Source organism: Lissotriton vulgaris, chromosome 1_1, assembly GCF_964263255.1.
Source record: "Lissotriton vulgaris chromosome 1_1, aLisVul1.2, whole genome shotgun sequence".
NCBI lineage: Eukaryota > Metazoa > Chordata > Amphibia > Caudata > Salamandridae > Lissotriton > Lissotriton vulgaris.
Window position 1 is genome coordinate 1,013,036,852 of NC_141685.1, and position 288,358 is coordinate 1,013,325,209.

At 47.2% G+C, this 288,358-nt stretch overlaps 1 protein-coding gene across 1 annotated transcript; it reads right to left on the minus strand.

The window, feature by feature from the left end:
- Positions 1-6,788: 6,788 nt before the first annotated feature.
- SLC27A1 (solute carrier family 27 member 1) lies at positions 6,789-243,198 on the minus strand. The gene is made up of 12 exons (XM_086961355.1): positions 241,999-243,198; positions 157,409-157,803; positions 151,973-152,131; positions 69,124-69,193; positions 68,925-69,016; positions 68,033-68,142; positions 67,104-67,313; positions 65,385-65,511; positions 64,266-64,403; positions 26,107-26,271; positions 23,888-24,034; positions 6,789-8,525 (listed from the first exon to the last, which is right to left on the minus strand). Exons 1-12 carry the CDS (start codon positions 242,163-242,165, stop codon positions 8,368-8,370), a joined length of 1,938 nt encoding a protein of 645 aa, XP_086817481.1. The 5' UTR covers positions 242,166-243,198; the 3' UTR covers positions 6,789-8,367.
- Between the last annotated feature and the right edge of the window lie 45,160 nt (positions 243,199-288,358).

Consider the following 288,358-nt stretch of genomic DNA (forward strand, 5'->3'; position numbering starts at 1 on the left):
AAAATGTCCTCAAGCCAAACTCTGGTAAAAAAAAAAAGGCGGTCTTAGTAATGGGCAGACTTCCTTCAATGTTGACCTCCGCTTGGTGGCTGGACAAGCTAGTTCCTTTGAACAGCCTCTCTCCCTCCAGTCAACACTGCTCGGAACCTTGGCCTTCTACTGAATTTGTTAGTCATTCAATCTGCTGATCAGTAAGGTGGCATCCACGTGCCTTCTGCTAATTCATACTTTGAAGAAAATACTTCTTTTTCTCCCCTTTGAAAGACGCTGACGTGTTATTGAGGCTGCTATCTCTTCTCAACATTTTGTCTTCTCAATCTGATTATGTCAATGCGCTGTACCTCGGTCTTCCTAGCTATCTTCTGGTGCACAATACAATGGGCCTATTTCTACCCGATTGCCTTCCTTTGTTTCCGGTGTCTAAAAGAATCTGCAATAAGACCAGTTGCATAATCCAGTTTCTTTTATGACTCAGGTCCTATTTATCATCGAAAGCATTTACACGCTGCTCTCTGTCACAAGCTCTCCGGTCGGATAATCTGAACCTCATATGTATTCTGAAGTACGAGACTTGGAGGCTGCTCCTTTTGGTTCTGTGCTGCCAAACTTTGCTACAAACTCCTCCTAAACTCAGTCTTATACCTAATCCTTTCTACACCCATAAGAGCTGTAATGTCCATCTTTTATCCCCTATAATTTCTGGTTCACTGGATCTTAGCAAGACTTTTCCGCTGAGACACCCTTGGGTAGTGCACTTAACAATGTAGTAATCAATCATTGCATCCTCTAACTTTATATAATATGTGAAAGTAAAAACAAGGGGTACGTTCCAAATTTACACTTTGTTATAAAGGAAGGTGGAAAGCTGTTCCTAGAAAGAGCTGAAGAACAAAGCTAAGGGTCGATGAAGCAGTGGATTATGGGTTGGGAACCGGAGGAAAAAAAAAGACAAATTATGGCTACTCTGAGGAATATCACCCAGCAGATGGTACATTACAATACTTGTCCTTCTGATAATATAGGAAACTCATTCTGGGGCCTTTCTGTAATCCAGAATGAAGCAGGTTTAGCTTTAAATTTGACTAAGTCCTTCTTACCTTGTTCTGTGGAAATGTATTCATATATATGCATGAGTACCATCGCCTTTTGTATCTATGGCCCTATTTATCAAGGGTTTGTGTCGCGTTTGCACCACGAAGTGTGGTGCATGCGCGACACAAATCCTAAAATGTGGTTTATCAAGCCATGCAGCGAGGCTTTGCGTGGCTTGATAAATCAGAAGTAGTGCAAATCGCTGTGTTGGAAAGGTGTTCTATGGGTATTGTGTGGATGTTCCCACATAACTCCTGTGAGTTTCAATGCATTCCCACATTTACCATTGCTGGTTGACCTAGGAATTCGCCAAAATAGTACGCCTTCCCACGTGAGGCACAACAAGGAAAAATATCTTCATTTCTTTGTTACTTCCTCTTTCCATCTGCGTTGCATTCTGCAGCACACATAGATAGAGGAATATGCCTCAGGGAATTATTTTTGCGCAGGAAGGTGTCCCTTCCTGCACAAAAACAATCTTGCATTCAATGCAGGCGCTCATTCATTATGGTGCAAGGGAGCCTTTGTTGGCACTAGGCAGCCCCATTATGCGTCAGTGCTTGGGAAAGGGCAGGAATGTGTTGCATTGTAAATAAAACAGCTCATTTCTGCCTTTTCCCTGTAAAACAGCCCAGTAAGGTGACTTGCTGTGCTGCCTTACTTTTACATAAACAGCTACCCTAGCCCTAGTCTCTAGCATGTTGGATAATCACTAGTAGAAAAGAATGCAAGTAAGCTCTCTATAACCGGCCTTTAAATCCATAAAATGGAGGCCTGTCATTGACCATTCTGGGTGAAAAACTCAAATTCTTTAACGCATTGCACAATAAATGAGAGGCACCAACGTAAACACAAAACAAAAACCTAAAATCTGGCTTCTATAGATCTCACCAACTGACATTAGCTGTCTGCTGTATAACATACTGAACAAAGTAAAAACAGAAAAGTGTGAAAAAAATTAGTTATTGGGACAGGAAGTCCAGGTGTTTAAAGAAGGCAGGTAGGGTGTTCTATAGCTAGAAAAAAGAGAAGGTTAAGTCTGCATTGCCTTCAACATAGATTAATTGAGAAAGGCTCAGCACCAGTGCAAAGATATGCACCAGCACATAACAATATGCATGTGTGATACATGGGAGTAAACCTTTGGCTTTTAACAGCTTTTGTAGCATTCCCTGTTGAATCACTCTGAAATGTATAGAAATAGGTTGCATTTCAAAGGTCATGGACTATATTTTGGTGGCATCATACCTTAGATCTCTGTATTCTCCTAGTCCACAAAGGGCCTGACTAGCAAATATTTTTTCTATAACTGACTTACTGCTGGGAATATAGAAGCAAGTTATGCCAAAGTGTGGAGTAAGAAAAATCAAATCAAAGAACAAAGTCAGCAATGATGGGAAAAAGACACAGTTTTGCAGATTTCCAAGAACCTGAGAGCATGTTTATGCCACTCAAGTTTGGTCAGTTTTATTGAGTTCACAATGGGTTAAAACATAATAATCTAAGTGGGTATTACTCCAAGGCCGTGATTATGAGAAATAGAATGTGCTGGAAAAGAAACCAGTTACTTATTTGTGATAAAGGATTTGAAGCATGGAGATCTCCCGAATTCACAGACTGTGTATAATTCTGCCATCTATTTGTTGGATCTGGAAGAGCTGAATTACAAAACGTTTTTTATACTATTGGAAGGATTCATCATAGGCAGAGCCTCAATATGATGATAAAAGTAAGCACACAAGACCCCCTAACATGACCTCCATCTTAGATTTTATTCTTGCCATCTCTTCCACTAGCATTCTTCACTGGTTGCACAAGAATCTAAAACACCATTACTACAGGTAAGTAACTTATTTATTTTTCAATGTGAAATCTCTTCTAGATTCCCATACTGTGCAAAGATTATCTAATGGTTTCGGTCCCCTGTGGAAGGGGTTTGTTGATGGGGTGGATGAGAACAAGTGTCTTAATATTGACTGTCCTACGGCCACTTCCTTGCATGATTCTATGTTTACACAATGGTGTCTTGAGGATGTCCTGTGGTGAGACATGGGCAAGGAATGCTAGTGCGGCACCTTTCTTCAAGGTGGAATGTGCCTCAGGCTTCACCTTTAGTGTTTTGTTTGTCATTTTATAATAGTACTCCATAGTCTGCACTATTCATCTTGCAATTTTATTGCTGGTCACTGCTGGGCCCAGTACCTGTGCCTAATGGCCTATGAAAAACTGTATTGTTCCTGATGTCCTGTGCTTCCTGTTTCCTGTATGTAGCACATTACATTTCTTCTTACACCTAGAGTAAACCATGGTTTCTCTGCTATATTACTCAGCTTTTGGAAGAAAGCCAGAGTGATATGGCTTAGTAGATATAGAACAGTGACACTACCTCAGACTTGAACCTTTGGTGTGTTCTCAGGGTAACTTTCAGCCTGATTCATCAGCATGTTTTGCGAGTCTGAAATAGCGATTCATAAGGAATCGCTATTCCAGACTCGCAAAACGGGATTCATGTAGGAATAGCAATTTTTTTTGCGATTCCTACAGATTCCTTATTTGGGATTAGCAAATTGCTAACAAGGAATAACTCCCCATTCATTCCGGAAAAGGTGAGCTTGAGCTTGCAATTGCTGAACACTTTTCAATGTATGGTACACCATTGCCTTCCCTATATCCAGATCTGCCTCACAACAATTGTTTATCATCCCTGAAACAGGGTGACATTTTTTCAAATCACTCTGAAACCATAGCACTGCAGGTTTACCATCTTCTGAAAGTTTCTTTGACATTGTTCGAATGAGTTTGTCTTTACCAGCCAGTTGTCCAAGTGTAGACAAACTAGTCTGACTCCTGAGATGGGCTGCTACCCCTGTGTTTTATTATTAGCTTGCCGTGGGGTGCCTACCACTGCTAATGTTTTATTAAACACCCTTGATGCAGATTTTATGCCATAAGGTAAAACCTTGAATTGATAATGTAACCCGGTCATCACACGCATGAGGTATTTCCTGTGCAATGGGTGTTTTGATATGTGGAAGTAGATGTCCTTTAAATCTATAGTCACCAGGTAATCCTCCTTCTCTAAAGGTACTACTCGCTGGAGGATTGCATTCCGGAACATTTGAATTTGAATGAATTTGTTCATAAACCTCAAGTCCAACCAAGACTAGCCACACAGAGCTTGTTTTGGTACCAGAAAGTAGACAAAAGAATGCCCTTGGGTAGCTCCCCTCTAGGGCCTAGATGTAGGTAATAGCAATTTACCGAATGGTAAATACCGAATTTTACAGATTCGGTATTCACTATTCGGTAATTGCTATGTAGGTAAAATAATCGGTAAAAATACCGAATCTGTATGATTCGGTAATTACCGATTCTGTAATTACAGAATCGGTATTTGCCATTGATTCCTATGGGCCTTGAAGCCCATAGGTATCAATGGCAAATACCGATTCTGTAATTACAGAATCGGTAAAATTACCGATTTTGCAAGGGTGACAGGGTGTCACTTTGACACCCTGCCCCTGTTTCTGGCTTGTGTGCCATTTGACACACAGACATGCCCTTAGGGCATGTCTGTGTGCCACATGGCACAGGTGTACATGCACAGATGTGCATGTACACTGGAATTCGTTATTTACCATGGAATAGTATTCCATGGTAAATAACGATTCGGTAAGGGCCTGTGGCACGGATTACAGTGCCACCTACATCTTGATTTACAGAATCGGTAAATTTACCAATTCGGTATTTTACCGATTCTGTATATTTACCGAATCGGTAAATATACCGATTCTGTAAATAAAATGCCCCCTACATCTCAAAAGCCAAATACCGGTCGGAAACGGCCGAAATCGGCCGTTTCCGACCGGTATTAAGGCTCCTACATCTGGCCCTTGGAGTACTATTTCAATGGCATGTGCTGGTTATAGTTCCTCGGCTTCTCTCTTGAAGTTTCTCTATCCGATCCTTTCTTTTCCTCTGCTGTTTTGGTGTTATTATTATTGTGTATTTTGAGGAATTCTAAACAATGCCAATGTTTACCAGGTTTAGCCCTCGCTTGTTTCTTATTATGGACTCCCAGGTGCTTTGGAAGTCCCATATTCTCCCCCCCCCCCCTACAAGTGTTGTGTGTGTTGGGGGGGACCAGCAATTTTTGACTGTGCAGGTATCCCCTAGGGGTGTTTACTTTTTACTTGCCCCTGCATAAAACAAGTGTATTTGACTGCTGTCATTGTCCAGCCTGGCTGAACTGGCCCGTTGCAGCTTGTCTCTGAATAAGAGGAGTGTAGCATGGCATCCTCTGCCCGCTTGTCACTGTGGCCACCCCAACTCAAAAGAGGACTTAGAATGATTGCAGATCTAAAACAAAACTTTTCTTGTTGACAAGGTGTTCGATTTTTGCAACTAGTACCCTTTTCTTTTGCTAAACGTTGAAGGTGTCAGAGGTGTTTTTGTCTCCATGTGACTTTTTCTTCAAGGCTGCCCGCCGTACCTTCCCCTACCAAGCTTGATCTCCCTCAGAAGACAAGCAGACAGTCTTGGGCACCTCCTTCCTTGTGACCTTGACTGTGTACCCAGTTGGGTGAAAAGTTTCTTGAGCTCTTTAGACGAAGATTTTTTCGGAATTGAGGGCTTGTGTTTATGTGGTTCTGCTTGTTTGTTCAAAGTTTTTGACTTCATCATTTTACTCGGTAGCTTGTATACCGTCCTTCTCAACAGCTCTGAAAACCTTTTACTTTAGGACGCTGTAGACTTAGGATCTCATTTATTGGGTTTTGGCATAGGGCTGCACAATAAGTCACCTTGCTGCGCTGCCCTACGTCAAAGTGAAAGGGCACAAATGCACAATATTTATCCAAAACAGTGAGTTCCTCTCCTTTCCCCCTGTGCTGGCTGTGTTTTTGCCGCCCATAGCCAATGCAGGCAACCTTGTACCATGGGGAAAGGATGTTAGTGTTGTAGGCAGGATTGTTTTTGTGCAGGACATTCTGCAGCACACAAAAAAAGGAAAAAACCTATGAAATATAAACATAATTCTCCTCGTTACACCTGCCCTGGGGAGGCGTAAGATTACAACGCAATCCCAGGTTCACAAGTCCTTGTAAATTTGGAAATGTGTCAAAACCCACAGGAGTTGCGTGGGAACACCTACCGCAATGCCCATGGAACACCTCCCTTGCAAAGAGTAAGGCGATGCAGTATTTGTGCTGCTTAGACTTACTCCAGATTTATTCAACACCACACAATGTGGCTTTGTAAATCGGACTCAGAGCCTTGTGTCATGCATGTACCACTTTGCGTGATGCAACCGTGATGCAAGGCTCTTATAAATATGCCCACCGGGTCTTGGCGCTTGGGCAGTTTCCTCATGGTCTCAGTCTGCCTTGTGTTTAACCTGAGCTTCTTTAGCCTTGCCATCATCCACCTCCGAGAAACCCATCTGGTCCATTGACGAAGCGTTTCTCTTCTGCAACTCCAGTTCGGAAGGTCCTGCAGTGTCTGCTGCTGCCAAATGGGTAAGTAATACCTTGTCATTATGAATGAAGGTTTCGTGTTGCAACAGTGAACATGTGTGGAAGTCTTTGGACTGACGTTTCTTTGGAAGGCAGAACATGCATAATGAATGATCGCCTTTGAAATGACCTTCTGATGACTACCTGGACAGAACTTAAAAATCGTGCTCATACTACATAATGATTGAAGAATCTCAGGGACTCCACCTTCAGAAAATTTAATTCTCGAACTACGTCAACAACCCCAGAGATTATCCATGAAAACCTCAGTGCTCTCTTGAGCTCTCTCTACTAGTTTTCAACAACTTTTTTCGTGATTTCTACAGTGCAACAACCATGAGAGAAAGGCATCTAGGAGTGCAGTCACGTTAGGGGGCATTGTGTAACTACGTAATGTTCAGGCTATACCTAGGTCAATGGCCACCAAGTGGCGGAATTATGCACACCATGTGAGTATAGTGGATGTTTCATGCTGCAGAATCTGACACGGCTAACAGGCACTGGCTCCAGGGCTGAGGCTGGTGCAGTAGGTTCAGGGTTTACAGTTGCTTGCACTGGGTGCGGATTCCGGGCACTTGTATTGGAGGGTGAGTATTGCCAGAAGGGAGTGGCAGGGCCTCTCTTAAGGGTGGGGAGGAGGTACAAATGCCAGCCAGTGGTGCACAGGAGCAAAGTGACAGGGGCTGGTGGAAAGGATGGGAGGGCCAAGTGCTGGTATGGAAAGGAGAGTTTGCCCGGACCCCACATAAGGGTCAGAGACCTAAAATGAACAAGTGGTGTCAGGTGGAGGGGATGAAGTTGTGTTGCGGACTGGTTCACGGGATGAAAATCCCAGTCTCGCAATCTACAATGGACAAGTCACTGATTCACTGCAATTGTGCATGACACCATGATTTCTCTAGAGCTACTGTTCCCTACAAATGCTTTCACAGAAAGAGAACAACCTCTTGGAGCAGCACCAGTAGCACCTACCTCCACCAAGAGTCCAGTCTAGCACCCACACTTACTAAAGACAGTAACAACTGATCGAATATGGCCCCAGCTCTTATTTCCAGCAAGTCCCGGTCCAGTTAGGGCAGCTTCTTCAAGTCTTCATTACTCATGATGGTAAGTCCAAAGAGCAGCAATAATTGCAGATTGCCTGAAGTTAGAGGACCCTCACATAATTGTAAATAACAGAAGAGTAGCCCATCGCGTTTGTCATTTCATCAAGGACAGGGCCTAATGAATTCAGGCCAAAGCATACACTAATGTGAACCATAACAGCCCACTTAAATAATGAATCAAGCCTTCGTCCCCATCTAAATCTGTTGCAGTCTAAGGATCTGTCCAATACCAAGTTGCCATATCCCATAGCACCATCCCCAGTTACCACATACGCGTCCAGCTTTAGCCCCTCACTGTTGTGAGGTGTGTCTGGCCTCTTCCCCGACAAGTACATCTACAGCCGTATGTAAGATTTCTTACCTCCATAAATGCACCCCTGGACCACAAGGTCCTGTTTCTAGCTGAGTATGTTCATACCTAAATATTGCTATATAAGTGTATTCCTTACACCATTAGGTGTCTACTTAAGGTGGCTGAGTGTTCCAAGAAAACTCTGACTACCCTCTGTCCGTGTCCATCCCTTTCACCCTTGTAACCTAGGTTCAGTCTATGCACCACACTGTCCGTTGTTGGTGCCTCATGACAGCAGCCAGCCCACACTCACACATAGGAAGATAAGGACACTGTCCTTGCCAAGATGTCCCAAGGCCGAAGTTCAAAGGGGGATCTTTCCAGTCTGAATGTTGCTGAATGTGCTTTCATCCAGTGGAACGTATTGTCCCAGCTTTGTGTTCAGAAAGAACAACCGGTCTGATGTCAGGAGTGGATTGAATCCTTCTCGTTGTAATCTCGTCTTCTGAATTTTAAAGGTGCCTTGAAAACAAAGGAACGGGGAAATGGGTCAAAAAGGCAAATGCATACCCCTTACTGCATGCTCACTCCCAAATCACCCACAGCAATGTGTCTCCCCAACCAAGCATTTACTCAACATGTAAACCTCCATGAAATAATAGATGAAAAATCAAGATGAGAGCGGATTTTGAGCAGCAGTCGCCCACCTCGAGGAATAAGGATAGTAACTTGTCAGGGTGAAGCCCAAAGTTACTTTTTTAACATGACCTCAACTCCCTGGAAACTATGACACTACACAGATAGGCTCAACTCAGGGCAATACGTAAAGTATTCATACAGTACCAACCCAGTAATAAAAGAAAACACCAAACAGTCAAAATCTCAAACCGATTTAGAAAAATAGAACATTATTTATTAAAGAAAATGACAACAAAATGAGAAAATCTAGTAAGGGGAACTGGAGAAATTAATTTTTAATGAAAAATTGCACCAAAAAGCAGTTAGCGCCAATTACGTTCTATGAAAGGATCAAGGCGTGGTTTTAGGCCGACCGTGATGGAGTGTCTGTTGGAATACACCAAGAGGCTCATCCCGTTCAAAGATTCTACATTCTGACTACTTTTTTTAATGTAACGCAAAATCCTCCATGGGAGGCAAGTTTGAAGCTATACCCAGAGGTCTTTGAAGTCCAAAACATATGTCACAACTTTTTTTTGAGGAGTAGGAAAGAGATTGCAGATGAACAATGCTAGTTTGTCTAGTAACCGCAGTACTTCATCTTAAGCACAGCTTCTGTCAAACTCCTTCACCTGTCATCCCATTTGCTCTTTGACAGTTTCTGTAATCCATTGCAAGCATCTCAAAGAGCTGGGGGAAGGAGTGAGGATATGTGAAATGTGTGTGGCCTATTTAGAGGCCTAGTCTAAGTACATGCAGTGCAAAGATTGGGGAGGTCATTTTTCATGCGATGGGAAAATTCCCAGGCAGGCGATGAGATTGTGAATACATCGTGGACTTACAAGTAAGCATTATAGTACATGAAGGCAGAGAGCAGTTATGTTTTGATGTAGAGATGCATCTGCTTTAGAGTTTCATTAGGGAAGGGGGTGATGCAAGCAGCAAATCCACCTTTTCTGCATGGTCACCTCCAATCTTTCACTTTTTTCTGGACCTAACTTTTGTAGTTTTTTAAAACTCTGCACTCTATCTTTGTTAAACAGCAGTAAAGTTAATTTTAGTTTTGTAAAGCATGTGGTTATCAGTGGTGTACTGACACTAAATTTAGAAACAGCAGGCATGCAGAGCAGAACTACGGTTGAAACAGATACGTTTTAACAGGGCCGGACTGGGAACAGAACCCAGCCCTGGCAAACTGCTCTGTTTACTTGGGCCGGTTTTGGTGATTTTGTTACCGGGGTCCTATATTGCTGCCCCCCCGGTAACAAAATGGGCCACACATGGGCCCAAAACTAGCCCCCACCCTGGCGGCCCACCGGGGAAATGCCCGGTGCCCTCTACGGCCAGTCCGGCCAAGCGTTTTAATTGCTTTGCCGAATCATGTACGGTTGGCCTACGCAGGAATAGCAAAAGGTATAATGTTCCAATGCTGAGTAGTGACAACTTCTCTCTTCCAGTATGCCTGCTGAGAAAACTTGGTTGTTTTACCAACAGAGTCTCTGAAGACCGCAGGTACCTGCTAGGACAATATTTGGTAAATAAACATGTTGCATAGTTGTGCGGACCAGACTATAAACATAGGTTATAGTCAGGTCCATATTTATTGGTTAGGTTCTCCCCCCTTAAGCATGGTTAAATTGGCTTATCAATGATTGCATTGGCCAACTTTCAGGCAAGTCCCTAGCATAAGGCATAGGAAATAGAGCCATGGCCTCAAGTTAATTGCCACTTGGGGACTGTAGAGCACATGGTTTCAGGCCTACCATGAAAACTTGCTGTCAAATCTGTCTAACTAACCTATTTTCAAAGCCGGCTTTTAAATATTAATAAGTCGCTCCTAGGTACATCGTGTTGCCCACAAGGTAAGGTGTTTGATATTTAAAAGTGGTTGTGCTGTGGGAGGGTGTGTTGTTTTCTTATTTCATTAGGGTTATTGCGCTGTGTAACATTACTGGGGGTGTTGTGGCACAGTTCGAGGATTCATTGGTTCATATGTAAGTTGGCCACTGTGGGAACGGAGCTGGACGGTTGTCTGCCGCTATTATTGCATCTTGATGTGTGCAAATAAAATTTCAATAAAATAATTTCTAACATTTATAAGCCAAACATGAGCAAAATTAAAATTGGCATGTTTTTGCAGTGCATAGATCCCTAAAACCTATTTTCATTGGCAGAGTTGTAGCTGGATCCAAAGTAAAGATTACAAAATGTAATCTGTAACTTTCAAAAGGAAAAGGCTAATTGTCATATTTATTAAGAGATCTATTATTGGTGGAGTCAGCTTTTTAATATTTATTTTGGAAAAATAACTTTTAGAAAGATACCATTTAGATTAGTTGCTTACCTGTAATCCTAGTTCTCTTCCAGGGGTATCCTCATCAAAGTCATAAGCACTAGAATATTCCCGCCCATTTGCAGGACCCCGGAAACACAATCATATATGTGCTCCACATATATGTATCTCCATATATATATACATTGAGCTACACAGCATGCTGGTAGCTGTAGTTCGTAAGGCGAGTGTAGTAGTGTGGGAGGGGCTCCACCTCGTCAGATGCTCAAGCCTCTGAAATCGGGGACTGGAGCGAGGAAACCCATTCCTTGCTCATTCAGCACAGCGCATCGATTCTAATGAACGTCAGCCTCACAACCCACCTCCGACCTTGGAAACAAAGGTTAATGAATCAAGATGACTTACGAAAACAATAATGCACAGCCTACTGAAGTAACACTACTACACTCGCCATACGAACTACAGCTACCAGCATGCTGTGTAGCTCAATGTGAAGAGCAACGCCCACTCAGGGCGGCCCGATTTAAATAAAATGCATTTAAATCATCATGGTGGGTGGAGTGTGCTTATTGCAGCAGTCCATGAGGAAGGGGCGTGTCTGCCCCGAAACGCGTCGGACTTCCTTGTTATCACTCTGGAGGGAAGCTGTGTAGCTGATGGGGCACAAGAAAGACTGGATGGTTGGATGCGCTGTGGGCAGCCCTCCTGAAGCGCTTGGCGCCTTGCTCGTTCAATTTTTCTCCGGTCTGCCATGACCGTGGGAGGGGCTCCACCTCGTCAGATGCTCAAGCCTCTGAAATCGGGGACTGGAGCGAGGAAACCCATTCCTTGCTCATTCAGCACAGCGCATCGATTCTAATGAACGTCAGCCTCACAACCCACCTCCGACCTTGGAAACAAAGGTTAATGAATCAAGATGACTTACGAAAACAATAATGCACAGCCTACTGAAGTAACACTACTACACTCGCCATACGAACTACAGCTACCAGCATGCTGTGTAGCTCAATGTGAAGAGCAACGCCCACTCAGGGCGGCCCGATTTAAATAAAATGCATTTAAATCATCATGGTGGGTGGAGTGTGCTTATTGCAGCAGTCCATGAGGAAGGGGCGTGTCTGCCCCGAAACGCGTCGGACTTCCTTGTTATCACTCTGGAGGGAAGCTGTGTAGCTGATGGGGCACAAGAAAGACTGGATGGTTGGATGCGCTGTGGGCAGCCCTCCTGAAGCGCTTGGCGCCTTGCTCGTTCAATTTTTCTCCGGTCTGCCATGACCGTGGGAGGGGCTCCACCTCGTCAGATGCTCAAGCCTCTGAAATCGGGGACTGGAGCGAGGAAACCCGTTCCTTGCTCATTCAGCACAGCGCATCGATTCTAATGAACGTCAGCCTCACAACCCACCTCCGACCTTGGAAACAAAGGTTAATAAATCAAGATGACTTACGAAAACAATAATGCACAGCCTACTGAAGGAACACTACTACACTCGCCATACGAACTACAGCTACCAGCATGCTGTGTAGCTCAATGTGAAGAGCAACGCCCACTCAGGGCGGCCCGATTTAAATAAAATGCATTTAAATCATCATGGTGGGTGGAGTGTGCTTATTGCAGCAGTCCATGAGGAAGGGGCGTGTCTGCCCCGAAACGCGTCGGACTTCCTTGTTATCACTCTGGAGGGAAGCTGTGTAGCTGATGGGGCACAAGAAAGACTGGATGGTTGGATGCGCTGTGGGCAGCCCTCCTGAAGCGCTTGGCGCCTTGCTCGTTCAATTTTTCTCCGGTCTGCCATGACCGTGGGAGGGGCTCCACCTCGTCAGATGCTCAAGCCTCTGAAATCGGGGACTGGAGCGAGGAAACCCGTTCCTTGCTCATTCAGCACAGCGCATCGATTCTAATGAACGTCAGCCTCACAACCCACCTCCGACCTTGGAAACAAAGGTTAATGAATCAAGATGACTCACGAAAACTATAATGCACAGCCTACTGAAGGAACACTACTACACTCGCCATACGAACTACAGCTACCAGCATGCTGTGTAGCTCAATGTGAAGAGCAACGCCCACTCAGGGCGGCCCGATTTAAATAAAATGCATTTAAATCATCATGGTGGGTGGAGTGTGCTTATTGCAGCAGTCCATGAGGAAGGGGCGTGTCTGCCCCGAAACGCGTGGGACTTCCTTGTTATCACTCTGGAGGGAAGCTGTGTAGCTGATGGGGCACAAGAAAGACTGGATGGTTGGATGCGCTGTGGGCAGCCCTCCTGAAGCGCTTGGCGCCTTGCTCGTTCAATTTTTCTCCAGTCTGCCATGACCGTGGGAGGGGCTCCACCTCGTCAGATGCTCAAGCCTCTGAAATCGGGGACTGGAGCGAGGAAACCCGTTCCTTGCTCATTCAGCACAGCGCATCGATTCTAATGAACGTCAGCCTCACAACCCACCTCCGACCTTGGAAACAAAGGTTAATGAATCAAGATGACTTACGAAAACAATAATGCACAGCCTACTGAAGGAACACTACTACACTCGCCATACGAACTACAGCTACCAGCATGCTGTGTAGCTCAATGTGAAGAGCAACGCCCACTCAGGGCGGCCCGATTTAAATAAAATGCATTTAAATCATCATGGTGGGTGGAGTGTGCTTATTGCAGCAGTCCAGGAGGAAGGGGCGTGTCTGCCCCGAAACGCGTCGGACTTCCTTGTTATCACTCTGGAGGGAAGCTTTGTAGCTGATGGGGCACAAGAAAGACTGGATGGTTGGATGCGCTGTGGGCAGCCCTCCTGAAGCGCTTGGCGCCTTGCTCGTTCAATTTTTCTCCGGTCTGCCATGACCGTGGGAGGGGCTCCACCTCGTCAGATGCTCAAGCCTCTGAAATCGGGGACTGGAGCGAGGAAACCCGTTCCTTGCTCATTCAGCACAGCGCATCGATTCTAATGAACGTCAGCCTCACAACCCACCTCCGACCTTGGAAACAAAGGTTAATGAATCAAGATGACTTACGAAAACAATAAGGCACAGCCTACTGAAGGAACACTACTACACTCGCCATACGAACTACAGCTACCAGCATGCTGTGTAGCTCAATGTGAAGAGCAACGCCCACTCAGGGCGGCCCGATTTAAATAAAATGCATTTAAATCATCATGGTGGGTGGAGTGTGCTTATTGCAGCAGTCCATGAGGAAGGGGCGTGTCTGCCCCGAAACGCGTCGGACTTCCTTGTTATCACTCTGGAGGGAAGCTGTGTAGCTGATGGGGCACAAGAAAGACTGGATGGTTGGATGCGCTGTGGGCAGCCCTCCTGAAGCGCTTGGCGCCTTGCTCGTTCAATTTTTCTCCGGTCTGCCATGACCGCGGGAGGGGCTCCACCTCGTCAGATGCTCAAGCCTCTGAAATCGGGGACTGGAGCGAGGAAACCCGTTCCTTGCTCATTCAGCACAGCGCATCGATTCTAATGAACGTCAGCCTCACAACCCACCTCCGACCTTGGAAACAAAGGTTAATGAATCAAGATGACTTACGAAAACAATAATGCACAGCCTACTGAAGGAACACTACTACACTCGCCATACGAACTACAGCTACCAGCATGCTGTGTAGCTCAATGTGAAGAGCAACGCCCACTCAGGGCGGCCCGATTTAAATAAAATGCATTTAAATCATCATGGTGGGTGGAGTGTGCTTATTGCAGCAGTCCATGAGGAAGGGGCGTGTCTGCCCCGAAACGCGTGGGACTTCCTTGTTATCACTCTGGAGGGAAGCTGTGTAGCTGATGGGGCACAAGAAAGACTGGATGGTTGGATGCGCTGTGGGCAGCCCTCCTGAAGCGCTTGGCGCCTTGCTCGTTCAATATATATATATATATATATATATATATATATATATATATATATATATATATATATATATATATATCTATATTAAAAAGCAAATGCAGCCTTACACACACCAGAGCTGAAAAATGTTGTAAGGACTCCCCATTATATCATAAAAGAATACATTAGAAACAGGGAAACAAAAACAGCAGAACATGTTTTAAAACTGCTTTAATGCTTAGCAGTCAGCACAAACTCTCACATAGGACTGACAACATATACAGCTCCCAGGCTGATTTGCAGAAACATAGCCTAAAAAGTCTGGAAAGCTAACTCATAGCAACACAGAGAAAAACTGGCATGTATGTAACTGTGAACACCGGTTAAAGTTAACTCAAGCCTCAGCTCCACAAAATGGATGCTGCCACCACAGACACGAGTCTGACCTCCTGCTGCTGGGAGTCCTTCCAGCGAGGAGAGCTTGGACAAAGGGTTTCCTGTCAGGGGCGGTGCTAGCACCATCCCAGACAGGGTTTTGTGTATCCTGGGTAGGCAGGGCTTTACAGGAAGGTGACTGCAAGTGGCACCCCGGTGCTCACTACGCATCTGCCGGCTAGAACCAGTTCCAGGGGCACACCAGCCCCTGGCCTGGGGAAAGTCCGGCATGGGAGAGGGGTGTAACCACCCCCCTTCCTGGTCCCACCCCTAGGGCAGGACCTAGTCGCGTACCCACCCCTTTCTTTAGGATAAAGGCAGGAGCGGGGACCCTTCCAAATTAGATCATCTTTGAATCAAGAAACTACTTTCTACGAAAGGAACTCTCGACTTCTTCTCAAGATTTCTACCTTGTGGCTAAGGAGTAGTCACCCTGCATCCGCAGGCACCATCTAAGAACTCTGCGGTTTGCTGCACGTCCTTCCTCAGGAATCCGACCGACCAGCACGACGAGACCCAGCTTCCCTGGCACCTCTGACCTCTACCTACCTCTACAGCTAAGCTGAGAACCGTAGGTGCGACGAGACCTCGAGGGACCGGCCATCATCAGAACTGCACGACTTCTATCCAGCACGACCGCCGAGGGATCCTCTGGTGAGTGCTTTGGGGTCCGAGAAGCCCCGACCCTGACCAGCTCCAGCACCGAAGTCCAGCCTCCCAGCATCTCCACGATCTGCGTGGGGCCCTTCTGTTTTTTGCTGCTCACCGCGTTGTTTGGCTACGAGCCCGCTGGCTTGTGGCCTTCTGAACGACGCCCGACGACATCACTGCTTCTGGTCTGGTTGCTCCAGACTGGCCCTTGCTCCCTTCCAAAAGAGGAGCACCCCGGACCCTCCTGGTCCACTCAAGACGCCATTTTAGGTCCACCGCGTGGGCTTGAATTTGCCAAGACTTGTTGCCCCAATCCTGGGTCCAGCAACCTCGACAGCATCATCCATCGTGGGACAGCTCGCACCTCCATCCTGGTCGCCGACAACGCCTCCTGGTCCATGAGACTGCAGAGCCCAGCGTCGCCCACTCACCTAGTCGAGGTGACTACCATCCGGTGCCCTCCTGGTGCCACCTGACTACTGGCTAGTAGTCACGAACTTGGTCCCCTCTGCTTTCAGGTGTCATCCATCTAGGATCCAGGCTTGGATCACTCGAACAGTCTTCACTGGTCGCCTGCCAGCAACTTCTTTTCTTCAGGCTCCTGGTTCGTCTACGAGGATTCCCGAAGTCTTTTGAGACCTACGCAGCTGCAGCCCCTGGGCTAGGTAACTTCGGCATTTCGGTGCCCCAGCATAGCCTCACTATCCAAGGGTCAGGATCCACTGTCGTTTTCGATCTACCTTATCGGGTTCGCCCGAGAACACTAACTTTGCCTTTACTAGCTCCCATAGACTTTGTCCCGCATCCCGCGTGAGAGTGCACACTCTGCACCCGAGTCCCCTAGGCCTCCTACTAGTAATCTGAAGGTTCAGTAACGTAGTCCTAGCGATTCCAAAGCCTATTAGTACAGTACTTACCTGCTAGTAATTTCGCATTCCACTTTTAGAGTATATGGTTTTTCGTGCCCCTCGGGCATCTGTGTAAATTGTGCAACTTGAAATATTTTCCTAAGAGTTTTGTTGTGTGCTTAGTACCCTGTCCTCATAAAGAGTACAGGGCTGTTGTGATCTAAATAAATACACTGTTTATTTTCATAACACTTGTGTGGTGTCCTTTCACTTGGTGTTCAAGGGGTATATGTGATGGTATAACAGCTGGCTTAACACGCCCTCTAGAGTTTAGCCCGAAGACTGCTCGTATCCACGCTACTAGGATAGCTTGTCTATAAGGTTGACTTACAACCAATCACCATAAGGGTTGTTTGGACTGATACAAAGTGCTCACTAGAATAGTGAACATTATATATCAGGCCAACTTCTCACAGCCAGTCTGGAGCTATCAGAATCATCTTCATGTTGGATCTGATGAGCTTGGACACCACCTTCGGGATTAGAGGCAGAGGAGGAAAGACGTATGCAAATGTATCTGACCAATCCATCAAAAGCGCATTCCCCCTTGTCCCTGGACGGTGGAATCTGGATGCGAAGGCGTGGCACTTTTTGTGTTTGTCGTCTGCAAACAAATCTATTGACGGACGACCCCACTGCTGGAAAATATCTGCCACCACCTCGTCGTGCAGCACCCAGTCTGCCTGATTTTCGAAGTGCCGACTGAGCGCGTCTGCTCTTATGTTCTGCTCTCCCGGAAGGTGCACCGCCACTACGGAGAGGTTCCGAGCCAGAAGCCAGTGCCAGATTGCTTGAGCCTTAAGGGAGAGAGGACGAGAGAGCCTACCACCCTGTTTGTTTAGATAATACTTGGTGGTCATGTTGTCTGTTTGGATCAGGATCGAGTTGGACGTGATCGACAGCCAAAAAGCTTTCAGAGCAAGATGGACTGCCCGTAACTCCAACATGTTTATGTGGTAGGACTGCTCTTTTGTGGACCACCGGCCCTGCATTTGGAGGCACCCCATGTGTGCCCCCCATCCTTGCAGAGATGCATCCGTTATCAACTATTGCACTGGAACTGGTTGATGGAAAGGGACTCCCACCAACAGGTTTTGCTGTGGAGTCCGCCACATGATGGATGATTGTGCTGCTTGGGAGAGAACAATCAAGTCCTCCCAGCGACCTGTTGCTTGGTCCCATTTGTTTTCCAGATCTTGCTGCAAAGGTCTCATTCTGAGCCTGGCGTTGGGAATGAGAAATATGCAGGAGGCCATTGACCCCAGCAGAGATGCCACCTGTCGGACTGCTGGGCGATCTGTCTGAAGCAGAGCTTTGCATTTCTGCTGCATTGCATGAAAGCCTCTCCGCCGAAGGAAACGCTCTTCCTATCTTTGAGTCCAGAGTCTCTCCCAAATAATGTATTGTCTGGGTAGGCTGTTGGACTGACTTCTCCATGTTCACATGAAGACGCAGTCTGTGGAGCAGATTTTGACAGACTTGGAAATCCTTCCTTACTTTTTGAGGCGATGGCCCTTTGAGGAGCCAAACGTCTAAGTAAGGGTAGACGAACAGACCTTTTCTGTGTAGGGCGGCCGCCACCATTGCCATGCACTTGGTAAAGACTCGTGGGGCAGATTTCAGTCCGAAGGGCAAGACCTTGTACGGATAGTGTTTGCTGCCGACCACAAATCGAAGGTATCTGCGATGACGTGGAATGATAGGTAAGTGGAAGCACACATCTTGGAGGTCCACCAAACACATCCAATCTCCTACTTGTAGATGTGAACATATTTGATGAAGGGCCAACATGCAAAACTTCTCCTTGACAATAACTTTGTTCAGCAAGCGAAGGTCCAGGATCGGTCTGAACTTGTGTTCCTGATCTTTTTTGGGCACAAGAAAGTACCTGGAGTAGACTCCCTTCCCTCGCTGCGCGGAAGGAACCTCTTCTATGGCCTTTTTTCGCAGAAGGGTTATCACTTCCTGCGGAAGCAACTATAACTGGTGAGGACGAGATCTTTTCGTAGGAATGTCCTTTGGAAGTACACGAAAACATAGTGCTTATCCATTGCGCAGTATACTTAGCACCCAACAATCTTTTGTGATGCTGCACCACTCTTCCAGATGATGTGAAGCACTTCCTCCCACTAGAGTGGGCAACAGCGCTAGAGGAAGCTCCTTATGATTGCTTCCCTGCCGATCTGGCCGTGTTAGAGGACTGCTGCTGGTGACCTCCTCTACCTCTGTTGGATTTACGGCCTTGATACTGCGACTTGCCTTGGCCTTTACCCTGGGCCCATTGAGGGGGTTGAACCCTCTGTTGGTAGCCCTTGCATTGGTTGGGTCTGTAGCGACGCATAAACTCCTTTTTTTCCAATCCAACGGCTTTGAGGGTATTAAGCTCTGCCTTCATCCTACCCATTTCCTCATCTGTATGTGTGCCAAACAGGGAGGAGCCGGAAAAAGGGAGATTCATGATTCTCTGTTGGGCATCTGGTTTGAGAGCTGTCAACCTCAACCAGGAGGATCTCCTAGCGCAAATCCCATGGGCATAAGAGTGTGCCGACAGTGTAGCACCATCCACTGCCGTGCTGATCATTTGGTTGGCAACAAGCAAACCTTCCGTGATGACCTCCTCAAAGTCTTTTTGATCCTCTTTTGGCAACTTCTCTTTGAAGCTGTCCAAGGAGTCCCACAAGGCCCTATCATAGCGACCTAATAAGGCTGCTGCACTGGAGACTTTCAGTGACGATGCTGCAGAACCGCACACTTTACGTCCCCAAGAGTCCTGGGACCTACTTTCTTTATCGGATGGGACCGATGAAGACGCAGCCACAGCATGAGTTTACCTCGCTGCCGCAAATATAACAGAATCCTCAGGCGGGTCTGTCTTCAAGAACACAGGGTCTGTGGAGGCAGATATGTACTTCTTCTGATTCCTAGCCAGAGCGGCTTTAATCGCAGCTGGAGTCAGGAAAATGTCCATTACGGGCTCCAGAAGTCCAGGAAACAGGGGAAGTAACGGACGAGAGGCTGCTCTCTGTTGCAGAGTCTCAAGGATAACCGTTGTTGCCACCTGAGGTGTTGATATCTCGATGGTTAGCTTCTGAGCCCCTCTCTGAAGCATATCATGGTAGGTGTTGATGTCATCTATCTTGAGACACTCTAGACAGAGAGCTGTCCGATAGGGTGGGAGAATAGTCCCTTTTCGAGGATCGAGTTGAAGAAGAAGACCACGTAGGTGACAGTCTTCTTTTGCGATGGGAACTATGTCTTTGCTCCCGTGATCTGCCCCTTCGCTCCTCACGCCTGGGCGAATGCGAATTGTCCACTTCCTGTACCAGTCTCTGTAGAGGTGACCTATGAAGAGGACTGGCGTACTCTTGCATCCGCTTGTTGCTCCTGTATCCTTACTCCAGTGATGCACGGGAAGGAGCCATTTTGGAGACAAGTGCACAGCAGGGGAAGCTTCCCTGTTATGTGAAGGAGACCTATGACTCAGTCTGCCTCTTTCTGGAGAGGCAGATCTTGTTGAAGGATGTCTAGATGAATGAGGGGAAGAATGGTGTGACGCTGATTTCGTTACCAGAACCACCGATCCTCCTCCAGACCTCACAGAAACGGGTCTTGACGTTGGGCGTGTGCCTCTCGACCCTGACCTGGACCTCCTTCTCGATGTAGATCTCCGGTCTGTTGTTGGACCCGGTCTCAATGCCGTTTCCCTGTTCCTCGACGTAGAGTCTTGCAGACGATGCCTGAACATTCCTTCGCCTCGACGTCAAACGTCGATGAGTCGACAACGGCTGAGGGGTTCTGCTCCTCAACGCCGAAGTGCAGATGAAGGGTCTCTGCTTCTCGACGTCGATCGTCGTCGAGACGACGGCGGAGGGCTGCGAATCCTGAACGCCGATCGTCGTCAAGATGACGGCGAATGGGTCCCGATCCTCGACGCCGATCGTCGCCGAGTTGATGATGGCGGAGGACTCCTGACCATCGACGTCGATGGACTGACGACGACGGATGGGTACCTTCCCTAGACGCTGAACGTCGAGCTGGGGACGGCAAGGGACTTCTACTCCTCTACGCCGATCGTCGGCCAGTTGACGACGGTGAAGGGCTGACACTCCTTGACTCCGATTGCCACTGAGTTGACAATAGCGGAGGGCTTTTGCTCCTCGACGCCGATCGTCGCCGGGTTGACGACAGCGGAGGATCACGATTTTTCAACGTCGACGACGTGCCTGAATGTTGTCTCGACAGCGAGCCCGCCGTCGATGGCCTTTTCTTGGATAAATGATACACCGGTGGTAGATTTTTCAGCGCCGAGCCCGACTCTGAAGTAGAAGGGCGAGGGACCTTGCTTCTGGATGTAGCTCTCGCCCACTTGGAGCCCTTCTTAGCCGGTGACCTGCCTCTGGAAGTCTTTTCTGCCAGCCCATAAAGACGAATCCTTTCTCTGTCCTTTAAAGTTCTTTTGGACAAGGCCTGGCAATGAGGACAAGTCTTAGGGTCATGCTCCTTAGGCAAACAAAGAATACAGACCTCATGAGAGTCTGACCTGGCCTTCTTTTTTCCACAAGAAGGGCAGGGATCAAAAAGAGAAGGCATTCTGAGAGGAAAAAATGCCCCAAAACTGTCCAAAAAGACAGAACCTTACTTCAAGAGATGAAAGACGTCGAAGTAAGTAATGAAATTCCAAAAAAGTGAAGATTATTTCTGACTAAAATCAGAAAAAAAGTGGAGCTGTGTAACCAGGATCCTTCCTGAAGGAGCTGGAAAGAACAACTGACCTAACTGTCACCCCTGAGGCATGATGGGAAGCTGGGGGTCATGACTGCCTTAAAGGCACGATGCCAGTTTATCTCTGTGTTGCTATGAGTTAGCTTTCAGCCTTTTTAGGCTATGTTTCTGCAATGCAGCCTGGGAGCTGTATATGTTTTCAGTCCTATGTGAGAGTTTGTGCTTACTGCTAAGCATTAAAACAGTTTTATAACATGTTCTGCTGTTGTTTCCCGGTTTCTAATGTATTCTTTTATGATATAATGGGGAGTCTTTACAGCATTATTAAGCTCTGGTGTGTGTAAAGCTGCACCACCCCCCTCCCTAGAAGATCGCTGTTGTACTAAAAACGTATGTGGTACTGGGAAGGTACTCCCTGGGACATGGAGGTAGTGGGTTGTCACAGTGACATTTTGTTGGATCATCTGGGATTGGGTGGGTAGAGTTGGTGCTCGGAGTTCCTCCCTGTAAATAAATCAGCCTTGGCGGAGTTCCGCTTTTGCGAAACTCTGCAAAGTGCAAAAAAACCTCTGCTGCTCTACGCGGAGCTCAGCAAGTGGCGGAGTGCATTAGAAAAATGCTGTTCACAGTAATTTTCAGCACCAGGTGTTTGTCCACACTGTGAAATTATCGCACCATGCACAGCACAAGTGGGTGCTGCTTCCTTTCTGCCGCTCGAGTAGATTTTCTACTTGAGCAGCAGCTTTCTCAATGGAAACGGACAGTTTCTCAACACGAGCGGTTGCAAGCATTCGCGGTCAATCGCATTGAGAAATCTGACCGCCTGCATTGAAAAATCTCGGTAGGAGGTTGATTACCCTCGCTTGTGCTCGCCAACTTGACTTTGACGAGCGCAAATTAGGAAAAATATCACCAGGAGGTGGATTTCCCTCGCTTGTGCTCACCAACTTGATGTTGACGAGCGAGAGCAAGGAAAAAAACTCTGCTCCGCTACGCGGAGCAGAGTTTTTCAGAACTCCGCGAGCTCCAAATAACGCGGAGTGCGGAAAATTCCGCAAGCGGAGTGGAGTTCACCATCCAGGGTTAGAAATAAGGTAAGGGTGGCATCTTTGGTTCACCTCCTGAAACTATACTGTAGTCCCCCAGGTTTGGAGTGAAGAGTGACAAGGCATCTGTCTTGTTTAATGGCTTATAGAGACTACTGCCAACAACTATGTGAAACAAATGATACCAGAGGTGACATTAGGAGGAAGAGGTCACCAGGAATGGGAGTCTATGAAAGCAAAAGCACATCCGAGGAGTCATTTATTTCACTCTATTTGCTACAAGTAGAACAAACAAAGCTGTGATAGGTGGACATTTCAGAAACATTGTGTTTAGCAGCTATAGTACCAGGACGCCCCCTTTTTTGGACAATCCCAAACTTTATACGTTTTTATTCAGATGGTCATGTAGGTTTTTGCCTGATATGGCTATGCCGCACCTTTACAGATATCAGACGAAGATGTTCTTTCTACCCCACTCTCTCACCAAGGGCTAAACAGCATTCTCTGAAAGTCAGAGTATTCTATAGGTGGGTTATTCAGTAGATACATTTTTTAAGACGTAGGAAACTCTTAATCCTCCACTTCTCAAGGGAAATATCGGACAGTGTCGTACTTTAATAAAATAAAAAGACAGATTTATGGTTAAAAGCAACTGTTTATAGCAAGAAACTGGCATCAAACTGAAGTTATTTTTTTAGAATTTTGTTGCCCTATTTATTATAATTGATTTGTTTTTTAAACCCTACGAATCATCCAACCTCTAACCGTGACTGCAAAACACAAGAAAATACTCCAAGCTGAAAAGGGTTACAGGGCTAGGGTGGGGAGTTTGGGGTAGAGTTCTTTAAGAACTTTCTCGCAAGTAAAGTCAACGTGTCAAGCTTTAGAATAATTAAGGACAGTGTTTGAAGGCTAAGCAAGGAAATATCTATCCTCTGCTGTTTATATTTGGATGCAAATTTGTAGATAGATAGTCTGAGACAACAAAAGAGGTTTGTTGTATACACACTGGAAGATTGACTTTGTGGAGCAAAGCAGTAAAGTGGCGTTTGATGCCCTGGTGGGTTGAACCCAATCCCAAGCATGCACAGAATGGAGGTCACAGAGTCTCTTAGCAACCACTTATTGAGCATCCAGGGGCAGCTGCTGAATGCTCACTAAAAACACCTGAGCTAACAAATTAAATGTCACCTCTGTTCATTCCACGCGCATTACTGACGCACGCCCCTTCTTACAGCACCAACTCCACAGCTGTCTGAGAAAAAAAATATACAGACACCCCCTCATGCGTCCAGAGGAATACACAGGATTTTAGACCCAAATTGTAAATACCTGTTTTGTCAACTTCGGGCAGAAGGCGCAAGAAAATGGGGCGAGCATAGGGAGGCAGCCCTTTCTGCAGTCGCTGGTACAGCGTGTCTGTGTTGAGCTTTGCTTCTGGATCTGCAATCGCTGCCATGCCGGCCTTCCCTTCCACCCCTAAAAGAAATACATTGACACAGGGATTAGGATTCAGACAGTGTTCCTCACTATGCACAAAGACCAGAAAATGGAGCGCAGAGAAAGAGAAGCTTGTCCTGGAATGCACAAACTCATGAAAAAGGTAGTGGACGAGGAAATGCAGGAGTGTAGGCTAAAAAGAGCATCCTGTGTCACACAACACACACTCTCGCCCCTTCTATCACGTACCAGGCTTAAAGGCAACCCTTGCTGTGAAGCTCCCACGCCGGTTTGTATTCTGGCAAGTGTTTGTTAAATATTTCTGTCTAAAAACCTGCCCGCTTCATTGGGTTATTTATTCTAGTACAGGCATTTGAAATGTGGGCACTCACACTACAAGCCCTTTCTGATTGGCTTCCCCTCACAGAAATCCATGCTCCAAAATGGCCGCCTACATGAACTAAAAGAAGAGTGGATGTTGTGGTGAATCCAGCGTGAGAAGCTCACCCCAACAGTGTCCTTGCTCGCAGACAACCAACGGATATGAGGGGTTCCATATCATCCCCATGCACTCTGGGCTTCTTCTCAGAAAGGATCTGAATGTCCCATTGCCCCCCCTTCATTCTCTGCACTGGTTAGTTTCCTGAGACAGCATCACCTGCTGCTTCCTTTTCATTTTCACTCAGTGTTTTAACACCGCTGTGCTAATCCAGTCTCAATTTCAAGGCTACAGTCTGGTGTCCTCCTCAGGTTCTCCTCTGGCTTTGACTGTGTGCCAAATGCATTTGCATAGACTCTGGAAGGGTAAGCGTAGGCAATTGTGGGCGATAATGCATGTATGTATAAAAGCACAGCTCAGGCTCTACAAACGGCGTGCCACAGGATTCTTCCTGCTCAGACCAGTTGATGGAACCATCTCCATGCTGTCCTTGGATAATCCTCGCTTTCTACGGTGGGACAGTCCCAATCTATGCAGCACAGCAGATTTTTCCTACTTGCTCTAAATCACTTCCAACTCTCCATGTATAATTACCTTCATCGATTCCACCAGATGAACATTATCTCTCTTTAGAGAGCGGAGTGGAAGTTATGTGTCTACCAAATGCGAAGGAAGGGTGAATACAGATTGTTGGATGTGGCTTCCTGCTCCCTCTTCAAGGATGCCGAAGAGAAAATTCGAAGGAGAGACGAATGTAAAAAACAAGGGGAGTACAAGACATGTTTGATTTTTAGAAGACAAAAGGACCTCCATGGTCTCAATGAAAACGAAACCATAACAAGCAAATCATATTAAACAGAGGCAGCCATTGCCACTTCGGTGGGGGGACCTTCGAAGCATTTATCACCAGAAAGTGGACGGAATAAAATCACAGGACTGGAACAGCAAATGGTAGACAGCCTGGAGAGGGCAGGGAAAGAGATCCAACAGTCTTCCACCATCTCACCATTACAAATGGTAAACTGGAAGGAGCTGTAAACAAAGGCTTATTTGAAAATCCTAGGACTGCCAGCTGTAGTGTAGGCGCTTTTGTCACTGATTTTATACAAACTTTCTTATAGAAAAATGCAAACCCTAAAAAAGTAGGGTCTCGTGCACTGAATAAGAAGGTGACGTGACTTCCTGGGAAAGCAATCAGTACAGGTTTAATGGGGACTAGGACTGTCTTGGTCACTATAAAGAAGCAGATGTAAAACATAGGTTTCTGTAAACAAAGTTCAACAGAAAAAATATGAAACCGTGTTTGGGGTGCACTCTTTCACCTAGTTCACATTCTTCCTCTTTCTGTGTCACAGATTTTTTTCTCCCTCTCTGGGGTTTCCTTGCTCACTCTCCTCAGAGATGTTCACTTTCCTCTTCAGATCTGAATTTGCAGATATTCCTAGTACCATACAGTGCTCCGCTGCTTTCTTTTTAGTAGAACATTTCCACGCATATATATATATATATATATATATATACAGAAAAAATCACTTTTCTTTTCATGGCAAGGAAGCAGTTACAGACCTCAAGACAGAACCAGAGATTTTGGTGAATTTTGCCCTTCTCTACTGTTCAGGGTCTTGACCAGGCACCCCCACAGAGTCCTCCCAGACAGTATGGCTATAGTTACCTGGCACCTCCACTCCATACACAGCAACATCTGTTTGGTTGAGAATATGGCTAAGTGTCCCCTCCACTTCCGTCGTGGACACGTTCTCGCCTCGCCACCGGAAGGTATCTCCGCTTCGATCCTTGAAGTACATGTAGCCGAGCTCGTCCATCACAAGCACGTCACCTGAGAGAGCAAGGAAGCGCACCACACACAACTGAATTGTGAGAATACACCACAAACATCTGAGTTGTAAGAGCATACTACACACTGTACAGGATATCTTTCTATGCTTCCTTGCTAACATATCTGTCCCTCCATATCTGCACTTATTTCTCTGCTTTCTCTCATTTGTCCTCCACCTCTCATTATCTTCTTTCCATTTCAGGTCTCTTGGACAAGATAATTCAGCTGCGTGAGAAAAACTCCTAAGTTTTTAACTTTGGATACAGGTAACCTGGGTTCTAACCTTGGCTCTCAGTCACACTTTGTAATGCTGGCAAAATGCTGCATTTACGTGTGCCTTTGTAACAAAGCTCCCAGTAACACACAGAATGCTAACATGAAATGTGACGTTTGGTACTGGATTCACAAGTTCTATTCTTGATTATTTGTGTTACGGATCCTGTCTTTTGCCTCTTCCTTCCTCACTTTCCACATTTTGTAGAACATCCTTCGATCAGCTCTCGTCATCATGTCTTTGCGTCGCTTCACTTTCTCATGCGCATTTCACCTCCTCATACATAATGCTTGCTTTTCCCTCTTTTTTAATGTTATCTCCTGTACCTCTCCATTTTTCTCCCCTAAAAACAACGCAGCTGGTTTTCTCATTCGTAGTATGAAGAGATATTACGTAACAATCAGGGGTTAATTTGTAAAAAGAATAAGTGCTGAGGCTCTCGTCAAGAGGCATCTTGCACCAGCACATTTCTCCAGAACCAACTAGTAACCATGAAAGTGGGGAAAAGATATTGTGTAATGGCCAGCACTGCCGACTTCGGAATTAAGGACCCAGGTTTGAGTCTGTCTGCTCAACATCTGTGATTCTGGGCAAATCACAATCTCCTGTAAATGAATGTGTCCTTAACTGGTGCTCATGATAAGCGCCGGTGTTGATGATTAAGTGCCGGTGATGAGCACAGGAAACCACCGGCTCAAATTAAGCACTGGTAACAGTGCTGGTCAACTGATAACATCACATTTCAGAGCAGGTCCTTGAAAGAGGTACAGTCCAAACATAGCATCAACAGCACACTTCAAGCTTAGCTCAAACAAATAACAAAACCAGCACTGGCTTATACCAAACTGCCTGGATTCTTCCGTCCATGCAGTGACTCATCCATCAGCCCATGCACTCAACTACCAGATCGCTTTTTAGGTCGAGCTTGAGCCAGGGCACATGCGCTGCAAGACTTGTGGTGAAATACGAATAGAAGCTCCACCCACTGTCCGCCCATACTTGCCATTGGCTTGTGTCATTGTCTGTCCAAAATGCTGACTTCTGATTCCTTAGTAGGTTTTTTAGTCCCTCCTTAGTACCCCCTTCTCTTCATTTGTCACCTCCCATGGCGACTGGCCCTTTTACTTCAGCTGTTACTCGATACGTGTTATTTAGACTATGAGCACTACTTTCGTTTCTCTTACTGCAGGCACGATGTGCTTTGGTGCCTTCTGTGTAGTGCAACCCGCTAGCATTGGTTGAGGACGACTCCTATCTTTGTGGTAAATTTAAATTACCTATACTTAATTTCTATGCGGTAAAGTTCAATAAGAATAACTCAATCCAAAATGAGAGGCAGAGTCCGTGGCATCTGAGTTTATAAGGGTTTTATTCCTTAAAAAGGAATTGGTTCGAACCAGGTATCATGTTCCATCACCACGAGGGTTCAGGAAGGGAATCACAATGCTTTATTAACAGTACATCATATATATAGTCAATGCATTACAGTGGTGATGGGTCCAGAAGGCGTAACAGCTAAAAGAAACGAGATAAGAACACACATGCGTAACAGAAGGTGTGCACAAGGGCGTACACGAAGGTGTGTTCTAGAAACGTCATAGAGAAGTGTCACAAGTGGGTGGATCCATAGAAGAATCCTGGAGAGTCAGCAGAAATATGTGGCAGAGATGCGCGCGCAGCAGCATGACGTGTGATTGACGTGTAACTGGAGGGTGAAAGGGGACTTGACATTTGTGCTATACAGGGAGACAGAAGTCTGGCGTGTCAGAACAACCTAATCCCAAATCATATCTGGTATCTTGTGTTTGAGGAACTGTATTATCTAGAAGGAAAGGTCTCTTGGGCAGAGGCTATTCTATACTGACTGCTAGTGCGTGCATATGTGTCTATGTGTAAAGCAAGGGGGCCATGGGCCTACCATGGTAACGGGAGCTATGAATTACTTGCACGGAGACAGAAAGGCCGGGCCCTTTGCTCTGCAGCTGGGAAGGATGTTTACCTAAACTACTAGACAGGAATGTATTTTCGAGGAGCGGAGCAGATAACTTGAAGGCTGAATACAGTCTTGGCAGGCAAGCAGGCCGAGCCAGGCACCGCTAGCCGCGCAGGGAGTAAGGTAAAGGTTATGGATACAGATGCAGGTCCAAGCTGCAGCTTCCAGAGGCAGAAAGCAGAAAAAGGCTTGAATGGCAGAAAACAGGGCCTAACTCGCCAGAGCCAGGAAAACGTGAAAAGTACACCATGTAAAGACGGTGGCAAGGCATACTTAGGAACTGAATATTCGACCCATTCATGGTGGATCTGAAAGAGGACATGTTAACGTTGGACGCAAATGTATTTGTGTCTTTATAGCTCAAAGTGGAGGGAACATACATGTACTTGAAGCACGTACATGGAGCCGTTGGGGTCTACGATAGGGGACACAATTGACCATAAAAATTCATATTACCTCATTCCCTCCTTGTCCCCTACGGACCCATCATGATATATCAATCCTCATTAATCTATCAATTTGTTCATGTAACATCATTTGCTCTTCTTTCTTCCGACGTGATTTTGAATGTGGACTTGAATGAGGAATACATGATGTGGCGCACAAGCCGCAAATCGCTGGCCCACATTGCAGACATAGACAACAACTGAATACTATGAGAAGGGCTATTCCTAGGAAGGATAGGACTTTCCATCCCCAGGCTGATAACACGCTCCAGAAGCAACCGGACCAAGTCCAGGTGCCTGGATTCTGGTGTATCTGACTTGCAATTTTGTGAAGACGGGTTATGGCTCTATATACTGATGGCGCGTTTTCTGGAATGAAAACACAGCAGCTCGATCCGATGACTCTACAAGCTCCGCCCCTATCGGCCAGGATGACGTCAAGGACAAGACGATTTTGAAGAACGACAAGTCTCATAGCAGACTGTTCCTCTGTTAGGTTGCCTAGGGCGGAAGTAGTTTCATTCACTACAGCTTCAAGGGTTCTGGTTAATTTACGTATCAGTTTACTATTAAAGACAGCACCTAAGTAGGGAAAGAAACCTTTATTGAAGTCTGTATACTGCTCCCATGCCGTTTCAGTGTAGTCGACAATCGGGAGATCTCTCTTGGGTCTAACGTGTACTAGATGGGAGTCCCTATGATAATCAGGAGGGGCTAGGAAAACAGGTGGCAGGAGGAATGCAATGTAACAAGTGCCATCCCAATCTAGAGGTAAGCGTATATAGGCGGTATGACCACAAATGAAATAGGAATGTCGAGAAGCTTTAAATGTAGACTTGCCCTTATCACTGAATTCGATCACAGTAGTACATTTACTATGACCCAGGTGTACGGAACCATTCTTTCTGACACATAATTCACCTTTGACTGGTAGTACTGACATAGCGGGCAAGACTGGTTCGGTTTCGGATTCAACATTCAGAATCATGAGGTTAAGTGTAAAGTTACCTAATCCATATACTTCATTTTCTAGATCAGTTCCTGTACTTTTGGGAAGACCCTCCTTGTCAGGGAAACATACTTTATGCAAAACAGTGTTCAGGTTTCCCCATACCCAGTTGCCCTGGTAAACTACAGAATCTGAATCTAAGGAATTAATCAAACTAAACCATGCACCACAGGAACCATTGTGTGTGAAAGGGTACGGAAAGAGGGGCAGAACTCCCTTGTATTTCTGATAGGGAGGGAGTCGGCCACATATCCAACAATTAGTAGCATTGCTGGTCTGATGGGAATGGTGTAACATACTAATGAATGTATTGTTGCGCAGCGCAAGTCGGTAAGACAACTCATGCGGGGGTAATTCACTAAAAGTGTGTTCGACAGTGTTATTTGCAGAAGAATGTGCATGTTTGAAAATGGGATAATATAAGTGTAACAGTATACTTACAGCAATAATCAAAAGACTCAGAAAAAACATAATCAGTAAAGTCACAATACAGTGACTACGAAGTGATTTACAATATTCACGTTTCTTGAGCTGTTTCTGTCTATCTCTCTCTCTATTGGGGTCTAGGGGATACATGTCAGAAACTTGTCTAACCGATTCACCTAGGGGAGGACTTAAACAATTAAACTGTCTGACTTGCTAGACCTCAATTTCAGTTTATACTCTTGAGAAGAAGTTTTCTCTACCAGGGGGAGTTTTGAGTCAGTCTGTGGAGGAGGGCCGGGCTGGGAGTCTAGATCTGGCGGCAGTCCATGGTATTTTTTGACATGACTCGAGTGAAGCCAGCCCTTGCGGCCCTCCACTTTGATTGCAGTCCTCGTCGTCAATAGTACTAGCTTCGGCGCCTGCCAACGGGGCTCCAGCGGACTTCTTCTGTCAAAGTTCCTCACGAATACAAGGTCCCCCGGAACGACCTCATGTGGCTTCACCTCGGTGTTGTCGGGAAAGGCTGCAGCGACCTGTGAACGACATGATTGTAGTGCAGACATCAAGGAGGCAAGGTAATCTGTCAGCATATTACAATCAACATCAGTAATTTTTCTCGGCAGAGGCGTCCCCCACATATTCGGTGGCCTACCAAAGACCACCTCGTACGGGGATAGCCCTGTTCTGGAGTGAGCTACCATTCTCATATAAAAGAGTGCAACTGGCAAAGCTACTATCCAGTCGACACCTTTCTCTCTACAGATCTTAGCAAGACGAATTTTCAGAGTCTGATTATGGCGTTCCACGAGACCTGCTGCCTCGGGATGTCGGACACAATGGAACTTCCATTGATAGCCTAGCAGGAGTGATACCTGCTTCATAAGCTCGGACGAGAATGGCTGACCGTTATCTGAGTATACGATACGGGGCAAACCATACCTGGGGAAGAATTCACGAACCAGCTGCTTGGCAGTGGTCGGAGCAGTGTAATCTGGGACTGGATATGCTTCTGTCCAACGGGAGAGTGCACATACAACTACGAGGACATATTTGAATCCTCGACAGCGTTCCATCTGGATATAATCCATCTGGAGGACTTCAAAAGGGTGATCGGGAGGATGAAATCCACCTTGCTCTACAGGAATGCTTTTACCTGGGTTGAACTGACAACAGATCATGCAAGTACGCACTTTCTGTTTGGCTGCTGCCCGTAAATGTTTATTGAACCAAAGATTTTGAATACTGTCTAACATGGCTCTTTCTCCTAAATGTGCTGGACTGTGTACTGTGGTAATGATAACTTGAACCATAGAGTCGGGGAGAAACCATGTAGATTTTCCCTTCGTCATCCATCCCTGTTCTGTCTGGATCCCTCCTAGTTCAGTCCATTTCTTGATTTCGTCTGGTGTAGCATGTGTCTGTATGTCAATTACATCTAAGGCGGGATCCTTAACTGCCATGCAATGTGTCGGTGTCGCGACTATTGTCTTTGTCAGGTCAGTTGTCTGAGTCTGATTCTGAGCTGTATGCTTGGCTGTTCGGTCTGCCAGGTCGTTACCCTGGGAAATAGTATCTGTGACTTTCGTATGTGCCTTGCACTTCATGATAGATATGGCTGTAGGCAAATGTATTGCTTCTAACAGAGCTTGAATGAGGGGTCCGTGTTGAATCTTGGCACCGTGAGAAGTCAAAAAACCTCTCTCTCGCCAGAGTACTCCGAAGTCGTGTACAACTCCGAAGGCATAACGGGAATCTGTGTATATGTTAACTCTCTTCTTATTGGCTTGAATATAGGCTTGTGTCAGAGCGATGAGCTCTGCTGCTTGAGCTGACAGGGGGTCAATACAATTCGTTTCTATGACTTCAGTTTCTGTCGTGACTGCATATGCGGCCACTAACTCTCCTGTACTTGTTCTCATGCATGAACCATCCACATAAAGTGTCAGGTCTGGATCTGGTAATGCGGTGTCTGTCAAGTCTTGTCTGGGTTTCGTCGTGATGGTAATGACTTCAATGCAATCATGTGCCAATGGGTCTGTCTCAATTAATGGCAAAAGTGTAGCAGGGTTCAATGTATTGCAACGTCTGATTTCTATGTGTGGCTGAAACAATGTCAATTCATAACCTGTCAGTCGTGCTATAGTCAAGTGTTGGGTCTGTGTTCGGTTTAAAAGAACTTCCACGGAGTGTGGAACTTGTACTGTCAATTGATGTCCTAACACTATGGAATCACTTTGTCTGATTGCTAGAGCTGTTGCTGCAACTGATTTCAAGCACGCAGGTAACGCCTGGGCTACTGGATCCAATGTACTAGAAAAGTAAGCACACGGTTTGTGTGAACCTGCTTGATTTTGAGTGAGTACTGACAATGGTCGCGTTCTGTGACAAAAAGCGTAAAAGGCTTGCTGTAACATGGTGTCGCTAAAACTGGTGCTTGACATAAGGCTTTCTTTAAGTCGTGAAAAGCTTGTGTATGTTCCTGAGTCCATGGGAGGGCGGTCGAAGACGCTGCCTCCTGTGTTGTCAACTGTATCAGTGGTTTGGCTAGAAATGCATACCGAGGGATCCATTGTCTACAGTAAAAAGTGAGGCCTATAAAAGCCCGTACCTCCTTTTGTGTCTTGGGTGGTGACATGTTTACAATTAACTGGATGCGGTCAGGTGTTAGCTGTCTCCCCCCTTTGGACAGCAAGTGCCCAAGGTAAACCACTTGCTGAACACAGAATTGCAGCTTCGAAGGGGACACCTTGTGCCCCTTGTCAGCCAGGAAATGCAAAACCGTCAGTGATGCTTGCTCACATTCAGGTTCGCTACGGGCGGTGATCAATAGATCATCGACATACTGAAGTAGGGCAGTGCTGTCAGGCATGTGTATACTGTCAAGTTGTCTTTTCAGTGCTTGGCTATAGATGCTGGGGCTTTCTGTGAATCCTTGAGGTGCGCGTGCAAATTTGAAGCTTCGGCCATTTAAACAGAATCCGAAGAGATATTGGCTTTCCGGATCAATGGGGACACTAAAGAAGGCGTTCTTGAGGTCAATTACAGTAAAGAACGCTGCCTCAGAATCAATAGCTGTCAATAGAGAGGAGATGTCTGGGACCACAGGGTACTGCGGTACAATGCATTTATTCAGTTCTCGCAAATCGATAACTAATCGATAAACTGGGGGTGCATTTGGATCAGTGCGTTTAAGAATTGGAATGATAGGGGAATTACATAAATTCGAGTCGGTTTCTACAACCACTCCTTGTGCAATGAGCTCGTCAATGATTTTCAGTAAAGCCACTACAGCATCTGGGGGTAACTTGTATTGTCGGATTCGTGGTAATACAACACCGGGCTTGAGTGTGACTCGATATGGTGTAATGTGCATACAACCTACATCAGTGGGGCCTTGTGCCCATAAATGTGCAGGTACATTCTGTAATCTGGGATCAATATCTCTCAACACATAGTGACCCTTAAAGTCACGTAAAAACAGTCTTACTCCTTCCGGGGAACAGCAAATAACAGCTCCTAGAGCTTTCAATGTCTTGATACCCAACAAGTTTTCTGGACATGATTTCGTTAATAACAAATCAGTAGTGCGAGACAATGGACCAACTAAAAGAGGTACTGGTTTCGATACTTCATTTACAATAGGCTTGCCTGAAAATCCAAGGGAAACATTCTGGGAGCCTGAGAGGGGTGCCCCTGGAACCTCGTCGTGACTTATCGTTGTTCTGCTTGCCCCTGTGTCAATCAAAAACTTTCTATCTTTACCTAATACTTGACTATGAACGTAAGGACCCTCTTGATCTACAGGAACCTCAATAAGAGGCAAGCCAACTTCCCTCTCTAGGCTGTTTCATGTGTATCGCTGATAATCGGGGTAATCAGTTTGGGCATATTGGTACATCTGCTGAGTTGCATGTTGTGTTGCGGCAATCGGTTGTGGCTGTGGTACCGCTACGGTCTGTACTGTCTGTTGTGAAACCTGCATAGGCTGTGCATTCTGAGGTACTTGTTGTTGGACCTGATCTGGTCTAGGTTGACACGGTCTCTCTTTAGTTTTACCTGTAGCTATATTGTGTTTCAAAACTGCGCAATCGTTTATATAGTGACCTGGCTGTTTACAATAGTTGCATGTCCCTTTAACAGGAGCTGCTGAATTATTAGACTGTGTCATGCCCTTTTTCTGACCGTCAGCTGGGACTGACTGAGCAACTAACATTTTCATTTTCGTGTCTTTCATACGTCTTTGTTCGTGATCATGTTCTTCTCTAATTCTGTTCTGGTGGTACTGTAACATTTGTAACATTTGGGAAGGTGTGTTTGCTTGCCAGGTGCTCTCGACTTTCAGAACACGATTCTTAACTTGGGACAGGGAATTCTCGACCAATTTGGATACAAAAAGGTGTGGATATGACTCGCTACTTGCTTTCAGGCCACTATTAATGATAAAACATTTCTCAAATCGGGAATAAAAATCACTAGTGTCTTCATCGGGTTTCTGTTTACAGGCTGAGATTGCATCCCAGTCCTCCTTTTTCGTTGCTAATAAACGTGGCAAAACTTGTACTAACAATCCTGGTAACGCTTTAGTTTTGTCCCCAAGCCCTAGGCCTGGGGTTCGAGTATTTTCTTCGTTCTCTAATGCAGCCCAATCAATCTTTTGCTCTCCCACCTCCCATTCCTTTTCTTTAAGTTTCTCGTAAATACCGGCAGGCAATAATACTTTCAATATTTTCATGATGTCGGGATAGGTATAATCACCCATGAGTAACATGTCTTTTATTTCACGGTGGAAACCTGCAGGGTCCTTATCGTGGCTAGGCACTAATTTCTTCATTTCTAATAATTCTATTTTAGTTATGGGCGTGTACACAAACACGCGTCTAAAGGTATTATCATCATTCCTGACTGGATGCACTTCTCGCAAGGGATTTTGTCTGTCTATGTAAAACATTTTTCTTTCTGGGGGTGGAGCTGAAACAAACTGTGGATTCAGGAAAGCACTATATCTGTGTCGATGTTCTAGAATTACTTTAATTAAGTCGGTACCCAGGCCCCTCCATCTATTCATGAGTAACTCTATTAATACATCAGGTAAGGGACCTGGATCAGAGTGTTGGCTTTTATACAATATAAGGAGGTGTTGTATCATATACATACTAGCTAGTCGTTGTTCATCTGGTGAAAGATTCAAAAAGGCCTGCGCTAATGCATCATCACTATATTTATCAGAATTGTCAGCCCATTGTACTGCTGACCTGGCTAATTCTTGTTCATCCATGGAATCGAGTACATGGTACCCCATTCGTTCTTGAAGTATTTTATCGGTAGCCTGAAATAGATGTTCAGGGGTCTTTGGATTTGACATAGCAGAGTGAAAAAGTCTCTTGCTTTCTGGACGTATCGGTTTATTAAAGGATCTACCCCTTCCCACATATGCTATCGTTCCTCTATCTTCTGTCTCTGTCTCTGGTTCATCCTCTGAGGATTTATTCTCGTCTGCTTTTGCTTCTCTTTCAGCTTTTTCTTTTGCATGGAATACTACTACTTCCTTACGAATTTTTCTGTACATACTCTCTATACAATTTTGTTTATCATGTTTTCCGTCTGAAATATTCTGACTCCATGCAGTTAATACCTTCATCTCTTCTTCATTTACACCAGGCCGGTCTCGTTCTCTTATGAAACAGTTTATGAGGAATCTCAATAGTAGGCTCTGAATGTCTACTTTCTGATGCGCCATGGCCTCGTGAACACATTCCGGACCCTCCCCCGTCTGAACAAAATGATATATCCTGTCTAGATTAGCTTTTATTCCTGGAAACAGGACTAGAAAGTCTGCAGCACGTCTTATACGTATTGAGGCTAATAACATGCAACCATCTTTGCCTGGTATGGGGTCATATCTACAGTATGTGATAAGTTCTTTCGCTTTTTCATTGGTAATCGGTTTGGGAGTACGTTGCATTGCTAGTTCTTTAGTATTTAATCGATGTACTGGTGGCGGGGTCTGGAAACCTCCTGATGCACCTCCTGAAGCGGAGGCTTGAACATGATCTGTCGGTAGGGCCGTATCAGGCCAAAAAGGGTTAAGCGGATTGATAGGGTTAATGGGGGGGTGCAGGAAGTGGTGGAGGAGTGGCCTGTCGTTGGGGAAGTATAGGTGCAGGTGGAACATTGGTGTATGCGGGTGCTACATCGTCTAAATAAGAAGAAAGGAAAATCTCTGCTGCGGTCCTGTGACGTAATTTAGTCGGAACCAATGGTGGGGGCTGATCTTTCGGTACTTCCGGGGTCGCCTTGGGCAGGCCCTCGGCCAGGACTGGATACAATCCTGTCATAAGTGCACTTCTTTGTCTGTCGTGTTGTTCCATTTTGACTCGTTCTCCTTCCTCTAGTAGTTCATTTTCTCTAGCTTTTTCGGAATCCTCTCTACTCTTCTCTGCTTTTCTGAGTGCTTTCTCTGTACGTCTGTGTGATTCTTTACGCCATAGTTCAATGGCATCTTTCTGCGACTGTCTGGCTTTCTTTTTCCATAACGCTTCTTCTACTCTCATGATGCACTCGGCATCCCATGTCCCTGTAACGGGCCATCTTTGATTCTCTGCTAAATCTTTGGTGTAGTCCACCCATAAGTCGAGATATAATACGGCATCCAAGCCATGCTTGTGGTACATAAAATACCCTGGAGTGTCCCTGGGTGGGATGGGAACAGCTTCCTCGAGTATCCCTTTCCTAGTTCCTATCTGTTTCAGTTTAGAAAACAGCGGCATTTTTCAGCCGTGTTACTTGGTACTTGATAATTACTCGTATTTGGACACCACTAATACAATAAACACAGTAATGAAAATCAGACAATCACTCATACCACGACATTAAAACACATTTAAACAATTTGAAAACGAACAACAATAACTAGAATAAAACTAGCTACCTGCATACTGGATATACTGCTAAAACAGTACAGATACACCGCCAAACAGTGCAGACCGGGTCTGTGTACCCAAACCCGTCTTGACCGGACACAAACTAATGCACCCGTCTAGATGCGTCCCCAGCAACGGTACTCACAGGGAAGCACGGAAACGGACGGCCTCAGAAACTCGACACTGGACTGGACCCTGGACTCGACTGAACTCGCGACGTAGGTACTTCGGAACTTCGGAACTGGTGGGCCTCTGAATACCTCGGACCTTGCTCTCTCGGCTGGGCTCTGGTCGGGATCCTCCGCACTCCTCACCGCCTCGTCTGGGTGTCGATCGCAGCCTCAGTCACCTCCGTTGGCCTGAGGGAGATACAGGAAATCCTGCGGGTACGCGTCGTTGTCCGTCACGGCTGTGGCAGGGGACTTGGCCTGCAACGCACCGCCGGCGCGTAAGGTGGGGGAGGGTCCCTGTTCGGGCGCCAATTATGTGGTAAATTTAAATTACCTATACTTAATTTCTATGCGGTAAAGTTCAATAAGAATAACTCAATCCAAAATGAGAGGCAGAGTCCGTGGCATCTGAGTTTATAAGGGTTTTATTCCTTAAAAAGGAATTGGTTCGAACCAGGTATCATGTTCCATCACCACGAGGGTTCAGGAAGGGAATCACAATGCTTTATTAACAGTACATCATATATATAGTCAATGCATTACAGTGGTGATGGGTCCAGAAGGCGTAACAGCTAAAAGAAACGAGATAAGAACACACATGCGTAACAGAAGGTGTGCACAAGGGCGTACACGAAGGTGTGTTCTAGAAACGTCATAGAGAAGTGTCACAAGTGGGTGGATCCATAGAAGAATCCTGCAGAGTCAGCAGAAATATGTGGCAGAGATGCGCGCGCAGCAGCATGACGTGTGATTGACGTGTAACTGGAGGGTGAAAGGGGACTTGACATTTGTGCTATACAGGGAGACAGAAGTCTGGCGTGTCAGAACAACCTAATCCCAAATCATATCTGGTATCTTGTGTTTGAGGAACTGTATTATCTAGAAGGAAAGGTCTCTTGGGCAGAGGCTATTCTATACTGACTGCTAGTGCGTGCATATGTGTCTACGTGTAAAGCAAGGGGGCCATGGGCCTACCATGGTAACGGGAGCTATGAATTACTTGCACGGAGACAGAAAGGCCGGGCCCTTTGCTCTGCAGCTGGGAAGGATGTTTACCTAAACTACTTTAGAGGCCCTGATGAAAGCCTAGGGTCATATTCCCGCTTAGGCAGAAACATGTCGGCCCCTATGCAGATATTTGTTAAACTGCAGTAGTATAGTTTTGCGCTGTTCTTAGTTTTTAATTAGGAAGAGGTCTTGGTAGAATAAAGTTGGAATGAGATTCTCTATCCTATTTTAACTTTTCACACACTTTTCTTTGTTGCACTGCACCTACCCGTCTGACCAGATCCTTATGATTGTTCCTTGTGTTGGCATGTGTAAACCATGTGTCCACAGACGGTACTACCTGGTCTCAATGATCTAGAGACACTGTACCCAGGACGGAGGACCACATGAGAATATTGGTCATACATGATATTGATGGGAATCCAACACGGGTGTTTATTTTGCTAACACAGGGGCAACCATCTTCTGGATGACGCCTTGAGCAGGTACTCTCATTAATTTGAGACCACAGCTCCTTTCCTGATACATGAATCAGAAGTCAGACCCATAGGTTTTTCAGGTTGAGCATATTCTGGTATACAGGGGATACAACCTATGCGTGGTCTTTAAATATCCCTTAGGCCCTCCCCAATGATGTGTTTATAGATACCTAAACTACTAGACAGGAATGTATTTTCGAGGAGCGGAGCAGATAACTTGAAGGCTGAATACAGTCTTGGCAGGCAAGCAGGCCGAGCCAGGCACCGCTAACCGCGCAGGGAGTAAGGTAAAGGTTATGGATACAGATGCAGGTCCAAGCTGCAGCTTCCAGAGGCAGAAAGCAGAAAAAGGCTTGAATGGCAGAAAACAGGGCCTAACTCGCCAGAGCCAGGAAAACGTGAAAAGTACACCATGTAAAGACGGTGGCAAGGCATACTTAGGAACTGAATATTCGACCCATTCATGGTGGATCTGAAAGAGGACATGTTAACGTTGGACGCAAATGTATTTGCGTCTTTATAGCTCAAAGTGGAGGGAACATACATGTACTTGAAGCACGTACATGGAGCCGTTGGGGTCTACGATAGGGGACACAATTGACCATAAAAATTCATATTACCTCATCTTAAATAATTTTAGATAATTCTAGTCCCACCTATTCCGAGATAATGTTCTACCGTTGGTTTGGCTGGCTTGAGAACCGGAAGATTTGAGTCTCACGCTAAGCCATGTGTTATAATATAAACTAAAACTGACAAGGCTTGATTTATGGGCGGCCCGGGTATAGTGCACCCAGATGATTATTTAGGCGTTTTACGTTTTTGTGACCTTACTCATTTGAAATATTACTGAGTTTGGGGGGTACTTCCCGGGCTCTCTTATATACCCCATCTCAAAATCTTTTTTGTTGAGATTGCACCAGTCCCAGGCTGGTAGCAAGAGCACTTTTTGGCAAAAGATTAAGGGCCAGATGTAGGTCGCCCAATACCGGTTGGTAACGGCAGAAATTACCGAATTTCGGCCGTTACCGACCGGTATTGGGCTTTCCAGATGTAGGTGGCATTTTTTGTAGGATTCAGTATTTTACCGAATCGGTAATTTGAGGATTCGGTAAAATATCGAATTCTTAACCCACCGATTCGGTAAATTACCGAATCCAGGATGTAGGAAGCACTTAAGTTAGTGCATTCCTCAGTTAAGGATTCGTTATTTACCACCAACTAGAAGTTGGTGCCAAATAATAAAAACCTTTGAAAAAGCATATTTTTTGCTTTTACAGGAGTGCCATGTTGAAGACATACATGCCCTTAGGACATGTATGTCTGCAACATGTGCAGCCATACCCAATTGAGGGGTGCAACAGGGTGTCAAAGTGACACCCTGCCACCCTTCAATGTTTCCCCTTTTACCGAATCGGTATTTACCGATTCGGTAATTGACATTCATTCCTATGGGCCTCCAGGCCCATAGGAATGAATGGTAAATACTGATTCTGTAATTATCGAAAGTTACCGATTCGGTAATTTTTACAGAAAAAATGACCTACATCCCATTTACCTGTTCTTAAATACCGAATCGGTATGATTCGGTATTTAAGAATCGGTAATCTGGGATTACCTACATCGGGCCCCAAGTATGGCAGGATGGTGTGGGCGGAGCCTCCGGTGTCTTTGTGAGCGGCCAGGCCGATTTGCTCAGGCTTGTTTGTATCTAGTGCAAACATAATACGTTTAATTGGAGAGTACCGGCACTTCTCAGAAACTTCTATTTTTTTCAATGCAAGCACTGGTAGTCTGTTTTGGTTAAGTGATGTGGTGAGATTCAACGTAGTCGCAAAATCATATATCTTTTATACGTAGGTTACACACATAAGTGAAACGCAACTGCAAGCTTGTTTTGATCCTGCTTGCCCTTACTTAGCCCTTTGTTATGAGCTATAGAGACTTGTGCGTTATACTACGGTGCCTTATAGTAGTCAAACGACGTAACGATCATGCTTTCCCCAAACCATCAAATTCTTTCCACGATCTCAACCTCCGAGTTAGGGATTGCAATTTACCATTATGACTTCGTGGACATCTGCGCATGGAGACACAAAGGTTGTTAGGGACTTAAGGGCAGAGTTGCTGTGTACATTTTTTGATTGAATTAATGGCATGACCACCTTCCCTAAATTAGGTAATCTTAGAATGTAACTAGAACAGATATTAAGCATATGGCTTATGAATATCACTGCAATATGAAATAAGCTTACGAAAGAAACGACCCGGTTAACCACTTGAAGTGAAATAGTCATCAACTCTGAAACACCAATGGTTAATTTCAGTGTTCACCATATACTGCTCTGTAACCACTTACTCCTACAGAAGACAAAGAAAAAGTCCACAACATTTACTCAGGACTTTTTTCTCAATATTTCAAAAAATTGGGGGAACTTAGAAACGTGCTCAATACAGAGTGATTGCAATAATCAAATATTGACTGGCCCTATAGTAAGGTGGGTACAAAAAAGAAATAGATGTGGTCCAGTGGGTGCGTTTTAACCACGGAAGTACAGCAATTGACATCTACTCTCAGTTTTACAACTGCACCTTCTATGCTGGAAATGAACACTTCTATAGCTAGGCAGCTCCAACAACACAGGGTTATTTCTCTTTTAACATTCAAGCCTACTCCCTTAAGCCTGCCATCAGGATCACTTCCACAACAGTTGTGATTTAGAGGGTTAGTTGGAAACTGTGTAACCAGGAGGAATACTATTTAATTCCAGCCTGTCCACTAGGAATCGTGTGCTCTTGAGCAATCCCTTTTGAATTTATGCCTGTGCTTCCTTTTTGTCATGATAGGGGTTATTTAGATAAGAATCGTTTAAAACTACTAGGAAACCTGTAGATAAAAACAACAAAAACTGGACTGGTTATTACTGCGAGGTGGACAGCGGTTCATTTACCAAAAGGAAATGTGGTGATACATATATATCACCATAATATATAACGTTTGCAGTAAGTAGTAGTGTGTTGCTGGCTGAGGTCTCCTAATGTAGCAAACTGTTCAAGCTTGGGAAAGACATTTATATCACTCTGCCTCTCTAACGGGCTTCAAGGACAAAATATATACCAAAGGCATAGTTCCTCTACATGGTTTACATTCACACATTCAAGGCTGTTTTACAGCAGCTGGTGGCATTCTCTATTTGCATTATTACAGTTGCACATTCTCCTGAAGAAACATAGTGCAGGATCCCGGAGATCAGATTCAAGTTCTAGAATCACCCCCTACAACTTGGCGTGACCACCAACCTGAAGCCACAACAATCCTCATATGCTGCGGGGTTTCCCTCTTGGCCCCTGATAAGCACCTGTTTTAAAGTTTATAAAGCAGCGGAAATGATGTGAGTTGGATAGTCTTGCAGACTATACAAGGTGCCCTGCCTGGAAGCTCCAATCCTTCCCCACGTGCTTTACCTGTGAGTGCCAAAATGTTGGGCAAATGGCATCCTGCAGCTGTTCATTGTGAGAAATGATGTAAATTCGCAAAAAGTGGACGGTTGACCACCCTACTTCTGAACTCGCAGCTGGGCACTGGGTAGTCCTTGTGTGCAATGCTGACTTCACCTACCCCGTCCAGCAACAACGCAGCAACGATGGGTGCACTAAAGATGAGCGCTACCTTCCTGTACCTCTCCATCCTTTTGCCTCTTGCTGCTCTTCTCCTCACTTTCCTTCCTAGTTCCTCACTCTACTCTTCGCCTCCTCACTCTCCTTCCTTCTGCTTCACGCTGCTCTTCTCCTCCCCACTTTCCTTCCTTGTGCATCACGCAGCTCTCCTCCTGCTCAGTCTACTTCCTTGTGCCTCACGCTGCTCTTCTCCTCACTCTCCTTCCTTGTGCCTCACACTGTTCTTGTCCTCACTCTCCTTCCTTGTGCCTCATGCTACTCTTCAATTCACTCTCCTTCCTTCTGCCTCTCACCACTCTTCTCCTCCCCACTTTCCTTCCTTGTGCATCACGCAGCTCTCCTCCTTCTCAGTCTACTTCCTTGTGCCTCACGCTGCTCTTCTCCTCACTCTCCTTCCTTGTGCCTCACGCTGTTCTTGTCCTCACTCTCCTTCCTTGTGCCTCATGCTACTCTTCAATTCACTCTCCTTCCTTCTGCCTCTCACCACTCTTCTCCTCCTCAGTCTCCTTCCTTGTGCCTCACGCTGCTCTTCTCCTCACTCTCCTTCCTTCTGCCTCTCACCACTCTTCTCCTCCTCAGTCTCCTTCCTTGTGCCTCACGATGCTCTTCTCCTCACTCTCCTTCCTTGTGCCTCACGCTGTTCTTGTCCTCACTCTCCTTCCTTGTGCCTCATGCTACTCTTCAATTCACTCTCCTTCCTTCTGCCTCTCACCACTCTTCTCCTCCTCAGTCTCTTTCCTTGTGCCTCTCGCTGCTTTTCTTTTCCTCACACTTCTTCTGCCTCAGGCTGCTCTTCTCTTCACTCTCCATCCTTGTGCCTCTTGCTGCTCTTCTCCTCACTTTCCTTCCTTCTGCCTATCGCCACTCTTCTCCTCCTCGGTCTCCTTCCTTGTGCCTCACGCTGCTCTTCTCCTCACTCTCCTTCCTTCTGCCTCTCGCCACTCTTCTCCTCCTCAGTCTCCTTCCTTGTGCCTCACGCTGCTCTTCTCCTCACTTTCCTTCCTTCTGCCTATCGCCACTCTTCTCCTCCTCAGTCTCTTTCCTTGTGCCTCTCGCTGCTTTTCTTTTCCTCACTCTTCTTCTGCCTCAGGCTGCTCTTCTCTTCACTCTCCATCCTTGTGCCTCTTGCTGCTCTTCTCCTCACTTTCCTTCCTTGTTCCTCACGCTACTCTTCGCCTCCTCACTCTCCTTTCTTCTGCTTCACGCTGCTCTTCTCCTCTTCACTTTCCTTCCTTGTCCTCACGCTGCTCTTCTCCTCCTCAGTCTACTTCCTTGTGCCTCGTGCTGCTCTTCTCTTCCTCACTCCCCTTCCTTGTGCCTCATGCTGCTCTTCTCACTCCCCTTCCTTGTGCCTCACGCTGCTATTGTCCTCACTCTCCATCCTTGTGCCTCTTGCTGCTCTTCTCCTCACTTTCCTTCCTTGTTCCTCACGCTACTCTTCGCCTCCTCACTCTCCTTTCTTCTGCTTCACGCTGCTCTTCTCCTCTTCACTTTCCTTCCTTGTCCTCACGCTGCTCTTCTCCTCCTCAGTCTACTTCCTTGTGCCTCGTGCTGCTCTTCTCCTCCTCGCTCTCCTTCCTTGTACCTCCTACTGCTCTTCTCCTCCTCACTCTCCTTCCTTGTGCCTCCTACTGCTCTTCTCCTCACTTTTCTTCCTTGTGCCTCAAGCTGCTCTTCTCATCACTCTCCTTCTTTGTGCCTCACGCTGCTCTTCTCCTCCTCACTCTCCTTCCTTGTACCTCCTACTGCTCTCCTCCTCACTCTCCTTCCTTGTACCTCCTACTGCTCTCCTCCTCACTCTCCTTCCTTGTACCTCCTACTGCTCTTCTCCTCCTCACTCTCCTTCCTTGTACCTCCTACTGCTCTCCTCCTCACTCTCTTTCCTTGTACCTCCTACTGCTCTTCTCCTCCTCACTCTCTTTCCTTGTACCTCCTACTGCTCTTCTCCTCCTCACTCTCCTTCCTTGTACCTCCTACTGCTCTTCTCCTCCTCACTCTCCTTCCTTGTACCTCCTACTGCTCTTCTCCTCCTCACTCTCCTTCCTTGTACCTCCTACTGCTCTTCTCCTCACTCTCCTTCCTTGTGCCTCATTCTGCTCTTCTCCTCCTCACTTTTCTTCCTTGTGCCTCAAGCCGTGCTTCATCTTCAAGTACTGCAGCCGTGCCTTTCTTTTGTTCAGTGCAGCACCACTTCAGTGCCAGTGCAGCACCATATCAGTACAGCACCACCTCCGCATTAGCGCACCACCACCAGCGCAGCACCACCTTTCCATCAGTGCAGCATCACCTCAGCACTACACCAACACAGGATCACCCAGCACCACCTAAGCACCAGTGCAGCACCACCACCTCAACATCACTCATCACTACCCGAGTATCATTCAGTATCCCCTAAGCATCATCTCTGCACCAGCACACCACCACCTCAGCATCAGCCAGCACCACCTCAGTCTGCCCTCGGAATCTGGCATCTGTCGATTCTCCTCCAGTGTCCGTCCCCTACTCATAATTCGGGTACAATTTTCCAATCGCCACTCTCCTGTTGTTTTCTTGGTTATATACAAGGTAATAAAAACACTTATAACACTTTTTTACTTTAATTTTTCAACCTGTGCACAGCAGCCACAATGCTCTACAACATAGCTCAAAATCATTGGCAAAGCCAATAGCTCAGTCTATGCACTTATGAGGTTCCAAACGGCGAGACCTATTGCCTATGCCAATGCTTGTTTTTGCAGCTAGTTTGTCAGGGGTGTGAAAAAGCTTCCAGCAGTAAGTGGCTGTTAGTCTGTGGGGGCTGTGAGCATGTGATTAGTGGTGTGAACTGCTAGTCTTAGATTTCAGGCAGTAAAGTCAGACTACTATGTGAGGAGTTGAAGAATGCTTCCGGTATTGTGTGCCTGGGACTGTGTTAGTGTTGTGAGAGTGCTTCTGGATCATGAGGCTGCTACTCTCGGGGGGTGGGGGGTGCTGTTGGTATTTAGGATGTTTTACTTTTCCACTACAAGTACTGTAACAGTACCCTCATGTTTTTGTAAAGGTCACAGCGGAAAGCACGCTGTGTACTTATTTTAACAATAGAATACAGCTTATTCCGTCAACAATGCTGGACAATCATTCTGAAGCGGAATCCTCCCCCTCCACTTGTGCGCCTTGACTGTTTGCGGTCTCTAATGAGGCTGTCCAAGGAATAGATGGGACACAGTCGACCTATGCTGTCCATTTAATCACTTTTGAGAACTCTTACCGAGTGACCGGTGGTCACCACCCTGTCCCACCAACGCCCCTGCACGGATGCCACCGTATAATGTGCAGAACAGGCTGTCTTTAGTGTTGCCTTCAAGCAACAGTTAGATCAACAGTCTCTGGCCCCTTCCATTAAACAAGTTAGTGTTGCAGACACTCACTCACTCACTCTCCGCGACACTGCTTCGACTTCACATGAACAGCTCTGTAGCATCTTCTCTTCTTGGTTGATGTTTGGCCCAGTGCACCAACTGCGAAGTCACTCCAGCTCATCTGCTTTGGTGCACACATGGTGCGTGCGTGCACAACAGACCCCCCAGGATATAGCGGCATGGATTAGCAAATTTAGCGGCACAAAAATGGAAATTTAGCGGCACAAATATGGAAATTTAGCGGCAATTTTGCGGCATTTTATGTGGCCATTTTTCCTACAACAAACACAGATATCTTAGTTTTTTTAGTTATTTAACAACATGAAGCTATGTATATTTGGTTTCTTTACAATGTAGACACTTTGGGGCAGATTTACAAGCCCCTTGCGCTGCTTTTACGCCGCTGTTGCGTCACTTTTGTGACGCAGCGGCGGCGCAAAAGATGCACCATGGTGCGGGGTATTTACTACGTGACGCATCTCCCAGATGCGTCACGTTGCAAAGCCCTGCTCCAAAAGAGGCGTACCATTGCAGGTCAGTTTGTGTCTTGCAATAGCCTTAGAGCTTGGTGCCACTGTACCTGCTGCACTAATGCTGGCTATACCTATCACCCCTTTTATTAGTAAGCACGTTAAATAGTACAGTGTATTTTGAACACGACCTGATATCCCACCGGATGCCCGTTCGACAGACCTAACCACTAGAGAAAGAGCAGTCAAAACCGGCAAGTGGTCACTTGTTAAACAGTAGCGAACTGCATGTTGGTACTTGTAGTTTCGTTGCAAAATGTCAGCCTGCAAATCGTCTCCGATTTAAAAGCGGGGACTGGTTGAAGTTGACACCCATGACATGGGGCCATTTGACGCCCGTGTTTAATTTCTCGCCTCTAGGATTTTTCCAATGGCTCACTCCCAGGGGGAAATGGTCTGCAATAGGTGAGCTCAACCCTCTGACTTCATCCCTTGTCCAGCGCGCCTCTGCAGATACCCCGTCCCGTGTGCGCCTCAGTTCTCTCGGCTGAGTGGTTCTGTCTGTTTATCTTGAGGGACAGACATCTCTGCACGGCGCTCCATCTCCAAGCCAGCGAATAGGGTGACCAACTGGCATTGGTGCAAATTCAGGACGGTGAGTGTAAAAATTCAGGACAAAGGGTCAAAATTCAGGACACAAATTCAGGACAGGAGCTCAAAATTCAGGACAAAACTTCAGGACAATAGGTACGTTTTACAGACACATCAGAGGTCGCGCAATAGTATATAAGTAAGCCCAGCCATTTCCAAACATATTCAACCGTTTGCAAACCTATCCATCATGTATCCTTCCATCTATCATTTCACTCATCCATCCCTTCATCCATTCCCTCATCCATCCTTTCACTCATCTCCATTATCCATCCACCCTTTCACCCTATCCATCTGTACACTTATCCATCCACTCTTCATCCCATCCATCCATTCACTCATCCATTCAGCCATTTACCCTTTCACCAATCCAGCCATCCTTTCACTTACTAATCCTTCCACCCATCCACTATTTTAGTCATCCATCCATCCTCCATTTCTCTCTCCATCGACCCTGTCACTTAGCCATCCTTCCTTCCATCCATCCTTTCACCCACCCATCATCCATCCATCCATCCATCTGTCCTTCCCCTCATCATCCATCCTTCCCCTCATCACCCATCCATCCTTTTCCCTCATCATCCATCCATCCATCCTTTTCCCTCATCATCCATCCATCCATCTACCCACCCACTCTTCATCCATCCATCCTTCCCCTCATCATCCATCCATCCTTCCCCTCATCATCCATCCATCCTTTCACCCGCCCCCTCATCATCCATCCATTCCCTCATCATCCATCCATCCACCCTTCCCCTCATCATCCATCCTTTCACCCACCCCCTCATCAACCATCCATCCATCCATCCCCTCATCATCCATCCATCCTTTCACCCACCCATCCATCCATCCTTCCCCTCATCATCCATCCATCCTTCCCCTCATCATCCATCCATCCTTTCACCCGCCCCCTCATCATCCATCCATTCCCTCATCATCCATCCATCCACCCTTCCCCTCATCATCCATCCTTTCACCCACCCCCTCATCAACCATCCATCCCCTCAACATCCATCCATCCATCCTTTCACCCACCCATCCATCCATCCATCCCCTCATCATCCATCCATCCTTTCACCCACCCATCCATCCATCCTTCCCCTCATCATCCATCCATCCTTCCCCTCATCATCCATCCATCCATCCTTTCACCCGCCCCCTCATCATCCATCCATCCCCTCATCATCCATCCATCCACCCTTCCCCTCATCATCCATCCTTTCACCCATCCTTTCACCCACCCCCTCATCAACCATCCATCCATCCATCCCCTCATCATCCATCCATCCTTTCACCCACCCATCCATCCATCCTTCCCCTCTATCCATCCCCTCATCCATCCATCCTTCCTCTCATCCATCCTTCCCCTCATCCATCCATCCATCCTTCCCCTCATCCATCCTTCCTTTCATCCATCATCCATCCTTCCCCTCATCCATCCATCCATCCATCCATCCATCCTTCTCCTCATCCATCCATCCTTCCCCTCCATCCATCCATCCTTCCCCTCATCCATTCATCCTTCCCCTCCATCCATCCATCCATCCCCTCATCCATCATCCTTCCCCTCATCCATCTTTCCCCTCATCCATCATCCAGCTACCCTTCCACTTATACATCCAGCTATTTACATTTTCTCTGCATCCTTCCCCTCTCATCAATCCATCCATCCTCTCTCATTATCCATTTATTCAATCTTTCATTCATCCATTCACCCTTTCACTAATTCATCCAGCCATTCACCCATCCCTTCACTTACTTACTTGCCGACCTTTCCATATTAATTTTGAGCTGAGCCCTTTTGAGAAGAGGCCCATCAAGAACTTCACCCTCGCTGCAGGGGCCGTTCCAGGACTGGGACAGAAGCCACCCAGGGCGGCGACAGGATCCACCACAGGGGGGGACAAGAGCCATCACAGGTGTAGGTGGACTGGAGCCACAACATGGGGGGACAGGAGCCATCACAGGCGGGGGGTGGACTGGAGCCACCACATGGGGGGACAGGAGCCATCACTGAGGGGAGGGCAGGAGCCATCACAGGAGAGGGAACAGGATCCACCAGGGTGGGCACAGGGGTGGGCATGCAGTATTCTAGTATCATCTTGGGCTCCTCGCCCCCTCCTGCACAAGACAACGAGAAGACAGGCTCTCTGTCCAAAATGCCATCCCCCACTGTGATGTACAGTACTTACAGGAGATACTCTAAGAGAACTGATTGAACTGATTGTCCTCCATACTCTGTTAATCAGTGTGGGTGCGATTGTGCCATTTTTGTATTTTCTTAAATTATAGACTGCATGTTTGAAGAACCGAGGTTTGCTTACAATTTAGTGACAGTAATTACGCTCTGTGAAGAGAACCACGTGCTGCCTCGGTGTAATCAGGGGTGTAATCTGGCCGAGTCTCGGATGTTTGGGGCCCTGGGTAGAAATGGAATGTGTGAGCCCCCCTCTAAATAGCAGAGACATGACACATTCAGGGCTGTTTGCATGTGAATAGATGTCGCAGCTCCTGAACCTGCAGCCCCTCCCTCTCAGTCACCTTCGAAGCACCTCTTAACAGGTCATCAAGGGCTGGAGGTGTGAGGTTTGCCATCCGCTGTGACGCTTCAATGCTGCCGAGTATCTGAGGAGCTTTGGTGCAGCATCGGAGACAGAGGCACCGGCGATAGCCACATAAAGCAGACCCCCCAGGATATAGCGAAAAATGCCGCGATTTCTACAAAAATGCCGATTTCGCGGGCATTTTTGTAAAAATCGCGGCATTTTTTAAAAAGTGCCGATTTCGCGGCAAATCGCGAAATCGCGAAATCGCGATATCCTGGAGGGTCTGACAAAGGGCCCTTGTGCTGCAGGGTGTATGTGTGGTACAGTAAAAGTCTGTGGGGAGCAGTGGGTTTGCAGCCAGGCACAGTTAATACTCTGCACACGTGCTGTAGAGCACACACTCATGCATGCATCGAAGACTACCATGCTCGCTCACTAGATAAACCAGATTGTCTTAGTGCAGACCCCGCTCACTCATGTCACCCCACACTGGGAAGAGAATGGCCATGGCTCGGAGGAGGAAGCACAGCATTCCTCAAAATATGATCACTGGGGCAGCTGGGGCAGCTGAGGCATCGAGCATACCACCGCCTCTCAAAGGTTTGACTGTTTACTGCAAAAAGCACCACCCACCAGACCACTCCATACTCAGATACGTCAGTATGTTCGGATGAGGAGGGTGGCGCGATGCCCTAGTGCAGCTTTTTCATTAGAGACCAGCACTGCAGGTGATCGAGCTTCTGGTACCACAGCACGAGAGCTCTCGGACAGATGGACAACAGCGGAGCTGGTTTCTTCTAGGACCGAGACATTAACAATGAACTGCCATTGCAGTTGTTGTGGGGATGTGGAAACTGGTTTGAAGGGTTTCCAAGGGCAATCAACAGTTACTGGGTTCCAAATGTGACTATTGGAGTGTTTTACCCCCTGGTATCTAGGGAAAACTTACTATTGAACCCAAACCAGGCATCCAGTGCAGAGCTTTAGCCCTTGACCACCACAGGGTAGCAAAGCACAGAAAGCCAAGCCTTACTCTGGGAGGTGGAGTACTCAGAACTCCACAAAGCATACTAGAACACTAAATAAAGCTATATCCAACTAGTACACATACTTTTAAGAAGTACTTTAATTCCTGCATAGCTACAACATAATCATAAAATTAGAAATAAAGTAGATGAAAGCCAGACCTCTCTAGCCACTCCTGAAGTAGAGACTGGGGTAAGGTCTCCCAGTGTTAATCAACGTTAAGTCCCTTCCTATGGGGCTTTGTCGCGGAGTGCTACAGAGTTCACTATGTAAAGCCCCTTCTCTCTGCGTTCACAATGTAAAGCCCCTTACTAACTGCTTTTGCCACACAGATGACACTGTAAAATCCGCTTACTTTATTTATTCGACAGTTACACTATGCAGAGCCCCCTCCTACTGTATCTGACATCCCGGACACGCATTCTGCGTGATTACACTTATGAGCAATGTACTATTTCATAAACAGGCTAAAACAACTGATGGCCAAATCATAGACCCAGAAAGAATATCACAAACTACGATAGAGAAAGCGCCTTTGTCTTTGGCAGACATCTAGAGGTATCTCAAACCTAAGGATGGGTGCCTTGCTCGGTCCAGCCCGACATGCGCACTTAAACCCTCGCTTAACAGAGCGCAGTGTAGGAGCGTGGGGATTGCTGGCACAGCCCCCAGGTCTTCTAAGGAGCGTTCACATCGCCTGACCCAGCCAATCATTGCATTATTTGCTCTGCAGCACCTTGATTGACTTGAGGCCAGGCATCGCGGGGAAGGGCCAGAAGGCTGAGCTGCCCTTGCATGCTTTCAAACAGGGTGTGATGACAACCCTTGGCGCTCTTGACTCTTAGCGCCTCAGAAGCTAAAGCGCAAGGTTTATGCTGCTTCCTGGCCCTTACTTTTCTGAGCTTGGGAATACACCACTGAGATATTTGCAGTTTTGTATTCGTTTTCCTCAGAACCTTACCCCGGCAGCGATTTGCCACCAAGTTAACGGCAATAGCAGAAAGAAATGATGTGACTCCCAAGGCAGCTCCATCTTGTACAGCCTCTGCCGGGCAGGGCCAGTAAGCCAATGTCTACCTCGTCCCTTGGTCGGGGTCCAGTAGTCAGTGAGTTGGCAGCCTCTGCAGCAAGAAACGAGTGCGGTGCCTGGGTAAGGCATTGATCTGCGTCCCCAGCCGTCTCTGCCCACAAGGGGACAATCTCTCCCCTGTACGTCTCCGCCATCAGTCAGGGCTCACAGGCATCTCTTTTGTTTCCCTTTCTTTGAATTAACGAGGCTCGAGTCCACTGGGGAGAGGTGTTCCTACTAGTCTTCTACAGGCTGGGCATTATGAGGTGAGTGAGTGGTCCTGTCTGGGAGGACCACGGGGGCATTATGGTGGGAGAAGAAATGCCTATTCGAAAGAGCCAAATCTGAAGCAAATTAAATCATTTATTTCTCAGTAGAATCGCTGCTATGTTGCGGCTAAAGGGAATGTGGAGGTGGAAAGGGGCCTTTTGGAATAACTGCAGGTACAGGTGGTGCTGCTACACTGTTGTTTAAGAACGGCGGGATGAATGGCTTAGTATAATGCAGTGTATGACAATGGGGAAATATGGTGTCTCAGTGAAACAATGAATGCTGCTATGGCTTAGACGGAATAAGAATGCATGAACAGAGAGAAAAGAAAGAATAGCATTTTTAGGTTTGGAGAGATTATCTTATTAATAGGAATGATGGGCATTTTGGGTCTGGAATGAATTACATTCTCCAGGGGAGTCGATAGCCTCAGAGACACTGTCTTCTTGTAGAAATAAATAAAGTTTGATGGATAATCTGCATGTGAGAGTGTGGAGACAATTTGGAGAGAATAATGTGTATTTTAAACAAGAAAACACGTGACAAACTGACATAAAATTAACTAGTGGTAGAAAATATTTTTTATTCAAACATCAATAAGGTGAAGTTTAAAGCAGGTGCGACACTGAGGGTAGTAATTAGCCCTTGAGTACATAGGTCATCATGTTTCAGCCAATACAAAATCCCCAGAAGGTGTGTCTGGCTTTCTTCAGGACCAGGTCCCTATAACAATAACTGCTGTCTTATCTGAATAGGTGTTCCTATGGTGCGGTGCATACACGATGCATAGGAATACTTTACGCCTCACCACTTTCAAATGTCACCAGCCGCCACTGCACCTTTGAACTAGGATCTCCAATGTTGTTCCATCTGGCCAATCCTTGTCAAATTTTCAGGACAACCATAAACTCTATACCTCATTTTGATTTAGATTCAGTGTACATACATTTGAGTGGATATCCTAAAAAAAATGGTTTAGGCAATCCCTCCTAGGCCTTGGTTGGGCACCCCATCCCTAGAGTACTTAAAATTCTTAGTACTAGTGGAGTAAGATTAGCACTTAGCAACTTCTACAGTCTCCCTGTATTATACAGAACTGTCTATATGAGGTGTCTAGCAGTACATGGTTCGTATGGATATTATTGAATTACAATTGAGTATTTATAAAGCTCATTGAGGGGCAAATGGTCTGTATCAACAGTGTATGACAATGGAATGCACATATAACTCTGCAATATACTGTCTAAATTTACAAAATGAAAGTAGTCTGGGCGGTAGCATATGTTTTAGACATGATCTGCATGGAACAATTTGCTCAACAGGTGCTAGAATGGTAAGATGAGATCCCTCAAAACAGGGATCAATGTGTGAAATAATAATGCAGGTGATCAACATGTATGTATAACAAGGATTTGCAACGCAATAGGTCTCGCATTTATGCGAGTTTGAGCTATTGACATTGCAAATAACAATGCCTCTTATTTTTGTTTTCGTTTTTAAAACATAAAAAGGCATTGTCATTTACAATGCCAATAGCTTAAACTCACGTAAATGCCAGACCTATTGCATTGCAAAAGTCCTCAAAGAGCAGTGAAAATGATGGCATTCCAAGGGGAAGGCAGTACCTTTAATTAGACAATCCAGCGTTCTCAGCACAGGCGCTATACTTTCATGGTCCTCTAGAGGGAGATAGTGATACTGTTGAAGTGCTGTCACTAGCACTTTTTTTTTAGCACGGTTGGTCTGCTTTAAGCAGGGCAGCACCAGCACTTCCAAAGCAATGCTGGAATAAATTACTTTTGAAATAATGGCATCTTAGTCCTCATACCTTAAAGAGCTGGAAAGAACAGGTAAGGGAGATTAAACCGGAACTACAGAGATCCACGTATGTAACCAAGAGGTCGAATTTAGGTTAGGTGTCAGTTAATCTCGTAAATGACCAAAAACAAGACGATGAGGGTCCAATATTGTGTACACTAGAAAGCTAACCGGCCCTATTCTATGATTTATTATATAAATTGAGGATACGCTCAACTTCCTAATGGTTCATCGTCACCAACCCCTCTATACCAAATATACAACAAATACAGAAGGAGCGTAATAGTATCTAGAACAGATTATTAATATGAAAATTTCAAATTTCTATGTTGATAATTAGTCCCAAAGAAAATCTTCCAGTCGAATACTTTGTATTTCGTTTTCTTTATTACGAATATTCATCAATGTCAGCCAACTTCTCACAATCAAATACAATCAACAGCCGACGCGTTTCGTCCCCATCTGGGACATCATCAGGGCTTCTGCCACATCCAATTAGAGCAACCGTGATTCAAAATTCTAATTTTAATCGTCATGAACAGTGGGTCCCCCGTGTTCAAAACTTCCTTAATGTATGATTGCTCTCAATTCAACCACAAGATTATCAATCCACTCCAAAAGATCAATCTCAATGCTACGAATTAGTTGACCAACTTCTATTGACTTAGTCATTAAAGTTGCATCAATACCGCCAGTGTCCTCTGCCTGGGTGAACAGGCGGGGCAAGGCAGGCACGGTTTGAAGCAATTTCCCTGAAACACAACCTGCTATTACAGCAATTTAAACATTTTAGAAAGGGGAGCCCATCGACAAATACAAATTATTTGCTTCTTCTCCACACAAAGCACTCTGCATAAGTTCTGTAGGTGCCATCCGCACGTACATTACAATGACATCAATCGTAACCCATGAGGCACAGGGTCAGACTGATTTGCATATGGCCATGTCTGAACTGGGGTGGCAGAGTGGGCTAAAGAACGGTGATGGATTAAACCCAGATCTGTTGACTAGGTGTGCGTGTTTGATTGGTTCAGATGCTCCGTCCATCACCACTCCCTTTTGTACATCAATAGTAACTGAGCACTACTAATCACAGGAGGTGATGGTGGCAGCAGCCAGGCTGACGGCAGACAGAGATTACCTCCCAGTAACAAGCATTTGCAATGCAATAGGTTGGATTGCATTGCAAATGCTTAAGTTTAAAACTGAGCACGGCGCTGCTTGAAGGACACTGCGCTCCTTATTGTTTTTTAACTTTACCACTGAGTGCGGTATCCTTGAAGCGGGCGCCGCGCTCAGTTTTAAAGTAAAAACAAAGCGGAAGAGACGCCGTGTGCGAGCACAAGAGATGCCGTGCCAGAGCTAAATATCCAGTTCTGCTGGGCGTGCCGGAAAGGAGATAGGGAGGGAACCAAAAAGCCTCACAGCAAATCAAATGCGAGTGTTTTACATAAAGTATGACGCGCGCCAATGAAGAGCAGAGGCAGAGCTTTCACCCCACTTCCGAAGGCAAGCCGATGACAGTAGAACTCTCAGAGCGAGCAACACATGCGCTGCGACGCTAGGCGAGACCTAAAAAACAAGTTCTGATTGCAAGACAGATACAGTAGTAAGGACGGTCAGAGAAGTCTGGTCTGGGCCTTAAATTGAATAATTTCCAGGCAAAAGCGCAGTCCAAAATGAAAGCAACTAACGTCAGCTCGCATGTGCGACAATTCCATGCGGCTCTGCTAGTAACTTCCGGAACGGACAAAATTGGTACGCGGCCCCAGGACGCCACATGCCAGTGTGCAGGAGTACTGCTTTTACGTTTCTGGGTCCAGGTTGACACCTGGCGGTTATTCACATGGTGAGGAATCTGCAGTTAGAAGTGTCCATCAGGATGAATGTCAACTGGCTTTTAGACTCAACATTGCTGTGAATATGCGGGTCTTCATCAGGACGGGGAGGCGGAGGTAAAATACATTTGGGGTAGTACCTACATAGGTAAGGGTCCAGAGTGACACTGAGTTGCACTGTGGTCAAGGATCAACTGAAAAAACAGCAAAGCTAAAGGTCTACAAGTTGAATTTAGTAAAACTACAGCATAAATGGGAGGTGTGTTCAGAGGGCACCTGTACCTCTCGATTTGAGCAACGCACGTAGTGGTACACAACGGCTACACTCTACAGAACTTTGAGCTCTTCCACTGGGACCTCCTTAGAAAAGCCCAGTGAATTCCGAATTCATCTTAACAGCCGTTGGTGTTTATGGAACGCTTTGATGGCAGGTACTCTAAACAATGACAAATGTTGTCTGTTTTGAAGGTAGGCTGCTACAGCAGCTAGATGTAACCTGATTGAGGAGTACAATAAATTACATCTTTGTAGATGGAGCAGGTAGCATATGATGTTTTGTATGGAAACATCTTAAGGGTTAATGTTCTTATTTGTGCAATACACAACAAATCTTTTCCACTTGGCTGCATAGCATGCTCTAGTGGTGGGGCATCCCGCCTGATTGCATGAATGTCATAAAAGAAGCGAAAGATTGAGGAATCGAAATTCTAAGATCTCAGGAGCCAAATCGCTAGATTGAGCTGCATTGGGTCTGGATGCATGATGTCTCCATGGTTCTGTGTCAGTAGATGTGGAGAGAGTTTGTATTTTTGATGTGGTACTACTGAAAGCTCTAGTAGTGAGGTGTACCACGGTTGTCTTGCCCACGTTGGTTCTATGAAAATCAATGTGAGGGAATTTTGCTGTAGCTTGTGTACCACTAACAGAATTAGTGGGAGAGGTGGAAAAGTGTACGCAAATTTGTTTGACCAACTCATCCAAACCGCATTGCTTTTGGAGAACGGGTGTGGGTATCTGGCAGCGAAGCTTGGGCATTTGGAGTTGCGGTGTGTAGCGAACAGATCTATCTCTGGTTGGCCCCACTTGTGAAAGAACGGTTGAAGAACTTGAGGATGAAGATCCCACTTGTGTATCTGTTGTAGTTGATGACTTAACAGATCTGCAACTTGATTGTGAACTCCTGGTAGATGTTCTGCTAACAGAAAGATTTTGTGAGGAATGGCCCAGCTCCATATGCTCTGTGCCAGCCGGGAGAGCTATAAGGAGTGTGTTCCTCCTTGTTTTTGGATGTAATACATGGCTGTCATATTGTCTGTATGGACTAGTACAGCCTTTGTTTGATAGGTAATGTTGAAACGATTTTAGAGCTAGAAAAATTGCGAACAACTCCAGATGATTTATGTGGAGTAACTTTTGTTGCGGTGTCCATGTACCCTGTACTGTGTGTTCTTCTAAATGCGCTTCCCATCCTGTGAGAGATGCGTCTGTGGTTAGCACCACTTGTGGAACAGGCTCTATGAACGTCCGGCCCTTGGAAAGGTTTTTGGTGTTCCACCACTGCAGAGAGCATTATGTACGGTCGTCTACCACCACCAGATCTGTTATTTGTTGCTGAGACGGATTCCACTGACTTGCTAAGCACTCTTGTATGGGGCGCATTTGTAGTCTTGCGTATGTTACTATGGAAATGCAAGATGCCATCATTCCGATTAATTGCATGAACACTCGAGGTGGTAGTGAGTGTCATGGCTGGAATTTTTGTATAAGAGCTTGCATACTTTGTATCCTTGTTGGATTGGGGCATGCAATTGCTTTGGAGGTTATCTATTGTGGCACCTAGATACTGTAGAGACAGGGATGGTTGGAGGTGTGACTTCTTTTGATTTACTGTGAATCCTAGCTTGTGCAACAGGCAGATGGTCTGATGCGTGTGCTGTACACATTGGTGGTACGACTTGGATTTTATTAACCAGACATATAGGTATGGGAAGACATGAATGTTGTCCCTTCTTAAGTGTGCCGCTACTACTGCTAGACACTTTGTGAACACTTGAGGTGCAGTAGTTACTCCAAAAGGGAGTACTTTGAAATGGTAATGTTGACCTTCTAGTACAAATCGTAGGTACTTTCTGTGAGATTGATGGATAGGAATGTGGAAGTAGGCATCCTTGAGATCTAATGTGGCAAGGAAGTCGCCTTGTTTTAACAGCGGCAGAACCTGTTGTGGTGTGACCATATGGAAATGGTCGGATTGTAATTACAGGTTTAGGGGCCTTAGATCTAGTATAGGTCTGAAGGACCTGTCCTTTTTGGATATGAGAAAGTATAGGGAGTAAACTCCTGTGTTTTGATGGTGTTTTGGGACTGGTTTTATTGCATTCTTTTGCAGTAGAGATGCAACCTCTTGTCTTAGGAGTGTGAGATGTTCCTGTGACATGGGACGTTGTCTGGGTGGTATTGTTGGAGGAGTGGAAGTGAGCTCCAGGCAAAAACCTGACTGAACTATTTGTCTTACCCACCTGTCTGTGGTGAAGGAGTTCCAGACAGGTAGGAACTGTTGTAATCTCCCCCCGACAGGAGTGGAATGGTCTGGGGGGATGGACGGGAAGTCACTGTTTGGGAGTAGAGGCATTGCGGTTGTTGTTGCCTCTGCCTCTCCCCTTATTGTTGTTACCTCTATATCCTCCTTTGTAATACCCTCTACTGGGCGAGGTTTGGGTGGGCGCTTTATAAGAAGAGGTGATGTCAGTTTGAAAACCCTTAAAGGCACCCCTATATGAGGAGCGACAAAAGGACAGTCTATGGGTCTGAGTTTGTAAGGCTCTCATGGATTTTGCCGTATCCGTATCTTTTTTCATTTTCTCTAGTGCATTATCAACTGTTAGACCAAAGAGATGTTGCTGGTCAAAGGGTTTATTTAAGATACTGGCCTGTACTTCTGGCTTGAACCCAGCGATGCGTAGCCATGCATGTCTACGCAACAGAACTCCCCTATTTATTGCTCTAGAGGCTGTGTCTGCAGTGTCTAATGCACAGCGGATTGAGGTATTTGTAATAACCTTGCCTTCTTGTATTCAGATAAAAGCCCTGGTCTTATATTGCTCTGGCATATGTTGCATGAGTAATTCTAACTCATCATAATGAGCTCGATCATATCTCGCTAACAAAGCTTGAGTGTAAGCAATTCTCCAGACATTAGCTGCTTGTGAGATGGTGCGTTTCCCTGAAGCATCTAAAAGCTTGGACTCTTTATCAGGAGTTGGAGCATCCCCTGTTGTCTGCGAGTTAGCTCTTTTCCTCGCATTTGATACCACTAATGAGTCCAATGGAACCGGACCTTTGATGTATGCTGGGTCAGTTGGAGCCGCATTATACTTTTTTCCAGTCTGGGGTTCATTACCCCGGCTCTGACAGGGTCTTTGAATACCTCTGGTGCATGTCTCACCACTCCACTAAGTATTGGTAATGTGGTCGTGGTTTTATGTGACAACAGTAGTGTATCCATAAGGAAGTCCTCTTCCACTGGATCTGTATGTAAGTCCACTCCATGAAAAGTGGCTGCTCTATGAATGAGCTGTGTAAACCCAATAGTGTCATCTGGGGGAGATGGTCTAGAAGGGTATGCATTATGTTGTGGCAGATCTGGTGCATCTGGCGCATTGTAATTCTCCCAGGGATCATCTGATGGCCCAGGAATATTGTCCGGGTCATCTGTGTCTTCTATATGATGCTCACTTTCTACCCCCGTGAATAATTGTCTTCATCATCATCATCATCATCATCCTGCAGTGTAGGGCTATGTGTGCTGGATGGTGATGTACAGGAGAAATATCTGTTGGTATCTCTATCAATGGTGAAGGAGTTCTTATGGGGGAAGTTTGAGCATGCTTTTTGAGAGGAACTGGAGGTGGTTTGGGAGAGTCCATTTTCCTCTTTTCAGGCACTGTCATGACATGTTCAGTCTTTGGATTAATACGAAGTCTTTTGCTGTGGGTCTGGCTGGAAAAGCTCTTCTGCTGAAAAATCTTTTTTCGGTGCCGATTTATCCTGTTTGGGACTGAAATGCTTAGGTTTTACAGTGTCTACTGTCTTTGGAGCGGATTTTGGCTTCGGTTCTGAATACTTGGTATCATGTTTTTTTCTCGGATCTGACCTTTTTGGACCTGGAATTGTAGTTCCCGAAGTGCATTTAGAAGATCGACTTTCGGAGCCGAAGTGCGTTTCGGTTCCGAAGCAGGCTTCGGGTTGGCTTTTTTTCAGAACCGGAGTTGTCTTCGTTTCGGTAGACTTGGGAACGTCTTTCGGTGCTGAGCTAGTTTTCGGCTCAACCGGTTTCGGTACCGATGGCTGCTTCGGTGCTGGGATTAATTTTGGTTTGAGCACCTTTTGTTTGTCGGGACCGACAGACTGACTCGAGTCCAAGTCGACTGGAGGCTTCTTTGGAATCTTCGTTGCCGAGCCAGAAGACGGGGCGTCGGAAGGTTTTGGTCGGTGTGCACCTGGACCCGAAGGTGGAGGTGGAACCGAAGCCTGTTCCGGTATGGGGGGTGAACAGGGTCGACGTTTGTACTCATGACCTGTTGACCAGCCCATAAGAAGATAGTCGTCTTCTGATTGATCCTCGGCTCCGGAAGCAGAATCCTCTGCTTCGGAAACAATGTCGTCCTGCTGTTGTTCTTCAGACTCTACCTCGATCGGAGCCTCGTCTATGATGAGGTCTGGTGTAGATGAAGATGACTGCGCCATGACTCTTCGAGCTCGACGGTCCCTGATGGTCTTCTTGGACCGGAACGAAGCGCAGGCTTCACAGTCTTGACTCTCGTGCTCTGGAGACAAGCACAGATTGCAAACCTCATGAAGATCAGGGTGAGGAAATTTGGGTCCCCACTAAGGGCACTTCTTGAAGGGTGCTCTTTCCATGAGCCAAAGGCCCAATGGCGCAGTTGGGCCCTGACGGCCCCGACGAATGCTGGAATCGAGAAGCGCAAGCCTTTCTTCGACACAGGTAACTAGAATTACTGTCAAAGAAGATACCGATGGTAAGATGTAGGACTGGAATTCGAAAAGAGATTGGTAATGGGACCGAATGATAAACACATCCGAGCCCGATGGCGGAAAAAAACAATCTGAAGATGGAGTCAATGCCCATGCGCACTACGATCTACAGGAGGAGTCATCCAACAGACAAAGACTCTTCCAAGACAACAACAAAGTGTAATCATCCGGGGCCACCACCAGAAGGTGATCCATGCAATAGTGTGTGGTCTGTAGCCCATATGCCTCGAACATGTCTTTACAGCTTTATTTACCATCCCCTGAGTTAATAAAGCTTTCTTTTTTGGGGGGGGGGATGCCTTTTCAGTACTTTCCCTTAGATTGTGGACTGGGCAGCCATCGGACCGAAAGGCCATCTCTTCGCACCTTCTCTTCAGGAAGAAACTCAAACTATATGTTTTCTTGTGTTTTTTTTCTTCTTTTTTCTATCAGTTCTGTGTTGGGCTTCACTGCTTTCAGCAGCACGAGGCCCACCGGATAAAAAGTGCTTAATACATTCAATACATGACATGGAGGCCACAGTAAAACAGTCTCTGAGACTTTGGAATAAGGCCACCTAGGACTATCAAGGTGAAATTATACCAAGACCATATGCAACTCACCCTGGGACATCTGATTAAAGAGAAGGCTATTTGCTATGATTATGAATGAGATCATTGAAAAAGAACCTCTTCACCATGATCGTCGAAGAGTTACATGGAGTAGACAACTTTCTTAAGGTTGTCTCTTGGACACATAATCACGATCAAAGCAGATGATAGCCCATAGGAACAATTAAAACAAGGCTAACAATAGTGTATGGTCCATGTGGCACACGCAACACAATCCCCCAGTAGACAAGGGTGTTCACTTGATTTTATTTTAAAAAAAATACAACAGCAAAAACCCATCCTCATGACAAAGGACACAGCCATGAAAGGTGTGATGAGACAACAGCACAAGAGGTCTGGATGACATGAAAATAGTTATGACATGCATGAGGATACAACACCAAAGGGAGTCCACATACCAGATGGCCCAATGGAGGGGTGAACATACACCACAAGTCTCTACACAACACAAGAGACAACAGCAGAAGACAGTCCACAAGACGCTTACTATGGAAGCGAGAAGAGACAACAGCAGGAGATGGTTCATAGAAAGAATAAGTATTTCATTAAGAGACTGTCTATGCATGGATAGGTTGCCAGTCACACCACCCTACTGGCATCCAAAGAACAGAAGACCATTCTAGAAGACCTCTTAATAAACACATGGATGGGGGAGGAGCTACGCTAGTGAACAAGATGGCTGCTTAGGCTCCCATCTCCGCCGACCTCATTCTCCTGCCAGATGATCCGGTCATTTATCCTGTCTTTACGCCCTGCCTCCGTGTGTATGAACCGGACTACAGCTCGATGGTGCGATCCCGAGATTTCTACCGGTTTGGTAGACAGAGTTATATCGTGTTAAAGTTTGTGGCCTAGCCCAGCTTGGAAGCCGGGGTCTCTAGTACTGGCCCAGCCGGGTTCCAGTTGAACAACATCAGCCGTAAGCGTGTGGCAGGGTCCGGTCTATTGCTGTGGAGGTTTTCTTGGCCAGATTTTGATGGCGGTCTCCTGAGTTGGTAAACATCGAAGGAGGGGTGACGATGCACGACTGAGGCTGTGGGCGGAGGTCCCTGACCCGGTGGCCCGGTTAGCCACCCGCCGGCGTTCGCTGGGTTGCGATATTCGCTTGCAGTGGCGAAGCGCAGATCGATGCCGCAGTTAACATTGAGTCCCCCTCTGCTGTTGTCCGTTCCACTTTTGACTGTTCCCCCGGGGAGACCGGGCTCTATGGGGGACGTGAAAATGGTTTATATCGAGCGAGGAGCAGTGGAGCGGACTGAGAATGAACCGTCGTTGCGAACTGTGCTGGCGGCCATTGGGGCTCTTCATACTAATGTGGAAGCCCTTATTCATAAAATGATAGCGCGTTCGTTTGAAATTGGGCGGATTGGCCCGGACCCTGCTCCACTACAAGGAATGAAGCAGCTAGAGATACCCACGATGGCCATTTTGATAGAGGAAGCGGGCCCCGTGCAACGAGAGGTGTCGGAGCCTCCGGACGGTGTGATGGCCGATAGGAGCGAGATCGGTGCTTTGAATGGATCGTCAAGCCTACTATCACCGCTGACTGTGGAAGGACTAATCGGTGCTCCCTTTCCGGAGACTTTTGATGAGAACTGTTTTGGGCTTGAAACCGCGTCTCTCCCCTATCCGCCAGTTCCAATACGATGGCGGAGGAAACAAAGTTGGGAGTTCATGACGGTGAGGAGAGTCTTTGGACCTGATGGAGTTTTCAGTGACTTAACATCTTTGCTTGATCTCAGTTTGAACTTTGCTGCACTTTTCTCGTATTTTGACTATCCTGTGGAGGCGGCAGTTCGTCCGGAAGGGGTTCGCGCATCCGATCGGATCGGAAGGGTCAAGGATGAGACTGATTGACTGGGTTTGACATCGTGGTCTTGATGGATGTGGGATTTGCTACCATGATGCTTGCGGGAGGTTGGGCGGTGTTTAGAGTTTCCCCTGTTGCGTACTGCATTAGCATCTTCATAGATTTGTGGATTTACTCTGGGGGATTCTTGGTTCTGGCGGGAGGGAGGGGGGACCGGGGGCACGTACGAAGGTGCCCTCCCCCATTTTCTATATTTAGCATTTAGTTAGATTGGGCGACAGGCACACTGCTAGTTGGGGTTCGGTGAAAGCCATATGCAGGGGTGCTGGGTGGGGGGAGGGGTGTTAGTGTAGTTAGTTTAGGCTGTGGCGTGAATATTTTTGTCATTTATCCTGATTTGGCTTTTTCGTATCTGGGGGCACTACGCCTTTCTTTATCCTGTTCTGTTGGGTGGCGGGGACTGAGTACCGTAGCGCATCAAATGTAGCTTAATTGTGTGCAGTCAACCATTATTGAACGATCTACGCGTCGATGTTTCAATGACCCCGCCCATTGTTTTTTACAGAAATCCTGATATCTGAAAATGTTTGCTTATTATTGTAACTGAATGTGATGTCCCTGATACGTCTTTGTTTTATTTTGTTTTATATTTGAAATAAAAAGAAATATAAAAAAAAAACAAAAAAAAAACACATGGATGCATAGATCACACACTTGAAACACACAATACAGGACGACACTGCAGAATACTGACCCTGTAGCACAATAGTGGACATCAGGGCCTAATTTTGTCCGGGGACACATTAATGAGGCAATCGAATAATAGGCTTGTCGGTGAAATCAAGAGAGTGAGACAATTAGCACCACATTGTCCATCAGATACATAGATATGAAAACATAAATTACAGTAAACAGAGTTTAGTCTTTAGCACACATCGACAAGGAGGCATAACAGTGACATCACACACGTAAAGTTGTTGGGGTGTGAAGACAAATGCCCTGTACTAGGCAAAACAATGAAAAGGTTACCTGATAAATAGGCACTGTCTCCTTTCTCAAAAACATTGAACGCTATCTTCTTGTTGGTGGCTGCCTTGTTCGTGTAGCCATCAAAACGCCGCAGCGGGTCCTGTTGATTGATTCGCCCCACCAGAAGGCCTGCCTCTCCTGGAGACAGTCAAGAGGCTGTGTCAGAGATTCTGGAGATTCAACGCAACTTTGCAACCCCAGCAATAAAGCACATCACATCTCCTGGCTTCAACCTTCTAATCATGCACTAAAGTAGACAATAACAACTCTTTAAATCAGCCATAGCCATTCTCAAAGCCGAGCGGCAGTTCACAAACCGCAACTGCTGTTACCCAAAAAGTATGTCCAACCCAGCTATTCTACTTACCACAGAATGCAAAACAAAGCTTTTATGAATCCAAATGGCTTCTTTAAAGATTTCCGAATGGCTGCCGATGCAAACCAGTCGTTAGAGCTACTGATGACTGATTTTTACACAGGAGCTACCTATGGCTGACAGTGGAAACCAGCCAATGCAGCAACAACAAACAAACCATTACTACTTTCAAAGCAGCTCACACTGCTTTCAACGTCTGTTCTCAAATCCACTAAATACAACCCCAAAAGGCTGCACCCTCAAGCAAGGCTTCTCTTTGGAACTGTTTTCAAAGCTTCACCCTCAAACAAGCATCACATTTCCCCCAAACTCCACCCCACAAATAAATTACCACAGTGCCTTGGAGCAGCCTTTGCAAATCAGTCAGACTTAAAGCATCACTGCACCCCAAAACAGGAGACAGAAGCCCCAAAAGATGTGCCTCCATGTGTGGTTTGAGAACCGTAGGCCTGCGCCCCAAACTTTTTTACGATGCCAACGAGGGCAGGTTTAAAGCTTGAGTTGTCAGAATCCCAAGTTCGCTGCCATAAATCTCAGGCAAGCGCTCGGGGCTAGCTTTTAGAATGACTCATGGACTGAATTGAGCACAGCCTGGACCAGTAGGACATCCCCAAAAGCCACAACACTTATTGGGTACAATATGTGGTCTGTGGGAGTTGATGAAGGCAGTCTCCCTTTGCCTGTGCTGCTAAAAAGACCACTGGGAGAACACACGTTTCAGTTGTGACTGTCTTAGAACTTACCTGGCTGGCAGGTAATACAGATCCCGTTGGAGTCCCGAATCAGCTCCATGGTGTCTTCATTCACCTTCACAAGGCGAATCGGATATACATTTGGCAAAATCCGACTATTGAACCCGCAGGCTCCCACCTGGAGGGACAGGGGTTTCAAGAGCAGTGAGCACACACATTAAATGCTGAGCACCACACAGTAGAACAGAGCTGCCAGGCAGAGTGAGCCAACTTCCTGCAGAAAGAACCCTAAAGTCCCATCCCTGCGCCCCGCCTCACAGAACAGCCCCATGTAGTAACCACACTCCAGTAGGCCTCAGTGGCAACAGAACACCTCAATCACTGTGATAGAGCATGATTGTGCTCTTACATTTGTATGGGTGCATTACAATCACGAGAGGTTGTGTTAACATCTGGGTTATTAGCTCGTGCAATGTAACAAATTATAAGTGACGTGACAGACATTTTGTCTAACGTGGCGAAATCAACATTGTAATCGTATGCTATTTTATGAAAAGTCTTAATGTGCTGAGTTTTACATGCGACTAACGAGAAATCATTTGTTTGCTCTGTAATGCACTGATTTAACTGTGTGCAGTAATAATGATCACATATATGTGCACTTAATATAATGTCATGTTGCTTCTTACGTTAGCCGAATTCTGTAGGCCTCATGTTTATTTTTTCCTGTTGCGCTCTCTGTTTATCCGCAAAATTCATGTGTATGCAGAATCTGTTCTTTATCATGTGTCTGTTGCAGGTGGAGAAACTCATCTTTGCTAGTTAGAATAACGCTTTTGTTTTAGGAGCTAGGCTTAGGGGGGGAGAAGATACATTTGAGCAAGCGATAGTGATAATGTGGGACGGTGTTCTTTCTCACTGGAGGAGGCCTGAGAATCAAGATAATCAAGCCAGAGGCTGGGAACATCGTTGCTGGATGGAAAGTTACTTATGAGGAGGTGTCCGGCTGGATGGGATGATCGCGGGATGGGATGATCACGTGATGAGAAGTTTTGGTTTGTCCTATGATTCTTGTGTTGGGGTTTAGGGACAGAGTCCGGGACATCGGCTGTACCTTGAGAGGAGTGAGCATCTTAGAACAAGCTCTGTAGCTATATGCTACTTGATTCATTCAACGTGAGTGTACTTCTTAGGAAGCCTTCATGTGCTGACCCCTTTTCTGAACTTGCATGGGGAATGCTAAGTAGGGATGTCACGATCGCGTTAGTGTAGGGACAGACTAATGCTTTTTACCTACGAACCTCCAATGTGGGTGCAGTTATATTCTGCGTCTTGATTCTGGAATTGTTTATTCTGTGTTTGTTAGAGCGTCTCAACTTTACCCATAGATTCTTCTTTGCATTAGTTACAATATATTTCTACACCCTCGTTTTGAGGTGTCTATATGTCCAACTGTTCTTGGCTTTGTAATTAACTAACATTTGAATCAGGAGTCTGATTCTTCGGAGTGATGGTTCATTGGAACTACAAAGTTAAACTGGTGAATGATTTTCTCTCCCCTCCACATTTTTAAACAGGTAATAAAGAGCCATCGACCAGAGGTTCCAGAGTAAGTCTAAAACGTGGAACCCGGCTCCTTCAATTGCTCACTTCTGAAACCGCCCATTTCCAACTCATAATGAGGTAGTCCTTCCCACCTCTAACCCCCCCCCCCCCCCTCCCTGTGGTCCACCAGCACACACTCTCCCCGCACAGACAGCTCTCTGGCACCTTTCCATCAAGGTTGGCGATGCTGCAGTTGCACTCTGTGGCTCCGTAGAACTCTCCGATCTGCTTCACCCGGAAGCGGTTGGTGAACTCTTCCCAGATCGAGGGTCTCAGCCCATTGCCAATTGCCAGGCGTACCCGATGCTTCGCCTCCGCCTCCCGCACAGGCTGGTTCAGCAGGTACCGACAGATTTCTCCGATGTACTGAATGACCTAGAGGAATCGGCAATGGCAAATCACAGTTAGGACAAACACCATGACATCAGCAAACAGCAATACAGCTGCAGACACCGGTCTCATGCAGTGGAGGCTGAATGCAAGCACGGTGTCTGAGTGTGGGGGCTGGGGCCGTCAAGCTGGCAGAAGATTCAGTCCTTGATCAATGATACAGGCAGGGCAGACACCTGTGGCACTGTGGGGGTTTGCGCAGTTGGCACTTCTGCTTCTGTGTGGGCGGAAGGACTCTATAGCTTGGAACGCCTGATTTCGATTTCCCTGCAGTTCTGGCTATGCTACACAAGCAGAGTTGACATTTGTAGTGGACTAATGTAGCAGCAGTAGGAGCATGGCGAGAGCAGAAGGGTCAAGACCTGGGCTCGGCCACAACTCAATGCCTCACTTAGGAGAATGCGCGTGCACACCGGGGTGCCCTGGCAAGAGCAAAGCAGGCATGTCTGATGACACAGCAGGGAGCGCTTTGTTGTGGTTGTGCACATGCAGAGCCATGTGACGTGTGCGTGCCGTGGCAGAAGCTTGATAGGCCCACCAATAAGTGAGGTGGGCCCCGCCTCCCCACCTTGTCATTGGTGGAGAAGGCATTTCTAGTCGGAGGGCCTGGGTCTGTGGAATGAGCATTTATGCAAATCTTAACACTTCTGATAAGGCAAAGTGAACATTTAATGCAACATGGTACTGAAAGCGTGGGTGCTTACCGTGCAGTTGTACTTCACACAATCGTCCCAAAATCGACTGGCAGAAAACTTTTTCCTGATGACCACGGTGATCCCATAGAGCAAGCACTGACCCACGCCCATGGTGTTACCTGGAGCGAGAATGAGGTGGAAACAGCAGAAAAGTAGGAGAAAATAAAATAACAGCAAAGGTAAATGAGATGTTTGAAGAACTGAGGTCGCCCCTACTGGGGCTATGTGCACCCATGCCCTTGATCTGGAAGCAGCCCTCAGCGCGGAAGAGGTCTAAGCCCCCGAATATTATCTGGCACAGTTTAAAAGTGGCCTTCGTCTCTTAATGTGTCACATGTAGTGTTTCTTCAATTGAAAGAATATTCTGCCCTCCCGATTACTTATGCATGAGAGGATTACGAGAAGGTGTCAGGGCTCATGGTCTGGGCACTGTTCCCTTAGGGTGACCAGAATTTTGAAGCCAAAAACAGGGACATTTCATAAAAATAGAAGGAGGACTGCAATTTTACTTCAAGCGATGAGAGCGCTCCTCAGCAGAGAATTACAGAACAGGCAGTAAGAACATACATAAAATGCAATTATTAATCCCAGTAGCTTGCCTGTTAATTAAATTGCTTTCTTGAAACAACTGCTAACTATCCCTGCTTTGTAAAACATAAAAAAACACCTCCCACCGTTTTCAGTCGACCCTCTCCAAAAATGGGGACATGAGCTAAATTTCTTGAAATGTGCTGGGACAGCTGGTTAAAAACAGGGACCGTCCTGGCAAAACGGGGACGCCTGGTCACCCTACTGTTCCCTTTTACTAAGAAAGTAACAACAACAAAGTTGCTGAATGCACTATGTGAGCACCTATTCCCTCCCAAGAGCAGAGGAGGACCTGAAACCCCTCAGAGCTCACCTGCGGTGTGGTAAAGAGGAAGACAGTTGTAGATGATGTCTGAAGATTGCAGGCTGTAACTGTAATAGCCAAAGGCAGCGATGCGGTAATACCTGTGACAGAGGAAACGGTGCAGAGATTAGTTGCAAAACATACCACCATGATGACCAGATCAAGAGAAAACAAACCCAGAGCCATGGACTGGCTACCGAGAACCCACCTGCTGTGGACTACGATAGCTGCCTTTGGCATCCCGGTGGTCCCAGATGTATAGATGAAGAACAGGCAATCTGAAAAAATACAGAGAAGCAGTGAAACTCCTGGCCTCATCCCATCCTTTCTAAAACCTGGAATATGAGATTTAGAAACTGACATAAACAGCAAAAGTTCAGGGCATCTAAAAAAAAGAGTATTATTACTTTAACACTTCAGCACCCTCACAAATACTGACCCCCAGGGGCGGACTGGCCGTAGAGGTCACCAGGTGTTTCCCCGGTATGCCGAAGAAGTGGGGCCCGGTTTTTTACCCATGGGGCCGGTTTTGTAGCAGTGCGGCAATATGAGTCCCCTGTAACAAAAGCGGGAATGGTGCTTCTCACTAGCACCCCCCTCGCGGGCCCAGTCGAGAAGCAATCTCTCAGGGCTTTTTGCTGTTCACAGTCCGGCTGTGCCCCTCCCATTCCTTGGTAGATTTGATGCTGGTTCAACCCACTGACATATAGGATCCACTACTGGCATATCCAGTTTCTTGCTAGATCCGATAATGGCACATCCCATTCAATGGAATACCAATTACCGGCACATGCCATTGATCTGACACAGGCGGATCCATTAACCTGACGCTTGTAATAATGATCACCCCCTTCCCTGGCATATCGAATACCGATCACCCCCTTCCCATGCATATCGAATACCGATCACCCCATTCCCTGGCATATCCAATGGTGCAGAGACAGACTATTAAGTACAAAATATCGAGTTGCACAAATATCGAGTTGCAAATATCGTGGGTCAGAAATATCGACAGCAAGTATATCGAGGTCAAGAATATCGAATTAAGGTAGGTAATATCTATTTTAAAAATATCGAAGTGTTTAATATAGTTTACAAAAACACAATTGTTAAAAATATTGTTACTGTTATGTATATTACTATATATTTTATATGTATGTGATGTATGTTTTTGTGTATAAGAATTGTTTGTATTTTTAATATAGATATTACATTTTTAGTATTTATTAAAAAAAACATTTTAATTTTGTGCTTTTAGTTCAGTAGCGGGTTGTGGGTTTATAGGGAAAAAGGGTGGGAAGTAATTTAATTATATTAAATTTATCTTAAAAAATGTATTTGAATTTTGCTCTTTTAGTTCTGTAGTGGGTTGTGGGTTTATTGGGTGGGATGTAATTTAATAATACATTTATTTAAAACAAATTATTTGAATTTTGCATTTTTAGTTCCGTTGTGGGTTTACAGGGTAATAGGGTGGGAAGTAATTTAATTATATTAAATGTATTGATTCATTTTTATTTATTAATATTTCTTTAATTGATATTTTATAGTGTTAAATGTGTAAAGTAATTTATCATTAATTATTGGTTTTTAATTCATTTTAATTGTTAATTATGGTAATTGTGTAATACATTTTAGGTGTGTGCAGGGGTGTTTATAGGTGTACATGGTGGGAAGTATTTTTAATTTATGAATTAATAATTGGTTAATTAATTTAAATTAATTTTAATGAAATAGTTTGTAATTAATTTTGGTAATTGTGTAATTAATTTTAGGTGTGTGTTGTGGTGGTTATATGTGTAAAGGGTGGGAAGTAATTTATTTTTAATTTATGAATTAATAATTGATAAATTAATTTTAATTAATTGGTAATTATGGTTATTGTGTCATTAATTTTAGGTGTGTGTTTTGGTGTCTATAAGTGTAAAGGGTGGGAAGTAATTTATTTGTAATTGATGCATTAGTAATTGGTTGTTAATTTTAATTAACTAATTGGTAATTATGGTAATTGTGGAATTCATTTTAGGTGTGTGTTGTGGTGTTTATAAGTGTAAAAGGTGGGAAGTAATTTGTGTTTAATTGATTAATAAATATTTAGTTGTTCATTAATGCTAATTTATAGATACATATTTTGGGTAATTTTTTTTAATTATATTTATTTTTAAAAGGGGCAAAGGGTAGGTATTAAATACATTTTAGTTATTTAATTATTAGTTGTTAATAATTGCTTTTAATTTTAAAATAAGTTTAAATTGTGTTTTATTATTTTATAGTTTAATTTAGGTTTGTGTTGTGGAAATTATAGTGTTAAAGTGTAGTAAATTAATGTTTATAGATTTTTTTTACTAAGATTTTTCTAATTGATTATTAATTATGGTAAATAAATATAATTAAAACATTTTAATTGTTTTGTTATTGGTGTGGTGTTCTAGGTTGAGAAATACAATTAATACATTTATTTTGTAATTAATTGTTTCGTTTGTAAATATTTTCTAGTTTAAAAGAAATATTTATTTGCAAATGTATTTATTACTGTATTATATATAGTATTTGTAAGTTTTTTTGTTATATGCAATTAATATAACATGTTCTTTTTATATGTTTAATACTTTTTATTTTTTTATATTGTTTATTAATTTTTATTATTGTTTTTATTTTTTTATATACATTTTTTTAGTGTTTGAGTGTGAATTGTAATTTTTATTCTATGGCATCCAACACTTTCCCTACTGTTGCATTCACTGGAGTGGGAACAGTTATTTATACCCCTCTGCTATCCAGCAGTTTCCCTACTGTTGCACTCACTGGAGTTGGAATAGTAATTTTTACCCCTCCACTATCTAGCACTTTCCCTACTGTTGCACTCATTGGAGTTGGAATAGTAATTTTTACATCTCCGCTATTCAACACTTTCCCTACTGTTGAAGTCTCTGGAGTAGGAATAGCAATTTTGCCTCTTTGCTATCCAACACTTATCCTACTGTTACACTCAGTGGAGTGGGAATAGTAATTTTTACCGCTCCATAATTCCAACACTTTCCCTACTATTGACCTTACTGGAGTGGGAAAAGTAAATGTTACCCATCCGCTATCCAACAATTTTCCTAATGTTGCACTCACTGGAGTGGGAATAGTCATTTTTCCCCACCACAGTCCAACACTTTCCCTACTGTTGAACTCACTGTAGTGGGAACAGTAATGTTTACCTCTCTGCTATTCAACACTTTCCCTACTGTTGAACTCACTGGAGTGGGAATAGTAATTTTTACCTCTCCGCTATCCAACACTTATCCTACTTTTGTGACTGGAGTGGGAATAGTAATTTTTACCCGTCCGCTATCCAACATTTTCCCTACTGTTGCACTCATTGGAGTGGGAATAGTAGTTTTTTTCCCCTCCACTATCCAACACATTCCCTACTGTTGCACTCACTGGAGTTAGATAGCTAAATAATTAAATTTACTATTCCAACACTTTTCCTACTGTTGCATTGATTGTATTGGGCAATTTACGTTTAAATATTTTTTCATAGTTTGTTTTAATTTATTGTACAATGTCTTTTTATATATATATATATATATATATATATATATATATATATATATATATATATATATATATATATATATATATATATGTTCACACCATCTTTCCTCATCGAAAGAAGCTGAGTCGCACACGTGACTTCATTATATAACCATTTTAATTAAAGAGGAACAGCATGATACGGGACTTTACTGACGCGTTTCGTTTCACCTGGAAACTTTTTCAAAGTGGTGTCCTGCACCTAAGAACCAGTCCGTGGGTTCCACAGTTCAATTGATGTTTTTGCTACATTTCCTTCGATGGACTTTCAATACGGAAAACATTCCCCTTTGATGTTGCATTATGGAGCCTGTGGTTCCGACGGCTGTTTAATGTTTTAAAACCCTCCAGTGGGCGGTGAATTGATCTTGCTGTCCAAATAAACAATTTTCGTGGCTTGAAGTTACCCCGTGTCAGCCCACTTTTCAAGCTGACTGGGGACCAATACCGAGGTCCAGTCCTCGGCGGCACCTCTCTCCCGGTCCGTTTTGTCGGTTCAACACTTTGGTTCCGTTTGGGAGAGCGTTGGCGCTCTTGTGGCGGTGCGTTTGCTCTTCGGCAGAACCAAGCCGATTTGAATGTTCACACCATCTTTCCTCATCGAAAGAAGCTGAGTCGCACACGTGACTTCATTATATAACCATTTTAATTAAAGAGGAACAGCATGATACGGGACTTTACTGACGCGTTTCGTTTCACCTGGAAACTTTTTCAAAGTGGTGTCCTGCACCTAAGAACCAGTCCGTGGGTTCCACAGTTCAATTGATGTTTTTGCTACATTTCCTTCGATGGACTTTCAATACGGAAAACATTCCCCTTTGATGTTGCATTATGGAGCCTGTGGTTCCGACGGCTGTTTAATGTTTTAAAACCCTCCAGTGGGCGGTGAATTGATCTTGCTGTCCAAATAAACAATTTTCGTGGCTTGAAGTTACCCCGTGTCAGCCCACTTTTCAAGCTGACTATACATATTTACACCTTATTCAATATGGTCATTTCATTATCATGGTACGCCATATATAAGGCTCATTTTATTGATTATTTTGTCCTTTATGGCAAACCATTCATAAATATCACTCGCCTCTTAAATTCTGCACCTTTAAGTGTGTAGATTTATTTTCGTGATAATTATACCTTCGGGTCACTCAACGAGCCCAAATTAAGGCCGTGTTTACAATTCATCCGTATGAGCTTAATCTCGCATGACCTCAGATTAATTCATTATTAAGCCATGGATCAGCCAATCTCACTGTGTTACTCTTGTCATTTTATATTTTTTATTTTACAACAGAAGTTTTAGGTTTCTGACTAAATATTTTATTTGCCCAGATGTACAGATAGCTACTCACTTCTATTAAGTCCTTTGGGGGCCTTGGTCTCAAGATCTATTATATATCAAGACTCTAGTCTCCGTAACTTTCGAGTCCTATATCCACCCCTAGGATCTCCCGGGACATGATCTATAGCAAAATACTGTAAAAGTTCCCTATTGCTGTTATGTTTGATTGCGAAGTGTTTTGCCACAGGGTAATTAAAATCTCTGTTTACTATTTAACGCTGGTGCTCTAGTATTCGCAGTTTGACATTGTTTACCGTACTGCCTATATATCTTAGTCCACATGGACATGTAAGACAGTATACGGCATAGGTTGTATGACATGTAAGGAATTTCCTGATTATTTTCTTCTCTTTCAGCCCTGGTATCATATAAGATGTTACCCTTTTACTTTTGATACATGTCTTGCATTTCCCGCAGGGATAAAAGCCAGGCATATCCTTGATCTTTGCAGTCTTCTCGGGGATATTTTGTAAATGACTATGTACAATTTTGTCACATATGGATCTTGCTTTTCTGAAGGTGATTAAGGGGGTTTTAGGGACATCCTTCCCAATGATGTTGTCTGTTTTTAGAATGTGCCAACTTTTTTTCATTATGTTTCTTAAATGGTTGTCATTATCCGAAAAGGTGGTAATTAACCTAAACTATCCTCCCCCCTGGTCTTCTATCTTCTCATTTCTCACGTTATCCATCAAAAGCTTTTCTATAAGAATTGTCTTTACCTTTGAGAGTAGTGTCTAATAACTCTGTTATACCCTCTTGCTGAGAATCTGTTGATACTGTCACTTGCCGCCTTTAAAAAATCAGTCCCTGGAACAGTTTCTTTTTATTCTCAACAATTCTCCATATGGTATACTTTTTACCAAATTGGGGGGATGATTACTGTCAGCATGTAGAACCGAATTGCCGGCTATACGTTTTCTGAACAATTCAGTTTCGATATTCCCATCATTCAAAAACACTTAGATCTAAATAATTTACTGTTTGTGGACTGATGTCTGCAGAATATCTCAGATTTACATTGTTTTGATTTAACTGTGCGACAAATTCTTTGGTAGAAGATGGCGACCCCCTCCAAACAAGGAAGAGGTTGTCAATATATCTATACCAGACTTTGATGTCAGTCCATTTGGAATACTCCAGGCTCTGGGATACCTGTTCCTCCCACCAGCCCACGAACAAGTTTGCTTAACTGGGGGCAAAGCAGGTACCCATCGCTGTCCCGGAGATTTGTCTGTACAGTTGCCCCTCAAATTAGAAGATATTGTTAAGTAGGCAATATTCAATGAATTCTAGTAGCATGTTACTGTGTTCTGTAAATTTCATCGGCCTTTTATCCAGGAAATGTTTAATGGCTCTCAGTCCCTGTTGGTAATTTATGCATGTATATAGAGTTGTGATGTCCATTGCTATTAGTAAGTAGGAAGATTCCCATGTGACACCTCTGATCTTGTTGACAAAGTCTTTTGTGTCCTTAATATAAGATTGTAGTTGTAACATAATCAGGAAGAGAAAATGGTCGATGTAAATAGAAAGATTTTCTGCCACACTCCCTATGGGGGAGATAATTGGTCTCCCCGGTGGGTTTTTGTTGTCCTTATGAATCTTCGGAAGTTGGTAGAATATTGGTATTGTCAGATTGTTGGTTTTTAAATAGTAATAGTAATTTTTACCCCTTTGCTATCCAGCCCTTTCCCTACTATTGCACTCACTGGAGTGGGAATAGCAATTTTCACCTCTCCGCTATCCAACACTTTCCCTACTGTTGCACTCACTGGAGTTGGAATAGTAAATTTAATTATTTAGCTATCCAACACTTTTCCTACTGTTGCATTGATTGTATTGGGCAATTTACGTTTAAATATTTTTTCATAGTTTGTTTTAATTTATTGTAGAATGTCTTTTTTTATATATATATATATATATATATATATATATATATATATATATATATATTTTCTTGGGAGCGTTTTTCCAACTCTTAAACATTTGCAAGGTCCCTGCTCTGCTGTCCCTCCTGAGGTTTGTTGAAGTAGTCTATGGTGAATGTGGTATGACTGTCTGGTAGGCCATAATGCAGGACATTATTGGTTACAAGCAGGGAGATCTCCCTGGCAGGGGATTCTCAGCTGCATCAAAGGGCAGGTGCTGGCTACCTTCACCAAAGCAAGTATTTTCTAATTTGGGAAGGCAAATAGCAGATGCATGTGCAGGGTCTGGCCATCAGGCCTGCATGTTAGAGGTCAATATTTTGAGCAGCACACATGGGTGGTGTACCATATGCTCCAGCATCCACTAGTCTCTTCAATCACATAATTCCACCCCCTCTCCTCAAACACACACATTCTCCACATTCACTGCATGCACCCTTCATACTTCAAAGAACCCATGTTATGGAGCCTGAATCGAACTTTACCTGGAGTAGTAGTAATCAACATTCTTCTGTGGCCTATAGGTGAGAAGACATACCCCTGACTATAATATTTGGTGACGTCGCTGTCAGTACTGCATAGCCTCTGCAGTAGATACCATCACAAAGGGGTCACTTTTGGGCCCCCTGCCATTGTAGCCCAGCTCTGCAGTACCATAGTCAAGTAAACAGGAGAACCATGAGTGGGCTCACATTATGGTCAGGCTCAATGGGGAAAAATGCCCAGGACTTTACAAACCTGTGCAGAAGACTTTTCTCTCGCCACAAAAGAAATAACATCTCTACAAGCAAGATCTGAAGCACACAGCACGGTAGGATAGAGAAAATAAAGAGGAAAGAACCTGTTAACTAGTGCCATGCGAGCTCTTGAATATTTGATCTACTAAAGATTGTCTACAGAACATTTGTCCTGTGTCGTAAGGTCCCTGGAGTAAATTATTGTTAACAAACTGAAGTGGGATAAGTAGGTGTTGGGCAGAAGCTACGCCTCCCTTCAGTGGGGTAACACAAAAAGATGCTCCCCCTGCAGAATATGATGGGGGGCCCCTTAGTCTGCCTTAGCTCACAGATATTCATTGGCCTTGAAGTGATTGGGAGCCCATTGAAGGGCTGGGAGCCCATGTAATGCAAGGGCTTGTACTACGCCTCTGCTTACCTATTGAGTAGGGCAGCACTCAGTAAGCAGGATCCAGGGTCTGACCAGCCATTATACTACTAGGGCACATACCTTCCCCAGTGGAATACCGGCTAGAGCGCTACCATGACCCAACCATGAGTACCCCATAGTCCCATTCAAACCCCAGCTACTGCATTTGGGGCGTGTTTGAACATTTCAGTCAGGGTCAAACACATCATTCAGGGAGTCTCTATAGTTGTGACATTTCTAAGGGTTATGTCATCCCAACTTAAGTCCTATACATACAGGCATGGAACTTTTGTAACTAAGTTTACAGATGGATGCAGCTTTTCAACAATTATTTGAAATTATTTGTGCATCCTTTGGATTTTGCACGGATGTGCCTGCACTGGACACTCCACATACTTTCAAGTCATTGGTATTCCTTAACTTATATTTGGATCTTACTAAGCCATATGGCCAGGCTACTTGGGTGTTCCTGTTTCTTACTGTCCTGAAAAGACCCCGTCATGATGGTCAGCTAGCACACCTTCCCCGTGGGTCGAAATGTTGACAAGTCCATACCTTTTGCTTGTATCTAAAACTAAATGGAAATGTCCCAACTATAGAGACTCCATGAAGTATGCGTTTGGACCAGGCTTACATATAGAATGAATAGGATTGTTGCTTTATGCTTTTTTGCTTATTCTTTTCTCACCACCTGTACGAGCATTTTCTGCATATATCATGGATCACTCCAGCAGAAACCAATGTATAATTGATTGGTGTAATGTTTTCATAAACTAATCAACAATATGGCACATCTAAATTCTGCATCTTTTTGTTGAAACTGGCAGCATGTGATACATAGTTCCAGGGGCCTTGTGCGTGTGAAGAAACATGACAGCCTGTGACACTGTGATTGTGAAGAGCTTCTCTGTATCTATGTGTAGAGCTATATAAATCAAGCTGAGAAAGGCCTTTCTACTTCCTAAAATGATATTTGGAAGGGTCAGTGGTGGCCGGCCGGGAACGGGGGTGGCGCAGACCAAGGGGCGTATGGAGGGGGTGGGTAAAAAAAAACATGTACCTTTCGCCTGCCACAGTTTCTCCTCCATCGCTCTCTTCCTGGTGAGCCCGGAAGGAGGAAGCACACAGACTCCCAGAGCCCCATAAACGAATCACATCGCAGCAATGCAACTTTGTGATTGGTCTGAGCGCTGCAAATTGGTGCTCGGCCAGGGACAGGGACAGCGACGGCTCGTGGAGGGAGTTACGGTGGGGCAGGAGGGTGGGGAGGGGGAGGGGCAGGGTGGAGGTTGCTAAAAACCGGCATATGGATAATTGCAGGTAAGTAAACAATTTAATTAATAAAACGAATTTCGTAGTGCGCCTTGCATCGCAAAATGCAATGCAGTGCGAGCTACGAAATTCGTTTTATTAATTAAATTGTTTACTTACCTGCAATTATCCATATGCCGGTTTTTAGCAACCTCCACCCTGCCCCTCCCCCTCCCCACCCTCCTGCCCCACCGTAACTCCCTCCACGAGCCGTCGCTGGACAGGGAGTATGTGCATGTTCCTCACCAGGCTGAGCATTACAGGCTGGTGGGGAACATTCAAAGTGACCATGACTGTTTGGCCAGCCCAAGACGGCAGGCCAAACAGTAATGCCCACTTGGAATGTGCAAACCACTCCTCCCCCTGTGCTACCTGCCCTGCCCAACCCTAGCCCAGCCCCAAAACTACAAAAACGAAAATGATAATAACAAAGTTATTATTATTTTTTCCCCCACTGTTCTGAGAGCAGTGGGGCAACGCTCCTCCGCCTTAGCGGAGGAGCAGCCCCTAGAAAGGCTACATGAAAGGATGGGTCCACTTAGTAATGTGCAGCTGCAGACCAGACAGCACTCGTAATGCAGCCAAAATACTGCTTCAAAAATCTTGGGGTGTTCTATGAAAAAACTCAGGAGGACTGAAAACTGAAGTTTATTAATGTGGTTCAAGCATATCTTCATGGTAAGTTCCAGATACCTAAGAAATTTGCAAGGAGAGAGGTTGGAGTACAGGGGATTGTCAGGCAGCATCTGCCGTCGGGATCCCAAAGGTAGCCACAAGGTGGCATTTAACAATGAAACTACTTCCTAGTAGGCCACAAGTTGTAGGTAAATAGCACCTATCCCTCAGTACGGTGGTTTTGTAGACACATAGCAGATGAACCACTAGCCCCTCCCTGACAAATTTATGTGTGATATTCAACATGAGCCCCCTAAAATGCCCACTCCTCGGCGAGCCATTACTCGTTCCCATTAAAAGCAACATGAAGAATGAAATTGCTATTTTTTGCTATAATTGGTTCCCACTCCGGACAACCGCTGTGAGTCACTGGCCTAGAGTGGTGGGCTCAAGATTCAAAACAAAGTGGAGAGACACAGAGTGGAAGAGCATAGAGTGGAGTTGAGGGGCATAGAGTGTCATGGCATAGAGTGGATTAGAGTGTCGTAGAGTGGAGTGTGGATGATTGGAGCGGTGTAGATCGGAGTCGAAGGTCACGTCAGAGTAGAGTAAATTGTTTATGTGATATGCATAATGTGAGCATGAGTAACAAAACACAATCATGCATGTTAATATATATCACGCAGCACCACCCCCAAATTGGTGTGCCAGCTGTCAGTAATAGTGCCAGTTGTAGAGTCCTGTTTGATTTGACCAATGAACTTGGATCCTGCCATTATCTATTTTCGAACCAGAAGACTAATGAATATTACGACACTAAAGGTATGTTAATTACAATCCATATAAGGGACAAGTAAATATAACTTAGGAATTAATAAACAATCATGAAGAATAAAAAGGTGTAACGTGTGAGAAATACAAAGATACTAAAGATATGTCTATCTTAATCTATATGTGGGGACAAATAAATGCAATGTAGGAATCACTAGGCTATTAAAAGGAATGAAAATGTTACAATATAAATCATGGAAATATTGAGGGAGTGGCAAAAACATGTTATGATGACAGTAATTATGGTACATACCAGCAAAGCCCTGTATAATTTGTATCTGTCCTGATTGGTCTATCCCTTTATTCTATGCCGATTGTTTTTTAAGGAATGTGGGAAGCAACCGTGCAGGTCCCCTTCTTTGGTAGGGATTCCTTGCACAAAAGCTCTTGCGTGGGTTTTATAATATTTTGTTTCTTGCTCATTGATTCAATGTATTCTGCCTATTAATTTGTTGTGTGTTATTGTATAAAATGGTTTATCATTGTGTAACTTGTTTGTTCTATCAGTGTTTTGTTGTCTTGTGCATGAATTATTGTTTACATAATTGTTTCTTATATATGTTTTTGTGCATTTATAGCCCTGATGAAGTTCAAATGTTTTTTTGAACATAACGCATTGGCTGGATGTTCATTTAATGGATTTTTTACACGTCATATGAAAATGAAACAAGCATTTGCAATGCAATAGGTCTCGCATTTACGCAAGTTTGAGCTATTGTCATTGCAATTGACAATACATTTTATTATTGTTTTTGTTTTTAAAACATAAATAAAAGACACTGTCATTTACAATGCCAATAGCTTAAACTCGCGTAAATGCGAGACCTAGTGCATTGCAAATGCTTGTTCTAATGGGCTGTGCGGGCCCTGTCATCGCGCGAAGTTCACTACCGAACTGAATCAAGTGACGCCCTATCAAGTGTAAAACAATAACACAGACACTAAAGTATGCCACAAGAGCTTCGCATACTACCTGCAAACCCATAACAAATGATGTTGGGATAGCAGCTGAGGCGTGTCCACACAATTCCTGGCCTCTTTGCAGGCACTGTCAGGTGCTTGGCTCATTCTCTGAAAAGTATGTGCAGGTTGATGGAAAAGGCAGAGAGAGCTGTAGGCAGAAGGAGGTGGCTGAGGAATATCCAAGTAGCAGAGTGAGATGGCTCAGTGTGATAGTAGCTACTAGCTGAAATGTGTTTAATGTGTAACTTAACATGTATTCAAGAACCGAAGATACCAGCAGAACTCGGGAGAGTGGACATGGCCCGAGAGACCCTGACCTGTCAAAACCCGATTACTCACATGCCTCAACTAACTACACGGAGAAGAGCGGCAAAGCAAATAAGTATCGCCTGTGTCTACGTATTTTTAACCATTTTGTACTGCAGTCCAACATGGCTGAAGAGTTTATACCCGAGCTGCAAATTAATTATATAAATAAACAAGCGTGACCCTAAAGTGAAAGCGGACTGCGCTACAAATAAAACGTGTGGCGTGCCTGGCTCTAGCCCCGCCTGTGCCCCTCAAGCAGAAGAAAACAGCAAATTAATTAAATAACCAAGCGAGGCCGCTAAAGTGAGCAGACCTTGCTGCAAATTAATTAAATAAACAAGCACGGCCGCAAAAGTGAAAGTTGCCCACGCTGCAAATAAAAAAAAAAAAATATAGTGCTCTTAGCCGTGATAACGCACACAAAAGGAGGTAGGTCCTGGTGGGGCTGAGGGAGGGCTGGACCGTTTATAAATCTAAGCACACAGATTGTATCGGGCTGCGACTCCTGTTTGGAGCCAATATCCAAATACATGGATTTTTTCTTAAAGCCCTTTCTGAAGGAGGTAAAATCGTATCTCAGAGATACTACAGATTTTTTATCAAAGGTGGAAGGAACGAGCTTCGATCCATCTAAACAAATAATGGCAACTATGGACGTTACATCCCTTTACACACAAATTCCTCAGAGGTAATTGAGTTGTATTTGGACAAAAGGGACAAGCCACACAGGGTGCCTACTTCATTCATCCTAAAACTTGCAGCGATAGCACAGCAAAAGAACTATTTCTTATTTAATGATCGGTTCTATATGCAAGTTAAGGGCACTGCCATGGGGTGTCCTTATGCCCCTCAGAAATGGCAGTGCTTTACATGGCACAGTATGAGACCATGTTTGTGGAGAACAATAACCCATACATTGGAAATATCATACAATGGTGGCGCTACATAGACGACGTCTGGCTCCTGTGGCAGGGGAGCCAGACTGAGCTTTTGGCGTTCCATGAATGGATCAACACTAGACATGGGGACATTAAATTCTCTATTGAGACAAGCACCGTGAGAATGACATTCTTGGATGTTGAGGTGACCTGTGAGGATGGGAGATTAAAAATATCCCTATATAAGAAACCAACGGACAAAAATACCATCCTACACCACAAAAGCTATCATCCCAGAAGTTTGAAGGCGAATTGCCGTATGGTCAAATGTTGCGCATTCGGAGAAATTGCTCGAAGTAGGGGATTAGGACTATCACGCCCAGGTATTCTGCAATGAGATGATCCATAGAGGGTACCCAAGGAAGCTTTTGAAGCATTCCTTTAAAAGAGCTCGGTTTACCCCTCAGGAAACTCTATTGCAAATCAAGGAAAAGAAGGAATTAGATCGAATGGTATGCGTCACCACCTTTGGGCCTGACACGCACAAGCTCAGACAAGCGGTGCTTAAAAATTGGCACCTTTTGGAGGACTTGGAATGTCCTTTTCCACGCCCAATTTTTGCATACAAAAAGAATCGGAGCTTGGGACAACAAATTGTGAGAGCTGATCTCCCTAAGCCCCAACCAAAACATGATCTTCTGGCCTTGTGGGACATAAAGCCAATAGAAGGGCACCACAAGTGTGGGAATTGTGTTTCATGTGGTAGTACCACTGAAGGAATTGAGTTTCAACATCAGGGAGTGAAGTGGAAACATCTGGGTTTCTCAAACTGTAAGACCAAAAACGTAATTTATGTGATTATTTGCCCTTGCCGGAGGATCTATATTGGCAAAAGAAACCAGCAGGTCAACCTTCGCATAGGTCAACACAGGTCCAGAATAAAGAAGAAAATACTCACTTCCCCCATGGTCGAACACTTTGTTGAAATGTCCCATAATGAGAATGACTTTAGATGGTCTGTACTTTGTACAATGAATAATGTACAGCGCCCTGCAGACATCGACAGGATGCTTCTTGAGAAAGAAGCATACCTAATTCTGAAATTTAACTGTGTAACGACTGGCTTAAACAACATGTCAGAACTGTCAAGAATCTGAGATTTGGGGTCATACTGCCCGATTGTAGATGTTGAGGCTTCAGGAACAGCCTGTAATAAGTAGAAAGTAACTATGTATTATCAACTCTCTGCTTTCAGAATAATGATTGTGCGATTCAATTTCTACTTTTATTTTTGTCATAAAGCGAGCTACGCTTGTAGTCATCTTTTTCAAATAATACTGCGATTATTTGAACAAGCTCGGGTTATTCACGGCGCTTCGAAACTTCAGCTCCCACAATGCACCTAATACAATAGTGGACTTTTTAAATATTTGAAAATGGCCGCCGGCTTCACAAACGATTAGCGAGTGATCGAGGAGCACCGGTATTGTGTAGTGGAGCAGACCGCACTTACAGGTATTGTGAACGTATGGGTCTAATTTGTTTTCGGTTTTTGGTTTAAGCTTCAAAAACCGCGACTGATACAAAATTACGCTTCCCTTCATAGAGAGCGACCGATTTTTTGTTAAATCGGAACTCGCAAGTAGAAACTAAGGCGAGCTTGAGACACGTTGAGCCCCGGACGGGGCCACGGACGGGGGCGAGAGACGTTACCTCATTCTATAACAAAACAGGTAGGGATTTCTTCGCGACCCGATAATAATGTTATACGAGTTGTTTTGCAAGAAATGTGCGCCCTGACGAGTGCATTGTCTAAATAGGTGAATGAGGCCTCCATTGATGAACAAATGACGCAGCTCAGCCGTATTATTACATTGGACTACAGGACAGGTATGACAGGCATATATTGTACAGAAAAATATCTAAAATTCTAACTGATATGTACAAGGCTGCTAAAAGCACGCTTTGTGTCCTTGTTTAAACAGGATTAAAGTAAAACAGACACAGAAATTCCTCCGCCCCCTTCTGCAGCGCCAGCCCGCGTAGACGGAGGTATGAATTCCTTAATTATTTTGATTAGTTTTTCCAGCGTTTTATGAGTATTTCCCACAAATACAGATTATATGTTGTTCATCTTTAGATTTATTTTTTTTAAAAAGAGGTGTACTGTGGAAAATTAGGAAAAGTGATGTACATAAGCAGCGTTCATTTGCCCTTTTTCCACACCCCCCCCGTAAGCACCATGACTATCGTGAAATATCGACCGCATCACTCCGCCAGTAAAAGCCCGTGCCCTTATGTACATGACAGCCATTTTTAGGCACCATGGCCTTTTGCCCGCTCATTGGAAACCCCGGCTTCCCTCCTGCGCGTATTTTAACCCCCTCTCACATACATAGACCATGAAACCCTCTCCCTCTGCGCGACCCTACTATGAAAGGCAACCCTCCTGCTTGACCCACGCAAAACCCCCTCCCCATTTCCTCTCGAAGAAGCACCCCTCGCCTCAGCTGACATAACCCCCCCAGCTGTATCTGACTGCCCCCGTCCTCTCATGTACGGGTCGTAAGACCTCTCTCTGTGCGGCTCTGTCCTTGTGCGCACCCTGGCTCCCCTCCCCTCCCTCACATGAATAAGTCATAAACCTCCTTCTTCTGCAAGACCTGGACCTTGGGAGTCACGGCCGCGCCTGACCAACACCTCCTTTCCTTTCATGAATAACCCCTCTGTTAGTAAACCCTCCCTCCGCGATGGACTGTCCACACATGTCCGAGGCCATCGCCTAAGCCGGAAGATACTGTTTATTGCCCCTTATTGTATGAAGTCACTCCTCTTCAAAGAACCCACTATTGATCCTGGCTTCCCCACCCCTTGGGATACGATCAGGCGCACACGTCCTAATAATCAGCGGAACACTCAGCTGCATGATTGCCCCTACTCTTATCGACAGTTCAAGGGTCTCTATTGTAAACGTATGTGGGGTAGGATTGACACGAGGATTATGGGGATGTCTTTTCCTTGTTTCACAATGTCGTGATTGTAATGCCAAGTGTTTTGTAAGGTATAAAAGACGATGTCTCAGCTCACTTGTTAGAGCACCTCCCGAAAGACACTGTGTTTCGTGTCCGAAATGACAGGCTCTCCTCATGAGTAATAAATCCTGTTCTTGTGATTCCTGCTTCCAGCGCCCGTCTCTTTATTTGGTAACTATTCAGAATGGGAACTAAGAGGCGTCTTGCGCCAGCAGCCCGGGCATCGATTGTAAAATTGGGCTCACTTTCAACAGTTCCACTTGAGACCTGAAGAAAGGAGTGCATCCATCAATAGAAGCTACCAGTGGTTACCCATATAGGAAGATACAGGTACATATATATCCTATCCAAACGGTTTGATTTAGAGAAGAGGTGAATAGGTTGTCATTAAAACTCAATGTTTTTTTGCAACCAAAACAGACGACTAACAGAGCCCTGATGATGGTTTGGGGATTCATGGCCCGAACTTGAAACGCGTCGGCAAATCCACCAAGAGCTAATTAATACATCTAGTGTCTTGATTAAGCGATACATGTTCTGTTGCTCTTGTTATGAATCAGTTTGTTTTTTAAAAAATATTTGTGACTATAGAAATGGTCTAGTGTACTGCAAAATTGATGAATTGTTATTTGCATTGTTTGTTGGATGTTTTGTTGATGTTATTTTCTTGGATATTTTTGTAACGTGTTATGTTAATTGTTGACTGAGTGAGACTGTAAGTAATCTTTTGTATTGTGTATTCTTTCTCTGTCACTAGAAACTTTTTTGTATGAAATTACATGACTAAGAGGTATAAATAAATATACCGGACCAGATTTAATGAAATTGTTTATTTGGCCCTAGTTGAAATTATATTGTAAGTAGTTTGAGAAGGGGGCACTTTTGTGTGTGCTTAGCCGTGATAAAGCAGACCGTGTAGCATGAGCAGTAAAAGGTCCAGTCCTTATGAGCGGTAAGAAATGGAGACAAGTACCAAGGAGGGACTAAAAGCCTATTTACCAATCAGAAGCCAGCATTTAGGAAGGACAATGACACAAAGCCAATGACAAATATGGGCGGAGAGTGGACGAGGCTTCCACAGCATACCCTACTACAGCATTCCTTGCAGAGCGAGCAGTGCACACGTACTGCCGCTAGGCTCGACCTAAAAATTGATTATGCAATTCTAAGTTTAGTGTGGACTGCGTTTGAGGTGTAGATCAGCAAACATTTAAAGCTGTAAAATAAAAAGTAGTCAAGCAATATCACCAATATTCATACGATTAACGGAAGTGACACTGACTCTGAAGGCATTACTGGAATAATCCTCTCTGAAATTATCCTCTCTGCTTAAAAAATAAGCTGCTAAATTTGTGTAACAATCCTTTTTAAAAAAAATGTATATGTCTGAAACATACAAATAAACAGGGACAGCTTCTAAAATTAGCAAAAGACAAATACTTTTTACTTGATACGAAAGGATCCATATTGGTAATTTGCGGATAATTTCCGCCAGCAGTCAGGTCCCCTTGTTACTGAACCAGATCTTGTCAGGTTTGACACGCTGTCATGTGAATGGCCTTATTATAAGCCTTCGCATTAGGCAAGGCTTCCCTGGGCCCCCGCGAAAGGTTAAATAATTCAGGTGTTCATTTTATCTCCAAGGCTGGACACTGTGAAAGCCACTGCGCACGAGGAGCGCGCCTTGGAGCGGACTAGCCACAGAGCTGTCACTTCCTGACATCTTGCTAACATATCCTGTCTGTGTCCGAGGGCGGGCCGTGGACTGCAGCGGCTTGCAGGAGTGTCTGCTTGTCAAACAAGGGGAGACAGGGCATACCGCATGGAGAGCCCTCTATGTGCCCCTCTCTACCAGCTGCAATGACTTCAAAGAGCCGAGGTGGGGGGGAAAGCGGGGGAGGGAAAGTGAATGCGGGCCGACAGGAGATGTGCTGTGGCTTTGGTGCGCGAAGGGAGACAGGAGGTGGCACGCGCGGACAGGAGATGTGCACTCCGTATGCGTGCCACCTCCTGTCTCCCTTCGCGCACCAAAGCAGCAGCAATAGAGCTCGCTAGCGAAACAGCTGCGCTGCATTCCCACGCGAGACCTAATAAAGGAAGACTACTTTTTAAATAAAACTGAATATTTGTGGACTGTTATATTTTTGGGTGCACCATAACACTTTTTTCTAAATTCGGTTCTGCTTGGCAGCAGTATCAAACATCGGCTGGACATTAAACAGACATTGCCGTACAGGGCCAAAGCCTGCCCTGATTCCGCATTGAGGGCAGGGTGCACTGCTTGTCCAGAATATTTTGAAACACCAAGAAAATGAATTTTTAAGCCGCTATTGCACATTATACTACCAAAATTAGCTTTTAAGGGGAATATATGCAGCCTGCACATTTTACAAGCAACAGCCTGCACATTTTACAAGCAACATCCTTCACAACATAAATGGTCCAAGGAACATGCCGCGCACGGCCTTCCTTGGTTCTTGACCATATGCCAATCCGTTATCCCCATTCAGATAAGAACACGTTAATCTTATCGATAACAACTTCTCGTTCCATCATTCCTTTCCATGTACAATTGTTGTGGTGAATTTACTATTGAAATAAGGCGCCAATTCTTCGGTTTCCCTAAAATAAATGTTAAGTACTGTCTGGAAAGATGTTTTCACGCAAAAATATCTACGCTAGGCAGGAATGCAGCTTGTTTAGATACTGAAGGACAGTTTGATATCTAAAGATTACAGTGTTTTTATTGGGAGTCTAGACTCAGCAGTTCAAGCCTTCCCGGTGACGACTCCTCTCTCTCTCTCTCCCCCTCAATTGGCATAACACAAAATGAAGCGGGCTCCCTGTCGAATGTGAAAAGGGAACTGGCTGCGTCATATCAATTTTTATTTTAAAAAAAATGTTTTTACTTTGTACCATGCTGCATAGCAGCCGTACTACTGCATTACATGGCCAAAAAAACAAGCATTTGCAATGCAATAGGTCGCGCAATGGGAAAGTTTGAGCTATTGGTATTGTAAATGACAAATGTTTTATTTATGTGTTGGTTTTGAAAATAGCGAAATTAATAGATTTGTCATTTACAATGCCAATAGTTTTAACTTTCACAAATGTGATACCTATCAAGTGTTGGACTACACAGCGCTTAAGCCCTGAACCAATCAAAAATCTTATGTACTCAAAAGGCCATACAGTCAAAACATCTCAGCCTTCCATTTTCCTGCAACCGTATTGCAGATATTATGCGTGGTACATCCCCCCTGGTCAGGGCACAAGCCCTAAAACAAGGTACATTTTCGTACATCACAAAGATTCTTCCACACAAAAAATACTTTTGATCCAACTGGGTCAGAAAAGAGTTTAGCAATGCCCATCGCTAGCGAGGGCTGCCGGCTGCGGTACAGGGTCTATGCGGCAACCGTACACATGGTGGCACCTGGGAAGGTGGCGTCTGGAAACAGCCCCGGCCTTTTAGACATCCTTCGCCCTTACTGGGGCCAGCTACGGCAGGGATCTCAGGTGTCCCTTCAGTACAATCTGGGTAGGGACCGTCCCGCCAGAGGGGGCCACCTCGGAACAACTATTATACCAATAGGACAATCCTATTAAACGTGGTGGGCAAGGGGAGTACTGGAGCAGCGCGTTCCCCACAGAGAGACAGACGCTGGGGCCTGTGAGTAAAGCCCCCAGCTCAACAAATGACAGCCGGGGTGAGGGTCTGTGGACAAAGACCCGCTCCCTAGAGGGCGGCCTGTGAGGGCCATCCCTGTAAAGTGACAGCTAGGGTGGGCAGCGGGGGCTCTGGCACGGCTCCGGCCGCTGTTCCTGGTGCGCCAGCAACTGTGACCAGGCTGTGGAAATAAATACACGTCTGCCTTATGCGCGGCTGGCATTCCTGGACGTGCACCACCTCTCAGCTCCCCACACTCAGTCAGTCAGGCACGCAAGAAAACCCAGCCCCGTGCACAACCTGATGCCCAACATCCAATAGAGCAAACAATATATTGAGCATTTTATAACAGCGCATGCAGTGCTGTGTTTAAATAGCCGGCATGACAGGCTGAGTCTTGCTTTCCGGGATTCGTGATGTGCTGATTACCCAGGCGTCTGCTGCACGCTCTTCAAAGCACATGGTTCGACGCGTGCACCCCAGACAAAACGAACAGATGACTTCCATGTCACAAACAGACTTCGCTACAGGGGCACTAACACCTCAAGCTATCACACCTCGCCTAGGAGCCGTGTCCTGAAGTTTACACTGTGATCTCAGGCGGAAGCGCTCAACCCAATGAGCTACCTTGACTGCTGTTAACATTGTTATATGATCGTAGTTGTTACATCAGATGGGCAGCGTGAGCGCTCAAATGCACCCGCTGACAGCCCTTAGTGTGTATGAGATGCCTCCGACCCCACCCCATCTGCATTCAAAAACCGACACCTCTGCAGTCCAGCAGCACCTCACCCGCGCCAGCTGTTCTGCAGAATGACAAAGAAATGAACTTCTTAGCGGTCAGTACAGCTTGGGAAAACTGAGCCCCAGTCTCTAGAACACCGAAACCTCTAAAATGCACCCCACGTCTCTGGATCAGGACAGTTTGAAAGAAAACTTCAAATACCAGGAAATGAAGCAAATTCCACCTTGTAACAATGCGCGGCTGGCATTCTTGGACGTGCACCGCCTCTCAGCTCCCCACACTCAGTCAGTCAGGCACGCAAGAAAACCCAGCCCCTTGCACAACCTGATGCCCAACATCCAATAGAGCAAACAATATATTGAGCATTTTATAACAGCGCATGCAGTGTTGTGTTTAAATAGCCGGCATGACAGGCTGAGTCTTGCTTTCCGGGATTCGTGATGTGCTGATTACCCAGGAGTCTGCTGCACGCTCTTCAAAGCACATGGTTCGACGCGTGCACCCCAGACAAAACGAATAGATGACTTCCATGTCACAAACAGACTTCGCTACAGGGGCACTAACACCTCAAGCTATCACACCTGGCCTGGGAGCCGTGTCCTGAAGTTTACACTGTGATCTCCGGCGGAAGCGCTCAACCCAATGAGCTACCTTGACTGCTGTTAACATTGTTATATGATCGTAGTTGTTACATCAGATGGGCAGCGTGAGCGCTCAAATACACCCGCTGACAGCCCTTAGTGTGTATGAGATGCCTCCGACCTCACCCCATCTGCATTCAAAAACCGACACCTCTGCAGTCCAGCAGCACCTCACCCGCGCCAGCTGTTCTGCAGAATGACGAAGAAATGAACTTCTTAGCGGTCAGTACAGCTTGGGAAAACTGAGCCCCAGTCTCTAGAACACCGAAACCTCTAAAATGCTCCCCACGTCTCTGGATCAGGACAGTTTGAAAGAAAACTTCAAATACCAGGAAATTAAGCAAATTCCACCTTGTAACGAGACGGAAATGCGGAGCAGTAGCCCTCTCCCGAAGGACGGTGACGGTTACCTTGCAGGGGTCTGGTCTCAGGCCGTAGCTCGGGAGCACGTCTGCCTCTGTCTCTCCCTCTGCACGCAGGTCTCGCCTCACACTCGGATCTCGCTTATTTACCGATCTCCCAAATATGTCAAAATGCTGCAAGAAAAAGCAGCACTGAAAGTGATCGCTTACGCGATATCTATTGTAATGAAGCTGAACAGGCAGGGACAAAAGCATAGTCATAAGAATCGATTTAAAAAATAAATAAAAAAAACACTCACTAAAGTCTATGCTTTTGATTCTGTGACTGTCCGCTAACCAAAAACAAGCTGCACCAGGCATAGAGAGCGAGTATGACGCCCTCCAGGTAAGAAACGAGAGTGCCGCCGCGACCCGGAAGCTCTTGGCCGGCCGGCCAATCCGCTCGCGGCCGACCGGAAGTCCCGCCTCCCGAGGTCCGCGAGCTGCCGGCGCATGGAGCGCCCTGCCGTCCGGTGTAGCCCGGGTCCCCAGGAGGGGGCCGGGGAGAAGGAGGAGTGTGGCGCCTGTTGCGGGGCTCCTCTGACCTGAGGGAGCCCCGATTTAGATGAGGAGACGCGCCGTGAGGAGCCCCGCCGGAAGAGCGCAGTTGGTGAGTGGGGCCCAGGGCTGATGTAAAGTGCGTGCGTGCCTGTGTGTATGCCTGAGGGGGGTGGGGTGTGGGGGGGGGGGAGTGTGTGCGCGCGTGTGTGCGCGAGGGAACGTGTGTGCGCGCATGCGTGACTGTGTGATTGAGAGAGAATGCGAGGTAGGGGATAGTGTGCCTGTATGTGTGCCTGTATGGGTGCCGTATGCCTGCGTGTGCATGCACGCGCCTGTGTGTGTGTGTGTGCGTGCGTGCATGCAGAGGGGTGGGGGCTGCCTGTGTCTGTGTGTGAGAAAGGGCTTTGCGCATGCGCAGCTACCAGACGCTCGCTCCCGAGGTGAAATCTGACCTCGTCAAAGCGCGCGTCTGGTAGCTGTCCACATTCCTAAATACGGGCCACAATAGGTCTGAAGCAGACACCTTCAATGCTCACGCATTGAGGGTAGGTCTGCTCGACCTAATAAATGACAAAGCAAAACAGCGCTACAATGTTTTTAGGTCGAGCAGACCTAACCCTCAATGCGTGAGCATTGAGGTGTCTGCTTCAGACCTATTGTGGCCCGTATTTAGGAATGTGGACAGCTACCAGACGCGCGCTTTGACGAGGTCAGATTTCACCTCGGGAGCGAGCGTCTGGTAGCTGCGCATGCGAGAAGCAAATCCCTTGCTCTCACACACACAGGCAGCCCCCACCCCTCTGCATGCACGCACACACACACACAGGCGCGCGCATGCACACGCAGGCATACCTCCCCCCCCCCCCCCCCCCCATACACACAGGCACGCACGCACTTCACATCAGCCCTGGGCCCCACTCACCGACTGCGCTCTTCCGGCGGGGCTCCTCACGGCGCGGCGCGTCTCCTCATCTGAATCGGGGCTCTCTCAGGTCAGAGAAGCCCCGCAACAGGCGCCACACTCCTTCTCCCTGGCCCCCTCCTGGGGACCCGGGCTACACCGGACGGCAGGGCGCTCCATGCGCCGGCAGCTCGCGGACCTCGGGAGGCGGGACTTCCGGTAGGCCGCGAGCGGATTGGCCGGCCGGGCAAGAGCTTCCGGGTCGCCGCGGGCAGCGCGGCGGCGCCCTTTAACATTTTTGTTTTGTTGCTTGCTTGTTATTTTATATGGCACGAATTCCCAAAGATTTAAATACGGCCGGCTTCGATATGCATGGTTTGGGGCTACGCCATTCAGTAATGGCGCAGCTCCCAGGGCTGCCGCCACGCTCCCACAGCGGTGTTAGTATTTGTATCCCTACCTAGTTTTGCTTAGCTGGGAGCCATGTTCTGAAGCAGCCTTTTACGGAATTAAAACGTGACACTCGACCCAGGCATGAAGGACTGACAACAAAGGAGAAATTAAGCCGAAAGTAAACAGTAAAGGAAGCGGCCGAGGCGGAGGGGAAGCATTCTGAAGGGGGGTCGCTGCGGTTTTGAAACCAAAATATCCTGGTGCAGCCGGGTCCGCATCCGGCCCACGGGGACGGGGACGCCCGAGCCGGAGCTCGTGGACTCTGAGAGGGAGAGGTAAGTTTGTTTTGGTTTTCCTCGAATATCTCTGGCAGTGCCCATTGCTCCGTGGCGGTGTCTCCCGTGTTGGGAAGCAGAATCCTTCGCCGTAGGAGGTGTGTGTGTGTGGGGGGAGGTGGGGGCTTTCCTATCTCTCCATCCCCGAAACTGCCCTCAGGAAACGCAGCGCTATGGAAAGAGATCTGCCTGGAATCCGGCTGCTGGCGTGTGCCAACCATCCTGAATACGTCTCTTTCACAGTGGCATGCCGCGCGTCTCTGACAGGCAGCTGCAGCCTTGTTGTTTTAGGGAAATGTGCTCCCCTTCCCTGCCGTTCAAAAATCCTTTAAAGCTTTTTTTTTAATGTCGTGAGTTTGTTTTATATTACTCGTCTAGCCTATGTTTCCTGACACAGAAACGTTTACCCGCTCAACACACATCACACTTAATGCTACAACATCCTGTGTGATTATGTCCACTCCATGCAAAACAAAAAAAACACCAAAATAATAAATAAACAATCATTATAAAATAGTCAGTGAGGCATGTTACATGTGCCTCGCACACCGCTCATTAAATGCAACGTGTACGATCAAGGCCGGGCGGCGCTGTGACCACTGCCCGGCATGAAGACTTCTCTTCCCCACCTCGTAGCCATCAGCCTGGGTTTAACTTAAAGCACAAATTAATTTAAAGCACAAATATCTTAAATCTAGTTTCTGCAGTCACATCGACCTCTGATCATTTGACAGAAGCCCGCTCGGACAGGGGATGTCGTTACCAAATGCTTGCCTTTGTAGTTTGCAAAAAAAAAAAGAAGCTTTCTTTATATGCGTTTTCCTATTTAAAAAATGTTTTTTTGGTTCAGCTTAATGTTGTATTCGGGTGGGACCGGGGAACTTGAGAGATTCCGTAGAAACATCTGACATGGGGTAAAGGAAGGGAGTGGGGTCGCCTGGCCAGGGACATGTTTGGCATATTGCAGTTAGGCCCAACCAGGTGTACAGACACAAAATAGAAAAAATAATAAAAAGCAACCATCGCAAAACACACAGAGCGTCATTTGTGAGTGGTTTCGTTGGCACAAAAATATTGTTATTGTATTTATATAGCGCCTACAACTCCTGACGAGGTGTTGAAGCGCTTTTCAACTAGTATCACGATTTTTTGTATTTATTATACGAAGAACAAAGCCAAAAGATTCCCTGATTAATCACTGTTTTCCCCAGCCGAACCTACACACCATTCACATGGGGGGAAAAACTGCGTGAAGGAGGGGGTATGAGGTAGGTATGGGGCTGTTTGAAAGCTGCCCTTCATATGACCCCTGCCTGCATGGCGCTGCAGCATGATGTTTCATTTTTATTTGCAGTAACAAGACATGTAAGATGATTGGCAATTGCATTGGGCATTGCTAGATTGGTTATCCTACGTCATTCAAGGACAAGTAGAAGCCTGACACTTTTATTTAAGTATTAATTAAAAAAATTAAAAGCCATTGTTATTTGTAATATCAATACATCGAAGTCACGTAAATACAACACATATTGCATTACAAATGCTATAGGTGTCACAATTGCAAAAGTTATAACTATTGGCATTGTAAATGACAAAGCTATTAATTTCGCTATTTTCAAAACCAACACAAATACAAAATGTGTCATTTGCAATACCAATAGCTCAAACTTCCCTAATGCGAGACCTATTGCATTGCAAATGCTTGTTTTAAGTGCTTTGACGCGGCAAGCGTGGACTGCGTTATAGCGTTTTGTTTTTTCCGTATCGCACAGATATTAATTAGCCTTTAGCAGCAGCTGAAAGGGTGCCCCCTGGCGTGCTCGGAGGCACCTGAAGGGCTGTCCCCTCTCACCCCACCACGCGCCCCAGGGGCTGGGGTTTGCGTTACACCTTGTACACGTTTATACTGCATTTGTTTTTTTTTCCCACGGCACCTTCCGCACACACTGTCATTTCCCTCGCCCCGTCTCTCTATAGCAGTTAATAGCCTGCCTATTTTTCACGGTCTGTCCCTTCATCCGTGCCCCCCACCCCTTCATGTCTTTCCCTGGGGCTCTCAGCAGTTCCTGGCCCTTCCGTTTTCCAACCTTTGTCTTTCTTTCCGCCCCCCCACCACCCCTACTCAGCAGTTCCCGCGCTGCAGGTGTCCCAGTAGGCCCCCCACCCTGTGTTCTTCCTGTGTATGTCGCTCTATCCAGTGTGCTTTCTTGTCTCTAATGCTTAAATTCCGCCTGTCCCTCCTTCTTTGCCTCATCACCCTCTCCCCACTTCCCTTAGCTCGCCCCTCTCGTTCTCAGCTCGCCCCTCTCTTCTGTCAGCGTTTACCGCTCCCCCAGCTTTTAGCTTTTCCTCTGCCATATCCTCCCTCATTGCAGGTTCTACCAGTGCTGACAATCGACTAACGGGATTACATATTTTTAAAACGGTGTCCCAGAGATATCGTCTACAAGGACAAACCTGACAGTACACCTTGGTGTGGTTTTATTATTTGGCCACTAAACAAACTGCATTTTAGTTTATTCTACGGGTTAAGGCACGTGGGACATAAAAGTAAGACAACTGTGGGGGTTAATGCATTTCCTGGAGAAATCTATATGCAGTCTAGTCACAGGTTTTATTCATCATAAAATAGGTCAGAGGGTTAATGTACATGCTGCAAAGTACACCAAAGTATAACGTGCATGTTACGATTTTGTGTTTTATGTATACAGCTCAGTGGGTTAGTGCTTTTGCTGCAGAGATCCTTGTGTTATCTGCGGTTTACAAGTTATAATCCTTGTACTAACAGATACATTATGAACTGGCATAAGAAGCAGACTACAAACTGGAAGGCATAAGTGTAGAACCTTCCTGTTTATTCTCAATCTTTTGTTAGTCGAATGTTGCTTAGAAGGGTTCCTTTATGTAGTAATCCAGATTTGTTTACATTATATAAATGGTTGCGAGTGTAATTACTCAGACAGCTATATCTGACTCTTTTTCAGGGCATACATATCTTATATACACAGAGCTAGAAAAACTCAAAAACCTCTCTCCAAATCATAGATTGTGTCACACACTGGTGAAGTGATAATCTAAATGTTTTTGTTTTCTTGATGGCATACCAATCATGTGTTTGGCTTTAGGGAGCACCCAGTCAGGACATGAGACAAGCAAAAGGAGTGTGTCTTTTGCTTTCTTGCCCTAATTCGCCAGGTATGCCCAGACGTGGGTCCTGGGCTCACTGTGCCACTGGACTCAAGCTAACCTGGCTGATGAGGGGTGAAACCCCGAAACCGGTCAAAGGATGCTTGTTTCCGGTCCAGGAAGGACCTGGCTTGGCAGTTCGGGCTGGACTGTTCCCATGAGGCACAGGTTCAAGACTGATTTGAATATGTCCAGAACTAAACTGGGGTGGCATGGTGAGCAAAAGAATGATGGATTTAACCTAGATCTCTTGACTTAGGGTGAATGTTTTGATTTGGTCTGCATTCCGTCCATTAATTGTGTGTTAGAGCTCCCTCACTTCCTGCAGGGTGCCACTCTGAAAGAAATGCAGACAAAGTCCTGGACCCACTGAGCATGTCCAGAGGTCGGCCAACTGTATTGGGATAAAGTGCACACATTTCACTGAGAACGGACAGGATCCAGCTAAACAGTAACTGCCAGATCTAGGATGCAGATGTATCTACCTAATTGCAGCACTAGGTACACCTCTTTTTCTCCTCTCTTCTTGGCAATTCAGGCTACCCTTGGGTTCCCTCTGCACACCTTCTCTTCCAGTTGAAGCTTTAATTCCCTAGCTGTATCCCTTCTTCTCTCAGCACTGTGTACATTTCCTGCCTACTCTTTGTACAGCCAACTGCTTCCTGCTGTGTCCATGCCAGTCCCTCCACAATGGTTCCTGCTCTTCTACTCTACCCACCTCAGTTCATGTTTTCCCACATCTTTCCCTCCGTCTAGTCTCCTCAGCCTTTATGGCAGAATCACAAAAATATGTGTCAGCAGGCTTTTTTAAAATTCTGTGGATAGATCTCTGTTGGAGGTACTTAAAACTTCAGCATTCAAATTTGCTGACGGTATTTGAATTCGTCATTCACCCACCCTTTTTATCATATACATGGCACCACTCGCCAACATCTGATCACAAGACATCACTGCCCTCTCCTACACTGATGACACCCAACTCATCCTCTCCCTGGCGGACAAAACAATCATCCCCAGAACCAGCTTCACCAACTGCATGATCATGGTAGCAGACTGCATGTGAACCAACCGCCTGCAGCTCAACTACGACACAACGGAAGTACTGGTCTACCAAGGGTTTCTTTTACAAGGGATTTATATGTGATCTAAAGGGGTGCCAATTGTGGAAACGAAAGGCCCAGTTTAGGAAAGGAGATCTGGTCTACCCATAGTCAGTGACATCATACCCCATCACGTTGAGGAAACAAGCACTGTAGGTCTCACCTATGCAAGATCATTCGGCTTTGTCAATGTTTTTTTAGCCATGTTGTACAGCAACATGGCTGCAAGTAAGAAATAAAGCGTTATGATGTGGTCAACACTGACTGAGTCATAGTGCTTTTACTTAACTTTGAACCATGAAGCATAGCAGCTGTATTACTGTATAGCACGGCAAAAAAAATCAATGACAAAGCCAAATAGGTCTAAAATGCCGCTTTATCAATGTTTTTTCAAGTGTAAAGGTACGGGCAGAGTTGACTGCATTATAGCGCTTTTTTTGCTATACAACATAAATAAAAACATTGAAAAGGATTAATTGGGTTTGCCATTGCTTGTTTAGAGAAGCAATCAGTACTGCAGGTTTAGGCTACAGAGCTGTGACTCCAATAGAACAGTATTTGTTGACTTGTGGAAAAATGTAAATAATGGACAATAAAAAAAAAACGGATAGGAACTATTAGGCTATCATCAAGGTGGAAAGTCGATAGACTTTTTTTGGGTTGTTGGCAATAAGAAAGACCCACCACTGGAATAATGTGATTCTGCAGCGATGGTGTTTTCTACTTAACTACAGATGATGGAGAGCCTGGAACAGCTGGCGTACACCGGACACACCACAGCCAAGTTACACTTGGTCCTTCCTTGTTGAGCGCTCACAGGTCTACTTTATCTCCTTGTCCTCTTTACCTCACGCTCTGCCCCTTTGCTTCATGAGGGTCAGATTTTGCTTTACTATTAAAATGCAGTTTTTGCCTATACTAGCATACTGTTTAGTTTGGATACATACAGTCGCCACTCTGTTCACCCTTGGTAGTGACACAAGCAGTATACTGCTGGGGCGGGAACTGGGGATTAATGAAATAGGCTCTCGAAAGAGATAGTTCTGATCACATCCTCTTTTTTTGCTCGCCACTTAAAGTAAATGTCCACTTGTGTGCCATTTGCCTTAACTGCAACGATTGAACTTATAATAAGCAGTTTGAATTCACCTGGTAGTGTCTGGGTTATTAGAAGTGGGGAATGTAATCAATAAAAATCAATTCAACTGCTGTCTTGCTGTAGTTTAATTTGAATCTCCAAGGGATATTTGGTGGAAAGCAGGAAGGGCCCTGACTACTCTCAACTCTAGATCTGCGCCAGACCGTACAAGTGTGTCAGATCTAAAAAGGTGAAGAACGGCTTAAACCAGGGGTTCGGGGGGAGGGGGCGTTGGGGCATGCGTGTATTTGTGTGGTTTTTTTTATCTAAAGAGGTGAAACCAAAATCCTCCCAAAGCTGCTTGGAGCGATCAATGAAACTAGCAGCTGCTGACGAATGAAAACAAAAGAAATGAGAGTGATGAGGAAGCCATCCAATGGTAAATAATGGGTGGATTCGAAGCCCTTTTTAGATTAAAAAAAAAGAGCAATCGACTCAAAAGCAACAGCGCATGCGCTGTCTCAGGCAAGACATAAACAAGCATTTGCAATGCAATAGGTCTTGCATTAGGGAAGTTTGAGCTATTGGTATTGTAAATGGCAAAGTTTTTATTTATGTTTCTTTTTTTTTAAATAGCTAAATTAATAGCTTCGTCATTTACAATGCCAATAGTTATAACTTTCGCAAATGTGATACCTATAGCATTTGTAATGCAATATGTTTTGTATTTACAAACGGCGAGAGGACAAAAAAAAACTCCGGACCACTGCCTCCTCCCAGGCCTTCAAAAGGGACCTCCAAGATAGTGCCTGCTACGGAACAATTCCCTAGTGCCGCAAAGTGGCTGTTTTAAGCTAAAAAGACAACCTCTGTATAAAACTCTATTGACGTTACCACAATCCCAGACCACTACCCTCGCGTTAGCTGCGTTTTATCAGGCAGTCCCACGTCACAGAGCGAGATTAGAAACAGGGCTCTCGACAAAAAGCTCGGTTGGTTACTATCACGATTACTCATATTCTTGCAAATTAGACAAGTTAACTTTGTATTTCTTAACTGCTATATTTGGAAAGCGCTCCAGTTGTTTCCCTGAACTGCAGTAGTTTACTTCCCACCAAACCACGGCGAACAATTTACATCAAGAGAAAAAAAAATACTGCGTGTAAACACTGTGCATGAAAAAAAAAAAACACGTTAGCGTGCGTGACCAGAGAGGAAGGGGCAGACGCCTAGCAGATTGCATAATCTTCCCAAATAACACGAAGATAATAGAATATAAAATGCATAAATACATAAATAAATAAATACCGCCTTCGGGTAAAGTCCGCGCTATATAAAAATGCATAAATAACTAAATAAATAAATACCGCAAATCACCGCCGTCACTCTGCCGGCCTGAGACCAGGAAGTCAGGCAGGCCGGCGCGACAACAGGAAACAGGAAGTAGGAGGGCGGGAGCCTACCCCGCCTCCCACGGAAGAGCCGCGATTGGACGGAGCCGTGTTTGGAGCACCGGAGCAGGCAGGAGCCTACCCTGCGCCCCGGTGCCGAAGGAGGGAAGAAGAGTCCTGCTGCCGGGCCCTGCAGCTGAGGAGAGCCGCCGCACGAAGGAAGCCGGTGAGTGGGTTGCTGAGCGGGGGGGGGGGGGGAAAGCATGTGCGCGCGAGTGCGGGGGGGGTGGGGGAAGCATGTGCGCGCGAGTGCGGGGGGGGAAGCATGTGCGCGCGAGTGCGGGGGGGGAGAGCATGTGCGCGCGAGTGCGGGGGGGGGGCGGGCTTTGTATGTGTGTGTGCGTGTGTGTGACTGTGGGGGAGGGGGGGTGTGTGAGCGAGTGTCTGTGTGCCTGTATGTGTGTACCTGCGTGTGCATGCGCTCGCCTGTGTGTGCGTGCGTGCATGCAGAGGGGTGGGGGCTGCCTGCCTGCGTCTGTGTGAGCAAGGGCTGTGAGTTACTCTGCGCATGCGCGGGTACTCTGCGCATGCGCGGCTCAGACGCGCGCTCCCGCGGTCAAAACTGAGACTGCAAAAGCGCGCGTCTGAGTCGTGTCCACTCTCCTGAATACGGGCGACATTAGGTCTGTAGCAGACACTCTCAATGCTCACGCATTGAGAGTACGTCTGCTCGACCTAAAAAGGGGTTCAAGTCATTCTCCTGGGGTAATAATCCCCTTGTGTGTAATCTAAAGGTGATCAAATGTGAGGTCATATCTACAACCTTATTTTCACAAAAATAACATAATTTATTTCAGAGATGGAGGGTACCAGCCCATTTCCCTACAACCCTATTTTAACCTAACCCTTACTTTTTCCTCCCTGATTACTCTTTACTTAATCCAAACATTTCCTTTACCGTAACTCCTACATTTTCTTTTGATATATTTTTTTTCTGAAAATAACATTATTACTAAACTTAACCCTCCACATGACCTTAACTCTGACACCCCCGGGCTAACCCTAAACTTGCATAGCTCTAATGTTCGCACGTTACCCTGAACCCTTCTTTCAAATATGTGCAAACACTTACGTTGACATTTCCCTTTACCTTGGCTTTACATGAGTTATTGCAATGTTACCAGAGTGAAGATTGTTTTCCTCCAATGATTTTGATCCTCAAGGTTTTCCTCTTCAACACTAGGACGCGTCACTGGCGCAGATCATAAAGAGCAATATGTTAATGACATAGCCTGAGTGTAATGTGGTAAATTTAGCCACACAGTTTAAATAAACAAGTATTGGCATAGCCAATAGGTCTCGCCTATGGGACCTTATAAGTGTTAAGCCACGCAACAGTTGATGCTGTTGCACCAAGGATATTGTGCGCTACATAACTAAATCCTTATAAGGTCCTAAAAGCGAGACCTAATGGCTATGCCAATGCTTGTTTTATTTGTTATCTCAGACCAGGACTGAAGCAGAAAGACAGTCAGGAAAGCTTGAGATGAGACAAAAATCTAAGGTGGAGGAAAGCAAAACTATGAGCGGGGCCACTAGAATTAAGTGACGATTAGGACCAAGTTATGTGGCAGGCTTGACTAAATTATGTGGCATGAAAAGGCGAAGTATGTGGCATAATTTGTGGCAGTATTACTTCATTATTTAGAAGTTTTTTGCAAGTTTCCACTATCTGGGAACGTTCGCTCCTCATTAGTATCGGCTTAACACCTTAATAGAGACCTCAGTAACCGAAAGTTAGCCAGGTAAGTTTTCGCATGCGCTGTAGCAGCAACAAAGGAGACAGCGCATAGTAATTTGCAATGTGTATGCGCTAGAAGCACTTTGTGTAATTTACCCTGCATATTATGGATTACTGGGAAAGTGAGAAAAATCACAATTATGCGGAAAACACCCTGGCAAAAAAATCGCCCAGACCATCTGGGTATAAGGTGTAATCATGTCTAGGCAGCGTTGATATTTGGAAATTCCGACATTCTGCAGCGCTTGCTACTGCCTCATGGGGAGAACGGGAGTGCCTTGCACTTTTTTTAACCAATTAAGCACTGACTAGAAGGTATGCAGTATTGCCCAAGGACCGAGTCTGGGGCACTGAAAGCAAACGCAGTGCCGGTCGGTGAAAACAGACTGCACTGCTGGCGCAGACAGACCTGGGCAGGCTAGACTGGGACCAGGCAGCCTGCATCTCATCTGCCACTGATGCGTCTGTGGAACTACATTAATGGCTCGGGGAAATGGGGTTGGGGAAGTCCGAGGTGGAATTGGTTAGATGAGATGCATCGCCAGAGACAAACAAAGGCCTGAAAATATTGGCGCTTTTACGCTAAACAAAAAATCCCCCACATGCTGCGAACACCACATGTGCAGGAGTCTAATACCGCCATAATTTTATTCCAATAAAAAATATGTGGTCTCTGCCCATTAATCCTAGCTGGGGGGAGGAGGGAGAGGAAAGGACGAGACAAAGGGCTGAGGTAACGTACGTACTCTGTTGATGCCTGGCTCGCTCCCTCGGCATCTAGCTCCTAGGCTGGCACCAAGGTGTGTGATGACAGCAACTGTTACCCATGCCAATGCAGGGCCGTTCTGGTGCAGCTAAATTTAGTTCAGCAGATGTAGTGGCACCAGGCGAAAGGGGTGGATGTGTGGGTGTGTGTGTGTGACAGATTGAGGTAAGAGTGACCACCAACTGCATCTCAATGATGGCTTTCTTTCTATACCTAAATAGATTGAAGTGGTATTTTCTTTACTCCATCGCTGCGGGGAAGTGCACAGGCTGTATCTCTGCACATTTAACCGAATCGTTTTTCCATGCAAAGTAATGCTTAAAAGATTAAATCTGTATAATGTTACAATTTCGATCTTAGTAAGCGAAATCAATTCTCGATGTACGGAATGTGCAAATAAATTATTCCCGGCTAAACTAACACTACTCTCTCGGAGATTTTTTCCCAAACCATTCGCCCTGACTCTGCGAGACCTAAAAATTGCCCTCACCTCCACCAATCGAAGCACAGGCACCAGGCCAAGCTGTGTCTGGAGCAGTAAGATTTGAGCAGCAGTGCTCTGGACCGCCACTGCAGGCGTGGACAGGGAAAGGGCCTACCTGGGCTTTAATAGTACAAAAACTTTTTTGGGTACTATCAATGTTAAAATAAAACCGTTGGGACCAATTGTGTTTGTACTTTTACATACCCAGGTCCTGGGTCCCCCCATTGTTTAGTAATGGTACCTGTGCTTCAAGGCCTGGAAGGGGCTCTGGTGTGTCCTGGTTACACCAGTATACTGTCAACATTTGGAATCAGGAAAGAGGACGGTTACAAAAAAAGTGTGAATTCACTTTTGCTACTGGCATGCATGCGTTGAACTGGGAGAGAAGACATGGATAAAACTTTGTTTTATCTTTAAAAGTTCGGAGTCTCGCGCCTGAATCGGGTGCATTGGTTGGCATGCATGTACGAAGGGCTCCAGCGCACCAGACAACACTCTTCAGTCAGCCAGAGATGGAAAACCCACCTCCCCACCAAAAATCTCACTGTTGCCGCTTAACAGTTCTTTCTTCCTCTGCCCGCATCATGTGTGATGGACTGTGATTAGTAATCAAGGCACCACAGAACTTGTCTGTAATTGATAAGACTGGTTTATTTATTTAGGTGTTCGGTAAACCGCTGCTTGCCATCTTTCATAGCGCTTTTAGACAGACACCAGCTGCAGCAATAACAGAAAGTGGGTCCCTGGGGTTCTGCAGAATGAGGTGAGGTCACCCTAGGGCAGATCCAAACCTTTTGTAAAACTCATCCTGGCGAAGAGCCTTGAGCCCAAGCTGCACAGCTGTGGAAGAGGCCCCATGTGGAGATCAGCTGCAAAGGAAATCTCCTTTTTAGGAAAAAACTACAAAACTGGCAGTTTTCTCACTAATGTCTACCGTCCACCAGTTGGCAGCTCTCATTTTTTAGGTCTCGTGGCGTTGAACCGCGCAAAGCGCGGTCTCGCCAGAGACCTATTGTTAGGGATTCTTCTTTCCAGGAGAGGGGACAGGAGCTGGCCGCGCGCTCTGAATTGAGCGGGCCACGAGCACGCGAACGCGCTCGCTGTGGCCAGCTCCTGTCTCCTCTCCTGGAAAGCTGTACCACACAGCCACACCTCCCCCTGCACGCATGCGCACAAACAGAGACACGAACGCACACACACATACGGAGACCCCCACCCACCCCCGCCGCACACACAGTGACACACACACGAGTGCACCTACACACACGCACACACACATACAGAGCCCCCCGCCGCACACACGAGCGCGTACACACACACACACACACACACAAGCACACCCGCCACCCCCCCCCCACAAGTAAGGCCCACTTACTGCCACCGCGGGGCTCTCCCTCGTGCACGGGAGCCCCGCGTCACCAGCACTACTTCTCTCCGTGGCACTCCGTGGGCGCGTGAGCGGGCTTCCGAAGACGGAAGTCCCGCCCCACAGAAAGTTTCGGTTTCGCTCACGGCTTGTAATCATATGCAGCTAACGAAAACAGATGTAATTAAAGACGAGAAATGCGTATACGCCAGTCACTTGTGTCAAAATATTATTAAACACCTGTTCAGGACCCACAGTTCAAGACTGTAAATCTGGAAGAAAATGCTCTCGACAATCTAGAAAGGATTTGATCACACAACAGAATGGGGTAAGAACGGATTGGAGATGCGGGCTGGTTCATAGACTCAAATTTGGATGGTACTACAATGTTTCGCCGCTAGTACTGGTGATTTAGAAGCGCTGCAGAGCATGAATCAAGGGCTTGCGGGATGGTTTCTCCTAGTACTGCCCGAGTGTAGAACTGACAGCTTTCAGGGGCTGCCCTGATCGCGCGTATAGCGCTTGTGCCATCGCCTTGCCGTTCTAAAGCGCTAACTAGACAGTGTAGTGTTGCTGCTGGTGGGTCAGCTGGAAGTCAGTATCGCTTTAGAAAGGAGCTAGCGGCTTCAGTACTGCTTTACTATTAGACACGGATCGCTTTTGCAATGCTCTAATATGGGTCGGCAATTTCATTTTTATGTCACTGCTTATAAAGTTTCAAAAGTACCATAGGCGTCTCGGTGATGAAAAACAATCCCAAAGATAAAAAATATACAGCCTAGAAGAAATAGAAGCAATTCAGGACCACGAGCAGTCTAATTATTAATCTCGCACCCTTAGGTTTGCACCTTGCCCTCAAAAGCAGGTCCAAGGGCTAGGGATGAGATGTAGGATTAGGAAAACATTTATTTTTATATATAGCGTAAACGTGAACCAAAGGGCATTAAAGAGCCTTACACGAGCACCATATTTATTACACACGGCCAGATTCGTTTTCTGTATACGTTTTTCAGGCACAGGGAGATTAAGGGATTTGCCCAGAATCACAGGATGCTCAGCCGACGCCGAGACTCCAACTCGGTCACCCAAAATCGTCAGCTGTTGCTGTGGCCCTTTCACCGCCAATGTTTCTTTACGGTTCTCAAGAGTGCTGTGCCACTACTCATTTAATAAGAATATGGTCTCGAGGTGTTTAGTGTTGCTTCTGTAAAAGACCCTATTTACTACTACCTTACTATTTGCAGTGAAACTAATAATATTAAAAAAAAAGCTTTATTCGGTATGCAATGCACGACCATATAAGCAATTACAAATAGACATTGAAACTAGTAGTGCCGAGTCCTTTCATCCTTTCAGTGTACTGTGTACAGGAGTACAGCTTCAGTGCTGTGGGTAACTTAGAGATGACATTTTATTTGTGTCCTCCGTTCGCTGTAGCGCCACAGGTAGCGATGCTCAGTACAGAATTTTCCGTACAGGTTAGCGGGCTCTGCTGCCGTGGAAGGGAGCTTTCATTCAACTTTACAGAGAGCTTAGATGCTTTATTGGCAATTTTTGTGGAATGCGGACATTAGATCAGCCAGTAATATTGCTGCTGATGACGTCATATGCTACTGCACCCCAAGTTCACAGAGTGAAGCAGGGAAACTGTGAAGTCTGCCTATCTTCAGGACAACTGTGAGAAAGATCAATGAGCGACTGGGTAAGAAAGTGAAGTACACCACACTTAACTGGAAGAAAGGGGCATACTTGCTCTTCTTAAACAATCTTTGCTCCTCATGTAACAAAGCCTAGAAGAAAGCTTCTGGGCACAGACAGATTTTAGAGCGCCGCTGATACGATACAAAAGATCAGCGCTGAGCCTCTTGCAGCAATAATCGAAGCTTTCAATAAGCATTGGCAACATTCCAGTAAGAGGTAAGGCACTACTCGATGGGAGGGATACACGTGCATGTATGATTCAATCTGTGGGGACTTCCTCTTCATAGAAACGTCACTGCAGCCTCTAACTGCCTATCAAAGCATCCACCAACCTCAAACTATCAGCATAAAGAATACACAGAAGAGAACTCGTACTTCAATCTTGCGGAGCACGATGCAGTGCCCTGCTCTTAGTGAAGAAGCCCAGGGTAGTCTCGAAGTGCAATGTGCCCTCTGCAGTGCCAGGAGATCTGTCTCCAGGATTCCCGGAGGAGGGGGGGGGGGGGGGGGGTGAGTCCTTTGTAATATGATGTACTATTAACTACACAGCCTCAGCCTCCCACATGCTGCAAGGAAAATAAGACGTACGTCTTTTATTCAGTACAAATACATCCAGAGACTGACAGAGAGAGAGCGCAAGAGAGAGTGCAGAGATGACTCGGAAGGCTTGTTTTCCTAATTTTAAATTAGGTGAGTGAACAATCTGGACCCTGCCTTTGTGACTGCTTAGGGAGCTGAAGTGATCCCGACGCCACCACCATGCACAAGATTTATTCAACTGACCCTGTACGAAGGCAATCCAAGACTCAACGCTGAGAAACAGACCACAAAGACACAGCTGTACTAAATTGAAGGATCCAGGACAGGAATGTGCTCACTGGAGACCTCGATATACTACATGTGCAAAACATAAACCTCATTCCTCCGAAAACGTAAGTGCCTGAGCAGCAGCCCCATTCCCTGATATCAGCTGCACCCTGGACTAGCTGCACAATAAAATCCAATAGACACTGCACATGTCGATCAAGTGCATACGGGGATCAGCTGCAGCCAAATATACAATGTACATTAGCGATCCACTGCAATCTTTACCATGTGATTAATGGACACCTGACACTACAATTCGAACACAACAGTGACTACACCCAAGGGGCCTACTCCACACGTCTTATCTACCCCTAACCCCACAGCGTTTGAGAAACACCCACCCTGCCCAAATTTACCATACTTCCCGTCCCAGGGAATCTACTACTTCCGCTTTTTATGACCCTCTGCGCAATTGGGATCAGCTCCCCCACACCTAATGGGGTCAATTTCCCAAAGAGGTCCAATCCAATGAATGATATCACAGTCCTACCCCAAAAGAGCCTCTTCACTCCCGCCTGAATGCAATATTTTTTCGCACTCAAGCCAGTAGGCCTCTCTCGCCACACATCCAAAGATACATTGCAGCCTTTTTAGGTCTCGCCCTGGCGAAACATTAAACTTTAACAAAACAAATATACAATCTTTACATATTTATTTACAAACAACAAAATAGCCACTTACAAATCATCTTCATGCGCCAATACAGAGTTTGCAAAGAAATTCATGCAACACATTGTCATATACAATGCCAATAACTCAAACTTTAATGCTGCGAGACCTATTGCATTGCAAATGCTTGTTTAAAAATCCTAGTGCCTTGAAGTCCTTGGGTAAACGTGTGTTTTAGAAATAATAAACATGTGTTAAGCGTCCTCGTCTTAAGTGTAACTTGTTCCTACATCCACTTTAAAAAAAAATAAACTGGCCCTGTGCCAGGTAGTGGAGCAGAGAGTACCAAGGCTCCGGGCATTTCTCCTGCGCTCTGCTGCTGCCTGGTAGCTGGCCCTGAGAATGAACTCTGACCCCGGATCTGACATCAAAGGACCTAGCAAGCTCACAGTCACGGTTGGCCCTTTGAGTGACAAAAAAACAACGAATGTATCATCCACGTATCCAAGGTTAACATAAGGTCATGGGATGAGCAATGCTGACAGCTTCCACGAGCAAGACTCATTAATAGTGTCCCATCTGACAAAAAGGTGTTTTCAAACATACCACCTGACCTGGGATCAGGAGCTGTCTTTGTGAAAAGTGTGTACTGAACGCGGAGGGGCCACCTGCACCGAGTGTAGACTACACACAACGTTTATGCTCCGTGTACGGTGAGGGTGTATGGCAAAGTACAGCTACAACAGCGTCTGCCCTCTAGACGGGTGACCTATTAAACCTGCTCAAACAGGCGATACAGTAAACTCATGGCAAAGAGATGCCCTTCAAATCCCCAACATCAGAACTAGTCTTCACTCCGCGCTCTCTTGGTTTCGAAGTAGAAACACAGAGACGGTTGGTTCTGTAAGCTATAGTCGAGACATTCAAGGTTTGAGGCATGCAAAATACTCTGAGCAAGTAGGAGCGAGCAGAAATACGTCTGCGGGAACCAAGTCACAAAACAGAATAAAATATGGACTCATTCAGGTGGAAATCTGGCACCACCTGTGTAAAGATGGCCGACCAAGCTAGTCTTTTGAACAGCAATGGCTTTATTCAAGACTAAATAAAGCTTTTCAACTGAAGACATTCCGGCTAAAGAAATAGTAAAGGAATAACACTGCTTCAAAAGGTAAGAAGCATTGGCAAAGCCAATTCGGAGGCCCTGACATGTTACATTTTCTTTGAAATCTTTTCCCATATGTAATAATCTATACTACTATTATAAAGAGAGAACACAAACCTTTTGGCAAGGTAAACTCGGGAACCACAGCGCCAATCCACACACCCAATACATTGTTGTAATCCTCAGGGTGTGCAGATGGACATAGGCTATAGAAAATTTAAAAAAAATGTAAATTTAAAAATATAACTTAAAAAAAAAGGTAGTGCCCTGAAAGTAGCGCCGGCCACGACGTACGTGATGACAAGGAGGAGCGGCGGTGAAGTGAGGAGCTCGTGGAGGAGCGGCGGCTCAGGTAAGGCTCTGGGACACGGGACCAGAGGGAGCCGGTGCGGGAGGTTGGCCCGGAACAACTGCGGTAAGGCTCAGGGTCTGGGGGCAGCATTTCAGGCTTGAGTGCACTCCCGCCCCGGCCCCCGCCCACCACGACATTGTCCGGGACACAGACAATGTCGTGGCGGGCGGGGGCCGGGGCGGGAGTGCACGCAAGTCTGAAATGCTGCCCCCAGCCCCCATCTGCCCCAGGCAACGCTGGGGCGAGCTGCTAGTATAAATAATAATTAAAAAGTAAATATGCTCCAGCTAAAAGTGACAGCCACATGCTTAAAATACGTCATAATAAAAAAAAAATTTAACCATAGCATATACTTTAAATAGGACAGTACGGAGGTCACCTACTACATAGGCGTACTTACAGCAGGTATGGAAACCCTGTTTAGTATAAATGCATATCACAGGAACATATTTTTCTTATTGGCTTTGGCTACTGTAACCTGATAATATTAACATGGAGGAATTACTTCAATAACAATAATAATAATAAAAGGATAAAAAATGGAAAGAAAAAAGCATTGGCAAAGTGAAATATTGGCCCATCAGCCCTGACACTGAAGGAATTAGCGACGGGACAGCTTTGCTGAGGTAGCTGTGCACTTTAGAAATCCTCATTCATTCATGTGCACAGGCAAAAGCCTACACCAGCAATGCATGAGAGCCAGTGGTTGAAGTGGGCAGACTCATTGCCCCGAGCTGCAAGCGGAGTTGAGCAGAAGCAGAGAGTGAATGGCAGCTGAACGGACCAATGGATGAAGAGGGCTGACTCAAAAGCGTTTTTAAATTTTTTTATTTAGGCTGGTCAGCTAAAGCTATGTCTAAACGAGACCTAAAAATGTGGAAATAATCAAAAAGGGACCGCGACTAACAAAGTGAAAATGCAATTACATTACCACTCACACACTTGAGCTTTTACTTACGATCTGTTCACAAGCCTTTGACTAAAGAACTACAAAGGGAGGCACGCACTCTGGCTGACTTTTTTCCAAGTCTTCCACCATTAGGAAGAGCAAATCTCTTAAGGATCCAGATTCAATGCCCCAGTAGCTCATCCGGTCAAAGATTTTTGTTTGCATTTTGGTACTTGTAGGCTTGATTGTGCCATAGCAAATTTGGGATGACAAGTACCACATTGCAATGAAAACATCTTTACTGGATAAGCCACTCCAATATGAAATTGAAAACCTGAAATCTCTTCAGCACCAGGAAAGAATATTACCTGCCAAATTTAGAAATCAAAAGGGCCTCTTCTCATAGGCCTCAGTTTTTGGGGTTGTAATACTGCATCCAGTATATACCGATACTGCCATGTGTGGTACTAACTCCTCTTTCAGAGTTCTGAGTCTCGGAATGTAAGATAACACGGTAATACCGCATGTGTCCATGTTTCACCACACACTGCAAGGGGGCAGGAAGAGGAGCGTGAAGAGCTGAGCGATATGAAACAGAGGCCCAAGGGCAGGGAGAATGGAATCAAGGGTGAAGGACTAAGGGAAGAAGGAAAACCTGAAGAGTGAAAAAGAGGTTAGCAGAGGGGGAAAAAAAAGAATTAGGCCAAAAGTATGAAAACGAGAAGAGCACAGGGGAGAAAATAGAGCAACAAGAGCCAGTTAAAGAAAACTCTAAAAAATGCTGCGAGAAGAAAAAAAAGGCGGGAGATGCACATTGGGGAGGAGAAGCATATTAAAAACAAGATAGACTTTCCATATGCTGTCAAAAAAGAAAGCAAATTGGAAACCATTCCAAATACAACTGTAGCCATATCAACACTCCCTATGCCTTCCTTTCTGCTTGGTCTATTTACCTTGGAACAAAGTATATGGAGACCATGGAGTTACTAACAGGTTTAAGCCAGACACATATTGATGCAAGAAAGATCAGATTCGGCTTAGCTCCTCACAGGGGTGGCACAGTCAGACGTGCAAGTATAATCCGTCGTACCAACATAAGCCTATGAGGCAGGGAAAGTGTTGTGGTTGTTCCTTGGCCCATGGCTCAAGTAGAACCTTGAGTGGTCATCAGGCGTGTCTCAAAATGTTGAGGATGTCACGCAGACTACACTCTTGAGAAGATTCCACTGGTAACAGTTAGATGGAGAAGCTGTGCTGTGTAGGTTGGTGGTTCTGAGCTGTATGCTCCGGACTGTATTAAAGCCTGCTAACATTTACCTGGACTCTGAGTCATCTTCCCAATGTAGGCTTAGTACTGCTTTGAGTTGTACTTGTTAGGGGACAACGTTGTCGTTGACCACCAACGTTTTGCTTTTGGTGCTCTACAAACCCATGTCAAAACAGGACAAACTACGGGGAACCAACATTTGGCGAGAAGGATTTTTCATCACGTCAGACCTTTGCCTAGGGAGGACGGGCTTGTGTCTGGACAATTTCTGGCCCAGTTTTCTGTCAGTAATCAGTAAGGTCTGTACTTGGCTTTGCACCCATAACAGAAGATGTATATGCGCTAATGGTAGGATCACCATGTGGCCCTGTACGCAGATGAGCGTGTGTGCAGCCTGTCCTTCCGTGCAGATCTCACTGCAAAGATCAAAATCCTGCATTGAGAACACACGTGGCATCACAAACAGACCGGTGCTACATGGCTGCCATCTTGCAGTGGGATAGAGCAACCAACTTTGCAGAGAGAGGTGCCACGTCAGGTGGTCTCAAACTATAGAACAGGACAGCTGAGATTATTTAAAGAACAGGAAAAGAACTTTCGCACCTAGAAGGTATAGTACTATTATTACTTGATACTTATTTTGTGAAGTGCCCCTATGGTAACTGTCATTTAAGCCTGGTCGTTTGTGGCACAAGTACTGAGCAGCATCATTATCAATTTAATTATAGGAGACCACTCAATCCCTACTTCCACACAGGTTCTTTATCCCAATAGGAGGAAATCTTGATCCAGTTGCGTTGTTTTACACCAACAAAGTGATTTCTGAGAGGAGTTGTACTACAAAGCTGAATAATAGCGGGAGCAAGTATGTCCCAACCCCCTGCTTTTCTTTGACTCCTAGTGTGGAAACAGTAGAAAAAACAATTTGACTCTTGCCCGGTTGAAGCTACGGCCCGGGGGATTCGAAAGATGACAACGAAGGAAATTGAAATAAATAATTGATTTTCCATCGTCGTCGTCTTTCAAAATCCCCCGACCCGGCCCCACCGCTCTTGCCTGCATGGGCCGCGGCTGCCCGGTTGCCGTCTAAGAGGAGAAATTCTCTCCAGTTTACAGCAAGGTGTTTTAATTCACAATTTGGTTGTCAAAGAAGGAACATCGATGAGAGTCTGGATGTACCAAGAAATGCCTTGGACATGTCAGTGTTGATGCTTGAGAAGCAAGCGCATCAATTTTGTTCTTATACGTCGCAAATTCCTTGCGAAGACGCAAAAAAATGGAGATTGTAGGGGAACATGTGGCCTTTCTAAGAATATTGGAAAACACATGTGACTTTGGGAACCTTGCTTATTCCTTGATAGGGATCAATTGGTGAGGTACACGGACAGCCAGAAGGTTCTGAAGAAATTGTTGGCAAAGAATCCTGATCTTAAGGAAGCAGAGAAAATTGTGGAAGGAATGGAGAGCACGACCGACTGCGTGCGAGAGATGCAGGAGAACCGTAATGACGATGTGAATGCTGTGTTGTAAGAATGAATGTGAAAACTACTGTGTCTGGAAAATTGGGATGGAGGGCTGGAATGTTGAATACAGCAAAGAGTACAAAGAACAGTGGGTGAAATGTTATAGATGTGGCAATTTTGAACAAATAGTCCAGTTTTTTTTGCCAGGAACTCCACATGCAGGAGATGTGGAAAGAAAGGCCATTACGCCAGAGTTTGAAAAGGTTCTAAGTATAAAGAATAGCATCAAAGAGGATGGCTGCGGACTAGTGGTTATGCCGGAGTGTGAGTCTGTCTTGGGTGGTAAGAAAGTGATGGCATTAGTGGATTCTGGCTCTACCTACACTATCATAGGAGTTTAGAACTGGGAAAAATATTTTGGAGACAAAAAGATTAAATTACTACCACCGGAAATCAGTCCTGTGAGCTATGGGCAAGCAAAAATAGATGTCCTGGGACATGCTGTAATGAGGATGCAATTTTTTGATTGATAAATGACAAGTTTATGTAGCTAGGCATGCAGAAAACTTATTTGGTTAGTACCAGCAGGGAGACATGGTTATCACCCTAACGATCCTAAACAAGTTATTTTCCTTGCAGATATAGGTGGCAATGTCAGCATTTGGGAGGAATTACTAGATGTGTTTGGGAGAGAAACATGGACCACATGTACAAAGCAATGGTTGTAATATTCTGGTTGTATTTGCAACCAGTATTTTTGCAACCAGTGTGATATTTTGCAAAGCAGCCTATGTACTAATAGGTCAATTTTCAAAAAAAGATATGTTGTGGGTTGCAAATTTCCCTTCCTCATGAGGTAGATTGCAAATTGCGACTCACTAGGATTCACAGCCATTACAGGGATAATAATCTGCTGGGGTCAACAGGCCTCCACATCTGGACTGCTTTTTAATACAGCAAACATTTTCTTTAAATCGGTCTGTTTTTACTTAAAGGAAACAGGACTGTGTTTACAAAAAATCAATTTCTTTGTTCTTTTTTGTTTGTTTAGGAGGAGACAGTGGTTACGTGGACACCTGAGGTCCTAGTTTTTTCCAGGATGCTATATTGGTTTTTGGAGAAAAATACAGGTAATGGCAACATTCAAGAGTTAGTTTTGAAGAAGTTAATGGATTCTGGAATCAAATTGAAAAAGGAAAAATGTAGGAACTGAGCGAATGCAGTGATATTTTTGGGTCATACCATTTTTGGAGAGGGCATTAGCTCCAAACTGGAGTCAGAGGAGAGCAATGTGAAGGCTCCCATTTCTTGCGACAAGGACCAGGTGATCTCATTGCTAGGTCTCTGAGTTTTACTCTGAGCTTACTGCCAATTTTGAAAGTGTTGCTCACTGCTCAAGGAAGGAATGACGTTTGTGTAGCCCAGCAATTGCAAAGTGGCTTTTAAGTTTGTCAAATCAGGGATTAGCAGCATGCCTACCCTGTCATTTTGAGGTTCACAAAAAAAAGTGTTGCTGACCGATGCCAGGTGTAAGTGGGTGCTGTCCATTCATAGTTTGTTGTTGTTGAAGAAAGTATTGTCCTTTGACTTGGGCTAGCTTAAGGAACATGATTTGGTCATTGAAAGGGAGAATCTGGCAAATCAACATTTTAAATAATTGTTGTGGGTGCCTACAATTTATTATTAGGACAGACCATCGACCTCTTGTTCAGATTTTCTTGTGGAAAAAAGGAGACATGTGACCCCGGATATAAAAAGCTGGATCGAAGGACCAAGTGAATTTCCCAGTTCAGTATCTTTTGGTTGTTAATAAAAAGGCATTGAACTGCTCGACATTGCTACCCATTCAGTGGGAGAGTAAAGTACAGGATCCATTTCCAGTGAATTAAGAGAGGATGCCATAGAAAGGGAATGGAAACAGGCTAGAGAAAACGAAGTGTGATTCTAGTCAGTCAAGGAATTTGAGGCTATGGGATTGCTAGACTACAAAGGACTCTCTGAGACGGTGACAGAATTTTTGAATATGCGTGAAGAGTTGAATTTGTCTAAGGGTGAACGTTTGAAGCAATTTATTCTTGCACTCCCAACAGACTTAAAAGAAGAAAGTGACCAAGCTGAACATGAGGGCCACCTAGGAAGGGACTCAGCCAAGGCTAAAATGAGAGTGCTTGTGGTCAGGGTTTGATTGTCAGGTCTGAGGAGTAGTGAAAGGCTGTATTCTTTGTGTAAAGAACAACAAGAGCCGTGTGATGCACACAGCTACACAATCTTTAATAGAAGTTCCCAGGGAACCATGGAAGAAGCTGGGCTTGACTTCATGGGCCCTTTCGAGTTATTGTATTCAGATGAATGGTATGTATTTATGTTGGTGGACTACACCTCGAAATGGGTAGTGTTCAAGTGTGTGAACCCAGTGAACACCGAAGCGATGAGAACGTTCCTAAACGGTGGGATGCTCATGAAGCTATTCCGAACTTCATAGTCATGTGTAGTGGTGTCCAATTTCTTTCCTGGCGATACAAGAATTTCTGAATGGCTTGTCAGCAATTCACCAGAAGAGATCGCTCTGTTCCCTCAGGCCAAGGGCTTAGCCAAACGTATGAACAGAGTTATCAAGGACGGTGTTCAAAGGGAGATTGATCCGAGAGTCTCCCTTAATAATGTATTGAATGAGGCTTGATGGGCACCGTACTACTCCCAACAGTGTGACTTTGCTATCTCCTTTCTTTCACCCTAGGGGTAGGACTGGCAACGCAAAGTTCAATCCAAACTGGCTGGATGGTGGTGAGCAAATGAGTAGAGGGGTGTGATGGGGAAGGATGATGTTTCTTTGAGAAGGCAAGGCTACCAAAGGAAATACAAAGATCAATGTGCTGCTACAAATTGTGTTAAGCATGTTGTGTGGAAGTTTGGTGATGCTCTCACAGTAAAGAAACCAGGTATGGGGGGGGGGGGGGGATAATCTCCTACCGGGAAATTTTGGGGAAAAAAGGGGCCAAATTATGCATTTTTAATCAGATTTGATAAAGCAAGAATGTTAATAAACCAATTGTGACATTTTAGTTATGAAATCAAAAAATGTTTTCATGTATAAAAAACCTAGGGCAATGGAAAAACAGAAACGCAATAAAAAGGGGTGGAGCTTTGTCCAAAGCATTGGCATAAAGTTGTAAGTCCCTTTGAATGGCACACTGATGACCCTAAGCGTTCACTGTGGTTTTCTCCACATTTGTACGTCAAATATCCTACCCTTGCAGCCCTACTTTTTGTGGTCCTGCACCATTTTTACAACATGTAGAAGTCATGTGGAGCTCAAAGCGCCATTCACGGGTGTCTCACACACAAGTGCTATTTTGCACAGAGACTCCAACAGAGGCAAAACGTAGGATAATTACCCAGACCACGGGCGTGGCTTTGCAGGGTAGTAAGACCCCCTCACCACTGTGTCCCACTCCCTGGGGAGTTCGAACGCAAAGCAGAAAAGGGAGTGCATGGCGCCTCGACTCTAGAGTATTATCCGTGACGAGTCGGACGACGTTTTGTAAATGTCTCTAAGTCCAAGTTAACTTGGTCAGGCCTTCTATAATGCCTGGAAAGCCATGTAATTGATTTTATACATATAACAGTCTTACATACATCACATGCATTTAAAGAATCTTTAAATGAGTCTCCTAAGCCAATGAAACCCAGCTGATTCTCTTCCCGCAGACTAACTCACAGCCGCCAAGAGTAACTTCCACAATGAGATGAAGGCAGTCACCATCTGGATGAAGGACAGCTGTTCAAGCTTAACTCAGATAAGACCAAAGTCCTCATGCTGGTCTCCACCCCCTCTGCCTGGGACAACTCCTGGTGACCCCCCCCCCCTCCCACAGACGAAATCTCTGCAACATCCTGAACTCCTCGCTCTCAATGAACCAACAAATCAACGCGGTTTCATCTTCCTGCTTCCACACGCTACGTCTGCTTCGTAAGATCTTCAAGGGGATCCCCAGGAGTCCAGGAAAATGGTCACCCATGCACTCGTCAGCAGCAGATTCGACTATGGCAGCACACTCTATGCCGGCACCACCCAGAAACGCCTAAAGAAACTGCAGAACATCTGACATGCCTTCGCCGGCATCCTCATCCTGAAGATCCCACGTCTCCGCCACATCACCGGCCACCTGAGAGACCTTCACCGGGTACCTGTCAACAAAAGAATTACTTTCAAGCTAATCACGCATGTCTACAAACACCGGACCTGCATACCTCAACCACCGCCTCTCCTTCTACACTTCCACCAGACCTCTTCCCTCCACCCACAGGGCCTGGCCACCATCCGACGGATCCACGAGTCTACGGCTGGAGGAAGATCTTTCTCTTACCTCACTGTATAGACCTGGAAGCCTCTGCACTTCAGGCAATCACCATTGCTGCCACAATTCAGGAAGGACCTCAAGACCAGGCTCTTTGACTGAACCGCAGATCCCCCCCACACCTCCCACTCAGCACCTTGAGACCATTACGGGTGAGTAGCCGTGGTTTAGAAGAAACCAAATTGATTAAAGATCATCTTCTGCGATGTGGCATATATGTTGCATAGGGTGCACAGGCTCCTGCACAGTGCCTTGTGTAAAAGAGGACTCCCATGAGTGCACTTTGCCAATGGCAAGGGCTAAACGAGGTTCAGGTCCACTTCGTATCTGTAGCGGGGCAGGCACATTAGCAAATCGGCCTCAATTGCACAATAAATGAAAACCATTGCAATCCTAACTAGAAAAGTAAAAAGAAACTGATATGAAATAAGCAAGTCTTCATTAACTTACAAGAATTAAAAGGAGAAAAGTAAAAATAAATGTCAATAAAAAATGTTCCCGATTGGAGCACTAAACAAATATTTGACGAGAGCAATTTCAAAGCTTTCTTAAGACTAAGTCTATACATTTTAAAATGCACCAAGATTTTTGTGGGCCAGTACCATCAAACAAGCTAGCTACCACGGCTCCTATGCATTTCCTAATTTCCAAACGTAAAAAAGACCATGTTAATTTCCTTGTTGGTCAGGCAAATTCTGACACAAATGCACACATTGTGAATCGTCACCAGAGAAGCAAATAGGACCTCATATGTTTTCCGTGTCTTGTATTCGGATATAGGAAAAGCTCAGTGTAGGGTATAAACCAACCAAATCCAATTCTCACTAGTCTGCGTTTCCGTTCAAAACACATGGGAAGGTCCAAATACTTCTGTTGCGCTTAAGAAGTATACACACTAAGATGACTCCTTGTTCCAGTTTAGTCCTAATCAAGCGCTTCAAAGCGCTGCAGGTCTCAAATCGACATCAAAGCAGGCAGCTTAAACTGTTGCCACTGCAATTACTATTTAAATGTGCATCCTAGTTAGGATGAGCAATAAGTCTCAAATGTGCAGGGTCTGCTGCAAAACCAGCAAATAGTTACTGAAGTTTATTTCCGGAGTCGCGGATCTATAGCAGAGTTAGTGACAGGATGGACTCTTGAGGAACCGCTTCTAGCAGGGATGGGATTGAGTCTCAGCGGTTGACATCTGGTCGATAAGAGACTGGTGGGCTGGATAATAGAGCCAAACAAGGTGAAGAGAAGGAACAATAGTTGGAGATATATAGTGACGGCTGGTGTTTGTAAGAGCGGTGGGTGGGGTAAGGGTGTGGAGTTGCCGAATTACAATGAGGGGAAAGAAAAAAATAAATAAAACCATTTACATTGCGCTCCGATGCAGTGAGCGCAAGGTAAGTGGTTTTCTTTTTTTCAATCAATCACTCAATCAATCAAATATTTGTAGGGCGCACTACTCACCCATGAGGGTCTCAAGGCACTGGTGTGGAGGGGGGGGGGACTGCTACTGCTCAAACAGCCAGGTCTTGGGAAGTCTCCTGAAGGTCAGTAGGTCCTGGGTCTGTCGCAGATGGATGAGGAGAGTGTTCCATATCGGCGAGGTGGTAGAAAGATCTGCCGCCGGTGGTAGTTCGTTGGATGCGTGGGAGAGGTCAGCGGATCGCAGCTAGCGGTTGGGAGTGTAGAAGGTAAGTCGTTTGTTGAGGAATGTTGGTCTGGCGTCGTGGAGTGCTTTGTGAGCATGGGTGAGGAGTTTGAAGGTGATCCTCTTTTTGATGGAGAGCCAGTGCAGGTCTCTCAGGTAGGCAGTGATGTGGCAGAGGTGGGGATGTCGAGGACGAGGTGTGCGGAGGCATTCTGGATGCGTTGAAGTCTTTTCTGGAGTTTGACTGTGATAGCCTGCTAGTGACGAGGGCCTGGGTGACCGTCCTTCTGGTTTCGGTGGGGATCCATCTGTAGATCTTGCGAAGCATGCGGAGGGTGTTGAAGGAGGAGGATACAACGTTGACTTGCTGGGTCATTAACAGCGATGAGTCCAGCATGACCCGCAGGATGCGTGCGTGGTTGGTGGGTGTCGGTGCAGCTCCTAGTGAGGCCGGCCACCAGGAGTCGCCCAAGGTGCAGGGGGTGGAGCCGAGGATGAGGAATGCCGTCTTGTCCGAGTTCAGCTTCAGGCGGCTGTTCTTCATCCATTTGGCGACGGCCTTCATTCCTTCGTGGAAGTTGGTCTTGGCAGTGGTGGGGTTCTTGGTGAGGGAGAGGATTAGCTGGGTGTCGTCGGCGTATGAGACGATGTTGAGGGCGTGTGATCGGATGATGTTGGCGAGCGGTGTCATGTAGACGTTGAAAAGAGTCGGGCTGAGGGATGATCCTTGGGGGAACGCCCCAGGTGATCTTGGTGGCTTCGGATCGGAATGGAGGGAGGTGGACTCTCTGGGTTCTGCCGGTGAGGAAGGAGGTGATCCAGTCCAAGGCTTTGTCGTGGATTCCTGCGCTGTGGAGGTGTTTGCGTAGGGTGTGGTGGCTGACGGTGTCAAAGGCGGCCGAGAGGTCTAAGAGGATGAGGGCCGCCGTTTCGCTGTTGTCCAGCCGGGTCCGGATGTCGTTGGTGGTATTTTCCCTTGTCTGTGACTCCCCAACGCCGCCCCACTGCTCTTACCTGCACCGGCCCTCACTGGAGATAAAATTGCAGTACCTGGGCTTTCTTAATGCAGGCTATTTGTTGTAATGACCGGCATAATCTGCATGCATGTTTGGCCACGGGCCGCTTCAACACACAGTGAGCCAATACACAATGCAAAGTGATAGAAGCTTGACAACATGGCAATCTGATATATAGCTTTCACACCGACGCACCAAGAAGGAAGAAGCTGCATGTCATTCAAATGACGTGCTGAGTTAATCTGTGGTCAATAGTAAAGCATCATGAAGGCATCCACTCTAAAGTCCGACTTTTCAAGTCAAAGACAAGGTACACAGTCAAAATATTGAATCTTTAATTTCGACTTACACTTATATCGAGTTGCTAATATCGAAGGGACAGAATATCGATGTCCAGAATATCGATGGCCAGAATATCGACCCTAAGGTAAGTAATATCGAAATTACTTATATCGATAGCATATATATCGATGTAAGTAATATCGACATTACTTATATCGATAGCATATATATCGATGTAAGTAATTTCGATTTACTAATATGTGTTAGAAATTTTAGTTAAGTATTTAAATTAATTGTTATAATATGTGTTTAATATGTTTTTATAAATAAAAAATATATAAAAGTAAATTATATGTTTTACTACCAGAGCGGGTTGTGGGTTTATAGGGGAATAGGGTGGGAAGTAATTTATTTGTAATTAAATAATTATTTTTTAATGATTAATTTATTTTGCAATTAAATATTAATTGGCAATGAATTATTTTAATTGATTAATTAATTGATAATTTATGTATATTTTTAAGTAAATTATATGTTTTACTACTGGAGCGGGTTGTGGGTTTATAGGGGAATAGGGTGGGAAGTAATTTATTTGTAATTAAATAATTATTTTTTAATGATTAATTTATTTTGTAATTAAATATTAATTGGCAATGAATTATTTTAATTGATTAATTGAATAATTAATTGATAATTTATGTATATTTTTAACTAAATTATATGTTTTACTACTGGAGCGGGTTGTGGGTTTATAGGAGAATAGGGTGGGAAGTAATTTAATTGTAATATTAATTAATTTTGGGTAAAGGAGTATTTTTAGGGTTCAGGGTCAGTTTTGGGTTTTTGGGTAAAGGGGTATTTTTAGGGTTCAGGGTCAGTTTTCAGTTTTTGGGTAAAGGGGTATTTTTAGGGTTCAGGGTCAGTTTTCAGTTTTTGGGTAAAGGGGTATTTTTAGGGTTCAGGATCAGTTTTCAGTTCTTGGGTAAAGGTGTTTTTTTGAGTTCAGGGTCAGTTTTCAGTTTTTGGGTAAAGGGGTATTTTTAGGGTTCAGGGTCAGTTTTGGGTTTTTGGGTAAAGGGGTATTTTTAGGGTTCAGGGTCAGTTTTCAGTTCTTGGGTAAAGGGATATTTTTTGGGTTCAGGGTCAGTTTTCCCTACTGTTGCACCCACTGGAGTGGGAATAGTTATTTTAACCCCTACGCTATCCAACACTTTCCCTACTGTTGCACCCTCTGGAGTGGGAATAGTAATTTTTACCCCTACGCTATCCAACACTTTCTCTACTGTTGCACCCTCTGGAGTGGGAATAGTAATTATTGTTAAGTAAGTATATATTATATATGATTTGTTAATATTATTATTTTTTTTAAATATGTATTATTTTTTTACCATTATTAAATATATTTAAATATGTTTAAGTAATTTATAAGTATTATTTACAGTATTTTTCATGTTATTTTAAACCAAAAAAAACCCGATATAATTGACAACGATATTTTTAACATCGATATTATTTTTTCGATATTTTGGTACTTACCATGTTGTACATAGGGCGTCGATATTCTTGCAATCGATATAATTACGTCGATATTTGTGTAGGTCGAAATTCTGTCTGTCGAAATTCTGTCATAGATCCCAAAGACAAACCTTAATCAATTGCTAGCGGATTGATATGACAGAGCATAACATGTCTGCGATTATTTACCTGCCTTAAAAACCTCCTCAAACTGAGACTTTAGGGTAGGAATATATCCTTGCAATCCTTGCTAGAAAGTGTGGGTGTGCCCATGAACCCTACCCGGTGACCTCTGTAACGACCCAAATTCTGCAGGTCGCAGTTGTACATCTGACCACACCATCGGCTTGCTGCCCACACTCAAACCACTGATTGCTCAAACACAAAAAAGTCCAGGCTCCAGCAATAAAAGAAAGATACAGAGCTGAAAGGGGGGAGAGAATAGCCACATACAACGGGTAGGGGAAAGAAAGGGGACAAGCAAGGAAGGAGGGACCCTGGACCTGCAGCTCGCAGACCTGGGACTACTCTGCCTGCAGCCGCCTCACTTCTCTGAGCTGACACAGCAGATCTCAAGGCAGCCCACCCCAAGCCTTGGGCTAATCATAGCACAGCCCTCCCTGTCTGTTTCTATATGTATCAATGTTAATACAAAACTGCAAATGGAACAACGTGAGCTACTGTTTTTATCCAGTGGCTTTCGGGAAGTTTTTTTCTAACCTCTCAGAAAAGAAACATTCACATGAAAAAAAATCCCGGGCCTTTTGGTGAGCGAGATGCCTGTCACACTCACCACAGCACACACTGAACTGTGCTAAGCGACTAACACGTAATAAGAATCAATACAATGATACCTCGAAAGGTGAACAGCTGAGTCATCACTGTAGTGTAGGGTATACCAAGATGTCAAAGAGACAGCAAAAATATGATGGCTGGAAAGGCCAGAAGCAATGATTTTTAGCTACTGGGAAATCCACTGGCAGCATTCCACTCCATCATTTTTAGTCCGTCCAAGCCATTACAGCAGGGGTCTAACCATATGCAAAATCCGTCTTGGCAGCAGAGAACTAATCGCATGCAAATCAGTCTTGGCATGAAACGTTTTGGTGTTGCCCTAGGTTGCTAGGAGCCATCCTCCGCGAAAAGAAAAAGGTTTTGGCTCATCATGGAAGCAGGTCACCTCCTCTTAAAAAATTGTCCTATCACTTCCCAACTTCTTGCCACATTGTTATCAATGCAAGCCACCAGAAATTAACTCTTCACTGCAGGTCACCTCCTGTTTCATTGGTTGCGGTATACTCACGCTTAAACTTAAACACACCAGAACGTGGCTCCTCCAGGTGCTTAAAATAAATGCACGGAGACTGCTAACTATGAGGCTGAAGCGCTCCCAAATCTAAGGAAATATGACCATGTACAATGACCGAGCGATGAAAACCTCGAAGTAATTTAGAGAGTTCCGGCCCCATTGGCAGATTCAAAACTGCAATCGTCCTTTAAATATTTCAAAATGTGGAGAAGTGTTGCTCAATGGTTAGAGCGGCAGACCCTGATGCAGAGGTCTAGCCTGGGACCAGGGTTCAAGTGAGACCCTTGCGGGTGAATAGTGCGCTTTACAAGTATCAATTTACAATTTACAAAATCAGTTTCAGATCCTAATGTGATTCCCACATTAACCTCCCAGCCACCATTGAGTGCCATCACGAGTTGATTGATACCCGAGAATTACTGGGAATTCTTTGAGAAAAGTAGATCCTTAGTGGCTCTCTGGCACACTTTTGAGACAACGCTTTGAAACCACATGTTCGATGGATTAATTCCACAATAAGTCGGCTGTCCTACCTGTTGCTATCTTATCCTGAAGAAGACCCGCCATGACGCTCTTTTAAATCACGCACACGTCAGGGTTGAAATGTCGACGTTCCGTATCGGTCCAGTCCTATCAGGTCTTCGGGGTTCAAACTGCCAAGCAATTACGCAATCTGCTAGACACAATTCAATTATCTCCATACCCGCCGCACCAACAATTCCTGTATATCTTGTATAGAGTATATATCCTTGTCTCACCAATGTATAAATTACACTTATTCACCCATGTCACCTGAGTATTTTTTCACTTTATTTATTGTCACTTCATTCTTACTGAAATGCTGCCAGCCGCATGAAAGGATATTTTGACTCATAGAAAAAGTAAACACTTACTACTCTGCATAAATTGTTGGTCTCATGTGTTCTAGCTCACTTTAAGTAATGTTGTTACTTTCCTAAAACTATGGTTTATGATTAATCCTTGATCGCACAAGCAATTGTTCTTACCCGACGGAACAAATTGTAGCTTTTTTGTATAGACACCCAGGTTCTGAGGGACACAGGGTTACCCCATTGGCATTACACATAAATACAGATTACATCACGCAACTCAATGGTTCCTTTTAAGCTCGGACTCGGACGGGTGAAAGGCCTAGTCAGCCCTGCATGACCTGAAAGTCACACAAACCTATCTGCAGCCGGCGAGCTCCTGTTTGTATTGTCTTGAGTGTGGTAGTTGGACACTGGTGGTGTCCCACTTGAATACTCACTTCAATTACTGTGATATTTTTGGTATGTTATATTAAATACTGTCCGGCTGGACAAAGAATATAGTAACTATTCAGTCAATATTTATTATTTGAAAATATCAGGAACTGTCTAGGGACCACTGTCTTTAGAAAATACATAATTACCCAAGGTCCCTGACCTATTGCTTCTTTGGGTTCCCTTGGTCTTTTGAAATGGACTGAATTATGGCATGACCCCCACTAAATGCGGTAAAAAGGAAATGTACATTGGCTGGCGGTAGAAGGGGGTTTATAAGATACCCTCCTCTCCCAGTGCCCCTTTACACGTTTAAGCCCCTTCACTGTGGCTCTCTCCTATTCACACAATATATACCTGACAAAGCAGTCCATGGGAAGAAGCACATGCAAGCTGTCAGTTATGGGGTTGCGGGGAATGGTGACGTCAGACGGGCCCTTCCATTGGAAATGACAGTGCAGAGGGACGCAGCTTGTTTGCTGCAAGAGTATGGAAGGGCCTCGTTTAATAGCATCAGGGGGTACAAAGCGAGAGGAAGGTGGGGGTAACTTGTTTAATGGCAACCTTGTTTAACTGCATCAGAGGAGACCCTGGTTGAAAGTTAGGGGAGCACCCTTTTACTTGTACCAGAGTGGGTGCACGTTGATTCTATCATGGCCAACGGGCAATGTTAGAGGTAAGGGGTGCCACGTGTTAAATGTGTGGCACTATCCAATAGGTAATAGCAGAGATTGTTCCCTGGCATAAGGGCGGCAGTGTGCAACTGTGCTCAACATCGTCATAATCTGAAAACCCCAACTTCAGTAACTGTCCAGATCCCGTGGTCTGCGTGTATTTCAATGTATCATTTCCACGGTAGTTAGAATGTACGATTTTCTTCGACGCTCTACGATCGGGTGTGTGATACTTACAGTCCAGACCAGGGTGGTGTTTTTAAATTCGAGACAAGCACGTGCTTCATGGTGGTGTTGCCCTGGCCCCCCGCTTCCCCATTCTGACTCCCTGACTGACAGTGTACTCAAGTATGGGCTACATACATCTTCGCTGAGACCTGCAACGTGCAGAAAAGGAATCCTTCAGGACCGCTTGACTGGCAGCTTCCCATCTATGGGGCCAATTACGATGTCGGTCAGAAAGGCTCCTTAAGGAATTCGGTGAGTCAGAATACGATTTGGAAGCCTTGTTTCAGACCAACTCGGAAACATTTCCGACCGACAGATTATAATGGTTGGAAACTGTTCGGACTGTCTAACTCAGTTCTGACTCGTGTCCAAACAGCATTCAGAGACACCGAGTCGGTCGAAGCAGACTCATACGTCTCTACGGGCCACGTTTCCGACCGAGCGATTACGATGTCAGATTCGGACAGCCTTTCAGATTCGGTCTGTCCGACAGATTCCGACCGGCTGTCTGAATCTGACTTTGAGGGCCCATAGCAGGCCCCCTACACCCAGAGGTCTCTGTATGGGCCCCGTGGGGGTACCCCTGGGACCCCTCTTTCCAACCATGCACAGTGTGGTAGGCACCATGGGGTGCCCGCCACAGGGTGCAAGGTTTTCCGGGACAACCCCTTTTTTAGGTCGAGCAGACCTACCCTCAATGCGTGAGCATTGACGGTGTCTGCTTCAGACCTATTGTGGCCCGTTAGTGAGAATGCTGGGGAATGAGGACACCAATCTGTTACGAGCTCGCAGTTTTCCCCGCGGGAGCGCGCGTCTGACCCGCGCTTGCGCAGATCAACTCACAGCCCCTGCTCGCACACAGCCAGCCCCCACCCCTCTGCATGCACGCATACACAGGCGCGCGTGCGCACACACACACACACACAGACACACAGGCGCGCGCATGCACACGCAGGCATACGACACACATACAGGCTCAATCACACACAGTCACGCACGCGCGCACACACACACTCCCCCCCCCTCCCCTCCCAGGCATACACACAGGCACGCACGCACTTCACTTCAGCCCTGGGCCCCACTCACCGACTGCGCTCTTCCGGCGGGCTCCTCACGGCGCGGCGCGGCTCGTCTCCTCTTCTCAATCGGGCTCGCGGACCTCGGGAGGCGGGACTTCCGGTCGGCCGCGACCTGATTCGCCGGCCGGCCAAGAGCTTCCGGGTCGCCGCGGGCAGCGCGGCGGCACTCCGATGCGCAGTCCCTTTTCTTCAGATGCAGGGGTGTCCGTGCTTACAGAAGTTGATCAGTTGCCTTACTCTACTACATGTTGTGCTCATTGGGAAAACATGTTAACACCTCGGCGTCGGCTCAGCATCCTGTAACTGGCCAAATCATTCATCTTTATTGGTAGGCACGGCCCCGGGGAAAATGAATGTGTCCGTGTGCGTGTACTGTAACTGGTGCTTGTGTAAAGCGCTTCAATACCTTCGGTCCGATTTCGCGCTATATAAATCTGCAACAACAAAAAAAAGTCGCCTCTCTCTTGTTTTTTGTTTTGTTGCTGGCTTGTCTAAACATGATTCTCGGTTACATCCATTGGCTAGAACTTTGAAAACAGACCCGGTATTAGCAAATGTGAGAGCTTCATCAGGGACTCGCACACACGGGACTGGGGCGCACCTGCCGGGGAGGAGATGTTTGTTGTCGATTTGCTGTTACAATTTTTTCATCATCTGTCCTTCACAAGAGAGTCCTCCTCGTTTTTACTGAAGTGTTTATGAAGATGCACTGCACATTAATTTTCTCTTTAGTTAATGTAAGTGAAAACCTGCAATTGATGTGGTCATAGAGAATAAAGATAAGAATAGTAATGTTTTAATTTTTAATTGTGTTATTTTTGCTCAGTGCTTTGCCTACATTGGGACAGCGATCTCTTTTTCATGTCTTTTTAAATGTGTGTGTCTTTGAGAAATGCAGTGTATTTTGTGTGCTTGGCAAACGTATGTCACCATTTGGGCCTTATGTACCGCAATTCACTTTCCCAGTTGCATGTTCCCTTGAAGCCATTGGAAGGAAACTCGGAAGTTGTGTGATGGTCGCATACGATTGCGATAAATCTGTTTTGAGTTATACCATCTGACCTGCATCTCCCCGAGAACCTCTTCTCATAACAAACCCCCTTATCGTGTACAAAATTACGATCCGGGTGCTTTTTAATTTGACTGATGTCTTATTAATGTAGAAATACATTCGTACTCTTTCTTGAAGCTCCCAAAGGGTAAATATTTTTCCTCTCGAATTTCGTAGTGAGTTTGTAGTAAAGGTTCACATCTTAAGTCCAAGCAAGATATCAGTCATCTTAATGGTCTTGAGGCTCGGTGAATTAGTCAGTACTGTGGCTACTGATACTGAAGTCTGTATTGGGGGCCATGCTAGTATTTATATGCTATCCATCATTCAAGCTCATTGTGTATATTTATAGTACAGTTATAAACATCCTTGGCATAATGACGAAAATACTTGGTATATGACGGGCATGTATACAATGTGATCTAAAAAGCATGGGGATTTTAATCACATTCTACCTATTGTGGGATTGTTGCATGTGAGAACTTAATAAAACGTGCATGCTTGAGGAACAAATGTGTATTTACTAAAAATAAATAGCTGGTGATTTATAATGAAATTATATATCTTTGCTATAAAAAAAGCTTTTGTTTATGGGCCTATAATCTGCTGCTCATATGCAGCCATATGCATCCATCCAATGCCCTCTTTACCAGCTCCTTATACCACAGTGCTCTTTCCTTTGCAGCCCTTCTTCCTTTACCTCGGGCTGGTCGAGTAAGGTCCTATCGTCCAACTCAACGCAGTTTATCACTCATGGACCTGGGAAACTTGGCAGCTATGGGGAGAAAGGGTGTTTTTGAAAAACAATATTGTTCCCATTGATTAATATCGACGCAAAGGCAAATTTAAGGGGGCAGCTAATATAAGGCACTTTCTGGCCCCAAAATAGCGAGTCTCGCCAGAATAGTGTCTTTTGGCATGTGTGCATGGTCTAGCCCTGCGACCACTAAGATAGGAAGGGATTTAACATTATGAATTCTCTGAGAGATTCTTACAGTTTTACATTGTGAACTCTGGCAAATGCAATAGTAAGGGGTTTTACAATTTGAACTTTAAATTGCGCACTGACTGGCATCAAAACATCTAAGTCACGTAAATACAAAACATGTTGCAATACAAATGCTATAGGTGTCACATTTGCGAAAGTTATAACTATTGGCATTGTAAATGACAAAGCTATTAATTTAGCTATTTTCAAAAACAAAACATAAATAAAAAAATTGTCATTTACAAGACCAATAGCTCAAACTTTCCTAATGCGAGACCTATTGCATTGCAAATGCTTGTTTAATGGGAGCCTGTGTCGTCAGTCAGAACACAGGCTCCCATTGGAGTCAATGTGAGTCAGACCAAGCGGAGTTCGGACACATCAGAATCGGCCGGTTGGACTCCTCGAACTACAGTCGGTCGAAAAGCGTTCCCGAAACTGATTAGTTCAGAATGCTTTAAGATCGACATCGTAATCGGCCCCTATGTGCAAATGTTATTTAATAGTGAGGTACACCTTGCACGACAAACACAAGTGATTCACCATCAGCGGTGGCTCCTCCGCTATGGTGGAGGAACATTGCTTCCCCACCAGTACTTTCAAAATTTTGAAAAGTTAAACGATAATAAAATGGGTTCTAAACCCATTTAATGTAGTTTTATTTTTCCTGTGCTGAGTCTTGGGGGTTGGGCCAGGGTGGTGGCAGGCTGGACGGGGAGTGGTCGGCCCTTCCTTCTCTGTGCATGAGGGTTCAAACCCACATGTGCAGGGAAGCTCTCTTCAACCCCAGCTGGGAGACCAGGTACAGGCTCCCAGTCTGTCCTGGAGCGCAAATCATCAGTGCTCAGGCCACAGGGCAGGTTGGGAGCATTTCCACGCCTGCAAAGGAGAGGAGAGGAGCCGAAGAGCACCACGAAACGCTGGAGAGCGGCAAGTAAGTTCTAAAAAAAAAAAATTCTACTTGTCTCAGTCATCCCCCATTCTTCCACTTCCCCAACCCTCTTCCCCGCCCTGCCTCTTTTCTCCAACACGAGCCGCTCCTGCTCACCATCCGGTCTAGGTCCTCAGAAAAAAGCTCGTCGGACTTGTGACTTTGCCCCAGGTGTGCATGAAACTTGTGACCACTTGCTCCAAGCTCAGTCCAACCAGCAACTCCGGAGCGAATGTAGTAGCTGCCCCCTTACTGTTTATGTTACGTAATAGCATAAAAGCAGAGCTAGGATTGGATCGGTCAGGCACTGCCACCGCTCCTTAGGAGACTTGGTGGCTGTGGCAGCAATCGCTTGGGCTCCTACTTGTGCAGGTAGGCGAGGGTTCTAGTACGCATGTCAGGCTGGACAGAGCAAGGCACCCGTCCAACACGACATGCGCACTTCACCCTAAGGAGACCGGTAGCTAACCTGTCAATCATCCAGGCCCCTCACATCCACCCCACCCACAATAAGACATGACTTCTCCTGTAATGAAAGGCAAACTTTGCTAAAAAAAGTTTTTTTCTCAGTGTAGGCTTAACAGAAGAGGTACGAGCCACCTGCAGTGAAATAATCACTCTATCAATTAACAGCACTAAGGAACACACATGATTAGAAGCCAGAAGGCTTCTGACCAATACCTGCATGTCCCTCTTTTGTGCTTTCCTTAGGTTTCCCTTACATCTTAGCAAGAAGTTTTTTTTTTTGCACAAGTGCAAATATCCATCACAATAGAATTTATGGCCAGATTTTTAGACAGCAACACAATATCTGCATTCCCAATGCATAAGTTAAAGGAGTTTGGCATCTAAATTAAAATAAATTCCAATCAAAGGTCGTAAACCTGCATATGCGTCAAGGGTGTCCATCCATTTGCTTCGCCCATATATATAAGCTGGGTTCGATGGCTTAAAGGATCAATTTGTCCACTATACGGGCCTGTGTTTGACCTCATGATCACAGGTTCAAAGCCTTTCATCCTTCTGAGGTCTATAAAATGGGTAGCATTGAGTTGGGTAACAATAAACATCTGCTAAGCAGCGCCAAGATGCCTACAAGTGAACGTGCGCCTTACAAATATACATGCTATGTTATAGATTAGTGCAATCTTGTGGACAAAGTCTGACTTGCGGACGCAAACACACTCCCCCACTGCATGGCACTTTTAGTGAGTCATGATGTCTGCTCTAACACAAGCTTTCTGGTCTAAACCGAAATCAATACAGGGCATCTTTCATTTTTATTACACTAAATGGAGCTGTGTACTGACACTCTTTTTAGGTCTCGCCTGGCATGCGCTGCTCTCGCTATAATGAGTGCCTTTTGCAATTGATTCTCTCAAAGGCTTACATGCATGCGTACGGATGGACAAAGATGGCTGCTCTCGCCATTTGTCCAAAGTTAACAGCATGCACGTGTACGTACGGACAGTCCGTCGCCATCTTGCGAAGCTTTCATTGTCATGGCAACGAAAATGCCACTCCGTGTATGCAGCTTGCAGCGTATGGGTTGACAAAATGTGCATGCGCGCATGGCGGCGTGCTTTCGATTTCTCTCCCTCCCCCCCTCCTTCCATTGTGTGCGTGCTTGCGCTTGGCGGCTTGCCGCGTATATGTGGACAAAACGTGCAAGCGCGCATGGCAGCGTGAAACTGAAGCGAAGCAAGGCGGTCTGTGGAGCCGGGGTTCGTGCTGGAGCGTGGTGGGGTTTAGAGGTCTTGTGGGGCGGTGGGGTGTGATTCTCTGCAGAGTCCCCGAGGGCTGCCAGGGAGTGCTGCGGGGAGGGTCTCTGGAGAGGCAGCGCTTGGAGGGAGAGCCGAGGACAGAATGCTGCATGGAGGCTGAGAGCTTGGGGCATGCAGGGAAGCCCGCTGGGTGCTAGGTGAGTCTCCGGTACATTTTCTTTCCATCTTTCTTTTTTTGATGCTCCGAACTTTCCCTGTTAGTAGCTGGGCTCGTAAGAATTTGCTTCTCTGCTTCCAGCCCCGGTGTGTACGGAGTGAGGCTCCGGCTGCTCAAAGTTCTGCAGCACTTCAGCGACTGCTCTTGAAAAGCTGCATTTCATCTTTTGGTTAAACACTTGCTTAGGTGAAGGTTTACTTGTAAGTGTCCCTTGTACGCTTCTAGTCTGCTTTCTAAGCGCTGCCAAATTATTTAGGGGGCGTGGCTACAAGATTATGGCTTGCAGTCACTGACTAGGCTACGGGATGATTTGCCCAGGATCACACTGTGTAGTTAAATTGGGAAGCGGACGACTATAATCCCACATGTTACTGTTATTGTTTTGGTTGTTATTGTTCTTTTAATATCTGCTGGTGCTCCGTGTAAAAATATATGCCAGTGTTGCATTCCTTTTTTTATGACTCCCTGTTGTGGAACATACTACTAACCAATAACATTTTTTTTTTTTTTTAAGAAGGGGAGCGGGAGCATGGTGCTTCAAGTAACGACACCAGTGCTGCGTGTTCTGTTGCGAGCTATAGCATTTTTTTTTCAGAATAAACATTTAAACTTTCAAAGCTCTGTGTCCTGCCGCCAGATGTGTGCAGCAGGAAAACCTCTGTAAAGTGGAAGCAGGCAGGCCTGACAAAGTCCCTGCTTGCAAATATCAGAAGTGCTTTGATTTCGGTCTTTAACTCTGAGGGTTGAGCACATCGGTCTTACCAAGGCGTGCTCAAGGCAGGAGGCAAGTTATATGGCAGCCTCTGTCCCTGGACATCAGGGGGCGCTGTGGTGTCCGAGTTTATAGGAAATGTATAGTTTCTTCAGAACTTTCCTGTGTGAGCTCACCTCGTCACTCTAGTTCAGTTTTTTTAACTTGAAACATTAATTTCCAAACTCAGCTTTGACTGGATCAACATTGTGTGATCTTCGACAAAACTGTTTCCTACCCGGAAGCGACTTGGAATAGACAGACCAGTATATGCTATAATGCATCTTGGCTATTTAGTTTGTTAGACACCAGGACCTCCTCTTCATTCAAGCTGCAGAGTGGCTTTTCGACTAGCTCTACTAGGCTTGCCCTATGCTAGGCCATGTTTGCTCCTGCTCTAGGGCCTGGATACCCTCCCAGGTGATAGAGCGCTTTAGCACTGCGTACATTGTCTTAAGTCACCGGTGCACTCGAATACACAACTAATGTTTAGAATGTGTACACAGCATTAGTTGCATATACATTAAGGATATGTATGATCGCAAACAGGAATTCGGCACGTTTGAGACTGCAAATTGGTCTTCCCCATGCGCAAACCATATTTTGCAAGTCACTAACCTATTAGTGACTCGCAAAATATGGTTTGCGACTCGGTATTAGGAAGGGGCGTGCCAAGGACTTCCCTTCCTAGTAGCGAGTCGAACACCAATGTATGATTGTTTTGCGACCATATTTGCAGTCGTAAAACAATTGCAGTTTACCACCTACCTCAAGTAGGTGGTAAACCACTCACAAATAAGAAGGGGTCCCTTTTGTGAATGGGTGCGAAAATATTTTTTAAAAGTAGGCAGTGGCCCTAGGGACCACTGCCTGCCCTTAAAAAACGGAAACTTTTAATTTTGCTTTTTTAAATGCATCCAGTTTTCCTTGGGGGAAAATGGGCTGCATTAAAAACAAGCATTAGGTCTCACCTTTCATTAAGTTAAAGCTATTTGCTTTGCTATACAATACCATTAGCAAAGCAAATAGCTTTAAAATAATCAAAGGCGAGACCTATTGCATTTTCAATGCTTGTTTCTACTTCTAAGCGCAACTGTGGAAATAGGAGAAGGAAGGTCCCTGCTCCATCGGATTCTCTGAATAGGACGTAAGGGCACATCCAGTCTTCCGGTCTCTGGTTGTCACACAGAGAATTCAATGATGAAATTGGTATCCAAGGCGCCTTCTTTGAGTCTGGGACACAGTCTTAATCCTCCTCCGATGCCATGGAAATGAAGCTGCTATTCAACTCCTGGAAGGAAGGAAGAGTGGGTGCTCCCAAATGTAGTCCTGGGACTAAGTACCAAGGCAGTCTGTCACAAATTCAGCCCTACCAGCCAGCTGAGCTGCCGTGTGGGGGGTGGCAGTAACACTGGGGCTGAGTAGACCACAGGCAAACATCGAAAGTTGCCTGCCAAACCAAGCTGCCTAATCAACCAATGGAAGATGGGTGTGGGCAGGCTATTGCTGTGAAGCTGGTCATCGCTCTACCTTCTGGGCATGAGGGTGAGTCATGTGACAGCACTAAGAACATGGCCTGTTGTGCAGCAGGTAAAGCCTCGTATGTGTTGACATTTTTAGGTTGTCTCAGACAGCGCATGTGCTGTCACTTGCGAGATCATTTGCTTCTTAAGGAATAAAGAGGGCCTAGAGCCAGCCCATTAGTCTGCAGTGCGAGTTTGCCTTCCAGTTTCTTTTAAGGCTGCCTCACTTCAGAGACCGTGTGTCAGCTGGATCACCATCAAAGTGAGTGCGAGTCTGAGACCGGGGAGGAAACGGTATCTTCTGATGATGGCCGGGGCAGGGTGGTACCCTTGTAGCAAGAAGACAATCTGCTCTGGCTCACATTGCACAAGCGAGCAGGCGCGGTGCGTCCATTGGGGCGTAGGGGCGTAGCCCCACTAAGCCCCATGGACCCACCGCATCGCCGTCGTCACTAAAAACCAAATACAGACACATTTTAAAAAATCGCGCTACCTGCCGCCTGGGAATCGGGGAAACACCCGACTTTCCCGGCGTGCGCGCGGGGGGGGAGGAGGATGGGCCTGCTGCAGCTGCGCAAGTGTATTTATGGGCACAAACATGCCCGCGCATGCGCAGATTGTTTTCCTGTAAATTCCCCCTTAGAGAGAGGAACAGGGGGCGGGCCGCAGCCTCCGGGGTTGCACAGGGAGACTGGGCGAGCAGTCATGGTGCCCCCCAGCCAATCCTGGCGCTGCATACAGCGCCAGGATTGGCTGGTCAATACATAGCCCTGGTACATAACCCCCTGTCTGGGGGGGCAGAGCTCTCTCCCTCCCTCGTACTGCGGCCTCTGTTAGTTTATGTAAGTTCTGTACTCCATTATGACTCAGTGGCTCATTACAAACGTCAACAAATGTCCACTCTGTTGCTCATTATAAATACAGTGGCTTTGTATCACACTGGGAAGTCTCTGCCTCATTAGAAATATCACTGCTCTATGCATTATAAAAACATTAAAGCACTGCGTAATATTACAAATATCATCTAGCCAGTTATCTTTAATTTAGTTTACTTGTGTTGTAATTGAGGTTGGTATAAAGTATCCGCACAGCACTTTGAAACGGACATATGAAGACACCATTTTGTGCTTTTAAACATACTACTACTCGCTGCGGTGCAATATGCAAATTAGCTTACGCCCCACCACTGTCAAATGTCACCAGCCGCCCCTGCAAGCGAGTGGCTCATAATCCTTCCAAAAGGGGCATCTTCTGTGCAGGAGAGCTTTATCACAGTCTGCTCCCTGATCACATAACTTCCCGCTCTCTCATTTCCCCCTTCACTGCTTCTGCACACTCTCTTCGCCATCACTGCAGAAGTAAACCACAACAAATTTGCTTTGTTACTTCCATCATCTCCCCCTCAACCAAACACCCTTCCTCCCGTGTTTGACTTTGTTTCTAAATGCAGGTTCTTCCCAGTTGATCTTGGTGCAGTCTGTTCTCTGATTCTTGTTTGCCTCTTTTTGCAACATTATTATGCTTCATGCAAGTACCTCTGAGAGCAGTAGATGCCAGCTCAGTACAATGAGCTTCTTCCGGAGCGCTGAACGTCCCGGTTCCGCTCGTGATTCTCTCATAGGTTGCAGAGCGCCTCAGCTCTCGTGACACCCTCCGAGAACACACTGTTGCGATGTGTATCTGACAGGTCACAGACAGGGCCGGTCCTAGGATATGTGGGGCTCCGGTCAGAATAGGAACATGTGAGACGCCTAAGCAGCGACAACGTGGAATAGGATCTGCCGGCTACTGATTTTTTTTTTATATAATTAAAATTAAACCGACCCCCACGCCAGTGACTCATGCCGGCCTCGACTGGGTTTTGTCAATGGTTGTTAGTTGTTTAAGCTAAATGAGTAACAACAATAAATTAATTTCCTTTCCCCTTGTTGTTTTGACCAATAAGTAGCTCCTACACACATTTGCATAGAATCACAACTGGAATGCAGGACCATTGCTCTTTGTGTTCTGCAGAGAGGCCATATTTTGAATGATCATGTAATCTGAACACCTTTTTGACCCACAGACAGGCACAGTGTGAAAGTTGTACTGTCTGCAGCCTCAACTCCAAAGTGCTCAACTGTAGCCTGTTATAAACACCTGGAGGCACCTCGGTACAAAGGTTATAACATCCAAGACAATATGCTGTGAGATGAAATACAGAAACACACCTGCTGGTAATAACTACCGTCTAGGGAAATGCAAAAATGAGTAAAGCATGTGAAATATAAACAGGAACAAAATCACTGCCATTGATTACCCTAACATCAGGACCACTGCAATTATGAGGCAGGAGAGGGCTAAATTATGTGGAAGGGTGAGTAAATTATGTGGCAAGAAAAGGAAAATTATGCAGCATAATCTGGCACATTTTGAAATGGTATTACTTAATTTTTTTGCCATTTTTAAACTTGGTAACACTGTCTGGGCACTGGTTGCACCCCATTAGTACCAATTTAACACCCAAATTTAGCAGTGGGAAACAGAAAGTTGACTTTTTCAGCTTTTCAAAGGGCCTTCCCACATGCAAGACGTGTCGCTGCATTTTTAGTTACTTTTGAACCGTTCGAGATAGAAAACAATTTTTTTGTTAAAATCTGTAGATTATGCAGCAGATGATCGATTATGTGGAAAATGCGTTAAATGCATAATTCTGCAGAAATCGCCGCTGCTGCACAATCGCATGATGCCAGTGGCCCTGCCTAACATACAGCATCAGACTGGGACAGAAAATAGGTCCCAGTACCAAAATTAAAGGGGCCCCCCATTAGTGAAAAAAGTGTCCCATGTTTGCAAACAGTTTTTAATTTGTAAAGACATGCTGTATAAGTTTTTTGTAAGGTATGGAAGACTGAATTGATATGAATTTGCTACACGCAGTTTTTGCTTTAATATCATAAAAATCAACAGTAAAAGATGGCTCACCTGACCATTAAGCAGATCAACAATTAGCCCAAAAAAATGGCCAACATACTGACCTGACTGCAGGGCTTTAAGTGGGATGAAAAAACTGGGGGGTCTTTCAAAGGGCCGTGGCTGGTGTATTTAAGGGCGTGGCTTAAAAACATGTAAGCTAACCTGGGGGAAGGAGAGAGATGGTAGAGTGTATGAATGAGGCGACAAAGCAGGCAAACTAATCGCCTGGTTGGACAAGAAGGAAAGGGTCAATTGACTGGTGCCCGAATTGAAGGCTGACTTGGGTGCAAGGGTAACAGATCTCGTCCACATTGCTGAGGAGTTCGCTACACACTATAGAACCGGTATCTGGCGCAGTCCTCCCTCCTGGAAACTGACTCTGATGACCTCCTCCGAGACATGCAGCTCCCAATACTCTCTGAGGAAGACCGGAGTTTTGTAGATAGCCACATTACGAACAATGAGATTGCGCAAGCAATCAGGCAGCTCCGACCGGGAAAGGCGATGGGCCCCAATGGGTTACCATTTGAGCTCTATAAACTGCGTCCTGACAAGCTTGCCCTGCATCTGAGGGCTATGTATGAGAGTAGGAGAGAGATAGAGTTACCACCTGACCAACGACTATCGTCTGTAGTGGTCATCCCTAAGGAGGGAAAGCCTAGAGATAAATGTGCTTCTTATCGGCCCTTCTCCCTGCTAAATGCAAAACCGAAAATCCTCGCCAAGCTCTTGGCCACCCGCCGATCGCGTGTGATTAGTGCCTTGGTACACCCGGACCAGTCAGGCTTTATGCCCCAACGTAATACTGCCCTGAATCTGCGGCGAGTGCATTGAGTGATAGGACGGGCTTATACTGTCAGAGAGGACGCAGTGATCTTATCCTTAGATGCCTCCATGGCGTTTGATACTATTGAGTGGCCCCATCTCTTTGCCGTCCTTCTCAAGTTGGGGTTTGGGCTGCAATTTATATCTTGGGTCAGACTCTTCTATTCCGCTCCTCTGGCGCAGGTGATAGTTAATAAACGGTACGCCTCCTTTATTCTTGGTCGAGGTACAAGGCAGGGGTGCCCGCTGTCACCCCTGCTCTTTGCCTTATCTTTGGAACCCCTGGACGCCTGGATCTGGCATGACTCGGTCATACGAGGAATGTGGTGGTCGGCGATATGGGAGGATCGCATCTCGCTTTATGCGGATGACATTCTTCTGTACCTGACCTCCCCCAAGAAAATCACTCATCTGTGTCTTAAGAAATCTTCACATCCTTCGGTATGTTTTCAGGCTATTCCATCAACTGTAATAAATCCCTGCTTTACACACTGAGTGGCGGAGCTCCGGCTCTCCCCCGCGGTTGTCCAATACAGGTGGTAAAAGATGGGTTTCTTTACTTGGGGATCTTTGTTACCACAGATCCCAAGCTCCTTTACGAAAAAAATCTGCTTCCGCCCCTACAGCGCCTGCGTCGAAATGTAGCCAACTGGGAAGCGTTCCCTCTCTCACTGCTGGGCCAAGCTGCTCTTTTCAAAATGATGTCCCTACCCAACTTCCTATATGCCCTACAAAACTATCCTTTCCCTGTTCCAGCGAGATACTTCAAAGACATTGAAGAGTTACAGAGGTAGTTGTTATGGGATGAGAGACCGAGAATAGCGCTTCATAAACTAGTCCTTAACTGGTACGACGGTGGTATTAGCCTCCCAGATATTAAAAAATACTATTGGCCAGCCCGCCTTGCTGCCATCAACCAGGGTACATACCTTGCTCCGGGAGATCCGGCCCATGCCATGGATAGGTGGCTGCTACCGGGCGGAACATACAACAGAGCCCTCTATGCGCATCCCAAGAAGCTCCCCTTAACCGGCCCCACCATGCACTCGGTCCAGGTCTGGCATTCCTTAAATAAAAGTTTGGGTTGGGACCATAAACTGACGCTAGCTAACCCACTATGGGACTCAGAACAACTTGGTCACCTATATTCCTCCAAGGGTTTTGATAAATGGGACCTTATTGGTATCGCTTGGATCGGTGATCTCTGGGTAAAGGGTGGTGTGCTTAGCTTTGACCAGTTTCAACAACAGTATGAGCTCGCGGGTACTGAATACTTCCTCTATCTGCAGGTCTGACATGCCCTAACCACAACCTTAGAGAGAGGCTCCTCCCTCCCCGAATTATCCTCACTAGAGGACAGATTAATGGATTGGCTGCTCCCATGGAGAGCCATCTTGCTGATCTACAAAAACTAGTCAATAACACACCTGACCCCCTGGTTGCATTGCATGAGTCTTGGGAGAGGGGCGGCTTCCTGCTTGACGATGAAGAGTTGAGAGAGGCAGTGGCCTCCCCTCGAGAGGTGGCAATTTCTGCTCATCTTCGCCTGGTGCAATTGAAAATTCTCCATAGGACCTACATCACAGGGCCTCAGCTGGTCTGTTTGGGACGGGGAGAGGGTGCAGAGTGCAGACGGCAATGTGGGCGGGTTGCCACCCTCATGCATATTCTCTGGGAGTGTGAGCAAATACAAAGATATTGGAGGGGGATACACTTAGTCATGAGGGACGTCCTTCACAAAGATATCCACCCAGAAGTAAAAAGATGTTTGCTAAACGTGTCGGAACCCACTGACTTGACGGGGGCGGAGAAATTGTGGGTCACTCTGGGAGCCGCTGTCGCCAAGAGAGACATTGCCCAGCTGTGGAAAGGGACCTCACCCCTTACTCTTGCCATGTGGAAGGCAAATCTTGATTGGTGCATGTTTAGGGAAAAAACTGTTTACGTAGCAAGAGGCTGCCCCCAAAAGTGATCCTGTGTGTGGACCAAATGGAACACATACAGGGGAGATATAGGTGACCAACGACTACCATCGAGAATGAGCCTATATCACCTTAATGATCTTCCACACCCAAGTGCTGTATTACTGTAATTGATTAATACTCCCAATAACTATGCCATATTAATTGATTTCTTATGTATTTTTCATGTGAACTGCCGATTGGTTTGTTTCTGTTAAAATAATCAATAAAAAGATATATAAAAATAAAAAAACATGTAAGCTATATAAATCTGTTCCCCAGTAGTTTCTTAGTAGACAGATCTAGGCGCAAGGTCACATCTCCAATCTACTGACTGTGGTGACAGACATGATCAAATTTAAAAAAAAAAGCAAAATAAAAGCACTCTGTAGTCCGTCTTGTGATGTGACCGCTGAGCAGGCAACGGTCCCCTGAATCGAGCCAGTGCAGCACAATATATTCTTGTAGAGGAGCAGAAACGCTTCTGTTATGCGATTACCCTACTAGTGAGTCACGGAACCTTTGCAATGGAATGAGCTCGTGGCAGGGGGTTAAACAGGAGCAGGGGTCATAGATCCACCTCCCACAAAAGGGGAACTAGTGTGTGTTCGCTGTGGATGCGGCCTCTACAAAATACACTCAGCTGAGCGGTGTGGACTGCTCGTCCGTTTAGGCACTCAGCCCTCTCTGCTAAATGGGAAGCTTAGGTGCTTAATGTGTGCCGGTGTTTGCAGCGGGTGGGCGCCGGCGCTCATGTTGGCGACACGGACTTGCCTTACAGCAAGAGAGAGAAAGGCAGAATGGGGAATATGAATCGGAGGAATAGAAAGCTGGAAAAATGACAAAGGAAAGCTAGGACAGATAATAACGCGCGAGAGTGAGGTCCGGGTCGAGAGACATGAAGTGTGGGCGGTGAGAGCAAAATGCACGAGCCAGAATCACAAAAATATGCAAGTTCGCTATTCGGAAACCCTGGCTCTCGGCAGTACTCCTAAGAAAAATGTCCAACCTTTGCATTTTTTTTAAACTAACAAATTGAGCATTAGAAGTTAAAACTACTGCAGGTGTCACACAAAACTAACACAGGCTTAGCCATCAGTAGGCCGGGATGTGCAGGGACACTTGCTCCGACCAAATGATTGATGAACTTGCTGTACCCACAAAATGTTTATTATTACCCCCATAGAGGGCTGTGAGCATTTTCTTGCTTGTACTGGGGCCGGTAGACCCCCACCACCCCACCCCCTTGTCGCCGGGTGTTTCCAGCCATACTTTGACTTCGATGTAGACGTTACCACGTGCGCGTCTAGGAGGTCAAAGGCTAGACGTCCTCGCGTCCTGGTAGCACAGCCTTTAACCACTCCACTTCCCCCTTCACTAAGCCGACAGAACTAGGGTAAAGGTTACTGGCAGCTGCCAGCCGGGACGCCGCGCCAAGCGTCACGTGGAGGGTGCAGCATGCGCGAGCGCAGCGTGTTCAAACGTCAACAGGGTGAAGAGCTCTGTCAACAAAAGTGATGAGAGCCCGGTAGAGTTAGTTACAAACAGCAAGCATACCCTTCACCTCATTTGGAGGGTGCCACCCTACTTGGACTACTCTATCCCTGAACACAGGCGAACTGCCTTTCATATACTTCAATAGAATCGCCCCGCCTCTCCCTTTTGAAAACAAGTCGCACCTCCCAAAAAAAATTATCTTCATGTTTTTATACACAGAACTTACAGCGAACTTGGTCCAAGGGCATTTGAGCGCTTTACATGAGAACCAGATGTTATACACTTTTTTTTAATATGCACATAACTGATTTTTCCCAGAACCACAGGATGCTAAGCTAAGGCAAGAACTCGCACACGCTTCTCCAGTTCTGCAGTTTTAGCCGCTAAGCCACATCTCTATTAATTTCAATGGTTATCACCCTCCAAAATATCTGAATCTCGCCCTCGTTCTAATTTTGCTGGGAATATCTGTTTTATGGAATCTAAAGAATAAAGATTGAAGAAAAAAAAATAAGTGGACTATATCTTGAAACTTTGTGCTTGGACAATTTCCATTTGAATGCTACCTTGTCATGTGTTTTCTTTGTTTACTCTATAACTAATAGAGTCTGATTCATTCAGGGCCTATAACTTATGCCCCAATTGTTATAATTACTAGCCCACAGGAGTGCTGTCTAAGGTTTCTCAACTTTGTTTGAATTTATGTGACACACTTTTAGTGTGTACCAACGGTACCTTTAGGTGGTAGGTGCCCTGAGTTTCTATAGCACCCTATTCATTACTATTTTTCTTACAAGTAATAAGACTATTTTGATGTGTACTTAATTTAGAAATAATAAGTGTGTTTTGTAAAGTGTGTGCGGACGTTTCCCTTTGGGAACACTACCACCCTTCTCTTGTGAACAGTGAGAGGTATGCTTAAATAGCTAGAGATATCTAGGGGAAAAATCCAAACACTTGCACATGTTACTTTAAAAACACACAAAATAAATGTACTCAGCTCCTCTGCCCCCAGAGGCACACCGTTGAAAGAATTCTATGTCAGGACAGGAGGCTCTGATTATGCTTTCTCATTTCATTATTATAGAAATGCTCAGCAGCCAATAAAACAATGAAAAACTACAGTACCCATGAACACCAGGGTAACAACCATAGAGACTACATTATAAAAGGCCATATAGACAGTCTCTCTTCCTCTTTCTTTGCTGCTCCGCAGCCAGTTAAGTGCTTTTGTTTTTTTCTCTGATGTACAACTTGCCTTGATATGTTTATGTACTGCTTATTTATTGCCTTGTATTGAGCGCTTTCACGCGCGCTGCATATTCGCGTCCACCCGCGCTTTGTTTTCCTTTCCGCCTTGCTCCGTTGTTGAGTGTCCTTCTGACTCCGCTTTGAGCGCGCTGAGACGGGAGCGTGAGCTCACCTCCCTTTTAAACCGGGCGCTTGTTGCCCGCGTTTATTTCTGCATTGTGGAGCGGGAGACCGGGGTTTGGAAGGCTCGCGCGTTGGGTGCGCGAGCTCTTCCATGTATTCCTTGAGGCGGCCGTTACCGCGCATGCGCGGCGGCCATTTCCCAGCATAGCAACATTGTTTCCACAGCGCTGGGAAGTCTGAAGGTCGTATTTCTACGGCGGTTCCCACAGCTTCAGGAATTAACCCCTTCTACGCCCATTGCTCGCAGAATTGCTTTGGGCTGCATAATTATCATAGGCTTTGCCTAGAGTGCATTGTTTCTGTGACAGCAAGCCCTCCCTCCACTTTTAATTACTTCTTGTGTGCAGTTTTTCCTGCATTGTTGGCTTGCTGTGGGGTTTTTGTCACTCCCCCTGCATTGTGCCTTTGGCCAAATTCATTTTAGTCATCTCGTGGGCATTACTTTAAACACAGTGTAACATGGAAGATTATTATTATGAAGAAGAGGACTATAGCTATGAGGAGGATGCCTCTGGCTCTTTGGAGCATGATTTGCTGGAGGCTTTAGACCAGGGTGTGCAGCACTCCATGAATAAGGCGCTTGTGCGGGCCATTAACCCTTTGAAGCGTCATTTGCATCAGTATGCTCTGCAACAGGGTTGGGTGCCTGCTGTCGTAAGTCCTCTATGTCTCCTGTCAATCCTCACAGGTCTGATTTTCAGAAGTTGGCCAGGAGTTTGGCGTCTGATAAGTCTAAGATCGCCTCTGTTCCCCCTTCTACTGATCCAGATGACACGCATTCTTCTACGTCTTCCGACCATGATAACCCTCCCCCTAGGAAGAAGGTCTGTAAGGTACATTTTGTGGATGCGCCCATGCATCCTCCTGTGCTGACTTTTGATCCTTCTGATATTGTCCACCATCACTCCACCTCTTGGCTTCCCTCTCCTGCTGTGGCTGAGTATGTTCAGGCGTACATACGCCAACCTTTTGAGAAGGACGTCAGGGCTCGACTCCGGTCTGAATGCCCTCGCCCGGATATCGCTGACCACCTGGCTGAGACTCCTGAGGTTGACCCCACAATGGTCACCTATCTGAGGAAATGCGCGAAGGATCCTAAAAAGGGTCTTGACAGGTCTTGGCGCTCCTGTCAAGACAAACTTCTTGACTTATTGGGTCCTCTCACCAAAATTCTGGATCTTGGTTTTCTGGCCAAGGAATCGGAGGCCCTTGTAGACCCGGATGAACTTATTGAGTGGGCACAAAGGGCTATCTGCCAGTTGGGTAATGCCAACTGTGCGATTTCGTGTGAGAGGCGCCATTCTATTCTTCTAAAGTCAGACCCCAAGTTGGCTGAACTCTCCTCCTCTGAATCTGGTCCTGAGGCTCAAGGTCTTTTTGGTCAGCCCTTTTTGAAAGAACTTCCAAAGTTTGTGGCCACGTTCAGTGGTTTGGATAAAGCGCAGGCTTCCTTGAGGCGCGCGTTTCGTCGGTTTTTTTCCAAGGCCGGACGACACAGGGTACGCTCATTCGGCCGTGGCTCTCAACACCTTCCCAGAAAGGGTACCAGTCCCAACGAGGCAGTGGACAAGATACCGGCTACAACTTTGCTCCAATTTCTATCCCTCTCGCAAGGGGAGGGGACAATATGGAAAAGGACGTTCCGGTGGAAACCGAGGTGGCTACCAGGATTCCAATACTTCAGGTGAGCCTGATTCCTGCATGCAGTGTGGTTCTGGGGGGCAGGATACAGTTTTTTCTAGACAATTGGCGTCTGATCTCCAACAATGCTTGGGTGCTGGAAACTGTTCAAGGGTTCAAGATAGAGTTTTACCAGCCCCAGCATCAGGCCCACCCTCCCACTCCTCTTTCTTTTTCCCTACAAGATCAAAACTTCATTTCAGCCGAAATAGATTCCCTCCTCCTGAAGGGGGCGATAGTTCAAACAGTTTGACATCCCCATGGGTTCGTCAGCATGGTGTTTCTGGTCGAGAAGAAAGGGGGCGGGTCCCGCCTAGTTCTCAATCTGAGAGAGTTCAACGGAGGGGTAGTTTACAGACATTTCAAGATGGAAGGGATCCATCTGTTGCGAGATCTTCTACAGGAGGGGGATTAGATGGTTTGTCTAGATCTCAAAGACGTGTATTTGTCGATTCCCGTCTTCGGTCCTCATCGCCGGTTCCTTCAGTTCCAATGGAAGAGGACGTGGTTCGAGTATCAGGTTCTCCCGTTCGGCCTCTTGTCGGCACCTTGGTGCTTCACGAAACTTCTGAGGCCTGTCGTGGAATACCTACGCGCTCAGGGTGTTCGCCTGATTATTTACTTGGACGACATTCTGATTATGGAGGATTGTCCGCTCAAACTCGTATCTCATCTGGAGTGGTCCATCGACCTCTTACAATCTCTGGGTTTTCTGGTGAACGTTCAGAAATCAGTCTTGGCTCCATCTCAGGTGATAGACTTTCTGGGCTTCAAGGTTAATTCACTTGTGTCAACTTCTTTTACCTAATCAAAAGATTCAGTATATCAAGAGGGAACTGACTTCGGTTATTTCTAAACAGACTGTGTCATTGAGTTCGTTAGCACGAGTTGTGGGTCTCTTGGCGTCCTCCATTCAGGCGATCATCCCAGGTCCCCTACATTACAGAGCGCTTCAGAGATTGAAGATTCGTCATCTCCAAAAAGGCCTTCGCTACTCAGATCAGATTCCTCTTTCGGAGGAAGCGAGGTGGGAGATGCAGTGGTGGTTGGACCACATGGATGCCTGGAATGGACGAGCCCTATTCGGTGCGTCGCCGGAAATAGTGATAGAGTCCGATGCCAGTCAGTGGGGCTGGGGAGTCCGGTGCGGTCCGGTCTCGACGGGGGGGGGGTCGGTGGTCTCCCCAGGAGTTGTCGCTCCACATCAATTGCCTTGAACTCCTGGCAGGGTCGTTTGCGATCAGTTGTTTCTCTCCTCTTCAGTCCGATTGCTGCATTCTTCTCCGCATGGACAACATCTCGGTGGTCCGTTATGTCAACAAGTTGGGCGGCATGAGGTCCAAGATATTGGCGGAAATAGCCAAAGATTTTTGGCATTTTTGTCTGCAACACAAGATCACGGTTATTGCAGAGTATCTTCCCGGCCGCAACAATCAGATTGCGGATTGGATTTCGCGACATCTTCGGGACTTCAGCAATTGGAGGCTTCATCCTCGTGTGTTCCGCTCTCTCCTCCGGATCTGGGGCCAGTGTCAGATCGACCTGTTTGCCTCTCGCCTGAAAACTCAGCTCCCGCTGTTTTTCAGTTGGAGGCCGGATCCAAAAGCCCTGGCCACGGATGCCTTTCTGCAGACCTGGCCGTCGAGCCTGTGCTATGCCTTTGCCCCGTTCATGATTCCCAGAGTCTTGGCATACACGAAACGTTATCGCTCCGAATTGATTCTGATTGCTCCTCGGTGGAGGGCGCAAGCGTGGTTCCCGGTTCTCCTGGAAATGTGTTGGGCAGTGCCGCTCCTTCTTCCCCAGAAGTGGGATCTCTTGCTGGATCCTCTTGACACTCCGCATCCCCTGATTCTATCCGACAATCTTCATCTGTTGGCATGGCGGATTTCGGGGACCGCTGGACGGTCCCAGGCCTTTCTCGAGACGCATCCAAGTTCATTAGTGAAGCCTGGCCACCCAATACTCACAAACGATACAAGGGGTCTTGGAAGCGATGGTGTGACAATCTTCATCTGTTGGCATGGCGGATTTCGGGGACCGCTGGACGGTCCCAGGCCTTTCTCGAGACGCTTCCAAGTTCATTAGTGAAGCCTGGTCACCCAATACTCACAAACGATACAAGGGGTCTTGAAAGCGATGGTGTGACTGGTGTGCTCAACGGGAGGTTGATCCCACTTCAGCAGATGTCTCCATGATCATGAATTTTTTGGCCTCTCTTGCTTCTTCCGGTTTCGCTTATCGGACTGTCAACAATTTCCGTTCCGCTATTTCAGCGGGCCATGTCCATATTGATGGTATGCCTGCAGGTGAGCATCCTCTGATTGCTAAATTGCTTAAGGGTATCCGTCTGGCGAAACCCCCTTGTCCTAAGTACGTCTCTTTATGGGATGTTTCCATTCTTTTGCGTTTTCTTGAGGCCTGGCCTTCCAATTCTTTATTGTCCCGTAAACAACTGTCAGCCAAACTGACTATGTTGTTATGCCTGGTTTCCTGCAAACAGGTGTCTGATGTTCGGGCTTTGGATTTGGCAGGTCGCAGCTTTACACCTGAGGGTGTTACGTTTTTACTTTCCAGACGTACAAAGACTAATACTACTTCGATTACCTATCCTTCTTTTCCCACTCATCCCAACCTTTGTGTTGTTCAATATGTCAAAGATTATGAAGTAAGTACTGCTCCTTTACGTTCAGATATGCAAGGTCAACTGTTGATTGCTTTGCAGAAACCTTTTCGCCCCGTTACCCCAGCTACTTTAGCTTGCTGGGTTAGATGGCTCATGTCAGAAGCTGGCATTGATGTTTCCATTTTCGGTGCCCATTCGGCACATGGGGTGATGGCTTCTAAAGCATTCTTCATGGGTGTCACTCTTTTTGACATTATGAAGGCAGTAGATTGGTCTTCTGACTCTGTGTTCAAAACCTTTTATTATAAACCGTTTGATCATATTGCTTCTGTAGTGGTGGATCAGCTTTAAACAAGCATAATCCGAGCCTCCTGTCCTGACATAGAATTCAAAATTTGCGAACATTCGTGACAAGAATTTTCAATTCTATTAGGGACAAGGAGGCGAGGATTATCCCACCCATTGTTGTTCTTGTTCTGCATATATTGCCATTATGAACATATTTGATATTTGTATATGGATTTCTTCAATTGCCTTGTTTTTTCAGTTGCTGGTGAAATCTAAGGACTAAAGAGGTGACTCTGATGTGCAGGGAAAGGTCTTTCCAGGCCTTGGGCTTGAGGTACAAGAAGGCGCAAAAACCAGCACTGCTGATGTGAAGGACGCGAGCGAGCAGGAGATTGGCCCGTCGTAGGCAGAGATGGTCTTTACTCGGATAGGGCCTTGGGAGGAAACACACTGGTGCCCAGGCTGCGGCTGCTAGTCACTAAAGCAAGAAACAGCAGGGGGTCTAGTTTCTATTCACAGGCCCGTTGCTACTTTCCGCAGTGACTTCCTCTGAACACAAACATTTCTTAATTACCCACATCTTACCTCCTTCACACCAGTGACGTGGTGGTGGTGCGGTAATGGGGTCTGAAAATGTAGGATAGCGGGGTGAGAGGGAGGTTTACAGGGGAATTGTGGGAGTTAATAGGCACTAAACATGGTGCTTGCAGCCTATTAAAAGAATAAAAATTAAAAGCAGTTTAGGAAGCCACTATAGCCCGGTCAGTTGGAGACTGCTGCATGTACAACCTTCGTGCATACAGGTCAGTAGGCCCCTCTAAAAGTTGGCACCCTGTGTCCCTTGGGCCCATTCCGCCCATGCCAAAAGCCAAAATTGATGGTAGGTTTCTGGTCGGGGTGTGGAAGTTGATTCAGCTGTTGAGAAAAGCGAGGCATACATTGTGCAAGTCTTTGTACATGTGGGAGAAGAGCTTAAAGAGCGCTCGTTTGTGTACAGGGAGCCAGTGAAGCTCTTTGAGGTGCGAGGTGGTGCATGTGCATTGGTGATCCGAGAGCGAGTCAGACCGTTGCATTCTGCATAACCCATATATCATGGGTACTCACAAATTTCCTCAGGGGCCATAACATTTTTGTCTGAGATGTGACTGAGAGCCGCATTGATGCCAGCAGGGTGGAGGTGGGTTCCAAGGGTATGGTGCCAGAAAGATGAGCGTAGGGGAAGCGAAGCATATACATCTAGTGACTGGATGGTGCAATCTGAAACCAGAAAACCTTTAATTAATCTATGCTTCCCCCACTTAACCCAAATGTGTGATCCTAGTCAATTGTTTTATTTCAGTTTCCCTTCTTTTTCTTTATTATCACACATACAAAGACGTTGAAATACATGACTTCAGGATGTGCATTGTAGAAAACGTTCTCCTGTATTTGATTTAACAAACTACAATGTTGTTCATGTGTAACAGGAACCCAGCCCAAAGAGTTAACCTGACAACTGACCTGCATCTTAGTTCACTATTGACATTTTTGTCAGGGTGTGGGGAAAAATGAATGTTTGTAAATTTATGTTTGAAAACTATGGCTTTAAAAAAATACTTCTTAATGCACTGATATAATGTCATGTACTAAGGTGAAACGGTTCTGCATGTTAATGAAATACACTTTTTAGGTCTCGCCTAGCGTTGCAGCGCGCATGCGTTGCACACGTAGCGAGATTTATTGGGGTAAAAGTATTTTGTGAAGAGGGACTTCTGTTACCGCCCATGCTTTCAATTGGGCAATGTTGATAATTATATTAAACTTTCTGTTATGATTGGAGTTCAGCTGGTTTTTGTTACTGCCCTATTTTTATTGACACGCCCTTGGGACAGCGAGTCTACGGTGTGTCTTGCTCACGCAGCCTACACGCGCCAGTCCGCTCTCTGATTAGTTGGCAACTAGTATTTAAGCACTGTGATTAATGGACCTTGTCAACCAATCAGAGAGCCTACAGGCGCGTGTAGGCAGCGTGAGCAAGACACGCTGTAGACTTGCTGTCCCAAGGGCGTGTCGAAAAAATAAAGCCATTACTGGAGAGGAGCAGTAGGTATATCTTGCAGCACTGGGCTGCAACGTCAGGAAGAAGGAAACCCCGGCGTAGGGGTCCCCCAGTGTTCAGCAAAGGAGCGGGTGCCCACCCCGCATTGGTGCGGTGTTCGGAGCGCAACTGGTGCTCTTTCAATCGGGAGCCCACCCCGCAGTTTCAAGACCGCCGAGAGACGATCCAGCGAAAAGACAAAGTCAGGCCAAGTTGCCTGCCTCGAGGCGGGGCCGTTGTAGGAGGCTAGCGAGGCCTCCAACCACAGCGCGGCCGGCCGGAAGTGCATGGGGTCCGGAGCGGGGTTTCCCGCGAGTTTGGGAGAGCCCCGCGGTGCTGATTGAGAGGAGGGTGCTCCCCGAAGTCTATCTAGTGCCAGAAGCGGCACGTGAAGTGCAGCGTGGGGAGCAGGGCTTCAGTGCGCGGAGAGAGCCCAGTGGTGACCTGAGAGGAGGAGGAGGCGGTGGCAACCCAACGTTGAGGGTAGCGAGTCTGGGGAGACAGCGGGGTTTCCATGTGCTGAGGAGAGCTCTGCGTGAAGCTGACGTGGTGTCTGCTGAGGAGGGGGCCTGAGGCACATTGTCGGTGCCTGCTCACGAAGAAGCAAAGCCAGGAGAGAGAGAGCCCTGTGAGTGGGGCTCAGTGGTGACTTGGTGGTTGGGTGGGTGCGTCAGGGCACGTTGTCGGTGCCCGCCCCCCGTAGTCACCCGGTGGGCACAGTGAGTGCCTTGCTGTTTTCCCTGCTGACCCGCGTGACAGTGGGCAGCTGCAACGTTTGGGCCAGAGCATCTTTTAGAAGTCCCGGAGTGGGACTTGGGGGCACTCCTTTGAGAGGCACAGTGGTGCTAGGCCCAATTTCAGCTGCACCGCGAGAGAGAGCGGACAGATGCATCAAGGGGGCATTTTCTTTTGATGATGGAGGGGTGAGAAGCACCCCACACCCCAGCGCAATTGCGCTCTTGCTTTTGCTGCATTGGCAGCCGGAGGGCTTCTTGAGAAGCCCTAGCCTAGCACCCTGAAATTTCTGGACAGAGCGCATTTGAGCCCCATGAGCAGGCCAGTTGGCCTGGGGTCTGGGTTGGTACGTGTGTCGTAAGCTGGACTGGTAACCTAGTCCTGTTAAAGTCTCATTATCTTGGGATGGTAGGGGTTTGCCTCCAGGTGTCTTAACAAATTCAGTGTGAGGGTGAGTATTCACCACTGGGCACAATTGAACTATCTGAAGCTGAGGCTCAAGGCACTGTGGTTTCTCACAGTGGGCCATAAGGTGTGAAGACTACATGCACATTCAATCCTCGGCCTCTCTGCAGAGCGATGCTTGTATATCTGCTTGTGTTAATTATGTAACAGAGGTACACAGCTGTCAAAATCTAAGAGCAGCATAGGAAACGACAATGCAGTGGGGGAGTTAGATACTTGGGGGCAGGGATTTAAGTGCGTTGGGTCTCACCGGTGCTGAGCACCACCAGTAACTTTATTCTATTAGCATTACAAATACATTACATTTATTTTGCTTAGCAAAACTCACATTAACACAAGCCATTAACATTTACAAAGCTAATAGCTGGCACTCATATAAATGCAATTAATAACTTTTCCATTTACAAAGTTTAACGCTATTTGCATTTTACATTACAATCATTTTAATAAATTTGAACAAAACAAACAATATAAAAAAATGTCCTTTACAAGGCCATTTACTCAAAACAATGTCACTGCGAGACCTATTGCACTGTAAGTACTTGTTTAATTTAGTAGAGACCTTATCTTTACATTTTTTTCTGCAAGATGTCTTTAAAATTAAAGGTGTTTCTAAAGTTAAGCGGTGCAGAATAACCTAGTTACTTCCTTTCTTTAACTTCAATTAACATTTAAATAAAGATTTGCCTGGTTATTTAACTTCTTTCTCAATGATAGTGCTGAGTTGGGAAACCAGGAGCACAGGGCTGCTATTGAGCAGGGGGCCACATGTAAAGGTCACGAGGGCTGCATGTGACTCCCGGGCAAAACTTGGAGTATCACTGCTGTATATGATGGTTGCATTTATATAGCCTTTAATACCTCTGAGAAGGCGCTGAAGTGCATTAATGGACAGGTATCATCCACACCATAGTTGATGGCTTGGTTGGAAGAGTGTAGAACTATCTTTCTATTTAGGAGGTATTTTTGAATCATATGTGAATGACCACATTGGTGCTCTTATAATCCGTTAGGCCCCTATCACTATGAGTATAGTAGTAGAAAGAGGAGTGAGAGATAGAGTATGCACTATATATTTATTTGCTACTGTCCACCCTTACTGTGGGTCTTTACTATAAAATCCACTCCTTAGGACCTGGGCAGTGTACAGTATCGGTGGCGTAGCAAAAGTGCCACAGGCCCTAATGCAAGAAAAGAAATTGGTCCCCCTGGCTGCGTTGAGCGGGCCTCTGAGGCATCTGGGCCCTGGTGCCACTGCATCTTCTGCACTGTGGATAGCTATATCCTTGCACAGCATGCACTGTATACAGGCAGTCATGATTGATGCTCTATGTAGTAACTCTTGAGTGAGAGGAGATCAACTTGCATGTGTGGACTGTATAGAGCCAGTGGTGGTAAATTATCTAAGCGTCCATCCAACACCAACAACGTGGAGAAGCGTGGCTCAATGGTTAGAGCGGCAGACCCTGATGCAGAGGTCTGGCCCGGGACCAGGGTTCAATTCCCGCCTCGGCGGCTCTTGGACTCAATTTCCCGGACCTGATAATTCTCGCCTCGGTGCCTAGTCTAATCATGGGTCCCACTCTGTGACTCTGGGCAATAGCTTGCTTAATCTCCACAACGGCCCCAGCAGCGCTGTGGATGCCTGGCTTCACCTTGGGGGTGCCCAGGAGTGGACGCCTCACAGGGAAAGCCAGGATGGGTTCCACAGCGGTATGAATACAGTGCTACGAGGCCTCCGAGTAGAAGTGCGCTATATAAATACTCTACATTTACAAGTTACCACCAAGCAGGCACAGCAGAAACGGAATGACTATAAGCATTCCTTAGGGTAAACTTAGGAGCGACAGAGGTACGACTCAGAGTTGTGCAATTGCTACAGACACTCAGGTCCTTCTCTCTAGGGTCTCCAGTGCCAAGAAAAGAGGGGCATATGTGACAGAGTCTGGCAGCGAGCATTCAGTAAAGATGCATTTTGTTTTTTCTTTTTGCCATCTGCTGCCACACCTCAAATCAGCTTTCTTTGGAATACTAGATTGTGGCACTTCATGGTCTTAGTTCATGTCTCTGTGATGGCAGAGCCTCTTCCTGGAAGGAGGAGATGTGGTTTAGTAGCTAATTTGTTGCCCTTGGCATCTGGGTTCTGTTTTTTAACCGCACCTTCTGGGTACATCACCAACTATTTGTGCCTGACCTTCTAAGTAAGTGTAGTATAAACAGGTTAAGAATAAAAACAAAAAATCAGGTTCCCATCATACCACTGTATCAATAAAATATCTCATCTTGCTTACACCCACACCCATAAACATAAACATAGAGACACACACAGTTCTGTGTCCAGCACTTCATGTTCAAAATGCTCTTGTTACACTGAAGATGTGCTCTACAAAGTGTTTTGCTGCTGCTTGAGCCAGGTGAAGCCTATCCCACCCTCACAAAGAATTTTACTACCATGAAGGTGGTTTATGCTGGTGCGTCCTTACTCAAGGGACGCATTCCATGGGAGTTGCAGTGGGTTTTTCCCACGCAATTCCCATGGGTTTTGACGCTGTCCCAGATTTAAAAAAACTTGTAAACCTGGGAATGCATCAAAATCTTACACCCCCCAGGGCAGGCGGAACGAGGAGAAATATCATTATTTCCCCAAGTTTTTTCCTCTTTCTATGTGTGCTCTATTATGCAGCAGACATAGGAGGAGAAAAATGCCTCTATGGGTTGTTTCCATGCAGGAAGGTGCCCCTTCCTGCACAAAAACAATCCTGCCTTCAACACAGACACATGAGGGGAAGGACAGTAATGCCCCAAACTGGATAAATACAGTGCATTCCTGCCCTTTCACTGTGGCACACATCAGCACAGAAAGGTTACTTGTTGCACTGCCCTGTGCCACCAATCCTATAAATGAGGCCCACAGTTTTTATCATATCAGTTAAAAGGCAAATTGTTCACCATTCATTCCAGTCGCTGGGCAGGGAACAGGAGTGTTGGCCGCTGGCGCCAGCAGAGGGTCCAAGTGCTTGGTGCCTTCCGGCACTGACTCTAGAGGAAATTCTCCACTGCAGAACCGGGACATGTTCTTCCCCAGCTGCTCGTTTACTTCGGAAATCGCTATTAGAACAAAAAAAGAGGGCATCGCTGTTAGAAGGAGCAGGGTCCGCTTTGGACAGTGGGTACAATCCTTTCTGATATGAGTAGCCGTGCACAAGTGGTACTATTGATACTGAACCCTGAACTTCAAACATTGGGAACCTTTACAATCAATCGCAAGACCAAGCCCCTTCGAAGACTGAAATCTCATAAACCAATCTCAGAAGAGAAGCCACCCTGTAATGAATGAATGTAGGGGCCCTGGGCCCTCATGGTAGGTGCAGCAAGGACGACACGAACACCATGATAGAGTGGTAGGAAAGGTCCCGAGCACGTGCGCTCAGCCTCTTTTATTGGCAGCGTCATGTGACCCCATGACGTCTGTGGTGGGTGGGTGTAGAGTGTGTTGCATTACATAGGAACACTAGAACGTGTCCACACCAAGACACTACATCACTCCCCTTTTTAATCAATGAAAAGACCAAACTTAATAATTCACATTTGGGAAATTAACTTATCTCAGGATGCAGTGAAGTGTTCAGTTCCACCTCTATTTTCTATCCGCCGCAGCTTGGGAATGGGCAGATGGAGTTCAGTTTGTTTAGGGGAACAACTGTCCGCTTAGGCCTGGTGGTGGTGCCGATGGAAACAGTCTGCAAGCCTTAGGAAACCCCGTTGTACTCACAGTCTTTCTGTTGCTGACCTCCTAGGTGTCGGGTGCGGTAGGAGTTCTTGTGGTTCGCCGTGGAATGATGGTTGGCCTTGGGCTCACGTGGGGACCCACAGTGCCTGACTTCTTCTTCACTCTCAACTGTAGTAACAGCCAAGTGGATTCATTCCTTCTTTACTTAACTGTGGCAACGGCCACGTGGATTACTACCTTCTATTGTTAACTGTGGCAACGGCCACTGGGATATACTTCTTTCTGCTGTTCTTAACTGTGGCAACGGCCACATGGATGTCCTTCCTTGCTTAACTGTGGCAACGGCCACGTGGATATCCTTCCTTGCTCTCAAGCCGTGGCAGGGTTGCCACCTGTCTTTCCTTTTCTTCTTTTCTGTTGATGGCGGCAGACGTGCCACTCAGCGGCAGACGTGCCACTCAGCTCTCTCCTCTTCTTCCTTTCTTTTCGCAGTGGCAGACGTGCCACACAGATCTCTCCTCTTCTTCCTTTCTTTTCGCAGTGGCAAACGTGCCACACCGATCTCTCCTCTTCTTCCTTTCTTTTCGCAGTGGCAGACGTGCCACGTCGATCTCTCCTCTTCTTCCTTTCTTTTCGCAGTGGCAGACGTGCCACGCCGATCTCTCCTCTTCTTCCTTTCTTTTCGCAGTGGCAGACGTGCCACGCTGATCTCTCCATTTCTCCCTTCTTGTTTCGCGACACCACTCGGTCCAATCTTGCATCTTCACTCCTGACCTGGCTCCTCCATGCAGGGCGCGCCCGCTGCATGTGTGATCCTGGTTTGTCCCCGACTGGAACCTTCCTCCTTCTTCCTCAGCTTCCTGAGTTGGCGTCGCGAACCCTCTTCACTGGATTCTTGTAGGTGACGTTCATGGGATGGTGTTTAGAGACCTTGACTAGGTCGAACGTCGTGGACCATTGGCGGTCCGCACCTGCTGATGTTTTGGCAGGTTTCTTCTGTCGTCCTGTCGGACTTTCTGATGTAGTTTAGAGTTCATACTTGGTACACGATCTTCCTGTGGATCGGTTTATGGGGGTGCCACGCTTAGTGGTCTTCTTCGGAAACTCTTCTGCACTGTGGCGTTACCTGTGGCCTTCTTCCATCTCGTGGGGGCTGCGCCTCGGACTCTTGTTGCGTGTCGTGAGTACTTGCAGCTTTGGCTGGCGTCGTTTTCTTGCTGCTTTGGCTGACGTCCAGTACTTGCTGCTTTGGACCGTCGGGTACTTGCTGCTTTGGATGGCGTCAGAAGTTTGCTGCTTCGGACCGTTGGCGGGCGTGGTTGGTGCTGCGGTGATCTCCTGTGGATCGCTAGAAGTCACTGCTTTCTCCGTCTTCTGATCTCGGCAGTCTTATTCCCTGATCCTACCTCCAGTGCTTGGCAGCTGTCTTCTCCAGACGTTTCGTCCTGCTGCTTTGGACCGTCGGGTACTTGCTGCTTTGGATGGCGTCAGAAGTTTGCTGCTTCGGACCGTTGGCGGGAGTGGTTGGTGCTGCGGTGATCTCCTGTGGATCGCTAGAAGTCACTGCTCTCTCCGTCTTCTGATCTCGGCAGTCTTATTCCCTGATCCTACCTCCAGTGCTTGGCAGCTGTCTTCTCCAGACGTTTCGTCCTGCTGCTTTGATGCTTGGTGAGGCGTTGGTGCCTCTTCCCACGTAACTCTGGAAGTGGCATCTGCCGACTCCTTGCTGGTGCGTGCTTGTTGTTTCCTCTTCCTGTCTTCTGCTTCTGAGTTGCGGCGTTGAGATGTTTTCCCTTGGGGCACTACTCAGCCAGTCGCCGTTGGATGGTGTTACTTCTTCTGCGTTGAGCAGTGCTTGTTTCTGTGTTGCTAGCTGTTGGTGCAATAATACTTTTGGCCACTGGGTGGCAGTGTTCTGGATCTTTCAAACAGCCTGGCTTGTCCTCCCCTGGTGTGCACTCTACTGCTTCTGTGCACAGGGGGGTTTGAGCTGCTGCTGGAAATGGGTGAGTGGTTTTCCCTTGCGTCAGGTGTTGCAGGGCTTGTACCTAATTTACGATGTGCTGACATCAGGCAGGGATATGTGAACGTACTGTTTATGTCCCTATTGTGCTGTGCAGGCTTATTTGGCTGTCTTTATGGGTACAGTGGTGTATTCTCTGTGCGGTCCCTTTTGTCTTTGTGCCCCGGTGGGGCTTATGTGATTCTGTCAACTTCGGCCGTTTTGCCGGCCTCTGCCCCACACGTAGCACCCGAGGAGGGGCTCTTCTCTGACGGCGGCGCTGGCCTCGTGCCGGCGCTTGATTGTCCCTTGCTCCCGTGCACTCCGCTCCTCCCACGGAGCACACAAGGAAAGGGGGGGGGGCCTCTTGCTCTTGTCGGCGCTGGCCGCTTACACACGCTGGCTTTCCTTTGCCTCCTCTCCCCGCCCGCAGCCGCCTCTTCAGTACTCACGCGGGCGGGGTGAAGGTGTTGTGCGCGTTGCTCCGTTCACTCCTCCTCGGCGGGGTGCGCTTGAGGCAGGCCGCGGTTGGGCTCCGCCGGCTCTGTCTATTGCCTGGGCTGTTCCGCTGGCCTCACTTTCGCCGGTCTCCCGCCGCTGCAGCTTCTACCGGCACACGCTGCACGGCGGAGACCAGTCTTGCTTCCCGCAGGTCACGGGTGGGCTCCGCTGGCACTGCCTTCACTGTCCCCCCTTGGGTGCTACCGGCGGGCCGCGGGTGGGCTCCGCTGGCGCTGCTTCTTCTCTTCTTCGCTGGGGGTGCCGCCTGCAGGTCGCGGGTGGGCTCCGCTGGCCTGGACCACGTCGCGAGGGGGGTCGGGAGGCGGTTAGCTACTCCGCTCCCACCCCCTCGTTGATTTAGTTGACTTTCGGGTCCGGCCGCCTCCCTTCGCGCCGTGGCTTACTCTGGGCCCCGCCGCTTCCTTTGCACACGCGGCGGGGGCAGGGGATGACTCGGGCAAGCCACGGGTAGGCTCCGCTGGCCCTGCTTATACATTGGCACAGTTACTGCTGGGCACTTCGCCCGCCAGGGGCTCACCTTCGGCCGGCAGGCCAGATGCTGCGTCGCGGTCGTGGCGGGTGGGCTCCGCCCGGCCCGTGCTCCACTCTGGTGAGGTTCTTGCTTTGCGGCCGTCTCAGGTGGGCTCTGGGCGGTCCGCTCATTCCTCGAGGCACATGTTGGTGGCGGCCGTCGCGGGTGGCTTCCGTCGGTAGCTGGTAGCCTCTTGGTGGCTGCTGGGCTCCGACGTGCCCCGGCTCCTCGGCTCGCTGTGCCTTGCTGCAGGGGGGTGCCCTTCAGGCAGGCACCACTCCCCCTTTTTCCTCAGTGATTGGTAGTGGCACGCGTGGGTTGCACTACCGACCTCGTCGCCATTGTAATGAATGAATGTAGGGGCCCTGGGCCCTCATGGTAGGTGCAGCAAGGACGACACGAACACCATGATAGAGTGGTAGGAAAGGTCCCGAGCACGTGCGCTCAGCCTCTTTTATTGGCAGCGTCATGTGACCCCATGACGTCTGTGGTGGGTGGGTGTAGAGTGTGTTGCATTACATAGGAACACTAGAACGTGTCCACACCAAGACACTACACACCCATACAATAAACCCCAAGCACGTTGTACAGGTTCCACTCTTATACCACGTCACAGGTGCCTTTTGGTGGGTTGGGGGTCACCCTTCAGGACAATGAGGGCTTTATGTTAATGGCTTGCCCACCTGCAACTACAGAAGAATCATTCAAGGATCAACTAGAACCTGACCACAGAGGCCTCCTTTTGGGGTATTCGATCTCTGATCACAAGACATTCCTTGGGGGACAAAGTGGGTGCATGCGTGATCGCCCAACCCCTGGTCCAAGGTGTTGCATAGAGGGAGACCTCATTCCAATATTCCCGAGTGTGGATTTCTTAGGTACGGTGTTAATTCCTGCACGTGGCACAGGCCCCTATTATCACAAGTGCCACAGACCGTGTTTATCCATTATGCAGCTAACATTTACAATCTAACCACCACCCATCGGAACACATTTGTTCTATGCCCAGTTCTGTGAGCCTTTGAGTGTCCACATGTATCCTACAGAGGTGGCGCAGTGACGAGCATCAACACTCTCTCCCCCTGGAGCACTAGTACCCACGACACAGGTTCCATCTCACAGTGCTTATCCTGCTCTTCGCTAGTGCTGTTGTGCATCACTCAAGTGTTCCCACAAGTTAACCCATGGCACAGCAACCACCACACTTCTGCTTATCCACGCCCTCGAATGCTATTAGACATGCCACATCTGCACACACCTGTACCTAGATCCGCCTTTCAGTATTGATACCAGTCATGCAGGTGCTCACACCAGTGCACGCCCCCACCCTTGAGTGCTGCTATACACCTTTGCCAAGCCCTAGCCCTGAACATTTATATAGGTCTCATAGAGTGCTCTTAGGCGACCACAGAATCCCATCCTCCAAGTACTTAAATATACCCGTAAGCCCCCACAGCTATTATTACAGTCCAGCTGGAGCACCTCGTCAGCCTCCTGTAGCCCAATCAGTGCAAACCGCTCACGCTGGCAGCTAAGATATTCCTACATTAGCCCATCACCCGCTCCCTCTACCCACAATCATTAGTGATCACTTCTCAGGATCCCACAGGCGTCCCTCACCTGCACTCAGCTCCCCTCCAAAAATCAAGGCCTTTGCTCCAGACGTGGTGATGCAGAACATAAGCGAGTCCAAGCGGAGGTTGAAGTTGATGAGTGCGGCATGCACGCCCATCTTGGCCATGCCAAGCCATAGGCCCACAAACTCAGGCCGGCTCTCCATGAAGATGGCCACCACATCCCCAGGTAGGTAGCCCTGCTGCAAGAGAAAGTTGGCCACACGGTTGGAGTACTCGTCCAGTTGGCGGAAGGTCCACTGCTCCCCTGTGGACTCGTAGATGAGGGCCACCTTGTTGGGGTGCCGGCGGACAGTGTTCTGGAAGATGCTGGGCACACTGCTCTTCGACCGCTGGAGCCGACTCAGTTCCCATTTGACACGGAGAAGCACCGACAGACCACTGCAATGAAAGTCAAAGAACAAATCATTTCTGACGTCAAAAAGCCTCTGACAAAGCAAGTAAATCAGGGGTGTCAAAAGTAGGTCTAGGGAACCAGATCCGTGCCAGACTTTTAGCACTAACACAAGTAAGTGCCAAACCTTGCCCGTCATGGAATGTGCATCATATTAGTTTGAGCTAACCAGATAGAATAGACTTATATTCCGTGATTATAAATGGAACTCAGTTCAATTCAATTCAGTCTTTATTTGGTTTAAAAAGGTAAATCAAATGAATAAAATGACATACAATTAACAAAATACACCAAAATAACTCACGGTTAAAAACTGCATGCTCACAGAAATTGTTCTGTTAAGATTTACTCCTTCTGAATTTAATAAACTTTTCCCAATCCTGATAGCCTGCTGTACAAAGCTAACCAAAGCTAGGCACATACAAACAACTGGCCCTTTTAGAGTTTGGCAGAGAGAGTACTCCATTGCAGTGGTTACTGTGTACCTTCTCCACCAAACTGTAGGTACTCTCGTCTCATTTAGAGTTGACCGGACCTTCATTATGTCGATGGTGGAGACTACTCCATGTCCACCACTGACCTAAACCTCCAATGGAGTAAGGGCTGTTGGAGATTTGCCCAAGTGTCCGCCCACCCGATTTAGAGGGGGCGATTAGAAGGCCAGTTTTCAATGCCCATCACAGTCAGGTAAAACCTGGCAGTGAAAAGCACTGAAAACTGAAAAAGGCCCCATTGCAAAATTTGGAAGGCGGAGACTACATCAAGGCAACAGAGTACCGTACTACGTCGCCCTGACGGAGTAAAACCCTGTCCGCCAAAGTCAAAATCAGGCAAAGAACACAACTTTGCAGGAACAAAAGTGCTGGTCTACATTTTGTAAAATAACATTTTTAAAGTAAGCATCTCAAAATACGTATCCTTGGATCTTTGCTTTACTTGGAAAATAGAAAAACCATTACAAGGACAATATGGACAATCCACTCACCATAGACCCATCTTCCTGGAAGGCCACCATAAAATGCACAATATTTAAATGAAAGTGAGCCAACACATATCTATGATGCCGATTTAGCACGATCACAAGATATGGTTGGATGCCCACACTAGATAGTAACAGACAGCGTGTTCTAACTGCAGGTTTTTCAATCTCTCTCTGTGCCCTCTCCTACTCCTTAATCTGATTAAATAGGAATTTCATTTTAGATTCTGAGTAAAAACTTAAAGATTCAAATTCTTCAAAAGTCATAAAATCATTAAAAATTCAGTTGTTTTAATATAGCCCAGCCAAGGAATATTAACGGCAGAATGAAGGGATAAACAATCCGCTACAAGTGCTCTATTAAACCTTGCTTCAGGTTGAATCCAAATTGAACAGCTCAAAAATGGCTGCAGTTTTATCATGTCCTCTGTATATACCAGCCCTAATTCTTTGTGGCAGATATGAGAGGAACAACTTAGGGGACAGCAAATAGTTTTCTTAGAAAGGAGTTCTCTGCCTTTTTAAGACGCCTCTATCTATGTAACCCCAAAGACCTGCCCCATAAATGTCAGCAGAGAGACACTTTTTTTGTAGATGGTACACATCTCCTTAAGAGGTTTGGAACCCAGCTTTGAAGCAAATCTGAAAACTGCCTCATTCGATTTGTAAAACTGTTGGTTCCTTATATTTCTTAAATGGGCCCTGTTCCCAGTGAATCCCCAGATACGTAAAAGTAAGCACTCTACTAACCAAGGACCATAAATAGTATGGGAGTGTGTCTTACATGCTCCATGTCCACACATTTACTGAAATGTTTTATAAGGTCTAATTGTTCCATGAAGGATGTAATAGAATCTAGAAGTTGTTTTTTATGGACACTTGCCATTCTTGCCATTAAAACTGCATCACCCGGATAAAAATAAGGAGGGAAACAGGCAGGGACTTACAAGAAAAAAATCATTGCATTTTGTAACTAAAAGCTTTTTTAGGCAATGAATATAGAGTGTGAATAAAAAGGGTGCAACCGCACACCCTTGGCTAACCCCCCCCCCCCTTACAAGCCTAAAAAGATTAGTGCAGTTGCCATTTGGGCCATAGGAAGCCTTGCATGTAGCGTTCTTGGAGCATTTGATTTATAAATGTAATTATCGATTCATATGTGCCTAATGATCTCATTATTTGCCATCATTTTGATAATTAACACACCGAAATACACTGCAAAGGTACAAAAGTCCTAAGTGCAAGAATCCCTTCTTGGCCTTATTATATTTACCAATTGATAGACTCCGGTGCCTAGTCCTTTCCTTAATCCAAATTGTCGGACAATATAGTTTTCCTCTGCCCATAATTCCAGCCTCTTTAATAATATTGTGCCATCCTATTTGCTCAGGAATATAAAAGGGGGCTGGTAGCATTTAGGTGCAGGTATAGTCCCCTTTTGTAAAAATTATAGACTGGGAACAGGTTGATGGGAATTCCCTTCCCCAACAGTCTGTAATACTTTAGTTATGATTGGTGCCCAGACACCAGCATTGATCTCACGAATGTCCAGTGGGAACCATCTGGCACCAGAGCTTTGCCAGAATACTTTTTGTTTATAGCAGAACAGATTTCAATCACCTTAAAAAGAATAGTACAGGCATTGGTATTTTGAACTAAATTCCTCTGTCATGTTACATTGCTTGCCTCTTTAGACAAATAATAAATATTGCTAAAATTGTTTACCCAAGCCAAGGAGGAAATTAAAAAAAACTTAACAGAACGTGCTGTCAATTCTATAAAAATAAAGGGAGAGTTAATGTTATTCCAAAATAAATTATATTCTTTAGTCATGCTAGCCCTTATTAGTTTCACCTAGGCTTAATTTCCGATTGTAGTTCTCTTACATTCCAGTGCCCGTTTATATCTTAATTTACAACCTAGTACCACTACTCTTTCTCTAGGAATTGAAGGAAACCATTCTTTCAGATGTTTATGCTCTTGTTTACAAGCCCGGTCAAACTCACCCCATTGTTTGCCCTTATTCACAATGTAGGTGCAAGACAACAGAGCCTTAATTGCACTACATATGACGTAAAAGGAGGCTCTAACCTCATTATGACTCACTTGATAGGAACAAGGAGGTGGTAATAATTTTCAACACCTACATACACCCGAAACGAAACAAACAAGAATCGGAACAGCTCGTGGACCAGCTCCTGGCACGCATAAGCAATCTGAATACTCCTAACCTCATCCTAACTGGGGATCTGGATCTACATCTTCTAGGCACCTTGGAGAAGGATGAAGTGAAGGGACAGTCCTCATACTGGAATATCCCAGAACAAAGCAGGAGCCCCAATGGCAGAACAAGCAAAACAGCCAGACACCTACTGGAAGATTTGGAGCACATCAACTTCAGGGTGCTCAATGGAAAATTCCCATAGGACTCCCCGCTGGAGGCTTCCTTATACTCTGCATCCAACTGCTCATCTTTAGACTATACGTTTGTCTTGCTTTCTTTGTTTCATCGAGTCTCTACATTCCATCTAGGGGACAAAAGGAATCGCGAACATCGGTCACGGAGGCACTCCTCCAAGCAGCAGCGCCTGCATTGGTATGTTCGTCCAAAGTTCCATACTTTAGCTATATGACCATTCTTAAGAAAATCAAAACTGCCCTGGAAATCACAGTTGGGGTGCTTCAATCAGCAAAGGATCTATTACAAGCACAAGAAACGCCTGCAGGCAGCCTCACTAACAGGTGGGACAGCTGCACTGCTAGCCTAGCTAATTCTTTCTCCACGACAGCCAAAGCAAGATTCAACTAAAAACTAAGCAAGTAGGTCGGATTTCCATCGCTCATCGCAAGCATCTGAAACAACTCAAAAGGGCCATAAACTGCATGCTGAGATCGCTGACATACAATTCTGGAGGCTCACAGTTTCAATCTCTAATCCACCAACAAAGAAGCTTGATAAAATAATTCAAATAGAATGCTAAAAGAACTCGAAAAGATGACTTCTGAGCTAAACTTGGGGTACGGTAAATAAAACAATGCATCCAGCCCAGGAAGGCGTGATATACCAAATCTCTGAAAAGATTTGAGTGGACTTACTAAGGGCTCACTTCAATTGTCAATCCAGAGCCACCCAGTGAGCATGGTGAGGAAAAATCATCCCCCAAACCCTGACCCACAACACAGCGGGTCCCTCTCTCTTATCAACCACTCAGATTGCAATCATCAAGCGCCAAATCACCAAAGGCAGGAGAGAAGGAAACTAGGAGCCCAATGGGATCCCGTCAGCCCTCTTCAGGCTGGGCGTTGAGTACTGGGCAAAGACCCTGGATCCTGTCTTCCAAGAAATCAGATTCCTGGGCAAACTCCCAGCCTCCTGGAAAGGCTCGGTCATTTCTCCAATACATAAAAGTGGAAACAAATCCACACCAAAAAACTACTGCCTGATCTCTCTGATCGACAATGAGGGAAAATACTTCGCAGGCACTATCTTAGAGGAAGTCCAAGCCTGGTCATCGGCAAACATCATCAAGATACCACTCAATCAAAATGGATTCTCCAAATCCACGGGCACAACTACCACATCCTGGAAATTCCCATAGACGTGGGAAGATGCTGTAAGCAGCATTTCCATCTTTGCTTCATAGATTTCAGAGCAGCATTCAAGTACATAGACCAGGCTAGGCTCTGGAGGAAATTCACTGCTGGACATGTTATTCTTACTTCACACAGACACCTGGGTGCAGGTGCAGCGGGGTGAGGGCACACACCTCTCAAGCCGAGTTCCAACTACCGAAAGGTTAAAACAGGCATGTGTGCTATTCAACCTACACATGGCAGATCTGACGCTGATACTCAACTCTGGCAACTTGCACGCCCCCAGGCTGGGGGACGCGGCGCTATCCAGTTGCCTGGTGAACCACACATAGGTGGGCATGCAACACCCCCTCAAACAAATGCAGGCATACACAGCAGAGAAATTCCTGGAAGTTAAAACTAAAACAATGACCTTCAACGACCGCAGGAAAAAAAACAACAACCTGGTATCTGGAGGCTACACTGATCTAAACTACAACAAACTAGAAGTACCCAGGCATAGTAATTGAAAAGGGGGGCATATTCGTCATGCAGGAGGATGCGTTAAAAAGGAACGTGACGGCACTGACACTAAGGAACCTCAAACTGAAGCTTAAAGGCCTGACGCTGTCACCTGTCCTCCAGGTAGCTTAATCAGAAATACTACCAGCAATCGCCTATGGAAGCGAAGCCCTGAGAGTTTGAGACTCTCAGACTCTGGGCAGTATACTAGTCAAGGCTTAGAGACTCATCTTTAACATCCCAAAACTATTTTTCTGCGGCACAGATCCAGTTGGAGTTTGGCTTAATAAAACAGTTGCTGGCAAGACATTCATTGTCAAGGAACGGCATTCATTGTCTGCTGGCATAAGATCAGGCACGCCGCTCCTAACACCTTGAATCACCTTCTATGGCAAGAGTTGCAGCACCAGAGCACATCGCCTGTGTGAAGTTTCCTCCAAACACCAAGCTATTCCAGGTCTGGGACATCCCAACCAGTCACGTAGCCTTCACAAAACTGGTTTGGAAATCAATTAAAAGCCTCTCACTGGTAGAAAATAAGGCTACATTCTCAGGCAGCATTCATGCCTAGATGACGATCAATGGCTACTCGCCCCTCAAAAATATCTCAGCCTAAGCTACTCAAGAAAAGTAAAAAAAAGTTAATAAAACTTTGTCTGTAGATTCTCCCTTCACCTACGCACCTTCCACCATTGTAGAGGGAAACATACTCAAACTGCTGTTGACTATGCAGGTTAGCCACTGAAAACCTACCATACCTGCTCTGCATCTGCAACAAACTGAAGGGAGAACGGATCAAACTGCTCAAAACTCAGTTCAACTTAAGAGGGATTCGCATCTGGAGACAGGCAGTGCTGGCCTGCCTCAACCCAGAGGATCCGCAGCTCAACTGCAGGCTGGTAAAGTTTCTTGCACTGGTAGAAAAGAAAATGCCAAGAGCCAACCAACACAATCCACCATCAGCGTTTTTAGCCACCACGGAAGCAAGCAGCCTTTAATCCACAATCTACAAACTGGGTCCATTACCACCGCACTTTATACCCCTTTCTCCGGTCCTTCAATTCAATTCAATTCAATTCAGTGATTTATATAGCGCGCTACATACCCAGAGGGTCTCAAGGCGCTTGGAGAAGGGTGGGGAGCTACTTGTCGAATATCCAGGTTTTTAGTTGCTTTCTGAATGCTAGGTGGTTCTGAGTGAGGCGAAGGTGAGTGGGGAGTGAGTTCCAGGTTTTAGCCGCCAGGTAGGAGAAGGATCTTCCTCCCATGGTGGTTTTGTTGATGCGAGGTACAGCAGCAAGGGCTTAGTAGGAGGAGCGTAGCTGGCGGGAGGGGGTGTAGAAGGAAAGTCGTGTGTTGAGGCATTCGGGTCCAAGTTCGTAAAGTGCTTTGTGTGCGTGGGTTAGAAGGCGGAATGTTATCCTCTTATTGATGGGGAGCCAGTGGAGGTTTTTCAGGTGACCAGAAATGTGATCTTTACGCGGAATGTCTAGAATGAGTCTGGCTGATGCGTTCTGGATGCGTTGGAGTTTTTTCCGAAGTTTTGCGGTGGTACCGGCGTATAGGGTGTTTCCATAGTCCAGGCGGCTTGTAACCAGTGCGTGGGTGACCGTTTTTCTAGTTTCAGTGGGGATCCAGCGAAATGTTTTTTTGAGCATGCGAAGAATGTTGAAGCAAGATGATGAAACTGCGTTGACTTGTCTGGTCATCGAGAGTGAGGAGTCCAGAATGATGCCCAGGTTTCGTGCGTGGTCTGTTGGGATGGGTGCTTTTCCAAGGGATTCTGGCCACCACGAGTCGTCCCAGGCGGAGGGGGAGGTACCTAAGATAAGGACTTCTGTTTTGTCGGAATTCAGTTTCAGAAGGCTGTGCTTCATCCATTCGGCTACTTCTCTCATTCCTTTATGTAGGTTGGTTTTGGCGGTGTTAGGGTCTTTGGTGAGAGAGAGGATCAGTTGAGTGTCATCAGCGTAGGAGATGATGTTGTGTTGACGTGCGATGGCCGCGAGGGGGCTCATGTATACGTTAAAGAGGGTGGGGCTAAGTGAAGATCCTTGTGGCACGCCGCAAATGACTTCAGTGGCTTCTGATATGAATGGTGGGAGGCGGACTCTCTGAGTTCTTCCGGCAAGGAACGAGGTGATCCACTCCAGTGCTTTTCCTTGAATTCCGATGTTACTGAGGCGTTGTAACAGGGTGCTATGACAGACTGTGTCGAAGGCTGCGGAGAGGTCGAGGAGGATGAGGGCGACGGTGTCACCATTGTCCAGTAGAGTTCGAATGTCGTCTGTTGCTGAGATGAGTGCAGTCTCAGTGCTGTGTTTGGCTCGGAAGCTGGACTGTGAGGAGTCGAGGGATTTGTTGGTTTCGAGGAAGGCGGCGAGCTGGTTGTTGACAGCTTTCTCGATGACTTTGGCCGGGAATGGAAGGAGTGATATGGGGCGGTAGTTTTTGAGTTCGGTGGGGTCAGCTGTGGATTTTTTCAGAAGGGCGCTGAGTTCAGCGTGTTTCCAGCTATCTGGGAAGGTGGCGGAGGTGAGGGAGCAGTTGATGACATCTCGGAGGTGGGGTGCGATGATGGAATCTGCTTTGTTGAAGATGTGGTGAGGGCATGGGTCAGAGGGGGATCCTGAGTGGATGGAGTTCATCAGGCGGATGGTATCATCCGTGGAGATTGGGTTCCAGTCATGAAGGATGTTCAAGGGGGGTGAAGGTGTGGCAGAAGGTTGGGTGGGTTGGTCTCCGGGTTGGTTGTCGAAGCTGTGAAACTATAATGTAACTGCTGCTAAATATGTATTCATTTTAAGTGTGGTTTCATGTATTAATTTTTACTTGGTTGTATTGCACAGGTTTTAATTAACTATATAAATAATACATGACTGTCTTATTGTCCTTGTTACTCTTGAGGGTTGTTAAAAACTGTGTAGGTTCAAACTGAGTCCATTTATTCCTACCACCATTATTTCTGACAGCCTCAATGCCACCAACTAAGTCAGATACTTAAAATAGAATTGGGCTTATAAGTATGCCCAACATAATTGGATTATGGTCACTCATACAGTTTGGAATAACACTATATTCACAGATGGCAGGGGATAGATTATCTAACCACAGTACAAAATCAATTATACTGATGGCCGCTCTACCTGTGAATTTAGGGTCGGGAACAAGCAATATACAAAATATGTCATTAGCAAATACAAGATCAGATTTGATAAGGAGGTTATTCAACGCTTCTCCAACCAGGTTAAGTACAAAATGTGAATGATCCTCCAGCCAGACTTGGACTATCCCACAAACCTCCATACATGGAAGCAAACATAAATGTACATTCAAATTCCACTCCCGGACAACATATATATCTTGGTGGTATTACTCTTTTTAGTCCTTCCATAAAGGCTTTAATCACTGTAAATAACCAAACTCTATGACTTCGGGAGCCAAATTGCTAGGTTGAGTTGCTTAGGATTTGGATGTCTGATTTTTCAATGGCTCTGAGTGAGGAGACTGGAGTTGAGATGCAGCTTTTGGTGTGGAATTACTGAGAGTTCTAATAGGGTGGTGAACCAAGGTTGACGTGCCCATGTGGGAGCTATGAGAACCACAGGGGTCAACTTTAAGCCCCACTCTATTTAACCTATATGTGGGACCACTGGTAGAGTGTGTAGAGAAACACGAAGTGTCAATAGTATCTTATGCTGACGACACACAGCTAATTGTAAAGCTATCTCAAAACAAAGACAACGCAGCAACTAGCTTTGCCAACTGTCTTAAAGAAGTGGCTGACTGGATGTCAAACCACTGCCTCTGGTTAAATGGCAACAAAACGGAGGTACTAGTGATAGGGAAGACACCCACCATCTGGTCATCTGCATGGTGGCCAGAAGAAGTGGGCCAAGCCCCCCTCCCCAAAGCTGAGGTGAAAAACCTGGGAATCTGGTTAGACCAGAGATTATCCTTCGACAATCAAATCCAGAAGGTAACCGGGAAATGCTATAGTGCCATGAAAACCCTCAGGAAAGTCATAGACCTACCTGCAGCCAAAACCAGAAAGACCATAGTCCACCCGGTTATCACCTCGCAACTGGACTATGGGAATGTACTGTACCTAGGAGCCTCGAAGAAAGGCCTAGCCAAAATACAACGGGTACAAAACGCTGCGGCATGCCTGGTTCTCAGTCTCCCAAGGAGAACAAACACTAGGAAAGCCCTTGACACTCTACACTGGCTGCCAGTGGAGAAAAGAGCCATGTTTAAGGCAATCCTCTCTCATAAGGGTCCCAGTTACCTGCAACCATTACTGACCAAATATATCCCTGGTCGTAACCTAAGGTCCACGGACTTAGCTTTGGTAAAAATTCCATGAATTTTCAAAGCCCGCACGGGAGCCCGTTCACTTAGGTACCTGGCGGCCAAAATCTGGAACACCCTGCCAATCTCGACAAAGTTGGAACCCAGCGAAAGAGTTTTCAGGAAACAGCTAATGACGTGGCTGTTCTCCAATACTTTTGAGGGGAAAGTGTAAGACCTTCTGGCAACAGCAGTATCTCATCTAATTGTGTCTTAGTGCGGGGAAACACCGTTGGTGTAACCAAGCGCTCTACAAATGAAATAAATAGATTGTCTGAGCTTCCGAACTACCAGCGGAATGAGTGGGAGAGGCGGAAAAGCGAAGGCAAACCTCCCTGACCAGTTCATCCATAAGGCATTGCCTTTGGAGAGCAGGTGTGGGAACCTGGAGGCGAAGCTTGGGCATTTTGTATTCTGAGCAGTGGTGAACAGGTCTATGTGAGGAAATCCCCATTCCTGACAGTAGGGAAGAAGAATCTGGGGATGAAGTTCCCACTCGGGGATTTGCGGTCTCTGTCTGCTGAGAAGGACTTCAATTTGACTGTTTACTCCTGGAAGATGTTCTGCTACGAGATACATTTTGTGATGTATGGCCCATTTCCAAATGGCTTGTGCAAGGCGTAACAGTTGGAGAGAGTGCCCCACCCCCCTTTCTTTGTATATAGTACATAGCTGTCATGTCGGCTGCGCGGACTAAGAGAGTTTAGCCTATTAGGTGAGTTTGAAAGGCTCTGAGCGCTAGAAACACTACTAGAAGCTCTAGGTGATATATATGGAGGTTCTTGTACTTTAGAGTACATAATCCTTGGATTGTGTGACTTTGTAGGTGAGCGTCCCAACCAGTGAACGATGAGTCGGCTGTTAGCACGGTCTGTGGAACTGGGCCAAGAAAAGGTCGTCCTTTGGATACATTTTGTGGGTTCCATCACTGCAGAGAGTGATTGGTGCAGCCATCTATCAACATTAGATCGGTCATCTGACCCTGCCACTGGTTCCACTGACTTGCTAAGCATTCTGGAAGGGGACGCATGTGAAGCCTTTTGTGGCGAACAATTAAAATGCAACACTTCATGATCCCTAGCAGTTGCATGAATACGTTTGCTGGTAATGATTGTTTGGGCTGAAATTGAGTGAGAAGGGACTGAATACTGTGAATGCTGGCCGTATTGGAAGAGGCTAGAGCTTTGAGCGTCTATTGTGGCTCCCAGATAAGTTGTGTGTTGGAAAGCTGTAGATGAGACTTCAACGCAATTACTGTAAACCCTAGTTGGTGAAGTAAGTGAATAGTGGTTTGAGTGTTTTGGAGACACATTTGTTGAGTGTTGGCTTTGATGAGCCAGTTGCCAGTTATGGGAAGACATGAATGTGTTGTCTTCTCAGATGTTCTGCGACTACTGCCAAATATTTGGTAAATACCCTGGGAGCAGTGGTGACTCCAAATGGTAGTACTTTGAATTGGTAATGATGACCTGCTATCATCAATCTGAGGTATTTGCGATGAGCAGGATGAATTGAAATGTGGAAATATGCGTCTTTTAAGTCTAAATTAGACATAAAATTGCCCTGCTGTAGAAGTGGGAGCACTTGTTGAAATGTCACCATGTGGAAATGCTCTGAAAGTATGTAAAGGTTTAGTTCTCTGAGGTCTAGAATAGGTCTCAAGGAGCCGTCCTTTTTGTGTATGAGAAAGTACAGGGAGTACACGCCTGTCCCTTGATGTTGTAACAGCACTGGTTCTATGGCTTCTTTGTACAGGAGTGACTGGACCTCATGCTGAAGTAGATGTAAATGTTCTGGTGACACTTTGTGAGAATGTGGTGGAATGTTTGGAGGATTAAGACCCTCATGGGTGAGTAGTGCGCTTTACAAATGTCCTGATTGATTGATGGGGTACAGTTACACAAGGAATCTCTAGAGGAAGATTTCCTATTTGGAACGCTCAGTGGCACACAAAGGGCTAGCCACACTCTACCTATGCTTAAAGGTATGATGAGACATGGCAATGAAATCTTTAAAGATCCAGTGCATGCTCGCATTCTCACCACCAGAATTGATAAAAAAATATAAGCCTGCTCCCTTAGATCCAGTCTTTATTAACTCCATGGCTGCTAAGGCAATTCCTCCCCTATGCTGACTTTTCATTTACTCCATTGTTTATGACGAGCTCAGCTCGTCATGAGTGTATGAGAGGTGTACTGCATGATGAGCTGAGCTCGTCATGAGCGTCGAAGGAGTTAAAGGACAGTTACCACTAGACTCCTTGGTTGTCTCTAATGCCCGTTGGGGATGCTCTCCCTCCAGACAAAGAGTCAATACTATTAGACACCTCCGGTAAACGAGTAGACGCCAAAGCAGCAAATCATTGGCGCATTGCCAACACCCAGGCCCTGCTAGCCAGATATAGTATGGTACATTGGGACAAAATGGAGCAGTTACTACAACAACTCCCAGATGAGCACAAAGCAAAAGCCCAGGAAGAGAAGTTCATATCCAGTTCCTCAATTAGATGCACTTTAGATGCTGCAGACACTGCAGCTAGAGAGATCAACACTAGTGTGTTATTAAGGAGACATGCCTGGTTGAGGATTTCTGGTTTCAAACCCAAAGTACAACATTCGATTTATATATGCACTAAAAATAAACTACAATAAAACAAAAATAATGGCAGTTAATTACCACAAGAAGAAACACCTTACTTGGTTTCTCGACGGTCACCGTTTGGAACAAGGAGTAAGTTACAAATACCTTGGGGTAATACTGGACCAAAATAACTCATTAAAACCGCAAATAGAATCCTTGCGGAGAAAGGGGGTAATGACCTACTTAGTCATAAAGCCCCTGAAGAAGCTCCTACCTGACTTTACGTTTGACCCTTTACTAAGGGTTTTGCAAGCAAAACTCCAGCCAACAATTACTTACGGGAGTGAAGCATTGAAGGGAAAAGATGCAACAACTCTTGACAATATAATATCCAACTCATACCGAGCAATCTTTCAACTCCCCAGAATGGTCTCCCCAGCCCAAATACGATTGGAATTTGAGCTACAAAAACACAGTCACTTGAACGCATGGTAGCATATTCAAAATGTTGGCATAAAATTAAAGGCGATGAAAAAGGAACCCTGAATGACCAACTCTGGGCAGAACTTTCCCACCCAGGAAGATCATCAGCAAGTCTTTATATCCAGGAATCTATTACACACCTAGGTTTAATAGAGCTGTGCGACGTCCCGGCAAACCATCTAACATTAAAAAAACAGTAACAAAGGTAACTCGTTTAATATCCGCAATAGAGGACAAAAAAACACTAGCCAAACGATCGCACGGCTGGATGGTCCTACATACATACAAAATGCTAAAACCCCAGCTCTACCTGAAGATGGGATTAAAAATTAATATCAAGGAAAAATTCCTAAGACTCCGACTGGGGGCTGGCCCCTTCAATCAATTTATGCCACCTTGGTGGTGAAAGGGAGGTGTCCAGCTCTGGCGTTTATGCGGCAGCAGCGTTGAGCAATTCACATCATATGCATCTGTAATATGTTAAAAGACATAAGGATCACTCTGCTAAAGCCAGCGTTTAAACAGTATGGAGCCAGATCATGCAGACAAGCAATAATGATGTGTTTTTTTAACCCTGAGCTAGTCCAGTTAAATTGCCGGCTAATTAAATTCCTCGGCATAACCGCAAAAAGAATGAAGCACCCGATCGAGCGGCCAAACGACTACTCATTACAAGAACCGATTTGAACTTTACAAGAAAAGCCACAGTTGAAATATCATTTACAGTCAACACGGCTAACGTGCAGAATCTTTTAATAATTTGGGCACTTTTTTAACGTGATGTAAAATCTTACAAGTCATTCTAATTATCGTTTCAGATAAAAAGTTGGGAATTTTTTTATAATGATTTTATTGAAAACTGTATGATATTTTACCCTTTTGTATGCAATGGTTTTAATTAATCAAGCAAAATAAATAAACTTCAAACTTCAAACGTCATAACTTGTTGGCAGAAAAAAACAATCTAACAATGTAGTCGATGCTCATGTGCACTGTCACAGAAAGGAGGAGTCACCTACCTTATGACTGGAAAGACTTCTTCGAAGAAAAACAACTTGCAAACATCCGGACTCAACACTAGATGGCAGGAGTATGCAAAGCATGTGATCTACAGCTCACATGCCTCGAATATATATATATATATATATATATATAGATATATATATCCCACTACGTCTTAGAGTCATGCAGCGAGACGTCGATGAGGACCAGGGAGACAAACTTTGTCTGCATAGACACTGGGATATTTAATAACTGCACCACACACGTTTGTTCACCGATCACCAGCACTCACCACGAGTTTTTACAAGGCAACAGAAACGTTTACCTGATGGCCGGGATGGTTCCTTCTGGGAGTTGTGGTCTGCCGATTTAGACTGCAAGATGGCGTTCTAACAACCAATCGCCTTTGCTGGGCTTCCACCAATGGAAGTGGAATGGATCATTTGAAAGGCGGCGGTGACAGTTTGTAGTATAAAGATTTGATAAAGACATTAAGTCGAAACGCGTCATGCCTCCTGTGCAGTAAATAAAGGTGTTCTTCCTGGTCCCCTGTTGCGTCCCTTTGGATTGGTGAGGAGCCTTTTCGTATAATAATATATATATATATATATATATATATTCACTGAAAAAACCATAGGTTATAGACCATATATAGTTAGGAATTCGCATTTACAAAACCTTGAAAATTCAATGAAAAAACCATAGGTTATAGACCATATATAGTTAGGAATTAGCATTTACAAAACCTTATTTTACTCGCACAAAACCATAGAAATTCGCATATATAGTTAGTTGCAATAACTATATATCGGGCACCCGCAATCCACTGCTGATGATGTCACATATTACATCATTCATGACATGGTCAGTGACATCACTGATGACATCACTGATGACATCTCAAATGACATCACTGATGACATCACTGATGACAACATCCAGTGACTGTATGTTTCTGTAAAATTAAAATATGTCTTACATATTGAAGAATGAGTGGATGTATAAGTGTCTGGATGAAGGATTTAGTAGGTGCGTGACTGACTGAGTGAGTGAATAAATGTGTCTTACTGAATGCATGGATTAGTGACTAAACTGTCTGAAAGTGTGCATCAATATGTCTGTTGTTGTGCAAACTGCTGCATGGTTTGATCAGTAGCTATATGAGTGGCTATATGGGTTATTGATTGGTTGCCCAAGTATTTGTATGGAAGACTGTGTGTGTGTGTGGCTGGCTGGGAGGTGTGTGACTCTGTGCACATCAATGCGTACTTGTATCAGTAATTGTATAAGAGAGTAAGTATGTGTTAGTATATGTTTGAATAAATAAGGTGTTCTGTGTTTAACTGTATAGATGAGGAAATCGAAGTGTGATTGATTATTTACAGGACTGACTAGGTGTGTGAGTAACTCTATGGATGAGTGGCAGTGTTTGAGTGTCTGCATAGGTGTATGAGTGCATATGATAGTGTTGTAATAATGAGTGACTGTATGTATGAGTGATTGTATGGGTGAATGAGTGAATGTGTGTGTAGACGTAGGAATCAGTGAGTGCGTATGTAGTAACTGGTATTGGTGTGTCAATGGTTCAAAAAATGAAACTCTGTATTTAACACTGGGTGTAACAGAGGTTATTTTAGAGTGTGAGGAGGTGCATTGTATTATCACATCAATTATATCATCAGTGACGTGATTATTGATGTCAAATGAGATGTCATCAGTGATGTGATCAGTGATGTCATCAGTGATGTCATCAGTAATGTCATTTGAGATATCATCAGTGATGTCATCAGTGATGTCATTTGAGATGTCATCAGTGATGTCATCAGTGATGTCATTTGAGATGTCATCAGTGATGTCACTGACCATGTCATGAATGATGTAATATGTGACATCATCAGCAGTGGATTGCGGCTGCGCGATATAGTTATTGCAACTAACTATATATGCGAATTTCTATGGTTTTGTGCGAGTAAAATAAGGTTTTGTAAATGCTAATTCCTAACTATATATGGTCTATAACCTATGGTTTTTTCATTGAATTTTCAAGGTTTTGTAAATGCTAATTCCTAACCATATATGGTCTATAACCTATGGTTTTTTCAGTGAATTTCAATGGTTTTTTAATAGCAAATATCAAAAGCTGTCAAATGTCAAGTACGTGATAGGTAAAAACATTTTCGTGTTTATGCACGCTGATGTGCTTTGAACGCTGCCCCCCCCCTCTTTTCTCTTAGTAGTACTCTCTCTTTGCAGATAGTGAAGGGTAGTTAACGCAGGCCTTTGCCCCCGTTGTAATCCGTCGTGCCTGCTTGTCTCTCCATTTGATTGATTGTTATCCAAGCATTTACTGTTTTAGAATTGATTCTCTTTGGTTCATTCTCTATTTACAAACAAGCACAGAGTCGCAATACTCTGTTTAGTCTTTGCAGATAGTGAAAAATCGTGTAAAAAAACAAAAGTAATCGAGCAAAATCAGTAGGCCACTAATGGGATCTCTTTTTGACCTCGCTAAAATAGAAACATTAGGAACAACCCTTCATGAGAAATACGAAACTAGTGAGATGAACTGAGCTCCACACCATGATGGCTGCAAGACAGCTCGGCTCCGCCACCCACCCCGCCCAAAATAACGATAAACTCTATGCAAATATTATAAATAGGGCTCCCGGTTTTATGGTATTAATTTTTTTGCCATTTCCGTCTGTATTTATCCATATTTATTTTTTGGGCATTTTTTCTGTATTTATCCACATTTATATTTGCCACAAGCAAAAGATGACGCCACAGCTAGTATTTTTCCACATTTTTTTAAATTGACAATGCACACATGCACTTGGTTGTTATTGGTCAACACTATACATTCATCTGAAAACTTTGCCATTTGCAGAATGTCCCAAATACGCTTAAAAGTGCTATCACAAGCCATTTCTCTCAGAGCCTTGCAGTTTCTGTCATTGGCAGAGTGCCACATCCTCTCCCTCACTGAACACTATACTGCCCCACTGATAGAAACTCACACTGCCTTCAGCTGCAACCCAATTGTGCCCCGCTTTAAACACCAGGAAGCAATCCAATTCAAATTATGCACTAGACTACAGTAATATGCTGCCTGAAAAAAAGTACCAAATACTGGAAAAAAGCAAACACTCATACGGAATACAGCTTAAAGCTTTAACCATCATCATTTTCAGAAATCAATGTTTTTGCTTGAAAAGCTAACAACATGAAGAAAAAAAAGTAGCGCTTCACTGGCAAAATCTGTAAGGTGGCGCTAATGTGTTTCAGCGTAAAGGAAACCAATCTGGCCTCTTTGCGACTACTCTGTCTTGCTTTATTTAGTTATGTATTTATTGTTTGTATATTAAAACCTTTTTTTCTCTCCTCCTGAGGCTGCATTTTGGAGTAGAAAAATGTCAGACAAAGACATTTGCAGCAAAATTGTTTCTTCTTTTTTTGGATCCATTTCATTGTGGTGTTTAAACCGACTTGCCTCTTGTCTCCTTTCTCAGCCTACGCACAATAAAGATCTTTGTTTGTTTCTCATTTTTAGGTTTCGCCTAGCGGAAGCTGCGCTCTGCGCAGCTTTTCCGCGCAGGCGAAATCCTGTTGAGAACCGTAGTGTGGCTTTTGTTCGGCCCTCGTCCTTGATTGGCTGGCTCCGTAAACGGAGCCTTGCCATTGGACGAGGGGCCTGTCCGTCAATGCCGGACCAGACACGGGGGCGTTCCCGACATTCTTTGGCTTTTGCCGACGTCACGCGACGCCGGGAACGCCCCCGTGTCTGGTCCGGCATTGCCGGCACTTCTACGTCTCTCCTGCCCCGTGTCGCATCTGTCCCCGGAGAAAAGCCGCCACCGAGACTATCATCGGGCTCGGGGCCCGCAACGTTTGTTTCCCCCCTTGGTTTTGGGGTTGCCAGCCTGCCTGCAAGTGCCAAGGTATTGTTGATATCCCCCGCGGTGCGAGCCGCCCCTTCCCGCTGACTCGCACCGCTCTGTGTCTCTCTGCCTGCCTGCAGCTCCGCGCTGCGAGAGCGCTCCAGCCCCTCCCGCTGGAATCCTTTAGCGGTCGGGTCCAGCAGGCTGCAAACGAAGCCCCCGCCCGCGTGACTGAGGCGGCGCTGGGTCCTTGGGCCTTCCCTCCCCCTGGATAGCCCTGAGGTCGGTGGTTCCCCCCCGAGTGGGTCCTGTAGACCAGGGGGGCCATCCGCTCTACAAGACCCGACCGGGCCGATCGCGTCTCACGCGGGAAGCGTGAGACTTGTTTTATGTCTGACGGGCTTGTTCACGATCGTCAAATACAAAATCTGCGTCTACAGGTTTATGCTCAGTTATTGAATGAACCCTCCCAGTTGACTCTATAATCTCAGTCTGGGTCATATTACCATTTAAAAATGGCGATAGTTTTTTTAGTTTACCATCCCATGTCAATGTGGCGTCTGCGCTCGTTTGTGGCCATGTTGAAACAGGGTTATTTTCGTTACTATTTAGGAGAAGAGAAAGATTGTGGAGAAAATCGGAAGCCGTTTTCAATGTCTACGTGGCGCATGCGCTCTCAAGAGACGTCGGAATGGGGAGGTTACAATTTTTATTTATGTGGGTCCCAAGATGGCGGCAGAGGCAATGCTGCGCCCTCGTCGGGACACGAGGTGGACGAAAGACGTCAGGGCCCGCTGCAGCAGCTCGAGGCACCCCAGCGCCAGGTCGACATAGGCTTGACAACACTATCAGCAAAGGAGGCACCGCAAGAGGCGTCGCAGCAGCAGCGTGGACTAGAAGCACGTCCATGCCAAGTGCAGCATACACGAGGTGGACGAAAGACGTCAGGGCCCGCTGCAGCAGCTCGAGGCACCCCAGCGCCAGGTCGACATAGGCTTGACAACACTATCAGCAAAGGAGGCACCGCAAGAGGCGTCGCAGCAGCAGCGTGGACTAGAAGCACGTCAATGCCAAGTGCAGCATGAGCCCTGTGTGACGTTAACCCCGCAGCGAGAGACAGAATCACGTCACAGCGAACAACCACGGCCTAACCTTGACTCCGAGACACGTCACAATGATCAACGACAGCCACAGCCCGAGTCTGACACACGTCACAGTGAACCTCAAAGGCTACCACAGCGCGAGTCAGAGACGCGTCACAATGAGCAGCACTTGACACAGGTACGCGAACAGGAGGTACGTCCATTGATACATCTGTCACTCTCTCCTCCCACCCAGCCATCCCTAGCTCCATCCACCCACTCATCTGTGTCTGTCCCTCTGTCCACCCTTCTCTCATCCACCCCTTCAATCTAAACTCTTTCCATTTGTCCCTTGTCCGTCGATCCATCCTTCTCTCCATCCACCTACCCCCCTCACCTCTTATCATCCTCTCCGTCCATGCTTCCCTCCATCCACCTACCCTTTTACCTCTTATCCTCCTCTACATCCATGCTTCCCTGCATCCACCTACCCCTCTACATCTCATCCTCCTCTCTGTTCATTCTGAGGTACTACTTATCTATGTTGGAATATAATGTGAATTACATGTGCCCCGTAGTGCTTTACAGGCCACTGCAGTGGGTTCTTGTGCTTCTAAGCGCCGAATTATAAGTGACCACAAGTGTGCCAGGCTGCTGTGCCGTGGAGCGCGCCTTTTAGTGTTTGAGCATGCGCAGCGGCAGGGTGTCTGCAGGTGCAGCGAAGGGCACCCGAAGCTATGTACGCGGCAGAGATTCACTGCACGACGTTAGGTAGAGAACGCACATTTGTGGCGTGTTTGTGTAACTGTGAGTGCTGGTGTGCACAGGGGTATTTGTGTCTTTGTGTGTTTGCCGGCGTGTATGTGCCTGAGTATTGGCTGTGTCCACATGTTGGTTTTTAGTGTGTGAGTTCGCGTGTTCTGGTCTCTGTGTGCCATGCCCCTGAGTTTACGTGTATTTTTAAGTCGGTGTATGCACCTGTTTGCGTGACTGTGTGCAGAGGGGTATCTGTATCAGTCGGAGAGTGTGTGACTCTGTATTCAACTGAGTGCGAGTGAGGGCTTTTTGTGTGTGGGATTGGGTATTGCGGTGTCTGTATGCCACTTACCTTATTTTCGGTGCATTTTATGTCGGTGTGTTTGTGTGTGACAGCGTGAGTCTGTGTATTCTTCGAGGGCGAGTCGGTGTGGTTCGTCCGGGTGTCCCGTGCGCGTGTATATGTTTGGGGCAGCGTCTGTTTGTGAGTGTGTCTGGATTGCTCTTTGTGTGCAGGTGTCGGTGCACCTGTCCTGTGTGCACTTCTGTCTGCATGCCTCTTTGTATATGTGGTGTATGTTTCGTTTCAAATGTGATGCCCTTGACCGTCCAACTAGCTACAGCAACAATGTGACGCCACAGTGTGACAGCTCCCTGCTTGTAGTGATGTTGTAGTACAATAACCCAGACACACGCCTTTAAACTGCAGCACAACCCTCTTTAATTACCATCTGCTCTAGCAATCTTTCCTTTTGCAACAGGAAGTACACAACTTAATGTAAGCCCGAAACTGCTGTCATTCTTTCCTAAATCTGCTGTAATTTTTTTTCTGAGTAACATGCAATGCTGCTTTCATGGAAGAAACGCTGTTCGCTTCGGAGCGAACAGATCTGGGTGCAGCGTTTGTTTAATATTACCCCAGTCACCCAGCCATGATAGTAAGGACTGCATATTCGTCCTAATTGTAGACTTTGTTGTGCCCATGGAAGGCATGCGTATTTATTCTGGGATTTAACATTGCATTGTAAAGTTTCTTATTTGATCAGTTCTGGTGTATATTCTGGGTTAAAACTTTGGCTGGGTCATTTTGGTGTGCTCAAAATTTGATTGCTTCCCAGGAGTGATTCTCGGATTTTAGATTTGGTGCGTGGATGCTTAGAGTGGGTAGAACAAGGTGTGTGGCTGGTCTCGGTGAGGGCTGCTACGCCTACGTCTTAGGTGTGGAGAGTTGGTGTGCGAATGCGCAGCGTGGAGGCCCACTCTGCAGGGGAGCTCAGGGTGACTGGTTTTACAGGGATGAACTGGGGCAGGGGTGAGACCCTCCAGGTCTTTGTTTGAGATGCTCATTCTATTTCTCTTTCATCCAGTCCAGTCTTGTTCTTTGCATTCTCGGGCTTATAATGAGAAAATCAGTTACAAGACCCAGAATACAAATAAAATAACTTAGTTAAAATGAACCACTTACACGAGGCAGAAGGGACCTTGAGCGATCTGGTTTTGCAGATTGCTGCTCTGTTTGGTGCAAGGTAGGTAAGGGGAGCAGAATCTTGGCAGTTCGACAGGAGTGTCAGGGAGGACACTGGAAGGAGGAAGGTCTTTGGATGACTCGGCAGAAAACTTTAGCATGACCATGTGAAACCATTCCATAGGAATGTCATTCATTTAATTGAGTTTTGTGCAAAGTGCACTTGTTACACAGTGCATCAGTGTATATCGAACCATCCTTTGTAATGGTTTCTACAAGGCATGACACGCTTGTTAATTCTGCTGTGGTCTCCTCTCAGGCTGCCTCTATCCTGTGCCCACCAGGGGCACTGGACTCGGGCTATGTTTTAAGACCAGGCTAATTTTTTATGTTTTAAGACAAGGTTAATATCCCCGCCATGGTCTTTTATTTACTCTGTTCCCCAAAGAAGACTCCTCCAAGGAAGACAGCCAAAAATTCTGCCTGTTGTTTGAGCCTTCCTGTGCACAGCTGTGCAAAGCATCTTTAGGAAAGAGGTGATCCGTGGTCCTGATGGGGCTCAATTTTTGAGGTTGACGGAAGGCACCTGGGGGCTGAGTAGGAGCCAGCATGAAATATTATTTACAGCGCTTAATGTTGCACTTTTTGCCACCAATAGGCGCTGTACATAACAGGTGTTACTATCACCCGTTTGCATGATGGTTGGGGTATCGACCTCGGAAGGATGAAACGGGGAGTTCGCCTTTCCTTGATTCTAACTGCTACAGGTTAATCAGAGAGCGAGTAAAGAGATCACATATTGTACACAAGATACACACCTGAAGTAAAGAGGTTTAACGCAGCCCGTTTGTAGTATGGGAAAATCAACTGGAAACCAAAGTAGAGAGATAAAACTTTGACGGGAGTTTTAGAAACACGTTTCTGAAGCAGACGGTTCTGTGTATGTATGCAGGAGAGAGATGCGTTAATGTAATTTAGCACATTGAACCCGCACAGACATTATGGTAATGCAGGTGTTTTTTGGCAGACATTGGTGTAGGGCCACGCTGTAACAAAGGCTGGGTGGAGGGTTCCAAATGCCAACCTTCCTTGGGGGGGATGTTTTGTGTGCCTTAGGTCACCCCTTGGTGATCCGGGTTCAGAGAGTGCGGCCTGGCTTTGTGCGTGCTGGCCGGGGTGTCGCGTAAATGGCGGCAGGTGCTGGTGGGCTGCCATGGTTGGCTGACCTCCTGAGTCACTGTCAGCCCATTGGCCACACGGAGAGCCATTTATTTCCTCACAAGTGACAGATGTGCTTGGTGCACGCCAGGCCTGCTAGTTGTGACACGCCCCCCGCAGGGGGCAGGGGGCATGGAGGGGCGAATGCCTCTCTTTGTTGAGGTCTTGAAACCGTCCCTCTGCGTGAAAGAGATCGCCACGCTGTGCCCCTGTGCCACCCTCCAAAGTAACCTGGATGGCATGTGCCATTTATGGAGCATGACAGGGGACCACCATGGCAAAAGACGCAGCTGCCATCAGCAAGTGGTCTTTAAAAACGCATTACATATTTTTTCTGGAATTTAATTAAATAGTGGCAGGATTAGCAAACTGTTTCGATGAGTGAGTCGTTAAAGCTTTGGCCCATATTTACTAAGGTACAAACAGGTCTCCTACATACAAGGTCCCTACAAAAATACAGTAAATGCTAAACCAGCTTCGGCTTAAGTGCACTTTGTAAAACGACTACTATACCCAAGCTCTGTCACACAGTGTGACCTTTAGCACACAACCTTCTTTTTGAACCCAAAGCTACTCTTTTTGTTTCTGAAGGAGGGATTTAATTAAGCTATTTGTATTCCAATAAAACACATTTTAATACATTTATAGTACAGATCCAGTAAAAAAAGGTAGCATTCTTCATATATTTGATTAGGCAGGAACACACCCAAAAAGTTCACACTAGTAGTTTAAACTCACTATTTCTAATCATGCATCTTTACTGCTGTTCATCTGTAAAGCTGTAATCATACATATTTTTTGTATTTTGCTGCTTTCACGCCGAGACTATATTATACATAGGGGCCCATACGTGCTCTTGAATATACATTGCGCCACCTGGCAGCTCTGCGACACGAGCTCAGAGGATACTGCCACTACAGTAGCTCGGAGTGTAGTCTGTAAACAGAAAGGTGGGAATAAAGCAAGTGTCAATTGCAGAATAATTGGTACCACTTGGTACCACTGCACCAGCCACACTACTTCCCTACTGACCGTTCTCCACTTCAGCCCCGTCTAAATTACAATTCCTGCTTGTGACCCTTTTGCCTGCTTGTGCTTGTTTTCCTGACCCTGTTGCCTGCTTGTGCCTCCGTGTGCCCCTGTTGCCTGCTTGTGCCTCCGTGTGCCCCTGTCGCCTGTTTGTGCCTCAGTTTTCGTGCCCCTGTTGCCTGCTTGTGCGCCCCTGTTGCCTGCTTGTGCCTCCGTGTGCCCCTGTTGCCTGCTTGTGCCTCCGTGTGCCCCTGTCGCCTGCTTGTGCCTCAGTTTTCGTGCCCCTGTTGCCTGCTTGTGCGCCCCTGTTGCCTGCTTGTGCCTCCGTGTGCCCCTGTTGCCTGCTTGTGCCTCCGTGTGCCCTTGTTGCCTGCTTGTGCCCCTGTTGCCTGCTTGTGCCCCTGTTGCCTGCTTGTGCCTCCGTGTGCCCCTGTTGCCTGCTTGTGCCTCAGTGTGCCCCTGTTGCCTGCTTGTGCGTCCGTGTGCCCCTGTTGCCTGCTTGTGCCTCAGTGTGCCCCTGTTGCCTGCTTGTGCCATGTGGGTGTGTGTGGAGGGCTCTGTGTGGCTGTGTGTGTGGGGAGGTTTGTGTGGCTGTGTGTGTGGGGAGCTTTGTGTGGCTGTGTGTGTGGGGAGCTTTGTGTGGCTGTGTGTGTGGGGAGCTTTGTGCGGCTGTGTGTGTGGGGAGCTTTGTGCGGCTGTGTGTGTGGGGAGCTTTGTGTGGCTGTGTGTGTGGGGGGGGCTCTGTGTGTCATTTGCGAGAGATAAAGCTAGTGGCATTGTAAATGACAATGCCATTTATTTATGTTAAAAAATACATAAATAAAAATAATGTCAAGAGCAATGCCAATAGCTCTAACTTTAACAAAGGCGAAACCATTGCATTGTAAATGCTTGTTTAGGTTTCGCTGGGGGGCGGAGCCGTTAGGCTCCTCCTCCAGAGAAATCTAATGAGTACAGTAAGGCACTATGGAACACGCCCCCCGTCCCATTGGCTAGCTCCATAAATGGAGCCTAGCCATTGGACGAGGGGCCTGTCCATCAATGCCGGACCAGACACGGGGGCGTTCCCGAGATTCTTTGGCTTTTGCCGACGTCACGCGACGCCGGGAACGCCCCCGTGTCTGGTCCGGCATTGCCGGCACCCGCCTTCCGTCGTCAGCGTCTCTCCTCCCCATTTCCCGCCCCCTCCCGCTTGTTATATTTTTATTTACGGGTGCCACCCCGTTTTTATTTAATTATTGGAGGCCGGTGCCCACCCGGCATTGCTCCGTGTTGATTTCACCGCCGCTGGCCCGGAGATCGAGCAAGAGGAGCTGCGCCCGCCTCCCTGCCAAGGGCCGCGCTGCCATTGGCGGCCCTCAGCGCAGGAAGCCGTCTCTCCTCCCCCTTTCCCGCCCCCTCCCGCTTGTTATATTTTTATTTACGGGTGCCACCCCGTTTTTATTTAATTATTGGAGGCCGGTGCCCACCCGGCATTGCTCCGTGTTGATTTCACCGCCGCTGGCCCGGAGATCGAGCAAGAGGAGCTGCGCCCGCCTCCCTGCCAAGGGCCGCGCTGCCATTGGCGGCCCTCAGCGCAGGAAGCCAGGCACGCAGTGGTGCGACGTGGGCGGGGCCTCGAGGCGGCCATTTCCGCTTCCCCCTGCCCGGGGGAAGCCTGCTGGTGGTTCGTTGCCGGTCTCCCGTGTGGAGAGGGAGACCGGAACTGCTGGGGAAGCCGCCGCGGATGCGAGAAGAAGGGTGGCCATTGTCCTGAGGGGCTCCCAGTGCGAGAAGGGGAGCCCCGCGCTGAGAGGAGAGCTGCCGGCTGCATTGTGGTGACCGGCGGACGCAGCACTGTTCCTGGCCTCTTCCGGGGCTCCCGTAGTGAAGAGAGGGCCCAGGGCTGCGAGGGGAGCAGAGATGACCAGAGAAGCCGAGCGGTAGAGTGCTGGAGTCCCCCGAGAGACGCCCGGTGAGTGATGGCTGGGCAGGGGGACATGGCTGCGTGGCGCTACCACTCCAATGTTGGGGGCACAGCGGCACAGTCCCGCCATAGTTGCCTCTTCGCAGGTCTCCAATACGAGCCTTCGGGGTCGGAATGCCGCCTGGTTCCTGCCGCAGCTTGCCTGCCGCGGGGCTCCATTCATTGGAGCTGATCCTAGATGTACTGCATCGGACTTGGCTAGGGGACAGATCACCTCTCTCCTACCTCTGTATCTGCATCCGGACTCTTCACTCCTCAGCTAGCGGCCACTGTTCTTGGCTACCATGAGACCGTCTCTTCATTTCCCTTGTGTGTAGAGCCCCCCTCTCACTTCATTGCTATTTCTCCTTCTTTCTTTTTCTTACTCTCTCTCCATCCCTTCCTCTCCCTCCCTAACTCTTTTCTTCCCTCCCTTCGTCTCCCCCTCTCTCTCCCTCCCTCCTTCCTCTCTCCCTCCCAGCCTCCCTCCCTGCCTCTCTTTGTCCCTCCTACTCATCATCCCTCCCTCCTTTCCTCTCTCGCTCCCTTTCTTCCTCCCTCCCTTTCTTCCTCCCTCCCCTCCCTCCCTCCTTTCCTCCCTCCGTCCCTCTTTTCTTCCATTCCTCTCTCCAGTCCCCCTCTCTCAACACCTCCCTCCCTCTCCACCTCCCACCCCACCCCCTCTCCCTCACTACCTCTCTCCATCCCTCCCTCTCTCCGTCCGTCCCTCTCTCTACCACCCTTCGTCTCTCTACCTTCCTCCGTCCATCCCTCTCTCCCTCCCTGCCTTCCTCTGTCCCGCCCCCTCCCTCTCTGTCCCTCCCTCTCCCTCGCTGCCTCCCTCTCCCCCCCTCGCTGCCTTCCTCTCTCCCCCGTCCCTCTCTCTCCCTCCCTCGTCTCTCTCTCCCTCTCTCCATCTCTCCCTCTACCTCCCCCCTTCCGTCCCTCTCTCCCTCCCTCTCTCCCTCCCTCTCTCCCTCCCTCTCTCCCTCCCTCTCTCCCTGCCTCTCTCCCCCCTGCCTCCCTTCCTCTCTTCCTCCCTCACACTCTCCGTACCCCCCTCTCTGTACTCCCTCTCGCTCTCCCTCTCTCCCTCCCTCTCTCCCCCTCTCCCCCTCTCCCCATCTCTCCCTCTCTCCCTCCGCCCCTCCCTCTCTCCCCTGCCCCCCTCCCTTCCTCTCTTCTTCCCTCACACTCTCCGTACCCCCTCTCTCCCTACCTCTCTTCCTCACTCTTTTGCTCTCATTCGCTTTCACCCTCTGTGTCTCGGAGACTCCCTCATGCTATCGGTCCATAAGCCTGAAGACTACTTAAGGAAGCCTGGGACCCACAATTCCCTGGAGCTCGTGGGGGATCAGTACCACTGAACCCCCTGAGATGTGAAACCGAACCCACTGCACCCTCTTATGTGTGAGCTGCTGCTTTGTTACGATATTCTAAATACACCTCACTGTCTCCGAATATTACATATAAACACACATTTTGAATTTGGACGAGTGCCCCTGTGCACTGTCAGTGATCTGGCCAAAGAGGGCACGAACTACCTGAAACTGGATCATAAATCCAAGATGTTCCAAACAGGGTCCCCAAAAATACGTTTGGCCCAGAGCCCCCAAAATCCTTAAAATGTCCCTGATGACAGCACTGTAGTGATGGACTTCCATTCCTGGAACGTGCCAAACCTGGACCATAGGGCATCCCGACTGACCATACATCCTCCTCCCGGTGACGGGATCAAGTTCCTTCATAGCTCATCCTGCAAAGTGGTTCACTTCAAGGCGTTCAGGTGCGTTCATTGTGTCTGGTGGTTTTGAAAAGCGCCAGATTAGGAATATTGGGGTTTTAAGCGTTGTACAATACAGCGCCCCTACACTCAAATCACACAAGGTCAGGTAGGTGAAAGGAGAGATGAGACTTCATGCCCATTCAATCCACAGGGTTTATTCTAATACTGGCAGCGGGAGGAGCTTGTGTACCAATTACATAGATGCCGCCAAAAGGGAACAAGCATTTACAATGCAATGGTCTCGGCATTCTTAAAGTTAGAGCTATTGGCATTGCTCATGACATTATTTTTATTTATGCTTTTGTTTTTAAAACATAAATAAATGGCATTGTCATTTACAATGCCTATAGCAGGTCATAAGCCTCCTTTTGTTGGAGTCTCCTGGCTGTCAGCAGTCAGGAGCCTCACACCTGATGCAAATGGAGCAGAGGGCTCTGTGCGTGTGTTTGGGGAGCTCTTTGCGTGTGTGTGGGGGGCTCTTGTGTGTGGGGGGCTCTTGTGTGTGGGGGGCTCTTGTGTGTGGGGGGCTCTTGTGTGTGGGGGGCTCTTGTGTGTGGGGGGCTCGTGTGTGTGGGGGGCTCTTGCGTGTGGGGGAATCTTGCGTGTGCGTGGGGGGCTCTTGTGTCTGTGGGGGGCTCTTGCGTGTGTGGGGGCTTTTGCGTGTGTGGGGGTCTATTGCATGTGTGGGGGGCTCTTGCATGTGTGTGGGGGGCTCTTGCGTGTGTGTGTGGGGGGGGGCTCTTGCGTGTGTGTGGGGGGGCTCTTGCGTGTGTGTGTGGGGGGGCTCTTGTGTGGTGTGTGGGGGGGCTCTTGTGTGGTGTGTGTGTGTGGGCCTCGTGTGTGTGTGGGGGGCTCTTGTGTGTGTGTGGGGCTCTTGTGTGGGTGTGTGTGTGTGCAAATGCAATACGTCTCGCATTTGCGACAGAGTAAGCTATTGGCATTGTAAATGACAATGCCATATATTTATCTGTTTTCAAAACCAACACATAAATAAAAAGTTTGTCATTTACAATGCCAATAGCTCTAACTTTTCCGAAGGCGAAACCGTTGCATTGTAAATGCTTGTTTTAAATCCTATCTCGAAAACTTCTCTTAATCCCCCTCATTCCTGGGGGGAGTCTGGTGAGGAAATATCTTGTGGCCTTCATGACCCTTCACCTGACCTGCCAATGACAGTCCACGTTGCAACCATAGCCACCCGCCCCCAAAACCGGAAGACTGGGACACCTAGCACCTTGTGGTAAATAAGAAGAAGAACGTTGCAAATAAGATGTTTCTATCACAAGAGCAGGAAATACAGAAGATGCCAAAGCTGCGACCACTGTAGGGACAACGGCAGTGACCAGAGGCGCAACAGCTGCCACACAGCAGCTGCTTTGGTTATCCATATCGGTTGGAGCAAGGACAAGAGATTTTGTCACAGCCATAGCTGTTACTGTTGTAAATATGAACCAACACCAGGGGCTGCGTTTGCGTGAAGGCAGCTCTGTGGAGCAATCGTGTACAAAATCTACGTTTTTGAATCTGCCTTACCAATTCAAAAACACAAAAGACGTTAACGGCTGAAGCAAACAGGAAGAGCCCCTCTGTGTATACTTCTTTGCCATCACAAGACATGGCTTACTGCTAATGCGATCTCTAGTCAGACCAAAAAACCTGGTATTCAGTGGTGGACATGCTAGTTTACAACATAAACCTGCTGGGGAGACACCCGCAGACCCTGAAATAATGCTGCCATTTTCCAGAGGGATCCAGTACAAAAATGTTGCTGGATTCACAAAGATGCCGGCGCTTCAAATGCTATCTTCAAGGCGCAGCACCCTCTGCTGACCTCTGGTGTGACCTGCAGGCCAGTGTGCCCCCCCCCACCCCCCCACCTCCTACAGACATGAAGTAAACCTACCTGGACTGAGTAAAAATACCCTATTATTTACAGTGCTTAGAAGAACACTGCTGTATTAAGCGCTATGCAAAGTGCAAACACGCACAATCCAAGTGACACACTCTACAAGAACAAACGAAGGTGCAGCCGAGAGAAACAATCCTTTTGTGTTCATGTCGAGGAGTAAATGCGGCCTCGAAGCAGGCCCAGCTGGGGCGCCCACAGATAGCCGAGCGGCCTTCAGTGCAATCAGCAGAGTGAAGAGGCAGGGGCTAAGGTGTGAAAGAACAACAAAGCCACTGTTGGACAGGCCACATGAAGGGCCACTCTCCCCCGGCCCGACCAGGCCCGAGCCCGGTCACGCAGGTACCACACACCACCATTACACGTCCTCCGTCCCCTCAGGGACCCCTACCCTCGAACATGTCGACCTCGTGGGCCTGATCCACTGCCGGCCTGCGCGCCCATCCTGGGCGCCATCTTGGACACTCCACCACGAGGCCGCCTGGCCCCCGATCGACCTCAACCCTGGGCCTGGCCAGGCCTCAGACATCCCGGCACCACCATCCACCCAGGAGGTGAGCGGGCTACTTGGCAAGTCAATGGGGGAAAGAGGTGTCGATGGCTCTCCCCCGCCAAGTGCCGCTCGCCCATCGCCTCCCCGGGCGCTGGCTCCACCCCCCTGCTGGGTGTCTGGACTCCCTCATCCCGGACCTCCCGACCTCCAAGTGCGAGGGTCCGGACATCAAAGAACACCAGCCCTATAACTGGGGCAGCTCCAGAGCAGGAAGGCAGTTGTATCTTGGAGTCGAGAGACGCAGAGAAGAACTCATTCTTGACGGACTACTGGCGCTGCCATAGCTCTGTCTCGTGCACCATCGTCTTGCCTGCTGGCGCTGCCGCAACCTTCGTAACCTTCATATCCTTCATCGTCGTCGGGACCTGCTGGCGTGGCCGCGGACCGTTTGTAACCATCATCTTCATCGGGACCTGCTGGCTCCGCCGCGGACCGTCGTTTCCTTCGTCCATCTCGGGACCTGCTGGCTCCGCCGCGGCCCGATCATCTAGAACGCCGAGCTCGAGGATTGAGCGCTATTTCCATCTTTTTGGTAACAAGACTGTCCCGCTACCCTTTTCCCAAACCAGAGACCAGAATCGAGGGGACCCCTGAGTCCAGACCTCCTTGTACCATTCCATCGTAAACTAAAGAATTGCCTATAAAGTCTCGTTGAACTTTAACCTTGTGTGGTGTCCGTCTGTGGGGGGGGAGTTACTTGTCTGTACGATCGCTGGAGACGGCTCTCCCCGGAGACCTCTCCCCGTATCCTCGGCCGACCCTCCCGGTCCGTCTAACATTGGTGGCAGCGGTGGGATACGAATCCCCGCATAACCGTACAGAGAGTAGCTCACCCCACGGCGAATCACGATGACAACTAAAGAAAGCGGATCAACCGAGAAATTCCAGATGGAGAAATTGGACGAGTACAACCATCGTGAACTAAAGCAGTTCTGCATCGAACTAGGTATCGCTACCACCGGACTAAGTACCAAAGACGATTTTAAGCATGCCCTAGAATCTTGGGCAGAAACGGGGGCTGCCGGAACCCCTGATCAAAGCATCGCAGCAAAAACCACCACGGCCCCGGAAGAGCGAAGAACGGGTCTCTCGCAAGACGAGATCCAGGAACGAGAAAAAACCCGACTACACGAGCTGGAAATGGCCCGGCTCAAAATGGACGTTGAACTTAAGTTGGCCGAACAAAAAATCAACCTAGAGCACCTGCGTCTCCGAGAAGAAAGAGAGGAGAAACAGAGACAAAGGGAGCTCGAGGAAAAGAAACTGGCATATGAACATGAACAGAAACTAGCTGAGATCGACCTACGCAAACAGAATAAAGAAGTAGGGGTGTCCGAGCAACCCCACACCCCAGGGGCAACAGAGAAAAAGGTACACATCCCCAAGGATGTCGTTCGAGAATACTTCCGAGAGGACGACATCCAGCAATGGTTTAAGGCCTATGAAATCGCTATGACTGCACACCGGATCGATAGAAGCGATTGGGGAGCCGGTCTATGGGGGAGATTCCTCAATGAGGGCCGCGACGCCCTGCTGCAACTCCCGGACCACCAGATGACCTCCTATGACCATATGAAAGCTGCACTCCTCACCCGCTATGGCCTCACACCCGAGATGTACCGTCAGAGGTTCCGAGACTGCACCCGCATCCCGGGTACAACTTGGGTGGACTATGTAAACTACTTCAGCCGAGCCTTCGAAGGCTGGATCAAAGGAAGCAAGGTCACAACCTACGAACAACTGTTCAATCTTATGGTATGGGAGCATCTGTCGAACAATTGCTTCATTGAACTCCGCCAGCACCTCCTCGACAGCAAGTTAACGGATCCCCGGCAGCTCGCAGCCGAGGCTGACCGGTGGGAAATCACCAGAGTGGGCCGGAATGGGTCCTACGAACAGAACCGGAACAACAATGGTCAGCACCGTCCCCGAGGAGGAGGAGGAGGCCAAGGACGCGGAAGAGACAACGCTCCGGTCGCCCCCGCTACCAGCACCACCCCCCCGGCCAACCGGGGCAGCACCCTGGCGCGACCGGGATACCGAGCCAATGTTACGTGCCATCGATGCCAACGAGTCGGCCACTATGCAAACGACCCAAGCTGCCCCCAGTACCAGAGCCCAAGACCCCGCCAAGTAGCCGCTGCTGCTCTGGGGGAAGAACAGATCTCAGAGGAACAAGAGGAATATGAACAGGAACACCAAGAATGGGAGCCAGCCGCCATGGCTCTAGCCTGCTTAGGGGGGAGAGACATGGTCCCGCGGGTCCCCCTACCCGCTAACACCCAGAAGTACAGCCAATGGGTGAGCATCAATGGACGCCGGGCCGAAGCCCTTCGTGACACCGGGGCCAGTGTAACAGCCGTCCGCTGTCACCTGGTGACCCCAGAACAATATCTACCAAACATTCTCTGCCCTGTACGTTCAGCCGATAACTCGGAAAGTCTGTGTCGGATGGCCTGCGTCCCCTTCGAATGGGGAGGGGTCTCCGGCATGTTGAAGGTAACGGTCCGAGACGATGCCCCCGTAGACTGCCTCCTGGGGAATGACCTTGAAAGCTCTCCGTGGGCAACCATAGAACGAAGAGAACACCTGGGGATGTTAGGCGTCCCGGACTGGGCGTGCGTCACCACCCGGTCCATGACCGCCCGTGCCAACCCCCGCCCAGAGGAACCCGAATGGCCGGCGCCACCGCCTCCGGTCGCCCCAGCCGAAACCACCGACCGTGACGTCCCCCCAGAACCAGCTCAACCTCCAGACCTCGCTAACCTCGACCAGTGGCCTCAAGAGGGGGGGCCCACGCAAGAACAATTTCGCCAAGAACAGAAGACCTGTCCCTCCCTCGAGGGACTCCGCCAGCAAGCGCTCGCCCAAAGCGCAGGGGATACCTCCGGAACTCACTGGGTCTACTGGGACAATGATCTGCTGTACAGTGAGCAAAGAATCGCGGAGCTGGGGGCCAGCCGAGTACTAGTGGTGCCCCTCCGTTTTAGAGACTTTCTGCTAAACCTGGCCCACGATGTCCCCCTGGCGGGACACCTGGGTCAAGATAAAACCTACAGTCGTCTGGTGACCCACTTCTTCTGGCCCAAAATGAGGAACGATGTACACCAGCATTGCCGATCTTGCCCCACGTGCCAAGCCAGTGGAAAGAGCGGCCGCAAACTAAAAGTCCCCCTGCAACCTTTTCCCGTGGTCACCACCCCGTTCGAGAGGGTCGGGATAGACATCGTGGGGCCCCTGGACCCGCGTACAAAACAAGGCCATCGATTCATCCTGGTGCTAGTGGACCACGCCACCCGCTACCCCGAGGCTGTTCCCCTGCGAACTGTGACAGCCCCGGTAGTCGGCCGGGCTCTAATGGGGATCTTCTCCCGTGTGGGCTTCCCCCGAGAAGTCGTCAGCGACAGAGGCACAAACTTTATTTCTAAATATATGAAGTCCCTCTGGCAACAGTGCGGGGTTACCTACCGATTCACGACCCCCTATCACCCTCAAGGAAACGGACTCGTTGAGCGGTTCAACCGCACGCTCAAAGGGATGATCGGGGGGTTGGAAGAGCCCCTCCGTCGCCAGTGGGACGTGCTGCTGCCGTGCCTCCTCTTCGCATACCGAGAGGTTCCCCAGAAATCCCTGGGCTTCAGCCCGTTTGAACTGCTATATGGACACCCAGTGCGGGGACCGCTCAGCCTAGTCAAGGAAGGCTGGGAGATGCCCCCTCTGAAGAACCCACCAGATGTCTTCCGGTACCTCCTAACCCTCCGCAACCAGACCCGGCGGTTCAGAGAGCTGGCAAAAGCCAACCTAGAAGCCAGTCAAGAGGACATGAAAAAGTGGTATGACCGGAATGCCTCCTCCATCGAATTTGAACCTGGGCAACAGGTATGGGTGATGTCCCCCACCGAACCCTGCGCCCTGCAAGACAAGTGGACAGGGCCCTTCAAAGTAGTCGAGCGCAAGGGTCCTGCCACCTATCTCATCGACATGGAATCTTCCCGGAACCCCCTCCAGGTCCTCCACGCTAACAGACTGAAACCCCACTTTGTGCGTTCAGAACTCAGCCTCCTGATGGCCACAGACAATGGGGCTGAAGAGGACTCCGAGCCCCTCCCTGACCTCCTACGGACTCAGGAGAAAGACGGCTCCGTGGATGGGGTCCGACTCTCGGAGGCCCTCACCCGAGAGCAACGCCAGGAGTGTCGAGTCCTCCTGTCACAGTTCGCCAGCCTGTTCTCCCTCGCCCCAGGTGTCACTTCCTGGTGTGTGCACGATGTGGACACGGGGGACAGCCCCCCTATCCGCCACCGGGCCTACCGCGTGCCAGATCGGGTACGGGCCTGCATCCAGGAAGAGGTAGCAAAAATGCTCACGCTCGGGGTCATCGAGCCCTCAGATAGCCCCTGGGCCAGTCCTGTAGTACTGGTCCCCAAAGCAGCCGCCCCTGGCACCACGCCGGAACTCCGGTTCTGCGTCGACTACCGGGGCTTAAATGCGGTCACCAGAACAGACGCACATCCCATCCCCCGGGCAGATGAACTAATCGACCGCATGGGAGCTGCCCGCTACCTCAGTATTTTCGACCTGACGGCGGGCTACTGGCAAATCGGCCTCACACCCCGGGCCCAAGAACGTTCTGCCTTTTCCACCCCCGATGGCCATTACCATTTCAAGGTCATGCCCTTTGGCATGAAGAATGCCCCAGCAACCTTTCAGCGGCTCGTCAATCAGGTCCTGGCGGGGCTCGAAGCGTTCAGCGCCGCCTACCTAGACGACATCGCTGTATACAGCCACCATTGGACCGAGCACCTCCACCACCTCCGAACAGTGCTACAAGCCCTTCAGCGAGCTGGCCTCACGATCAAGGCCAGCAAATGTCAAATTGGTCAAGGGTCTGTAACCTACCTCGGACACCAGGTGGGAAGCGGCCTGGTGGCCCCTCTGCAGCTCAAAATTGCCGCCATCCAGTCCTGGCAGCCCCCCATCACCCAGACCGAGGTACGAGCCTTCCTGGGCCTCACGGGCTATTACCGAAGGTTCGTGAAAGACTATGGTACTATAGTGGGTCCCCTCACAGAACTCACGTCAAAAAATCAACCCAAGAAGGTCAACTGGACCCCAGAGTGTCAAACAGCATTCGAACAATTGAAAGCCGCCATGTGTTCCGCCCCTGTGCTCCAGGCCCCCGACTACAGCCGGGAGTTCGTCGTCCAGACGGATGCCTCCGACCATGGCATTGGGGCAGTCCTGTCTCAAGTGAACACCGAAGGCCTTGATCAGCCAGTGGCCTTCATCAGCAGGCGACTCCTACCACGAGAACAACGCTGGAGCACCATTGAGAGGGAGGCCTTCGCCGTGGTATGGGCCCTCAAGAAACTCCGGCCCTACCTCTTTGGCACACACTTTCGGGTGCAGACCGACCACCGACCCCTGCAGTGGCTGATGCAGATGCGGGGAGAAAACCCGAAGTTACTACGTTGGTCCATCTCCCTCCAAGGGATGGATTTCACAGTTGAACACCGGCCTGGGCCAGATCACGCCAACGCGGATGGCCTGTCCCGGTTCTTCCGCCTCGACGAGGAGAGTCCCCAAGAGGATGGGTAACTCTCCCCGCCTTCAGCTGGGGGGGACGCATGTTGGACAGGCCACATGAAGGGCCACTCTCCCCCGGCCCGACCAGGCCCGAGCCCGGTCACGCAGGTACCACACACCACCATTACACGTCCTCCGTCCCCTCAGGGACCCCTACCCTCGAACATGTCGACCTCGTGGGCCTGATCCACTGCCGGCCTGCGCGCCCATCCTGGGCGCCATCTTGGACACTCCACCACGAGGCCGCCTGGCCCCCGATCGACCTCAACCCTGGGCCTGGCCAGGCCTCAGACATCCCGGCACCACCATCCACCCAGGAGGTGAGCGGGCTACTTGGCAAGTCAATGGGGGAAAGAGGTGTCGATGGCTCTCCCCCGCCAAGTGCCGCTCGCCCATCGCCTCCCCGGGCGCTGGCTCCACCCCCCTGCTGGGTGTCTGGACTCCCTCATCCCGGACCTCCCGACCTCCAAGTGCGAGGGTCCGGACATCAAAGAACACCAGCCCTATAACTGGGGCAGCTCCAGAGCAGGAAGGCAGTTGTATCTTGGAGTCGAGAGACGCAGAGAAGAACTCATTCTTGACGGACTACTGGCGCTGCCATAGCTCTGTCTCGTGCACCATCGTCTTGCCTGCTGGCGCTGCCGCAACCTTCGTAACCTTCATATCCTTCATCGTCGTCGGGACCTGCTGGCGTGGCCGCGGACCGTTTGTAACCATCATCTTCATCGGGACCTGCTGGCTCCGCCGCGGACCGTCGTTTCCTTCGTCCATCTCGGGACCTGCTGGCTCCGCCGCGGCCCGATCATCTAGAACGCCGAGCTCGAGGATTGAGAGCTATTTCCATCTTTTTGGTAACAAGACTGTCCCGCTACCCTTTTCCCAAACCAGAGACCAGAATCGAGGGGACCCCTGAGTCCAGACCTCCTTGTACCATTCCATCGTAAACTAAAGAATTGCCTATAAAGTCTCGTTGAACTTTAACCTTGTGTGGTGTCCGTCTGTGGGGGGGGAGTTACTTGTCTGTACGATCGCTGGAGACGGCTCTCCCCGGAGACCTCTCCCCGTATCCTCGGCCGACCCTCCCGGTCCGTCTAACAGCCACATTAACAACTAAACGGTCTTTCAAAGACCTGTGAAGTAGTCGGGTGTGGCTGTGTGTGTGCCCCGGAGCTGTGTCAGCCTGGGCTGTCACCTCGAAGGAGGGGGAGACAGCAGATGGCTAGGGGTGTGAATCCATTGAGGCCAATGACAAAATGTACTAGTATTTTCTCGTTTTTATATATAAGTACAGATAAAAGAAAACTTGTTTTCTGTCTGTATTTATATGTAAAAATCCGTTTAAACGGAAAACCGGGAGCCCTAATTATAAATATATACAACACACCAGCAAAGTAACAGGGTAAAACATTTTATTAAATAACTATTTACATAACTATTTTATACTTTTTGTTGCCTGATCCGGCTAGCTCAATCGATCGAGCATGAAACTCATGCACTCTGATAGCAAGCGTTGCTGCTGATGCTATGCAGACAAAAACTGGTTTTCAGTTTGTACATTCTTCAAGATTTTTCCATCCAAGGCTGGTTGAGAGTTTGTAGAACGATGGCTTCAGATTTTCAACATACGGTGTGGTGGCGCGGACTGGGAGGGGGCGCTTGGCTCTTGCCCCCTCCCCAAGTCGTGTTGCCCTGGTGTGGCCTAAGATCGCCCCCGACATAGGCGGCCGGCTCCCGGGGTCCGGCGGAACTTTTTGCCTTTTGATGACTCTTCCATTCTGGACCTTGTCCCACAATCCGTTTGACCTGAAGACACGCTGTAGTGGGGCGCCCCTTTACCGTTTCAGTTGCCATTCCGCCCGCTTTTGCTACACTGTGCCTCTTCCGCCATTCAGCTGTTTACCGCCCGCTCTTGAGACTACAGCGTCTCGCTCACCATGTAGTTGAGTTGCTCCCGCTCTTGCGATGCAGCGATAGGCTGCTGCCACAGGACTCTCAAAATGGCGGCCGGCTCTTCAGATTTGGGCGTGGTCCACTAAAATGGCCCTGGGACACCTTGGAACTCGGACGCTTGTCTGCTAGGGCTTGGGCCCCATTCTCGAAAGCGTCCCCTCAGCCTTGAAGATTCTACAAAAGTCTTGGGGGCCCCCGACTCCCGCAGGCTTCTGGTGGGGAGCGGCTGCCATGATTGCTCGTGGAATGGCCACGACTGAGCTACGAGATGGTGGTGCTCTCATGCTGACGCCAGCTTCAGTCTGAAACATCCAGAAACACTGTAGACTACCAATTCGATCAGTTCCGGTAGCGCCCCAACGTGACCCGGTAGAGAAGAACTTGCCCTCCCCTCTTTGACTGATGGTTCTTGTTGCCTGTCCCTTCTGTTGTCATTTAACAGAACTTTTTAGACTGCTGAAAGGGGTTGTGTTCCGACCGCTGGTTGGTGGAGACATTTTGACTATATTCTGGACCTACGTTGTCGCGTAATGCGTTATATGACACGCCGCGTTAGCGCACCCGGAAGTGCTCCGGTGCGCGAAGCGCAGCTTCCCGGAAGCGATCCGGGGCGCGGCGCGCAGCGCGCAACATAAGCATAACAGGTCATGTGACTTGTTATTAAAACTTTTCATTGGTTCATTTTACTTTTGTTATTCTAATGATGAAAGGCTTGGTCATATGACCTAAAAATTACGCTTTTTATTGCTTTCGAACATTATTTTTTCTTAAACATATATGTTATAATGTTCCAGGCTAATGTACTTGCTTGGAAAATTTAGAACTGTCCTGCAAGTAAAATATATTCCTTTTTCTAGAAAAAGGGCGTTTCTTCGTCCCATGACGGAGCCGTTGAGCAAAAGAGGCTCGGCCTGCTGTCTTAGTCGCCGATACGCCTGAATATCAGATTCTTATCGATCACTTTATGTTGCAGGAGTAGAAAACACAACAGCCCTTGACCATTTATCTTTACTGCGTTCCTGCGTATTATACCTTTTATCCGTCATGTAATTGGACTGCTTTATTTCACTTGCCTTTTACTGATTCGAAAACAGTGGCTATTATTCAAAACGTTTCCAATGTATGTACTACTACCATGTTTTGTTTTAAAAACCTTTATTGTGAAATTGTCAGTATACAAATACGGGCCTATAACCACGTGGGCCGGCCATGGAGCAAACTGGAATCGTATATGATGAGGAGACATTTACACTGTAGAAGAACGTAACGAGCGGGCCATTAGGTTGCAAGAACTAAGGTGTCTAACAGTTGCGGAATCGGTGGACGTACATTTTGTAATTAAAATACGACAGGGCCACTTACAATAAAATTATCTAGATATACATTTGCGGGCAAGTACCATGGGTGACGTTAATTCGAACTTTCAATAGTACAGTAATCAATAACACATCAGAACTTAATATCAATAGGGATGTCGAAATATTCAATCAATTCTCGTCCCCGCCCGCCATGTGCTTCAAAACTGCATACGTATCTCGTGATATCAAGGTTGTGCAACCAGTACACAACAAGGAGTTACGAGTCCCATTTATACCGGCGCCATTTTGGGCGAGGCCGGGCAGGTCCAGGATATAGTCAAAATGTCTCCACCAACCAGCGGTCGGACCAGAACCCCTTTCGGCAGTCAAAAAAGGTTCAGTTAAATGACAACAGAAGAGATAGGCAACAAGAACCATCAGTCAAAAGAGGGGAGGGCAAGATCTGAAGCCATTGTTCTACAAACTCTCAACCAGCCTTGGATGGAAAAATCCTGAAGAATGTACAAACTGAAAACCAGTTTTTGTCTGTATAGCATCAGCAGCAACGCTTGAGTCAGCTTTGTGTGAAGCCGCCATTTTGATTCAATCAATAGCGTCCCCCTGCACACATTCAGGGACCTGGTCGTGTCTTCAGGTCAAACGGATTGTGGGACAAGATGCAGAAAGGAAAAGGAAAAAAGTTCTGTCGGACCCCGGGAGCCGGCCGCCTATGTCATGGGCGATCTTTGGCCACACCAGGGCAATAGTGAAACTGCAGCAGGTGCAAATAAGCTTCAGACAGTGTTACAAGCGCTGCTCAGAACTCTCAACTATGACACCACCTCAGTGCCATCCAGATCTTGGCGCCTTGTGCTGGCTCCGGCCTATTCACACATCGGTCCGCTACTGACACCACCTCACAGGCCAACGGGGCACCCCACGCCGACTTTCGGCGCAGCATTGTAGGATGGCCACACCAGTGCGGCAACTTGCTGGACACCACCTCGGTGCCATCCAGATCTCGGCGCGTTGTGCTGCCTTCGGCCTACTGTAGCCGCAAGTGCGGACGCAACTCAGCTGGATAGCAAGTGAAACACCAAGTGGCGCCCCACTGCAGCCGAGGAGCCTCCATCTTGGGGGCGACGCACACCACCTCGGTGCCATCCAGATCTCGGCGCGTTGTGCTTCCTTCGGCCTACTGTAGCCGCATAGTGCGGACGCAACTCAGCTGGATAGCGAGTGAAACACCAAGGGGCGCCCCACTGCAGCCGAGGAGCCTCCATCTTGGGGGCGACGCACAGCATCACATTGCTTTCCAATGCAGTCAGATCCTCAAACAGCCCCCACTGACTGACGCAACCTCACAGGCCAACGGGGCGCCCCAGGCCGACTTTCGGCGCAGCATTGTAGGATGGCCACACCAGTGCGGCAACTTGCTGGACACCACTTCGGTGCCATCCAGATCTCGGCGCGTTGTGCTGCCTTCGGCCTACTGTAGCCGCAAGTGCGGACGCAACTCAGCTGGATAGCAAGTGAAACACCAAGTGGCGCCCCACTGCAGCCGAGGAGCCTCCATCTTGGGGTCACGCACACCACCTCGGTGCCATCCAGATCTCGGCGCGTTGTGCTTCCTTCGGCCTACTGTAGCCGCAAGTGCGGACGCAACTCAGCTGGATAGCGAGTGAAACACCAAGGGGCGCCCCACTGCAGCCGAGGAGCCTCCATCTTGGGGGCGACGCACAGCATCACATTGCTTTCCAATGCAGTCAGATCCTCAAACAGCCCCCACTGACTGACGCGACCTCACAGGCCAACGGGGCGCCCCACGCCGACTTTCGGCGCAGCATTGTAGGATGGCCACACCAGTGCGGCAACTTGCTGGACACCACCTCGGTGCCATCCGGATCTTGGCGCGTTGTGCTGCCTTCAGCCTATTCGCACATCGGTCCGCTACTGACGCCGCCTCACGTGCCAACGGATTTTCTACGCTTTTTATAGCCCTATGCCGCATAACAGGTCATGTGACTTGTTTATAAAACTTTTCACTGGTTCATTTTACTTTTGGTTTCCTAATGATGGAAGGCTTGATCATATGACCTAAAAATAACACTTTTCATTGGATTAAAACTTATTTTTTCCCAAACGATGAAAGCCCCACCTTGTTTCTGGATGTTTCAGACTGAAGCTGGCGTCAGCATGAGAGCACCACCATCTCGTGGCTCCGTCGTGGTCATTCCGCGAGCAATCATGGCAGCCGCTCCCCACCGGAAGCCTGCAGGAGTCGGGGGCCCCCAAGACTTTTGTAGAATCTTCAAGGCTCAGGGGACGCTTTCGAGAATGGGGTCCAAGACCTAGCAGACAAGCGTCCGAGTTCCAAGGTGTCCCAGGGCCATTTTAGTGGACCAAGCCCAAATCCGAAGAGCCGTCCGCCATTTTAAGAGTCCTGTGGCAGCCGCCTATCGCTGCACCGCAAGAGTGGGCGCAACTCAACTACATGGTGAGCGAGACGCTGTAGCCGCAAGAGCGGGCGATAAACAGCTGAATGGTGGATGAGGCACAGTGTAGCAAAAGCGGGCGGAATGGCAACTGAAACGGTAAAGGGGCGAAGGGGTGCCCCACTACAGCAGACGAGCCTCCACCTGGGGATGCCCGTTCACGCCGCCTCCACACCCCCCCCCCCCCCCCCCCCGGGGCGCCCCACGCCGTTTTTCGGAGCAGCATTGTAGGATACCAAAACCAGTGCGGCAACTTACTGGACATCACCTGGGTGCCATCCACATCTCAGTGCCTTCTGCTGCCTTGGGACTATTCGCACAACAGACCGCTACTGACGAGGCCTCCCCCCCGCACCCCCCGGGACGCCCCACGACGTTTTTCGGAGCTGCATTGTAGGATACCAAAAACCAGTGCGGCACCCAGGTAACATCACCTGGTTGCCGTCCAGAACTCAGCACGTTGTGCTGCCTTGGGACTATTCGCACAAAACACAGCTACTGACCATTGTTGCTTCTTTTTTCAAAAAAATGTTTAAATGTATTTACTGTTTTTGTTGCGTTTTATATATTTATAAGTTATTAAAGTGTTATAATCCTACTACTTTGTTGGAGTGCTATATATTTTTAATGTGACACATAATTGTAAAAACTTTGATGTACAAAGAGGCATCCCTGGAATCTTCCGCTTCAGGCTCGGACCCACACACCCTCACAGTGAGAATCCCCTCCCCAAGCACAATACAGGATGGTTATCAGATAGTAGGAACGCGTGTGGTGTGACGGATCTCATCGGGTGGGGGCCTTGATCTACTGTAACTCCTTTGAAGAGGGGTGATTCTCTACAGCTGGGGCCATAAACTACATCTGCAGGGCTAGGTGATAGCCTGGGACCGGCCTGGACAATCGGACACAGAGGAAGAGGAGTGTCAGAGGGTGCGGTAGTGAATAGGGTGAAAGGGAGGTGTCGGGCGGGCACAGGGTGTGATTCTCAGAGAAGAACAGCGCAGATGGGAGGAGGTATCTGGCCCATGCATGAGAGAGAGAGCGGGGTTGACCAGTGCGTGGGGGAGATGCTTGCGAGGGTGGGGAACCATGCTGAGGATCGGCGGCGTGAAGAGAGTGGGTCTGGTCAAGGCATCTAAAATGGCGGCCGTGCACGACAAAAGTGTGGCATTGGAAAAAAAGCAAGATGGCGCACACAATGTTTATCAATACGGATTAATTTATAACAATTATTTTTAACAATATATTTACTCGCAGTGTCAAAATGGCGATCAACACTTCCTAATTTCCTTCGAATCGAACGTTAACAGAAGTAAAGCGGCAAAAAAAAAAAAAAAAAACGCTCACGCGCAACCGCTGGAAGACAAGTATCAACATATATGAGCCTCCTCAACCACCCTCAGAAAACATAGGGGGTCAGGATACGTCTCCCATACCCCCTTATACCCAACACTCACATTGCTTTTCCTCCATCTAGTAATTTAATTAAATCGAAACACAAAATGGCGAATTCACGTTTCGCTACCAGTTTGCGACCCGGTTCGCGAACCGAGAAGCGCTTCTACCGCGAAAAATCAAATTTTTATTATTTGCCCCAGGGGACCCTTTAATAACCCCAACATCATTCCTAGGGGGTCAAGAGGGGTCTACCTTGCCCCCTTTCATTAAATTCCCCCTTCGTTTTTCTCCTCCTCGGGTCTCTCGATCCTACCGAGAGACAAGATGGCGGCCGCACCGGACTGTTTAGAATGTTGACAGACACCGGAGAGCCAATCAGCTTCGCTACGCAAAGCTCCGTTACGCGAAAAGTACGCGATCTGGAGCGCTATCTGGGACTCTGTCACAGATATATCTGTTTTTTTAAACGTTAATTTCTCAAAATCCACTGGAGCACATATATTGAGACCCAGCAAAGGCACATCGGGCTAACAGTCCCTATAATTTTGCCAAGTTTCGTGTAAATCCATTCAGCCGTTCGAGCTAAAAGTGAGGCCAAAGGCCCTACGGAAAAATGAATGGGAAAAACGCGTTTTGGGACCCCCCTTTTTTCTTGGCCCCCCCTTGACGGAACCCCCCCAAATTTTCAGGGGCTGCTCAGAAACAAAATGTGCCATTTTCCTGAAAATTTCAGCCGATTCCGTCCACAAACGCCAAAGTTATTAGACATAGAATTTTCAAAAGTTCCATAGAGAAAAAATCCTAACTATATATACCTACTGGCGACCGCCAGTAGGTAATTTTATATATATATATATATATATATATATATATATATATATATATATATATACACACACACACACATACACATATACACTCTAAAATATACCAAACAAACCATAGTAATTCAGGAGTTATAGTAATGATCATATAAGACATTAAAACTTGTGGTCTAAAGTTACTTAACTGCACAAGTTATATTTTCTTCAGATACGTATAACTATAAGTATAACTAGAACTGCTGAATTTCTACGGGTTTGTGTGGGTAAAACGTGAACCTAACTGTAACATCCCTGTAACCTTTACTTTTTTCAGTTAATTTGTATGGGAATTTTAACGTATATGCGGGTATCTGCGGATCCGCGTTCCTAAATATGCAAAGTTTTATTACTTTAATAAGTCCAAATGTACTGAACAGATTAACACCACATTACAAAAAGGGCTCTTTCTGGACCAAGAGCTAGCTTTCTGCTAAATTTAGTATAAATCTGTTCAGTGATTCACCCTGTAGCTGGTTCTAACAATGGCAAAATCCCCATAGACATTGCATGGGGGAAAATCGTTTTGGGACATCCCCTTTTTCTCAGCCCCACTTCACGAATCACCCCAAAACTTTCTATGCAGAACTAGGCAAAGTAGGCCACTGCTTTGAAAATTTGGTGACGATTTGTCAAACAGCGCCAAAATTAGCAAACGAAAACCCACCTTTGTCTATAGGAAAAGTTGGTCCCAACTATAACTACATGTGTATCTTTTCCCCAATCATTAGATATTGCTCTAAATCCTTTTCAAGAGCTGTAATCACATCAGTACATTGATTATCGAACTGGTTGTTATAATAGCTAACTATTTACAGTGCAATTCCCACCTCCACTCCCATAAATTGACAGTATGGTGAATCCATCTTAGTTCTCAGCATTTTCATCAGCAACAGTAATGAGACCAAGATTGCTCACCTGCCTTTCACCCTTCCTGTTCTGCAAGGGATGAGAGGAGACTGATAGGTTATGAAACCATCCACATAAAAATATGTACTGCCCATGTTTCTTGCAGGCAATTTACCCTAAATTCCGAAATTAAAGTTAACCAGTCATCATTGACAGGTGCACACAATCTCAGCTACATTTCAGGTTGCCAGCTGTACATTACTCTCTGCAAACCTCTCCTGTTAAGAGCTCTCATACTCACAGGGAGTTTTTACTGACAGTGAGATCACTAAGATGATTTAAACCTTCAAGATTTGTAGCTATCAGGGCGGGAGATGCCTCCGTTTTTCTGCCAACATCTAGTCTAACTCATCAACTAAGTCAAGAGGAGCAAATCTGTAACAAATCTCTACATTATATACTTGCTCCGTATCCTTAGAGCACCTTAAAGTGAGTTGAGCATGTACTGGCTTTCTATGATCCACAGGTCTATAAAAATACATCAATGGGACTGCTTCAATTCCTCTATTATGTGATGCAGAATAATTTAATCTGGTAATCATTTGATTCACAAGGACGGGATTCCGAAAGTTTACCACCACACCGTCACCACAATAAGAGTTCTGCCTCCTTCCTACTCAATGGTCCTGCCTCACCATAGGGATTTCATCAAAAATTTGCTGTGTTACGAACCGCCTTGGCTAACCAACCTACGGTCTTATTATTCAGATCATACCAGTTCTCACTTCGGTTAGAATTAAGAAGGGGGGACATCCTTCAGGATGATAACGTATGGTTTAGCCTCAGTGGGTACTTGCAAAGGTTCTCATGAAGGTACTGACTGGGCTGGTTCTATGGGTGGGTCCATGTATCCGCATCTGCAGCACAGATCTTATGCTCCAACAGGTTGTGCCCATCCAATTGGCCATTTGGTCGATAGTAGATACTAGCTGGATCCTTCAGAGCCGCCTTCTCCCTCTGTTGTCTTGTCATATGCGGTTTAAGAGAACTGACACAAATTAGGGCGAACATACATTATCCTAGTTGCGCATTCTGTTACATTACTTAAAATTGTCTCATGAGATTTCAATTTATTCGACAGAATATCCAGCATCTTTATGAACCACTCCTTTTCTGTCATACTAGAAGTCAGTAATCTAGCAATGTCATCATTCCATATGGAATCTGGTAAACCTCTACATTCAGACCCATCAAGAGAATTTATACTAGGTAATTGTGTCTTTTTTTGGTGCGCATCTCGTGCACTTTCTATTTCTTTTTTACTGGAGGGGAATGAAAAATAGTACAGGGCGATATGCCAATGTTGCATAATGAAGCAGTTGAAACGCAAGGGTTGTTCGGGGACACTCAAGGACAGCATTCTCTAGTTCCCGACATGGATCTACCACAGGCGTTTTTTTAATTAACGAAGAATGAAGAGTCCTATTCACAGTGCGTTGTGTAACTTCAAGCCTCTCTCCAACATTCTGAATTTCAATACGGATTATTCCCATTGCACAACTTCGGTAGTTAGTTATTGAGATAGTAACTGTTCGATACTTAGCAGTTAGGCCAGTGGTATATTACTCTTACACATTTTATATTTTATACAGCCTTAGTGGGCGTTTATCAAAAGAACTAAAATCTCAGAGTGGTGCTGCAGCCCAGAACTGGCCTTGTTCTGACGGGCTCAGGTGGGCCGCCTTGGCTGAGTCTTTGCCCAGGCGCGTTGTACTTTGAAGTACCTGGAGCCCCGTCTACTCGACTTCTCCAATGAGGAACCTGGACGCTGTAGTCCTCAGGCGCCAGGCTCCTGCAGAATCCAAGAGTCCCAGTCATGCAACTACTTTACATCGCCTGTGGTTATCTCTGTCATGACTCTGCCCCCCAGATATATGTTTGAACACAACTGAGGTTTAGAATAAAGGGCATGGGAAGTTACTATCTGAGGGTCTCAATGAAAAAAGTCATTTTGCCTACAAGTGGTGCTATGCAGACAATGTTGAGCTATGGTGCTAAGATTTTTGAAGCAAATTGCCATCTTTCCTCCCAAGCAAGTGATCCATTTTAAGGCTTTCAGCTTCATCCTCCAGCTCTTTGGTGGTCCTCTACAGCAGCTGCCTAGCACCACTTTAATAACGAACCAGTCTTGCTAAGATTTCACAGTGTTTATCACATTGATTATGCACTAAATAGGTCATGATACAGTTAAGCAGTAATTACGCGGTTGGATTAAGGATTAGCTGTATTACCTTTATTTGACCTTTTCTGTCCATGGATGCTGAATAACTTACTTGATTAGTTGCTAGATGGCACCATTTTGTCAATGTGGAAAGTGACCATTGGAAATCTGGAATCATAGTTCTACGGTCTGCATTTAAACTACAAGGCCAACACTCTCTATATCATGGGTGTCCAACGTAGGTGAAGGAGGGCAAGGTAAATGACACCTTTTCAGGATAACTAATGACTCTGTAAATGAGATCCACATGGATCCAGTGGGTGTTCATTTATTGTACGTAACTATCCTGAAAAACTGGCATAGATCCAGTCCATCTGGATCTAGAGCAGACAAGGCTGATCTACAAACTATATTCGTTGTGGCTGTTGAACAATAGAATGCTTGGTGGGAGGAAGAAAAATGTTGGTGTCAGCAGGTGGACTGAGGTTTTAGAGTCAGTGGTGGGATGTGTGTTTTGGTGTACAGGTTGTGATGTGCTATTAACCTTTAACAAATCCTGCTATTCCCCAGAGAAGTAGAGTATGGGGTAGGGTCTATCACCTTCTTGTAACACAACTACCTCTTTTTGACTTTAGGTAAAGTTCTTGCTCAAGAGTCAGAAGGCTGACAATGTGTTTCCAGGGTTTATCTGGATAAAATTTGAGATGAAAGCACTACGCTGTGCTACACACCTACTCATTTGGTGTCAGAAGTGGAATGCTTTACAAACGTCTGATAAAAGGAACTAGTCACATATGGCGACATAAGAGACACAGGGTCCAGCCACAGAGATCGGTGAGGGTAGGAAAGCAGAAACAGAACGGTTACTCTGTATGAAAATTAATGTTGACTGCACCTGACTGAAGTGTGTAGAAAAGTATACAAAAAATGTATGGCTTGGACATTCCAGCCTGAACTGCCAGGCCAGGCGCTCCATGAACCTACGGTGTAGTCAATGAATGTGGACAACACCTGTGCTTAACTTACCCTTGTACTTAAATCTGGTAGCGATTACTCAATGGGCTAAAAGTGCTCAAATCCGCAGGACTATGTGAGGATCTGTACCCTGTAGTGAAATGTTGGCTACAATCTGACTCCCTTCCTAGACCACGCAGTGTGATTCTGGGCAAATCACTTTATCTCTGAGCCCCAGTGTTCTGATCCAAGACAGTGGGGATGACGCACAGATGACTCCAGACATTAAACGTTATATACAAATCTCAATCTTTAAGTGGCATTCCCTTTCTGATGATCCCACTAAGAACTGTTGCTTTGCACACTTGCAATTAAGTTCCAGAAAAGCCTGGGGGGGGGGGGGGCGGGTCACTGCACTAATGCACTCACTGAAGGCATCTGTGTCCACCTGACTGGCCGGAGTGCAGGTTCGAATCACAGCTGGTCAATTTAGGGAGATAAACAAGTGGCAGGGAGTAAAGCACCACCCTAGAGAGGTAGAAACTGCCATGGAGATCAACGCACCCGATGAATGAAAATTGGCTTGGGTGATAGGCAATAAACGATCATAAAAGAACACTGCATGTGAACAATAATGCAATTGTTTATGTACTTTGTCATGAATGGAACCGCAATGTCGCCTTTGTAACCCTTGGGATCACTACCCGCCACCCTCCCACCCCATCTCCAGGTACCACATAGGAGGGGATTAGTCAGGCAGTGACATATTCTGCAACTGGTGGGGTATGGGCCCTCCACAAAAGGTGGTTTGGTTCTGCGGCTAAAAGACAAAGGTTAGTCCTAAAATCCTCATTTTGCACCGACTAGGAACACTTAGAAATGGGCTAAGCAAAAAATTGAAAAGTTATACAGAATCCGAGCCTTTCCAGAGGCAGGCAAGGTATCATGTTAGACCTCTCCTGTGCAAACACCGGGAAACCTCTTGATCCGACCTCTGCTGTCCAAGCAGCGTCAGACATTTGGTATCCAAGCAGCGTCAGACCTCCAGAATCCAAGCTGCAATGAGACCCTCCTTTTCAATGTCAGCACGGGCCAGACCCTCCTTTCTAGACGGGGTCAGATATCTCCTTTCCAACCAGTGGAAGATCATTGCATGCCAGACCTCACCTCTCTCGTACAGCGTGGACCGTCTACACGCACGCAGTTTTGCTTTTCGCATTACAAATCTAGAACGAAATGTCCTAAAATATTCAGTAAAAAGCATTGGCAGCGCAATAGGTTTCACATTTACGAGGTTTGAGCTATTTGCATTGTAGATGACAATAGCTCAAATTCTCGCAAATGCGAGACCTATTACCCTGCAAATATTTTGTTTTTCTTTACAAGCGCCCCATGCGGTGCTTTCAGGTTAATAGAGACTGAGCCCCCGTCTTTAGACGAGCCGCGTCTAATGAAAGGTCTGCGGTCGCTATTAAAGTGAAAGCACAGCAAGGGGCGCTTTTACAAAAAAAAAACATGTAATTAACAAATAAGGCCTGATCTGTACTGAACAAAGCAGAACTCAATTCTGAATAGGTGTCCAGGAGTAAAATGCGAAAACTACAAAAAACACTCAAAGCACACACGTAGGCGCACACACAGAACAAGTGAAACACAAGCAGCAGGTGTGCAAAGATTTCCTAAACAATACAGAACATGGAGAGAACAGGCAGCAAATATTCCTTCTCACACAGGGCTTTAAGTGGGCCGGGTCTCACCGGTGCTGAGCACTGAAGGACTGGGTTCTTTAAGACCCAGCGGTGCCAGGGCACAACACCTGAAACCTTCGTGGGTAACCTGCTCCGGCGTACGAATGACAGAGACACGGGACACTTCCTTCGGCGTCAAAGATTCAAGGTTTATTTACTGCAGGGAACACAGAAGTCACGACAAGTACAACACGTGCAACTTGGGGAGACTGCTTCAAATTGGTTCTGTGGGTCGCTCCTTTTATACAGATTTTACCCATAGGACAACATGATACACAAAGGTTTACAACCCGGTTCCCATAATTATCCCCCAGAGGGGTCGCTTTGGTCACTTTGATACACATAAGGTCCGGAACTTAAGTGCGGAAACATTTGGCGGTTCCCAACTGTAAAAACCCATCTTCCCAACATTAGTGCATTCCAATCGACAGTAAAATAGATCGAAATAGGAACAAAGACAGGTGCAGAGGAAGACGGAGACAGTGGGGAGATCGGAAAGGGTGTAAAAGGGGAGGTATCGGGAAACACGAGATACAGGCATCAAAGGGACGTGCCTAATGAGATGCACGGCTGAGACAATAAACCAACACGGCAAGATGAGCCTCGAGCGGGGCCATCTGCCTTACAGTATCATCCCCCTCGTCATAAAGACACTTACAAAGAACATGTGTCTTCCGCAAATATCTTGGGAGTCCCAGGGTCGCGAAGCGGACAACGTCCGTTCGCTGGCTACTTGAGGGCAAGAGACAAAATGGATGCCGTATCTAAGATGGAACCCGTGGGTACAGATGAAAAACCCACATAACAAACGAACGGTTTAAGTTAGCACAGCGAAACTGCGCACACTTACTAAACTCGTTATTTGCGGTTCATGGATACCAGACTCGACCATATTCGTGCGAGTCGAAAACACCACTTACAATTGTCACGGAACCTCAGACGCTCCTTTTGCCCTCATGTAGGCAAGCACTAGTCGGAATCGTATTCGATATTCATCAGACCATCGAGATGTTGCTGTAGCATAGCTCTGTCCAACAGAGTCCCCTTGGTAACAGGTGGCTGTCTCATACACGTTGTAGCACAGAGGCCACATAAGGCAGGACCGCACTGCACACAAAGGCAACACGTGAACAGGAACGCCACAACGACTCCGATGATCATCAGAATCTTCCAACCCCAAGTCGACATCAGGCCCCAAAACCACCCAAGTAGCGTCCAATCCCCTACATCCACGTGTATGGATTCGGAGATTTTATGCAACTTTGAGATGGCTTGATAGACAGTCGGAGCATTATCAGGATTGAAAATACAGCAGCTCGAATGGATCACCTTACATACCCCACCTCGATCTGCTAAGATCACGTCTAAAACCATACGGTTTTGTAACGTCATAAGTCTATCCGCCTGAAGTTCAGTGGTAATATTACCAAGGGCACTGGCAGTAATATTAGCTGTCGATTCTACCACTCGAGTCAACTGTCTCAGGTTCCTACTGTTAACCATAGGTCCCCAAAACGGGAGGAAACCCTTGAAAAAGTCTCCTGCCTCTTGACCGGCAGTATCCTCTTCGCTAATTACGCCTCTCACAACTCTAGTCTTGTGATAATCTGCATCTACAGTAAACGTCGGAGGCAACAAGTTTGCGATGAAACATGAGCCCATGAAGTCAGAGGGCAACCATGCATATGCACGATCATGACAGATAAAGTATGTACCCTTGGCGGCCAGGAACACAGGGGACGAGACCATCGGCAGAATGTAATTTTCAGTGCAAGCACTCTCTCCAAGTCGGGCTTTCGATCTTCGGCCGCGACCTATGAGACAAAAATTACCAATGTGGGGTACGACCCATATCGGGGGCGAGCTTTTAAGCTGCTTTTCACTGGTGAACACACTATATTCGCCTCTACTTAGGACCCTATAGGCTTGTACCTCTTCTTCAGGAATAAGCGAGGGATCATAGATATCGCTATCTAAATCCTCTATTGCTATATGTGAGAAGTTGGCCTGATATGTAGTGTTTCCAATTCTGGAACCACTGGGTATCAGTCCAAACAAACCCCAAAGATGTCTGGTTGTAAGTCAACCTTGTTAGACAAGCTATCCTAGTGGTAGCATGGACTAAGCAGCCTTAAAGGCTTAACTTAAGAGGTCGTGTTAAGCGAGCTGTTTTACCACATACAATCCTGTAATCAAATGAAAGGACACCACACAAGTATATATTATAAAAATATATGTATTTATTTCTAAATTACTCCCCAGTACTCTTTATGAGGAAAGGGGCACAAGCGTTAAATCAAAAGCACTGTTACACATATAAAGTTGCACAATTATGGATGAGGGCGGGTGGCCACTCAGACCATATACTAAAAAAGTGGTATAAGTAACACTTATCGAACAATGGTTAGGCCTAGGGCCTAGAGATTCGCTGGGAGCAGTCAGGACTAGCAATGATGAAGTCGGGAGTAGCCCACAGGAGACGGGTGCAGCACGGAAAGTGCGGCGCGCACCAATGCACTGTCAATGGTGCGTAAAAGTCAGTTAAAGTGAATTAAAAGATACTTCCGCTGAACCTAGGAACACAAAACTTTAGACACAGACCCTAGAGGTGTGTACCAATGTATAGACACCGGCGTTGCAATGTTACCTCACCCACAGGCCGTGGGAGCACAGGGTCGAAGTGGCGTCGAGTTTTGACACGCAGGCTCTTGGTGCTTGAAGCTGTTGCAGCTGCAGGCGAGGTGAAGCAGAAGTGTCCGGTGGATCCAAGGGTGGATCTGAAGTGGTGAAGACCTGAAAGCAGAGGGGACAATGTTCAAAGTCACTGACCAGTGACCACCGTGGAACCAGATTGGAACCAGGCAAAGTCGGGTGCAAACAGGTGATCAGGGGTTGCTTCTCTCTGCAGCCACGTGGACACGAAGAGGTCAAGGACGTCCAGGAGTCGATCACGAGCTGTCCCTCGAAGGCTCTAGCTGATGGCGGTGTCGGCAACTCGATTGAAGCAAACAAGCCTTGGCTAATGCAAGCCACGGGGAAAGTGAAAAAGGCTTATTACTCGGACCAGCAAGGTCAGAGCGGGTACTCCTTTCTACAGGAACGAGGGCAGGTCTGGAGCAACCAGACCCACAGTGTAAATCGTAGGTTTCGTCGCCAAGATGGCCGCTGACCACGTGACAAGCGGACGGGATGGCGAGTCGAGTGGCACAAAACAAAAGGGCCCCACGCAGATCGTGGAGATGCTGGAGGGCTGATCTTTGGTGGAAATGCTGCTCGGTTATGGGGCTTCTCAAACCCCAAAGCACAGAGTCGAGGGTGCCTCGGGTGCTGCGCAGTCAGCGTCTCGGGGGTCTTTCAAGATGGCCGCTCCCACGTCTCTCGGTGCCTCCACGGGTCCCTTCTTTGCAGGGACTGTGGATCGGGCTGGGAGAAGTCTGGGAAGCTGGGTCTTGTCAGGCTCTGCACTCGGACTCCGGCGGGAGGCGGCGGCAAAGCAGAAGTCGAGGTGCTGGGTGATGCCTGTGTTCACAGGGTGGCCCCTCCTAGGCCACAAGGGAGATGCTCTTCAGTCTTCTGTCATCAGAATGTCGAAGTCCAGTCGTCTTCTTAGTTTAAAGTTGATTTCAGGATGATCTGAGTTGCATTGGCACTGCTCCCCCTCTTATTCCAATCTGAGGGGTGGATCTCCTGCTAGGTCCCTCCCCTATGGGTGGGACCAGGAAGGGGGGTGGTTACACCCCCTTTCCTTTGTCCAGGTCTCACTGGAGCTGGGGCTGGGCTGCCCCAGAACCGGTTTGACCGGATTATGCAAGGGGAAGCCTTGTGCTCCCCAGGCACTGTCTGGTTTCATTCAAACCTCCCTGCTACAATCCACTATCTCCTGTCTGGGGTGGTGTCACACCTCCCTGTGACAGGAAATCCTTTGTCCAGGCCTCCTCTGCTGAGTTTCGGTCAGCAGCAGGAGGTCAGACATGTGTCTGTGGCAGAAGCATCCATTTTGTGGATCTGAGGCTCTTTTAAAAATAAACCGCATTTTAGCAAAAGTAACATGTCGTCCCCTCTAGAGGGGTGGAATGCTACCCCCGTCGCCAGGACTGGCGAGGGGGTAGTATTCCAATTCGTATGACACCTTACACGACATGTTTTGATAAAGCCAAACCAAAGTTAACATATAACCGCGAGGATTATAATGCACTTAATAGTATATGGTTTGGCATTATCCCGGAACAGCTAAGGGAATTGGTCCCGACCGCTGCAGACAGGCTCAGCTCATGCTAGAGCACCATCTCACATTAAACCACGCACTCTGCCTCCAGGATTGATGAGGCCTTCCATAGGAGTGGCTTACAGGCTATATATGTGTCCAGATATAGGTTTAGATATAGGTATACTATATCTAAGCAAGGGGTGATTACACCCACTTGCCCCAGCTGAGTGATCAGCCAGTTGTGTCAATTTAGATAGCCAGCCAGGGGTGGCAAAAGATATGCTGCAGCCCCTGGTAGGCCTTGGATGCACCTATGCCCTGGGCACCTATAGTGCTCTGTACAGGGGCTGATAAGGTGACCCAAGCCAATCTAGTTATGCACCTAGGGTACATGGAATCCATTTTACAGAGAGAGCAGATAGCCTGGGGCCCTGATTAGCAGGGAACCAGGCCAACTAAGTCGAAAACCAGCTAAACACAGGGCAAAAAATCTGGGGTAACCATAGTCAGGTAGCCACCTTCCTACACTATAGACAAAGGTTTTTGATACGAGGTAGGACCAGAGTAGGGGGAACGTGGTTCTCGAATGGGGTGGAAACCCAGTGCGCTTCGAAACATTGTCTGAAATGCTCGAGCAGACCCTTGGGAACTATACGGTAACACCAGATATGGAATTCCCTTATCCGTAGTATGTGGCATCAACCCACACACCCAACAATTAGTAGTGTTAACCACTAACTGATGCTGATGAAGGAGCTGAATAAAGGAATTGTTGCGGAATTCTGCACGTCTAGCCTGCTCGTGTTCAGGTAAGATATGGAAAGAATGAGAAGAAGCAGTGGAGGTAAGTTTAGGGTCAGGGGTAGGAGTAGGTGTAGCAGTAGGTAAGAAGTAAAACATCGTGTAATACACCCCACCCGCCAATAATGCAGAAACAGTCAAAAACAATACGAATATTTGGAATATAAAACATTTGGTACGACTGAGTTGCTGCAGCTTGAATCTATGAGCCTGAGCTCCTTCCAAATCCGTCAGCTTCGAAAATGCCATTCCCTATGACCGTCCGCAACGTTTCTTGACGCACTTCGTTCTGTGTAGCTATAGTCAATCCCTAGGAGTTCCCAGGAACCGACGGTCTTTAACCTAGCGTCAAGACCTACTAACCAGAAGGAAGTACGCGCACGGCCCTACGGCCTTTATTTCACAAGTGTATATGCAAAAACAATGTCTCTCAGCTGTGGAAGCAAAAAGTGTGAGGAACGAAGCTCAATGAATATGTACAAAATAATTGCAATGGTACGAATGTTCAAACTGATCGTGGAAACGTGGAAAACGCAATTGTCAAGGGACAGAACAGGATATTTTATTAGTCTTTAGTACTGGATCGCAAAAAGTATCGAGTTTTCCCAGGACGTGTCTGTTCGTCAAACAAAGGATCCGTTGAAGGGACAACGTCCTGTTGATCAGCTGAATGTTCTGGTCTTGAGTCTTTTGCTGACAAGTGTTCAACAGTGTCTCTCTGCTGCACTGAGGATTCTCCGACAGGTTGTGCGTCGCTGAAAGGTACAAACGCCGGCAATCCTTCGGTTTCAGTTGATGCAATGCCTTTCCTCACCCACGAGTCTGCTGGCAACGGGATAGGGACTTTCTTGGTATGGGTGGCATGCACCCAATTCTTCCGCCCCTCAAGACGAACTGCAGTTCTCGTGGCAAGGAGGACCTGGTAGGGTCCAGTAAACCTCGGGTCCAAGTTGGTCTTGCGCGAAAAGTTGCGCGTCACCACCCAATCTCCGGGCTGGAGCTGGTGGCCTGGACCCTCCGTCTGCGACGGCAATGCTTCGTGAACCTGTTGGTGAATTAACCTCAGTTTAGCAGTCAAGTCATGAAGATAATCGATCAACATTGGATACTCAAGATCACAGAAAATACCCGGCCTAGGAACCCCCCAAACATTCGCAGGACGACCGAACACTATTTCGTAGGGACTAAGCCCTACTCGGGAGTGTACAGTCGCCCTAGTTGACAGTAATGCTAAGGGTAAAGCGCCAGGCCACGAAAGACCAGTCGTAGCCTGAATCTTTGCTAGCTTTAGTTTAAGGGTGCCGTTATACCCTTCAACCAAACCAGCTGACTGGGGATGGTTGGCGCTATGGAATTTCTGATTAATTCCAAGGCCCTTGCATACACTCTTCATCACACTCCCCACAAACTCACTTCCGTTATCTGACCACACAATTCTAGGCATTCCGTACCGAGGAAAGTATTCCTTCAGTAGGATTTTCGCAGTAGACAAAGCAGTATTGTCTTTGAGAGGATAGGCCTCAATCCATCGGGAGAATGCGCAAACCACAACTAAAACGTATTTCAGGTTATTGCATCGCTCCATATGGATGAAGTCCAATTGAATCACCTCAAAGGGACATGAAGGGGGAGCAAAACTGCCAGGAGGAGTTGGGGTTCCCTTGCCAGGATTGTACATCATACACACCATACAGTTTTTAACCAAGTGTTCAGCACATTTCGTAATACCATCATTCTTCCACACAGGGGACAGCAATTTACAAATACCTTTCGTGCTAATATGTGCTAACCCATGCGCCATTGTCACAACGGCCAGCACATACGCATCTGGTAACATCCATCTTTTCTGATCCGACAAATCAATCCAACAACCATTCGCATCCAACTTTCCCGTGCTCTCTTTCCACTTCATCTTTTCAGTCTCGGTAGCCTCATTCTGAATTGCCTTTACACTCTCGATAGTGTCCTCACACATACTCGATTCTGTAGGCCACCTAACCGAACTCGTCACATACATTCGAGTGCTAAGGTTCCGGGCAGTCTCCTTAGCAGTCTCATCCGCAAACGCATTACCACGACCCACATCATCCGTCACCTTACGATGCGCACTACATTTAACAATCGCCACTTGCTTAGGCAACGTAAGTGCATCCAAAAGATCATTCACAAGCTGGCCATGCTGAATCTTCGTACCATGCGATGTTAGAAAACCTCTCTCTCTCCACAAACGTCCAAAACTATGTGCGACGCCAAATGCATATTGGCTGTCGGTAAACACATTCACACGTTTCCCTTTCGCTAACACACACGCTCTAGTAAGAGCGATCAGCTCTGCAGCTTGGGCAGAATTCTGATTTAATCTTGCAGTCTCAACAACAGTATTCAACGTTACAACAGCATAAGCAGTAGTCACATCACCATTCGGCAACTTGAAACATGAACCATCCACATACAGTGTACCATCTGGTTCTTCCAATGGGGTGTTTTTAAGGTCCACTCGACCTTTCGTTTCCTCCTCTGTCCTCAAATAACAATCATGTTCTGTTATTTCATCTGACTCTGAGCTAATTGGTAACAAAGTTGCCGGGTTCAGAACATTACAACGTTTTATTTGAATGTGGCTTGCCAACAGCGTCAACTCGTAACCAGACAACCTCGCACTCGTCAAGTGCTGAGTTTTCGTACGATTCAAAAGAGTATCGACTGCATGCGGAACCATCACCGTAAGCATATTATCCATGACCAATCCTGCTGATTGTCGGATGGAGACCGCGGCTGCCGCTGTTGCTCTCAAACAACTCGGCAATGCTCTAGCTACCGGGTCCAAGGTCGAGGAAAAATATGCACATGGACGTTGCTTACCACCAAAAGGTTGCGTTAGAACACTCAAAGCACAACCTTCCCTCTCGTGAACATATAATGTAAACGGCTTACTATAGTCAGGAGTACCTAACACAGGAGCCGAACACAATGAATCACGTAATTCAGAAAAACTTTTCTGACATTCTTCCGTCCATGGTAAAGGAGTCGAAACATCCTTGCACGTAAGAGCCACTAATGGTTTCGCTAGCAATGAAAAATTTGGAATCCATTGCCTACAGTACGACGTGATACCTAGAAAGGCACGCACATCTCTTTGGGTTTGTGGCACAGCCATTCGCGCAATTGCTGCAATTCTCTCTGGGGTCAACCGTCTTCCCTCCTTTGACAATAAGTGACCTAGATAGGTTACTTCTTGACAACAATATTGGAGTTTAGAAGGTGACACCTTGTGTTTCAACTCGCAGAGATGTTGCAGCAGCGACACCGTAGCAATTTTGCAAATGTCCTGAGTATCTGCAGCTACCAATAGGTCATCAACGTATTGGATTAAGGCCGCACCAGCCGGCAACCTAAACGCATCCAGTTGACCCTTCAAGGCTTGACTGTAAATCGATGGACTTTCACAGTAGCCCTGAGGAGCGCGTTTGAACCGGAAGCTGCGTCCACCAAGAGAGAAACCGAAAAGGTCTCTGCTCTCTTCTGCAATCGGGATGCTGAAGAACGCATTCTTCAAATCAATCACCGAAAACCACGATGCAGAAGCTGGAATCAGAGTCAGTAGCGCCGTGATGTCAGGCACAACGGGGAACTGAGGAAGCACAATTTTATTCACCTCCCGTAAATCGATAACAAAACGATAAACAGGTGGTTTCGAAGGATCGGTACGTTTTAGAATGGGCAGTACAGGGCTGTTGCACACGTTTCCCCGTGTTTCCTCAATAACGTCTTTCTCGATCAAATCATAGATGATCGCTAACAGTGCACGTTCACCATCAAGGGAGATACGATATTGGGGAATACGTGGCAATCGCACATTAGATTTCAACTGAACAACATAAGGTGAGATATCAAGTAGGCCCACATCATTGGGACCTGTTGCCCACAAAGACGCAGGAAGAGAACTCAATTCCGGTGGAAGCTTATCGAGAGACAAGTACATGGGAGAGACAACCCTCTCTCCCAACGTAAGCTTCACACCCGCAGGAGAACAATACAAAGTCGCATACAAACGTTTTAGCAAATCCAGGCCCAAAAGATTTTCACCACAGCCAGTAGTCAAAATCAACGGAGCTTCTAGCTCACGGGGCCCAATTTTGAGGGGCAAAGGGCGCGAAACTGGATTGCTAACGGGGGCGCCAGAGAATCCAACGGAAACATTTGTTAAGCCAGACAAAGGTGCGCCAGGGAGTGTCGAATGCTTAATGGAACTTTTCGCTGCACCAGTGTCCAACAGAAAAGGCTCAACGACGCCCGATGTAGCAACTGCGACATAAGGCCCTCTCTGATCAACCGGAACTGATACCACTCCCTCTCCTTGTCTATGGCTGTCCTAGTAATTACTGTCGTCAGTTCCCTGATCGACGTAATAATCGTCTACATTGTACTGCGCAGATCGTCCTTGCGACGATCCACGTTGATCAAAACAATTATCGGAGTTTGATGAATTATCTGAACGATCGTTCTGAGCTCCACGACCTCTACCGCGTGGTGCCTGCTGTGAACCACCACGACCTCCTCTAGATGAATTACCACTATTACGTTCGTTTAGAACAGGACAATTGAATTTAATGTGTCCCTCTTGTCTACAATAAGCACATTGATTGTACCCTAACGAGGATCTTTGGGAAGAGGAGTCATTACGAGATTGGGATCGGTTCGATTGCGGCTGTGATCTATTTTGTTGCGAATTATTCTGATTTGAACGCGGAGGATACGCTTGCTGAAGCAACACTTTAGTTTTAAGCTCTTTCGTCTTTTTATCAGCACGGTCGCTCTCCTCTTTCTCTCTATTCTCATAATATTGTGCCGTAGCCAATATCTGAGCTGAAGTAGAAACGGCCCATGCACTTTCTGAATTCTTTAGTTTATTGCTCAAATCGGGCAATAAGTTCGAAACAAATTTATCCACGAACAACCTTTGACCACCCTCAGTGCTCATATCCTGTCCACTATGGTCGATGAATGCTTCCTCGAACCTCGTAAAGAAGTCGGAGACACTCTCGTCCTTTTTCTGTTTGCAAGCTGACAATTTGTCCCAATTTACCCTCATAGCTGGCATAAGAGTTTTCATTAACATGATTATCCTTTGAGGGAGAGCAGTAATCAGTTGTTCAGGCTTAGCCCCACCAACTTGCAACCCATCCGCCGCTATAATGGCCGCCCAATCACCACCTAATTCGTTTGCGTGATTTTCCTGACGAATCTTAGCCCATACCGGTTGCGGTACAACATTGCCAAACAGCATGTCAATATCGGCAAGATTCATTACCGTAGCGTCTACGAGCTGCGATAATTCTTTATAATACCCTGCAGGATTTTTGCGGGGGTCAGGCAAAGATTGCTTCACCTGTAACACTTCTGATCTTTTCCATGGGAGGTGTATCCATACTCTCTGGAAGAACGGCGGGACCGGAGGGTTTGCCCCAGGATTACCTGGCATCCACACTGGTGGAACTTCTCGCATAGGAAACTGACCAGACTCATCTGGCTGTCTTTCGACATCCTCAACAAACAAGGCTTGGGGTATCGGAGCGGGACGGAGAGATAACAACCGTTCAACAGCACGTCGAACATTGGTATCCACTATCAGTCCAGTCGAGAACTGAAGCTGTAGATCGGACAAAGCGGTCAGCACCTCGTCAGGTGCGTCGGCCGATATCTGATCGCGAAGGACCTTACACATTTCTTCGAACACAAATCTCTGGGTTGGTATATTGAATTGACAAAACGTGTCGAGTACAACACGAGGTGGATTTCTAAGGGGGTGCATCATCCAACCCATCGCCATATTATATAGCGAAGCTCGTTCCCTATTACCAGGAAGCTGACTACGTCTCTGAGGACCATCGGAACCAGCGGACCCAAGAACAGGTCCGAGCGAATGAAAGAAACTAGCCGCAAGAGGAGAATTACGACTACGAGTAGAGGGAGAAGTATAGGACACAGGACTAACAAGTGAAGGGGTAGAGACAGAAACAACAGCAGGGGTTAACAAAGCAGGAGCAGTAGCGTGAGCAGGAGTATGTGGAAGCGGAGGAGCAGTAGGAATAGCAACAGACGAAGGAGCAGGAACAGTCGGAAGAACGGGTGCAGGTTGAGGAACAGGCAAAGGAAGAATAGGTGCAGGAACAGGTACAGGGGGAATCACAGGGGCTGTGGTACCCTGTACGTACGGAGGTGGCGATTTCATAAGATAGGACATTAAAGGATCCTCAACTGACTCATCCTTCTTTTCCGACTCCGTAGGCAAAGCAGGATAGCACTTATCTATAGTCATACGCTGTAATCTGTCAAACACTTCCTTTTCCTTAACCTCCTTATCATGCTGAAATTGCTCTGCTTTCTTTACAATGGTACCAGCACTATCTCTCTGATTTCGCTTAGTCTGTCTGATTTCTTTCTGTCGGGCTTCCTTACGCCACAACCGAAAGGCATCAAACATGGCCGGCCTTGACTTTTTCGCGAACAATTTAACCTCTAGATTATCTAAGATCGGGGCCTCGAAGCTACCATGTGGTGGCCAGCGAAGGTCACCATCCTTCTTCGTGTATTTGATCCAGTATTCATTAAAAGTAATCGGGCCTAGCCCATGTTTACTGTACAGTTCATAAGTCGGAGTTCCAACCGGAGGTATCGGACACGAGTCCTCCAGTCGGGAATCCACACCACAAGGTCTGAAACAACTGAACAAAGTACTACGACCAGGCATCTCGCACACTAGCCGAGTTTCACAAACTTCAAGGGTTACGGGATTTTACCAAGTCCCAGCAAAGAACAAAAACCCTCGGTTTTTGGCGGCTGCAGTCGTCAAATAACACAACAAAGTACGCTTAGCAAAGTGTCACCGACAAAAACACTCACACGGCGTCAACAACAAAAACACTCGCTAAAGTGTCAACAACCAAGAACTCTGGGAGCGACCCACAAATACTTAACTCAAAGATCGATGGCGTCTCCAGGAAGGCCCGTCAATCGTCTCGCTATACCAAGGTCTACGCCAGGCGCCAAAACAGGTCTACAGTCAGGGCAGCAGTCCGTCGCAGCCGTCAGGAGGCGGGAATCTTCGCGGGAAAAGTCTTCGGGCCACTTGTTTCGACAACAGGATCGATGAAGCGGAGTGCACCTTCCCTCGGAGATTTCACACGAAGTTCCTCACGATCGTCGGGCTTGGACCGGTACCACTGATGCAGCCCCACTGGGCGCCAACTGAAGGACTGGGTTCTTTAAGACCCAGCGGTGCCAGGGCACAACACCTGAAACCTTCGTGGGTAACCTGCTCCGGCGTACGAATGACAGAGACACGGGACACTTCCTTCGGCGTCAAAGATTCAAGGTTTATTTACTGCAGGGAACACAGAAGTCACGACAAGTACAACACGTGCAACTTGGGGAGACTGCTTCAAATTGGTTCTGTGGGTCGCTCCTTTTATACAGATTTTACCCATAGGACAACATGATACACAAAGGTTTACAACCCGGTTCCCATAATTATCCCCCAGAGGGGTCGCTTTGGTCACTTTGATACACATAAGGTCCGGAACATAAGTGCGGAAACATTTGGCGGTTCCCAACTGTAAAAACCCATCTTCCCAACATTAGTGCATTCCAATCGACAGTAAAACAGATCGAAATAGGAACAAAGACAGGTGCAGAGGAAGACGGAGACAGTGGGGAGATCGGAAAGGGTGTAAAAGGGGAGGTATCGGGAAACACGAGATACAGGCATCAAAGGGACGTGCCTAATGAGATGCACGGCTGAGACAATAAACCAACACGGCAAGATGAGCCTCGAGCGGGGCCATCTGCCTTACAGTATCATCCCCCTCGTCATAAAGACACTTACAAAGAACATGTGTCTTCCGCAAATATCTTGGGAGTCCCAGGGTCGCGAAGCGGACAACGTCCGTTCGCTGGCTACTTGAGGGCAAGAGACAAAATGGATGCCGTATCTAAGATGGAACCCGTGGGTACAGATGAAAAACCCACATAACAAACGAACGGTTTAAGTTAGCACAGCGAAACTGCGCACACTTACTAAACTCGTTATTTGCGGTTCATGGATACCAGACTCGACCATATTCGTGCGAGTCAAAAACACCACTTACAATTGTCACGGAACCTCAGCACCTGCAGTTTTTTAAAAGGGGCTTCGAAACGGGTCTCTATCGGGCTCTGCTTTGTGCCCTGGCACAGGCGGTCCGTTTTTTCCCGGACTGCAGTAACAGCAGGCCCATCGATGTGCGCTGCTCACACTGCTCACTTCTCAGTAGTGGGGAAGTTACGGCGTGACGTCATGCCAGGTGAGCGTTGTAGGGAAGGGAAATCCTTTCAAGAGTCATTTTCTCTCTGGATTTCCCTTCTCTTTTTGAAACTCAGGAGCAGCAACATTGTTGTGGTGTCACAAGGGCTTTTTCAATATTATATACAAGCCATAGTCGCTGCTTATTTGTCTTATGCAACTAACAACCATTGACAAAGCCAATAGTCCTGCCTTGTTGTAGGTATGATGTTACTTGTTGTATCATATATTTGGATCCAATGAAAGAAACAGCGAAATACACGTCGGGCGGCACACTATGCTAAGCACAGACTTTACCGGGTGTATTTTTTAAGCCGTGCCCCTTTGAGAGACCACCAGTTTTTACATCCCACTTCTAGCCCTACTCTCAGACAAAGACTAGGTGTAGATTAGGCAGCAAAGTGCAAGATCAAGATCCCATCACCACATACGCACAAAACAAGGGAAATATTCACAACTGCAACACTGCAAGCCTCCGTCCACCCCACACACAGACCACATAGAGCATGAGCAGCAGTAGCTCAACTAACACACACAGTACTGGACAGTATGTGTGCAGTGATTCATTCCCTCACACAAAGAAGTGAACAGCAGTGCAGGCTACCCTCACAAAGGATCAGGCAATGTGGGGGTTGAAGCAGTGCAAGGCCAACTAATAAACAAGGCACAGGTCTAGCATGGGAGGCAATGGTGTGAGATTCCCACACATACCGCAAGGGGACTGCATGGGAGCAGACAACACCTGCAGTGTGTACGGGGACACGGATCTTGATGGCACAGTGGTAAGGTGACCCTGCAATGCTCATGCTAACACCATTCCAGTCATAAACAAAGGAGTGTGAATGGTCGCTCTCTATACAAGGCAAACACACCCCAGTGGGAAATGATCTCCCTTCAAGCTCACATAGGTCAGAAAGGCACAGGAGGCCAGCGGGAGTTCCCAGCAGAAGACGGCAACACACGTTAACTCAGTTTTTCCCAGGTCTCAAACTTCCTTAGCAGATCCTACTACAGAAAGTTGGAGGACAAAGATTTCACCACCCCAGAAGCAGCATTCAACAGCATCACCTCTTCACAGGAACTCTGCTACAACTTATCAAACTTCTTCCACAGCAAAATAGTGAACATCTACACATTAACTTCAAAAAACAACCAGACCCCAGAGACCTCATCTCTGACCTGACCACCACAAACCAAGACTGACACTTGACCAAATGGAAAACACTTACCAGAAAAGACGCAGCAGCAATCATGCAGACGGTCCACTCAGGAGGTCCAACAGATCCTTGCCCCACCACATCTATACCATGAGGGGATCTCCAATCAGCAACACCCTCACCCACATCATCAACCCTGGCACTTACATTTGTTTTATTACAAATTAAACACTGGACACACTCAGACAGACCCGGTGTAGGTGGAGCTCACAGAAGAGTGCAGTAACACAGGTGCTGCAGGGAGAGTTCCCAGCTGAGCATACAGTAACACAAGCCACATAAACTGAAGAACGAGAGAGCTCACTGCGCTAAATTGTAACATTTCGAATAGCGGCGTGAGCACAGAGGCTCGCTTTTCAACAGCAATAGGCTGTATGCCTCTGGAATGGGGCAATTCCCAGACCCGGCTCCTTAGATAACAAGCTTTGAGTTTTGAAATCCTCCAGACTGTAAGGTGTCTGCTCCTCCCGGGCCAACATCCATCCATGAGCAAGACTCCCTCAATGGTAATGGGCCCAGTGCTGCCCAGTATCCCAGGTCCGTGCATGAATAGCTGCTCCAGTCCAGGTTTCTTTTTTTTCTAATTCTGGGACTTGTAGTTTTGTTTATTCCATTCTAAAATCAGGAATACGAGTCCCAGAATTCAAAGAGAAAATAACCTGGACTGTAGCGGGTCCTGTGAAACTTAGCAGATACGCAGACCCTGGCACGCGGGCATTCCGCTGACATGCATTTTAGGGCGGCTGGACTCCAGTGCGTGGCACATCAGAGGCCAAAGTGTCAGAAGCTTCAGGAGTGAGCAAGCAGAGTCTATGTAAGGTATGTTGGTTCTGCTCGTCATTCACGGGGTGGGTTTGGGACGCAGTTCCAGTCTGAGTGGAGGCGCATGCCTCAGACATGTCGCCTGAGAGCAGCGCCGCTCTGTATCCCCGCATAGCGCTTTGGCACAGACAGTGCAGACACTAGGCCCTTTGAGCGGGTCCTGCTCGCAGCTGAGTCTCAGAACACTTGGCGTCGGTTCACTGAGGCAAGAGCGCGCTGGGTGGGTCACGTGGTTTCACATGAATGCAGAAGACTATGGCTTGGGGTTGCAGGGAGGGGGGTCTGCGCACAACAAGCATAGAACTCACTAGTCAAGCCAGGGGTTCAGCTTTCTCGCTGATAGGGGCTAATCTGTGGAATTCCCTTCCGCCCTCAATCTCCACTCTGGATACTCACTCTTTATTTCGTAAGACCTTCATGACCTGGCTCTTCACCTGCCCGAACTTTTAAGCCCTCAAAATCTTAGACATATTTTACTCTGATCCCTTTCTGCAGCGCCTTGATGCCCCTGGGCTAAGTTCGAGCTCTACAAAATGTATATTCATTCATGCCTATGAGCTGTGCACTGCAGGGATTACGGGCTGAAGCACAAGTGTCTGGGAGTTCACTACGTGGTGTAAACATTTGAAGTTTGGGGGAAGAGTGAAGTAGCAGGGGGTGGTGGAAAAGAAGATGGCTTCTACAGGCTGCAAACATTTGGGACCAGTTAAGAGAAGAATTTAGAGAAACATGCGAGGGCAGTGTTTCCCAAACTTTTTGGAACCATGACCACATTTTTAGAAAGACAAACTTTCACAGCCCGCCTAGCTTTCATAGAAATGAGACGGGCAATTTTTAACGTAACTAAGGCATCATGTGGTAGCGCAGGTCGCTAATCTACTCTGCACCACTGCACTCTACACCACTATATTCTGCAACACTCTACGCCACTGCACTCTACACCATTATTCTCCACGTCACTGCACTCTACGCCACACAGTTCTACTCTGCACCACTGTACTCTACACCACTACTCTCTATTTGAATTTGAATTTAAAATTATTTATAAAGCGCACGTTCGCCAGCGGCTTCATGGCGCTACAACTTACAGAAAACAAGGTAGAGGGGCAAATGTAAAGTAAAGAAGTTCAAGCTACAGGAGGACAGTTAATTAAAGGCATTGGAAAACAAATAAGTCTTGAGTTGTTTTCTGAACTGGGGATAAAGAGTCGAGGCTCTGAGCTCAGGAGGCAGGGAATTCCAGAGGAGTGGAGCAAGGGTCGCAAATTTCGAGCCTCCCCATTTATTCCTCCGAAATCGCGGGACAGTGAGAAGGGCTTGGGTGGATGAACGGAGGTCTCTGGTGGGGACGTAGGGAGTGATCTCTGAAGAAATAAAAGCCGGTGCCGTGCCCAGTCTCGCTTGAAAGGTGATAGAGGCCAGCTTGAACTGGACACGTTCACGAACAGGGAGCCAATGTAAAGATTTAAGAAGGGGGGTGACATGGTGGGATTTTGGTAATTTGAACACCAGGCGCGCCGCCTGGTTCTGAATCTGTTGCAACCGCCTAAGGCTATATGCAGGTATACTAGCATATAGGGCGTTGCCGTAATCCAGGCGGGAGATGACCATCGCCAAGGTGATCAGTTTCAAAGCGTGAAAAGAAAAAAAGCGGGACACCTTGCGTATAGTACGCAGTGAGAGAAAGGAAGAGGACACCACAGAACTAACCTGGGAGTGAAGAGTGAGTTGGGAATTGAGCTTGATACCTAAAGTTTTGACTGAGGAAGAGGGGACAGGTGGGGAACCAAGGGAAGGGGGCCAGAACAGAGGAGACAAGGGGCTGGATGAACCACCCGTCAACACCAGCTCGGTCTTGTCAGGGTTGAGTTTTAAATGGTTGTGGTTCATCCAGTCTCGGATGTGGGTCATAGTGGATTGGAAATTAGAGATAGAAGACGGGAAAGAGGACAGGTTAAAAACAAGTTGGAGGTCGTCAGCATAGTTATATACTGCGACCTCCATCTGATGTAAAGAAAAAATGAGTGGGGCGATGTAAAGGTTGAACAGAAGGGGAGAAAGGGAAGAACCTTGGGGGACCCCGCACTGAACTTTCTGGAAATCCGCAGTAAAGTCACCCAGGCAAACTGCCTGGGTGTGGTCCCTCAGGAAGGAGGATAACCAAACCAATGTGGTACCTCCGATCCCCGCCGCCCTGACACGGGAGAGTAAGATGGTATGATCGACCGTGTCAAAGGCGGCTGAGAGATCAAGAAGGACCAGGGCCTGGGTCTTGTTGGTATCCATTCCCTCCCTGAGGTTATCAAGGACCGAGAGTACCACGGACTCCGTAGAGTGTGCGGGGCGGAAACCGGCCTGGCGGGGGGCTAAGACCCCATGCATCTCCACAAAAGTGCTCAAAGTGCGGGTGACGTGGCGCTCGAGCACCTTTGCTAAGAATGGCAAGAGGGAGATGGGACGGTAGTTGGCGGGGACCGAGGGGTCCGCGCCAGGTTTCTTGAGGATGGGGACGATAATTGCTGTTTTCAGTGGGGTGGGTACCACACCTTGAGAAAGTGAACTGTTAAGAAGGTGAAGAGGGGGATCGGAACAGGAAGAGAAAATGTGATGGAGAATGTGGGAGGGACAGGGGTCTAGAGGGGAACCAGATTTGACTAAGGGAATTATCGAGGTAAGGATTTCCTTAGTCAGGGGAGGGAGAACATCAAGTTGTCCCTTGGGGGGGGGGGGGACACTGAGGGTCCACAAACGTAGGAGAAGGGGGAGGGATATTAGCCTTGATGGTGGAAATTTTTTGGATAAAGAAATTGTTGAGGGAGTGACAGAGTTCTGGAGAGGGAGTGGGTTTCAATGTGGTTCTATCAGAGAGTGCCAGGTTGTGCACAATCGAAAAGATTTCCTTCGATTGGTTCTCTGCGGCGAGGATTTTGGAGGAGAAGTAGGCTGTTTTTGCTCCCAAGATAGCCTGCTTATACTGGGACAAGATGTTGATAAACTCCAGTCGTAATAGGGGGCAGTAATTTCTCCTCCAGGCACGCTCAGCTCTGCGTACCGCTAGTTTAGTAGTCTTAAGGTCCTCATTAAACCACAGATTGGCATCCTTCTCCCGCTTTGAAGTAACCCGCTTGAGTGGGGCAATGGAGTCGCAGCCAGAGGTAAGCCACTGGTTGATGGACGCGACTTGGGAGAGAGTAGATGAACCCTGTAATGAAGGGTAGGAGGCGGTGAGTAGATCAGAGAGATTGTCTGGGTCTACTCGTCCCCAGGCCCGGACCCAAACGTTTTTAGAAAGTGGGGGTTTGACCGGGGGGTAAATGGGGAGGGCAAAAGAGATCAGATGATGGTCCGACCAGGTGCAGGGTGAGATAGAGACAGATTTTACAGGGCAGTTCAGGGACCAAATCTGGTCTAGAACATGTCCTTTAGCGTGGGTAGGGGAGTGGATGTGGGGTATGAAATTAAGAGATCGGAGGGTTTCTGAAAATTCCTTAGAGGAAGAGCATTCTGCAGGGTCGGCCGGCCAAAAGTTGAAGTCACCCAAGAGCAGAATGGAAGTGTTGTTGACCGCAATCGTGGCTAATACTTCCAGAAAGGTAGGGAGAAACAATAAGGGCGATTGAGGAGGGCGGTAGATGAGTAAGCAGGTGAGGGGAGGGGAAATGGAAGTGGTACGAATGGCCAGGTACTCAGTCGTGGCAATATCGGGCAGAGAGAGAATTTGAAAAGGCAAGTCCGCTCGGGCAATGAGCGCTACACCTCCCCCGGCCCTGCCGTTAAGGCGATCTGAGCGTAAGGCGTTGTATGAAGCTGGTAGGGTAGCCAGAAGGGCGGGGAGGGAGTAATCGCGAAACCAAGTTTCTGTGAGAAACAGAATATCTGGGGCATGGAGATCCACTCCACTCTACGGTATAGCACAGCACTACCCCACTGCACTCTACACTGCTCTAGTTTCAGCCACTCCACTCTGCACTACTTCACTCTTCGCCACTGAACTCTATGCCACACTGTTCTACTCTGCACCACTGTCCTTTACACCACTGCTCTCTATGCCACTCCACACCACTCTACTCTGTACCACTAATTTACGCCACTCTACTATGCACCACTGCACTCTACACCTCTAGTCATGGCCACTCCACTCTACTCTACTCTGCACTACTTCACTCTCCCCAAGAGCACTCTATGTTACTGCCTTCTATCCTACACCAGGCCACTCTATCCCCTTCATTGTACTCTGAAACAATCTACTCTACGCCACTGCACGCAGCACCACTCAATCTGTGCCACTCTATGCCACTGCAGTCTACACTACATCAGTCTACTCTCCACCACTGCACTCTATGCCAAAACAATCTACACCACTTTACTCAAAATCAATGCACTCTACACCAATCTACTCTGCACCCTTTTATTCTACTCTGCAACATTCTACACAACTGCACTCTGCACCATTGTGCTCTAAATCACTGCACTCTATGCCACACTGTTCTACTCTGCACCACTGTACTCTACGCCACTGCTTTCAACACCACTCTACTCTGTGCCACTACTTTACGCCACTCTACTATCACCACTGCACTCTACAGCACTGTGGTCTTGGCCCCTCCACTCTACTCTACTCTGCACTATTTCACTCTACTCAAGTGCACTCTACGCCACTGCCTTCTACCCTACACCAGGCCACTCTATGCCCCTTCATTGTACTCTGAAACAATCTACTCTACGCCACTGCACGCAGCACCACTCACTCTGTACCACTCTATGCAACTGCAGTCAACACTACATCAGTCTTCTCTCCACCACTGCACTCTATGCCAAAACAATCTACACCACTTTACTCAAAAACAATGCCCTCTACACCAATCTACTCTGCACCCTTTTATTCTACTCTGCAACATTCTACACAACTGCACTCTGCACCATTAGGCTCTAAATCACTGCACTCTACGCCACACTGTTCTACTTTACACCACTGTACTCTACACCACTGCTTTCTACACCACTCTACTCTGCACCGCTGCACACTACCACAATGTACTCTACAACAGTCTACTCTCCAACACGGCCACTGAACTCTACACCACTGCACTCTACCCTGCACCACACCACATTACGCCACTTCACTCTATGCCACTCTGCTCAGCAACACACTACTCCACTCTATTTAACATCCTCTCCACCACTCCTCTCTGCTCTTCGCCACTCTATGCCACTCCACTGTACGACACTCTACTGCACTTAACTCTACGCCCTTCCACTCTTTGACACTCTATTCCCTCCATGCCACTCCACAACACTACACCACTCCATGACACTCCACTTCACTCCATGCTACTCACCTTCACGCCACTGAACACCACTCTACGACTATCCACACCACTCCACGACACTCTACTTAGTGACACTCTACTCCACTCCAAGCCACTCTCTTTTATGCCACAAATTTTTAGCCATGCTGAACAGCAGCCACGCTGGTGCCCAACATGGATAAAACATATTGGCAAAGCCAATAGTTCTGGCATAGGCGAGACCTATTGGCTTTGCCAATGCTTGTTGTGGCTGGTGGGGGCCACTAACACACATGTTTGGGGACTGGCAGATATTTGTCCTCATCCAAAATTTCCTGACATCAAGAGAGGGAAAACGCACAACGAAGGAAGATAAAGACGAAAAAAACATCACAAAGAGAGAAAGGAAGAACCTGCAGGAGTGAGATAAAGGGGCAGGGAGTGTCTGGGAGTCCATTATTGATGCCCGAGGTGGATTTCAGACGATGCATCCCTGGTATTTGGCACATGGGTGTCGTCTACGGGCTACTGATCAAAGCTTTGGGCACTGGCACTTGCTCTTTAACATATTAAGCACTGTCTCAGTTATTACTTTTGAGGTGAACTCACCCTAGGTAGAAGGAAACAGGAAGTGCAAGACATAATTTCGCCCACCCCTTGGGTGCTATTAGCACTGTCTTACCCAGAGAATGTATATTTTTTTCCCCTCCTGCCTTTGACCGGGATGGAATAGGAACATTGGATCTTTTCCTGGCTCTGGTGTACCTCGTCACACCTGGATTTCCTTTGAGCCAGGAACACGGTAAACAGGGGCTGCATAACTCCTTGAGGGAGGGAGGGGGGGGGGGTGGGCATGAAGTTCACTCTGTCTTACCTGGATGTCATCTTACCAAACTCAGATGTCGGTAAAGGTAACACAGGTGATGGGTAAGTTCTACATCGAACTCACAAGGGGTGCCGGAGAGGTTATCCGCTGACCAGAGGTCTGGTGCATTGGCGGGTGGGGGCAGAATTATGCTCTGCTCTGCTATATTTTCGACTCGCGCATGTGCAGTAGAATGTGTAACATGCATGCACAGTCAACTTTTCAATACGCATGTACGTCGCCTGAAGAACAAGAGCGCAGGTTTCTCTCTATTTAAACAGTTGGCCAATGGGACTCAATGTTGCGAGTCCCTGCCCTGGAGAGAGGTTGACTGCAATGCTGTGTGAGCAATTGGTGATGGGTAACACTTTAGGAAGAGAAGGATATCTGGCTCTTTCTCCTCCAGTCCTTCTCCCTCAAGATATCATAAGATGTGAGGAGCAGTCCCTGGAGGATAAGAAAAGGAAGATTGTGTTAGAGCCTGTTCTTGCCTTATAGTATCTTAAGTCTGAGTTGCACTTAATGTGACCAAGCTTGGGGGCAGAAGATGAAAGTATTGGGCTTGCTCATTCTGATCAGAGGAAACTATAGGTCCCCGGAAATCTTGTGCAGAGTAAGGCAAAATGTGGGTTTTCTAATGGAGAGGTTACCCATTACTTCTTCAGAATCAATACCGAGACAGTTTCAGCAACCATACTCCTTAGGACTTACCATTCACCAACATGTCTCTGATGTGGTGAAGAATAAATGGAGGAATCTTGACAAAACCAATTTTCCATGACGGATGTGTAGCCTATACCATTTGGAGGTCACAGAAAAAACTATGCCTAAATCTGTTACAATGGATTCAATTTGTGGCTACTCTGGTTGGTTGTACTTCCATGACATAGGAGAGTATCTTAAAAGTCCCAACTAAAAAAAATACATGTATACAGGACCTTATCTAGCCACGCGTGCTGGAATATATTGAGCCTACGTGACACAGTAGTTGATTATGGACATAAGAGGCTTTTTAGAGTGCTCTTTGCTCCTAGAAATGATGGAGAACCAAGTAGAGTTCTTATCAGCTATGTCTTTTGATATAGTAAGAGAATTACATTGGCGGAAGAAACAGTTTCCGCTAGATTAAATCTCTATCTGAAGGTGTGGCATACTGATGAAGCACACAAATCAATGGCCTTCCAAATGCTTTTTGAAGGAAACAGATAGTTTGGCCTAGAGCAGGAGTAATAGTCACATAGCATTATCAAAGAGAAGCAACACCCTTTTTGTTTTCACCACAACTCAGGTCCATCTGTTCAGGTTTTTGCTCCTCATCAAATTCCTATTTTTGCCAGCCTTCTAGAGTTCAGGCTGGCAAATGACTTGAAGAGGGATAAGCAAATCGATAAAAAGAATTCCATTCCAGATGGAAACAATACCGAAAATAATTCCTTTACTTCTAGACAATTTGTTCATGATCACAATAGACTTGAAGGACGCGTACTTCCATTCTCCTATCACAAAGGAACATCAGAATTGTCTGAGGTTTTTTGAGCTAAAGAAGTGCTATCAGTTCCAGGTATTGCCTTTTAGTTTTAAGTCTGTCCCAAGGCTATTCCCAAATATGGCTCCCTTGGTGGCACTGCTACATCTTCAGGGCTGTAATATGTTCCAATACCTGAATGATTGGCTCCTCCATTGCCGATCACAAGAGAGTTCGGGATGGTTGAATTATATTGAAGGAGTATCTACACAACATGGTCTAATGATCAATCTGGAGAAATGTAAACTGAATCCCTCTCAAGACAAAATGTTCATCAAAGAATATTTCAGGACAGAGATTAGTATGGTGTTTCCACAAAAACATAGATCAATAAGGTTAAGAACAACACTCATATCTCGCTTAGCTTAAGCTGAAGCACCAGCAAGACATTGGCCGAAGGTATAGCGACACATGGCATCTTGCGTGGTACCAATATCATTGGCAAGACTTCACATGAGAAAACCCTTGCTTTGCTTAGCAAAATATTGGAAAACTGATTCAATAGATTGGAAAAATGAGATTGCTCTATAGCAGATCTGATTGCGGGCAGCTACAATGGTGCTGAAAACTAGACTTCTCAAGCAAGCGTTTCCCTTTACATTACCCTCTGGAGATGGTAAGAGAGTCCCCTCCTGGAATGCAAGATCCAAAATATGAGAAACAATGATGTAAAACAGGATGACTCAAGGGAGATGGTCAACAAAGGACAGACTGAAATCATCAAATTGGACCGACTTATCAGCAATTCATCAGGCGCTGATAGAATTCTAGAAGAACATGGTGAAACATCATGTGGTTATTTGGACAGACAAACCAACAGACAGCACTACAGTGGTCACACATTAATCGACAGGGATGAAGAAAGTCCACCTCCGAATCTAGTAGCATTAATGGAAGATGGACAGAAAGCCATCTTCTTTCCTTAAAGGTGATTCACATCAGGGAAAACAGCAGACAAACTAAGTAGAGTCCTCATCTCATCTCAGAGTCTGTCCCTCATTCCCCAGGAGTTCCCTTTAATACGCAAATATTTTGAGGAACCCTTTTTAGAACTCTTAGACCCCCGAAAAGAGGAACAACTTCCAAGGTTCTTCTCTCACTATCACGGTCAGATGTCTTGGGTGTGGATGCTCTATCTTCACCTTGCCTTCTCATCTGCAATATGTCTAATCACTTCTTCTGCATATCCCTCGTCTACTCGTAACAATTCAGAGGGAATCGGCAGTGAGAGAAGTGGTTCCATTCTGACCTTGCCACTCTTGGTTACCTCTTCTGAAAGCTATGGCTCTCTTTCATCCTAGGAGAATTCCTCTGTCTCCCAATTCTCTCAGGTCACTAAGCTGTCTACCTCTTCAGAAACTAGCCCTGTAAGTGTTAAGATTGAGAGGGTCAGGCTTCAAAGAAGTGGGGTGCCAGAACATCTAGCAGAGGTCATTCTAGGTTCAAGACGCCCCTCTACTTTGGAATCCTACACTAAGCATTGGGCTCATTTTTTCAGAAATGGTGTTTCTCTACAACTCTTTCTCCGGTGAAATGCACAATCTTATTTGTCCTTCGGTTTTTACTAAAGTTCTGAAAGCAAAAAAGGTCCCTCTTGTCTTTAGGCGCCCGGCAGGCAGCCATCAGAGCTTTAGAGAACCTTGGTTTAACTCTAGCATGGATTATTATCTGGTGGTAAGGCTGCTGAAAGTTTTGCTATTTCTAGGCCTACCTCTCATAATACTGTTCCTCCATGAGATCGTCTGCTAGGTGGAAAGCATTTCGGAGAGTACAATTTGAACCTTTGATCTCAGTTGACATATAGAACCCATCTTTAAAGGTGCCATTTTTTAGCTGCGGTTACCTCAGCCAGAAGGATTGGAGAACTTGGAGCCTTATTATGCAAGCTTCTTTTTTAAAAACACTGCACGGCAGGGTCCTGTTCAAACATAGTGTGGTCTTTTCCCAAAGTTGGCTTCCAAGATGCATAGGGAGCAAGAAATGTTATTACCTGTGTTTCTTCCGCCTCCTTCCTCTAAGGAACAACTTTTCATTAATTAAATGTAAAATGAACGTTTCTGTATACCAACAGTGTCCCTATGTGTATAACAAACCTAAATATTTATTTTTGACATTAGGTTGTATTAACCATGGTCAAAAAGTATCCAATATTACTTTCAGTTGTAGGATCAGAAAAAAATATTGGTTAGGCGTATTCCTTGTGTAAAGCTCCTGTACGTGAAGGAATACAGGGCCACCGAGACATTGCCCTTGTTAGTGAATTTCATTATCTTTACTCCTGATTCTACTTGTTACAGTCATTAGGATGTAGCCATCCCTTATTTCCTTAAAACATATCGAGTCTCCTGTCGAAACTGTTGGGGGGTTAGGGAAGGGGGTGTTGGCCTACTCTTTTCTTGGCTGCGGGCTTACTAGGGCAGTTCGCGCTACTCTACACACGGTGCAGGTAATTTAATGACTTCCGTTGTAGCCACGTACGCACAGTATGGGTGGGCATTAATGTACATGGGCAAATGAGCGCAAGGGGTTTTTGGAACATGTACAGGTGGGGAGATCCAAGAAATTAAGAAAGTTGAGCTGCCCCCACCAAGGGTCTGGCTTGGCTCCAAAAGTCAGCACATGAACTGTGGCATGAAAATGTTTAGCATGTGAATTATGCAACAAACATCGTATAAAACTGTGTTCAATTCTTTGCAAAAATGTTTAAAACGTGAAATTCACCATAAGTATGTATATCACTGCATTCAGAGGCATTCATTAAAAGGGATACTTTTTGCATATGATTTTAGAAACATTCATGCCTCTCCCACGCCCTGACCAAACTTGCAAACTACGACGCAAGTCAGTTGGCATGTACACCCAACATATGCCCTAGATTCTTACAAATGGGGCAATACTGTGGTCTATTAATCAAATACAAGTATTTTTTTGGACAGCACACTCCCTGAACTCTTTTTTGAAGGGGCGGTCACATGGTGCAATGCAATATTTACCTAGCTTCACAAAGTTTGGGAAACTGGGCTTGATCCCAGGTTTTCTAGTTTCACATTGGTCAAATCCGCCAGAAAACGGGTACCTCTTTTTCTCTCCTTTTTTCGATCAAAGGTCACCGCTTTGACTTCAGTTCTTGGCGCATGAGGTTAGAGCATGAGTGGTGGGCAGAAGCCACTTGAAAGGTTGCCTTGTTTGAGGGTCACAGAGAGCCTTGAGTTGACTGAGCCTGAGCAGGGTCTCTAGCTCTTCTTGGCGCATGAGGTTAGAGCATGAGTGGTGGGCAGAAAGGTTGCCTTGTTTGAGGGTCACAGAGAACCTTGAGTTGACTGAGCCAGAGCAGGGTCTCTAGCTCTTCTTGGCGCATGAGGTTAGAGCATGAGTGGTGGGCAGAAGCCACTTGAAAGGTTGCCTTGTTTGAGGGTCACAGAGAACCTTGAGTTGACTGAGCCAGAGCAGGGTCTCTAGCTTGAGCGTTCAGAGCCTCCTCCACCTCTAGCAGCGTGGTCTGTGAACAGAGGTGGGGGCACATGGTGACTGACTGAGCAGCTTCGGTCACATGGACAGGGCGAGGAGATCCGGGTACATGGAGATCAGGAAGCGGGTACACGGAGATCAGGAAGCGGGTACATGGAGATCAGGAAGTGTTTGGGGTACATCATTAAAAACCACATGCGTGAAAAGCTTGGGGTAAATGGACAGTGCGGATGTGGTCCGCTCGAGGAACTTGGGGCACATGAAAGCATTGCTAGGAGTTGTAGAGGAAGACAAAGCATAAGAAAGAAATTCAAGAGGCAGAGAGTAAAGACAAAATAAATAAAATGTGTAAAGGGAGAAAAGGAAAGAAGGAACAAAAGGAAGCAAAAGAAATGAGAAAGGTGTGTGTTCTCCAACAAAGCCACAGACGTCTCCACATGCTCACTAATGAATCTGGTTTTGGCCTGTGAGTCATACACCTGCAGATGATATCTATGATTATTGGGGCATACAGTCCGCCCATATTCCGTCTCTTCTACCCTCGTACCTCCTACTTGGTCTCCAGCTTTTCCTGCGCCCTTCCTAGGCCCCCCCTTTTTTACAATCTTTTTATTTTAGGTCTCGCGCCTGCGATTGCAGGGCGAAGCCCTGCTGTCGCAAAGCGAGCCTATTGTGATTGTTTCTGCTTTCAAGGAGCCAAGGGAGACAGGAGACAGGAGACAAGTGATGTGCACGCGCGCGTAAACGGATCAGGTCGCGCGCACTTCCTGTCTCCCATAGCTCCTTGAAAGCAGACACACAATCACACACACACACACATACAGAACCCCCTCCCCACCCCCCACCGCCGCGCACACACATACAGAACCCCCCCACCCCTCCCGTGCATACACACACGCACACACACAGAGAACGCCCCCCGCCGAGCACACGCACACACACACATAGAAAGCACCCCCCCCACATCCGCCGCGCATACACACAAGCCGCACACATACACACATGAGCGCACCAAGACGCAACCCCTCCCCCCTGCAACTAAACCCCACTCACCGGCACTCCGGACTTCTGCAGCGTCCGCGGGGCTCTCCCTCAGGCATGGGAGCCCCGCGTCACCGCTGCTCCTCTGGCCGGGCACTCCGTGGGCGCGGGCTTCACAAGACGGAAGTCCCGGCCCACGATAGGTTTCGTTTTGGTCACTGCGCACGCACGTCTTGTTTTCAATTGCCACAGGGCTTCCTTTTAATGTTCTCCAGATATAGAGCGATTGCATTATCTTGTGTCATTTAATACGCACCCGGATTGTTTAAAAATTCGATTATAGAGAATTTAGAATTTGGATGCATCCTGTTTGGCATTTAAGTTTTTTCATAGAAGATGGTCTATAACCGCTGCATAGTTTGCTGCCGTCATGGGAAATGCTAAAAGTAAGTTTACAACTTAAATTGAATACAAGAAAAATCGTCCTTATTAATGTTTTATTTTTGAGGTAACTAATCTTCAATGTTTTGACTGCTTTTACTCCAACTCCTTTTAAGTAATTTTTACCTCCCGGTTAATTCTACGATCAAAGCGAGTCGTCGCTTGCAGTCACCACTTGTCCCACTTCCTTTTGCTGTGATCACAGACTAAATTATTATATTTTCACATTCCTCAGTTTCACAACTATGACGCAATGGTTTACATGGAAGGATGATGCGCAGGAAGTGCTGCAAAAATAATATTTACACGTTCAGAAAATGTGATTATCAGTGCCTCGAAGCTTGACTTCTTTTACTGAAAACAGTTCACTTCTTCCGCTGCTGCTGCCGTTATGCTTTGAAATGTAGGGAGGGACTGGGCCTTCTTTTCCTAGCTGTGTTCATGGGCAGCCTCACTAGTTCGAAACACAACCCCCCCCCCAACGGTGCCTACTGACCTCATAGCACCTCCCCTTTGAAACCTAACCTTTAAACTTGACCTTTCGCTGCTTCATTTTTTGTTTTCCGTTTGTAACCTTCTGTTAAACACTATTGTCAATAGTGTCTTTTTAGGGGTTTGAATTACTGTGCATTCTAAAACATATATATAATCTTTTAGTATGCACAGTAATTCAAACCCCTAAAAAGGAAAATCAAAGGCATAGTATTATATAATATATATAATACTATGCCTTTGATTTTCCTTTCCTTCTTGGTTGGCTCCAGCTGTTTACTAACGTATCCATGTTTCTGTTACATCTCCGGTCTATCTGTGCAACCCAAGGAGCTCCGTTATTCACAGGCAGGGCTTTAAGTGGGATGAAAACACTGGGGTGCCTCTACAAGGGGTATGGCCAAAACAGTTTTACTATAAATGCTTTTCAGGCGATGTGGCCTCTATATAATTACGGGTGTGGCTGCAATAAGGACGTGGCTAAAAAACTGCTCCCCTCCGCATATCACCCGACTAGTATTTCGGTGCCTCCCTGTGAGCTTTCTGTATTGGATCCAGACCTATTAAACAGCAACAGACATGCACCTAAAACAGGCTAAACAGTGGCGTAACGAACCTTGAGGGGGCCCCCCTGCAGGGTACGTGAAGGGGCCCCCTCCAGACTCAATCTAGAGCTCCCCAGCAGAAGTGCGTTGCTGATGGGGCCCCCAGGAGGGTGAGGGCCCCCCTGCACCGCGGGGGCTGCAGGGGCCTGTGTTACGCCCCTGAGGCTAAATGTATTAGCCTTGCAGGTGCTTGTTAACAGTATCAGATGAGTGCGTTACAATAATGTTTTTGTTGTAAGTAATTGGAGTTTAAATTGTTTCAGTTCTGAAGGTATGAGACTGGGAATAAAAAATGGTGTCTGTGTGAAGGGGAGCAGTGTTGGGAGTGTTTGACACTCATGTTTCTCCTTCCCCGCCACTTCCCTCTTTAGTCTCTCATATACACGTATGCCTAAATTCTCCCCACATATTTATGCAATCCTTCAGCTGCATCTCTTGCACCTCATCTTTCCTGTTCTGCACACTTTTTTCACTCCCCATCCCTTCCTACACACACGACGCACCGAATCAGCTGTACTCAGTGCATTTTATTTTGCTGTCACCCGACAATATTTCAACAGCTGTGTACCTCCTTCTCACACTTTCTCAATTACAATTAACACACATTACCATTTCTCTGTACAATCTGCAGAGAGGCCAAGGAATGTATGTGCATGTATTCTGAACACTTTTGGCCCTCTGACGGGCACTGTGATAAACGTACACTGTCTTCTGCCTCTGCTCCAGGGCTTTCATTTGTGCACTGTTATGAACAGCCTCCCAAAAAATGAACATACCCAGGAACCTCGATGCAACTCAAAGCTTCCATTCACCCACAGATGCCTAGTTTTTCGTTTCACTTCTCAGCTTTTGCCTAATTGTTCAGATTTCATTGGTTCAATACTGCACTGAGCCCTGGAGTCCCCCTCACATTTGCCCTCACCACAGATCTCAAATACTTGTGTAGGTCTCCCAATAGCACCTGCACCATTTCTCAATTTGAGAGTTTTGACACGTCTAACGTGGAAGGTGGTGTGGTCTAGTTATTTTTTTTTTGGCTCATCTTGCAGCATGTTTTCTAATCATGGTTTCGACTCTAATAAAATGGTGTGATTCTGGACAAATGACTACTATTCTCTACTTGGAAATGTAAAGATGTTTAATTCATGGTCAAAATGCTTGAGGACATGTACGTTTGGAAGTCCCTTAACAACCATAAGTTACTCTATTCAAATAGATTTCTTTCTGCTACCCTCTACCACCCAGCTGCCTCACCCCAAGCACACCCAAGCACAGCTCGGTTCCATTTCAGTGTTGAACTGTACCCCCTTAATCATGAAGTGTGCCACACCCCTGCATTTTTCTTGGCCAAAAACTTTGCCCTACAGGCAAACACCAGTGTAACCGCAAATGTGCTCTTAATTCCAAGGTAGACTCTCAAGGGAATCAAACCTTTATCCTGGAAACAAGATTTAGCCGAAATCTGCTTGCTTGTCCTGTCGAGACTAAAATAAGAAAACTCTCTACTCATAGTAATTTCCAAAGGACATCTAGTCCTCCCCAGAGCAGCTCCTTATGCAACTCTCAAGTTGGCCACAGATGCAAAAACGTTTTACCACTGGCACACACACCACCAGCTGTCAGTGCACGCTTCCACCATGCACACACACCACCAGCCTTCAGTGCACGCTTCCACGCAGACATACCCACCAGCCGTCAGTGCACGGTTACAGACACACACACCACCAGCTGTCAGTGCATGCTTTGCCACCAGACACAGACACCATCAGTCGTCAGTGCATGCTTTCACCAGGCACAAACACCACCAGCCGTCAGTGCACGCTTTCACCGGGCACAAACACCACCAGCCGTCAGTGCACGCTTTCACCGAGCACAAACACCACCAGCCATCAGTGCACACTTTCACCAGGCACACACACACCACCAGCCGTCAGAGCATGCTTTCACCAGGCACACACACACCACCAGCCGTCGGTGCCCGCTTTCACCAGGCACACACACACACCACCAACCGTCAGTGCACACTTTCACCAGGCACACACACACCACCAGCTGTCAGTGCACGCTTTCAACAGGCACACACCATCAGCCATCAGTGCACGCTTTCACCAGGCACATACAACACGAGCCATCAGTGCACGCTTCCACCAGGCACACACACACCACCAGCCATCAGTGCATGATTCCACCATGAACACACACCACCTGCCGTCTGTGCAGGTATCAGAGCGCTTTAAATCAGCATGCTTATAACAAGCAAGACTAGCACTCTATATTACTGCCAACTTTGCTTAGCATAAGCAACAGCTAACCATTCACAAACAATGTTTATATACCAATTGCAAATAAATAAAAAAATGTATGCAAAGCAGTCATTTACAATGCCAGTAACTCAAACTTTAATGCTGCGAGACCTATTGCATTGTAAATGCTTGTTACATATTACATTCATATACAACTAATGCATGACACATATTTGCCCTCAAGAGTGACAACCGGAGTTATCAGGGGGTTGAGCTGAAGATTCAATGAACAAATAATGAAAAACAAGAACTGACAAGTTATAGGAACTCAGCCAAACAATTCTCCCAACGCGCCCACTAGGATGAGGCTGTGCCCACCATCACCTTGTTGCTAAGAGCCTGTGTCTGTCACCCCGAAGTCTCCTTCTCTGTCTCTTCCGAGATTCCCTTCCTCTGGAAGAAAAAAAAAACATCTGGGCCCCTGGGGTGTCCATATGCTTCCACGCCCACCCCAACAAGGATACAAAGAGCCACGCCCCGCAAGGCTTCTATATATCCAGTTCCTTGACAGCTGTTGTCAACCTCGCATCTATCTTTATCCAGCTCTCAATGCAAGTCCCACCCCCCACCCACGGCCTCACTCACAGGTTCAGGCAAGCGACAAGTGTAAATGGGGCAAAATAGGGAAAACTGAAAAAACAGTTCCTGGTGAGGCTTTCTACAATACTCGGTGATCAGTTGCAGGGCCTGCTCTACTATAAGGCAACATGTATTTATTTATGCGTATATATAGAGTGCGTCCTTCACCCCGATAAACGAGCGCTTTACAGTAAATAATAATAAAATACCAGCATTTGTAAAGCGCACAGCTATCTCCGGAAAGGTGTCTCGGCGCCAGGGGCCTGCGGGAAGATTAAGCAAGCTATTGCCCAGAGTCATATGGTGCTCGGCTAACCTTCCGCCGGGGATCAAACCCTGTGGCCGGAGTCAGGCACCCTGGCCGCGGCACCACACCTCTTCCACAACATTCTCCAGTGGGCTGTTCCACATATACTGCTGTGGGAGATCTTTAGCACCCATTAGTACGCGGACATTAGTCTGTGTACCAATACTACGCAAGTGTTACAACGCATGCGATGTAACAACGCATAGCCTTCAGTACACAAGTTATTACATTGCATGCGTTGTTACAACGCATGCGTAGTCGGTGAGGGGGCGTCCACTTTCAGGAAGAGTGTCTGCTGCGTGCGCAAGTCGGTGAGGGGGCGTCCACTTTCAGGAAGAGGGTCTGCTGCTACTTTTCCGGCTGACTGTTGGTCAAGCCCATCTCTGCGCCTGCCCTCGGAACATTGGAGGTGAAGAGAGGAACCACGAGGAAAGAGAGGTAAGAGGGGCTGTGTAGGTTCGTGTAGGGGCTGTGTAGGGTCATGCAGGGTTGTGTACTTGTGTTGTGTAGTATAGAGTAGAGTCTGGGTCATGCAGGGTAGTGTACTTGTGTTTGTGTAGTGTAGGGTAATGTCGGGGTCGTGCAGGATAGGGTTTGGGAGTAGGGACAGGACTGAGGTAGGGGCAGGGTCGTGCTGTGGTGCTGTTTTAGGGTTTAGGGTAGTGTTAGGGTGTTGTGCAGGGTAGTGGTTGAGAGTAGGGACAGGACTGGGACTAGGGGCACTGTCGTGCTGGGGGTAGTGTTTTAGGGTTTAGGGTAGTGTTCTGGTGTTAGTGTAGTGTTTTAGGGTAGTTTCGGGGGTCGTGCAGGGTAGTGTTAGGGATTAGGGACAGGACTAGGGCTAGGGGCAGAGTTGTGCTGGGGGTAGTGTTTTAGGGTTGTGCTGAGGTGTTAGTGTAGTGTTGTAGGGTTTAGGGTAGTGTTGTGGGGTCATGCTGGGTAGTGTTTGGGAGTAGGGACAGGACGAGGGATGGGGCAGTGTCGTACAGGGGTAGTGATTTAGGGTAGTGTAATGGTGTTTTAGTAGTGTAGGGTAGTGTACTTTTTGAGGGTTTTGGTAGTGTTTTTAACTTTTGGATGTGTAGTGTAGTATACTAGGCAAGTTTTTAGTTCGCATACATTAACACTTTCAATGTAATGGTATGCGAACTAAAAACATGCGTTGTAACAGTTATTGCTAAGAAAAAACTGCTTAGTAATAGCATGCAAACTAATTGCATGCAGAATAACGAGTCATATTCGTGGGAGATTTTTACGAAACTAGAGCAGAAGGGGTTGGCGTAATGTGTGCAATAAAGTATGGTACAGTTATATTTTATTGCACACATTACTTTAACCTGTTCCAGCAGGTGCACAGCCTGGGAAAGGTGTAGTGAGTAAGTACAAAGTGTTAGCTTTTATCCTGGCTTCACCACTCACCCAACTAACTGTGTGAGTCACTGCAAATAAAGTTGGCCTTCAATCCCTTAAAATGAAAGAAAAAAAAAACAGCTTCAGTTACATATTTTCGCATGCGGGTCGAGGTTTCGCCTGCTGTTCTTTGTACAGCACCTTGGTTCGAGACAGCCTGTAACCAAAAAAAAAGAGAAATAAAAAAAAGACATCTCTGTAAAGTGTCCTGCTGCTTCTACGAAGCTCCTATTGGACACCAGGGTCGGACTGGCCTATAGGGCACCCTGGCAGTTCTCGATAGGCTGGACTCACAGGCCAGTGTGTGGGCCGGTGTTTTACCAGTTCTGGTCCTGATTTATGGCCGGGTGGAACTTTTTTTACTGTTGATTTCCCAGATATTACCATAAACATTGCCTGCAGCAAACTGTAAACACAAATAAATGCAGTCTCACAAGCCTTGCAAGACACAGCGTGACTTTATTATCTCAAAAATAGCTTGATTTACAAATGTCGGCCACTTTTTTCAGCTATCTGGTTCGCTAACTGTTGCCCGTGGCTGTTTTTTGTCCCTGTCTGGCCCTGCTGTACACCATTCCACATCTCAATGGTAGGTACTCATTTTTTTAACCTCAGATGGGTGAAGGGCAGAGTCCATTCCACTGAAACCGTAACCATTGACCAACAAGTTACAAGCAAAGTTTAGTAGCAGATGCATTAACCAGCAGAGCTGCCCTGTCACCCATAAAAGTGCGATGGAGCTTTTTTCTTGTACACGTTTTGTGTTCAGTAGGCCTGTTTTCAGAATATACCTGGCTTGCATTCCAAGTTGCGCTTGCTGCAAGGGTTGTATACGTTTGTAACACATTAGTATAAGTTTGTACCTCCATTCTACTGTGCTAATCGGCCTCGAAAGGATGAAGCCATGAGCCAGACCTGTGATGTGCAGATATATGAAGCGAACGCAAATGCACTGACCTACCCTACCCCAGCCCACTACTGGCAGCCCTGGCAGACAAGTCAGGCACAACTCGGAGCAGTGTTGCTAAGTGTCATAAATGCCGAGTTGACAATTAAGTGCGACTTGCTGAGCACCGGAAACCACCTGCTCAAATTAAGCACTGGATTGTTCTGACAGCCAAAGGAAGATCAGTAGGAAGTCCAACATTCAGTGAGAGGAGATGTAGTGGCACGTTCTGAGTGGTTGGACGTTCATCTGGGAGGGAGAGAGAGGTCAGTCAGCGCGTGGGTGCACCGCGAGCAATGAGTGGAGATTGTGCAGACAATCAGCAGGCAGGGAGTCGGGAGTGTGAGAACAGGGTGTAGTTAATGTATGTTGATCAAGCAGTTTGGTATGTTCCACAGTGAGCAGAGACCGTGAATTGGTGCCCATTGCCTTGTTAGATAACACTTGCCAGAAACTGTGTTAAGTAGTGGCTCATGAAGCAAGCAATTAAAAGCATTCAGTAGGGTTCTGAGTAAGATCTAAGTGCTAATAACGGGTCATCATAGCACTTCAAATTCAAGATTTATGCAGCACCATTCTACAGTTCAATTGTTTTGCTTTTCCATATTTCTACATCACATTTTCATGTAGCGGGGCCTTGCTGGCACGTGACTTAATTTCGCAATGCATAACATGGAAGATGGAGTGCCAAAAGTTTGTTTGTTTGAGGAGCTATATACTGCGAACGTGACCCATCCAGTTGTTCCTAGATAACTGCTTCGGCGCTGTGGAAGTGTACATGTAGACAGATGCCCCTTTACAGAATACATGCTTCAGACATATGTATTTATGTAGTACCTATGCGGAAGTGAGTTTGTTTTTAAAATAAGCAGTAACATCCCCAGCATTCACAATTTTCTGATGAGGGAAATAGAGCAGTGCAGATAAAGTGGTGAGCACGCGGAAGCTGGCATTACAGCTGCAGTCCAGTAATCCCACAGACATCCGTATAGCTAGCTACCAGCTCGCACCTCTGCACTAGATAACCCCCAAAGTAGTGAGGCACGTGCATTCATCTACGCTGCGCTGCTTATTACGCGCCGCGTCACACAAGGTCGCGTGCCGGGGTCACTCACAAGACGTCCCGCGCCGCCGTCTTGAAGACGATGCGCAGGAAGCGCCAGCCGCCGCTGCCGATGTAGACGCCCAGGGTGGCGGCGAGGCTCCAGGACCAGGGCAGCCCCACGAGCCGCATGAGGCCCAGGGAGCCGAGGAAGGCCGTGCTGGCGCCCATCGCCAGCATCCTGGAGCCGAAGGGAGAGGCGGCAAAGTTTAGTGCCAGGGTTCGTGGCGCCCTCGCAGCTCCCTGAGAGAGGGGCTGCCCACAGCCAAGCTCCGGAAGGAGGGGCGCTGCTGCTGCTGCCAAGGGAGACCGGCACGACCAGCCTGGAATGCGAGCCCCGGTGCCCCCTCTCAGAGCTCCAGTGTTCACCGCCTTCCCTGGTTAGGCAGGCACTCTGCAACTAATCACTCTCTCTGGGCTGTCTGAGGAGAACCGCTACCGGCTCCAACAAGAAGGCGGAGCTGCCCCCCACGGTGTGGCGTTGATCTGAAAACAAGTGAAAGAGAGCATGGGAGGGGCAAAGGGGGTAAGGAGGAGCTAGGGAGGAACAGCTGACAAAATATAATTGGGTGGGAGAAGTTCGGAGACGCGATAGGAGTGGATGCAAGGGTCTGTTGGCAAAGGAAGAAAGAGGTGACGGATAAAACGGATTTAGAAGAGAAGTGAAAAGGGAGAATACAAAAAAGAAGTAGGCGGGGGAATGTATGAGAAGATGCAAGAGGAGACAGAATGGAAAAGGAAGAAAATGTAGAGTAAAGGATGGAAAAGGAAGAAAATGTAGAGTAAAGGAAAGTAGGGTGGTGTAAAAACAGGTGAGGTCAGGATTTGGAGCGAGCAGCTGTAGACAGGAAAAGTGTATTAGACGTATAGATGAAAAGGAAGGTAAGACGGTAATCGAGGAATTGAGAGAAATCCTCCCAAACAATTTAATGTTGTATACTCAAGTTCTGCAGATTAGGATTGGAAATAGGCAGCGGGGAATAAGTGCTGTGGGAAGCAAAATTATAGACCTCGGAACAGGGAAAGGAAAGTCGAGTTGACAACAAGTGATGGGGGTCGAGAGGAGCAAAGGAAACAAATGATGCGGTTGAAGGAACAAAATGTAGAAGGGGAGAACAAAGTTGGGGATGGGGAGATAAAACAGGAGGGAGGTGCAAGTTCGGGGCGAGAGAGGTATGCAGGAAAAGGAGGAGCTACTGCGCCACCGTTGAAAAGAGGTAAGAGAAATGGGAAGAAAAAGAAGAGAGTGCTGGAGGTAGGACATTGAAAATGAGTTACGAGGAAATAAGGGGAAGACGAACGAGGGAGACGTGGAAGAGAAGCAGAAATGGAAAGCAAAATCAGAAGAAACACATTGTAGGATGAAGTAAATGGGAGGATGAGCAAAGTGACACAGGAAAAGTAAATGTGGCAAGGGATAGCAAAGAGGTAAGCAAAGAGCAAAGGAAGACGGGGAAAGGAGAATCTAATTGATGAAGTGATAGCAAAGGCAGCGGGAAAAGGAGGACAAGCTTTACAAACTACAATATGATGGTAAATGTATTGTGTTTGTAGGAACTAAGCAATATGCTACAGTCTCAGGTCTACTTCTTTAACAAGCTGTTTGATCCTTGGAAATTCATCACTTCCTGAATCTCTGTCCACTGATTTGAAAATTTGTCAGGCTTTTGAAACATGCGTAATGGAAGAAATGCAACCCAAAGGCATAATGGCAATACAGAACCTCCGATGTAGAATGTTAGATCTGGTATCCTTGGCATGGTTTCCCCCTACGTTTTTACTTTCAGACCTCCTGTTTTTGCTGACTTAGTTTTTTTCTGGCATTCTGTGCACTTTACCACTGCTAAACAGTGCTCAAGTGCAACAGCAGGAACAACTTCCTTCGATTTACTGTAGAAGCCAGTAGAACTGATATCTCTTTCCTGGACCTAAGGATTTTCTCCACCGCGGAAGGCCTACAATCCGAGCTCTACAAAAAACCAATGGCGAAAAACTCATTACTCTGCTTGGATAGCCACCATCCTAGATCTCTCAAAGAGAACTTGCCCTATGGACAATTTTTAAGAGTACAGAGAAACTGCTCAACCAAAGAAGGTTATACAACACACTCTAAAGCCTTACAACAACAGCTCGTGTGTAGGAAGTATCCACCCAAATGGGTACGTAAATCGATGAAGCGAGCCAAAAATAACAACAGACTGGCCCTTCTTGAACCCCCTGTGCCGAAAATAACATCCAACAGACTCACGTGTGTCACCACTTTTGGGACTTTATCTAATGATATTCAAAAAATAATAAGAAAACACTGGTCAATTCTCAATTCAGGGCGAGAATCCATAGAAACACCACTTTTCTCTTTCAAGAGGGGTCCCAATCTAAGAGACCGCATTGTACACACAAGACCACGTAACATCACACCAAGGGCTCTTGGTACTATTTGGAATCTTCCACCTGTAATAGGACATCATCCGTGCGGTTTATGCCAAGACTGCCCTCAAACTGCCAAATCGCTTGAAGTTGACATTGGCACAAACAGACTATGGAAGCAAGCAAAGTTTACCAACTGCAATAGCGATAAATTGATTTATCTCATAACTTGCCCCTGTGGTTTAAAGTATGTCGGTATGACTACTCGAAAGATAAAGATCCGCATCTCCGAGCACAAAAGCACGATTCGCCGTAAGAGACAGGCCACTAAACTTACAAATCATTTTCTAGAAAAACAACATGATCCCACTGCTTTTGTGTGGACTGTGCTCGAACAACCCTACATCCCCTCTCATGTTACAGATTGTACTAACTTTCTGATGCGCAAAGAACAGAAATGGGTTTTTAAGTTGGGCACCAACAGGGTCGGACTCAACGATGACATACCTTGGTCCGTGCTCTAATTATGCCATCTTCATCACTATCATGAGATGAAGGTAACAGTACTAGAGACTAATAGATGGCTAACACCACTTGAACGATCAAGATTACATCGGTGTCAACCATTATATATTATATATGTTGATTCTGATGAATAGCTTAAATCAATAATAGCCATTCTCATGAACATGTCATAACGATAAATGAATTTCAAGGTAAACATACTGTCTGTACCACACCTGCTAGTCAATTCTACAGGTGACTATAACTAATTGATATCTCCGCTTCCGATTTTAAGTCTAAATTGTAATTCTGAAGCGATTACTCAGCCTTTAGGTACATGACATTCACAAATTTCTTATTTACTTGCCAGACATAATAATGTTTTCACCTTAATAAATACTGTCTCCTGGCACCCACGAATCTACTTTGAAACAAGTTAATGACCAATAGGCATCGACGATACATCACAAGGTCCGCTCACATGACCATGTAGGACCAGTCACAGTCCGTTTTCGACTTCACCAAGAGCCTACCCGTAACAAGCTTACCGATTGGTCTACCCGATCACGTGACCGGGTGTGGGCCAATCGACAACGGGCTTTTAACCAAAGCCTCCACACTACTCCGGTACCTCCCCACCGGCTTGGAAGGTGGCAACGAAGTACAGACGGAGAGGTAGGAAGTACGAAAGGCTTGTTTACTTGTTTTGCGGTTTTCACTTAAATGTTTGACGAGTTCCTAACTCGTCACTGCGCCTGAGACACAATTGTCGGCAGTACGCGAGGGGACTGCTATCATTAAATGCTCCGCGCTTTCGACAGACGCCAGCAGTTTGCTCCTTCGCCTTAACTCTATGATTGTACAATAATAGATCTCGGCGCTTTGGCGAGAAAGACCTTTTGAACACCAATACCCTTACTTCATTTTGAATCACCCATGCATCGGTAAACTTACTCTTAGCAGCACGTGGCTAATGAGTCCACCTAACTTGCCGTTGTTGACCATCTCCATAGAACTTAAAAAGATTTGATTCTTAACAACAGGAAAGTATATATTCCCTCTACATTCTCAGGGTAGTATCAGTGTGCATTTGTTTTAACTGCTTAAGGAAGCGACGACATTTCCATGTTCTTTGCTTCCTTCCAATAGAGCGGTGCTTCCCTCGAGTCCTGAGCCGTTGCCAGGCGGGGTGGAGCCCTCTACTTCGACTATAATGGTAAGACGAAGTATATAATGTCCCATGCAAGCATTACATTTCAGTATCTTCATGTCGATAAACAAAAAGACCAATGTGTTTACTATAATAAGATATATTATAGTTAAATGTGGACCAAGCACACGTTAACTCTATCATAGCTAATGTGGTCATTTTACTGTTGTTTGTCTCTGTGTTTTTTCTCTACTAGTGACATACATCAACTGCGAACTAAAACGACACCTAGGGATCCAGGTGATCTTTTTTCATGTTGCAGATTGCTTTATATGTAGTCACACTTTTTCTAGAATACACTTCACACTTTATCTTTGCAGTAGCTGTATTATAATCTAGGTCCTGATGAATGCAATGGACTCTGTAGTCCTCAGATTTGCTGAAACATGTTGACCCCTATTACATGCTGGTAAATATTTGCTTAATTTACCATTGCTGCTTTTTAGGTTTTGACTGGCGATGCGCACGTAGTGCGCATGCGCCAAAAAACCTTATGATTTGTGTGTGTGGGTCGGGTATACGCCCCCTCCTCCCATTGGCTAGCTCCATAAATGGAGGCTAGCCATTGGGAGAGGGCTCTGTCCGTCAATCTCGGACCAGATTCGGGGGCGTTCCCGAGAATTTTTGGCTTTTGGCGACGTCATGCTACGTCAGCCGAAAGCCCGGAACGCCTCTGAATCTGGTCCGGCATTGCCGGCACCTGCCTTCCTGCTCGGGACGATTGTACAAAAGTTGCTCGATAGCCCCTCCCTCCCGCTCCGTGGCAGCCCGTCTCCCTCCCTCTCCTCAGGCCGGCCAGCCGAAGGAAGCAGCCGTCCGCCTCCAGCCAGGGCCGCGCTGGGATTGGCCCAGCCGGCCGAGCCTCCGCCGCTTCATCGGGAGGAGGAGTGGAGAGCAGGAAGCAAGAGATCTGCCGGAAGATGTCCAGTTGAGTGCTTTGTTTTTTTGTTTGTTGCTTTGTCCGTGTGTGTCTGTTCCTGCCCCCCCCCTCCCGCTGTCAGTGTGTGGCCGTTCCCGACCCCCCTCCCGCTCTCCGTGCCTTTCCTGGTATAACTTACACTTCCCACAAAGTAGGCACAAATACGTGGTGATGCCTTTAGTCGTGACATGTACCAACTACCAACCAGTCTGTGAGTGAGAAAACAAACCCTTGCGATCGGGAGCGGGGGCCAACAGGACCGGTGTGAGGGCCTCCAGGGGGGCAACCATGGCTGGCTGCGCGCTCACCCCCCAGGGACTCGCACAGCGCCTGGAACAGGACACCTCGCTTCTCAGCTCGGCGCGGAAACACAGCGTGGGATGGGACTTCCAGACAGACGCACAGACAGGAAACAACAGGCGCCCATCACCTCACACCGGCTCTGGAAATAGGTCACTGAGGGAGGGAGGGGGGCCGGGAGGGTGCGGGCCGGGGCTGCCAGGGAGGGAGGGGGGGGCAGGGAGGCGGCACGGGGCTGCCATGGAGGGAGGTGGGGCCGGCCGGTAGAGTGTGACCGGGGGGGCTCGGGACAGGCCCTCGGAGGGGGGCAGCGTTCAGTCTGCAGAGACAGGAAGGGAGGAGGAGAAACGCACTCACAGCTCTGTAACAAAGTCGCCGAACGTTTTTGTGCCATTCATGGGCCCTAAGGAGATGTTTGGGAAGAGCCCCTCCCCCCTCCTTCAGTGCACCCACTCTGAAGGATGAAGGCAAGAGACTGCGCCGCGCGCAGGATGGTACAGACACGGGGTGTCCGGATCAGGTGTTCCCAACATGGGGGGGTCTGCACCCCCTGGTTCCGAACATGGGGTGCCCGCACCCACAGGGGGTGTGAGATGGGATTTCAGGGGGTGCAACAAAGAGGGGAAGAAAGTATGTACAGCATGCATGATAGGAAGCAGGAAAGACTTCTGTAGAGGCGCGAACATTAATCATGCATTTCCAAGGGTGAAGGACATAGAAGAGGTTGGGACCCCCGGTCTAGGTTCTATCCAGGGTCTGAGTAGGGCCTTTCTCTGGGGCAACCACATTCCATCCCACCCACTGGGCCTTGCCAGGCTTAGAAAAGGCACTGGCCCCCTCTTTCTTCCACTCGCGGCCAATCTCCTGCTTTACCTGTGGAGCCCTTACCCCTTGTATCTAGTCATACCTTGACTTGTACATCAACCAGTGCGATTGATTTTTGTAATGACTTCTTCTCCATGCACCCGGTTCCATCCTCCAACCACGCCACAGACATCTTAACGTCAGCTTCCCTTCCCGAAAGGGGAACAGAGGGCAATATTCTGGTCCTACTGTTGGAGTAGTCTAAATCGATGTAAATTATTTCTTGCAACGCTCTCTCCACAGACCCACCAGCCACACACTGCTCTATACGCATACCTGACCCATGTGGGTCTCGCTCTAAAAGTCCGTTGGCTTTGCATCCAGTTGCCCATGGGGAAATCCTCACTGCAGAAGACCTCCCGCAGGATGTCAAGGGCAGTGCTTTAAATGGAAAAAAATAAGTACAGGTACTCAAATTGATTTAGAGGTGTGGCTAGTAGGCGGGGTTATGGGCGGGGCTAGAGGTGGGACATGATACAATGACACTACTACCATCTGTTGTATTATTGCTATGTTTGGGTGTTAAACTGAAATGTAACCTATGCCCTGACAGTATTAACAAGTATAAAATGGCAAAATAATTAATACAATCAGCAAATGTTCTGCATTACACTGCATACTTTGCCTCATGTTGCTGCATAATTTTATCAAACCTGCCGCATAATTATAGTGGCCCTGATTATGATCATTCATTTGCCTTGGGCTCGTCAATACTCATATTCTCATGTGCGCGCACACACACACAAGCCCGAGCATACATGCACATACAAAGCAGTCCGCACACTTTCTTTTAAAAAACTTCTGTGGATGCAACATTGGGTAGCTGCATCGGCCCTCGGATGTCCACGGGAGCCTCCTGCATTTCCGGTCTGACAGACTTGTGCCTCCGTGTGCCCCTGTTGCCTGCTTGTGCCTCCGTGTGCCCCTGTTGCCTGCTTGTGCCTCCGTGTGCCCCTGTTGCCTGCTTGTGCCTCCGTTTTCGTGCCCCTGTTGCCTGCTTGTGCTTCCGTGTGCCCCTGTTGCCTGCTTGTGCTTCCGTGTGCCCCTGTTGCCTGCTTGTGCCTCCGTGTGCCCCTGTTGCCTGCTTGTGCCTCCGTGTGCCCCTGTTGCCTGCTTGTGCCTCCGTGTGCCCCTGTTGCCTGCTTGTGCTGTGTGGGTGTTGGTGGAAGGCTCTGTGTGGGTGTGTGTGTGGAGAGCTTTGTGTGGCTGTGTGTGTGGGGGGCTCTGTGTGGCTGTGTGTGTGGGGGGCTGTGTGTGGGTGTGTGTGTGGGGGGGCTCTGTGTGTGTTTGTGTGTGTCATTTGCGAGAGATAAAGCTAGTGGCATTGTAATGCCATTTATTTATGTTAAAAAAAAACATAAATAAAAATAATGTCAAGAGCAATGCCAATAGCTCTAACTTTAACAAAGGCAAAACCATTGCATTGTAAATGCTTGTTTAACATTGGTGGAGCGAGCATATCCCAGAATAAAGACTTTTCCTGCTCCCTCACCCAATTTTATTTTCACTGAGCACTCTGTTTCACTTGCACTGCAAATCAGTCACTCTCATCTTTCCAGCCAATGAATGGCCTGTGACACTCTAACCATACTGGGCACCACTAGGTTTACAAGAGGTATTTACATCTTACCTTCCATCTGAAACCAGTGTTGTACCTCTTATATGGTTAACAGGAATCCCAAATGATGAAGGGCGGTTCCGAGTGGTGACTGATGGGTATCCTGTTAGGGATCACAAGGTACCTATCATTTGCTTTCTCTATCTTTATGTAGGGATTCCCACTAAACTTCTCTAGTTCAATGTTCCACATTTAGATTCTATGTCCAGACCCTCTGACACTTTTGTGTTCTACATATTATTTAGGGAATGTGTCTCTGTATGGTCTCTAAACTCCCGTAGGCCCCCCCCTAACCTTAGTTTTCTCTGACATTAGCTAATATTCAAATATCAAAAAGAGAGGGAGGACTAGAAAGCTAGTCCGTATCTCCAGGATTATTATATGTCATCAAAGAGGACAAATCTATTTTTGCGTGATACAACGTACAATGTGGCCTCCAATAAAGTTTCCAATATTATTCAAAAGCACTGGCGCATCATAAACTCTGGTACGAGACAATGGGAGGAACCTCTCTTCGCATACAAACGAGCAAGTAACCTAAAGGATCGACTAGTGTCTACACGACCTAGAGCACCCCAAAGACACACCACCAACACAATCCTGAATACATGGAATCTTCCCAAGGTAACCGAACACTACCCCTGTAATGATTGCAGCCTATGCCATTTGACACATCAATCAAAAACACTTGATCTGGAACCAGGCAAAACCTGTAAACAGCTACTACATACAAATTGTAATTCCGCCAATGTTGTTTACCTGATCATATGCCCATGCGGCCTCCGCTATGTGGGCATGACAACACAAAAGGTCAGGACCAGAATAGTCGAGCACCGCAGCACAATAACGTGCAAGAAAAACATCAGTCGCCTCACGGACCACTATCTGCAACTAGGACATACACCCAATGACATGTTGTGGACAGTGATTGAACAGTTTGAATACAATCACCAGAACAATGAAAAGATCCTACTCACCAAGGAACAACGATGGACCTACCGGCTATCAACCCAACCTAACACCACAGGTTAAATGATTCCTTCCCGTGGTACAGTCTGAAGGCCTGAATGCTTATGCACCCAGTCCACACACAACATTTTGTACCCTGGACTGTTCTCTAAATGGGTTCCCAGTGAATACCACGGTTCCCTCCCAAGCTAGCGACTCAGCGCTCTCACAGCTAGTCTTTACCCAAAAACTGATGACCGGTATACACTTGACCGTCACCGTTCATCACTTTGTCTACTTCTAGTATTTCTATATACATGCGCTCATCTGTCATGACAAATGTCCCCAACCAAACTGTTTGGAATCTTAGCTCATAAGCAATATGATGTTTTATTACAAACGAGTCAGCTTGAACTCACTAGCACTTCGGTATTAAATGCACACATAGTAACCATGACGACCGGCCTGCTGCGCCCTTACGTCACTACATGTGCTTCGCCCATAACGCTAGGTCCCTGGGGCGCTCAACTATTGGTTCCCATGACGACAGGCATAAACACGCCTCAACGTCACCGCACCCACTAGGTCTTTTTTCTATGTTATTTTTTTACAGACGCTAATCACAGCACCCAAGCCATTGGGAACACCTGAACGTCCAGCAATGGGTATTTAACCATCACACAAACCCAGGTCCATTACCAAGGGAGATCCGCTGCAGCACAACAGGTTTCACGAGGGTCCTGATCAACGAAGTAGTAAGTAGACCCAGAAGAACCACTGACCCACTAACCGGGTAAGACTTTCAGTTGCAACCTTCACAAAGGGCCCCCGTGCCACTGTTTCTTTCTCCACAGAATCAGAACCCCTGCTGGAATCTCATGGGGCATTTGCTGCAAATCGCTAGCTTGAGAATAATCCATAGTTTCTCTTTTTTCTTGTGTGTGATTTTCCGATATAGACTACCACATTCAGTAGCGCATATACCAGTAATCACCAAGACGTACCACTACCACGGTCCCACTTTTGCCGCATTTTCCTCCATCCGCACAAATCTAACTGTAAATATGTATTGACGTGTTAATGCTAAACCATGCTGAAACTCTTTACTGTATGTTTGTTTGTCTTGTATGTTCTGTGTACAGTAATGCTCGAAGAGGGAATCCCCCTCCCACACGTAGAGCACCTTAGCGCGTGCAACACATTTAAGGTCATACACTCACTTCTAGTGTAGATCTCACATTCACATAATTGAGGTCCTGAGAAAAGCCAGTTATTAATGAAAGGCCTGGCTGAAACATGTAGAATGCCCACAGGATGCAGGAGTTCTTAACTATCACTCCACCTACATTCACTGCCTTGTTTTTATCACTACCAGAGGCCAATATATTAAAGGTAAACCCTCTGGGTATTGGGACCACTGGATAGTTTTTAAATTTCAATCTAACTTCACTATCACTGCACACGCAGCAAAATACCTGCTCCGCTGTAATACAGGGCGTTGAAACGGCTGCCGATCAAGTACAACTACTCACTGCTGAAATTAAAACACTGAAAGCTGAAATTGCTGCAGACTCCAACTTTGCCAGCGCAAAGGACACACTAACAAATTTGGAAGCCACTCTGAAGGATTTCGACTTAACCACTCAAACACGGAAACTCGAAAAATTGGCACGTGATATTCGTCTTTATGATAAAAAAAAGACTTATCCATATTTACAAGACGACTACTACCGACAAGACACACAGGGTCGGTTTATGAACAGAGGCCGTGGAGGCTATCGAGGTAGACGCAACTTCCCTACTTTCTCGGATTCGTCCTACAGTTCCGAGGGGGAACAGGAAGCAGCAGGCCCAAGCTACCAATATCAATATCCCGATTACAACTATCCACCCCAACAATTCTCTCCTTTTTTAGGACCTGGCCGGGGATCTTGGCGACCCCCACGAGGACGAGGGAACTCATGGCCCCGAGGGCAAAACCAACGTGGTTCCCAGCAGAACCAAACCAACTGGGATTCAGGACGAGGCCAATCTTCCAAACAGGTCCGGTTCCAACCCGAACAGCACGGCGAGAGAGTAACTCGGAACAAGACCTACCGCTGGTAGAACCAGTTACAACCCAGAATCCTGTGGTGAATATCTCCAAGCAACCACTCAGTGATGAAGAACTGGCAGTGCTCAGTAAAGGACTATCTTACGTGCCTACGTATAATCCAGACAACTTCATCATTAGAAGCGAACTCTACAAATTTTTCCGAAAAATCAGACTCAAGTACTTTTTCCGCAATTCTGAAACACAACTCAAGTCATCTATTACGGGCCTACGACCACCCTCTACTTTTGTTCCATATGCCCATACCATGTCTAATCAAATTCTGGCATACGAATCTGTAGTGTGGCGAGATGTCCAACGCGCCCTTCTAGACAAAACTTTCGTCCGGTACAACACCAGTAAATCACAAAAGGCAGCCCTACAATCATTGGCCAATAATCATCAAGTCGTGATTAAACCTGCAGATAAGGGTGGTGCCATTGTTATACAGGATTTATGTGCCTACAAGTCAGAGATTCTTCGCCAGTTACAGGATGACACTTGTTACCAACTGTTGAGATCTGATCCAACCAGCTCAATTGCCATGGAGATCCTTGACATCACCCAGGAAGGGCTCAATTTAGGATTCCTGTCCGAAAACGAATTTCATTTTTTGAACAACAAACATCCTCGTCTTGCAACATTGTATACTTTGCCAAAGATACATAAGAACATGACCCAGCCTCCTGGCCGCCCAATAGTATCTGGCTGCGGCTCCATACTGGAACCATTGGGTAAATATATTGATTTTTTCATCAAACCACTTGCCGAATCTACCTTGTCCTACCTTCGAGACACAATGCACGCTATCAACATAGTTGAAAACATTCCATACGATCCGACTAAGCAAAGGTTGGTCACGTGTGATGTAGTTTCCCTCTATACGTGCATTCCTCAACAAGAGGCACTAACCGTGATAACCAGATGCCTTCAAAATCGCCCTGCACCAGTACAAGTCCCTTCGGAGTTTATTGCGGCTCTGCTCGAAATAGCCATGACTCGTAATTTCTTTCTGTTTGATAACAAGTTCTACCTGCAAACATCAGGTGTAGCCATGGGTGCTCCTTTTGCCCCAGACGTAGCTATACTGTATATGGCAGCGTTTGAAGAAGACAGTGTCCTGAACCAACTGAACCCATTCAGAGAGAACATCGACCTCTGGATGAGGTATATAGATGACATTTTAATGATCTGGAAGGGCACCCGTGACCAATTGGACGATTTCTTCACCTGGCTAAACCAACAATCCCAGCATGTCAAGTTTACGATTGAATCAGACAGTGTTACCATTGATTTCTTGGATGTAACTATTTACCATCACTCTGGAAGACTATGCACGAAACTATACCGCAAACCATCAGAGAGAAACTCCTTATTGGCCTACAATAGCCATCATCCTCGGGCTCTTCGGGACAATCTCCCCTTTGGGCAATTTTTGAGGATACGGAGAAATTGTTCAGACAAAGACGACTACTTCCTGGAATCTCAGGTTCTCTCCGATCGCTTGCTTGAACGAGGTTACCCAAGACGCTTGATCAAAAAGGCACGCAAACGCGCATGGTTCTATCCACGCGAGGAACTTCTCACTCCTAAAGACAGAACCAAGTGTGATGAGAGTCGTATTGTCTGTGTCACAACCTACAATACGAAAAGTAACAACATCAAAAGGATTATCAACAAACATTGGCATCTGGTATCGGATGAAATCCAACAATCTGAGACCCCTCTCCATGCTTTTAAGAAAGCTAAAAGTATCAAAGACCACGTCGTGTGCTCCTTCCTGTCGCCTGACAAAAAACCTACCATCAATACCCTGTGGAATCTTCCACCAGTCACCGGCCATTTCCGCTGTGGCAATTGCAAGGCTTGTGATATGACAATACAGACCAAAGAATTTGTACATCTTCACTTAACGGTCAGACTAAAATCCTTCAGTAATTGCAATTCCAACAACCTTATCTATGGCATCATATGCCCATGTCAAAAGATCTATATTGGACAGACCCAGCAAAAAATTAAAGTACGGATCCTACAGCATATGAGCCGCATTCGATGCGATGTTTCTGGCGCACCTCTTGTGGAACACTTTAAACTGCATGCCCACCCACCTGAAAGTCTACAATGGCTGGTAATTGAGAAAACCACTTTAGGACCACGAGGAGGTAACATTTCTGATATTCTGAACACTCGTGAACTGAAATGGATATACTTTTTCAACTCCATAGAAACAGGCCTTAATGAACAGGACAGTTCCTTTTCTCAACTGGCCACACTAACGTGATTGATTCCTCTTTAACATCTAAGTTTACTACTCTGATCAACCGATCGTCATGATATCCATTTGTCCATAGATTCTGAAAAATCACCAAGCCACTTTTGTTGACTGAATGCGATTTCACACATTTGGACCCAATCAATATAGGTACGCAATCACCTAGCTATCTATCTTTTTCCAATTGGAGGTGTACCAATGAATCAACTAGTAAAATCATGTATTGACCTTGGTTTTTTAAATACTGTTCATATACTGTTGCTTGACTTTATCAAGTTGGCCCTACCATCGTGTTTGATAGGTACGCCACTCTTTTTAATTTGCTTATCAGTCTTTTTTAATATTGATGCATACTAGATGGCCAACAATTGTAATGATTGCAATTTTTTTACGTATGGGCCTTACCCTCATGTTGACGTGGTACGTCCTGCAAGATCAACTTAATTGCTTTTATTTGCATTTCAATGTTTAACATGCCGCTGTGGATAGATTTTTACAATTATAATGATCAATTATTGCTTTAAGCCCATCACGCTGCAAATCAAAACTATTCCGACAACCTATAGTCTTTCCTTAGTCTCAATGACTCTGACGGTGACCATGTGACCTGTTTCCATGGTTATTTCCTTTAACCAGGAAATGCCGCGTTGATCGGCTGCCCGCGTACGGAGCTCCGTGAATCAACGAGAGCGAGTGAGTACAATCCCCCGCCCGCTCTGTCCTTGGCCTTGTAGAATCAGTTCAGCGAATGGATTACTTACGATCCTCATGCCTTGTTGTTTTTCAGCACGACAATGGATTAATTCCGCCACGCACATTGCTTTACTGAACACCAAGTACTGGCAGAACGCCGTGTTTCGGTAAGCTTCCCGCGTCACCGGCCCGCCCCCCCTTTTTACATGTATTGTATCTTGTTATTGCCACCCCAGCCCTTTTCTAATCAATACCTCTTAATTATTTTAGATGCTGACTCCGACCTACTTATGACTAAAACTCCGATATGACCACAGTGTAAACCACGGACCATGTGGTATGTCCGTTATTTATTTAATATTGTACTAGCCCTTTGATATAACTAATATTTGGGCTCTTAGTGACATTATGGCCGTCCATATGTCTCCCTAAGTTGGCACTCTAGTGCACCCCCATCAGGCGAGTGGTTGTCCGCACTGTATTCTGCTAGTTTCCTACGCAGGCACCCAGACTTTGGTAATAGTGTGTCAATTTAACTCTATGATAACCAATTCTATTGTTTAGATTTATATTCTCACCTAACAGTTTGCTAAACGTGGATTTATTTGCATGCAAGTTCCTTTGTAACAATATTGATTCTCTTGCACGCTCGCATTTACCTATGTGATAAATAGAGGTTGAAGCTACACCCCTCTAATCTAAGTTAATTACATCCCTTTACTAGGTCCCTTGCCCCTTCCTTGGTCCTGATGAAGACCCCGCAGCAAGGTTAAATCTTCCTGCGTTTTCAGAGGGTCGAAACGTCGACGGCTTTTCCTTTCACGGCAACCACACATGCGAAAAATTGCATTTATACTGTACTATGTGTCGTATGCCTTTTCTGAAATAATGTCGCCATAAGTTTGTGGTACTAACTGCTATGTGATTCATAGCGTGAAAAATACATTTTGAATTTGTGATTTTACTGTCACGTTATCCCATCACTCCCTTACCTCCTCACTATCACTTCCTTCTCCTTCCCGGGGCACTGTATGACCATGAATACAGTTGACTGCTTTGCTATGTGTATTAATTACACTTGATCCCTTATTGAATAATAAATTTGTGGATCAAAATAAGTGTTTCAGATCAATTCTTGTGAAATGTATTATATTTCTTCTACGTTTGCTGGGACCCCTTCCTCTTAACACCGCTGTAATACAGGCGTTGTAGCACACCCGGGACACATTCAGTGTCATTGGGTGAGCCCGAGGATGAAGCATGCCACCAACTAGGTTGGTGGGTGAGGGCTTTATGAAGAAATTAAAGTTTTTCTTACCGTCCCCTCCCAAACAGTCCTGAGTCCTGTATCACATAAAAATAGACTAGTCTTCTTTGAGGACATATGACATTAACTGATACCCCAATTGGAATATTTAATTGACTTATAAGTCCCTAGTAGAGTACACAAAATATGCTCAGGGCCTGTATATTAAATGCTACCAGTGGGCCTGCAGCACTGATTGTGTTACCCACTTAAGTAGTCCGTTAAACATGTCTCAGACCTACCACTGCAGAGCCTGTGTGTGTAGTTTAAACTGCCATTTAAACCTGGCAAAATAAACCTTCTGTCAGGCCCAATCCTTCCTTTCTAATACATATAAGTTATCCCTAAGGTAGGCCCTGGACAGTCTCAAGGGCAGGGTGCAGTGGATTTAAAAAGTTGGACATGCACTTTTAAGTTTTACATATCCTGGTAGGGAAAACCTCTTAAATTAGTTTTTCACTTCATGAGGGCTATCTCGTCCATGAAATAACATTGGAGTGCCCTTATTACATTTTAAAGGTGTAATTTCCAAATGGGAAGGGATAATTGATTCATGTTTGGTGTGTCTGGAAACGTAATTTAAAGTCTGAACTTATGGTGAAGTCAGAGTCTAAATTACAATAATTACAAATCTGAAAATGCCATATTTAGAAAGTTGTGTGCTACAGTAGCAAATGATGGACCAAATACTAAGTAAATCAAACAATCACCCCCGTAAAGAGATCTGGGTTAAATCCATCGTTCCTTTGCTCACTATGCTACCCCAGTTTGTACCCAGCCATATGCAAATCAGTGTTGACCCTGCTCCTCCTGGAACAGTGCAGCCTGAACTGCAAAGCCGGGGCCTCACAGGACCTGGAAACAAGCATCCTGCGACCGGTTTCGGGGTTTCACCCCTCATCAGCCAGGCTAGCTTGAATCCTATGACACAGGGAGCAAGGGACCCACATCCGGGCATATCCACCCCACTTAGGGCAAAAAGTGCTACAAGAACAAATTATGGATGTAATGCTAAGTAAATCCAACATTCACCCCCAGTCAAGAGATCTGGGTTAAATCCGTTGTTCTTTTGTTCACTACACCAACCCAGTTTGGACCCAGCTATATGTAAATCAGTCGTGACCCTGCTCTTCATGGGACTAGTCCAGCCCAAACTGCCAAGCCGGGGCCTCACTGGACCGGGAACAAGCATCCTGGGACCGGTTTCAGGGGTTCACCCATCATCAGCCAGGCTAGCTTGAAACAAGTGGCACAGTGAGCAAGGGACCACGTATGGGCATACCCATCCCACTTAGGGCAGTTTTTGTATTGTGCAACCACAGACACTTGTACATTCAGCACACACATTCAATCTGCATGCAATGTTCAGTACTGCAGCTTCTCTGTATTGCACCATGGTGTGCTATTTGCAAACACACACTACCAGCTCACACATTCACAATGGCAACAAGCAAATAGGATCTGGAGGAGAGGATGGTAAGTACAGAGTGAGTCATTCAAAATAACAGTGTTATAATGTTGAAACGACTCAAGCGCAGAGATACCCCTACGGGGGTCGAGTCTTGCGCTATATAAGCATATAAATAAATAAAGGTGGTGCTTGGAGACAAGTATCTGAAATGATACAATTAATAAGAAAGGAGGAACAAAAAGTAGACCCACAGGGAGGCCCAGGTGAGTAGGGCGTAGCTGTAGAACAGTGGCATGAGTGAGGAAAGCCACATTAATCTTCACTCCAAAGCCACAGCAGATGTCGGTGAAACTTCATGAGTCAGCCTATTGCTTATATCCAGGGCTGCTGGAATTATGTGATTGTGTGGCCTCAGCGATTTTCTCATTATTATAGGTTTGCCGCATTTGTCACATAATTCATCTTCTGTATAATCTGCAAAATGAAATAAAAATGTTTCTAGCTGAAACTGTTCAAAAGTTACTAAAAATGCATAGACGTGTTGCCCCGCAATGGAAGGCCTTTTGCACAGCTGGAGTGGTCACCTTTCTGTTGCTTATTGCTATATTTGAGTGTTAAACAGGTGTAACTTATGCCCAGACAGTGTTTCCAAGTTTAAAAATGACGAACTACTTTTACAAAATGTGCCACATTATGCAACATAAGTTGCCTTTTCTTGCTGCATAATTTACTCAACCCTGCCACATAATTTGGCCCTCTCCTGCCACATAATTCTAGTGACCCTGCTTATATCCAATTTTACTGTCCTGTTTATGAAAGACTTTGAATGTCGTCATATCTGTGATGCCACCACTAACCTTTTTCATGAACACGTCCGTCTGCGGAAACATTTAATTGGCTCTTTTTTAATGATTTGGTGAGTTGATGAAAACAGGCTGATATAATTGTTGACTTGGATCAATACCCTTTCTCCTAACCTATAGTTTATGTACAGTTATAGTAGGATTTCCATTGATTTCTTTAGATCCTTCTATATGTGTAGGGGACTGTTTGTTAGGCACCGAACTATTCCACAAACCCACAAAGTGGAACACCGTCCTCAACTATACAAATTGCTTGTATAGTGGAAGACGGTGTTCCACTTTGTGGCCTCAAGGCACTCAAATATGGCCTGCTACTTGGTCAGTTCTTGTGAATTCACTGACATTGTAAGTGGATAAATGATTACTTTAGGGAGGCTGAGACTCTTAGTGCAATGTTATTGGCTAGGGGATACTCGCACAAATTAGTGAAGAGACCCTTAAATAAGTAATTGTACTCACATAGGGATACCTCCCGACACCCAAAGATCAAGGAGAGACTCTCCAGCATTAACGAGCCATACCCATTAGTGAAGGGGCGACCTGGAGCCGCACAGTCCTTTGGCCCCGCACTTACCTGCTGCTCACAGGAGCTGGCCAGCACCTGGGGAGGAGGGGGGTGCTGGTAGAGGGGGGGTAGAGTGGGGGAGCAAGCCTGAAGCGAGGGTCACAGAGGCGAAGTCGAGAACAAGCTGAAGAGCACACAGTAAGGAGGCAACATGCGCTGAGTTCCATATGTGCAGGTCGCAGACCCTGCATACGTGTAACAGGAGGACCAGAGCCCCCTGCACACTAGCAACTTTCATTAACCGCGAACTGCCATCGGGGTTGCACTTATATTCCTCTGGCACCATCTAAAGTCCAATTAGTTGAAGTACAGTAAAATACGCGTTTTTTTTTGGTATGAGCAGAAAGTGGAGTTTTCTCAGTTGGAATTAGTTTAATCGAAAAACTATAATCTTGTACCTCACCAAAATACAAGCAGGCAGAAATAACAAAAACACAATATACTTTCAGCCCTGGATGATTGCATTTGCTGCTTTCCGCTTCCAACAACCCTCTCTCTTTACATAGTACTTTAATCATAGAAGAAAGATCCCAATTTTCTATACCACACCCTTCTTCTAGAGCCTTCCCCAGTCATTCTGGCTTTGTACTTCACTGTAAAATCTAGGCCTAATAGAATATCTCAGCAACTTGAGATTCTCACCCTTCAATGCAGTCAACCACTTGAGTGGTTTGTGATCTGTCTAGATGCGAATGGAAGGCCGGAATCCCCTCAAAGCCTACTCTATGGCAAAACATTTGTTTTCAATGGCTACACAGTTCAGTTACCTAGGAAGCATTCCGCAGCTGATGAAGGCAAGTGGATGCTGTAATCTCTTATCATCCAGTTGAGCCAATTTCTTTTTCAAAATTTCCTTGTATGAGTCGTCTGTTTCTACAATGAAGGGATGCAAATATTTAGGTGCTAACAACAAATGTGCATCACAGTGCTCTCAAGTCCTCAAACGTTGTCTGATATTCTGTAGTCCAAATCATCCTTTACACTGCTTCTTGGATGCTGGACCGTCAAGGGCACAACTATGGTCCCATAGTTTGGCACAAACTTCCTGTAATAGCAGGCAAGTCCTAGATAGGCCCTCATTTGTAGCTGGTGAGGCCTAAAAATACCCTCACCTATGTTTCGGTGCCAGAAACTGCTCATTCTAACACAGACAGGATCTTGTCATCGAAAAGGCGTATCTTCCTGTTGCCCACCTATGCCCAAAATAAACTACATAGGACTGCCCCGCTTTCACTTGGTTGCCCTGATGATCAGTTTTGCCCTCTGCTTCCTAAACAGCACCTACACCAGGAACCTCAGTTGGTCCTCCTATGAATTACTAAAGATGGCATAATGTTAGGCCACACCAAACGCTTCAAGCCCAGAGAGAACATGTTTCATCTTGAACTGAAAAAGTTGCATTAGCATTCCTTTGTCCAGTTTGCTCTATCCTCGGCAACTTTGTAGGCCAGATTTATCCAATTTTGTCCCCCCCCTCGTATTGTGTTATTTTAAATTTGTGTATATTGGTGATACTTTTCTGTATAAATTTAGTCTTAATTTCGTTTTTTAATAAAAAATGAGCATCACAGTGCTCTCAAGTCCTCAAACGTCGTCTGATATTCTGTAGTCCAAATCATCCTTTACACTGCTTCTTGGATGCTGGACTGTCAAGGGCACAACTATGGTCCCATAGTTTGGCACAAACTTCCTGTAATAGCAGGTAAGTCCTAGATAGGCCCTCATTTGTAGCTGGTGAGGCCTAAAAATACCCTCACCTATGTTTCGGTGCCAGAAACTGCTCATTCTAACACAGACAGGATCTTGTCATCGAAAAGGCGTATCTTCCTGTTGCCCACCTATGCCCAAAATAAACTACATAGGACTGTCCCGCTTTCACTTGGTTGCCCTGATGATCAGTTTTGCCCTCTGCTTCCTAAACAGCACCTACACCAGGAACCTCAGTTGGTCCTCCTATGAATTACTAAAGATGGCATAATGTTAGGCCACACCAAACGCTTCAAGCCCAGAGAGAACATGTTTCATCTTGAACTGAAAAAGTTGCATTAGCATTCCTTTGTCCAGTTTGCTCTATCCTCGGCAACTTTGTAGGCCAGATTTTTCCAATTTTGTCCCCCCCCCTCGTATTGTGTTATTTTAAATTTGTGTATATTGGTGATACTTTTCTGTATAAATTTAGTCTTAATTTCGTTTTTTAATAAACAAGTTTTAGACCAATTTCTGTGATCGTTGATAAATTTGATCGGAGTGCTGAGGAAAGTAATTCTTCTTGAGTGGTTATTTTTTAGATCAGTATGTCGTTGTTTTTTTTGTGTTCCGAGTTTTGTCTAATCACGTAAGCCTGAGTGAAACCCCTAATGCCTGCCTTGCCAATCCCATACCGTACAAAGTGAAGCTGAGTTTATGTTTATATCTATAAATTCAGTAAGATTTGATTTTAGCTGCGTCATATAAAGTGTATCTGAAACTAAGTGTCTGGGAAAGGAAAATGGTCTGGGAGAAGCCCTGGTATGTGCTGTTGTAAATATCAGCATTATTGCATTGTGATCAGAAGAGATTCGGGGGCATAGAACCATGGAACTAACTTTCAATAGATTATCACTTATTAATGCCATATCTAACCTTGAGCATAGTTTATGAGGCGCAGAATAGTAAGTATACCCCGGTATTTTTGGGTATAAATACCGCCAAGCATCTTTAATGTTATGGATACGGCATAGGTCAAGAGTGGACGACCTGGTTTTGTGCATCCTTTGATAGCTACCAGACCTGGTTATGTCTATTCTGTAGTCCATGACACAATTAAAATCCCCCATGATGATAAGTTCTCCCCCCAATCCAAGAGTTTAATGTTCAATTGGTCAAAAAGGATAGGCTCATCTATATTGGAGCCGTAAACCACGCATAGAACATATTTGTGATTCTCTGCGCTACTGCCCATCTACCACTCTTACCACAGGAGGTTTGTATTATTTCAGCCCTAAATCGTCTGTCCTTAAGGATAGCAACCCCTCTTGTGGAGTGCCCAAAGGTGGAGCAAACTACAATGTCATATCCCAGTTGATTGAGTAACTTTTTATCCTTCCCCACAATATGTGTTTCGGATAAGAGAGCAACGTGAGGGTTGTGCAGTTTTAATTCTTCTTTTATCAAACGCCTTTTATTTTTACTGTTTAGCCCCGCTACATTCCAGGCTAAGCATTTTATTTCATACATTTAAAAGTAAAAAAAAACCTTAGGCCTATCTCAGACTGTCCGAAATGTCCAAAAGTCCTCATACGTTTCCTAATTCTAATGCCATTAGTACACAAAGCAAAAAAATTAGAATGTCCTCACAACAATCTACCCCATCAGCCTGAAAGCAATTTTTTCTAATTCCCCCCCCCACCCCAACCCCCATTCTGCGGAGAAACATTCGGGGGGCTGGCAACAAGATCTATAATCAACCACAAGATATTTTAGAACAATTTGCTGATTTTTATAGAACCTTATATACTCCAGAACTGGAGCCTAATTTAGACGATATACAGAAATATGTCGAAGAGCATTCAATAAACACTCAGAATATCTTAGAGATAGACTCACTATCTGACGATATAACTATGGCAGAACTACACCAAGCCATAGCTCTATTACCTGTAGGAAAAGCGGCAGGGGAAGACACTATACCTCTAGAGAAATACAAATCATGCTCAGAGGAGTTAGAACATCTACTGCTGAAAGTTATTCAATCTATAGGTTCAAATGGAAAAGCTCCCAAATCCTGGAATAGGGCAAAAATAATATTCTTCCTGAAGAAAGACAAGCCGAAGGAAGAGAGAGGGTCATATCGCCCAATCTCTTTGATAAATACGGACGCAAAAATATTTGCAAAAATTTTAGCATTAAGATTAGCCCCTATCATGCCTCAAATTATTAATCCACAGCAACATGGGTTCATAACTGGGAGAGATACCACAACACACGTTAATATGGCCATTACAGCATTTGATGTAGCAGAGACTGAATCCACCCCACTCGGCATGATTCTATTAGATGCTGAGAAGGCTTTCGACCGAGTGGGGTGGGACTTTCTCTGGTGCGTACTGTCTAAAATGGGGTTCGGGGGACAATTTTTGCGGAGCATACAGGCATTGTATGATAATCCAACAGCCTGTACTAGCTATGGGGGGCTGATATCCTCAGACTTCTCAATCCAACGTGGAACTCGCCAGGGATGTCCCCTATCACCTCTTTTATTTGCCCTTTCATTGGAACCTTTTTTGTTTGCTCTTCAGTCCCAAATCCAGATTGTACCTTTTAGATCAGGCTCAAAGGAGCTAAAAATAACAGCATACGCCGATGACATTGCGGTCTATTCAGAAGATATCGTGGAGGCACTAAAGGGAATTGCCCTAGAGGCCGGAAAATTTGGGAAGGTGTCTGGTTATAAACTTAATCTACAAAAGACACAAGTTATAGCTAACTACACTCCAGCCGTGATAGTACCCGAGATCTGCAAAATCGCTACCTATTTAGGGGTTAAAATAACGGCTAAACTACAGGAAATTAACAATATAAACTATTATGAATTAACCAAATCCACTAGTCTATTATTAAAAAAATGGCACAGACTACATCTGAACCTAATCGGCAGAATAAATCTAATTAAGATGAAGGTATTGCCTAAATATGTGTATCTATTTCGATCCATTCCATTGGCGCTAAATAATCAATTCTTCAAGAAACTCGATGGAACATTCAGTAGCTTCATCTGGGGTTATAAAAAAGCGAGAAGGTCATTGAATCTTATGAAAAACAACACGAATGAGGGAGGGCTTAATTTTCCTGATTTCAAATTGTATTTTTGGTCTGCTTTTGTTATTCGCCTCCGTTCTCTTCTTAATGGAGGAAGGGCATTATTCTTCCATTCTTTCATGTTAAAATCTGATTCAAATATGTTTTTGTTTAGAGCCAACGACCCCAATTACTACAAAAGGGTTAGATTCAAGACCGCAAGGGACATAATAAAGATCTGGGGCAATATACTAACCTTTTGTAAAACTAGCTTTTTCCACTCAAAGCTACCGCTGTGGGGCAATCCAGGTCTTCCAAGTATCTTTAATGACAACATTGCACATGGCCGGCTTAGGTCAGGAATTACCGTTTTAGGGGACCTATATGGCACACAAGGATTCTTAGATTTTAACACTCTTAAATTGCTGTATGACCTACCTGAAAACATGAGGTACAAACACTTACAGCTACATGATTACTTGATTAACCAAAAACAAATTTCGGAGGTTTCTGAATGTGATATCTGGACCTGCTTATACTCCTTAAGAAATAAGTCAGTAATAAGTGAAACATATAGACTCCTAATCGATTTCAAACCAAACGATTGTATTAAATTGGCTGACAAATGGTGCAGAATGTTGGGCTCAAATATTACATCAAAACAGATAGAGTGCTCCTTGATAAATATCAATAAACGAGTACGATCATCTAGTCTAAGGCTCCAACAATTTAGAACAACTTGCATGTTATATTACACCCCTGAAAGAATTTCTAAATGGTCTCCTAATAATTCCTACAGCGATCGCACAAAATGCCCCAAATGCCTCGCCGACGCAGCCGATTTGGCACACATGTTGTTCTCCTGTCCTAATCTTAAGGTTTTTTGGTGCGACATTCAGAGGGTTTTGAAAATGAAGCAGGTTCAGTTGCCTACACTTACGGCTTCTTCTGTTTTGTTAGACACCTACCCAGTCTCTTTCCCACAAGCAGGCTTGGTTACAATACTTATGTCTTGTGCTAAGCTAACTTTGGCTAGAGCTTGGACCTGCCCAAAATCACCTACCGTCTGGGACTGGTGGGCACTTGTAACTGAGATTCACTCAATGGAACTAGCCTTAGCAAACATTAGGGGAACACGCACACTGAGTAAACATGAAAATAATTGGGGAACTTTTGTGGAACGATGATGCTATATTTTCTTTATTGGGTATAGGCAAATTTAATGCTCCAATGAATTGATATACAGTGTCTCTAGGACAACATACCTTGTACGATTATCGAAAGAAACTGTTATAATCCTTTTAAAACTTCCATTAATGAATTAATATTCTTTTCCTTTTTGTATCTTTGTTCCTTTTCATATCTCATGTCATATTTGCTTTACTATATTATATATTCATGTCCGCTAACATATGTATTAATGATTTAATGTATTTCTACCTTGTCAGCCTGTTAACAATAAAAAGATTTTTAAAAAAAGCATTCCTTTGTCCAAAAGGCATTACCTTGATATAATCCTGGCATAGAGAGCACAGTTTTCTCCTTGGCACTTGGTGCTCATGCCATGTGCCAGTATCCACTCCCCAGGTGGAAGAAACTCAAGTAACAAGCAACACCCAACTTGTCTACTAGCTAACAGTCCTGGAAATCAGATGTGAATCAATTCTTGGTCACCTCATTGAGGGCTGGTAGACCATATGAAAGAGCAAGTTGGTGGATCTTTGCTTGGGTTCCAATTCTGGACCTAACCAAGGACTACTGGAATACTCAATAACCACCCACGTCCAATATCTTGGCAACCATTGCCTTGAAGGCAGACACACATCCATGATCTCTTATTGTTTACTGGCAAGATGCTAAGCCTTGTAGCTAAGTCAAATACAGACAGGTGTCAATCCAGGGGTCATCAAAAAAATATAGGAAAATTGCCCTAGCACCTCTCTACACTATTCCTTCTGTTGAGGCAGTAGTTAATGGTTAAGTTGTACCCTATTTACAGAATCATCTTTCACATCACTATGTAGTAGGTCAGTGAAAAGCTCACTGTCTTCCTCAACCTCCTCTTTCATTATAATAATTTTCAAGGAGGTATGGCCAAGATGGCGGACAGATAGGACATGCTTCCCTATCCCTCCTTACAGAGATGTTTTAAGGCATGGGCAAAGTGGGCTCTGGCCCAGGGCTCCAGCCTTTTAGCCCCCGCCAGATAGAGCCAGCTCTGTTCTGCAGAGAGTCTTGCCCTGATGACTGTGAACAATTCTTAAACAGATTGTTGTGAATATGTTATCATTTAATTTTATTTTGTGGGTGACGTGTGAGAGTCTATTACAGACGTGTTGAAGAGAAATGTTGTGTTTATGTTACATATACCATCCATAAAAAAGTCTCTTTTAGATCAAAACAGGACCTCACATATGAGTAATGGGAGGGTGTAACAAAGATTGTTTACAGTAATATTAATGAGCTGCTGCTGTGAAACACAGGTCACTTTTAAAATTTGGACGAGTGTGCCTGTGCACTGTCAGTGACCCAGCCAAAGAGGGCACGAAAGAGAAAAAACTGGATCAGAAATTCAAATCTGTTCCAAACAGGAGCCCCTAAATACATTTGGCCCAGCACCCCCAAAATCCTTAAGATGTCCCTGCCTTTGTACCCACCGCCTGCTTTTCCCACATCACAGCTAATGGCCTAAGGTGCCCACTTCAGCCTAGGAAACCAGTCAGATGATACTGTCAGTCCTGGTGACCAGGCCCCACAAGGCAAGATCCAAGCCCATGTTAGTTGCAGTGAGAGGGGCCCAGATGATGGTGCTGCGGTTCTGCAAGTCTAAAGACTCAGCAAGGGGCAATGGGGGCTTGCGGTGGAATTAACTACCAAAACTCCCCGGGAGCTCCCAGGAATTTGAAATGGTCTACAGCACTGTACGCCTCGTGGACCCAGAGACTACAAGCGAGGGGATGCCACAAAAGGAATTGGCGGTGGCAGCGTTTCTACAAGACAGGCCAAACCTGCAGCTCCGGTAAGGGGACTGGCCCGGCGCTGCCTTCAAGGAGCTGAGTAAATGCCCAGCAGCCACAGGAGTAGCCCCCTGGACCTGACATTCACAAGTAAGAACCAGTCAGCGCCGAATTAACAGTGGCCAATTGCTTTCACCCCACGATTCTGACCCTGTGTTGCCACTGCGCTACACACACTCAGGGAGCTGCTGGAGCTCTGCGGGGGCAACGCAGGCACCGGAAATCCCTACTGCCTCCCTGACAGGGCCCGCGGGGACTCACGCATATGACCCAAGTCTAGGAGCCAACCCATGCCCTTGAAGTGGCCAGCGCTGGAGCTGTTTCAATCCCCTCGCTGCACTGGCAGTAACTTGGCCGGGCAGAGGACTCCTTGCCTGGGAGACTCGGTGGGCGGCAGAGACACCACTGGTGGAACTGCGAGCACCTGTGGGCACCGGGGAGTGAGGCCCTCCAGTGAAGAGTGCACATTGTGGATTCAGAGCTGAGAGTTGCATAGAGGGGGGACGCCATAGGGGCACAGCAAACTGAGAAGGACAGCTGGGCCAGGCAGACTACTACGGAGCAGGAGAGAATGAGAACGAAGAATCACTGAAAGGGAACCCTGCAAAGCCGCAAGTGTCCCTAGCAGGTCCATGACAAGGTTCTCCCCGAGGAAGCTGCAACCTGCGAATACTGGACCCCACATCCAAGGAACAGGATTGCAGCCCATCTCACCATGCCGGGAACTCCTGCATCTCACCTGTGATTATAAACCGATCCCACAATAAACTATCAAGGGGCTGCAGGTGACATGGCTGCAGCACAGGTGAAAAAGGAGCGCACCCTCAAAGAAATGTTGATCAAACCTGCTGGGACCCAACCAGAAGATCGACCACTAACTCCAGCCCGGAGCCACTACCAGACATGGAGAACGCCAGGGGCCCAGTAATGTGCTCCTTTCTAGAGACCCTGTTTGCTTCCCTCAGAGACAACCTCCAGACAGTCAAAAGGCGCAATCTCATGACCTGAAAGAGGTCCAGTGGGACCTAGTGGACGTAGGGGATAGGGCCTCAACCCTCGAAGACCATAAGTCCAGTTGTGATAAGGAAATAAAACAACTACAGTAAGAAGTCATCTGGCTTAGGGACTAGCACATTGACCTGCAAGCACACGCCGAGAACCTCAAAAACTGGTCAGGGAGTAGTAACATACGCATCGGAGGGGCCCCAACCAATGCAGAGAGCAAAGACGTAGGAGCATATGTTGAGGACCTTTTCCATCAAATCCTGCAAACAGATCCTAATGGAGGGATACAGTTCAACAGGGTGCAAAGTGGGCCTCCTGCGAGTGGAGAATGCACATCTATCCGACATTCTGGTATGCGTCCATGACTTGACTTCCAGCTTAAAGAAAGCATTCTTCGCAAGGCCAGGGAACAGCACCCCCTACAATTCAGTGGGCACATGCTGATGCTCTTCCAGGACTTGTCAGCATTTACACTAGAAAAGAGGCAACATTCCCGCCCAGTAACTGCCTATCCCAGAGACCAAAGCATTTCATGCCCAATCTTCAGATGGGGGGATAAACTTCACCAGCTCCAGTCCCTGATGAAGGCCTGCTCTGTGCTGGACATAGAGGAGTCCACAGAGGGATACCAGCAGACTAGCTCCCAAGGAAGGAAGGCTCGGAAATGCCTCAGAATGCCGGGGGGCAAAGGGCCATCTGATGGACTATGACCGGACCCAGAGACCATGGATATGGAATGGCGGGTGGTGCTCGAGACGTTGTCCGATGAAGCAGACCATCCAGGAACAACATGAACACCAAGAAAGCAGTCAGTGGTGTGGCTAGGGGGGCGGGGCAGGGAGAGATGCGGCAGCCCAGAGGGATACTTGAACCATCATACCCTTTAACCCAACTTCCCAGTGGGAATCCTCAGGTTTTGCAGAGACAATGTTTTGTTTTTGTTTATTGTTGTATGTAAGGGGGGGGAGGTTCTCACAACATGAGGATATGCACTACACTCTAGACTCCAGCACACTTCGCCATAGATGGCATAGGGTTTAGCAGAGAGGGGATGCCTTCTAATGGGGGGCTCTCATTGAGGGCTTCTATCTCTTACTACCTCCCATGATCGTTTAAAGGTTTTACCCTCAACGTGAAGGGGCTCTGTTAGACGGGACCTGGAGGGTCGGCCGAGGACAAGGGGAGAGGTCTCCGGGGAGAGCCATCTCCAGCGATCGCACAGAGCAGTAACTTCCCCCCCACAGATGGACACCACAAAAAGATAAAGTTTTAACGTTCTTTATAAGCAATCTTAAGGTACGGTAGAATGGTACAAGGAGGTCAGGACTCCGGGGTCCCCTCGATTCTAGTCTCTTAGATGGGAAAAGGGGTAGCGGGACAGTCTTGTTACCAATCTGGTAGTTACGATGAGATGGTGGGTAGCTCACAATCCTCGAGCTCGGTGTTCTAGGCGGACGGGCCGCGGCAGCGCCAGCAGGTCCCGGGAAGATCGTAGGTGGCAACGGTCCGCGGCAGCGCCAGCAGGTCCTGACGGAGATGGTAGTTACAACGGGCCGCGGCAGCGCCAGCAGGCCCCGACGAGGATGAAGGTTGCAGAGGGCCGCGGCAGCGCCAGCGGGCAGGACGACAATTCACAAGGCAGGACTGCGGCAGCGCCAGCAGTCCGTCAAGGATGAGTTCTTCACGGTGTCTCTCGACTCCAGGATACAACTGCCTTCCCGCTCTGGAGCTGCCCCAGTTATAGGGCTGGTGCCCTTTGATGTCCGGACCCTCGCACTTGGAGGTCGGGAGGTCCGGGATGAGGGAGTCCAGACACCCAGCAGGGGGGTGGAGCCAGCGCCCGGGGAGGCTGGGGGCGATAGGCACCTGGAGGGGGAGAGCCATCGAAACTCCTCTCTCCCATTGGCCTGCCAAGTGGTCCACTCACCTCCCGGGTGGATGGTGGTGCCGGGCTGTCGGGGGCCTGGCCAGGCCCTGGGTTAGGGTCGAGTTGAGGCCACGCGGCCTCGTGGCGCAGTGTCCAAGATGGCGGCTGGGCCCGGGCGATGGTGCCGGTGGAGACCCAGGCCGGTGTTACGGAGATGTTCGGGGGCAGGCGTTCCGTGAGGGACGGGTTACGGGTTACTTCTGGGGGTGGCTTCTGGAGAGTCGATGTCTTGGCTCTGTCATACGGGGAGGGAGCGAGCCCCCTTCTGGGGCCTGTCCAACATGCGTCCCCCCCAGCTGAAGGCGGGGAGAGTTACCCATCCTCTTGGGGACTCTCTCCGTCGAGGCGGAAAAAGCGGGACAGGCCATCTGCATTTGCGTGATCTTGACCAGGGCGATGCTCCACAGTGAAGTCCATCCCTTGCAGGGAGATGGACCATCGCAGCAGTTTGGGGTTCTCTCCCCGCATCTGCATTAACCATTGCAGGGGGCGGTGGTCTGTTTGTACCCGGAAGTGGGTACCGAAGAGGTAGGGCCGGAGTTTCTTGAGGGCCCACACCACTGCGAAGGCCTCCCGCTCGTTGGTACTCCAGCGTTGTTCTCGGGCCAGAAGGCGTCGGCTGATAAAGGCCACTGGCTGATCGACCCCCTCGGAGTTGAGTTGTGAGAGGATGGCCCCGATACCATGGTCCGAGGCATCGGTCTGGACTATGAACTCGCGGCTGTAGTCGGGGGCCTGTAGCACCGGGGCGGTGCACATGGCGGCCTTCAGTTTCTCGAAGGCCGCTTGACAGTCTGGAGTCCAGGTGACCGTTTTGGGGTGTTTTTTGGATGTGAGTTCCGTGAGGGGCCCCACAATGCTGCCATAGTCCTTCACGAACCTCCGATAGTATCCGGTGAGCCCCAGGAAGGCTCGTACCTCAGTTTGGGTGATGGGGGGCTGCCAGGACTGGATGGCAGCGATCTTGAGCTGGAGGGGTGCCACCAGACCGCTCCCCACTTGGTGACCCAGGTAGGTCACGGACCCTTGGCCGATTTGGCATTTGCTGGCCTTGATGGTGAGGCCAGCTCGCTGAAGGGCCTGCAGGACCTCTCGGAGGTGGTAGAGGTGGTCGGGCCAGTGGCGGCTGTATACTGCGATATCGTCCAGGTAGGCGGCGCTGAAGTCCTCGAGGCCCGCCAATACCTGGTTCACAAGTCTCTGAAAAGTGGCGGGAGCGTTTTTCATCCCGAAGGGCATCACGGTGAACTGGTAGTGCCCATCCGGGGTGGAGAAGGCGGATCGTTCTTGAGCTCTGGGGGTGAGGCCGATCTGCCAGTAGCCCGCTGTCAGGTCGAAGATGCTTAGGTAGCGGGCAGCCCCCATGCGGTCGACTAGTTCATCTGCTCGGGGGATAGGATGAGCGTCGGTTCTGGTGACCGCGTTCAGACCCCGATAGTCGACGCAGAACCGGAGCTCGGGGGTGGTGCCCGGGGCAGCCGCTTTGGGCACCAGTACGACTGGGCTGGCCCAGGGACTGTCTGAGGGCTCGATGACCCCGAGTGCGAAGCATCTTGGTGACCTCTTCTTGGATGCAGGCGCGCACCCGGTCCGGGACTCGGTAGGCTCGGTGTCGAACAGGGGGACTGTCCCCAGTATCCACGTCGTGAAGGCACCAGGGGGTGACCCCGGGGGTGAGGGAAAACAGGTCTGCAAATTGCAACAGGAGGGTCCGACAGTCTTGGCGCTGCTCCGGGGTCAGGGCATCAGAGAGGCGGACCCCATCCACGGAACCATCTCTCTCGCGGGTCCTCAGCAGGTCCGGGAGTGGCTCAGAGTCTTCTTCCGCCCCAGTGTCTGTAGCCATCAGGAGGCTGAGCTCTGAGCGCACAAAGTGTGGTTTGAGTCTGTTGGCGTGGAGGACCCGGAGGGGGTTTCGGGGGGTCTCCAGGTCGATGAGATAGGTGACAGGGCCCTTGCGTTTGACCACCTTGAAGGGTCCTGTCCATTTGTCTTGCAAGGCACAATGTTCGGTGGGGGACATCACCCACACCTGCTGACCAGGTTCAAACTCAATGGAGGAGGCATGTTGGTCGTACCATTTCTTCATATCCTCCTGACTGGCCTCAAGATTGGCTTTAGCGATCTCCCTGAATCGCCGGGTCTGGTTGCGGAGGGTCAGGCGGTACTTGTAGACATCCGGAGGGGTTTTCAGGGGTGCCATCTCCCATTCTTCCATCACTAGGCTGAGGGGCCCTCGGACAGGGTGCCCGTACAGGAGCTCGAAAGGGCTGAAACTGAGGGACTTCTGGGGGACTTCTCGGTAAGCAAAGAGGAGGCACGGTAGTAACACGTCCCACTGGCGGCGTAGGGGCTCCTCCAGCCCCATAATCATTCCCTTGAGGGTGCGGTTGAACCGCTCGACCAGTCCGTTTCCTTGCGGGTGATAGGGGGTCGTGAAACGGTAGGTGACCCCGCACTGCTGCCAGAGGGACTTCATATATTTCGAAATAAAGTTCGTACCCCGGTCACTGACGACCTCCCGGGGGAAGCCCACTCGCGAGAAGATCCCCATCAATGCTCGGCCTACCACGGGTGCTGTCACTGTTCGAAGTGGGATGGCCTCGGGATAACGGGTGGCGTGATCTACCAGGACCAGGATGAATCGGTGTCCTTGTGCTGTTCGGGGGTCCAGGGGCCCCACAATGTCTATGCCCACTCGTTCGAACGGGGTGGTGACAACAGGGAATGGTTGTAGGGGCGCCTTGAGTTTTCGGCTGCTCTTGCCGCTGGCTTGGCAGGTGGGGCAAGCCCGGCAGTGGTTGGAAACGTCATTTCGCATCTTGGGCCAGTAAAAGTGTGTCACCAGGCGGTGGTAGGTTTTATCTTGCCCCAAGTGCCCAGCCAGGGGGACATCGTGGGCCAAGTTTAAAAGGAAGTCTCTAAAACGGAGGGGTACCACCAGCACCCGACTGGCCCCCAATTCTGCAATTCTTTGCTCGCTGTACAGCAAGTCGTTGTCCCAGTAGATCCAGTGCGCCCCTGCGGGGTCTCCCGCGCTCTGGGCGAGGGCTTGCTGTCGGAGTCCCTCAAGGGAGGGACAGGTCTTTTGCTCCTGCCGAAATTGTTCTTGGGTGGGCCCCCCCTCTTGACGCCACTGAGCCAGGTCTGGAAGGTCCTGAGGCTGAGCGGGCTCTTCCGGGGCTTATTCTGGGGGGTCAGAGCAGCCGGCGTCTTCCTCTGGAGGGATCGGAGGAGGAGGTGCTGGCCATTCGGGCTCTTCGGGTCTGGGGACGGTACGGGCGGCCATGGACCGGGTTGTTACGCACGCCCAGTCTGGGATGCCCAGCATCCCCAGGTGTTCTCTTCTCTCAACGGCCGCCCACGGGGAACTCTCGAGATCGTTTCCCAGGAGGCAGTCCACGGGGGCATCATCGCGGACAGTCACCTTCAGCATGCCAGACACTCCTCCCCATTCAAAGGGGACACAGGCCATCCGACATAGGCTCTCCGAATTGTCAGCCGAACGGACAGGGCAAAGGACGTTTGGCAAGATTTGTTCCGGGGTCACCAGGTGACAGCGGACGGCCGTCACACTGGCTCCGGTGTCACGCAGGGCTTCGGCCTTGCGTCCGTTGATGTTCACCCACTGACTGTATTTCCAGGTGTTTGCGGGTAGGGGGACCCGCGGGACCATGTCTCTTCCCCCTAGGCAAGCCAGGACCATGGCGGCCGGTTCCCACTCGGGCTGTTCTTGTTCATATTCGTCATGTTCTTCGTACGTTTGTTCTTCTCCTAGGGCGGCGGCCGCGACCTGGCGGGGCCCGGGAGTCTGGTTCTTGGGGCAGTTCGGGTCGTTGGCATAGTGTCCGACCCGCTGGCACCGATGGCACGTGACATTGGCTCGGAACCCTGGGCGCATCGGAGGATTCCCCCGCCCAGCCGGGGGTGGGGTGTTGTTGGCGGGAGCTGCCGGGGCGGTATCTCTGCCCCGGCCCTGGCCTCCCCCTCCTCCTCGGGGACGGTGAGGGCCGTTGTTGTTTCTGTTCTGCTCGTTTGGCCCACTCCGGGCCACTCGGGTGCTCTCCCATCGGTCAGCCTCAGCGGCGAGCTGCAGAGGGTCAGTCAATTTGCTGTCGAGGAGGTGCTGCCTAAGCTCGACGAAGCAGTTGTTGGAGAGGTGCTCCCATACAATGAGATTGAAGAGTTGCTCGTAGGTGGTGACTCGGCTACCTTTGATCCACCCTTCGAAGGCCCGGCTGAAATAGTTCACATATTCCACCCAAGTTGTACCCGGGATCTGGGTGCAGTCGCGGAACCTCTGACGGTACATCTCGGGCGTGAGTCCATATCGAGTGAGGAGGGCGGCCTTCATGTGATCATAGGACGTCATCTGATGGTCCGGGAGCTGTAGCAGGGCATCGCGGCCTTCATTGACGAACCTACCCCATAGGCCGGCTCCCCAGTCACTTCGATCGATCCGGTGGGAGGTCATGGCGATCTCATAGGCCTTGAACCACTGTTGTATGTCGTCGTTCCGATAATACTCTCGGACGACATCTTTGGGGATGTGGACCTTTGGTTCTGTAGCTCCTGGGGTGCGTGGTTGCTCGGGCACCCCCAGGTCTTTGTTTTGCTTTCGTAGTTCTATCTCTGCGAGTTTGCGCTCATGTTCGTATGCTAGTTTTTTTTCTTCGAGTTCTCTTTGTCTTTGCTTTTCTTCCCGCTCTTCTCGGAGCCGTAGGTGCTCTGAGTTCAGTTTTTGTTCCGCTAGTTTTAGCTCGCCGTCCATCTTGAGCCGTGCCATCTCTAATTCGTGTAGTCTGTTTCTCTCTCTTTCTTGGATCCCTCCCTGCGAGAGACCCGTTCTCTGTTCTTCGGTAGAAGTGGTGTTGATCTCTGCTGCTGCGACGTTTTGGTCCGGGGGTCTGACGGCCCCGGTTTCCGCCCAAGACTCGATTGCGTGCTTGAAATCGTCTTTCGTGCTCAGACCGGTGGTAGCAATGCCTAGTTCGATGCAAAATTGTTTTGACTCACGATGGCTATACTCTTCCAATTTCTCCATCTGGAATTTTTCTGTGGCTCCGCTCTCTTTGGTTGTCATTGTGGTTTAGTCGTGGGGTGAGTTACTCTCTTGTACGTACGCGTTGATTCGGATCGCGCCGCTGGTCACCAATGTTAGACGGGACCTGGAGGGTCGGCCGAGGACAAGGGGAGAGGTCTCCGGGGAGAGCCGTCTCCAGCGATCGCACAGAGCAGTAACTTCCCCCCCACAGATGGACACCACACAAAGATAAAGTTTTAACGTTCTTTATAAGCAATCTTAAGGTACGGTAGAATGGTACAAGGAGGTCAGGACTCCGGGGTCCCCTCGATTCTAGTCTCTTAGATGGGAAAAGGGGTAGCGGGACAGTCTTGTTACCAATCTGGTAGTTATGATGAGATGGTGGGTAGCTCACAATCCTCGAGCTCGGTGTTCTAGGCGGACGGGCCGCGGCAGCGCCAGCAGGTCCCGGGAAGATCGTAGGTGGCAACGGTCCGCGGCAGCGTCAGCAGGTCCCGACGGAGATGGTAGTTACAACGGGCCGCGGCAGCGCCAGCAGGTCCCGACGAGGATGAAGGTTGCAGAGGGCCGCGGCAGCGCCAGCGGGCAGGACGACAATTCACAAGGCAGGACTGCGGCAGCGCCAGCAGTCCGTCAAGGATGAGTTCTTCACGGTGTCTCTCGACTCCAGGATACAACTGACTTCCCGCTCTGGAGCTGCCCCAGTTATAGGGCTGGTGCCCTTTGATGTCCGGACCCTCGCACTTGGAGGTCGGGAGGTCCGGGATGAGGGAGTCCAGACACCCAGCAGGGGGGTGGAGCCAGCGCCCGGGGAGGCTGGGGGCGATCGGCACCTGGAGGGGGAGAGCCATCGAAACTCCTCTCTCCCATTGACCTGCCAAGTGGTCCGCTCACCTCCCGGGTGGATGGTGGTGCCGGGCTGTCGGGGGCCTGGCCAGGCCAAGGGTTAGGGTCGAGTTGAGGCCACGCAGCCTCGTGGCGCAGTGTCCAAGATGGCGGCTGGGCCCGGGCGATGGTGCCGGTGGAGACCCAGGCCGGTGTTACGGAGATGTTCGGGGGCAGGCGTCCCGTGAGGGACGGGTTACGGGTTACTTCTGGGGGTGGCTTCTGGAGAGTCGATGTCTTGGCTCTGTCATACGGGGAGGGAGCGAGCCCCCTTCTGGGGCCTGTCCAACAGGCTCAACAACTGACCAAACTACAGGCCATTCTGTCATACTTAGAGGGGACAGTGGCAGACCTGTGTCTCCTATAGGAGACCCACTTCATCTCCGGTGATTGGAACAATATGCAGTCATACGCCTTCCCACCAAAGTTATTCTCTAAAAAAGCAGGAGTGCCCATATTGGTTGCCTGCTCGTTCCGAGGTAAGGTGGGCTCCAAGCTAGTAAAGATCAAGGGGCTGTGAGCGTGGGAGACTACACCTTTACAATTGGCTCCTTATACACTCCCAATGAGGGTCAATATCGCTTCTTGAGGCAAGCGGTGGCAAAGGTGATGTCCTCTCAGGATAGACTGTTGCTTCTGGGAGGAGACCTTAACTTGTTGTTCGACAACGATCTAGACCTCTCAGCATGCCTATTTGGTCACAGAGGGGCCATTCTGGGGAGGGAGCCAATGGCTACAGAAGATGGCTTTGAGAGATCTTTGGTGAGCACAGCACTCCCACACTCAGGATTATACATTTTACTCACACGTCCACAAAACATATGCACACCTGGATCACTTTTTGGGAACGAGGGAGCTCCAAATCTTGGTCTCAGCCATGTAGAATGAGCCACGATTGCTATCAGACCATGCAGCTGTATCCCTCACCCTAGCCCTAGCCCTTCCACACGTCACACTTCCCGGACATGGAGAATGTAGGCATTACTACATAGGCCAGAGGTGGTGAAGAAAATTACACAAGCAATATTAGATTACCTACCTATTAACGATACTGCTGGCACCTAGTAAACTTCCCTCTGGGAAGCTCTAAAGACAGTCATTCGAGTGGAGCTGATCGCCGTGTCAGCTATGGATGACATATTCAGATATGATAAAAGGAAGCACATCCACAAACAAGTGCAGGAACTAGAACACATACACAAGTGCACAGGAGCTCCAAGAGTTTGTCGGCAACTGGAGGCAGCACACTCAGAACTAGTGGGACCTGATATTGACACAGCTGAAGATGCACTGTTTTTGCTTTAACACTCTATGTGGGGGGAGACAGATGCGGGAGGGTGTTAGCCAACAGCGACAGGCAAGCGGGAGTGGACTCCCCAGTAACCAAAGACGGTAAAAATGTAATAGGGGTTGGCCCTATAGTATCTACCTTCCAGGACTTCTATGAGGAACTTTACTACAAGCAATACCAAGTACCGGAGAGGCTAGACCTATACCTCAAGGGGACATGCACACAGCGACTGACATCGAAGCAGGCCAACAGTCTTTACTGCCCGATTAGAAAAGAGGAGGTTATCTCCGCAATAGCCTACCAGAAACCCCTTAAGTAGCCAGGACCAGACGATTTCCTGACTCTCTCCAATATTGATCTAACTCTTTAACTCCATAATGGGATCAGGTACAGTACCATCCTCGATGCTGGATGCCCCCAATATGGTAATTCCTCAACCGGGAAAAGACAAAAAGCAGTGTGGCTCGTATTGCCCAATTTCTCTCCTCAAAGTGGACATTAAGTTATTCACTAACATTCTTTCAGCACGTTTAGGACCAGGTTCGATCGACCCGGATCAAGCGAGGTTTGTCCCACACACAATGCAGCGACAACACAAAATGTATCCACCACCTGATTGATAAGGCCAAACTATCCAGCAGGGAAATAGCATAGACATAGAGAAAGTGTTTGACTGAGTGCATTGGCCCTACCTGGAGGCAGCGCTAACTCACTTTGGCTTTGGCAAACGTTTCAGCACATGGGTCCCTAGCAACTATGGTCAACAAAGAGTGATGTTCTAGTGCCTGGGAAGACCTCGGCTCCCTTTCCTATATGCAGGTGTACACACCAGGGGTACCCACTCTTGCCCCTGTTATTCACTCTCTGCATGGAGCCATTCGCCCTGCGTATACAAGACAATCTAAACATCCGTTGCCCGGCAGCAACACACCGTCAGCCTCTACTTGGATGATGTGATTGTTACTTTGGATAATCCAGTCGCGTCCCTTCCAGTCTTTCTGGTCAAGATAGAGGGTTTTGCATGGCTGCGGGCTTCCACATTAATATCTAAAAGTCGCAAGCTCTCAACCGATCGGTCCCCCTAGCAACGGAGGAGCAGCTCGCTCGCCAATAACCAATTCAATGGGCAACCACGCCCACCCCCTACTTAGGAGTCCAAATAGCTCCCACCATAAAAGCAATTGTGACCAGTGCGTCTCCTCCCCTATGGCGCAGGAGTGTCGCCCCACTAGTGAAATGCAAGCGCAAAAAATAAAATGACAATAAAACTATTTTATTGTAATGATATTTTTCACTTCTAGTCCGCGACGCGAGTCTGGGGCAGGGCGGGGCCGTGTCTCCGCTTCAGATGTGGGGGGGGGGAGTAGTAGACACTGAAAGTGTGCATATAGGTTTAGCCGGTCGTTCACGACTGGCCAAACCTACATGGGCATTCTGATATCTCCAGGCTGTTCCTGGGAGGTATAATCAGTACTCGGGGCACATGCTCCCAGTCCCCACAGAGCATTAAACTGGCCCACGCTGCCCAATCCCAGCGCTTCTCTCATGCTGAGAGAAGTGCTGGGATTGGGTGGGGTATGGAAGCCTGTGCTCCTGGGGGTTGTAGTTCCAGGAGCAGCAAGGCACTGCACGACGTGAGGACGAGGGAGCAGAAAAGCACAGGCCGCGAGGGAGCAGCGAACGCGGGCTGGCAGCAAAAGGTAAGTGTTTAAACTTTATTTTTATTTCTTTCCCTGCGTTGCCCCGGCTGCCCCCCCATGTCGGATTGACAACAGCCACTGCTGACTGTGACCCTTAATTATCGAACCCTACTTTGGCAAATAAGGCAAGACATGGCCCAATGGAAGCATTACCGGCTGGCCTGGCTTGGCCGGGTTGCCGCCCCAAAGATGACTGTCCTCCCGAAGATATTGTTCATATTTCACACTCCAAAAGGTATGATTCAGACTTAACAAGGGTAGATAAGTTGCTTTGGGCGGATGGGAATCCCAGATTGCAGCATGACTAGGGCTACAGACCCCCAGGGGAGGGGGGCTTGGGTATCCCAAACCTCCTGCACTACTATCAGGCAGCCCAGCTCTGGTATGTGGTGGAGTGGAGCTCTTCAAAACAGGTACGGACTGCAAAATACTTCAGTGAAGTGTGCAGCGTTTTTTACCGTGCGCGCCTCATCTAACCTCAATATTTTACAGAACAGAGGACCCTAGTAATTAGAGATCAACTGAATGATAGACATATACTAAATAGTATATATGACTGCTGTCCAGCCGGACAGAGTTTTTTATTTTTCAATTTTTCAAATTAAGTGTGTAAGTATAACAGTTATACAAAAGTGGGCACAACCTGTGACCCACAAAGGACAAGACAAAACATATGACAGAACAATTATGTAAAAAGCGCACAAACGCGGTCTGTACTAGTAATCCATTTTACAGACAAGAATTAAATCATAGCAACCCATTGTTTAACACAATATGTGAATTGAAAAAAACATATGGTGCAATATGGTCGACGACGTTTCGATGCAATTTCTAAATGTATGCATCATCATCAGGACAAAAGCTGGTATGTCAGGTTTGTCTTGGAAGCTTAAAGCAATTTCATTAGCCCTATGGCACTTTACATAATATTAAATTAACATTTAGCCAGGACATGGAAGAAATGGAGAAAAAACATAAACAAAGAAATAATTTGAACATGACTAGGTATGAGTACATTTTACACGGTCTGCAAAGTGCACAGTGCTGTGGTGAAGTGGTAAACACTGTTTATAGTGACTACTTGGCACATGCTTGTGACCATTCAGGGATGAATTGGTGACAGGTTCCAGTTTCAAAGAGCGGACATTGTGGGGAGTATGTGGGTTTCGATAGATTATACTATAGCACATGCAAGGGAGAGATATGTAAATATCAGCGCAGTTTGGTATGGGCATGCTTGAGATCTGGCATATTAATCAATTAGCGATGAATTCATGGCAGCGTCGCAGTGAGAGAACTATTCAATCCAATGAGCTACAAACTATTAAAGCATGCAAAATGAAAACATGTGCTATTCGGCGCATTGACTTTGTAGATGCTTGGTGAACTGGCAAAGTGGACCAGCGGCGATTCGAAGTGTTTGCCCATATTTCAATTAGGAACGGCGCAGTGAAAGGGATTGTGACTGACCTAGAGCAAATTTATTTACAAGTTTTACCTTTACTGTGCATTATTGCATTCATGGGGGTACTCGGGCTTTCTGCCGTGGTAGTTTAGCTGTGAGAGCTAGAAGTTATCTACCGCAATGTCCCTGCGTGTGAGAACTTACTCACAGCGCCTTCGCCGGTGCAAACTAGGGGGAAAAAATAACTTTAATTAGCCGAGGGAGCGTGGACAAGGGCGGGAGCGCCGTGACCCATCGCTGCACTTACTTAGAATAATAAAGCAGTGCTCGTCTTTGCGGCGGATCCAGCATCCATGATAGGGTTTATCTGGGAAAGCAGACGTAAAGCAGCAATTAGGGAGGCAGACTTTCCTCGCTATGGGGTGTGGGGAGCGGGGGAGTTCGTGCATTACTTACATTTCAGGCATTGCTTGATAGCCGGTCAAGTGGGTTCTGGCGGGGATCGCTTCCTACCCGCTCGTGGAGCTTACTGGTAGTAATAAAGGACGGACTTGAAATGGTGGAAGGACTATAGCTAACGACCTACCAGTAAGCTCCACGAGCGGGTAGGAAGCGATCCCCACCAGAACCCACTTGACCGGCTATCAAGCAATGCCTGAAATGTAAGTAATGCACGAACTCCCCCGCTCCCCACACCCCATAGCGAGGAAGGTCTGCCTCCCTAATTGCTGCTTTACGTCTGCTTTCCCAGATAAACCCTATCATGGATGCTGGATCCGCCGCAAAGACGAGCACTTCTTTATTATTCTAAGTAAGTGCAGCGATGGCTCACGGCGCTCCCGCCCTTGTCCACGCTCCCTCGGCTAATTAAAGTTATTTTTTCCCCCTAGTTTGCACCGGCGAAGGCGCTGTGAGTAAGTTCTCACACGCAGGGACATTGCGGTAGATAACTTCTAGCTCTCACAGCTAAACTACCACGGCATAAAGCCCGAGTACCCCCATGAATGCAATAATGCACAGTAAAGGTAAAACTTGTAAATAAATTTTCTCTAGGTCAGTCACAATCCCTTTCACTGCGCCGTTCCTAATTGAAATATGGGCAAACACTTCGAATCGCCGCTGGTCCACTTTGCCAGTTCACCAAGCATCTACAAAGTCAATGCGCCGAATAGCACATGTTTTCATTTTGCATGCTTTAATAGTTTGTAGCTCATTGGATTGAATAGTTCTCTCACTGCGACGCTGCCATGAATTCATCGCTAATTGATTAATATGCCAGATCTCAAGCATGCCCATACCAAACTGCGCTGATATTTACATATCTCTCCCTTGCATGTGCTATAGTATAATCTATCGAAACCCACATACTCCCCACAATGTCCGCTCTTTGAAACTGGAACCTGTCACCAATTCATCCCTGAATGGTCACAAGCATGTGCCAAGTAGTCACTATAAACAGTGTTTACCACTTCACCACAGCACTGTGCACTTTGCAGACCGTGTAAAATGTACTCATACCTAGCCATGTTCTAATTATTTCTTTGTTTATGTTTTTTCTCCATTTCTTCCATGTCCTGGCTAAATGTTAATTTAATATTATGTAAATTGCCATAGGGCTAATGAAATTGCTTTAAGCTTCCAAGACAAACCTGACATACCAGCTTTTGTCCTGATGATGATGCATACATTTAGAAATTGCATCGAAACGTCGTCGACCATATTGCACCATATGTTTTTTTCAATTCACATATTGTGTTAAACAATGGGTTGCTATGATTTAATTCTTGTCTGTAAAATAGATTACTAGTACAGACCGCGTTTGTGCGCTTTTTACATAATTGTTCTGTCATATGTTTTGTCTTGTCCTTTGTGGGTCACAGGTTGTGCCCACTTTTGTATAACTGTTATACTTACACACTTAATTTGAAAAATTGAAAAATAAAAAACTCTGTCCGGCTGGACAGCAGTCATATATACTATTTAGTATATGTCTATCATTCAGTTGATCTCTAATTACTAGGGTCCTCTGTTCTGTAAAATATACTACTGCCCAAGGACCCTAGTGGCATTCCTTTTGGGTTTCCCTTGTTCTTTAAAAATATATATCATCTAACCTCAAAGCACCTGTGTGGCAGAAAATAAAATAAACTAGACCGCGATCTCATTTTCGAGATCGGTGGCCATCTTGAGATTCCGGGACCGATGAAAGTCTGCCCAACTGCTGATTCCTGGCAGTCTTTTTCCATTCAAGCCCGGACCTTTACCAAACCGTGTGCCCACTATTGCTAGCACATGATTTGGAGGTCTGTCAGTGTGCTCCTTCCGCAGGTACCACAGCAGAAGGTTTAGGTGAGTTCACTACACATGGCCCAGGTAGGCTGCGCTCGACCATCCTCGAGTTCCTCACACATGGTCATTAGACAAGCAGTGACCAGAGGTTTGTCGTGTCTTCTCCAAGATTGGTAAGTTCTTTGGTCTGTCCCATGGTGTATGAGTGGAAGAAGTATTGTAAAGGTCCTGACGATGATCCTCTGCCCCAGGGCAGGCCTGCTGGGGTCCCTACTGCAGCTTTCCACTTATGGTTACGTCCCTACCAGGTCACACTTCATGCTTGGTCCTGGTGTTTCCCATTGACATACAAGGTCACCGTCTCTCTACTGTACACAAGCTCCAATCCGATCAGCACAGCACATTCCTGTCACGCCAGCCCCTTCTGACACATGGCTCACCAACACACATGGGCTGCGGCCCACTCAGCGTGGCAATCTGACCACGGTGGGCGCTACATGTATGCGTGATCACAGATCTCTCACTGAACACAGGCGATAACCTGTTCAGCACAACGATGATCAGAGCTCACTTCATGGCGGCCCCTCCTTGCATACAGGGTCACTGAATCCTCACTGCACACAGGCGATGACCCGTTCCGCATAGATACGATCAAAGCTCACTTCAGGGTAGCACTTCTCCGGCATACAAGGGTTGCCGACCTTTCCTTGCACATGCGCAATGACCTTATTGGTCCAGCAGCTGTCTCCTCAAACCTCGCTAAGGCAGTCCATTGGACAGAATTCCTGTTGGACAGGCCTCGTGAAGGGGCCGCTCCCTCCCGCATCATAAGACTCGAACACCGGCTCTCCCGGTGTCACCAGAAGAACCACTCCGGCGAACCACAGAAGCAACCCGCAACCCGTCCCCAACGGGACGCCTGCCCCGAACACCCCGACATCGGCCGGCCCGGGCCACCACCGGCAGCATGGCCCCGGCCCAGCCGCCATCTTGGACACTGCACCACGAGGCCGCGTGGCCTCAGCTCGACCCCAACCCTGGGCCTGGCCAGGCCCCGACATCGAGGCACCACCATCCACCCAGGAGGTGAACGGACCACTTGGTAGGTCAATGGGAGAGAGGAGTGTCGATGGCTCTCCCCCGCCAGGTGCCGATCGCCCCCAGCCTCCCCGGGCGCTGGCTCCACCCCCCTGCTGGGTGTCTGGACTCCCTCATCCCGGACCTCCCGACCTCCAAGAGCGAGGGTCCGGACATCAAAGGAGGCCAGACCTATAACTGGGGCAGCTCCAGAGCAGGAAGGCAGTTGTATCCTGGAGTCGAGAGACACCTAGAAGAACTCATCCTTGACGGACTGCTGGCGCTGCCACAGCCCTGCCTTGTGAATCATCGTCCTGCCTGCTGGCGCTGCCGCGGCCTTCTGCAACCTACATCTTCGTCGGGACCTGCTGGCGCTGCCGCGGCCCACTGCAACCTACATCTTCGTCGGGACCTGCTGGCGCTGCCGCGGCCCTCTGCAACCTACATCTTCGTCGGGACCTGCTGGCGCTGCCGCGGCCCACTGCAACCTACATCTTCGTCGGGACCTGCTGGTGCTGCCGCGGCCCTCTGCAACCTACACCTTCGTCGGGACCTGCTGGCGCTGCCGCGGCCCATCCTTGAGTGAACCATCGCCTTGCCTGCTGGGGCTGCCGCGGCCCTTCTCAAGTGAGACTTATCAACCGAGCCTGCTGGCGCTGCCGCGGCCCGACCTTCCAGAACTCCGAGCTCGAGGATTGTGAGCTATCCATCGTACCACCACAGTACCAGACCGGTACCAAGACTGTCCCGCTACCCATTCCCTTCCAGAGACTAGAATTGAGAGGACCCTCGTGTCCCGATCTCACTGTACGCTGATATCTTTGCTTCAAGAATCGTATATAAAGAGTGTCAACCTCATCCTGGTGTGGTGTCCATCTGTGGGGGGGAAGTTACTTGTCTGTACGATCGCTGGAGACGGCCCGCTCCGGGGGCCTCTCCCCTTGTCCTCGGCCGACCCTCCAGGTCCCCGTCTAACATTGGTGGCCAGCGGCGCGATCTGAACCAACGCATAATCGTACAGAGAGTAACTCACCCCACGACTCAACCACAATGACAACAAAAGAGAGCGGATCCACGGAGAAATTCCAGATGGAGAAACTAGAAGAGTACAACCACCGAGAGCTAAAGCAATTTTGCATAGAACTAGGCATTGCTACCACCAGACTGAGCACAAAAGAGGACTTCAAACACGCCCTAGAATCTTGGGCAGAAACGGGTACGGCCGTACCCCAAAACCAAAACCTCGAGGCGCCAGAAACAAACACCACTCCAACAGAAGGAAGGAGATCGGGTCTCTCCCTGGAGGAGATCCGAGAACGAGAGAAAAGCAGACTCCATGAATTAGAGTTGGCACGGCTTCGGTTGGACGGAGAGCTGAAATTGGCGGAACAGAAGATAACATTAGAACACTTGCGGCTCCGAGAGGAGCGGGAAGAGAAACAAAGGCAGAGGGAACTCGAAGAGAAAAAACTGGCATACGAACATGAGCGCAAGCTAGCAGAGATAGAGATTCGGAAACAGAATAAAGATCTCGGGGTGCCCGAGCGCCCGAACACTCCGGGCACCGCAGAACCGAAAGTCCACATCCCCAAGGATGTCATCAGAGAATATTATCGGAACGACGATATCCAGCAGTGGTTCAAGGCCTACGAGATAGCCATGACCTCCCACCGGATTGATCGAAGTGACTGGGGAGCCGGGTTATGGGGGAGGTTCATCAATGAAGGGCGCGACGCCCTGCTGCAGCTCCCGGATCATCAGATGACGTCCTATGACCACATGAAGGCCGCCCTCCTCACTCGATACGGACTCACGCCCGAGATGTACCGCCAGCGGTTCCGCGACTGCAAACGGATCCCGGGTACAACTTGGGTGGAGTACGTGAACTATTTCAGCCGAGCCTTCGAGGGGTGGATCAAGGGCAGCCACGTAACCACCTACGAGCAACTCTTTAACCTCATTGTGTGGGAACACCTCTCCAACAATTGCTTTGTCGAGCTCAGGCAGCACCTTCTCGACAGTAAACTGACTGAACCTCGGCAGCTCGCCGCCGAAGCTGACCGATGGGAAAGCACTCGAGTTGCCCGAAGTGGGCCCAGTGAGCCAAACAGAACCAACCAAGGTCCCCATCGCCCCGAGGAGGAGGAGGCCAGGGTCGGGGCAGAGACGCCGTCCCGGCAGCTCCCGCCAGCAACACCCCGCCCCCGGCCGGTAGGGGAAACCCCCCGATGCGTCCAGGGTTCCGAGCCAATGTTACTTGCCACCGGTGCCAGCGGACCGGCCACTATGCCAACGACCCTAACTGCCCGAAGAACCAGAGTCCTATACCCCGCCAGGTCGCTGCCGCCGCCCTGGGAGAGGAGCAAGCACCCGAAGATTATGAAGAGTACGGCCAGGAACAGCCCGAGTGGGAACCCACCGCCATGTCCCTGGTTTGCCTAGGGGAAAGAGACATGATCCCGCGGGCTCCCCTACCCGCCAACACGAGAAAATACAGCCAGTAGGTGAACATCAATGGGCGCAAGGCCGAAGCCCTGCGTGACACCGGGGCCAGTGTGACGGCAGTCCGCTGTCACCTGGTAACCCCCGAGCAGATCTTGCCAAACGTTCTTTGCCCAGTCCGATCAGCTGACAATTCAGAGAGCCTGTGTCGAATGGCCTGCGTCCCCTTCGAGTGGGGAGGAGTGTCCGGTATGCTGAAGGTGACTGTCCGCGATGATGCCCCGGTGGACTGCCTCCTGGGAAACGACCTCGAAAGTTCCCCCTGGGCAGCAGTTGAGAGAAGAGAGCACCTGGGGATGTTGGGCCTCCCGGACTGGGCCTGCGTAACGACCCGGTCCATGGCCGCCCGCGCCATCCCCAGTCCCGAAGAACCCGAATGGCCAGCACCTCCTCCCCCGATCGTCCCAGAGAGAGACGCCCTCAGTACTGATCCCCCAGAGCAAAACCAAGAAGGGCCCGCTCAGCTCCAGGACCTTCCAGAACTGGCCCAGTGGCGTCAAGAGGGTGGACCCACCCAGGAACAATTCCGGCAAGAACAGAAGATCTGTCCCTCCCTCGAGGGACTCCGACAGCAAGCCCTCTCCCAGAGCGCAGGGGACACCACAGGGGCCCACTGGATTTATTGGGACAATGACCTACTCTACAGCGAGCAAAGAATTGCTGAGTTGGGGGCCAGCCGGGTGCTGGTGGTGCCCCTCCGCTTCAGAGACTTCCTTTTGAACTTAGCGCACGATGTCCCCCTTGCTGGACACTTGGGACAAGACAAAACGTACAACCGCCTGGTAACACACTTTTACTGGCCCAAAATGCGAAATGATGTCTCCAACCACTGCCGGGCCTGCCCCACCTGCCAGGCCAGCGGGAAGAGCGGCCGAAAAATTAAAGCACCCTTGCAACCATTTCCCGTCGTCACCACCCCGTTCGAACGGGTGGGAATAGACATTGTGGGGCCCCTGGACCCCCGAACCGCACAGGGGCACCGGTTCATCCTGGTCCTGGTGGACCACGCCACCCGCTATCCCGAGGCCATTCCTCTTCGGACCGTAACAGCACCCGTGGTAGGCCGAGCCTTAATGGGGATCTTCTCTCGAGTGGGCTTCCCCCGGGAAGTCGTCAGCGACAGGGGCACAAACTTTATCTCCAAGTACATGAAAGCTCTCTGGCAGCAGTGCGGGGTTACCTACCGGTTCACGACCCCCTATTACCCGCAAGGAAACGGACTGGTCGAGCGGTTTAACCGCACTCTCAAGGGAATGATCATGGGCCTGGAAGAACCCCTACGTCGCCAATGGGACGTGCTGCTCCCGTGCCTCCTCTTCGCCTATCGAGAAGTTCCCCAGAAATCCCTCGGCTTCAGCCCCTTCGAGCTCCTGTACGGACACCCTGTCCGGGGGCCCCTCAGCCTGGTCAAGGAAGAATTGGAGATGGCCCCCCAGAAGACCCCTCCGGACGTGTATAAGTACCTCCTGACCCTCCGCAACCAGACCCGGCGATTCAGGGAACTCGCCCAAGCCAATCTTGAG

What these genes read in the sequence shown, in the direction of transcription:
- SLC27A1 (XM_086961355.1), bottom strand. Translation starts at nt 242,165, where the DNA reads ATGCTGGCGATGGGCGCCAGCACGGCCTTCCTCGGCTCCCTGGGCCTC. An exon ending in CCCAGCGACTGGAATGAATG is followed by an intron (nt 69,194 to 151,972) that starts GTGAACAATTTG and finishes GTATTTTTTCAG; the next exon opens with ATTGCCTGTTCTTCATCTAT. An exon ending in GTATGGAGTGGAGGTGCCAG is followed by an intron (nt 24,035 to 26,106) that starts GTAACTATAGCC and finishes TATTTCTTTTAG; the next exon opens with GGGTGGAAGGGAAGGCCGGC.